General features: G+C 45.6%; 4 protein-coding genes, 1 non-coding gene and 1 pseudogene across 13 annotated transcripts; 2 read left to right on the top strand and 4 right to left on the bottom strand.

Moving 5' to 3' along the window:
- Positions 1 to 20,070: 20,070 nt before the first annotated feature.
- LOC148119431 (thymosin beta-4-like) lies at positions 20,071 to 20,202 on the bottom strand. The gene has a single exon (XM_087897432.1). The coding sequence runs from the start codon at positions 20,200 to 20,202 to the stop codon at positions 20,071 to 20,073; it is 132 nt and encodes a 43-aa protein (XP_087753558.1).
- Positions 20,203 to 29,279: 9,077 nt separating this feature from the next.
- LOC125409053 (U6 spliceosomal RNA) lies at positions 29,280 to 29,383 on the bottom strand. The gene has a single exon (XR_007234665.3). It is a non-coding gene; the product is annotated as a U6 spliceosomal RNA (small nuclear RNA).
- An 11,093-nt stretch (positions 29,384 to 40,476) lies between these two features.
- On the top strand, positions 40,477 to 60,297 carry Acp6 (acid phosphatase 6, lysophosphatidic). 2 transcript variants are annotated; one of them, XM_048447202.3, is made up of 11 exons: positions 40,477 to 41,036; positions 49,065 to 49,193; positions 49,310 to 49,440; positions 49,720 to 49,796; positions 52,940 to 53,027; positions 53,393 to 53,525; positions 55,657 to 55,757; positions 57,677 to 57,772; positions 59,076 to 59,241; positions 59,674 to 59,829; positions 59,949 to 60,297. In XM_048447202.3, the coding sequence occupies exons 1-10, from the start codon at positions 40,839 to 40,841 to the stop codon at positions 59,809 to 59,811; spliced, it is 1,257 nt and encodes a 418-aa protein (XP_048303159.2). In that variant the 5' UTR covers positions 40,477 to 40,838; the 3' UTR covers positions 59,812 to 59,829; positions 59,949 to 60,297. The 2 variants fall into 2 exon arrangements, with proteins under 2 accessions (XP_048303159.2, XP_048303155.2); XM_048447198.3 differs by having other exon boundaries at positions 59,674 to 60,297.
- Positions 60,298 to 61,012: 715 nt separating this feature from the next.
- On the top strand, positions 61,013 to 62,700 carry LOC125408979 (forkhead box protein H1-like; annotated as a pseudogene).
- A 26,392-nt stretch (positions 62,701 to 89,092) lies between these two features.
- On the bottom strand, positions 89,093 to 102,622 carry Bcl9 (BCL9 transcription coactivator). 3 transcript variants are annotated; one of them, XM_085677941.2, is made up of 7 exons: positions 102,488 to 102,622; positions 101,295 to 101,611; positions 99,202 to 99,388; positions 98,177 to 98,276; positions 93,881 to 96,119; positions 92,579 to 92,839; positions 89,093 to 91,460 (listed from the first exon to the last, which is right to left on the bottom strand). In XM_085677941.2, exons 1-7 carry the CDS (start codon positions 102,538 to 102,540, stop codon positions 90,343 to 90,345), a joined length of 4,275 nt encoding a protein of 1,424 aa, XP_085534067.2. In that variant the 5' UTR covers positions 102,541 to 102,622; the 3' UTR covers positions 89,093 to 90,342. The 3 variants fall into 3 exon arrangements, with proteins under 3 accessions (XP_085534067.2, XP_085534068.2, XP_085534069.2); XM_085677942.2 differs by having other exon boundaries at positions 89,093 to 91,424; XM_085677943.2 differs by having other exon boundaries at positions 101,517 to 101,611.
- On the bottom strand, positions 102,582 to 174,863 carry LOC146891290 (uncharacterized). 6 transcript variants are annotated; one of them, XM_085677945.2, is made up of 4 exons: positions 174,587 to 174,862; positions 109,226 to 109,360; positions 107,188 to 107,268; positions 102,582 to 102,800 (listed from the first exon to the last, which is right to left on the bottom strand). In XM_085677945.2, exon 4 carries the CDS (start codon positions 102,786 to 102,788, stop codon positions 102,582 to 102,584), a length of 207 nt encoding a protein of 68 aa, XP_085534071.1. In that variant the 5' UTR covers positions 102,789 to 102,800; positions 107,188 to 107,268; positions 109,226 to 109,360; positions 174,587 to 174,862. The 6 variants fall into 6 exon arrangements, with proteins under 6 accessions (XP_085534071.1, XP_087753856.1, XP_085534075.1 ...); XM_087897730.1 differs by lacking the exon at positions 174,587 to 174,862 and adding an exon at positions 143,564 to 143,584; XM_085677949.2 differs by lacking the exon at positions 174,587 to 174,862 and adding an exon at positions 136,632 to 136,875.
- Between the last annotated feature and the right edge of the window lie 68,366 nt (positions 174,864 to 243,229).

Raw genomic sequence — 243,229 nt, 5'->3', positions numbered from 1 at the left:
CCGCCGGAGACCCCTTGGACACAAGGAGGATTCAGAACTGCAGGCATGCATGCTCAGAGAGGTATGCTCTAAAGTCCAGAGAGCATATCAGAAACTGAGCAGCAGTGGGAGGTTGTGCGCGCACCCAGATAAGTTAAAAAATGACCCTCCGGTAAAGAATGGGGGAGACAGAAAAGAAAATAAGTTAAAAAGGACCCCCCAGTGATTTTAAAAAAGTAAAAATGGGGGAGAAGGCTGATTTACAAGGTCAAAAGCTTTATGTTATGTTGTTCATGTTGTTTTTTATGTACTGGACAGGAGAAAGATATTTAAATTTAGAAACTGCTAAAAAAGGTAGTTTAAATTTAAAACATGGGCTTAAGAATATGATGTTTTGGAGGAGAGGTTCTGTTTTCGCCTCCACGGAGGATGGGAGCCTAAGTATGTGCTTGAGATCCACGTGGTTTGAATCACCGAAACCTCCTGAAATGTTATAATGTTTACCCCTAAAATACAGCGGCCCAATAACAGCAGGAAGCAGCCAAAGAGACTAACGACGCCCAAATTCCCTAAAAGATTAAATGAGGTCCTTTCAAGCCTGCTTCTCTGAGTTCCGCTTTGCTCCGTACACCGGTTTGGGCTCGGAGTGGGTGCAGCTGGGGCTGGAGGGCGGCTGGAGCGGAGCTTTGCTCTGTGGCTATGGTGGGAGGCATGTTGCGCCGGCTCAGTTGGTGCCTGGCCTGGAGGGTGTCACGTACCGAGAATGAGAGCGGTGCCACAAGCTGCCAGGCCAGAATTGTACCTAATTGTACCTTACAATGTACCAAAAACTGTGCTGGTCTCTGAGGGTAAAATGGCTCTGATTCCATTTGGCTATGCTAAACGATGCTGACTTCAGGCAGGGCTGGTCGTATTTATCATAATAAAAGCGCAATTAAGGTTTAGACGCAGTAAATAGGCAGTACCGTATTACATCTACATAGTGCGACTTAAGATTTTAAGAACTGCTTAGCATTTTAAGAACTCAAGTCCTCCTGAAAGATTGCTGTGTATACGCTTGGCTTGTCTGGTGTTTCAGGATCCGCAGGGAAATGGATGCGAAGGGCCCTTGGATTTTGGGGTGATTGGGTCGTTGGCTGAATCTGTGAGAGTTTACAGCCGCTTTTGCTGTGGCACAGGTGTTGAGAGTTTGCTAGTAGGAAAGCGGCCCTGGTCGCCGCCTCTCCCATCGGCCCCTTGAGCTGCAGCGGCTCTGGCGCGGACCTTGAGATATTGCCGGCCTGTGCCGCCTCGGTCTGAGTGTCGGCTCCCGCCACACTCCGCCACCAACACAGCCTCAGACCTCAGAGAACGAGACTAGCCCCGCGGGGAAGGCAGGGGCGCCTGGGGGTGGAGCCACCACTTCCTGGCCTGGGACACGGGGATCCACGCAGCGAGCAGGCCCAGGGCCGCACACAGCACTTGGATGGCGGGCGGGCTCTGGAGCCCGAGGCCACCGTACTGGCAAGAAATACGGGAGCCAATAAATCTTAAATCTAATATCAACAAACAGAGACCTATAGGTCTCTAAGTTCAAGACCAGCCTACTTCCAGTACTGACTGTGCTAAATTTTTACACTGAGTTTTTTAATACTCTTAAATGTTATTTTGGGAGATGTTTTTTTTTTCTAGAAATGCTAACATACATCTACTGACATTCATGCTATGGATTCATCTGTCCAGAGGCCTGAGGACAAAGCCTCTGCTATGGAGCTGTCTAACCTGATTGCTGCGGAGCTGGCGGGTTCCTGAGGGATGGTCCAGCTCCTGCCCTTGGTCTGTCAGTTATTGCTGTACTATTGTTGCTATACATTACATTGTTATTGTTGCTATGCCATTGCTGTGCTGCTGGATTTCCCCTTGTTTTGTCAGTTATTGCTTGCTATCAGTTTCCCTTATCCTGTCAGTTATTTCTGCTAAACACTATGGGTATCTTCAAGACAGGTTACAAAATGCCATGGTTATTCAAATTAAGAATTGGATACTACAGACTTCTTGATGCAGCTGGAGAGTTGTGCCCCTGCGATCCCAGATTATTAAGCAATTGTCTAGTTATCTTCTAGGTAATTGGACTGGAGGACTTACCAGTTCTTGTTAAAATTGAAAAATGGGGGAATAATAAAGGAACTGCCCCCGATGCTCTGTTCATTATACATTTTTTAAATGGCAGCACGGCCTATATCATGAAAAACAAAGACCCTCAATCAGGTATCTACCACAGTGGCTACAGCCCTGGATCAGCAGGCTACCATAGATACATCTATTAGAGGTAGAATAAAGAACAGGTGGATATCTTATGGCAGCTTGCCCAATTGGGCTGTGAATGGAAAACTCCAGCCTTATGTGTGACCAGTGTACCATATGAGAACTTTATAAAAGTGGCTAACTTGTCCCGAGAATTGTCTTTGTATCTTGCAGGAAAATTTTGATGATTTGCTGTCCTCCTTGAGACGGTCCATCGTGACAATCAACTCCACGCGGGTAGACATAAGCTTGGACGAAGAATTCCAGTCCTGGATCGTGTCCTTCATCCCCTACTTCAAAGAATGGGTGGGGGTGGAAATGTTTTGGAATGGTCCTACGCTATGGAATAGTGTTTCTCCTCTGGATGGTCTGCTGACTCTAATCCCAAAGTCTGAGGGACAAAGTGGTTTTTGCACAGCGCTGGCTGCCCTAGAACAGGGAGCCTCTACTGATGTGTGGTTATCTATGTTAAAGCAGTAAGGTTTAAGCCAACCAGCTCCTGCACCCCTAGGACTATGGTCTATTGCACAGGGTGGAGTACTTGGCTTAGCTAGCCCTGAAGGTTGTCGAGCTGAAAAGCATCGCACAGAGAATGGCCCTCTCTGAGAGATAAGTTGCTCTGCATAAGGGTTTCCTGCCGTATATTCCCTTTCCCAGAAAAATGGCAGAGGGCAGGCCGGATAGGTTCCAGGTGTCATGAGCCTAGGGACAGATTCCGTGTAAGCCCATTTTAATGTTTTCATTTTGGGAAGTGCGACCTCTATCTTTACCTTTTGAGGGAGTTGCCTTTCTGCAAAGAAGTAAAATTAGGGGGAGATGTAGAAGGCCGCAACCACACTCTCCACCATAGATGGCGCTGCACCGCCAGGTGAGCTAGAAAGCTCACACGTGTTGGTATTTTTCCACTACTCCCGAGGCATTCACCTGGAATTATGGACAATTGACCAATCCAAGAATGACACGTCCGAAGCAGGGTCTGTTTCCTATATAAGGGATGGGTTCCATCTTATCTGGGTCTCCGCCATGTTGGCTGATGCCCGCTCTCCCAAGGGGCATTAAAGCTTTACTGCAGAAGTATCCTATGTGTACCGCGTGGTTCTTGCTGGCGAGACGGAAGCGCGGGACAGTCTCCAACTAGCTGTTATAAGTTAAATTAACCCATTTCTATTAATCTACATTTTTACATGTTGCTCTTTACCTCTCCTCAGTACCAAGCATCTGACTTGCTCCAAGTCTTGCTGGTGAGACACATGCACCTAGATTCATCCTGAGTGCCTCTATCTCCAGAAGTCACACCTATTCTCTCCTGTGTAGCTATTGGTCATTCATCTCTTTATTAAACCAATCAGGTACCTTAGGTAGGTGATTTAAAACATAGACATAATTTCAAACAGTGTACAAATATCCCACAACATTTCCCCCCTTTGTCTAAGTAAAATGGAAAGGGTTTAACTCTAACACATAAAACTATATACAATAAGAACAATTATCAGGTAATAATTACATTCACAATGTCTAGTCAATTTCTATTTGGCAACTTTGAAGAAATTATTCTATTATCTATCCTATCTTGATGAATCTAAAGTTTTATATCTAAACCACTTTTTGTCTCAACTTGTATTACCAACTTAAAAATATTCTTTAAGACCTTAAAACATTTTTTAGATAAATGACTTAAGCTTTTATGTCTCTCATCCTTATAAACTTTATATCTGTTTTATAAGTTTCTTTTCTGAATATGGTAACAACAACAGAAAATGGTATAACTATCTAGTCTCCAACCCCATTAGAGACATAAGAAGACTATAATATTACCTGTAAATAGGAAGTGCAGAGCAAGCAAGTTTCAGAACTCTAGAAATGACAAAGACAGCTGGCTACCTGGACAGTCAACCAAGGTTCCTCTGCAACATTGGGGCATCCATCTTCAGCCTATAGTCCTAGAATATCTGACAGACTTTTCTGTGAAGCAGGAATTTTGAAGGACTGGCCTACCTTGCCTTGGCAAAGTTCAGCAGTCAGCTTTCTTTGATTCCTACCTGTCCAAGTTAGACAGTGTACTGTCAGCAGTTGAGGCAAGGACAGTTTCTTGCCCAGTAGTTAGCTTTGCCACATTAAAAACAAACTCCATATAGAGATTCTTTGATACCCATCGTCTTCTCTAAAGTAGGTACTGAATATTGATGCTGCCAGGACCAGATATATCTCATTGTGATGGACAGCCTTATATTATTAAAATATCCTAAATATCATATTCTGTAGATCTCTGAAGTGTTTGGAGATCCCCTATATAACCAAAATCTCTCTCTCTCTCTCTCTCTCTCTCTCTCTCTCTCTCTCTCTCTCTCTCTCTCTCTCTTGTTCCTGTGCTCCATACCTTGAGTTTGGACCCCTGTTCCTGTTCTGTGAGTTTTTCTCTTACAATAAAGAATAATCTTAGAATACTCTTTTGGAGTTATTTTGGGATTATTTGACTCACGATTTCCCTCACTGGATGTGGGAGGGAAATATTCTCCCCTCTCCCAAGTTTGTCCTCAGGGTTAGGGACACCATTTAGGGGTTGATTATTACTTGTATAGGATTGGGTGTTGGAGTGGAAATTATGTAGGCCTAAAGATCTCCTTGGGGCTAAAAAGGGAAAACTGAATGAGATAATAGGTAAATTAGTGTGAACGTACTCACACTAATAATAAATAATAATAATGAGTAATAGAGCAAATACTTGTGAGCTATTATTTATGGATAATTTACATTGGTAGAGATTCTGGTATATTGATACAAGTTCAAATTATATTTGTTATCTTGAATATGCTCCTATTTCTGTTTATAATATTTGTACATCTTTGCAAAGTTATCTTGTCAGATTATATGCATATATGTTTCTACCTCTGTTTAAGACATTTTGTATATTGATACAATTTTTAGGATATATTTATCATATTGCATTATATATTTCTACCTCTGATCAAAATACATTGTTTACATTTTGAGGTCATTGTTCTCATTTACTAGACAGTTGTTTAAAGATTGTTTAATATTCTGATGTGAAGTCTTAGTCTTTAAGTTATATAGGTATTAAGTATTATAGGTCAATAGTCATTCATGCTTTGTTATATTTATAGCTAGACTAATTAGGTTCTTAGATACATAAAGATTGCATTCTGCATAGATAGGTAATCTTCAACCACTTCAAAGAACATGGCATTTAAATAACATAGGGTTCTGTTGACATGAGACACGCGTGCTCCTGGCAGCACTGATCTATTCCTGAGAGAATGTTGAGCACCAAAGACACTCCACTTGGAGTTTGTTTTCTGCTTGGTACAACTGGCCTTTGGGCAAGGAACTGCCCATGCCTCAACCACTGACAAAGTGCATGGTGTACAGACCGGACAAGCAGGATACAAGAAAAAAGACTGCCAAACCTTGCCAAGACAGGGTGAGACAGTTCTGAAACTTTTCCTGCTTCTGAAAATGATCAGTTACTCTAGGCCTTAGCCAAAGTCAGTTGCTTCAAAATTGCAAATGAGACTTTGGGTGATTGTTCAGGTAGCCAGTTGTCTCTGTCATCTACTGCACATTTTGGAAGCTGCTTGGTTGCACTTCCTACCTACTCAAGTAATATCTCCCTTCTCAGGCCTTTGATGGGGCTGAAGATTAGATAGTCATAGTTACCTTCCTCTTATGATCTAGCCTGGCCATTTCTAATGACTTAGACTCCTTGGGATAGAATGATTATTAAAACATTTAGCATGTGTTCCTTGCTTAATATTGTTTATGCTGGTTGTAATTCTAATTTTATACTTGTTATCTGTTCTAGTATATATAGTTTTGTATTGGGTTTGGAACTCTCTTATTTAGATAAAAGGGGGAGGTGATAGGGAACCTCCTCCAGCCAGTGACCTTTAAGAGGCTGGACCAGGTTGGGGCATGACTTTTGGGTACCCAGAGAAAGCCACCAGCCCACCCAGCTCTCTCTCTTGTTCCTGTGCTCCACACCATGAGATTGGACCCCCGTTCCTGTTCTGTGAGTTTTTCTCCTACAATAAAAAATAATCTTAGAATACTCTTTTGGAGTTATTTTGGGATTATTTGACTCACGATTTCCCTCACTGGATGTGTTCTGCTTCATCTATCAACTTTATAAATCCATTTAGACTACATAACCAAACTATAATATAAATTTTCACCCACACCATATGAAACGATGGCATATAATAGTAAGTCATGAGGATTCTGTAGCTAACAAGAATTATCATATCTCATCCAGTCTTAGATCATGCCAAGGGATCAACTTATACATCACATGTCCTATAATCTTTCTTGACTTTTTCCTTAATGTCTGTGGTCGAGACTTTCAGAAAGTCTCCCCCAATCAAATCTAGTTTTTATTAGCTTTGAAGGAATCCATAGCTTTTTGTTTCCCCTGGAAACAAAAGCATAACCTCTCCCTTAATGCAACATATTTTTCTGACTTTCATTCTAAAGTTAAGATGTTCTTTAAAAATATAGGTTTAATTCAGTAGTTTGGTTTTTGCTTTTTTTCTTAACAATACAGTACATCTCAGCAGTTGTCATTTTTGTTCATTAGCATTTTAAAAATTAAAAGTTAACAAAGCTGGAGAGATGGCGCGGTTGTTAAGAGCACTGCTGCTCTTCCATAGGTGCTGATCAATTCCCAGGAACCAAATGGTGGCTCACAACCATCTGTAATGAGATCTGGTGCCCTCTTGAAGAAGAGACCTGGTCAACTTAGACCCTGAAACCCAATATGGACAAGTTCAACAGAACAACCATATACAGGCTGCCCATGGATGCTTCAGTATTGTCAGGGCATAAATTTCAATTCAATTTCATCGAGGGTACAAGCTCTTTGTGTTATATTTTTTATCCTTACATGACTTATTCTTTTTATATTACTTTACTCTTTTTTTAAGATTTTATTATTTTTAAACTAGTTTTTCTATGATAGTCAATACATTTTCTTTTCTTACTTCAGCACCAAAGCACCTTTTAAAGCATATTGTACTGGTTCAGAGCTTTTCTCAGTCTGGACCTGGCTTTATTGCATGCCTGCAGCCTCTCTGACTACCTGAGCCAAAACTTAAATGGTCAGGTCACCTACCTCATGTCTCCATTTAACACATGATACTGGTAACAGCTCCACACCCTTTATGTCCACAGGTAGCAGCAGGAGCCATGCCTAACCATCCCAGCCATGCTGTGTTTAACCATTCCAACTGCTCCTAACCATCCCAGTTCTGGGACACAGAACGGCGTACACTGGACGGTGGTGTACACACCGTGGCAGGTGTCGTGTCAAGAAGCATGCCAGTTGCTCAAGTGTTGGGCTGCACAGCCGGGCCTCTTAAAGGAGCCAGGCCTCTGTATGCTGTAAGCATAAGGCCTGCTTGAGAGACAGCTGTTACAAAGAAGCTGTGTCTGGCTCCATGTACATATCCAGGTTCAGAACTTTTTTTTTTTGAGCTTTCTCAGGCTCTACGTGGATATATGTGGCCCCCGCATTGAGCACCAAAAGTAGCAGGTCTTTGTTGTCAGAATTTCTTTGGACCACCAGCCCCCAAATAATGACATGGAGACTTCTTATTAATTATGAAAACTTGTCTTTAACTTAGGCTTGTTCCCAACTCTAGCTCTTATAACTTAAATTAATCTGATTCTGTTAATCTCTGTTTGGTCACATGACTCTTTACCTCTCCTCAGTACCACCCATCCGACTTGCTCCATGCCTCAAAGGCAAAATGCATGTGCCCACTTTCATTCCCTGAGTTCCTCGGTCTCCCCAGAAGTTTTGTCGATTCTCTCCTGCCTAGCTGTTGGCCGTTCAGCTCTTTATTAAATGAGTCAGGTGCCTTAGGCAGGGGAGGGAAAACCTAGACACATCTTCATGCAAATACCCTGCAACATTTTAGGCTCTAGGGTGAAGGGCAATAGCTGCAGAAAGGATGGCTTTTGTTTTTCAGAGAACATGGTACCTCCTTTCTGGTTTCAGTACACTCAGCTGCTAGGCTTATTTGTACTGCATGATCTTTGTGATTTGGTAGTTGATGAGCTCTTGTGTTCCTTTTTCTTCATGACCTTGACCTCCCTGGTTCATAGATCCCTTCCTCCCTCTCTTCGACTGGATTCCTGGAGTTTTGGCTCAGTGCTCGGTTGTGAATCTCTGCATCTGGTTCCACCAGTTACTGGATGAAGGCTCTATGTTGACAATTAGGGTCGTCATCATTCCGATGAAAGGGGAAGGCCATTTCAGGCACTCTCTCCCCGCTGTTGCTAGGAGTCCTAGGTGGGGTCATTCTTGTGGATTCCAGCAGACAGAGAAGCCTTCTCTCCAGCCCATAGCTCCCTTGTTTCTCTGATTCCAAAGATGAGCACACCTGTGTTCCATTCTCTGACTGGGCATGTTGTGACCCTTATTTTGTAATTAGAAGGACCGGTTTATTCTGTCCTGTGTAAAGCCACGTAGTACATCAAAACCACACAGGCTGCATTCTCTGCAGGCTGCTCTCTGCTCTTTGGTGAAGGACAAACAGACAGTCAGGTCTCTGACAACTCTTCCTTTTGTCCGTATGCAAATGCTTGAGTAACCATCATGTGCCTTTGGAACTCTTGGGTAGTCAGTCACACTCCAGATAAAAGTACTCCTAGTAAAACCTTGCTGCCTGGAGGAGGCTTCCCCAAAGAGAATGAATGGATGCATCTTCCATTTACCCAACCCAGAGACAAACCAGGAAGACCCTCTCAGGACACAGGTAGGTCCTGCCTCTCACAGTTCTGCTTCTCCAGGGGGGCTGTTTAAAGGTCCCCAGGTGGCAGCTTTCAGATCTAGGGATGCTGACTGTCATCTACTTGGCAATCTACTAATTACCCCCTATGACTCCTTTACAGCATCTATTCCTGATTCTAATCCTCACAGTTTACCAAGGACAAAAAGTCTCAAACAGAGAAAGCAAATGCATGACAATACCTAACTGGTACGCTCTTGAGATACCGTCAAAGTATTTCAGCTGTGCCTGTAATATTATAGTGTCTACATTTTCTTCAACAGGAGCTTGATGTTTTGTAGCTTAAGGTTGCTGTCTCTATGTATAGTGGTATTGAAATTGACGATACGTAATCATTTTATAACTTCACAACAGGCAGCAGCATGAGTAATAGACTGATTCCTGGAAATGTGAGTCATTTCATTTACCCTAAAGACTGAAATAACCATGTGAGCCGTGTTGACGTAAGTCAGTCTCCACAGTGTAGACGCTGCTGGAGTGCGGATAAAATGGATCCTTGGAGCTGAAGACTGGACAGTATGTTCATGATCAGTTGCCAAATACAGCCAATACTCAAGGACCTCCCTGAGTCATCACTATCTCCTTGCTCTCTCTGTCTCTCTCTCCCTCACTCCCCCATTCAGCTGTCGATCACTCGCTGTTGTTGCTGGTTTACTGAGTTATTGAGAGTTGATCTCTGTGTTATTCTCATTTCTATCTGTGTGTATTGCTCTAATATTTAAGGAAGTCCTGTGTGGTAGACATAATATTCCTATTGTATAGATAACATACAAGTTCAGAAGAGTTGTGCCTTGTCTAAGCCCATGTAAGAAATGACAGAATTGGGATCCAAATGGACATTGTCTAATCTAAGGCTCCCTCTCTCTCTGATTTTTGTCCTTGCTACTTCCTGAAGCATATCAGAGAAGGAGTTCTAGTTGCCCTATATAAATCAGAATCAAATTGAGAAAGCATGTATCAGTTTGGGTAGGGAAAGTTTGATTTAAGATGTTATTAACTACAGCAGGTGTGAGGGCTAATACCGATTGTCAACTTGAAGCCTGCAGGGGACAAGTCCCAGTCATGTCTATTACAGCGTTTTGAGACCAGGTTAGTTAAAGTGGGGCGACTCACCCTGAATGTGAGTGGCACCAGCTCAGGGGCTGGGCTCTGGACAGAAGAAAAAGGAGGAGGCAAGTGGAGCATACGCATTAGCCTCTCTCTGCTTTCTAAGCGTGAGAGCGTGGCCAGCAGCCGCACCTCACACTGCTGTGCCTTCCCCACCACAACGGACAGCACCTCAGCTGTAGGTTGAAATAAACCTTCCTTTTCTACGTCGTGTTTGTCATAGTAACAAGGAAAGCAACTAATGCAGCAGGCAAGAATCAGCATGAGGAGGAATTTGCTAGTAAAAAACTAAAGACGGATTCTAGCAACTCACAGACAAAGTGAACGGTTTGTTTGTTTGTTTTTAATGAGCAAGGGGCCTGCTCAGATGTCCCGAATGCACAAAACCATGGCTGGCTGGTAAGCACCCAAGAAGAGGAAGCAGGAAGACTGTACTGCGCCTCCTCCAGCCCATTCTAATGTGGAAATGCATCTTAGAGGGGCCAAAGATTTTCAAATTTCCAACCAAGTTAGAAATTCAGATTCTTATGGAAAAATCTTTCTTTTTCAATATTGAAAACAAATAAAAACACTCTTTTAAATCAGACAGGAGACTCTCGGGCAAGACACCAAGTGAGGATCTGCATCCACATTCTCTAGTTGAGAGGAGTTAGTACAAGACAGAATACACTCTACTCTAGACAGAGAAAGGGAAGAGCTGTGGAAACTCACAAAAGCGGCCAGAGACTAGCTGGGCTATGTGAGGAAAATGACGAGCAGCACCCCAGAAAGAAGCTAGCCAAGCAGAGCATGGTCCAGCCACACAGCTCCCCAGCATGGCTGAAGCAGACGCCTCATCCAAATGTTTGTTTAATTTTGGCTGAAGATGCTGGGACTGAGCATTCAAGAGCAGGCTGCATCATAAGATGACTCCCAAACAAATCCCCAAGCGATTTCCAAACAAACGTGTGCAAGCCATAACGGAAATCCAAGACACGTGCAAAAAGAAGTCACCATCGACGTAACTCCTTTAGCTGGTCATAAGCCTCACTACCAGATGTAACGATGCTGACATAGGTAAACATACACAGATAATGAATTAAAAAGCATGCTAGTGAAAAGAGTCAGTGACCTCACAGGCAGATGAATTCAACCCAGGACTGGAGGAGAAGGCCGGTGACCCAGGGGTCAGCACAGTGGATGAGAAAAGGTGGCAACATGGATGAACAGTCAGCAACACTGAGTAGTCTCCCTCCTGTTGCTGTGTTACAGTCCCCTGAGAGAAATGGGTCATTTTCTTAATGACCCATTAAGAAATGGGTCATTTTGGCTCACAGTTCTGGAAGGATACCATGGTAGTTTGGATGAAAATGGCCCCAGTAGGTTCACAGGAAGTGTGGCCTTATTGGAGGAAGTGTGTCACTGTGGGTGGGATTTGGGGTTTTAGATGCTCAAGCCAGGCCCAGCTTTCCCTTCCTGCTCTCTGCCCATCCAGATGCAGAGCTCTCAGCTCCTCTCTGGCGCCATGTCTGCCTGTTTGTCATCGTGCTTCTCACTATGATGGGTCTAAACCTCTGAACTGTAAGCCATTCCCAATGAAATGTTTTCCTTTATAAGGCTTTGCTGTGACCATGGTGTCCCTTCACAGCAATAAAACCCTAATTGAGACAGTTACTGTCTACCATGGCAGGGAAGACATGCCAGCAGGAAGGAAGGACATGGTGGCAGGAGATGGAGCCTGGCTGCATGACACCCACATTCAGGAAACAGAGGAAGATGAATGCAAGCTATTGCTGAATTCCTTTTCTCCATTTACACAGCCCACGGTCCCCTGAACAGAGAATGGTCTTGCCCACAATTAAGAGGGGTTGTTCCATCTCAGTGTAATTGATATAACCCCCACAGGCATCCCCAGAGTTCCATATCCCAAGTGATTCTTAATACGCACACTGTCAACATTTACACACTGATCATAGGAAGGCTTTTCCATTTCCCTGAGCCGGACCTGAGGAAGGCTTTGACATTACCCGAGTCTGAGACATTGAGATCTTTGACAGGGCATTACTCATGTCAACAAACCACATTCACTCAGGACTTCATCTGCTCTCTACAATATCCAGAAAAGCTGTTTTAAAATGGACAGAGAAATAAAGAAATTTGAAGACAAACTAAACTAAGGCCATTTATGGACACAAAACTATCACTGCAGAGGATACTTAAAGGAATGTTATATCTAGAGGAAAGAATTCTTAATTACAGATCATAGGAATAAATTTAATGAGAGATTAGACAAGCAAATGCCAAGTGAAGGTAGGGAGTAACCCATCACATGCAACACAGCGAACCAGCAAATGCGGTACTAACAGGAGACAAAGGAAGGAAGAAATGTAAATCTAAGCTTGAGCAATACCAAAAACCTGTATGAAGCAATAAAATATCTCAATAACAACTTTAACTGTAAATTACTTCAACTCACCAATAACTATAGATATAGGCTAACTGGCTGTATTAAAAAAAAAAATCCAACTGTCTCCTGTCTCCAAAAACCACAACTCACTGGCAAAGACTAACCCAGCCGTAGAGTCAAAGGATGGGAATCAGTCTGTCAAGTGTATGAACATCAATACACACTGGGTTACTGCTGTGAGATCAGATAAACCAGACCTTAAGTGAAATTAATCAGAAGTGATAGAGAAGACCACTGCATATTAATAACGGAAATGATTAATGAAGGAGATAGAATACTTTAAAGACATGCACCAAATATTGGGCATATAATTTCATAAACACAGACATGAAGGGAAACTAGATCCTGAACAGTAACAATGAATGACATTGTTGTCTATTTCTCACCGTTAGCTAGGTCATCCAAACTATACATCAGTGAAGAAGCCTCAGCTACATCACAGATCCTGGCTTTCCAAGATATATGTAGATTATTCCATCCACCAGGTGTGGAACACACATTCTTCTCAGCCGCCATGAAATCACCTCTAAAGTAGACCACAAGCCAGCATTAACAAATACAAAAGAAGATCCCAGCAGTGGTGGTGCACGCCTTTATTCTCAGTACTCGGGAGGCAGAGACAGGCAGATGTCTGTGAGTTCAAGGCCAGTCTGGGCTACAGAGTGAGTTCCAGGACAGGCTCCAAAACTACAGAGAAACCCTGTCTTGCAAAACAAAAACAAAAACAAATGCAAGAGAAATAAGTCTTTGTATCATCTCAGATCAAACAATAAAAATAGACAGCATACAAAAAATGAGAAACCACAGGAAACAAATACAAAGAACTCTTCACTGAAGAGTGGGTCATTGAAGAAATCAGAGTAAACTAGAAGTTCCTAGAATCAGTACAAATGAAAACACAACTTGTGAGAAGCTTTGGGTGCAGCCAAAGGAGCTCTAGGGGGAAAGGCCAGAGCTGTGATTGCTCACGTTAAACAATCAGGAAGCTCTCAAAGATAATCCAGGTCTTAGAGAAACAAGAGCGATTGAAACAAAAAGGCAGGTTGTGGAGACTCATGAAGGCTAGTGTAGGGGCTCACGAAGGAGGCCAAAGGGATGATGTTCAGAACCAAGCAAGCAAAGTTAATTTTTAGAAAGAGAAACAAGATTGACAAACCCCTAGCCAAATTCACAAAAAGTGAGGGGAAAACCCAAACTGATCTAACTGGAAAGAAAAAAGACTGTTACCCATATTGCAATAAAATCAAGAGGATCATTGTAGAATACTTTGAACAAGAAGTCAAGAAGAAATGAACAAATATCTAAGCTCATAAGATCCATCTTTCATTTTATTTTGGTTTGGGGGGCAGGGTTTCTCTGTGGTCTTGAACTCAGAGATCTGCCTGCCTCTGCCTCCTAGTGCTGGGATTTAAGTGTGTGGCACCATTCCCAGCTCAAGATCCACCAATTTTAAATCCAGGATATCTAAATAACTCACGCAGACACACAACAGCCAACAAGACTGAAGCAGTCATTGAAAGTCTCCCCATAAAGAAAACCTAGGACTGGACAGATTTACTGCTGAATTCTATCTACCAAACTTTTAAGTCTGGCCTAACACTACTATTTCTCAAAATATCCCATAAAATAGAAGGGGACAACAAACATCCAAACTCATTCTATGAAGCCAGTATTGCCCTGATACCAAAAGTAGATGAGAAAGAAACGAGGTCATCTCCCTGACGTACACAAGTGTGAAGATGCTGAGCAAGACAAACTGCATTCAAGAACATTTTTGGGGGCTCACACATCACGACCACCCCAAGGATATGAGGTTGCTTCAAAATGTGCAAACTGGTCCAGGTGTGATGGCTCGTGTCTTTAATGCCAGCACTAGGGAGGCAAAAGCCAAGATCTCTGAGTTTGGGGCCAACCTGATCTACAGAAGGAGTTCAAGGATGGCCAGGGCTGCAACAGAAAAACCTTGTCTGGAAAAAAAAATACAGCAGCAACAAAATGCAAAACAATAAATGTCATACACTATATAAAGGGAATCACATTAATATCTTAAAAGATGCACAAAAACATTTGGCAAAGGTAACATGCCTTAATGGTAAGAGCCCCGAAGGAACTGGGAATAAAAGGAGCATTTTCCAACATAATTAAGTTCTGCTTGCAATAAACAGATCGCTAATGCTATACCAAGTGATCTGAAAGCAATTCTTCTAAAATTAAGAGCAAAGCAAAGGTACCCAATCTCACTGCTCTTATCCAGTCTAAAGTCTAAGTCTTACCTAGTGCAACAGGACCAAGAAAAACAGAAGAGATAAAAAGACACAACTAGGAAAAAATGAACCCCCACTAAGAGACAAAATGATTCTATACTTTGAAAGAGCCTAAATATTCTACCAGAAAACTCTCACACCTGTTACACATTCCAGCAGAGTAATAAGATTCCTAGTCAATATAGGAAAACTATACAATGATAAACTTGCCAAGAAAGAAACCAGAAAAAAAATACCACTCACAAGAGCTTCGGAAAAACACTAGAAACAAACTTGCACAAGGAGAGGAAAACCTTAAGACTCTGGGAAAGAAACTGAAGAAGAAACTAGAAGGTGAACAGATCTCCTACACTTAAAAGAATGGCAGAATTAGTATTGTAAAAATGCTGAATTACTAAAAGTGTTCTACAGGTTAAATGTAACCCCCATCAACATTCCAATGACATTCTTCACAGAACTGGAAAAACATCCTGAAGTTTATGTGACTCACAGATCCAGAATAGCAACAGCATCCTGAGCAGCAGGAGCAATGGTGGAAGCATCACAACACTTAATCAAACTTTTACTTTTTTTGGCGGGGGGAGGGTTTCCAGACAAAGTTTCTCTGTAGCTTTGGTGCCTGTCCTGGAACTTTCTCTGTAGAACAGGCTGATCTTGAATTCACAGAGATCCGCCTGCCTCTGCCTCCCAAGTGCTGGGATTAAAGATGTGCACCACCACTGACCAGCTGTGGAGTAATCTTTTCGTGCACTGTGAAGATATGTCTTTCCCAAGGCACCTTCTGGTTGCTTTAATAAAGAACTAAATGGACAATAACTAGGCAGGAGATATAGCCAGGGCTTCTAGGCACAGAGAGCACACTGGGAAGAACAGAAGCGGAGAGGCCATGGAGGCTGGGAATGAGTCAGGCACACAGAGAGGTAAAGGTCATGGGGCAGAATGTAGGTTAATTAAAAAATATATATGGGTTAAGTTATAAGAGCTAGTAGAACAGGCCTAAGTTAAGGCCGAACTTTCAGAATTGGTAATAGGCCTCTGTGTCGTTACTAGGGAGCTGGCTGGCGGTACAGAGAAAGTTCATCACAGATGAGACTGTAAACTGATGCTGACACTAACCATGGAAGTTAATGTGGAGGTTCCTTGGGAAGTTAAAAAACAGAACTGGGAAGGCCTGGCTATTCACCACTCCTGGTTGTGCACTGAAGTACTCTAAGTTAGCATACCACAAAGATACATGCACGGTCTTGTTCATTGCGTAGTTCACACTAATTGAAAAACAGAATCAACCTCACTGTCCGTCAACAGATGAATGGATAAATAAAATGTATGTGTGCGTAAGTGTATTGTATTCAACTCCAGGAGGTGGTGGCACATGCCTGTAATCCCAGCACTGGTAGTTGGGGGGGCAGGGAAAGAGGCAGGTGAATCTCTTTGAGTTCAAGGTCAGCCTGGTCTACAAAGTGAGTTCCAGGACAGCTGGAGCTATTACACATGCACACACACTCAAAAAACAAAACAAAACAAAAACCCTGACTTGAAAAACTAAGTAGACAGTATAAATAGATAGATAGATAGATAGATAGATAGATAGATAGATAGATAGATAGATAGATAGATAGGATTGTATTCTGTAGAACTCTAACTCTGAGGCCTCTCAGCCTTAGTGCTCCCCTCCCCCCCGGGAACCAAGAACCTAACAATTCCCCACACATGTACTGAAATGTTGGGAACTTTCCATATCTCTGAGTCTTTGTGAATGTTCTCCAGATAGAACTTAGTTATTAAAACTGGGGCAAGATAACCTTTAAGATGTTGACTCAGTTCCTGATGTTTTGACTCAGTTCCTGGGAAGGGGTCAAAGTAACCCTCAAATTTTTCCTCTTACCTCACCTGATCTGGCAACCGCCCTCCAGTCCTGGCTCGGACCAATTATTGTTAATAGCTCTTTGAATAAGCCAATCCCAATAGTTGGAAAACAGCCCCCAGACTCCCCCCTTGTTTCTGTGGCTTTTTGCTTTAAAAGTAGCCTGTACCAGCTATTTGGGGTCTTTCTGGCTTCTCGAATGCTAAAAGACCCTGTCACGACAGAATGAATTAAATCCTCATGCTTTTACAACTCTATCACTTCTGATTAATTTTGCTTAAAGTCTGTTTTCTTGGGGTGACTCCTCCTCAGTAATTGGACTCCAGGGTTCAACAATTCAACCATAAAGAAATATAAAATTATGACATTTGTGGGGAACAGGAAGTTCTTGGGGAGAGCATGGGGTCCCTGAAGAGGCATGATCCTGGAACATTAACCACAAACTTGATTATCCACAAAGTTCTAATCAACCTAAAGCTTTGCCAATACTTCTGGAGCTACTTCTGACTCCTCTGGGGTTGGGAGGTAGTGTGGGAAGTCCTTCTGTATATGCTGCTTTTTTGGTTAATGACTAAAGAAGCTGTTTTGGCCTCTGATAGGACAGAATAGAGCTAAGCAGAGAAAACTAAACTGAATGCTGGGAGAAAGAAGGCGAAGTCAAAGAAAAGCCATGTAGGCGCCAGAGGAGAAAGATGTGAGTTGCCAGCTGGAACCTTGCCAGTAGGCCACGAACTTTTGGTAAAATATGAAATAATGGAAGTGGGTTGCCAAAGATATAAAAGCTAGCTAGCAATGCACTTAAGTGATTAGCCAAATTTCAGGTATAAGCAGCTTGGGACAAATGAGCAGCCTCCACCAAGAGGGAGGAAGAAAGGAGAAAACAAAGCAAAGAAGAGTAAGGCCCCCAACTTCCTACTTTAAAATGCCAGGCTTCAAGCCCATGGCCAAGGCAAGCTGGATGAGAAGATGGACTTAGCCTTAAAGTGAACTGGATTTAGAATTCTTTCCTGAGCCTGACCTTCTCAATTCCCAATTACCACCTTGTCTTGTGACTGTAAAGGCAACAGCACTGGGCCTGGGAGATGGCCCATCAGGTAAAGGCACCTGGGGCCGAGCTTCTCCTGAGACACACGTGGAGAGAATCAACTCCTGAAAGTTGTCCTCTGTGGTAAAGAGCACTGGCTGCTCTTCCAGAAGACACAGGTTCCATTCCCAGCCCCCACTGGTGACTGACAACCATCTGTAACTCCAGTTTCAAGGGATCTGATGCTCTCTTCTAGCCTCTGTGGGTACCAGGAAAACATGCAGAACACAGACGTGCATTCAGGCAAAACACCCATACACAGAAAACACAAGTGGAAAGGAAAAGGGTCAATACTTGAGTTAAACTTAAAGAGACAGTTAAATAAAAATGAATTTGCCTTAAGATTCCTTTATCTGGCCCTGGAAAGATGGTTCAGAGGTTAAACATACCGGCAGTTCTCTCCAAGGTCCTGAGTTCAATTCCCAGCACCCACATACACGGTGGCTCACAGTCATCTGTAATAAGATCTGGTGACCTCTTCTGACTTGCAGTCATATAGGCAGGCAGAACCCTGTATACATAATAAATACATCTTTTTTAAAAAAGAAGATTTCTTTGTCCTAGTTGCTGCGTGTTTAGTGTGGTCACTACATTACAGGAGGAGCCAGACCCATGTTCCTTTTGGGAAAAGTCTACACAGATAAACGTATCTACCCCAGGCTGGAGACAGCAGGAGGACTGGGGAGATGCAGGCAGGAGATAGGTTGGAAAGGCAACACACCAAAGTACTTCAAATTCTGGATTATAATTCTAATAGATTTTGGTGTTGGTTTTTCACAAAGAACTATTTTAAATATTTCAGATCACTCATGCTAAGTACTTAATATTTTAATTACAAATAAAATTATATATATATAGGGCTGGAGAGATAGCTCAGCGGTTAAGAGCATTGCCTGCTCTTCCAAAGGTCCTGAGTTCAATTCCCAGCAACCACATGGTGGCTCACAACCATCTGTAATGGGGTCTGGTGCCCTCTTCTGGCCTTCAGGCATACACGCAGACAGAATTATGTATACATAACAAATAAATAAATATTAAAAAAAAAAAGAAAAAAGAGACATTGGAAAAAAATTATATATATAATTGGCATATAGCAATGCTTTGATTTGTGTATACATAGAAAAATAATCAAGTCATGAACTGGTGCATCACTATACTAGCTATCTTTGTAAAGTGGTAAGGAAAGTGGGTAAGTTTTCCTTACCCAGAGTAGAGACAGCACAGGTCAGAAACATTACCAGGGTCCTGGAGCCCACACTTACTTTAATGACAAGGACCCTGAAAAATCTACCATCAGTTTTCAAATATATAGTGTCATTCACTATAGTAACTGTTATTTGCAATAGATTTCTTGATCTTAGTCCTCCTATGCAGCTGAAGATTGGAGTCCTTTAGCCATCAGTCAACCTCCTTCAATCCCTCACACACACCCCAGTGGATCATGACTAAGATTTTACTCTCTGTGAGTCCTTTCTTTTTTAAAGACTCAACAAAATTGTGATACTGTGCAATATTTGTCTTTCTGTGCCTGGCTTATTTGACTTAACGTAGTATCTCCAATCCCACCCATATTGTCTCTAGTGACAATGTATCCTCCTCTCTTTAAAGACTGAACACTACTCTATCATGCATACTCACATTTTCCTCATTCACACATTCATTGATAAATATCAGCTTATCTCTTATATCTTGAACATTGTGAATTATGCTACCATTATGTGGGATTTTGGTTATCTCCTGGACATACTGATCTGCTTTCCTTTGGATAATGACCCCAACAGTGGAGAGACTAGATCATATGGTAGTTGTATTTGGAATTTTTTTCAAGTTTTAAAACCTTTTCTTTGGATATTTAAAATGTGTATCTCAATAACTAAATCATTAAAAAATTAATAAAGCAATGGCACTCAAACTAAACTACATTTTACAGCCTGCAGGACACTTTGAACCATCTTGAATTTTACTCAAGATTTCACCACCTCCCACCCAGCCTTCTCCCTCACTAGCCTGCAGTTTCTTCTTCCCTCCAGCCTGAGCTGTAGGTTGGCCAGAGAGACAGGATGGCCTTCCTGACCAGCAGTTCCCATTCTCTGCTGGGAAAGGATAGCAGCCATTTAAACCTGATCCAGCTCTTTCCATTTTACAGCTAAAAGATGGAAACAAGAAGGCAATGCATGTGGGGCATATCCTGCACACTGCACTCACGATGCGTGTGGGGCATACCCTGCACACTGCACTCATGACGCACCAGCTTGCTTCTCCTGGGCAACTGTTTCTTTTGAGGGCAGACTTTTCCCTTCCCTTTCTGTTTTCTTTAATTTCGACTTACCAGATTTCTTGATCTCAGCCATATCGGATTGGTCAGGCATGGGTGCCCAAGGAATAGAACAAGGCCACTGAGATGAATCCGATCTCAGTGGCCACCAAAGGTCCATTTGCAATTTTTTGAAGACCCTCAATGTTTTCTGTAAATAGTCATTGGCAACCCTACTTACAAAAATTCCTTCCTTTCTTCCTTCCTTCCTTCCTTCCTTCCTTCCTTCCTTCCTTCCTTCCTTCCTTCCTTTCAAGAATTCCTTCCTGGAGGCTGGAGAGATGGCTCGGAGGTTAAGGGCACTGCCTGTTCTTCCAAAGGTCCTGAGTTCAATTCCCAGCAACCACATGGTGGCTCACAACCATCTGTAATGGGGTCTGGTGCCTTCTTCTGGCCTGCAGGCATACACACAGACAGAATAGTGTATACAAAATAAATAAATAATAATAAATAAAAAAAAAGAATTCCTTCCTTTCCTTCTTCTGGTTAACACTTGGTATCACTAGCCTTTTTGGTGATAGTCATTCCCACATGTAAGAAATGATCTCTTCTTGTAGTTTTAATTTGTGCTTCCCTGATAACTAGGGATGCTAATTTTTTTTTTCAAATATATACTTACTTGTAAGGGGCCCGCCAGGACATGCCATGGCGAGTTGGTGCCAGCGGTCCTACAGCCTGGAGGTATACAGATCCTTTGATGCTGCCTTGGGGCCAGAGTGCCTGGGGCCTGTATTTTGCATTTCAGAGCCTTGGTTCCCTGACCTGTCCTGAGGCCCTAGCAAAATGGCATCAACCAATCAGCATTTGAGCCTCTCCACCCTAAAAAAGCGGTTTCTTGCACTTTCTTGTCCCTGCACTATCTTTCTCTCTCGTCCCTGCGCTTTCCCTCTCTCGTCCCCCTTCTCCTGCTCCTTCCCTCTTTCGTTCCCCATTCTCCCTTCAACCGAGTGGCTCCAATAAAGGCGTGATATGGGAAGGATTCTCGATTTCATGGTCGTCCATTCCTGCTGGTCAGGAAACGCACCGCACTTACTAGTGACTAGCATGTCTTCTTTTGAGAAATGTCTATTCAAGCTAGAGAGATGCCTTACTAGGCAAAAGCACTGGCTCTGAAAGTATAAGGTCCCGAGTTCAAATCCCTGGCACTCAGAGAAAAAGCTGAACATGACTGGTCATATCTAGAACCCCGGCATTGTAGGGTGGAGACAGAAGGATCTGTAGAGCTGACTCACCAGCCAGCAGGCAAGTTGAAACAAAAAGCTTCCAGTTCATTGAGACACTGTCTATGGACAATGAACAGAGAGTAATAGGCAACAAGAGAGAAGCACTCTGGCCCCCACACAGGCTGAGTAGGTGTGTGCACTCCCTTCCTCACACTCACATGCACACCATAGCGGTAGGTGCTCCTGTCCCACTACAGAGCTTTTGGACAACCTGCTGACAGTCAGAATTTCTGTCTCCTGCATGTGGATAGCCAGCTTTCCCATCATGCCTTTCGAAGAGACTACCTTTGCCTCACTTCTGCTCTTACTATCTTTGCTGAAAGTCAGTCAATTCTCAGTTGTTTTATTTCTAGGCTCTGTGTTCTGACTCATCGGTCTGCATGACTGTTTTTATGACACTACCATGGGTTGGATTGTTTGTTTGCAGTACAGCACCCGACCCAGTAATATAATGTCTCTAGTTTAAACTACTTGTTCAAGATTTGATAGTTGTGGTCTTTTGTGGCTTCATGTAAATTTTATGATTTTTTTTCAATTTCTGTGAAAACTTCTAGCAAAATTTTGGTAGGGATGATACGGAAGTTGTAGATTTGAGTAATATGGATATTTTAATTCTTCCAATCCGTGAACACAGAACATCTTCCCACTTATCTGTATCTGTTTCTTTCATTAAGAAACAGATTTCTTTCATTAATGTCTCATAGTTTCCTTTGTAAAGATATTTTACAGCCTTCTTTAAATTTATTCCTCTTTTACTACTGTACATGTGATTGTTTTCTTGATTCATTTTCTAGATAGTTTATTATTAGGGAACAAATGACACTGGTTTGGAGACATTGACTTTCTAGACTTCAGCTCTACTGGATTCATCTATTAGTTTAGATTTTTTATTAATCCTAATATTTTCTCTATTATTTTGTACTATCTGTGCAAAATACATACAAAAATCTGTGCAAAAAGACAATTCAGCTTCTTCTCCAAATTAGTGGTGTTGGACATTGGTCTGTGTTCTGTCAATTATATTTTAAATAAAAGCTGATTGACCAGTAGCCAGGCAGGAAGTATAGGTGGAACAACCAGACAGGAAGTAGAGGTGGGTCAATGAGAATAGAAGAATTCTGGGAAGAAAAAAGTCCTAGACCGCTGCAGTCCTAGCCCAGACACAGAAGAAGCAAGATGTGACTGTCTGACTGAAAAAGGTACGGAGCCATGTGACTAACATATACTAGAACAATGGGCTAATATAAGTTAGAAGAGTTAATAAAAAGCCTGAGCTAATGGACCAATCAGCTTATAAGTAATGTAGACCTCTGTGTGATTTCTTTGGGATTTAACAATTGCAGGAACCAGGCAGGACAAAAACCCAGATAACAAATTAGATACTTTTTATTCACTTCTCTTGCCTATTGCTTTAGATTTTCAGAGCTGAATTGAACTGAAATGGCAGCAGTGGCCTCTCATGCCTCATTTCTGACCTTGGTGGAAGTTTTTAATCACTCCCCACTGATTGTGGTGTTAGCTTGGAGCTTGCTATGACTATCTTTTATTAAATTGAGATATGTTGCTTCTAAAAATATCTTGTCAGGAATTTTTACCATAAAAGTATATTTACTTTATTGAAAACCCTTTTTTTAATATATTGAGATGATCTTGTTGGTTTTTTTTTTAACTTCATTCTGCGAGTCACATACCATGTTTATAGGTTCATATATATGGAACTATCCTTTTGTCTCAGTGATAGATCCCACCAGATTGATGAATGAGCCTTTTTAAAGACTGTCACATCCAAGTGGCTAGGAGATTTTATACTTATCTTCACCAGGGATGCTGGCCTGAATTTTCCTTTCCTTACTGTGGCTTTGACTTAGGGGTCAGACTAATGCCTACTTTGTCAAATGAATTTGGAAGTTTCCCTGCTGGATCAGTTCATTAGGAATGCTGCAACAATTTCTGAATAATATGAATTGTTGCTCATAGTTTTCAAAGCTAGCAAGATGAAGCCAAGCACCAGGTCTTATGGTGTCTAGTTCTAATTCAAAGAAGGCAACTTCCTTCTGCGACCTCATATGTTGAAAGGGAAAAATAATCCCTTTAACCTAAGATCAGTATTCCCATTCTTGCTTCTGAAAGGGCTAGCTTACTGTTACACTAGGAATGGAATTCTAGGGACTTTAGGTGTGTGGGGGGCAGCATTCGGGCCTTAATACCTTCCATTTTAGGGAAAGTGTTGGGAAGGATTAACATTAGTTCTGATGTAAATATTTTTGGTAGGGTTTAGAATAAAGCAATCAAGTTCTGGGATTTCTTTGATGGAAGGCTTTTAATTACTAATTCAATCTCTCCGTGTTCATATTTTCTATTGTTCTATGGTTCAGTCTTGCTAGAGTATTTGGAATTTATCTTTTTTCTAAATTATCCTACTCATTAGCATGCAATTGTCCACATACATCATAATAGCTGTTTATTTCTGAATTATTAGTTGGACATCTCCTCTTTCATTTCCAGTGCTGAGTCTTGTGTCTTCCCTGCTTTTTCTTAGATAATGTAGGCTTGATAATTTTATTCATTCATTTATTCTTAGAAAATGCCAATTCTTCTTCTATTGGGAATTTTAGGGTCTATTTTTATTTCTTACTGAATATTATTTCCTTCTTTCTGCTAATTTTGGACCTTGTTTGTTTCTTCTCCAGTTCTTTAAATTATCCCATCAGTAGTTTGATTGTCCTCTGTTTTGAGGTAGGCATTTGCCATTATGTTGCCTTCAAAACTGCCTTTGCCACATTGTGTAAATTGTGGTATAATGTGCTCATGACTTTTTTCACAGCAGTTTGAAGCCTCACCTTTGACTTCTTCTTTGACCTGTTGGTGGTCAGGAGTGTGTCGTTTAATTTCCACACGTCTGTAAATCTTCTGAAATGGCTTCTATTACTGATGTCTAGTTTCACACCACTATGATCAGAAAAGTTATTTCATATAATTTCAATCCTCTTAAGTTTTTTAAGATTTGTTTTACCATCTAACCTATGATTCACCCAGAGAATGTTCCATGTATATTAGAGAAGAATATATCTTGTGTTGTAGGACAGAATGTTCTATTTGACTTAGTTTAGACCAATGTTTCCTTACTATCTGTTTGGGTTTTTGTCCATTATTGAAAGAGGGTATTGAAGACTGATACTATTATTGTTCTCTGTCTGTCTGTCTGTCTGTCTGTCTGTCTGTCTGTCTCTCTCTCTCTCTCTCTATCTATCTATCTATCTATCTATCTACCTATCTATCTTTATCTCTTAGTACTTGCTTGATCTATCGATCTATCTATCTATCTATCTATCTATCTATCTATCTATCTATCTATCTATCTATCTTTATCTCTTAGTACTTGCTTGACCTAGACCAGCAGGTTATTCTTCAGTGACAGGATCCTAAATGGGAGAACCAAGGATGAGAAAAATAAAGAAAACAGGAAAATTGGAACCAGGAGGTCTTGCATAGGCTGACAGCTAATGCTGCTAAGCAAATTTATTAAGAAGTGCAGTTTCTTTCATACAGTTTGCAGAGGGGAAATGGAACAAAGCCAGCAGGAAGCTAATCAAGCAATGTTGCATTAAGGGAACACAAGATATCTCAAGTGCACCACCGACTGAGCATACAGCAGACTTGGGACTGATAACTGCTGTCTTTTGGGAGAGGGGTAAGCCAGGTTTCCACAAATCAAAACTTTAATTCCTTCAAGGCCCTGGTCCAAGTCCCAGCCCAGACCTTGCCTTACCAAGTCTGCCCCTGGGCAAAGACACAGAACTATTGTTCTCTTCAACCTTCTATCAGGGCCTCTAAGAGAGCCTTGGGTCAACCCAGCTCCCAACATTTGCTAATCTGCTTAGGTACTTCAATGTGATGCACAACATTTTTATAATGTTTATTCTTGATGAATTAATTTCAGTATAGTGTCGTCTCCCCCTCTCTTCTTCCCTCCCTCCCTTCTAGTTTTGGACTTAGATGTAGGTATAGCTGTTTCTGCTACCCTTCGGTTTCCATTTGCATGAATACCTTTTATCCATTCATTTTCAGACTGTGTGAGTTTCTGGAAGGCAGCATATTGTTGAGCTTTGCATTCTTATCCATTCACTCACTCTATGTCTTCTGGTTGGATATTTAATCCATTTGCATTCAAGATAACTTACTGATAGGTAAGTTGTCACTTTATTGTTTTCAGATTATTTTGTAAATCCTTTCTCCTTTCCTCTCTTGTTGTTCTTTATTATGACTTGATGCTTTTTCTCTATTGTATGCTGTGATTCCCTACTATCTATCTCTTATGGATTCACTATAGCGTTTTGCTTTATGGTTACCATAACACTTGTATGAAATAGAATATTTTAAGATGATAAGATGGTACTATCAGTCATGAAAATAATAAACAGTTTAACCTCATAATATCTATTCTGATTTTGATGTGCAGATTTTCACATTTTGTGGTGTATATCATTAATGAATTATTGTGGCTAGTATCTTGATGATTTTATTTTTAAATGTCATACTAACAACATATGCTATTTACTTAGCTTACTTTATCTCCAGAGAATTTCCTACTTTCTCATGTTTTTATGTTACCAATCACTTTCTTATCTTTCTGCCTAGAGAACTGCCCTTCAACATTCCTGTAGGAAAGAGATCTTGGCTTTTGTTTGTCTGTATTTATCTCTCCTTCATTTCTAAAGTACAGCTTTGCTGGATACAGCATTCTTTTGGGTAGTTTTATGTTGTTAGAGGCTGCTTGTTCTTTTCCTGGCCACCCAGACTCCTGAAATAATCACACAGAAACTGTATAATTACAACACTGCTTGTCCTATTAGCTTGTGCATATTCCTAGCTCACTCTTATCTCTTAAATTAACCCATTTCTATTATTTTACCATGAGGTGTGTCTGTCCCCAGCAGTGACTACATGGCTTCTCTTGACTCCGTCTTCTTTCTCCCAGCATTCAATTTAGCTTCCCCCCACTTAGCTCTACTCTGCCCTATCACAGGCCAAGGCAGATTCTTTCTTCATTAACCAGTAAAAGCAACACATAGACAGAAGGACTTCCCACACCAGTTTTATTTCCACAGCTCTTTGAGTACAGTATCTCACTGACTTCAATCCTTAATGTCTCTGCTAAAGGACCACTGCTTACCTTTCTCTCTCTCTCCTCTATCCATCCTTTTCCTTCTATTCTCTATTTCAGACCCTCTCTTTGTTTTTGAGTTTTGAAAGTATGATTATATTTCTTAGTGTAGTCTTCTTCGCACTGAATCAGATCAAAGTTAATTAAATTTCATCAAAGTTCTCTGAATTTCGTATACCTGAATTTTTATCTTTCCCTAGATTTGAAAGTTTTTTTTTTCATTTTTTTTAAAAATGAGTTTTCTACCTTTTTTGTTCCATTCCATTTTCTTTCATTTCTATTTTTTAAAAAATTCATTTGCTACTTGTAAGCCAATTATATAATATAACACTTTTAAAACTCATATATACAACTTGTGTATGAAGTTCATTTGGAGTCATCTCTCCCTCTCTCTTTTGACTTTTCAAGACAGGGCTTCTTTGTGTAACAATCCTGATTGTCCTTGAACTCTCTTTATAGACCAGGCTGGCCTTAAACTCACAGAGATCCGCCTGCCTCTGCCTTCCAAGTGCTGGGATTAAAGTGTGTGCCACCACCGCCCAGCTCAGAATCATGTATTCTTAAATATGTTGTGAACTCTTGATGTACATGCCACTTTCCAAACAGATGTGATTCACACCCCCATGAAGACTGTATAATTCCATATTTCAAAGCAAATAAACAAACCTAACAATAAATATTCCAACAAAACTTTAAAATATACTATGTGAAAAAAATAATTCATAACTGTAAAACAATGACCTCAAACTGAACTTAATAAAAAACCGATACAAAACTTCTCTTTTCAAGTTTAAGATCCTCATTGTATTTTTCCTTAATAATTTTAAAAAAAAGGGTGAGCCGGGTATAGTGGTATACATCTTTAATCCCAGCATTTACGGGGCTGAGCAGTCAGATCTCTGAGTTCAAGACCACTCTGGCCTACAAAGCAAGTTCCAGGAAAGCTAGGACTGTTATACTGAGAAACATTGTCTCAAACAGAACAAAACATAAAACCAATTGAAAGAAGAAAGAAAATAGAAAAGAAAAGAGTAGAGGAATGGGGGTTAGTAAAGAAATAATTGAGGGCAAGAACTCACTCAGCGGTTAAGAGTGCATACCCATTTTTAGAGGACTTGAATTTGGTTCCTAGCACCCATAAGGGGTGTCTCACAACCAGGTATAGCTCCAGGGATGTGTGACCTTTTAACCTTTGGGGCACCTATTCTCACATACATATATACAGATGCATACATATAACTAATAATAATAATAAATTAACCTCCTTTTAAACCCTGAAAGTCAACTGGTAAATTAAACACGAAGAAGCAAAAAATATTCTTACTGGTTTTTCTTTTCAGAAATCATCATGGCACCTTGCCAAGCGCAAGCAGGGCCCAGCCCTGGGTGAACCTAAGCATCAGGCAGTCTTAGAGAGTGGCCATGGCCTGACTGAATCCTCACTCCTGGATCTGAGGAACTTGCACATTTAAGAAGGTCCTCTCAACCTTGAACTGCCATGAGGTTCAAGATCACCACTATTGGCTGAAAGCGAACTTCTAACAAGTCAGTCCATTGGACTGTGGCTCTCTGAGGCCGCAAGCTCTAACAGGGCCACAGTAAACACCGGGTGTAGAAGAAACACCTTCACTCCCTCTTCCCTTGCAAGGTCACCTTTTAAATCCCCATTTGATTGAGAAGTGGGCTTGGCCCAGTAGAAGGCATTCTTCACAAGGAAAAGCCTGTGGTTTGAACTAATTTCACAGCTTCATCAGTGTCTGCTCGTGTCTGGTGTATGACTGCTGTAGACACACATCCTTCTAAAGTCATGTTCTTCAGAGATGATGCTGGACTGTCATTAAACTTTAATTTCAATAAAAAAAAGAAATACTCTTCACAGCAAATGGGTTTTCATCTTTCCCCTACTCCCTAAAAATCCTGCCCCTCTGAGATCAGTTTCTGGGATGTCTTCGATGTTGGTCACTTCTCGTGGGCAGGCCGCTTCTCCTCCAACTCCTATTATTCAGACATTGTCTTCTTTTGATGCTGTCGCATAATCCCATGAAGTTTTCTTCATCTTTTCCTTTTATCTTCCCTGACTACACTTTTAAGCACTTTGTCTTCTAGTTCACAACCTTTTTCTTTTACTTGTTCCCCTTTGCTGTTGATGTTTCTGCTGTAGTTTTTTTCTCCTAGCTCATCACTTTTGAGTTCTAGAATTTGTTTGTTTTTGTTGTTTTTTTTTTTAAATAAATTCAACCTATTAAGATTTCTTGATTGGGTCATTGTTTCCTTGATTTTGTGATTTCTTGAAGTTCACTGAGCCTTCTTTGTGATTAATATTTAAAATATTTGTCAGGCAATCTGTATACCTTGATTTTGGGGTACATTGCCAGTGCCGTATTTGTGCCTTCAATAGTGATGTATTTCTCTGGTCATTATTTTTTATCTTTGTGGTTATGTATGGGTTCTTGTTCATTCTTTTACAAATTTATATGTTTTAGGGTTTTGTTTTTAATTTTGTCTTTAATTTTAATTTTCTATCCAAGAATCAAACCCAGAGCCCCAGGTTTACTAGGCAAGTGCCCTACCACTGAACTTAATCCCAATACCTAGGTTTTTTTTAAATTAGCATACAAAGTAATAGAAGTCATTATAGCATTTCCATATATACTTGGTTCTGTTCTTGCTCCCCCACTTCCATCTTCTCCCTTCCGTTGGTAACTCCTCTTGTGTTGCCAAGGTATACATATTACCTTGTTTTTAAAAAATACAGAACGCTATATGAATTTACGTGACATCCTTGCACAGGGGCCTTCTGTGACCTTCTCTATCACTCCAAGTTTAGTATCTGCACTGAGGAAGTGAGCAGTGTCTGATGGGGTGTGCTCAGTCTGCAGACTTGACTTGGGAAACTCCATCATCAGGTAGCCTGTACACACCGCTCATCACTCATGAGGGAAGCACACTTTAACAATGACCACAATCCTATTTCTTTTCTTTATGGTAATTCTGGAGGTTGAACCCAGGACCCAGCACGTGGAAGGCAAGCGCACTACCACTGACATCTCCTCAGTATTTCATGTCAAGCTTTCTCATTTTCTGTTGAATATTACAAAGTATTTCAAGTAGTATTTTATTTTTGTACATTTTCTTATGTTTACAGAATTTTGTATTTAAGTAGTAGTAAATGTCTTCATCAACAAGAAGACAGAACAGAGTTTCCCAAGGCTCATTTCCTCACAGAAATACCAATTTGAACTATCTACGTGGGAAAATGCCTCAAGAACCAAGGAAACCACACTAGTGATCACACCTGAGTGAAGCAGGAATGACAGGTTTGTATCCATCCTCCCTCTCACTCCAAAAGACATCCCTTCCAGTAGTAAAGGGTAAGGATGTCAGCAGTGACAATTGCTTGCCTGAAGACACTGGGCCTGTCCCAGCAAACTCCATACTGGTCTGGTCCCCCAGACCCAGACTTCAGGCCAGTACCCACACCCTGGGCCTCCAAGCCCACCTAATTACCAAGCTGACTCTTGGCTCCACAGGCTCCAAACTTGAAGCCCACTCCAGGGCTTCCACAGACTCAGTTTTCAGGCCAAGGTGGCACAGATTGTCCCCAGGTTCTCAATGCCTCACCATAGCACCAGAGTGAGCTCCATGGCCCCTGTCTTCAGAACCAGATTAATCCATGGATGAGTCAGGTCCAGCTGCGAGTTGTGAAAAAACTTTGCATTGCTTAACACTTGTTTCTGAGTCTCTGCTAAGGGAAATAAAAGGAATCGTTCCAAATATTTTTCTCTTGTACATTGCTTTGATTTGATGTGTCCCCCAAAGCTTATGTGTTAAAAATTCAACCCCAAGGGCTAGAGAGTTGGTTCAGTGGTTAAAAGCAATGTCAGTTCTTTTAGACGGTCCAAGTTCTGTTCCCAGCACCACATGGTGGCCCGCAGCCATCTATAACTCCAGTCTCAGAGAATCTGTCTCCTTCTTCGGGCCTCTGTGGGCACCAGGCATGCATGTGGTACAGACGCACATTCGGAAAACACTCAAATACATAAAAGTAAAACTAAATAAAATAAAATAAAAAATTTAGTCTCCAATCAACACTGTTAAAAAGTGGGACCGTTAAGAGGAAATGAAGCCTTCTAATGAATGGATTGTGGGAGTGGACTCATGAATGATAGACTTGGGCTCATCTTGTTCTCTCTCACGGCTACTCACACGATGCATGCATGCATGCGCACATATACACTGTTTTGTGGCAAGAGGGTTCTTGCTGGATGCTACTCTTCTTTCTTAAATTTCTCAGCCCCTGGAATCACAATAAATTTCTGTTCACTATTTATTACAAAATTTCAAATATTTTGTCTCACAGAACAGTCTAGAACACTTGTCGTCTTCAAATCAATCTGTCTCTGGGTTACTAACTTTGAGGAGATGGTGGGGGGCAGATGGGGACAATAGTGTTTTCACTGATGACCGATATGAATATTCATGCCCACCTAAAATCCATGCTAAATTTTAATTCACAAGATAACAGTTTTAAGAAAATGGGTGAACCACAGTTAATAAAAACTCAGGGTCAGAAACTGGGGTTCAATCTGAAGATCTGAAAAGCAAAACAGCCAGCCATTGGTTCTTACCCCCACCTCAGTCTGAAATGGCAATCCTGCCTCCTGGAATCTCAGAACGAGACTGGGTGTTGAGAACTATTTCCTCCCATTTTATAATCCTCTCTAGGACTGGGATTAAAGGCATGCACCGCCTGGTTTCTATGGCAACTAGTGTGATTACTGGGATTAAAGGTTCATGTCATTATGGCTACTGGGGTTAAAGGTGTGTGTTACCTGGTATGGAAGGCTCACCAATGGGACTGTTTTACCCTCGGATCTTCAGGTAGTCCTTATTTATTAAAATGCAATTCAAATGCCACTACAAATGGGCCTTTATGGGGGTGATTAGTCATGAATTCTCCTGGAGGGAACTGTGCCCTTTAAAGGGGTTGAGGGAATGAGTTTGAGTTGACTTTATTTGCGCACCCCATGCCTTTCCATCCTCCTAACAAATGAAGACACAGGAAGAAGAAGCCATCCATGAATCCAGAGGGGTTTTCCCCAATATGAAATCTGTTGATGACTGGATACCCAACTTCCCAGCTTCTAGAACTAACAGAAATGGATTTACACTATTTCTAACTTAAGCAGTCTTAGCTATTTTGCTAATGGCCTAGACAGTAACAAACTGCATTTTTCTTTGCCTCGAAGGAACTGTTTCTGATTGCCTTCCTTTTTCTCTCATCGTATATGAATGAAAATGGTAAGGCCAACACCACACCAACAGTGTAGTGTTGGAGGCTAGGTGTGGTGGTACACACCTTTAATCCCAGCACTCTACTCGAGAGGCAGAGGCAGGAAAATCTCTGCATTCAAAGCCACCGAGTCTACATAGCAAGTTCTAAGACAGCCAGGGCTACAAAGAAAGACCTCAAAAAACAACAAAAACAAAACAAACAAAAAACCCACCATCACCACCACAACAATCAACATCCATAACAACTACAAAAAAGTGTTGTGTTCACAGTCTAACTGTTGGGGAAAAATTGGTAAGAATTTTTCTTTCATAGGTTTGTTTCATCGGCTATTTGATAATGGAAGGAAAGATGGCTTTTGGTGTATTTTGTATTTTTCATAATATTAGAGCTTGAATTTAGGGCTCACTTGTGACAGGTAAGAACTCTACCTCTGAGCTATCATAACCTTTGCGCAAACATGGTTTTTAAACAGTCCCACGTGTATCTGAGGCAAGGTTACAGTCATTTTTGTTTGTTTGTTTTTTGAATACAGGATCTCACTATGTTGCCTGGAGCAATTTCAAAACCCTGGGCTCCAGTGATCCATCAAATCGTTTGATTACCAATTTTAATGAAGTATATTCCTTCCATGCCTCAAGACACAGGTGATTCAAATTCTAGGTTTTTCAAAACTACAAAATAACAGATCATACCCACAGAATTTAGCCGTACTCTCCTTCCTTCCCTCTCGCCCCCTTTGTGTGTGTGTGTGTGTGTCTGTGTATGTTGTGTGTATGTGTTTTGCAGCCAGTGTGAGCGTCTGCACACTTTCATGCAGAGCCCAGAGCAGGCCACTGGGCGTATCCTTCTGTCACTCTTCACACTGTCGCCCTTAGACAAGGTTTCTCAGTAAATCAGAAGCTCACCCTTTGGGTTAGACCAGGCAGCCAGGGAACTCTTGGGGTCTGCCTGTGTCTGCTCCCTCGTGCTGGGGCTACAGTCATGCACAGCCATGCCTGACCTTTTTCCTGGTTGTTGGGGATTCAAACCTAGGACTCCATGAATGCAGAGCCATGTTTCTTACTCTCTGAGCCATCTCCCAGGCCAGCATTCCACTAATTTCAAACAGCAGGAGACACCAAGTGGTGAGACACTAAAGTCATTGTGACTCACTCTTCTGTGGGTAATGGAGCATCAATAAGGATGTTTAACAAGGAAATGTCAAATGTATATATAGGAAGAGACATAGACATGCCTGTTAGAATTGTGCAAAGTGTTACGCTCTCCTCCCTCTAGGCAAAGGTCAGCAACTCCAGCAAGAACAACTGACAAGGAACATTGGAAGTTGATTAATGTGGGGCCAGGGTGAGTGGGAGGGAGAGGGCAGCAAAACATTGAGACTTCTGCTGTTTCCTCTCATGCTCCTACTTAGCCCTAAAAAATGGCCTGACCCTATCACTTGTGATGTGGCTGGATTCAACTTCCCCTTCCACTCCAGAGGCGACTGCCAGTGGATCAGGACTTCATCTGGTGAGCCACCTCTCGAAGCCCAGAATTTCTGTGTGTGTGTGTGTGTGTGTGTGTGTGTGTGTGTGTGTGGCGGGAAAAGGCTCCTTCTAGCTGGTTAGATGGAAGGCCAAGAAAACAAAACTGCTTGCAGACATTGTGTGACACAGGAGCGAGCCGTCAGTCACCAGACACATTGGGGATAAAGGGAACAGGGCAGAGCTGAAGCTGGAAGTCACCAAAGAAATCAGAACCCAGGATCATCTGGGCTTGTATCCAGTTCAGCATGGGGCAGTTCTGAAGCTGTCGATGGCGCAGGTTAATCACTTCTTCCTCTCTTTTCAGCTTGAATCAGCTTGAGTGAGTCTGGTTTTTGGTGACTTGCAGCAGAAAGTCCTAAATAGTTTTCAGTGGGGACAATAACCAGTTAGGAACCCAACCACTGTGGTGGAAGCGGAAGTAGGCAGAAAAAGACTTGCTGAAGTGAGGTCACAACAGATAAAGTCTCAATCTCACATGTAAGAGATTTCTCCTCTGTGAATGTCTCCCCCAAAAGCTTATTGCTGAACCTCTGACACCCAATGTGCCCGTGTTTAACGGATTAAGCTTGTTCTGCGGGGATGGCTAGGTCCAGTGGAAGTGTGTTTTTTTTAAATAAAGTGTCATTTCCATCTCCATGTCTGTATCTGTCTGTTAACTCCCCCTGTTATCTCGCCCTTCCAAATTCTGATACCCTCTGCCATGTTGTAATGCAGCAAGCAAGACTTCACCAGATGCCAAAAGGATACCATACTCTTGGATTTCTCAGCCTCCAGAATCATGAGCCAAATAAATCTATATTCCTTATATATTATCTAATCCCAGGTATTTTTTCTTAGCAACAGAAAAGACGAGGGTATTAACCCTAGGAACTTTCCTATAACTTGCTGTGGAACAATGATCTTGTATCCTGTCACTTGTAAACACTGATTAGCCAGTAGCCAGACAGGAAGTAAAGGTGGCGTGACCAGGCAGGAAATAGAGGCGGGGTGATGAGAACAGGAGAATTCTGGGAAGAGGAAAGGTCAGTCTACAGTCATCACAGAGGAAGCCAGACACAGAGGAAGCAAGATGAGAATGCCTCACTGATAAAAGGTACCAAGCTACATGGCTCTAACATAGACAAGAATAATGGGCTAATTTAAGATGTAAGAATTACTTAATAAGAAGCTTTCACTAATAGGCCAACTCGTTTATAATTAAAGTAGACCTCTGTGTGTTTCTTTGGGACTGAAAGGCTGTGGGACTGGGTGGGAAAGAAACACTGATCAACAATAACTTACCGCCCTTCCTAAGTTCATTAGTGAAATGTGTATAGCTCGTAGTGTGAACTCTGGGCTGACTAAGACATTTAGTTGACTTAGTCACGATCACAAAAGATCTGTGCCTCTTTGGGCAAGTTACTTCTCTGTTGTTTAAGCCTAGGTCCTTTTTCTTTGAAATGGTAGTAGGACAGATCTGCCACTTGAGTTACAATATGAGTTAACTAGCACACTGAACATCAGATATATGGTAATAACATTCGATTATTATTACTGTTTTCAAAACTTCCCCAAGTAGGCATACTTTTGGGAGGGAGATTGTTTGCTACAGGTTAAACTACCAAGGCCAGCTTTAATATCTCTCACTACCTTCTGCCCTTCTATCCTGTGAGCAGAGAAGACCTTTAGTGAGAGACAACCCTTTTGCTTTCTGGGGTTCAGCCTTCCTCCTTTGTTCTTTATTATACTTTTTCCCAGACTCTTAATTCAACTGTTAGGAATTTTGTCTATTTCTTTTGTCTTAACTTTTGTCTCTCTACTGACGAGTGCTTCCATTTTATTAAAAGTCTCCCTATTAAAATACTGTAACACCTCTGGATGCATGGGTTTTGCACAGTGCTTACCAGTTTTCTGTCACTATTACAGAATATTCGAGGCAGTTCACTTACAAAGAAAAGGGTTTATTTGGCTCATGGTCTAGAAGGTTGCAGACCACAGTCAGGTGACTTTGTGACTCTGGGCCTCTGGCAGGTACACATGACAAAGGAAACCATTCACTTCAAGACCCAGGGAACAAAGAACAAGAGGAAGACAGTGGATTCCAAAATCCTAGGCAAGCATTGTCTCCATTCACCTAAAGACCTCCAACGAGGCCCCATTTCTCAAACGGTTTACCATTTCCCACTTTTAACACACGGATGTGCCTACTAATTCAATCAACTATGGATCAAAATATTTAAAACAAATAAACAAAACAAAGCAAAAAACTCACCAAAAACTATAGCCAGATGTTTTAGCCTTTTTTTTAAAAGATTTATTTATTTATTATGTATACAACATTCTGCCCCCATGTATGCCCACATGCCAGAGGAGGGCGCCAGATCCCATTACAGATGGTTGTGAGACACCATGTGGTTGCTGGGAATCGAACTCAGGACCTCTGGAAGAGCAGCCAGTGCTCTTAACCACTGAGCCATCTCTCCAGCCCCGTTTTAGTCTTTTCTTGTCATCATTTCTTAAATAGTCCAGTGTAACCACTACTTTCCATACATCTTCATCATATTTGATATTATAATTGAGATAGAGACATTTTGAAGTGATGAGAAGATGTACATTGGATTTTGCAAATATTAGCCCGTTTTTTTTTTTTTTTGTAATGGGCTTGAGTGCCTGAGGATCTCAGCATCAATTGAGGGATCCTTGATTCTCCACCAGTAGTTTTCAAAGTAAGATCTGAAGAGCTACTCTATCCAAACCAACTGGGTGCCCTTGGCTGACTCAGATCCAGAATGGCACAGATGGGCTTGAATCCCAAATGCCCTCAGGCAATTCTGTGGTGTGGGCATCGCATGTAGTCAACAGTTTTGGGCTCTCCACAGTAGGTTCTTCACCTTCTCCGTACTTCAAATCATTAATAGTATCAATCACCACCCCACCAATATACTGCTGCTTTACAGGGAAAAGAAGCTATCGAACGCTGGGTGTAGTGACGCACGTCTTTAATCCCAGCACTGGGGAGGCATAGGCAGGTGGATCTCTGTGAATTCAAGGTTACTCTGGTCTACAAGAGCTAGTGCCAGGACAGGCTCCAAAGCCCAGAGCTACACAGAGAAACCCTGTCTTGAAAAAACAAACAAACCCACCCCCAAAAAAACCACCAACTAACCAAATAAACAAACAAACAAAACAAAGAAGAAGAAGCTATCAAAGAAAAAAGTTCCTTAGATTCCTGTTATCAATGTGCCCTGTGGTGCCTATTCTTTCTCTCATCTGTATAGAGAACATGTAATCTCTCTATCTGATCCTAATTATGTGGTCTAAATTCATCTCTCATCTTGCTCCACCTTCTTAGGAGCTTTCTGAACCTGTTATTCCATTCCGTCTTCAGCCTCGTCCTGTGTCTATCCACATTTAAACACTAACTTCTCTTCAAAAGAATGCCTGTCGCTCCTTTTCCTGCTCACTTTTCTGATGATGTCGCCACTACCTTCCCACACACTCCCACTTAGGTTTCACCGAAGCTACTCTCTCTACATCCGCCAAAGATGACTCCGCTGTTAAATCCCATGGGCCTTCCATTCCTATCACTTTATTCTCAGTTCCCTCTGACACTGCTGCTTAGTCCTTCTCTTTTGCTTTGCTTTGCTTTTGTTTTCGTTTTAGATTTTTAGAAAGGGTCTCACCTTGTAGCCTTGGCCTCAAACTCAAGACACCTGCCTGCCTCCACTTCTGAGTGCTTGAATTAAACACATCCAGTGTATTCCTTTTTAAAACCCTTCTTTTCTTGCTCTCCTTCATACTTAAGTCTTGAAAAGAGAGTTCGAGAGATGTGTATCTTAGGCCTCGCATTACCTCTTGCCATCCTACCACACCAAGATTGTTATCCACTCAAGCTCCTGTAGCTATAAACCATGAACAGAGAAGTCCCGCATACACATTCCTCGGCCACCATTACTCTGATCTCCAACCTCTATCACCAACCACAGAGAGGGCATTTCCACATAGATGCCTCACAAGTACCTCAAGTACCTCCTAAGCTATACGATCCAAGTGAACCTGCCAGGCTCTGCTTAACCTCTTTCCCAGGTGCACGAGGTCATTTGCTGTCATATGACCAAAAGTTCAAAGGCTATCCTTGACTCTTCCTCCCCTCCCCAACCTTGAAGTTCCATTGTTAACGGCTCCCTATGTTTCCTACCTGGATTGCAGCCACAGCTACCCAACTGACTTTGCTTCCTTCCAATCCATAGTGTCTCACACCATGGAAGAAAAATTAAATTTACAGTATAGTTTGGTTGCAAATTAGGTTCCTGGCTTCCAGACCATCAAGGCAAAAGTCAAGGGGAAAGTGATTTTCATATCTCTTGATATTTGGTCCAGCACTAATACTGTGCTCTAAATCAACTACTCAGATTTATGCAGGAAGCAATAATGACATAATAGTCAATGACCTCTACACTATTCCTATGACATAGTCTAGCATTTTTCTAAATCAGTATTTAACAAGTACTCACAATGAATCAGAATCTGTCCACCACTGAAAACAAAGCAGCAAATGTGTGTGTGTGTGTGTGTGTCTTTTAATTTCATGGCTAACACTCAATTTCAAATAATATTAAGAGCAACTCTCATGAAAATTTGCTTGGGGGAACAGTTTGATTCTCAAACTAGCCCTCCCTTGTAGTAAAACTAGGGTCAAAATAACCATTCTCAGAGTCCTCCTGGGTCTGTCCCCAGGGCATGGTTTCCGGATTTCAGGACTTTCCACCTTCCTTTCTGTTTCAGCCTACCACCACTACGGTACAGTACAGTCTAAATATTGACAGGCCTCCTGGGTGCTGGCAAACCTTTAGCTCCACATGGAATCTGCCATTCACCAGCCTCACCTGCTGTGGCTTCCTACCAGGACCTGCCATTGACGCATCTCACCCTCCCCCACTGCCCGGATGGCACTGCTATTGCTAGCTCAGGCCAAAGGTGCCCATGACGCTTACCTAGGCAGTGCCAACGAAGTCAGAGAGCAGGGTGTGGACTAGGGTTGCGTTGTGTACCACGACAGGAAGTAGGGCAGCCAGCTATCAATCTTCCGTTACCTTGCGGGCTCTCCAGCGTGCTAAGAATGCCAAAGAAGCTGAAGCTGCCCAACCCTGGGACCTGTCTGTACTGAAACTATTCCTTGTTTCCCTCACGCTGTCGGAAGTTACACTGCACTGCTCAGGTTCCAAGGCGTTTTCTGATAATGCTGAAAGATTTAGTTTGTCTTGTGCTATGATTTGGATCTAAGTGTTCCCCCAAAGTTCAGGTACTGAGGGTTCAGTGTCTGATTACAGCAGTGCAGTGTTCAGAAGTGGGTTCCTTGGGGTGACTCTACCACAAAGGGTCCAACCTACTTACTTTGACTGGCTACTGGGAGGTGGTGGACACATGAAGTAAGCCTCAACTGACGGAAATGGATCTGAGCTAGGACAGAAGGACAAGGAAAATTATGGGGACACAAGAAACAGGAACCCCTCACCCAGAGTCTGGTGGAAAACTCTCGCCAACTGTGAAGCAGGAATTCCAACACAATTCTCATTTGCTTAATGCCATTCTCCCTTCTCAGTCTACGCTCTTCTAAGACTTCCCAGAAATCCAAGGGGCTCCTAGGTTTACCTTATCAGACTAATCCACCCAAGGCACCCTGGAGACAACCTGTGGTCTCTCCAAAAAGAGCAAAGGAGAAAATTAAGTTTCCTAGCAACCTTTCCAGATGGATCTTGAGAGGCACTAAAGCTGTAAGACACTTCATTGCGCCTCTCCGGGAAGCCCAGACCCACGCCTGGCTGTGGGCTACTTATTCTCTCTGTCAGAAGCTTTTTTGCCTAACATCTGTGTAAAATGGTTTCTAATCTGCTGAGACGATTCTGTAAGAAGCCCACGGCCATCCATGTTCCAAGGTTTGTTCTTTGTACTTGGCTTCTTCTTTCTTTGCTTTTCTTTCTATTCATAACAGACTTCAAAACTATTTCTTACTGATTTGCTTTGAAATTCCAGTATTCTTGAGTTGAAGTCAAGAATACGGTTAAAAGATTAGAATGCCTCAGGATATTGACAACAGCCATTTCTCCCTGCCTCCCCTGACAAAACTCTGGTAGCTGTGAGGCCAGCCATGATAATCTAAGTCTGGGCAGGTCACCCAAAGGAAGTTCTTTAGTTCCAACCATTATCACCTGGGACTCCCGCCATCGACGAATTTAAATAAGAGGCCTGAGTCAGGAAAACACAATCTGAGATTACCCTACCCCCAGCCAAGAGCAGACCATTCAAAGGAAATGCCTGACATTCCAACCGCTGTATATAGGATCACCTCACCAGGACACCCCTAGAGAAATGTCAGCCAATCAGAGGTCCTGAACCTCAGAGACCCTTCACCCTCACCTTTACTACTATAAAAACCCAATTCTATTTGAGCTCGGGGCTCTCCGGATATTCCAATCTGTTGGACATGCGGAGAGACCGAGTTTGCAAACTTGATTAAAATAAAGGCTCTTTGCTTTTACACATGGGACTCGGTCTCCTTTGTTGGCTTTTGTGGGGACTCCGCAGATTTGGGCATAATAGTAGCTCTAACTAAAGCAACCTTCCTCCCTCGCTCCCAGGCTTCCGCGCTAAAGCTTTGCGCATGCTCGGAGAGTGCTCTACCGATGAAGTACATCCCCAGCTCAAAATGGGAAAAGGTAGCTTCACAAATAATAAGTGCGCAGCAGATAGATGCAGTCTTGCTTTGAGGACTTCAAGGAATTCTTCCTCATCCAAACTATGCCCCCGCCCCCTAATACCTAACCCAGCTTCCCCTCAACCTCGTTTCCTTCCTACTCACCCCAGGCAAACCAGCAAGGGAGGGGGGAGGGGAAACAGACGTTCCCATTAATTGCCTGGGGCCCCTAGGCTGCCTTGGCCTGAAGATTGGCCCAGTGGAGTGGGGGCTGGGGTGGGTGGATGGAGGGGCAAGACTTTCAGCTCAGGGGGCGGCTGGCCGAACTGCCCTCCCTAAGGGCCCTCGGCCGCGCGCAGCATTGTGGATGTTGTAGTTCTTACAGGCTGAGTTTCCACAGCGGACGAAGTCTCGGGACTCACTTTCCCGTGCTCCTATGCCGCTGATTTAGATGGGGCAGGTCCTAGGGAGGGCAAGCAATTGCACGGGAGCTTAGTTATAAAATGTGGACTCCTGCTGTTGCTGCCTCGCCTCCACCTGCTTTGAAGAACAAGTTTCAGGTCTTTGCTGCTGAGTCTGCAGCAGGAGCGGCCGCCGTCGGCTGGGCTTAAACTGCCAGGCAGTCTTTCTCCTCCCTCCCATTTCTCCCCACCAGGGTCCCACACCTCGGGCCAGAGTGTCGCCGGGTCGCCCCGCTGGAGTCGCTTGTTCTGAAGGCTGGATGGTGCTTGCCCTCCAGTCCCTGTGAACTTCGAGGAGGCTGCTGAGCACCCGTACCTGCTAAAGCCTCAGCTTCCAGAGCCTCCAGCATGCGCGTGTGGGCTCCCGTGGGCGTCCTGGCTTCGTTGGCTTACTGCTTCCACCAGCGGCGGGTGGCTCTGGCCGAGCATCGGGCGCCTGATGGCCAGCGTCCAGTGGACCGCAGCCTACTGGAGTTGAAAATGGTGCAGGTTGTGTTTCGACACGGGGCACGGAGTCCACTCAAGCCGCTCCCGATGGAGGAACAGGTGAGAGACGACACACCTTAGGATTCCCCCCCCCACTCCCCACCTCCGGCGCAGAGGGGCTTGGGCTGGGTTCGGAGCCCTTTTCCCCCCATCCCCATCCCCACCCCACCCAGTCTGTAAGCCTCCCTAGCTAGGGCAGCTCTAAAGCTCCCCCAGACTTTCAGTTTCAAGGTGTAATGTAACTTTTAAAAGATGCATAGGCATCGCCCAGGGCATCTTGTTTTAAACGCAGAGTCTAATTAGGCGATGTGGAGTTGGGTCGCATTTAGCAATTCTGTGTTTTGGTGAACTTAAGTTCAAGGGTGCAGCGGACCTTGTAAGTGGCTGTGTCGCTGGTCGTTAGTTGCAGAGACCTTTGTACCAGGAGCCACCCTAAGTGTTATCACAGTGGGTACAGGCTGGTGCCTTTGGGACCAGATCTTAGTACAGATTTTCTCAGGGCTTGCTGGAGCCCGTTTGAGATCTCATGAAGTCTTTTTGGTGACGAGGAACTTATCTTGGGGTTCTTTACGTCTTAGGTTTAGAAATCTGGAAGCCAATAAAAAATTAAATTAGCTAGTCTTATGGCTATAAATCAGAATAATTATGATTAAAACACAAGTAATTCTTTTTTGTCTTAAAAATGGTTGCCTGTCAGGTAAAAAAGAATAGGGCACCAGAAATCCCCAGGCCCAAGTGTTGAATTTGCCTGTGGAGTGTGTATTTGTTCAGTTGGCTCTATTCTTCATGATCATATCTGCTTGCTGGAATGCTGTAAATTTTAGCTTCATATCATGCAATCCAGGATCCTGTCTTTGATCCCCACCTCCTCGACTTACAGCCTTAAACATTAGACCTCTAAAGTTTTCTTACTATTTTGTCCACACATGGTCCATCTCTTTGTGCCCCTATTCTTCTCTGTTTCTTCTTACTATAGAGTGTTAGGAAGATATATTGATGTTTTAGATAACGCAATCAGTGACAGCAGAGAATAAAGTTTGTCCAGATCTGGACCCAGTGTATGCAGACCGTGCAAGTGCCTATCTATATCAGCCTGCACTGGTGGGTTCTAGCATAGAAAGGCTTCGTTGACATGCTTTGCCAAGATGTTACCATTCTATGTTGAGGGAACTGGAAGAAACAATCCCACTCAATTCATTGCTGGAAAGATAGTCATTACATTACTCCAGCCTCATTTTGAACTGTAAAAAAATAAATAAGTAAATCCTTTTAGGGATATATTTTGTGTGTGTGTGTGTGTGTGTGTGTGTGTGTGTGTGTGTGTGTGTGTGTATACCAGTGGTTATGTGATGGGAATCTTACACCTTCATGGCAGAGATACTGAGAATCCCAGCTTCATTATCTTTTCTTTCTTTCCTGTTTTGTTTTTTGAGACAGGGTTTCTGTATGCAACAGCCTTAGCTGTCCTGGAACTCACTCTGTAGACCAGGCTAGTCTTGAACTCACTGAGATCTGCTTGCCTCTGCCTCCCGAGTCCTGGGATTAAAGGTTTGCTCCACCAGTTCCCGGCTCATTATCTTTTCTTTATATAGTTACAAAAGGTGGAATGTAATTTCACGGCCTTGCTTTGCAGTTTGAGAACTGTTGCTTTAACTTCCCACTCATGTACTGCAGACTTAGGCTGATACTTTAATTTTTTAAACATGATTGGGGGGGGGGATGTGCACGCACGTGTGCACACAGGTGCCTGAGAAGTCAGAAGAAGCCAGATCTCCTGGAACTGGAATTATAGGTAGTTATGAGCCACGTGGTATGCGTGCTGAGAACAGACTACAGTCCTCAAAGCAAGCACTCTTGGCTTGGCGGCTATGTTGTCTCTCCAGCCCTAGGTAGAAGAAGCTTTAAACATGTCTGGTTTTCATGGATAAGGTTCTGTGCCTAAAAGCCAGGGGTGCAACCAACTCTCTGTGCGTAATTGTCATCAACCTCCTATGACTTGCTTCTGGATATCTTCTCTCAAGTCTTTTCAATTTCCATGGTTACTGATATTTCTAGTCTTATTTTATTCTGGCTATTGTTGCCAGAACAGACTACATGGCAACAATCACAAAACTAAGATTGCATTTGCTGCATTTTCTACTTTCTTCTGGTTTACCATCATTTCAGCTTTCCCACAAGCCCTAACAAAGTGCCATTGTTTAAGAGGAGACAGTGTGCTGACTTGTTTTCTTAAGGATTGGGGAACAGTTGTTCTGTCCTGCCAAAAGATTGTGCTTTGGTAGTAAAATTATGGAACTTGCTGAACATATTTCTGACCTTCTGACTCTTGGTTCTGCTTTCAACTTTTCCCTGGCTTCCTCCAGACATTGGGAGATACCTCAACTTTTATAACATAAGTGCAGCCCACCCCAGTTCCTCCCTAAGTTCTTGTCTGTCTTTGACAGTCTAGATGAGCCGGGAAGTATGCTATGTTGCTTAACTCCTGCCTAAAGCTCAGCGGAGAAAAGTGTTTATGAACGATATGCTAGTTCATTCCTTCCTCTGGGTTGATGGTTCTAAACCCTGGCAGGTTATTGAATTCCGCTGGGGTACTATTCATGCCCAGGGGGCTGGAGAGGTGGCTCTGGAAGTTAAGAGCACTTCCTGCTGTGGTAGAGGACTCTGGTTTAGTTCCCAGCACCTGCTCTGCTATTCAAAACGTTATGTCCAGCTCCAGGGGCACCACAGCACTCTGGACTCTGTGGGCACAAGGCACACGTGTGGTGCTCAAATGCACAAGCAGGCAAAACACACACACACACACACACACACACACAGTATGCACGCCTGAGTCTTCCTGCAGATCTAGATTTAATTGGTGCAGTGTGTCCAGACATTGTAAGAGCATCTCTTCTCTGGTGCTTTAGAATTATCTGGGCTCAGTAGCATTGAGAAGTGGTGACCCCACCGCATAAATATCCAGATGTGATTGGCCCAGAACGAGACTCAGACATCAGCAACTTAAAAATTCCTTGTGGTGCCTCGAGCATAACCAAGGTTTAAAACCCATTGCTTTTTCCTAAAATCTTCACCTGGAAGGTTTTGGTGTATTTTTCGGTACTTTCTTCTTTTCCCTGGGCTGTGTCCTGTCCATCCCACTGTGGAATTGCCTTCCCCGGGTGTGCTGCGGCGGGAGGTTTATGCGGTGTTGAGGGAACAGGGAGAAACCGTCCACAGAACTCACTGCTGTGACAGCTGGAAAGATGTCCGTCACATCCCACTGTCCCCTTTATGAGACCCCGTGGGAGGAATGTGTCTGTTAGCTTTAGGGTTGCTGTACTTCTCCCGAGCGGTTGTCTTGCTTGTATCTTTAACCTTGTCTTGCGGTGTTCTAAAAGCGGACAGTTTAGTCTGGAATCTGCGGCCCCCACAATCAACATGCGGCTCTTTGCCACACACATACTGCTGTGTCCGTTTCTGTCCCTACACTTGCTTGTCGTCTTCCCTGCTTATATTGAATTAGTTATTTTCAATTATATTTTAGGTTTTGCTATCATCTAATTTTCTTAAGATTTTTTTTTCTTTTAGTTTATGTGTCTGTTTGATTGCCTTCGTGTGTGTCTGTTCACCGCAAGATTGCTTGGTGACCATGGCGGCCAGAGAGCATTAATCCCCTTAGTCAGCACGCTGTCTCCTCTTAAACAATGGCACTTTGCAAAGGCTTGTGGGAAAGCTGAAATGATGGTAAACCAGCAGAAAGTAGAAAATGCAGCAAATGTAATCTTAGTTTTGTAATTGTTGCCAAGTAGTCTGTTCTGGCAATAACATCAGAATAGGTCGTAAGCCTCCGTGTAGATGCTGGGGATTGAATCCGTGACTTCTGGAAGTGTCCTTAGCAACTGACCCATCTCTCCAGATCCCTAACTTTCTCTTTAAAGATGGTGTGTATCTATGTATATGTATATATGAAGTAAAATTATCAAGTTAGTCTCTCCCCCGCCCTATCCTCTGAAACAGGCTCTGGCTTTGAAGCTTAGATTGGCCTGGAACTCGGTTCTGTAGCTCAGGTTGGCCGCAGCCTCCCTTCACCATGCCTGGTTTGAGTTCGTCTTTACCTCTCAGAAACTGAACATCAGGGTGAGGATAAGTGTGTGGTAGTGGAGGCGGGTAGCATGTATGAATGGATATATGTAGCATGAGGGGCCGGCTTGTTGGGGTTTCTGTCCCGCCCGGTACCCCACAGCCGGCAAACCCCAAAGAAAATCACAGACGGGACTCCATAAGATTATAAACTGATTGGTCCATTAGGTCAGGCTACTTATTAGCTCTTATAACTTATGTTACCCCATTATCCTTATCTACGTTAGCCACACGGCTCAGTACCTTTCTCAGCTGGGCAGCTTACATCTTTCCTCTCAGGTGATCTGGGCAGAACTGGCAGAGGGAGCTTCCTGCTTCCCAGAATACTCCCAGTCTCTTTGCTCCACCCCTACTTCCTGTCTGGCTTTCCCGCCTATATTGCCTGCCTGGCCAATCAGTGTTTTATTAAAATATGATTGACAGAATACAGACAATTCTCCCACACCATTTCCCTCTTTTTTTTTTTTTAAACAAAGGAAAATACCCATAGTCCATTTGTTGGGAATGTAGGCATAGTATTTCAGGCTACTTCCTGCTGGTTGGGGGTGTTGATGATCTTATGGGGACCTAAAGAAAATTTAGAGTTATAATCAAGTCCTGATTGGAGTATCCTGTGAGTCTTGATCATCTCAGGCAGCAGTCTTGAATATGTTCTGGATGTAGAACTCTGTTATCTGGGCCATCTGTTCTATCGGAGATTTCTCAAGTGGTCTTCCTTTTTCGAACCTGATTTTTCTTGACTCAGAATGAATCCACAGCCTCTCATTTTCTGTGGAAACAAAAGCAAAATCTCTTCTCCAAAGTAGCATACCTTTTGACTTCAATTTTGAAGCCAAGGTATTTTCAAAATATCTATCTTGGATTAATTCAGCAGCATTTATAAGCAAATATCTTTTAGCAGCTCTTGCTCCATCCTCTGCATTCAAACCATTCAAAGAGAGCATAATAGCGTACAGTATTAAGAGTCTTTGTATATTTTCCATCTTTATGCGGCTTTATTTTAACCTCTATTTCTTTTACTTTTACTTCTTGAGACAGGTTCTCTGTATATCTTTGTCCTGGAATAACTCTGTAGACCAGGCTGTCCTTGAACTCACAGAGATCCCCCCTGTCTCTGCCTCCTCAGTGCTAGAATTAAAGGTGTGTGCTACCACACCTTGAACTCAGAGATCTGGCTGTCTCTGCCTCCCAGGCATTGGGATTAAAGGCATGCACTACCACACCTTGAAGTCACAGAGGTCAATGTGCCTCCACCTCCCAAGTGTTGGGATTAAAGGTGTGTACCACCACACCCAACTACTTTCTTTCTTTTTACTTTAAGAACTTTAACTTTTATCCTGCATATATTTTTAACACACTGTAAACCATTTAGAGGTTTTCTTTCTCTTTGAATCTCTCTTTACTGTATCTCTTTCTTTTTCTGACCACATGAGTCTAAAACCATGGCTTTGACGCCTGGATCTAGGCCGTTCCTTAGCTTTCCAGCCTCATGGCAGAGGTACTGCTGAAGACATTTTTATTGCCACAGCTCTGTGGCATTTCAAGGTTCCTGCCAGCAAGCAAGCTGCAGCATTCTGCTCACATTCTGCTCAGTCGGACTGCCTGCCTGAAAGAGTCAGAGTTTGGCCTGGCAGGACAGCCCAGAAAGCTGGCATTTTAAAATGGCACAGCTTTTTTTTCCTGCTATGGCTGAAAACTGAAAAGCATGCGGTCAGCTTTTTATCAACACTATTTAAGTGTTTCTTGGCAGGACCTTTTAAAAGAGCTGCAAGGTTTTGCAGCTAAAGCTGAGTCAGGAAGCCTCTCTTAGATGAGAGTGTTTGCTTGCCTCTAGCAAGCAGAGCAGACCCGAGAAATTGCTGCTACCAAGAAAACATGCTTTACTCTATTCTTTCCCAAGCTTTCTCAGGCTTTCTGTGGATGCAGTTATCCATGTGGGCGTCATATGTAGCATGAGGCTTGTTGGGGTTTCTGTCCCGCCCGGTACCCCACAGCAGGCAAACCTCAAAGAAAATCACAGATGGGACTCCATAAGATTATAAACTGATTGGTCCATTAGGTCAGGCTACTTATTAGTTCTTATAACTTATGTTACCCCATTATCCTTATCTACGTTAGCCACACGGCTCAGTACCTTTCTCAGCTGGGCAGCTTACATCTTTCCTCTCAGGTGGTCTGGGCAGAACTGGCAGAGGGAGCTTCCTGCTTCCCAGAATACTCCCAGTCTCTTTGCTCCACCCCTACTTCCTGTCTGGCTTTCCCGCCAATACTGCCTGCCTGGCCAATCAGCGTTTTATTAAAATATGATTGACAGAATACAGACAATTCTCCCACACCTGATATATCATCCGTGCATGAAAATCTGATCATGTGCTTAGACTCCACATGGCTTGGACACCAGGATTGTTGCTAGGACACACTAAGCATCCTCTGCTCAGAGTGTGCTCAGAGGTGAGCCTGAGTGGACCTCTGGACCTGTGTCCTGGGTTCTGGGCCCCACACTGGACTAAACCAATATGGAGGCTTAGTCTCCACTCCAGAAGAATTGGTGAAGGAAAAAACTGAAAGAGCCAGCTCTGATTCACGGGAATGTGCTGGGAGTCCCCCTCCAAGCACACGGGGCGGGGAGGGGGGGGTTGAGGAGTGGGGGTCGCTCACCCTAACCTGATCCCATGTGGTCAAAGCTTTCCTGCCCTCCTGCTCTGTCTTGGTTTCAGACAGGGTGTTTCTGCACCCTGCTCACAGTAGCCACACACACTCTAAAGCCAAAGCCATATTCGTCCTTTTTCTTCCTGTTTACCTCCCAGCCCCGCCCCCCCAATCGGAGCTTGTGTCTGCCCACTTCCTCTGTTCCTGCTCTCTTAGATGGAAACTTCTAGGTCTCTCTAACATGTTCAAGCCAGTTCTTCTGTGTCAGTGGTAACTGTAACATGCAGCACTGGCTTTCGGACCACTCTGTGGAACCATGCGCCTGTCTTACTACTGCTGGCGTGCGGTGGCTGGGGCTCTGGGCACCTGCTCTTACTTCTGTTGGAAAAGCTGCAATTTTTGCTTTTGTCTACTGTGTGTAGTTGGGTTCACATTGTGAGAATCAGCAGGCTGGGAAGGGGAGCCGGAGTATGGGCTAGAGCATCCATTCTCAACCTGGGGGTCGCCTAAGACCATCAGAAAACACAGACATTTACATTACAGTCTATAACAGTAACAAAATCACAGTTATGAGGTAGCAACAAATATAATTTTGTGGTTGGGATCACCACAACACGAGGAACTGTATTGAAGGGTCGCAGTGTTAGGAAGGTAGAGACTAGAAGACCATCACGGCCGACTCTGCAGAGATAAGACGCTCGTGGGTCAGTGGAGGTGTGAGACCTGTGTTGCTTTGAAAACTTATCCATTTCAGGCAGGAGCCAGGTTATGAAGGAAGACGGGGAGAAAAGGCAGGGGTGTCTGTAGATGGCAGCCACTCGTTTCAAAACCTAGAGAAGAGAACCAGAACCAGGCAGTAGTAACACTGGGCTTTCCACGGAGTCCTGGGTGTGGCTGTGGGGCATGGAGACTGCACCTCGATTCCTTGGAAGTCGTTACTACCATGGCAGTCCCTGAGATCGTGTTTCATTCATTCATTCACAGACCCACTCATTCATTCCCTCATTCATTAGTCACCGAGCTGAGCGGCTGCACGCCAAGCAGCCTGGCTGCTTCTCCCTTTTAGTCCAATGGGCTTAGCGGGACAGCAGCGCTGTGAGTCTTAGTGTGTCTCAGAGAAGACCTGAGCTAAGGACACCAGGGACAACAAACCGTGGTCCTTCCTTCCTTTAGTTGGAGGTGCAGGCGCCTTCCCTTGCTTTCCCAGGGGAGGCTGCAGGCCTAGTGTCAGGTGACTCCAGTCATGTAATTCCGAGGCCACGGGGGTTAGGGCTTTCATGTAACTATAGGTCTTTTTTTTTTTTTTAATGACCACACCAGGTGGAGTGGAACCCCAAGCTTTTAGAGATCCCGCCTCAAACGCGGTTTGATTACACCGTCACCAATCTAGCTGGCGGCCCGAAACCTCATTCTCCTTATGACTCTGAATATCACAAGACCACCTTGAAGGTAAGGGACGCCTCTCTACTCCGGGAAGCCCGCTGCAGAGCCGCGGGGACTTTTCTCTGGGTTCTGAGCTGAGCCATCCTCTGTCCAACCTTCCCTTTCTCCGTGCCCCACTTCAGGGCGGCGTGTTTGCCGGGCAGCTGACCAAGGTGGGCATGCAGCAGATGTTTGCCTTGGGAGAGAGGCTGAGGAAGAACTATGTGGAAGATGTCCCCTTCCTTTCTCCCGTCTTCAACCCGCAAGAGGTCTTGTGAGTCCTAGATAAGGAGATAGATACGCACATAATGTCCCCACCCCTGTTCTCATCCAGGGTGGTTTGGGGACAAATTTACCCTCATGTCATAGGCTGTGAACGAGTATCACTGAAGGTCACAGTCAGGTCCCTGGGAGCAGCCAGGCTGGAGGGAGGAAAGGCTTCTGTCCCATGGTGTCCCGTGTGTGGTTCTCAGAGGTTTACAACTGTCCCATCCCCAGCCGTTCTGCATTCCCATGTGAGCATCTCTGCCTCTGCGTGTTCATTTCCCCTCAGTGTCCGCTCCACGAACATGTTCCGGAATCTGGAGTCTACTCGGTGTTTGCTGGCTGGGCTTTTCCAACATCAGAAAGGTTCGTGTTTGGGTCTAAAAGTCACCCCTGTGACAGAGGAGCTCTTCTCGTCGCCAGTGCTTTTTCCCTCCCTCCGCACCCTTTCTCTCCATCCCCCTGCGCACATGACTTCCAGTGGCTCATGTTGCAAGGGGTCCTTCACCACCCATCCCTTAGTTGCCCTTGCCAACCTGACTTGTGCAGTGAGCAGGAATTCGGTTTACCTCCGCCTCCTGACTCTCCGGGCTTCCACGTAAGCTGCAGAGGTAATTCTGTCCAGGCTTGTGGGCAGTAGTGAGGCACTACTGAGAAAGGGAAAGGGCCACCCCTAACTGGGACCAAGGACTGCTGTCATGGCTCTGATCTTAATGATAACCCCCAGCCCAATGTAGGGTGTATCCGCCGTGTTCTATGAAGCCTTTCTTCGTTGAGAAAGTTGTTGAGTTTGAGTCTTAACATATTTAATTGGCGAGTGGTTGCAGTCATCGATTCCTAAACTTTCCATCTGTGAGGGGTGCATTTCTTCCTTCCTTTCTGGATCCCATGTGAGACCTATGTTAGCCACTGTCCCACGGATGTGGCCAGACCTCCTGGTTTGTGCTGTCAGAGAGAGGGGAGGCTGCCATGGCAGGAAGGTGTGTTGGCAGAAGCAGAACAGCAGGAGCGTCCCGCAGAGCCTGCTCTGTGGCTGCCCGAGTGTGAGGTGGTGAGTGTGCACATTGTGACAGGCCAGGACACATGCCAAGCCAGAGGCCGGTATAGCCTGCAGAGGCCTGCCTCCACGCATCTAACCATAGCCCACAACCAGGCCCCACTTTGTTAATGCTCCACAGGTCCCCACACCTCACCTCTCCTCTAGGGAACAAGTGTTCAGAATCACAGGATCCTGTGCTTCAAACCACAGCTGCAGATTCAAACCCTAACAGGGCCTTGGACCACTGAATGAGGCGAGCTTTTGTCTTTTGTAATTGTTTCAAATCCACATGGAAGCATTCCTTTGAATTTCAGATAATCATCTCCTAACTGGTACGCTCTAACAGATATTAGCGTACTAATCGCTGCTACATAGCAAAATTTGTTGTTCTGTTGCTTCTAGAAGTATCTTGAATGGAAATAAAGTTTCCATCAAACTTTGAAGGGCAGTAGGCCAGAGGAGGTTGACCTTACCCGTCTACTGGTTTGAGGGTTGCTACTCACCCTGGCTGAAGCTGGCTGCCTCACACATTGTGTGTCTAGCAAGCCAGGCAAACAGGGCAGGCTGCTCCTTTGTGGGAAGCCTCAGGCTTGGAAATGATCTACTAGGGCTGGCCTTCTGAAATTCCTCCCTTGCTCACCTTCAAAAAGGCAAATGTCCCCTTTCCAGAAACAGTCAGTGTGACTCAGGAGGAGGCTTCTGAGTCACCTGTGTTCCCCCCCTCCTTTTCTCCACAGGCGGGTTGCAGACTGAGGATACCCCAGATTTTAGCAGGGAGGTTAACAGCTCGGGTAGTGGCTCCCCAAATGACTGGACGCCCAGTAGGACCTCGCTAGGAAATAATCTGTCTTTCTCAGTGCCAAGAATGTCAGAAGCCGCTGCCACTCACGGGACAGTGCAACTGCAGAATGGCTTTAGGAGGGAAGCCCTGCAGGGTGCCCGAGACGGCTAGGTGGGAGCTAGAGGGCAGCGGGCTGTCCAGGAAGCCGGAGATCGTCCATCTGCCCACTTGTCTGTCAGTCGTTAAATGTAGATTGAGTGTCTGCTCAGGTGTGCCGTACTTCCCGTTAGCTATATCCTGATATCTTGCCGTCAGGCGCAGGCTGCAGATGGACGTGGGTTCATGGTTATGCTAGAGGTTTCCATCATGGCTATTATCCTAACAAAGAACTCGGCACATACTGTGGGGCGGACACCATCAGCTCCCTTTACAGATAAGAGAAGTGATGCAGAGAGAGGCCAAGTAGCCTGCCCAGGAGCCCGGATCTGCAGATGGTGTAGGTGGGGTTAAAGCCCTGCTGTCGGCTTTAAGATCCATGTTTGTCCCCCTCGTCAGCTGCTTCTTGGAGGATGTGCACATCCGGGACGTCTAGGGCAGGGTCTTTGATAATTTTGTCTGATCTGTGTTTTTAAATTTACTTCTGTGTGTTTCTGTGTTCCGTGCATGTGTGCCGTGATACATGCGTGGAGACAGGATTACGTGAGACGTCCTTTCTCCTTCCATGATGTGGATTTGGAGAACTGAACTCAGGGATTCAGGATTGGTGGCAAGTGCCTTTACCCACTGAGTCTTCTCACTGACACTCAGTGAGAGTGTGTGCATGTGTGTGGTGTGTGTGTGTGTGTGTGTGAGAGAGAGAGACAGACAGACAGACAGACAGACGGAGACAGACAGACTGACTGACTGACTGACTGACTGACTCATGGAGCTCAAACTGACCTCAAACTCATTAACTCAGTAAGTAGTGGAGGCTGGTCTTGAATAGCTGGTCCTTCTGCCTTTACTCCCTAAGTATTAGGGTGACAGTTTTACACTACCATACCCAACCTTACCTGTTCCTTTCTACACGACCCCAGAATCGTGCAGAGGGGTCCTAGGGACTACAAGAAATAAGGATGCTAGAACATGTACATGGGCTTTGCTTTGAGCCCCCACCCTGTGGACACTAACACGTTTCTTTTTGTGCTGTGTGGTAATGAGTGGGTGGTGAAGGGTGTTCTGTTGCTTTGAAAATCCAAGAGTCCCTCCACTTTGATTCCCTATGGGGTTCTGAACTGAGTGGATAATAGCCTTGTGATAATTCACTGTATTGGCCTATGGAAGTGAATTGCGGGAAACAGGAAAATAGCCCAATTCTGATTAAGTCAAGCCAGCCGTTCTGTATTAGAATGCCCACACGCTGGTCCTGGTTGTGCCTGGGGCAGGCAGTCTTGGGAATGAGTTGGAAGCTTTGGTCTGATCCAGGTCTGTGGCCCAGTGGGAAAGTGTATGCTAAACAGAACAAAGCTGCTCCTTTATCCAGGGCTTGGAGGAGAACTGTGGGCAGAATCAGCTTCGTGCGTGCCTAAGAATGACCTTGGAATCTGCCACTTAGATCAGCTCTCTAGACAAAGAGATGAGGAAGGCAGAAGCAGTCCTGGAAAAGGGAGCTGAGGCCCCCTACCACTGGGGTTTCCTTCCTCCTTCCAGGATCTGTTGTCATCCAAACCGATGAGGCGAATTCCGAAGTCCTGTACCCCAACTATCAGAACTGCTGGGGCCTGAGAGAGAAGACCAGGTAACAGGCTTTTCTTGTTCTTGGTAGCGTCTCCCAGTGCTCAGGCATTTCTGGGGTGCACTGAAACTATTCCAGAGCAGAAAGAATAGGGTTCCCACACAGATCTGAGTTATGCATGGGTTTTAGTAAAATAGGTAGAAACATCAGAACAGGATTTGGAAAATTTAGTCTTTTATTCTAGCCCTAATTCTTGCTGGTTTACATTTAACTTCTTAGAGCCCTAATTATCTCATCTTTAAAATGGGAATAATATTGCTAGCCACACCAGGTTGTTGTAAGGATTACATGAGATCGTAAACACTGAACAAAGTACATTTTATAAATTACTAATCACTGTACAATAGTAATACTGTGGGTTTTGACAGAGACCGGAAAAAGACTGCCATTTTGCAACCAGGGATCTCTGAGGATTTGGAAAAGGTGAAGGCAGGTGTGGGCATCAACAGTGGTGACGAAGTGGACTTCTTCCTTCTCCTGGACAATGTGGCTGCCGAGCAGGTGGGATAGCTGCTTCCCTGGGTCCTGGGTGAGAGCTGTGGGATGAGCTGACGTAGAGCTTCCTGGGAGCCCTCCCGTCTATAGGCTGCTGTAATAGGATCTGCAAATGGGATGGATGTGGGAATTAAAGGGCACAAGACACCCAAGGAGGGACCAGAACAGTCAGATGACTCCTCACCCAGGATCCGGACATCACCTGACCTGTGTGTGTTTGGGAGAGTGGGCATCGGGTGGGCTTCTGGTTATAAGTAGAGAGTATAGTAAAGAATATACACACCATTTTTCTATGTGTACACGCTCACCCGTGTGGAAGCCAGAGGACGACCTCAGATGTTCTTCTGCAGGGGACATACACTTTGGGTTTTGAGACAGTCTCTAACTGATCTAGTCAGGTATGCTAGGCTGCCTGGGAAACCCCAGGGATCCACCTGTCTCTCTACCCCCCAGGACTGGAATTGTTAGCTTGTGCCACCACAGCCGGTTCAGGGGATCAAACTTGGGTCCTCAAGCTTGCATGGCAACCACCTTAGTGGTCTGTCTTCCAACCCAAGCTTTGCAGTATCTAAGAATCGCCTCCAGCTCTTTCTCTCCGAGTGCTGGGGTTACGGGCGTGTGCCACCCGTCAGGCTTGACTTGTATATTTTACATTGAGCATTTCTTAGGGTCCAAAGCTTTTGGGATCCATCTTTATTCTGTCGCTTTTTAAAGGGTCTGTATGAGTATCAGCTTATTTTTAAAATCTAAGTTGGCGTGGTCCATATTTCTATATTATATTCTTATAATCTCAGCATTTAAGATGCTGAGGCAGGAGGATTAAAAGTGGAAAGCTAGCCTGGTCTACATAGTGCAATCCTGCCTAGAATATATGTGTGTATATGTAATAATATATTTATGTTTGAGTCTTGGGCTGGTGGCATGGCTCAGTGGGTAAAGATGCTCACCTCCAAGCCAGACAGCCTGCATTTGATTCCCAGAAACCACAGAACCGATGCTCACAAGCTGTTCTCAAACTTTCACGTGCTCAGTGTAGCAGTGCATCCCTCCACCCCAGCACACACACACACACACACACACACATCAGTCAATGTAAAATTTTAAGATGGCTGTAAAGTAATCTGGTTAGCCTGCTAGTCTGTTTTCCTCAAATTGACTTAGCCATAGAATCTTTTTATGGGCTAAAAATATCTTGTATGTATTACATTTTATGAATGCATATAACATTTTGTGTAATATGTACTTATTATTAAAAAGCATTGAAATATATATTACATATCATGTGACAGTAGTGCCACACAGTGGGAACCCTCCTATGGATTGAAAGACCGGATGCCCAAAGGCAATGCAGGGTCTTTTTTCCTTGTCTTACAACAATTACGATGCCTCCCAGGCATCCCTGTGCCTCGTACTTATGTATAGTGAGTTTAAGGTTATATGAGGGTTCATAAAAAGTATTTCTATGGTATACAGTTTCTAAAGTCATTTTAGGGAAAATAACCAAATGAAATGTTTTAATTCCTTGAATTATAGTTTATTCTTTTTTTAAAAGATGTATTTATTTATTATGTATGCAATATTTTGTCTGTGTGTATGTCTGCAGGCCAGAAGAGGGCACCAAACCTCATTACAGATGGTTGTGAGCCACCATGTGGTTGCTGGGAATTGAACTCAGGACCTCTGGAAGAGCAGTCAGTGCTCTTAACCTCTGAGCCATCTCTCCAGCTCTAGTTTATTCTTTTTTAAAAGTTAAAAATTGTTAGTTTTTAAACTTGGCATGCATGGGAGCCATCATGGGGTATGAAGCTATCTTTACAATCTTGTGCCTATATGGGGCTGAAGAGATAGCTTAGTGGTTAAGAGCACTGGCTGCTTTTCCAGAGGACCCCGGTTCAGTTCTCAATGACAGCCCACAGCTGTCTGTAACTCCAGTTCCAGGGCATCTGCGTCTTCATGTAGGCAAAACACCAATGCACATAAATAAAATAAAAATGCACATAAAATAAAAATAAATAAATCTTTTTTAAAAATCTATGCCTATAGATCTTAATACAAAGGTTTAAGGGTCTTGGGGACATAACTGGCACCCTTTCTGGCAAGAAGTGTTTTCCTGTGACACTGCTGGTGGCCCTTACAGGTGCACAGCCTCCGAAGCTGCCCAGCACTGAAGAGGTTTGCCCAGATGATCGAGCAGAGAGCTGTGGACACAGCCTTGTACATGCTGCAGCAGGAAGACAGGTGAGAGGCCACAGGTGAGGGCTCTCCTTAAGTCATACTTGGTCAGTGGTGGTGTGTGTGGGGGGGGGTCATCAGGCCACTTCACACCTGCCAGCTGGCATCAGCGTATAAAGAGGCCTCTGCTCTCACTTCTGAGCCGGGGCTGCTGACCTGGACCTCCACTTCTGAGTCTTGTACTCTTCCCTTTGCTTCACCTTTCAAAAGATCGAGTGGAGCGAGTGAAGGTGGGATCATTGCGCTACAGTCTGTTGACCACAGCTCGGTTAACAGATGCTCCCTCTTCTCGCCGGGTGCGAGGTGTTGCTTAGTCTTGCTGCTTTCACGGGTGAAGGAACTAGACAGAATCCACAAAGCCCTGCGTGGTCCCTAGCTTGAGAGGAAGGAAGAACTAGACTGAGAGAGCTGGTTATTGTTGTTCTGGGCTCACTGGGCCGGTGGCAGAGCTAGGACTTGGTCCCAGATCCTCTGACGCGTTTGCTGCTGTGTCTTGTTGGTACTTGAGATTCTGTTGTGGAATGCCCACGGCTTTCTTTTTTTTTTTTTTTTTTCTTTTCTTTTTCTTTTTTCCTTTTCCTTCTGATTAGGGGCATTCAGTTTGCACTAATAGGTGACTTGGAAGCAGTTACCGTAAAGGGAACGGATAACCTGGGGCTGTGCTGGGGGAGGGGAACAGTTAACTGTTCAAGAATTTGCAGTGTCTGCTGCGTGAGAAAAGAGCCCCTGGTCGCATTGGCTTGGAGTCAGCATGTCCATCTGTGCAGCAGCCTTGGGCTTTCCGACGTTCTCCAGCCAAGCTTCTCAGCTGCCACTCCCTGGGACTCAACAGCTTCCAGGTTTTGCTCATGAAGTGGCCCCGCCAGACCTAAACTGCCGCTCACTGCCTCCCTTCTGCCAGTCCACGTGTAAACATACCTGGCGAGTACCCCAGGCTCCGTGGGCCGTGTCTGGTTTATCGCAGCTTCATCTTTATGCATCCTGAAGCAGCTATGGGTGATACACACATAAAAGGACATGGCTGTGTTCTAGTAAAATTTTATGAGAACAGGCGGGCGGCTCGTAATTTGGCCACAGCACGGCATGCTTTCTTCTGACCCGTCGTTCTTGCCATTTCGATCAGTTGCATAAAACTGTTTTCTTCGAGAACAAGCGGTACACCCTTGCAATGCAGTCTGGGTCTAGCCTGTGTACCTGGCAGGTGCATGCCGCATTCCTTCAATTACAGAGGCAGCCGTTTCTAAACTAGATCAACTCCACTCATGTCGGCATCCTTCTCTTCCGTGCGCTTGAGTACCGGGGCTCCTGAGAGTGGCAGGTTTTGGTTTAGTTTTGGGACACCCCCACCCCAATAAGAAGTGCGAGGCACACTCACAAGTAAATCTTTTGTCCCTTGTCAGCCTTGCTTTGCTTGGTACTGCGAGAGGATATGCATTGCATTACAGTCACTGATGGTCACGGGATGGCCCAGAATGAAAGTGGTAGGGCATAGCTCCGAGCTCACAGAGTTAGAAGAGTCCCTACTTCACTACGCTTCGGCTCCAGAAGGTAGAGCGCGCGCAGGGACAATCAGCAGGTGCTTTTCCAGGGCCTTTTCGGGGGTTTCTGAGTCTTGTTACCTCCGCCCTTCCCAACTTTGCTCTTTTGTTTCTCAAAGCGTACTTCCTTTTTTTCCACTTTGATTTCTTGTGTGTGTGTGCACATGCACGGGTACGCTGTGCACACTTGTGGAAGTCATAGGACACCCGATGTTATTGTTGGAAGTCTCTAAGTTGATGCGAAGCTGTTCTCCCGTGCCCTTGCTGTGGTCCCAGCCTTACTTATCTTTTTCTCTGTGTCATCCGCCTGTGCTGCTGAGGTCCTCAGAGGCAGAGCTGGTGCCTCTCCTGGGTGCTGAGTGCCTGAATGCTATTCCTATCTCACAGGGAAAGTATCCAGATGGCCGTGGGCCCATTCCTACACCTCCTGGAGGGGAACCTGCTCAGAGCTGTGGACCCCACGACCCCACCCAGCAAGACCAGGTACCCAGCACAGTGAACGCTTATGCCATGCAGAGCTGCAGGGGTCCCTGGCTGCAGGGAGGGACTCCGGGAGTATGGGTTAAGAGCCAGGCTTCAGTGGCTGCAGGTGAATGCTCGCCAGGGTCCCCAAGCAGATCACAACACTTCTACTTCTCCTCCTGCTGTAGCTCTCCTTGCATGTTTTTAGTTTAATCTCTCAAAGTTATTTTTCCTTTCTTTTTAAAAAATTGATATCACCCTGTTAACTGGATACATGAATATCGCACTGGCTTGTAGTTTAATCATCCAAAACAAAGATGACTTAGTTCAAGTCCCTTATTTGGTATACAGAAGGTAGGATCACTGTACATTTGAAAATATTGGAAGCAGCTCATGGGCTTCCGTCCCCACTTTCCCAGAGCCTGGGATCCCCGATTTGGAATGTCATGTGTCCTGGGCACTTGCTCAGCTAATTGTGGTCTGCCAATGGTGTCATAACCTGGAGATTGGAGTCTCGGGACCTTCTCTGTCCTGCCAAGGCAGAACCTGCATTGTCACTAGATGCCCCTTAATGCTGTAGTTCTGCTAGGGCGTGAAGAGATGGGTGTGGTGGAGATAACAGGGCTGAGTGCCTGCCGTGCCTGTGAGAGGTGCAGGGAGCTGAGTTCAGGGGTGACCAGGCCTGGAACTTGGAGCAGGGTTTCTAGCAGCGCTGCGTCCCTCTCTGCCCACCACACACCTGCAGCGGCACTGCGTCTAGCATGCTGTCGCTGCCTTGCCGCTCTCCACCTTGTACCTGAGGAAGGATCTGGTGCCAGTCTCCTAGGTTGAGAGCCAGTAACGTCCTTGGTTGCCCTGAAGAGAGAAATGCTAGCTAGCATAGAGCAGACACCCTAAAGGATGGCTTATTTATTGTATGACTGACTGAAACTCCTTGGGAAATGTGTTGAAGACCAGGCAGCTTAGTATTCTTTTGAAATTAATTACAATTTCCAAACCTGCAAGGAGCAGGGGTTGCCCCACTACACGCATGTAGCCAAGGGTAGAAGAGCGTCAGTCATGGGTGGCCGGGCCCAGAGGAAGAAGAGAGGTAGGACCCGAGCCACAGGCGTTGTTTCTCCCTGGGTGGGTGGGGAGGAGGTGTCCTTCTCCAGGAGACAAGAGAGTAGGAGTAGGGTCCTCCCCATCTGCTTCAGAGGGATTTTAAACCAGCTCAGCCAACTGCTAGTTGCCCCCTTCTTTCTGAGGAGACAGGCAACGTCCTGGCCTCCTGATCTCAAAGCAAGCAATTGTGGAGAACCGTTTAACTGTTTCCTTCTTGCAGAAAGATGTACCTGTATGCCACACATGATGTCACCCTCATGCCTCTCCTAATGGCCTTGGGGATTTTTGACCACAAATGGCCTCCATTTGCTGTTGACCTGACCATGGAACTCTACCAGCATCAGAAATCTAAGGAGTGGTTTGTGCAGCTCTATTACCATGGGGAGGTAAGATCTCTGAGGTGAGGATGGATGGTGGCTAAGCCCAACCCCCTCACGTCTGGATTAGTGTCTTGTGTCTCAGGCCCTGTGGTAGTCCCAAGTGGTAGCCTCAGCCGTCTGGATCCCAGGGAGCCTAGGGCAGTAGTTGATCTGTGATCACAAGGTACAGCGCGGCCACATCTCAGCCCTGTAACAGATTCCTTCCAGGAACAGGGCTACTCTCCAGCCTTCCTGAGTGTCTGCCAGGCACACTGTGAGGCCAGGTACATCCTATCTGTGAGGCCTATTTTAGGAAGCCACTGAGTGTCTTCATGGCCGTGACTGTTGATGTCCTGGAGAAGTTGAGTACTGTCCAGGGATGGGACTGTCAGCTCTTCAGCTCAGGGCCAGAGCTCAGCTAGGCTTCCCAGGACCTGCTGAGTTCTGTTACTTCCACAGGAGCAAGTGCCAAGAGGCTGCCCCGACAAGCTCTGCCCACTGGACAAGTTCTTGAACGCCATGTCAGCTTATGCTGTAAGCCCAGAGAAATACCACACCCTCTGCTCCCAAGCACGGACAGTGGAACTCAGAGAGTGACGTGTTTACACAGACAAGGTGACTTTTAAATAAAGTGTCTCCATAGAAAAAGAGTGTCTTGTTGATCAAAAGGGATTTTTCTACTTTGTGACACAATTTCTTCTTTTATGTGTATGAATGTTTTGCCTGTATGTAAGTCTGAAACCACCTGTGCCTCATGCCCCATGGAAGCCAGAAGAAGGTGTTGGATCTCCTGGAACTAGAGTTGGAGATGGTTGTGAGCTGCCATGTGGGCGTTGGAACCAAACCCTGATCTTCTGGAAGAATAACCAGTGCTCTGAACTGCTGAGCCATCTCTCCACCCGCATGACATGATTTCTAAGGGCGCTGGTGTGAACCTGGGGATCTGAGCTTTGGGACTTGAAGCTCTTTTCTTCTGTCAGCTTTACTCAGGCTCTAATTGTGGTTATCAGAAAGGCGGCTGCTTCTGCCTTTAAGTTGTTATAATTCGGTGGGAGACAAACATCAGTAAATCGGTGGCTTATAGTGCGGTGTTCTTTTCTTTTGTTTTAAGATGTATTATGTATATAGTGTTCTGTCTGTATGTACACCTGCGCACCAGAAGAGGGCACCAGATCTTATTTTAGATGGTTGTGAGCCACCATGTGGTTGTAGGAATTGAACTCAGGACCTCTGGAAGAGCAGCCAGTGCTCGTAACATCGGAGCCATCTCTCCAGCCCTAGTGCAGTGTTTCTTAAGTTGTGACAATGTGTTATATACATGTTCTGAGCATAGAAACAGACCTGCTCCTCCTGGTAGGGGCTACACAGACAAGCCAAGATCCTTCTCTGGAAATTCTGTCTTAGTCAAAATAAGCATGGAAATAGCAGAGTCAAATTCAACATTCATCAATAAATATAATACAGAACGTAAATAGACCTAAGGGCAGAAATCACACAATCATCTCAGATACTGCAAAGCCTTCAGGCGAAGTCTGACACTCCTTCATGATTAAGGCCTCGAAGAAACTGGGAATAGAAGAAACATACCTCAGCGTAGTAAAGACTGCATATGACAGATCTATAGCTAACATATAGTGAATGAGGAGACTCTGAAAAGTCAGAAATAAGACAAATGTGTCCGCTCTATTTACTCAGTGTGGTGCTTGAAGCCTAAGCTAGAGCCATAAGGTACAGAAAGTTTTTTAAAAGGCACACAAATAGGAAAGAAAGAAGCCAGATTATCCTATATGCAGACAAGATGGTCCTGCACTTAGCAAACCTAATGACTCACCAGAAAACACTTAGCAAAGTAGAATACAAAGTCAGCATACAGACAGCAGTAGCCTTTTTATAGAACAATAACAGGAAATCAGAAAAATAGTCTCAATCATCATAGCCTCAAAAATAAAAATTACTTAAAGAAAACTAGTCAAAGAAATGAAAACCTTGTCCTGGTTAGATTTTATTGTAACCTTGGCAGAACTAAGTACCTGGGAAGGGGAGTCTCATTTGAGGGATTGCCCAGATCAGACAGGTCTGTTACAGGTTTGTGGGGAATTGTCTTGTTGCCAGCTGGTTTGGGAGGGCCCAGACTACTGTGGGTAGTGCCACCCCAAGACAGAGGGTCCTGGTTGTATAAAACCTGGTGGGGCAATAACCAGAAGGAGCAAACCAGTAAGAAGCATCCTCCCGGGACCCCACCTCGACTTTCGACTTACAGTCGGTCTGCCCTGCGCCCCTGTTAGGTCAGACCCCCACATAGGGCCTCTTTCCTTGCAACACCTCTCATCAGAGGCTTCCAAAGGCAGAGTCTCCCCCCAAGAGGAGGAAGAAGAGATACTTGCGTCATGGCAAGCGCCCCTACACCTACTTGGCGATGATCGCTCTGGTAATTCAGGCAGCACCTTTCCGCAGGCTGAAGCTGGCCTAGATTATTCGTCAGGTCCAGGCAATGTTCCACTTCTTCAGGGACGGGTACAAAAGCTGGAAGGACTCCGTCCGCCACAACCTTTCCTCTAACCGGTGCTTCCGGAAGGTGCCCAAGGACCCTGCAAAGCCCCAGGCCAAGGGCAACTTCTGGGTGGTGGATGTGAGCCTGATCCCAGCAGAGGTGCTGCGCCTTCAGAACACTGCCCTGTGCCGGTGATGGCAGCCCCGGGGCACACGCAGAGCTTTCGTCAAGGACCTGAGCCCCTACGTGCTCCATGACTGGCCTTACCGGCCGCCCAGTCCCCCACCACCATCCAGGGACGGTTTCAGCATCCAGTCCCTGCTATTGGACCCCGGGAAAGGATCGACATGGCCCCAGCAGTCTGCTAGCTGGACAGAGCAGTTCAGCTCAAGTAGGTACCAGATCCAAGGGGGAAGAGCTGTGTACTGCGCCCCCTAACTCCACTGAGAAGCCTCTGTGGCCCCTCTGCTCCCTTCCTGGGCCCACAAGAATAGAGGGGGAGACTTCCCAAGGGGAAGTCATCAGGCCTTCTCTTTCCCCAGAGCAAGGCACCTGGCCAGTCCACTTCAGGGTTCCCAAGATCCCATGGAAATGTCCAGCAGGGGGTGCAGAACTTCCCTGTGGGGACAACTACCCACTTCTTACTTGCCCATCTGCACTCCCAATGTAGTAGTGCCCTTGGCCACACTACCTCCCACCTCTTGTCCCCAGTGCCCATCTTCAACCAGTCCAGCCTACTGGAGTGTAGGTACTGAATCCCAAGGGTCCCCGAACCTGCTCTGTGATCTAGATTCCCTCTTCCAGGGAGTTACCACCCAACAAGAGCATCTATGATGTGTGGGCCAGCCACCTTTGGAACCTGGCTGCTCCTGCTGCTCTCGTGGTACAGCCTTGTAATAGTTCAAGGCAGGCAGGGGCTGCTTCTCCCTTCTACTCCTGGGTACCATTTTGCTGGAGACCAGAGCTGGGAGCATGTCCACAGCAATAGCTTTTAAACACCAGGCACGGTCTTGCTGAAAACCCACAACTTTAACTGGCTACTCCAGAAAGGGATTGGCCTCTGCTAGACCCGGCAGGTCTGGCCAATCACTCTCCCACACACAGGGACGGGATCTGGAGAAGCAGCACTCGGCCTAGAGTGGTGCATCTTCTCTCTGTCCCACTCTGTCATGCCATCTATCGAGCCATAACTCTGTCACTGTGCCTTCTTGGCTCCAGGCTGGGGGAGGGCGAGCCAAAAGTGGGTCCGTTCTGAAGTCTCCCCCCACCCCCACCCCTCAGCTGCCCGGGTAGGAGGTAGCACCTTTTGGGGAAAGAGTTAGGAAATGAAATCTGGACCCTACATGATTTGGGGTGGTGGAAGTGGGAGAGACATTAACAGTAAAGGAATTTACAAGGGGAAAAAAAAAGAAGCATCCTCCCTAGTTTCTGTTTGTGTCCCCACCTTTATGTCCCTCGGTGATGGATTGTGATCTGGAAGTATAAGATGAAATATGCCCTTTCCTTCCCAAGTCGCTTTCGTCTTGGTTTATCACAGCCACAGAAAGTGAAATAGAGCAGATCTCCACAATGAAAACCTTAAAACACTAAAGAAACCAAAGACAGTTAGGTGAAGGGTTTCTCACGTTCACAAATCTACGGTATTATTGTGAAAATGGACATACTATCAAAATCACTTCATTGCAAACCCCACAGAATTCCAGTGGCAATCTTAACAGAAACAGAAAAGATAGCCCTAAAACTGATGTAGAAGCACAAAAGATTCCAAGTAGCCAAGGCCAAACTAAGCAAAAAGCAGTGCTAAAAGTCCCATGATATCTCAAGTCATCTTGATATCTACAGAGTCATGGAGTCAAAACCACCATGGTACTGGCACAACACCTCCCATAAATCAGTGGGGTGGAATAGAAGACCCAGACAAGCCTAGGTGGCTGCAGGCACCCAATTATCGACAGAAATGCCAAAACCACCGCAGGAAAGACAAACTTCAAAAAACAGTGCTGGAAACACTGGATATTCACAGGTAAAAGGATGAAACGAGATCGGGTGTTGGAGGTCCATCTCTGTGTGTTGCTTTTCTTTTTTTTTTAAAGATTTATTTATTTATTATGTATACAATATTCTATCTGTGTATATGCCTGCAGGCCAGAAGAGGGCACCAGATCTCATTACAGATGGTTGTGAGCCACCATGTGGTTGCTGGGAATTGAACTCAGGACCTTTGGAAGAGCAAGCAGTGCTCTTAACCACTGAGCCATCTCTCCAGCCCTGTGTGTTGCTTTTCTTGGTTAATGAATAAAGAAACTCTCCTGGCCTGCTGATAGGGCAGAACTTAGGTAGGCAGGGAAGACAACTGAATTCTGGGAGGAAGAAATCAGAGTCAGAGGAACGCCATGGAGCCACCACCAGAGTCAGACATGCTGGAACTTTGCTGGTAGGCCACGATCTCATGGTGATGCGTAGATTAATAGAAATGGGTCAAATTAAGATGTAAGAGTTAGCCAATAAGAAACTAGAGCTAATGAGCCAAGCAGTGATTTAATTAATACAGTTTCTTTGTGGTTATTTTGGGGCTAAGATTTTGGGATGAACAAGTGGGCCCTCCTTCATCACTAGATCCTTATCTATCACCTTGTACAAAAATCAATTCAAAACAGAGCAATGCCACTGGAGGCCTGAAACTCCGGATCTGTTAGAGAGAGAAAAACAGGAAAATAGAAACTCGAGTGGAGATTTCCTGAAAAGAACTCTGCAGCCCAAGAAGTTCAAATTGGCTAAGGAAATTGCATGAGGTTTAAAAGCCTCCATACAGTAGAGGAGGCAGTGAGAGGCCATCAACAAAATGGGAGAAAATCATTGCCAGTCTGACAGGGCCTCAGCACCTAGTCTAAGTAAAGAACCCAAAGGAAATTAAATGCCTTGCAACTCACACCTAACAATACTCTGTGGTGGTTTAAATGAGAATGGCCCCCATAGGCTCATGTTTGGATACTTGGTCCCCAGTTTGGTGGACCTCTTTGGAAAGGATTAGGGGGTGTGGCCTTGTTGGAGGAGGTGTGTCATTGGGGATGGGCTTTGAAGTTTCAATAGACTCCCGCCATTTCCAGCCACATTCCCGCTCCCCACCCACTCCCCACCCCCTCTCCTACTTGCAGCTTAAGATGTGAGCTCTCTGCTGTTTCAGCTGATAGACCTCTGCTCCACCATCATGAAATTGTAAACCCAAAGTGCTTTCTTTTATAAGTTGCCTCGGACATAGTCTTATCACAGCGATAGAAAGGTAACTACAAACAGTTTAACCAATAAGTGGGCATGCACACGAAACAATAAAGGCTGTGCCCTGAAGTCTAGGGGGAAAAGGGTGCTCAACAACCATGACCCTCACACAAAGGTGAAAACCACCTTGAGACTTCATCTCATCCCTGTCAGAAAAGCTGTCATTAGATAAACCACCAGCAAACGCTGGTGAGGATGTGGGAAAGGAACCATGTATGCTGCTGGGGGGGGGGGGGGGTATAAGCTAGGGTAGCCTGTGAGGAAATCCCAAAGACGTTCTTCTAAAAATGGAAACGAGAGCTGCCCCAGAATGCAGTTATACTGTGAGGTGTAGTCCTGAGGCGTACCCCGGAGACACCTGTGCACCCGTATTCTCTGTGGCCCTGTTCTCATTGGCTAAGATATGGAGCCAGACTAGATCCATCACCGGAGGAAGAGATAAGAACAATGTGGCCTGTATACACAAGTCTGATTTTATTCAGTGTCTAAAGAACGAAGTGGCATTGTTTGCAGGAAAATGGATCAAACTGTAGATCATTGTATTAAACTACATAAGCCAAATTGAGAAAGATAAATGTTTTCTCACATGTGGGTCATGTGTGTGTGTGTAATATCTATATATATATATATTAATATATATTGCATATATGTGTATATATATACACACACATTACATATTAATATAGATCTAAAGGTAATGACGTGAAAGAAGAGAACTGTATAGGAAGAGAAAAGGGGAAAGGGTAAACAGAGACAACCGTAAGGAATGATTAGATGAAAATACCGATGAAAACTATTACCATAATGCAATGAATATACACTAATATAAAAAGGTAGGGACACGGTCAAGTGGGACGAGCTTCACCTTCCACAGGGTATCCGTGACTGCCGCTGCTGGTCCTCTTTCCTCGTCAGCATCCTGTTCCTTCCCAGAATTCGTTCCAAATGTGATGATTTCAAACCACCAACTTCCCAGACAGGAAAGCCTCTGTGCTCCTGCTGTCTGTGAGATGTGGGCTTCCCTCCCACCCGGCCCTCGATGGAAGGCGCTAACACCTTCCCTCCAGTCGCTAAGCAGAAAACACACAGCATCCTGTGTTGTCAGTAAAGTTCCACCGTGCTACCAGCCTGTCTGTGGAATCTGTTTACATCTCTCCATCTTGTCTTCCATGTCCTCCTGCCCCTCCTCACTCTGCTGCTCGCTGCAAACCTTATTTCATCTTGAAGCAAAAACAGCAACGACAACAGAAAAATGTCTGCATCTCTCCATTGTGAGCCCCTCTCTCCTTCCTGTTACTAGAACCCTCCCTCGTCCCTCCCCAGGCCAGCCTTCCAGCATTGCCTTTCTGCCTTGTCAGTGTTTTGGGTTTTTTTTCCCCACCACGTGTTCCCATTAGCATACAAATAAGCTATAAAATCTGTCTTAAAATTTCTCCCCATCATTCAGCTATGGCATTTTTCTTTCCAGCAAGGCTGTTCAAAATAGTTACCATTTCTGATTCTTTTTACTAGGCATTCACTCCCAAGCTGCATGGAGATGGCCCTTGTCAGAATCGCCAGGGACCTCTCCGGCAAATCCAATAGCCAATTTTCATTCTTCTCCCTGGGCTCATCAGTATGCGGCGAGTTTTCTTCTGGCTTCTAGGGCACTCTCTTGCTTCCTCCACTTTCTCTGTTTGTCTGTTTTTGTGAATTTCCCCCTTCCCTGAACTCTAAGTGTTGAAGGTTCCTGAACTTAGTTTGGGGACCTTTATTCTACTCTCTTCTCTTGGGTAGTTCTGTAATTTTCCGTATCAGCTGTGCAATGAAATTATACTTTAGTCTCACATCTTTTTACTCAGTAGTACTTCAGTATAGATATTAAAGGTATTTCATTGGTCTGAGACTTCCCAGGGCCCGCAGTCAACCATCAGCTCTGAAGCTCCCTGTCCATCTCACCTCCCACAGGTCCCCTCCTCTAACTAAACCATCACTGACTCAGTGGCTTAGGCCAAGACCTTGGGGGTCACCCTTGAGTTCTCTATCTCTCATAGCCCACGCCCACTGCATCATTAGTGAATTCTGCTGCATCTCTCTCCCAGCCATACCCAGAACCGACCCTTCTTGAGACTTCTCTTGATATTGTCTTAGTTCTCCCATTGCCACTGACCTGGACACCTGAAAAGCCCTCCTACCCTGGTGTGGGAGAATTGTCTGTATTCTGTCAATCATGTATTTTAATAAAACGCTGATACTTCCAGGCAGGAAGTATAGGCGGGTCAACCAGGCAGGAAGTAGAGGCGGGGCAATGAGAATAGGAGAAGGCTAGGGAGGAGGAAGCTCCCTCTGCCACTTCTGCACAGATCACCAAAGCAGCAACATGTGAGCTGACAACTGAAAAAGGTACCAAGCCATATGGCTAACATAGATAAGGATAATGGGGTAACAGAAGTTATAAGAGCTAATAAGAAGCCTGAGCTAATGGGCCAATCAGTTTATAATCTTATGGAGTCCTGTGTGTGATTTTCTTTGGGGTTTGCCAGCTTGTTGGGGTGTTGGGTGGGACAGAAACCCCAACAAGCCGGCCCCTCATGTTACACTACCCAGTCCCACCTCTCTGGGCTTCTTCCCCAGTCTATCCCGAGACAGCCGCTGCTTTTTTTTTTTTTTAGAGAGATCTTTTTTTTTTTATGTATACAGTATTCTGTCTGTGTGTATGTCTGCAGGCCAGAAGAGGGCACCAGACCCCATTACAGATGGTTGTGAGCCACCATGTGGTTGCCGAGAATTGAACTCAGGACCTCTGGAAGAGCAGGCAATGCTCTTAACCACTGAGCCAACTCTCCAGCCCCAGCCACCGCTTTTAGAAACAATCTAATCCTGATCCTCTTTTGCCCCAATTTCTCTGGTTCCCATCTCAAAGTAAGTGACAGTCATTGTCATGTTCCAGGGCCCCAGGATGCCTTGCCTTCTTGCTCAGTCTTCCCCCTCACCCCCACCCAATAGTAACTTTTGGCTTCATTTGTAACTGAAGGATAATAATTGTCTATATTCATAAAGCAAAATAGAATGTTAGATGTTTATCTCTGTATGAAATTATTAATTTTCATAAACAGTATGAAATGATTAAATCAAGCTAATTCACATAACCACCTCGGTCACTTTTTGTACATGGTGAGAGCTAAAATCTGTGCTCTTAGGAGAACAGAGTTGCCACGGTTCGGGTGCATTTTCCTGTCCAAATTTCATGTGGAAACCGAGTCCCTAGATAAAAGTACTGGAGCCTGGGGCTGAAAGGCAGGTGTTTGGGTCGTGGTGACTCTATTTCCTGGATGAATGGGTGCACTGAGAAAGGGACTTTCGGGCCGATTCTATCTCCTGCTCCGTCACGTGATGGCATGGTATTCCTCTTCTCAAGGAGAGTCAGGCTCTAACTGACTGGTGTCTTGATCTTCGCTGACCCAGCCTCTACAACTATGTGAGGTGAATCTCGTTCTTTTAACATCACCCCATTTGTGGTATCTGTCACAAAGTGCAAATAGCCTAGCAACACATTTCAATCACGGTCCACCATGCTGTGCAGATCGCTATGACTTATTCCCCCTAACCGAAAGTTCATGCCCTTTGACCTTCATCTTCCCTCTAACCCTTGCCCTGTCTTTCTGCTCTTAAAAATGAGTATGTGGCGGGGAGGCAGGGAGGGAAGCAGAGAAAAATGTAGAGCTCAATAAATAACAAAATAAATAAATAATTAAAAAAACAAACAAAAAAGTGTTACACTAGGAAACAGCATGAATACCAAATATACAAATACAAATTCTAATAAATCATTTATAATGCCACAATTTATCAAATAAAATTCATTAATCAGTAATTCAAGACATTTTTTTTTATTGTTGTTTTTGTTTTGTTTTTTTTTGAGATAGGGTTTCTGTGTGTAACAGCCCTGGCTGTCCTGGAACTCACTTTGTAGACAAGGCTGTCCTTGAACTCACTGAGATCTGCCTGTCTCTGCCTCCCAAGTGCTGGGATTGAAAAAAAAAATGAGTGTGCCAAGAAGCCCAGAGCCTTGTCCTTACTATGGCCATTTTCATCCTGACATCCCTGTGGTCAGCTCTCACACTTCATTCAGGCCTCAGTCTACTGCCTTCTACTGCCTTCTCCGGATGACTCCCCACATTAGCCTATGCAAAGAACATACCAGCCCCTTTGCCTCTCTACTTTGAACCTTTGTTATGGCCCCTCACTTGCACCGCGGGCTACTTAGATCCTCCAAATATTCCTATGTTGAAGTTCTAGAGCCTCTTCTTTCACACAGATTAAAGACGTCATCAAGGTCAATGAGGTCATGTGGGTGAGTCCTGACCCAAAATGACTTCATCCTTATAAGAACAGGAAATTGGGGCACTGAAAGAGGGGATTCCTTGGGACCACACTATAAGACTGCTCTCTATGGGCTAAGAAGAGAGGCCTCAAGAGACCAGCCCTTCCACACCCCTCACCTTGGACTTGCACCAATGCTAAGGAAATGAATTTCTGTTGCAGCCTGTGGTCCTTTTGTTATGGTGGCTGGCCCTCACCGATACTGCCCTCCACAGTATTTATCAGTGCTTGCTACTACATTTATTTATTTATCCTCCGACTAGAATGTAAGCTATGTGATCATCTCATTCATTAATGTGTCCTTAATTTTATTAATTCCTTAATTAACTTTAGCAGTAAAATGGGTGCCCAACACATGCTCAGATATCTGAATGTTTGAGTGGCAGGTCCCCTTCTCTGCCATTACTTTCCTGAACTCATATTCTAAGTTACTGCCATGACTGCCTAGTGATTCATACATTTGCTTCTCTTCGTTCTCTGAAGCCTTACCTCTCCAGCCTTGTTCCTCCCACACCTCCCTGGCCAGGAAGAAATATATCTAAATTATTAGATTTATTTATTTGTGTGCATGGGTGGGGCATATGACAGTGTGCATATGGAGGTCAGAGGACAGCATGCTGGAATGGGCTGTCTCCTTCCACCATACGAGAACTGAACTCATGTCATCAGGGTTGGCCGCAAGTGCCTTTACCTCCTCCCCCACCCCCACTGACACAAGCCATCCTTTCAGCCGTGATGACTCTATTTTAAGAAAAGGAAATTCCACTTCTCCGGTCTCTACCTTGGCACACTTTCCGTCCCCTGAGCCTGAACACAGGTTGCCTTTGCCTTCCGATCCCTGCTCATCCGTTCTGTTAGTCACTTCCATGTAGGAAGCTGGTCACTCATTATGGGCCTTGTAAATTATTGTAGTCTACAGCCAAGTGCAGGACTTGGTAGGACTTGGGCTTCTGCAAAGATGTTCTGATCGACCCAGGAAGTGAGAACTGTCTCCTTGTGTGCATTGCTCCCCTGTTTACCACTAGGGGGCGGCCTGGAGCAAAGGAAAATGCCAAGGCTGTCCCTGGGTTCAAATTCTGTTTCCAAAGATCCCGTTTTCATCCCTTCATGTAAAATGGCAATGGTGATGTATAATTTGTATTTATTCCTCATAACTATGTCTCGGTTTGTGAGGGTCGACTGAGCAAGCAGAAAGTTCCCCAGATGTCTTTTTTGTATATCTCCCTGCTTCCCACTACTATATTTTTGCCAGTGAGGCTTTCCTCTCCTGAGTCCCACCAGCCCTCTGCAAGCAGTTCCCTCCCTGTGACACCCTCCCTGTGACAGCCATTCCCCGGCAGCCTGCCCGAGTGTGTACTCACAACCTGACTCCCTCCCTCAGCTCTGGTGTGACTGAGGGCAAGTCATGTAACTTCTATGAACTTGTGTTTTTCTATCTACGAGATGGGGTCCCGCCAAACATGGGAGGACAATGGCAGGGTTAGTTTCTCGAGGCCTCTCTCCTTAGCTCCTAGAGAGCAGTCTTACAGTGTGGTCCCAAGGAATCGCCTCTTTGCAGTGCCCCAATTTCCTGTTCCTACAAGGACGAAGTCATTTTGGGTCAGGACTCACCCATATGACTTCATTGACCTTTTTGAAGAAGATGTCCTAAGCATGGAGGAGAAGGATGGATGTGAAGGTACCATCATAGCTCCCCACCATCGCCCACCCCCGCCCTAACTCCTTTCTCTGGGGGTCCAAGAATGCTGCTAGAGGACTCCTAGTGAGGGGCTGGGGAGATGGCTCAGCGGTTAAGAGCACTGCCTGCTCTTCCAGAGGTCCTGAGTTCAATTCCCAGCAACCACATGGTGGCTCACAACCATCTGTAATGAGGTCTGGTGCCCTCTTCTGGCCTTCAGGCATACACACAGACAGAATATTGTATACAAAAATAAGTAAATAAATATTTTTTTTACAAAAAGAAATCCTAGCGATGTCTCACTTAAGGGGTAGCCGAGCAAACACCCTCCTAAGGCTTTTACTTTTCCAACTCTCCCTGCCCCCTCCCATAGCTCGGCTTGAGCCGGAAGGCTTTAACTCCATCTGGGACCTAGCTGCTGGAACTTTCTGAGGGCCTCAATCCAGGCTTGCCTTATGGAACTCTGTTCTAGTCAGTAGACCAAAATGACTGATGTGAGGTACGCCCAGTCTCTCCTTCATGGATTCTCCTCGAAAGTGGAAAAGGAACTTCAGCTAGGAAGACGGCAAGGGAACAGAAGCCCAATCCAGAGAGGGGGAGCAGAGCCCCCATCTTCCCACTGCTGTCCTCACGGCGCCAGGACCAGGCGCTAGGCCTGTTGCTGTCCAAGAAACTCAAGTCTTTTTAAAGTGGTACCGGGCACCGTACTAAGCTAGAAGCCTTTTGCGGGGGCACTTTCTGGACACCTCAGGAGCCTCAAGAGAGGCCTGTGGGAATAAGGGCCTATTGCTGTGTTTGCTGCAGGCCGGGGATGGGGTGGGGGTGCGGTGGGTGGGGGCGCAGCTAGCGTGGAGTGTCCTGGGGATGCTTGAGTCCCTTTTCAGCAGGCAGGGAGGGAGATCTCTGGGGAACTAGCTTTGTGTTCTGTTCAGGCCCTGCCCTCTAGTGGCCAAGGGACTCTGCCAGCCTGGCTGCCCTCTAGCCTCTGAGAGCCCAGTTTCTGTCTAAAGGCTGGCTTCAAAGAACCGAAAAGCATTTTCTCAACAAAAAGCTGCCCTTCTCATTTCTCCCTTTTCTATACCTGAATCTTTGTTTTGTTTTGTTTTGTTTTGTTTTGTTTGTTTCAAGAATGGGTTTCTCTGTAGCTTTGGTGCCTGTTCTGGAACTCACTCTGTAGACCAGGCTGGCCTCGAACTCACAGAGATCTGCCTTCCTCTGCCTCCCTGGGATTAAAGGCCTGCGCCACCACCGCCCGGCTCCATACCTGAATTCTAAGAAGTGCTGCTCGCTGCAGAAATAGGGGACGGCACAATATTTCTGAAGCAAAGGCTAGGCTAAGGCGTGAGAACCGGAGGGCACTGACCTTGAACTGCCATCAAGCAGGGCTGACGTCCTCCCCTCTGCTGGGATGGCTGGTGGAGTTTTGGACAAGTCGGATAAGCTCCTGCTGCTAAACTGTGTAGAGCTGGAGTGTGGGTCACTGATGGAGTGCAAGCGTAGCATCCACAGGGCCTGGGGTTGGATCCCTAGCACCACAGGGGCATGTTTACAAACAGAACTATTTGCATATCTTCACTTGTCAGAGGGGATCTGACGTGATCGCTCCCTCTCAATGTTGTCTGAGGGTCACATAGGTTAGGCATGTGACATTGTTCCTAAGATGAAATGTGCTATATGACTGTTGTGGGAATTTGATCTGATAAGCCAATGGGATCGGAGCAGGATGGCCCATTAGGCCTGGTCTCCAACGGGGGTTCATGACAGGATAAAATCGAGAGAGAAGAGGCTCACGCTGTTTTAGAAGGTGGACAGATTGGCAGCGACCACTTGTGGCTTGGCTGAAGTTCCCCATCCCCTTGGGAACGAGGGGGTGCGAGCCACAGGAACGGTGGAGGTGTGGCAGCTTCATTCTGTGTTGTGAGTGTAGTGCACTGATTTACTTTTTGATAAATTGTAACGTGACCCCCACTGGCATCTTCTATTATATGACCATATGGCCTTGCTCGCATTGTTCCAGAGAAATCTGTGGGCCCCTCTCTGCTCTTCAGAGTCTTCGGGTCACTGTGGGCAGCCGGAGCTTGGTGCTGGCTACCACTAGCGGGTATGATTTCTGTGACTAGAGGTTATGGTGTCCAGGATTGCATGAGCTACATAACCACCTTATTTGGAGCTGATAGCCAGGGGTCTGAACTCCAGCCTTGCCACTTTTCTGGGGACCTTGGGCAACTCTCAGATCACCACAGAGTTTCGTTGTGTGTTGAGAGGGCGGTGATTCTGTCTGCTGAGGGCTGCGTGGGGTGGGGAGGTGGTAAGCAAAACTACTATGGAAGTATTTGGAATGTTCTAGTTACTCAAATCCAAGTTTGGAATCCATATCTTCTTGAATTTGGGGGTGAAAGAACCCAGAACTTAGCAGCTAGTATATACCCAGATGTCGGGTTGCCCCACATGCCACTGGTTTTGGAGAAGGAAGGTACATAATCTGATATCAGAGGTATGGCCTAATCACACCAGCAGAAGGATGCTGAGGTTGGGCGGTGTTGGTGGAGTTGTTTCCTACATTCTGATAGGCAAACAGGGCTCCCCTGCCCTGCCCCCCGCCACCTGGGGAGGCTTCTCAGAGAGAAATCGGGATTTGAGAGAGACTAAAAGGTTTAAAGGTAAAGGAAAGATGTAAGGAAATGGCCTGCATTGAGTCACTGCAAAGGACAGCATCCATCAGAGAATTAATTTGCAAGGAAATAGGGTGTGAAATAGCAGCTAGACTTTCAACTCTGCCATCGGGCGGCCTCAGAAACACAGTCAGGGCTTCAGAGGCTGCCAAGGCCGGGCTGGGGAGCCTCCTCTGGAGAGCAGCTGGGATGCTCAGAGACCACAAATTGTTGAGCTGGGGAGGAACTGATTGAGTGTGTAATTAAGGGGAGGGCTGTATAGCGCCCGGGTAAGTAGAGCTTGATGGGGTCAGAGCAGCAGGGCTTCTGGGAGCTGAGAAAGCAGCCAAGGGCACTGTTAGGGACAGAAGCCAAACACGGGCCTTCTAGGGAGAAGGGTGGAAGGGGTGGGGGAGAGAGTGGCAGAAGGAACAAGTACTCCCTAGGTCAAAGTGTTCCCAGTTAGTACCGCAGTGGCTCAGCTCTAGAAGTAAGGTAGCTTGATGCATCAATGGCTAATCCCGTGGAAATAAAAAATAAGATGGGCTGTGTCTGGGCCAAGGTGATGTAGCAGGATGGAGGGTGCATGGGTTCTGCCTGTGTCGTGTCCAGTGTGGCTTGTTGTATGTGAATACTGGTGTCAAAGACTACAGGGCGTTGCTTGGAGTACAGGGAATATTCTTGGATCTTGTAGGAGAGTCAGGAAGTCTTTCATGGTATAGTTGTTCACAGTGTATTTGTGGCCAAGGTAGGTATAAAAAGCTGGGTGCTGGAGGGAGTCAGCAGGTCCTGAACTGGCTGAGTTACTGTAACCCAAGTCTCTAGTGTAGGAAGCCCTTGCCTGCCTCTCTGGCCTCATCCCTTACCACACTCTCCTCCTTTCCAAGACCATGGAGAGTCGTCTTTCTTGTCATTCAGACCCCATCTGAGAGACTCTTCTTTCAGATCTTTCCCAGGGAAGACCACACCAATTGGTTGTCTAGTATTTAGTGGTCAGTCCAGAAAACATAAAAACACGTAACATACAGCCTGAGTAGGTTATATTCAGGAATGTATGCATAAACATATATGCATGCAGTAACAATAATACAATAGGAGGCAATGCATTTGAAAGACAGTAGGGAGGAATACATGGGAGGGCTTAAAGAGATGGAGGGAAGGGCAAGCTGTCGTAATTACCTAGAAATCTCAAAAATTAAAAAAAAATCCTTCCTGAATGTGATGACATTTTTTAATGAATCTATAAGTGTGATTATATTTATTTTTACAGGTGCAGCAGGAGTGGTTAGGGTTAAAGACTCTGGAACCAGACTGCTTAATCCTAGGTCCTCTAAGTTGGCTACCTAATTGGATAGAGGTTTTAGTGAGCGATCTGTTCAGTGTGAATCAAAACTGTGGCATGATCCTCAGAATTCTAGATGTGCAGTGGCCATAGGATCCGTGTGACCTAGAGAAAATGAGTTGCTGTGGGCTGATGCTCTTGTACCCTGTAAAGATTTGTCACTTGTATTGGTTTAATAAAACACCAATTGGCCAATAGCCAGACAGGAAGTATAGGTGGGGTGACCAGACTAGGAGAATTCTGGGAAGAGGGATAGCAGAGACACAGTTATCAGCCAAAAGCAGGGGAAGCAAGATGAGAGTGCCATACTGAGAAAAAGTACTAAGATACGTGGCTAAACATAGATAAGAATTATGGGTTAATTTAAGTTGTAAGAGGTAGTTAGTAATAAGCCTGAGCAATAGGCCAACCAGTTTATAATTAACATAAGCCTCTGTGTGTTTATTTGGGACTGAATGGCTGGCAAGACAGACATTCTGTTTACAATGAACTCACTTTCCTGTGCTTCCACACACTTTATCTATAAACAGGGACCATCATGACATTTACAGAGGTCTTATTGAGAAGAAACACAAAGAGCATTTAGAACAATGCCTGTCACACGGGAAACCACCCCATAAATGTTTGCATTTATTTTTTTTAAATCATCCTGTTGATTCTGTAGGCAAACACCTGTCTACAGAATAGGCTTGCTATTGCTGTGTGCTCTCCAGGACACTGCCCACTGTACATAGATCATGACCTGGAGCAGAGTGGGGACTCAGTATGTAATCTGAATGAAGTTAATGCTTAGGGCAGTTAATTCAGCAGTCTGTTGTGCCGTGGAGAAGTGAAAACATTGAATTTCATAGACCTCTGCCCCCGTGTACATGTTTTTCCAATGATTTGCATAAAAATGCAACTTAATAGAGTTTGAAGGAATCACATTTACCAAAGACATAGCTGGAAAGGATCTTCGAGGGTGAGTAAATGAGCTAACACACGATGTATGTATCAGTTTGTTCATGTGAATGCCGTTGATGGAGCCTAGGGTTCTAATCTTAGGTCCTCAAAATCAGTTGCTCATGGTTGACTGAAGTGTTTGTGAGCAACATGTTCAGTATGACGCGGTCCTTGGAATTCTAAAGTGCTGCGGTCACCCTGGCACCAGGAATAAAGGGCACGATGACCCTGCTCTACTTGGCACCGCATGCCACGCCACCAGAGAACTGTGCTCAGATCCGAGAGCCAGGCTGATCGCAGAACTACTCAAATCCATCAGCCAGAGAACCGCCATCAACAGGAAAAAAAAAAAATCAAAGGGACCAAGGCGTACCAAACATATCAAATGTGTGATTTATGTGGGCCTAGAGGACACACTCAGACAAGTACCTGCAAGTTCCAAGGTATAAAGACTTGAGATCAGTAGAAGGGAAATCTTTGAAATAATCAGAGCTGCTCATGGATGAATTGGGCCACCTCAGAGGGTGGTGTCCCTGGAGGACTGTGAGCTTGCGTTGGCATCTAGCCAGAGTCACACCCTGGCCAGTGTCTGCTTACCCTGAGAGTCTGTGGTTCTGAGCTCTCGTAGCGTCCTTCATCCTCCTGGATGGTCTGACTCAGAGGCTTTTCATGTGGTCGGCAGCAAGGTTTGGCCCTCTAATCTGGTGATTCTGAACATTACAGAGGGAGCAGAGACCTGCTTGAGAACCTGGTGACCCTGCTCCAACCCCGTGAGCAGTGCCTCTGTAGCTCCACTTGGGGCTGGCCCAGCTCTGGGACCGCAGGGAGGAAGCGGTAGTCTGGGGATACACCATCCAGTCCCTGCTTCACCAACCTACACTGGAATGCCTACTCGGAGCCCCCTTCTTTCTCCCAGGCTTTGTAGGACTAGCTCTCAGCACCGGGAGCAACCTCTGATAAAAGGGGCCATGTTTTGGCTCCAGCTAGAACCTTAGGGCTGGAGCTGACTGTGAGCGACAGAGCCAGGTGGCGCTAAGGGTGGCGTGAGGAGTCGAGGGAGGTGACAGTGGTCTGTGTTGTTGTTTCTCCCTCATTCTACCTTTATTTGAAAACTTTAGAAATAACTACATTTGAGTGCTTAGAAAAACTAACTTTTATTCAATGCACAGGCATTATTTCTCTGACCAAACATCTAATATGGTTATATCCTTTGCTTTAAAAAGATATGCTTTTGTCCAGCAGCATTTTCTCAGTTTACATGAGTGACTGTTTCCTTGTACGGCAGGCACGAAAGACCAAAACACCGTGGGAAATACCGCTATCAGGCATTGTGTTCTTGCTCAGTTTATTAAGATAGGACAGTTTTCTTTTTATGCCAGTTTTTTTTTTTCTCTCCAAAAATCTTAAATTGGAGCCTTCAGCCCAGGCTGCTCAGCTGACCTTCATGTGTCCTTTGAGTGGTCCAGGCTCTCGAGAGCCCTTTTGGGGTAGATGTTGGGCAATCCAACTTGATTGTTCAGGTGTTCCAGCTTCCCCATGCTGGAGTTATCAGGAATGCCATTAGTCACCCTCGGGTTCCATCATGAAGTAGATGACCACCAGGCATTGAACATGATAGATACACTGGTGTTCCAGAAAGCGGTTCTGATAAAGCAAAAGTGGACTGTAGATGTGTGCATGCATGTGTGTGCACGCACACATGTGTGTGTGTGTGTGTGTGTGTGTGTGTGTGTGTAAGAGACAAGAGTAGGCATCTGTGAGCCTTTGAACTCCCTGCTGCAGCCACTTCATATCTTGTCTTTGCATTGCCAGCTCTGAGACACCCCAGAAATACTCAGATAAACCCTCATTGAGCACATGCACCTGTGTTATCTGACATCAATTTCACAAAAACATCTTTGCCATCAAGCACCCAGGGAGGCAGGAGCAGACTTGAGATTCCATCTGACGTCAGTGCGGGCTGGTTTTCCCCATGCCTCCCTCTGCTCTGTCCTCTGGGATGGGTTTTCCCTTAGCGTTGCCTCTTTTACCTCAAGCGGCACCTGCTTCCTTTGCTATCTGGCATCTTCCAGCCTACACCCAGATTTCTTCCCTGTGTCTTGTGATTTCCCTGCCAAGGATGGCAGGAATTCTTTTATCCAATCTTTCTCACCCAGTGGGTTCCTTCTTTTCTGTCTTAAAACAGTATTTCTGTGGCCTCAAACTTTGCTTACTTTTGTTTTCCTTTCCTTTTCTATCTACTTCTCTTGCCTGGTGCTGACTGCCAAACCTGCTAGTTCACAGAATGTGTAGCATATCTTCACATACACAAGCACACACACACACCTGCACACAATACATACACACACATGCACACACACACGCATTCTCATGCATGTACTCATATACGCACACACACCTACACACACACACATACACACACACTCACACACTCGCATGCATGTAGTCATACAGGCATACATACACAAGTACACACACATGCTCTCGCATGTATGTAGTCATACACACACGCACACAGAAGTACACACACACACACGCACTTCCACTTCTGCTTTGCCAGAACTGCTCTCTGGAAGAGCAATGTACCAATCATGTTCAAGAACGGCTAGTACCCTCTCCGATTCCTGAAGGCACTGGCCCTGTGTCGTCTCTTCTCTCCTATCCCCACCACTATTTGCAACTTAGCTCTTTTGTAGCTTCTTTAGATCCGAGTCTTTTCCACCTGAATTGCCAGCCCCTCGCTTGTCTGGAGGTGGAGGTGGGTGGAATCATTTTCATATTTTCCCGTGAGTTTGAGTTCCTTCTGCTGGAGCGTCACACACCACCCCTCCTACTTCCTACTGCCAGGCACGAAAACTTCATTCTCGGCCTCTGCTCGGCTTCCTGATCCCTCACTCTCATGGAGAGAGTCCATGTCTTCCCAGGTCGCACAAATGTGCACTTCTCGCTGCCCCTTACTTTCAGCTGTCCACACACAGATGACACACCACCTCACACCACCTAAGCCCTAATGAGTCCCTTTCCCCAGCTTTTAACGAGGGGTGCTGCTTACTGACTTGCTCCTCAGGATCACTTTTCTTATGCCACCCAGGATCACCCGCCCAGGGATGGAACCACCCACAGTGGGCGTGGTCCTCCCACATCAAAAATTTTCCATTGACTTGCCTGCAGGCCAATCTGATGGAGACATTTTTCTCAGTTGAGGCTACCATCTTCCAGATGACCCTAGTTTGGGTCACGTTGACAAAACACGAACCAACACAATTACAAATTTTTTTTCATCATAAATCTCTTCAGAATAAGGGCTTTGTCTGAAGTAAGGAAATGAACGTTGTTGCTGGACTGCTTTCAGTGAGTTCCGATCTTCACGTCGGATGACCAATACCCCACGGTACATAAGGAGCGCACACAGGAGTCAGATAGCAACTCATGAAAAGCCGGGAGACCATATGCCTTGTCTCTGAGAATGAAAATAGAAAGGCAAAGGGGGCTTGACTCCAGTGTAACAACTCTGGCTGTCCTGGAGTGCTCACTCTGTAGACCAGGCTGGCCTCGAACTCACAGAGCTCTGCCTGCCTCTGGATTGCTGGGCTTAAAGGTGTGTGTCACCACCACCCAGCTCTGACTTCAGTTTTAAAAATCCACCATGGGCCGCAGAATCTGAGACTGGTGATGCTTTGGTTCCCAGGAAGAGAAGGCTGCGAACACTCAGGAATGGAAGCGGTAACCACCCTTTGGAAATGGCACTCAAATGATTTCCTTGCTCCTTCAGGCTAATAGGCCGACAGATGGAAGATTCCCGGGAGATTTGCTAAAATCATTCGTAATTGGTTACCCAGCTTTGACAACAGCAGCTTCCTTCTCTTCTTTCACTTTATGCCTGAGCTTGTAAACACTTGGACTTCTGTGCTAGACTCTGAGTGGTGGGGTAGTGCAGGGCCATCTCCGCCCAGTTCACTGCTGAATGAGTTCCTAGCCTCGCAGGTACTGATGACAAGAATCCTGGGGCTGGAGAGATGGTTCATTGGTAAGAGCACTTCCATTCCAGAGGACCCGTTAGGCTCCCTGCATCCATATAGGTCAGGTCATAACTGCCTATAACTCCAAAGGATACAATGACTTTTCCTGGCTTCTGTAGGCACCCACTCACACATTCACACACACACACACACACAGAAATTAGAAAGAAAGAAGGAAGGAAAGGGAGGGAGGGAAGGAATAGAGGCATCGTAATGTATTATCTGTGATTCTAGCATTCGGGGGGCAGTGACACAGGACTGAGAGCTCTAGGCCAACCTGGCTTACACAGCAAAACCTTGTCTGAGAGAGACACAGAGATAAACAGAGACACAGAGACAATCAGAGACACAGAGACAAAGAGAGACAGAGAGAATGGATTATTTGATGGGAAAATGAATAATGTGAACTAGATAATAGGTAAACTTACAATGACTGTACGAGTACCTATAACATTTGAATAAATTACTGAATCAATGTAAAGATGAGCTCTCAGTATAATAGTTTTAGAAAAAAATGAGCATTGGGATCATTCTGGATCACTTCATTTATAAAAAATAAATCTTAAAAACTAAACAATGAGTCGATATACAAAATAAGACGTATCATATATAATGGAGTATCATTCAGCCTTAAAAAGGATACATAATTCTGACACCTCTACAGCATGGATAAACATGCTAAGGGCTATAGGCCAGTCACAAAACCACAAATACTGTATGATTCCTCGTATGGGGAGTTTCTAAGATCAAAGGCAAAAGGCAGTTGCCAGAACAAAGGAGCAGAAGTGGACAATTGTGTAACGTGCAGCCTCATCACGGAGAATTCCTGGAGGTGGATGCTGGTGACGGATGCAGAGTCTCAAATGAACTAAATGCACCTCCATGCACACTGGAAATGGTTACAACGGGAAGCCATGGGCTGTGCATTTCTTTTTTTTAACTACCAAACCAAACATAGATGAAAAAAAAATGCCTCAAGATATTAGGATCATTCTGGGTCTTTTCATCACTTGCAAGAAAACAGAACAGCTTCCCTTTCCACGCTATATATAAAAATTTGGCCTTTTGAGACAGGGTTTCTCTGTAGCTCTGGCTGTCCTGTACACCAGGCTGGCCTCAAACTCAAGTAGATCTGTCTGCCTCTTCAATACGAAATTACAAAGATTACAAAGAATCAGCATAGGGAAATGTTAGGATACGGTTCCCACGTCATCGAGAGGAAGGCGCGAACTTGAGATGAGCTGGGGTTAATTGCTGCATGACGTGGGGATCAGACTGGCTCAGCCAAACGCTTCCTCAGGGTGCGTACAAACTGAGAGGGGAAAGTGTGAGGCACCTGGGGAGACAAAGGCAGGTCTCACTGATTTCAACTGATGAACGAGGGAGGGTTATGGGAGGGAGATGACTGGGAGGAACATTAGGGTCATTTGAGCCATGTGTGCCATAAGGACAGCCCTCATTCTGTATCTATTCCTAAGAGCAGAATTGGGACCCATTATTTAGGGGGGCAAAAAAGCCGAAACAGGTTGCTTTAGTTAGTGTTTCCATTGTTGTAGAAGGACAGCATGACCAAGGTGACTCTCATGAAGAAAATCATTTAACTGGGGGCTGGCTTATAGGCTCAGAGGTTGAGTCCGTTACTGTCGTGGGAAGCATGGCAGTGCACGGGCAGACGTGGTGCTGGAAAAGGAGCCAAGAGTTCTCTATCTAGATTGGCAAGCAGCAGGGAGAGAGTGGCACCGGGCCTGAATTGAGCATTTGAAACCTCAACACCCACTCCCCCAGTGACAAAGTTTTTCCAACAAGGCCACCTCCTAATAGTGTCACTCCCTGTGAGCCTATGGAGGCCATTTTCACGGCTTTAGTGGAGGCCCAGATGACAGCTGAGCAGCACTTAAATCCCCTCTCTTCTCCTTCAGTTGCTCAGTCTCAAAGCCTCGGTATCAAGTCTGCCTCTTCCTCTCTCCTGGTATCCAGTGAAGTCTTGGAGTTCTTCCCTCCAAACATGTTCACTCTTTTATCTCCACCCTGTTTCGAGCAGCCGCCCCCCAGCACCAAAAGACTGCGAACATGGCTGTAAATAAACTCTTTCTGCCTTCGGTTTTGCCTTTACTCCATTCATTTTGCACGTACCTGCCAGACTCGTTTTTATAAACTATGCACCACCCAGTTGCCTTGATAAAGAGCAAAGAGTGTATCCCAGCTGGTTCCCACATCAAGATGAAATGCCTTCTTTTGACTTCTGAGGCTGGCTGTTCTTCCTTGCATCTTTTCATATTCTATGACTCAACGGATTTGTTTTACTTAAGCTGTTCCCTTTGATGTCAGCTGGCTGCGTTGCCTTTACCTGTTCATGTCCACTTCTGCTCCCTTAGCCGTGCTGGGCCTTTGTACCTCTCCCATCCATTTTGGTCCAGGCTTCACTCAGAGCATCACAACCACCATGAAATCCTCCTGAGCCACCTACGCTCACACTGAGCTTTCTGTTCCCTGATCCATTTAGCATATACTTACTGATCTCTTGTCAAGAGCAGACTACCAGATACTAGTGAACAAGTGATGAGCAAGAGAAAACAGGCCCCTGACTTCATAAGGTGGCTCAAATAAGTTATGGCTAAGAGGGCTGTAAATACACTGTGATCCTGGCTTGTGGTGTCTGTGTCGTGTATCTGTGTGTCTGCGTGTGCCTGTGTGTCTCTCTCCCTATGTGAGTAACCTCTCTACACTGTGGAAAGAACCCCTAATAGAAGGGCAGATGGAAGCAGAGGTTAAGATGCTTGCAGAGGGATGACGAGATGACTCAGCGGTAAAGGTGCTTGCTGCACAAGCCTGGTGACCCAAGTCTGATCCCCAGAACTCATGTGAAGGTAGAGGGGGACCAGCCTCACAAAGCTGTCCTCGGATTTCTACACCCATGCCATGCCATGCTCCCCAATTCCCCACATTACACGTGCGTGCACACACACACACATACACACACACACTCACACACACCAATAATTTTTTTAAAGTTGACAGAAAAAGAAGCCAGCACCACATGATAGCTGGTAATGTGAACTAAAGTGATGGGAGAGAAATGGGTGAGTTTAAGATTCATTTTGGAAACAGACACAAGAGGATTTGCTGACAGTTCATTAAAAGCAAAGGATTAAGAATAGCCCTAAAAACCTAGCTGGCGGCCACCAGGAAGCTTCATTCCTACTGCTAGCTTTCCTTTCGTGGTGCTGGAAGGTGGTGGGTGCCCTGGTGGAGGAGAAGAGAAAGGCTCCTTCTCATCCAGCAATGGACCCTACAAACTACTGACAAGATATGCCCGTCGTGCAATGGTGGCATGAATTCTATGGAATAACCGACCACTTTCTGAGTGGATCTAAGGCCTCCTCCAAGAGATGGAACCCATCTACGGCACCATTAATGGAGACAAGTACCTGTGGCTATAGGAGCCAGCCATGATAAGCTAAATAGAGTCGGACCACCCAAAGGAAGTTCTTATCACCTGCCAGAGTAGGACTCAGCCATCGATAAGCTTAATGGTGGCCTGAGTCACGGTAGTTTACCCTAAGGCAATACCTGGTTGCAGGAAGGAGCACAGAGACCACCCAGGCACCACCTAGGAACAGACCATCCAAGGGAAATTCCTAACGTCCCAACCACCGTAGATAGGGTCACCTTCCAGCACACATTCACCAGGACACCCCTAGACAAATGTCAGCCAATCAGGGGTCCTGAACCTCAGAAACCCCTCACCCCCACCTTTACTACTATAAAAAAAAAAAAAACCAACTCTAACTGAGCTCAGGGCTCTCCGATTACTCCAATACATTGGTCACGTGGAGAGACCGAGTTTGTAAACTTGCATAAAATAAAGGCTCTTTGCTTTTACGTACGGGACTTGGTCTTCTGGTTGGTTTTTGGGAGACTTCGCGGATCTGGGCATAACAGTGGCCAGGTAGGTCACAGGCCTTAGGGGAGAACCCAACGCGATTGTTGGGCTAAATGAACACAGTATTAAGACAACTGCTAATACTTATTACTGTACCCGAGATTGGAGCACCTCCCAGACCTCATCAGAAAAGCTTCTTGCAGTAGATGACAATTCAAATAGATCCCTCCCCCTGCAGTGTACAGGAATTAGGAGACTGAGGAGGGCTCAACCCTAAATGGGACATACATATCACACCCCTCCTCCCAAGGCTCAGGGATCGAGGAAAATGGGGTAGAAAGATTATAAAAGCCAGCAGAGGTAGCCAGTAACATCAAGGAAACAGTATTTTTCAGACACCACAGGGCAGTTGCACATATGAGCTCACAATGATTTGATAACTAAGACCTTTATGACCTCCGGTCAGACAGAATCCCAGTATGGTGGGGGGAGGGGGCACAATACCTGCGGAGGAGTTACTGGCGTTTGAGAGCTTCTGGGAAAGGGAGAGTCAGTATTTGGTGATGTGACCCCTGGTAGGCAACCATGCACCAGGGCAGGCCCCACTCCCAAACTAGCTGGACACACACACTGGACTTGAATGGGGAAGCAAAAAAAGAGAGAGAAACTTAAAAGTTGGGAGGGAAAGAACGAGAGGGGTGATGGGAGGAGATGGGGGAGGTGAGTATGTTCAAAATACATTGCATGCCGTCTTAAGTTAATAAACATAGCTATTGCATGTCTCAGAGCTATTAAACATAGCTATTTACATGGTTGTATGAATAAATTTGTATGCTTGTATAAAACTTAAAAATAATACTTTTAATTATGTGGCTTTGCGGTGAGGCAGTATGCGGAGTCACCTGACCTGGGAGCTGAGACCTGAACTCTGGTCCTCTCTCCTCTTAAGTGCCGCGTCAGTCATCTCTCCAGCCCAGCATATAAAACTTTTTAGTAGATCAACTGCTGACAGCTATTATACACAACTTTACCCAAACCTAGGAGACCTTCTGTGGTTGGAAAACAAAATAAATCACAGCCACCTACAATGCCTTGTAACCAAATCCGTTCTGAGAGAACACAACAGGATGACTCAGACTCCAGCACGGGGCTGAGCCTGGGAAGGCCGCATCCAACAGCTAAGACTCCACAGCCCTCAGTGCCCAGCGGCAGGCAAGCGTTTAGATCACAGATTGATGTGTGGGGCTGGGTAGGAATCTCCAGGGGAAGTCACTCCCCAGGTAGCTGAGAAGCGTCTATGTGGGAAGTGAGAAAAATGAAAGGCCCTGGAAGCGTGGTAAAGAAGAGAAATAAACACAGGCTCCCCAGAGGTTTTAATAGAAAGAGCTTCTGCCGTGGTAAATAAATAAATGGAATCTTGAAAACGTAAATTCACACTAATTAATTGAACGCTGGATAACATAGAAGTTTGTAAGTTGTGTGCCCCCCACCTGCACTCCAGCGGTGGAAGCAAGAGAATCAGCTGGTATCGCTAATGCGGGGGTGGGGTGGGGGTGGGGGTGGACGGGACGGGACTGCTTCCCAAGCAAGTGTTCTTAAAATCCTCACGACGCCACAGAGAAGCACATGGCGGGGTAGCCCCCACTTTCCTCACCACCGCTGAGCACCGGCCCAGCAAGTGAGCCAAGAGCTCTACTTCCCTTCCCCAGCAGGACTCTCACCTCAGCTTTGACACTGCGGGGGGCAGCTCAGAATTGCTGGGGGCCCTGAAGGAGGATTTCGCAAGAGACACCTGTTCTTTAGTGTCTGGTGAAATAACTGAGCTTCTCCACGCTTTAAATATGCGCGAGGCAGTAACTTCTGAGCCACCCAGGCTCGGGGATCCACTTACCTTCGCTGGCAGTGCCTGTCAGTTGCCAAGCACAATTAAGCACAGCCAGAAAGCTGAGAGCTGAAGTGTGGTCAGCCACACAGAGGCGGGAGACTTGCCTGCCTAACAGGAGCCCCAGACAGGCAGAGGAAGTGCTCTTCTTTCTGATCCCTACCGTGCACCTCCCTTGCTGCCTTGCTCTCTCGCTCAGCTCCCAGCTCCTTCCAATACGAAATGTCCACAAGCTGGATTTTGTGTGTTATTAATGACCTGCTTTAAACGGCTTATGAGTCTATCAACAAGTTAAGATTCTATTACTTTCCTTAAAAGATGTGGGTTTATAACTTTGAGGAAAAATTACGGAAAAACTAAAAACAAGAAAGGGACAATAAGGTTGAAGAACTTGGGAAATAGGATTTTATAGAACAAGCAGGTTTAGCGTCTTCCTGTGGCTCTCTTCCCCCACTGTCCTGTCTACACACCTAACTTTATAGTCTTCCTAAGCCAACCCAATCACCTGATTCCCTTGTTTAAAAGGTTTTTATGGTGCTGGGAGTCACAGCCTTGTGAAGTCAATTAACTTTGGAGCAATACCCCCAAGTCCTCCTTGCTTAAAACTTCAAGTTGCAAGCCCTGGAGGGACACCAGGGTCTTTGGGATCCAGCCCTTCTCTCTGAGCATTTTCCCCACATCTGCCTTCCTTCAAACAGTCCCTTGCTGTTTGCTTTCTTCCACCCAGGTACTCCAGGAAAGCTCCCTCCTCTGAGAGGCAGTTCAAAGATCCCCTTTCCTTTGAAGCCGTCACCTATGTTGTATTGTAGCAGATTTACACTGTCTCTTTATTCCAGAGCCAGTGCAATTCTTGACACCCAGTAGGTGCCCTGGCAGCACTGCCAAGTACGGAAGTCCTCGGGTTAAGGCTAACTTCCTTCTCCTTCAGTACTCTAAGAGTACTCAGAGAAGGAAAAAAAAAATGACTAAACAGAGTTCAGATGGAGCACAGCAGCCGTCTTTCTCGGGGTGCCCCCAGCTGTTGGCTAGGAAAAGAATGAAGAGAGCAGGCCCCAGCATCACTGTGGAGGGCAGCTACTCCGCTTCATCACAATACTCACGGTCAGCCAAACAATTTGTGGAGCCCAGGGAAAAATGGAAACACAGCACCTCTATATTAAATGCTAAAGTGACACCCCCACCCCCGACACACACACACACACACACACACACACACACACACACACACACAAGGAACTATGCTGGGGTCCCGTCTACCAGCACAGGCAACACATCCCAGGAGCCAACGCTGATGAGTGTTCTTGAACTGGACTTACAACATTAAGAAGTGGAGCTGAGGAAGGCTGGGAGAAATGGATCAATTGTTTTAGAAGCAGCTTCAAACATCAAAACTGTTTAAAAGTGAGCCTTAGGCTAGGGGTATACAGCGCAGTGGTAGATCACCAGCAGGGCACGTGAGGCCTTGGGGTCCAGTGCACGGGGTTGCACCGCACAAAGTACTTCATCTTCTCACACCACACCTTACACTAGATGACCACAGTTAAACATTTGCCTGCTTTCATTTATAACTGCAGGCTTGCTTTACATCACATTATTTTAGAGAAAATGCAACCTAGTCCTTAACAGCCCCTAAGAACAGCTAGAACCCACCCTATACCCTTAGTCCTGAACTAACAAGCTAGGATTTAACTATTTCCACTAAAACCCAAACTGTCTGGGTAAAGAAATTGGCTGAGCCTTTACTTCATCATTATTACATCATTGCCACTTTTTTTAAATAAAGACCCTACATTGTAAGTTTTCCACACACCCACATTCAATCTCTCAAAAGTGTGCTTTTATAATAACCCTACTAAGTTAGAAATTACACCTAACCCCACATAAACTTGGCTTATCAAAGATAGTTGCTGGGGGATGCTGATGAAGAACAGGAAAAAAGATGTACAAGTCTCAACATTTGACATGGGACACTGACCTGCACCACCGCAAGTTCTCCAGCAGGGGGCCGCAGGAGAGGAGCACCACACCTTTGGTACCCCAGCAGGCTGGGGCTGCTTCTGCACCTGGCGACCCATCTCATGCTGCCCTTCCAGGTGAACATCTGCCTTTAGATCAACCCCCTGCTTGGGATCGTAGCCATGGGACCAAATTCCACTCGTGACTGCAACAGTAGACTATGCAGTAGCAAGTGGAGCTGCCCCAGCCAGACCAGTCGATCAGTGTCTCTTGAGGGTTTCATCTCATGGTCCCCATGATTACTACCCTGTGCTCCAGAAACGGGGGCAGCCGAGTTCACGAATTCCAGTCATTCTCCTAGCTTATGTCTCTACAACATAAAATATATCATCCAACATCAACAGAGTAGATCGGATTAGGTTATTTCTGACACTCGCGGCTCAACAGCCCCACCTGTAAAGACGACGATGGCGTATCTCATAAGTCCTCTTAAAAAACCAAAGGAAAGCGCACACTGAGGAGAGGAGCAGAATGGATTCCCCAAAGTTCATGTCCCTTTTTGTTGTTTGGGCTCCTGTGTTGGTGAGCGGGCAGACTACAGCTGCAGACGAAAGCAGCTCTTCAGAAACTCTTGTCAGAGAGAACAGCATTCACCGCCAACAGTGTGAAACACCAGTAAAGTCTAATTTGTACAGGTCTGACTGCAGGGAGCCCTGTGCCTGCTGCTCGTGGCTCAGCTTCTCTCGCCTCAGCACACACACACACACACACACACACACACACACACACACACACACTGACCTCCAAGTGCTTTACACCTCAAAAGAAATACACACACCAGAACAAAACCAACTGTACAGGAATAGAAGAGTGAGTTCCAAGTGTACCTTGTAGGATACACACCACACCGATGTGCCAGGCTCGTGTGCCGGCAAGGAGACTGTGCACAGATTGAGTACAGGAAGCAGAAGTGACCAGGTGCAGGCTGGAGAGGAGGGTGGGCAGAAGGGACCACAAAATCTTGTGGCTAGTCAAAACATAGGATGTGTAGGTGCTGGGGGTGGGTATTTTACCCCAGGAAGATCTGGGGGTGGGGCTTAAACCTTATTTAGATAACTAAGGATATAACTTGGCCTTCCTAATTGATATACACCATTTTGCTGGCTCTTACCCAGGACCCTAGCAAGAGTCAGTTCTTGCTCTCATGGGAAAGCTGAGGCCAGGGTTGCTCTTCCACTCTGACTGGATTTCCTAGGAACAGTCGTTGACAGCAAGGTGCGCTCCTTCCTCCTTCCCCATCCCTACGGCTAACTCCAATATAAGGATCCGGTCACAGGGCAACCATGCATCACACCTCATACCAAAGGAACAGGAATCCAAAGGCACGACAAAGCAGTTCAGTTTTGTAAGAAACAATATATTTATTTTCTGACACCACAGCTCTGGCAAGTGGTTTTGTACCAAATTTAATGAAGATTACACAGAACGTTTCACGCATGGGAAGAGGGAGGAAGGGGAAGGAACACAAAATTCAAAACAAAAACAAAATCCTGGGTAGCTTTTAGCATTGGTTCCATTCCCACATTAATAAAATTCACTTGGGAATTCCTAAGAAAAGGAGAACAAGAAACAAGGTGGGCAAGGAAGAGCACAGCAGGGAAGGGAGGGCTGCAGGGGAAGAGGCCAGAGGGCAGGGGAGGCAGAGGCCAGGCCTCCCTAGAGTGTCCCCCAGAGAACCCGGGTATTGCAGCTGCCGAGGGGAAGTGGAGAGGGGGGAAGCTGAGGGTCACCAGTGGGGTCACAGGGAAGGAAACACACTTAACCAAGGAACTGGAGGAAGAGAGGAGGGAGAGAACCGTGAGGTGGGTTTGTACACTGGGAGAGACAGGCTGCGCTGGAGCGCAGGGAACTGGAAAACAAATGTCCCAAGTGTCAATATTTTTAAAAAGAAAATTTCCCCCCTCCCCCCACCCCTGCTGAACTTAGCTCCTTTTTTTGTGCTTTTCATTAATACTCTGCTCTGAGGTCGTAGTTTGGTTTTTCTATACACTGGAGTTGAAAGAAAATAGTCCAAGGTCTGAAGATGGATTCTCCATCTGAAGTAAACAACCCAGCTCTCCTGTTCTCCTCCTGCCCCAAAGACGAAAGTCTCTGCTAAAATCCCTTTTACAATATAGTACAGTACGCACGCGCGCACACACACACGCACGCACACACGCGCGCGCACACACACACACACACACACACACACACAAAATAAAGCCCAAATCAAAAGTCAAAACAGAAAAGAATCCTGGAAGAAGCCAGTCCAGAGGACGTAAACACGCGAGAATGGTGCAACCCACGACTGATGGCGGCTCTCAAAGCACGGCTACGATTCCCCAAAGGAGGTGCCATCACGGGACCCCAAGTCCACAAAAATAATTTTTAAAAAATAAATCTTAAAAAAAAACACACCTGTTGATTAAATGAATAATTTGTTTTCCGGTAAATCCATACATTCTCGGTTCCCTCTTCCCCCAAAGCAGCCCCCGGTCGCTCTTCTCCTACTGCGTGACCAACAGTGAGGACTCCTGGAACTCTGTCAGGGCAGCTCACAGGACCTGGAATCTCATCGCAAGGATCGGCACATCCAAGTGTAGCAGCTTAAAACATCATGTTTCCTGGGTTGCCAGGTCCTTGGCTAAATCCACCCATGCCCACATCAGCAGCCATGCCCCGGGGCCTCATCTGTGGTGGGATCATGATGTTCTGTTGGGGTCCCATCATGCCCTGCATGGACATCATCACGCCTGGAGAGCCCACAGGCCCTGGGTGGGTATAGAGCCCAGCAGGCCCCCGATCCTTGCCCGGAATCATGCCCACAGCAGCAGCTGGATTCGTCATCAGGGTGGCTTGGCCGGGCATTGTAGATTGTGCTGGTGACATCATCCGGTGATGAGGTCCCATCATGCCTTGCTGGAGAAAGGCTGGTGGTCTCATTGGGTTGTGGCCTGGCATGGATGGAGATGTACCAAGAGGAATGTCTGGAGTTCCTACTGGCCCTGGGCCTCCCATGCCAGGTAATGCTAGTCCCATTCTAGGGGCTTGATCGCTCATCATCCCCTGCATGTGAGAAAACCCAGGTCCAGGACCCTGTGGCTGTTTGCGGCCTGGAACTTCCCCTCGAGGGAAGTACTGCAGTGTCTGGCTGGGCTTCTCTGAAGGGATAATGCGGGAGAGATCGAACTCAGGTATTCCGGTGGCTCCAGGTCGGATTACCTCCTGCAGATCAGGGTCTGTAAACACGGAAGGCATGCTGTTCCCCAGGACAGTGAAGGAGTCAGGAGCCCCTGGGCCTCCAGGCTTGCAAAGTGCTGCATCTGCTGTACTTTGGGGCAGGTTGCTGGGGCGACCAAGCGGGCCTTCTCCTGGGAATCCTATTCCTCCTGGGAAGTTGCCTTGTCCCCCAGTGGGGCCATTGTGAGGGAATGGAACCTGCTGAGGAGGAGACTGTACTGGAGGGAAGCCCTGGGGGAAGCCCATGCGTCCTTGAGGTACCATTGGAGGCTCCTGGGACCCATGTCCCATGATAGGATTGTGTGGCATCAAGCCAGGCCCCATTGGGACCCCATGAGGAGGTATGCTGGGTCCCATGGCATTAGGAGAGGGCATCTGATTGGAGTGAGAGAGTGGCTGGGTCATTCCCATCGGGCTGAGGGTTGGCATCGGAACCACAGGGTTTGGACCTGAAATTCGAGGATTCTGTGTATTAATGCCCATTCCTAGAAAAATAAAGATATCAAAGGAATCAACTCAACTAAAAGCAACTCACAAAAATTATAACAAATCACATTAACAAAAAAATTATTATGTGATATGTTCATTGTGCTGGGAAAATCCATAATCCATCACCAAAAGTTGTAACACACTTGGTGACACACAGACAGCAGCACTGGGAAACAGACAACACAGGATCGAGTCTTTAGCCGTATGACTAAAGACAGTACGGAAGACATTCTCTCTGAAAAGTCTAAGTCAATTTTCAAATGAGCATGGTCTTCTTCATCGGACAGTTCATACAGAAGAAAACAATCGTCTCGGGGGCTCAAGTGCAGCCTGCTCTGGAGAAAGGAGCCATCAGTCTCTAAGTTAAGTAGCACGACATCAGTATCAAGAAGGAAACCAAGCAGGTCTTTCTTTCTCAATGGGAATTTAGTATTATTTTGTATTGCCATAAAGAGGGCATTAAAGCCCCAGGTTATAAACTGTTAAAGAAACAGTGACTTAAGGCCAAGGAACACTGCAGCTGACACAGGGATATGTAAGTATTTGTTCTTTAGGAATTAAAGCCAAGCAGCGCTGCTGCTTGTGGCAGTCACAGAGCACGTCCTAACCTGGTTAGTTAGGGTCACTGATGAATAGACAGCAGGCCTAACAACCAGGACAAAAGTGGAACCAGATCCCCATGGCTGAGAAGCCACAGTTCCCTGCTGACCAGCACCACTCCAGGTCACTCCCTGGCAGCGGGGCTGGCAGGAGTGAGCACAGGAGGGAAGTACACAGGACGCGAAGCAGGGCCTGGGCTCTGAGGCTGCCCACCCGAAAACTCAGAAATAAAAGACAGTGCAGTCAGTATGGAAAAAGAGGCTCTTCAGTGCTGCTTTAGGAGAACCCAACCCAAAACGCACCCCATACAAGATCACCACTACCAAACAGACCACACCCGCCGCCTTCCTTCTCACCAGAGCAGACCACGCTGGCCCGGCGTCATCTAGGCAAGGCACTTCAGAGAGTGCATTCTTCAATTTATTCAACTTCCATCTATGTAGGTGTTTAGCTGTTAAGTAAACACTTTACAAAGCTGCTGCTTTACCCAGGACCAGTTCCGGCCCTGTCTTACCTGGCATATTATTCATTGATGGCAAGTTGGGCGAACGAGCTGGAGGTGAGTCATCATCAGAGCTGGCCACGGTCTTGATGGCATCGTGGTACAATGGGGTAGAACTGGGCATTGCAAACTTGGACATTCGCGACATCATAATTGAGAGTGGGTTCTGGGAAAGGGTTGGCTCTGGAGGCATGGTGTAAGGTGTGCTAGAAGGAAGACTTCCTGGGATGTTCACAGAGGCAGGCTGGCTGGCTGTAGGAGGCGGGGGGCCACCTAACAGAACAAAGTAAAAAAGGCAAAAGCAGGCATGGAATTAGATGCTTCCTGAACGGTGCTGGGTGCTCTGACTACGGCCCAGAGAGGCCGAGAACAAGACAGATGAACAAGGCAGGGATCATCGGTCTTCCAGTCAGGCTCTGTGCAGAGGGACACCACAGTGTGACGTAGAGGTGATGGATCAGCAGATGTGAAGACACACCAGGAACGTGCTAGAAATATCAGTTAAAGCTTAGGGAGAACACAGCCTACAGACAACGCTTGATGATTGGTGTGAAACAAGTGGATCTCTTTCCCTGCCAATCGTGACTTAGAATTCGACTCGGGTACTTACAAGTCAAGGAGAGAGGCTTGTACTCTACCCTCAGGTACTAACCCCGGCTCTCTGCACAAACTCCTGGTTAATTTCCACGACAAGCATGTCTGAGGTGGCTGGCTGCTCCACCCCACTGCGCTAGTGAACTGCTACCCTACAGAGAGATGTTTTAGCTTGCTAGGGTAAATTGCCTGCCTTCTTCCAATTCTAGTGTTTCAAGTGGAGATGGCACCAACCTAGTAGTTAACACCCCAGGGCTACTTCACTGACCAACTCGGTCCCATTCAGGGAAATACCATCATCAGCCAGAGTCTCTCCTAGGAAGAAAACACTAACAAACTGCAGCTGATGTGTGACTACAGCAGACCACCAAGGAGCTTGGTTATGTTGTTGTAGGTGACACACACAGGGTCCTCCTAGGTCTTAGTGCAGGCCCCTGACCCTTTTGACTGGACAGTAACCCCTGAAATGAGTAGCTCCAGTATTTTAGGAAGCCACATTTAACCACTGCTGACATTCTACTTCACCATTATGTATTCATGCACAAATGTAAATCACTCAGGGAACTACTCTCTCTGCCAGGAATGGAATTGACCATCATGCACCTTGCAGCAAATTTTGACAAAGGCCACTACCTTTGACTATACCATCAAGACCTGAGTTTTCTTAAAACACAAATTCTAGCAACCTTCAGCTGCAAGGGTGAGGATGTAAGCACTCACCTGACTCTACACTCCCCAGCATGGCTGGGGAGGCCATGGTGAGGGGCGCTTTGTGGTTTGGAGGGATCCCAGGACTCTGAAGGGGAGGTTTGGGAGAGGAGGTCCATCCAGGTGATGGGGCAGGAAGTGATGGAGACTTGAGGTGAACAGGCGAAGCAGCAGCAGACCCCAAGACAGGAGGGGACTTAATGGAAGCAGCAGCAGCTGGGCCTGCCAGCATGCCTGCCAGCTGTGATGGAGTCTGAGGGGACTTGAGGTTCCCCGAGGGCGAGCCCAGCATCGGAGACTGGACTTGGTGCATTGTAGGAGATTTCAGGGGGTTAATGCCTGGGGAATGCACCTGGCTGCCTGCCACAGATATATCCAAAGGCTTCCGCCCCAGGCCACGCTGCACTGGAGGAGCTGTGTTGAGGCTAGTGGGGTTACTGGAGGGGTTGAGAGGTAGTGGTGGCATGTGACTGAGCCGGCTGTTAGTCCTTTGGTCGGGCCCAATTGGTTCTCTGAGATTCCGCAAGCCACTGTTGCTGCCTGGACCCTGAGACATGGGAAGGAATGGCCTGGGACCCACACCATACTCCTGCTGAGGGTGCTCACCAAATGGCAGGGGCACCATTTTCTGCTGGGCAGGCAGCATGTCTGAGCTACCAGGACGTAATTTCATCATATCCTCAGGGCCTGCGCCAGCCTCTCTCATCTTCTGAGGTATCATCTGAGAGCTGGATCCCATGTTGACGTTTAGACTGACATCCCCCTTCATCCCAGCAGGAACCATCCCAAACTCAAGTTCCCGACCAGGGCCTATCTGTGGAGGCATTCCTTTGGGAAAATCACCCCGGGAAGGGCTCAGAGGACCCTCAACTGGTATTCGAGGGAAAATGGGGTTACTTCCCGGCTCCATGTGGCGCTGGGAGCCTGGAATCATCCTATTCATTTCCATGCCGGGCCTGACGCCCTCCATGCTCATCCCTGGGGGGAGAGCCAGCTGCTTCTCTGCCAGCTGCTGTTGAAACATCTCTTCAGACAAGCCTTGGGGGTTTGGGAACCGCTCTCCTCGGCCAGGACCACTGAAGACACCCTGGGCAGGAGGAAAACTTCGACCATCTGGGATTTTTGGCACATCGTCTGGCCAACTGACTCCAGTAAGACCTGGTCTGGATGCCGGGTTGGGCACATTCGGTCCCTCCATTTCTGAATTTATCATTCCTGCAAACCCAGGAAGGCGCATCTGGCTCCCTGGCATGTTGGGGTGGGGAGCCATGCCCCTTGGGGGTAGAGAATGTGAAATGTTGATCCCATCAGGAAATGGCTCTGCCCCAGGTGCCCAGCCTTCACTAGGGGCCATCTGGTATGGAGGGGGAGGCCCTCGGACCACTCCTCGGGGCCCATGCTGATGGACCATCATGTCCTGGAGTGAGCACTGCTGGACAACCACCTGTTCCTGCTTCCTCCTCTTCTCTTCGTAAAACTCCTGCTGCAGCTTCAGCCACGCTATCTGCTCAGGAGTCATATGGTCCAGGTGGTCGGGTCCGATGGGCCCAGGCTGGGAGTTCACAGAGGGTGGGACCATTTCATCCGGAGAAAAGGGCACATCTCTGTGTCCTTGAGGGACAAATGGAGCTCCCACATCTGTCCGGGGCCCAGGTCCCTTACCTAGGCTTTGGGATTGAGACATCATGGCCTGTATTGGCCCTTCTGGTTTTTTCTGAGGTCCATCTAACACCCCAGTGTTTGGCTGGGGACCCCCTGTCTGTCCTGCTGTGAATTCTTTCTCATCAGGGAAGAGCATGCGCTGGATATCTCTCAGAGTCTGTAAGGAGCGTTCCCGGTGCTCCAGCTGCTCCTGAGACAGACCGTCAGGGTTCTCGCCCAGTGCCGGGGGCTCACCACCGGATACTGCTGGAGGTGGGGGAGCTTTGGGATCTGCTGAAGAGCTATTGCTCCCCTGGGAGACAGGGGTCACTGCTCGATTGTTGGGTGTCGAGTTTGGCCCAGTACTATCTGGGGGCAGTGGAGTGGAGCTGGCAGGACTGCCCACAGAAGGAATCAGTTTATTTTCTACCCCGGGACTGTCCCGGTCCAGGGGACGCGGGGCTGCAGCAGACTTGGGTGCTGGTGCCTGAATGGGCGGAGTTGGTTGCAGTCTGGCACTCTGTGAAGAGTTCTGGTCCTGGTTGGCGGGAGCTGGCGGCTGCTGTGGCAAAGATTTTGGATCATTCCGAAGGGGGGGTATCTGTGTGTTCTGAAGACAAGTAAGATGCTTTGTATTACACAATGGTGAATTGAGCAGAAGGGCAATTAAAGAAATAAGATATAAAAGTTGTGTCCCAGTAACATAAATCCATACTGATACTGCCTTTCACGGATAACCAATTTTTGGACATGAAACACGCTTTTATCTTTTACCCCCCCCCTTCTTAAACCTGATATTGAATAGCAGCACCCTCTTTCTCTTCCTGAAAATTAGGTTTCAATAACTTAATGCACGTGCCAGGCTCTGAGCATCTATTTTGAGGGGTTTGCAATGCTTCTGACTTAGGGAAAGATTCGTTTTTTGGTATATGGGCGGTTATACCCAATACCTTTCCCTTTTTCCCTGGTCATACATACAGACTTCTATCAATCCAAAGGTCTGCTATTTCTAACTGAAAGAGAAACTAAAAGTCTCTTGTGGTTTTGCAGTTGGGAAGGCTGCTCCATGTCAATGCCTCCTCTGCAGAGTGACTACCAGCTTACTTCCTCCTTGAGTTTCCATGGACCTGGTGCCTCTGGTTTCCGATTTCAGTTTGTGATCACTGATTCCATATTTGATAAGAGTTTGTATATTGGCTGTAGTAAGATAATCTGCCGGCAGGAAGTGTCTGTAGAGAAACCTGAGACTATCTAGTGCACAGTGTCTCTGGATCTGTTTTTTCCAATCAACAAAGCTGCCCCATTTAACAGGTTGGATGACTGCTTATCATTTATCAAGGACCGCTGCTACACTACATCCTAGACAGAAGCGTGCTCACCGACAACATGGACACTGTATTTGAAAGATGCCCTTTTTTTGCTCTCAGTTGAACTGTTTGCCTGTGTGTAAATGTATACATGAATCTTCATGTATATCTATACATATGAACAGCTTATGTTTCAAACATAAATATATACTTACAAGTGTCTATGGTGTGTTTGTGATATGAATATGTATGTCTCTGAATGATCAAAAGTGTATTCCATTCTGTGGAGGACACCTTTGCTTGGTTGCTATTTCAGGTTTGGTATTGCTGCCTGTTTTGATGAGTTTGCTACAGGTGGGTACTGATGTCATAAAGCAAGTACAGAGGAGACCACTGAGTCTTTACCAATCCCCTCCTCAACTCCTGTTCCAATGCCATTTTAGTCCCAGGTAAGGTGAAGCAGACAGCTGTATTAGGAACTGCCATTAAGACAACTGCATGGCAACATGCCCTGTGCACTGCAGGACCAGGGTTTGTACCTGCCCTCCACCACTGAGTAGTGGAGGGGACTGGGGAGTGTGAACACCCTGTCTGACCTTAGGAAAGCCCAAGTGCTGCTGGATCCTGGAGATGGAGCCCTCCTTGATAAACAAACTAGAAAAGAAGCCACCTATTTTATCCTGAATTACAACTGATTACTTATTGTCATTCAACTTTTTTTCATGTCTAAGACTCATCCCAGGATTGGCCTTTATGCTCTTTGAAAGAAGGGACTGTGTCTAGGACTTTAAATCTGATCCCAGGATCTGGTACAGTGCCTCTTCACAACAAATGGTTTTGATTCCACACGGAAATCTATATGGTTACAAGAAATACTGCACACTTTTTCTCTAGTGTAGTTTATACTGGGTACTTAAGATCTAGGTAGGGAACAGACTTAACTGTTAATTTAGAAAATAACAAGATATTAAAAAGCACTCGGCTCACTATTCTTGTTCTTGGAAAGAACCTGGGTTTGATTCCCAGCACCCACATGGAGGTTCTCCACCTCCTCGGGTACCAGGCAGGTATGGGGCACACAGATACACATGCAGGCAAAACACTCATACACACAAAATAATAAAATAAATTTAAAAAAAGCACTCAATGGGTCTCGATTTGAAACAAATAAGGATCATTTGGAGAGTCACCAGACTCCAATTCTGGTGTCATTAGGCTGAGCTGTCACTTTCTACCATGTGATAAGTCTAAGATCCTACAGTTAAATACCCAGGATGCTGTTTGTGCCACCAATTTAATTTATCCCCTTTTCAGGCATTGCAGAACCTTGATGCCATTATTCCAATTCTAAACAACATACCAGGGGGGCTGTGCTTCTCTCTGTCTTGCTGTTGGAGATGTTCTGGATATGGAAAGAGACAATAGTTTCAACCTGGCCCTTCAGTACAGCCTCTGCAGCCCTGCAAAGACACAGAGACAATGCACTAGCACTTCTTCTGTTTTGTGAGTTGTGGTTCTAGATGTGCCAACCCTGGACTGGGCTTCCAAAGTTCTGGATGGGGTATACAGAACCACTAGGAATGTTGAATGAGAAGAAATCAAAGGAAACACACTTCATTATTTATGCTTATCATTTAACATCAAATGTCTGAAGTTAGGGGGCTGGAGAGATGGCTCAGCGGTTAAGAGCATTGCCTGCTCTTCCAAAGGTCCTGAGTTCAATTCCCAGCAACCACATGGTGGCTCACAACCATCTGTAATGAAGCCTGGTGTCCTCTTCTGGCCTGCAGACAGAATACTGTATACATAATAAACAAATAAATATTAAAATTAAAAAAAAATGTCTGAAGTTAGAAGATGCCTACAAGCGAACTCCCACAGAGGCATTTAAAAACAACAACAACAAAACACTAAACATCTTCAATTCAATCCAATCCAGTTAGGAGTTTTACAGAAAATCCTCATTCAAACAGCAGCTAGGAAGGGTGAATATGGAATTCCACACATCTAGAGATAGCAGAACTGTGAAGATCCACCCTGTGCCTTGTGAGAGAGGAGGGGTGAAGTGTAGGCATTCCTGATAAGTAAACATCTAAACACCTGAAACACACATGGCAAACTGTTCACAGTAGCTACTTTTGGTGAATCTCATTATTCTAGTATAGATATGTACTGTTTGTGGTATTTTTTTTAAAAAAGAACATACAAATCACAGAAAAGTACATACTGTGCACTCAATCTGTGTTTCACATATCCTCACTCTCTCTCCCAACACAGCCGATGAAGCACTATCGACAGCCACCCCTGCCCAGTGCAGCAGAGTAAGAGCCCGGGTTCCACAACGCACAAGGCATGCTCTACACTAAGACACAGCCACCAACTTACTTATTTGCCATCTCAGTAGAAAACACATACACCACTTTGGCTGGAGTCTTCTGAGCAGGTATGGGTTCTGGGGCAGTAGTCTGGCCATGAGGAGTGGAAGACCTGGGGGCTGTAGCAGTTGATGGGGTCATGGAGTGTGGTGTGTGCTGGGAGTCCTGGGACTTGATGTGGTCTGCAGAATTACATTCTAAAAGAATGAAAGACTCGCTGTCATAGAGAGAACAAACTGCCTGCCCCAGCCTTCCCACCAGTATTTACAGAACCACACACAAATCTAGCTTGAAAACTTTAAGAACAAGATCCTTGCTAACTGGAAACATCTCTTCTACTCATGTATCTCCAATACTTTTTCCCCTAAATGACTCACTCTATAGCACTCCTCCCACCCTCTTCTGTCTATAGTGCACATATTAACATGTTAGCACATGTCTGTAGTACATATATTAGCATGTCTATAGTGCACACATTAGCATATATAGTGTGTGCATGTTAGCAATGTCTATAGTGCACATATTAGCATGTCCAGTGCACACATTAACACATGTCTGTGGTGTACATGTGAGCACATGTCTGTAGTACACATATTAGCAGGTCTATAGTGCCCCTATTAGCATGTCTGTAGTACATATATTAGCACATCTATAGTACACATATATCTATAGTGCCCATATTAGCATATGTCTGCAGTACACATGTCAGCATGCCTGAAGTGCACATGTTATCATATGTCTGTAGTGCACATATTAGCATATGTCTGTAGTGCACATATTAGCATATGTCTGTAGTGTACATATTAGCAATGTCTGTAGTGTACATATTAGCATATGTCTGTAGTGCACATGGTAGCATGCCTGAAGTGCACATGTTAGCATATGCCTGTAGTATACATATTAGCACATGCCTGTAGTGCACATATTAGCACATGTCTGTAGTGCACATGTTAGCATGCCTGAACTGCACATGTTATCATGTCTGTAGAATACATATTAGCTTATGTCTGTAGTGCACATATTAGCATATGTCTGTAGTGCACATGTTAGCATGCCTGAAGTGCACGTTATCATATGTCTGTAAAATACATATTAGCATATGTCTGTAGTGCACATATTAGCATGACTGTCCCTCCTCCCTGGCAACCTTCCAGAAACTTCTTAGACATGACAGGATGACCCTATTAATCGAACTCATAGCCCCTTCTAGTATTTTGGCATTGATCTTATTTTATACTGGTGGTCTAATGATTGGTTTCTAGGTGCACTCAAACTCTTAAAGATAACAACTATTTGTCTTGCTGACTGCATCCACAGGAGAGTGCTGGGATTTGTTACAGGATTCCCAAGAACACTTCAGGAAGGGGGAAGAGAAGAAGGCAGGGAGTAATTACTCAGCTTTTCCCTTTGACTTTGGGCTGGGGAAATCTCACTTTCACTTGTTAAATAGTAACTTCACATTCTGGCCTACTCCTGAGATCTTTTTTTTTCTTTTAAGTTTTACTGTAGGAAGAAAAAAGCCTTAAGTCCCACACCAATACCGTTTCCTGGCTCATTACACTGTAGTGCCTGCCAAACGTCTACCACATCTGGTAGCCACCTCATTCCTGCCACACTGAAATCAGCTGTGACAGCTCTGGACTAGTGCCAGGGCCATTAAGGCTTCCCCTTGTGTCTATGAGTCTGGCAAAGTGGCAACCAGCAAGCACAAAACCCAAGTCATGGAGGATTTCTCCAAGAGGAGGGAATGCCAGAGAACCTGCTCCAGCGTGAGCCATAGGCTGAACGGCAGCTACTGGCTTGACTGAAGGACAACAGTGAACAGGCCAGAAATATGCTCCTGACCATGGCTTAGGCGGGTAAAACATCTTCTCAAACCACATGCACCTCTAAGAGCAAGAGCTCCTCAACAAGGTGTTCTAGCCTCTCTTTTAATGAGGAGAAAAATGAAAAGCAATGGTCTCTGCTAAGCTGCGACAGTTTCTGAATCTGCCACCAACTCTCCCACTTCAGTGACATCAGCCTCGGCCTCTAGTAAATGTCAGAAGCCTTCCCCAGGGAACACCAACTTCCCTCTGAGTCTCAAAGAGCTTATAGACATACCTTTAATGTCAGAGTCATCGTTTGGAGTCCCAGGATCTCTCTGATCAAAGGAGTCGGCGGAAATACTTCGCTCCCTTTTCCCCTTGCCCTTGGCACCATTTCCAGCCCCATTCTTCAGCCCCATGCTCCCACCTGGGCCAGGGAGTGCTTTAGGGGTATGGCCCCCACTCTTGGAGTCACAGGGGGATGACTGGGATTGGCTGGCTGAGCCCCCCGGTTTACCCTGATTGGAGAATTTGGAATCCAGCTGGGGGTTTCCAGATGGGGACATCACTGTAGGGGGACGGACCATCACCTCCTGCTTTGACTTAGGGCTACTAAAAGAAACAAATAACAAAGAGAGATCAGATACCAGATACGGTCAGTACAAATTAGTGTTTCTACAATGAGTTAAGGAGACCCTGCATGCTAAATAGCCAAGCCACCCCACATTGCACCTTGCCCACATGCTAGTCCCTGCCACCCTGGCCCCCATCTTGGAGCTATCAACAGAGAGGAGGATCAAACAGAATGGCCTCCAGAGCTCAGGAACACTAGAGTCACATGGGGACCTATCTCTAGGGTTTCTGTCAATAAAGGACAACCGTTTCTATGTACATAGGAAAGTGACTCTCACACTAAGACTAGCTCAGAGTAAACAAACAGACATCGTTAAGATCAAAATACACCACCCCCAGGCTGATGACAAGGAACAGCTGTAATGAAAGCCCGGCTCCTCTGCGGGAACAAGCAAGCGGGCCTAAGGGCAGAAGGAAAACCCACTAGTGCCGGCAAGTTAGGGAAATCCTCCAGCACCCTTCCCAGCACAGCATAGCACCAAAGCAGGGAGAGCCCACCCCCAGGAAAGACAGAAAGCGTTCTTTACAGTCCGAGTACTGAGAAACACGGCAAAGGCTCCAGGTGGTGTTTTAGCTCTAGGACCTCATCAATCTATGCCTCAGTTTCCACAGATGGTACTGGTTGGTCTTTAAGGTCCTTCTGTTTGTGCTTTGCAAGGGGTGAGGAAAGGGTAAAGGTGGGAGGCATGGGAATGGTGGCTGAGAGAATAACCCAGAAACATTGTAGCATCAGGTTTGGCTGCCAGCGGTTACTATTCCATTGTTTCCTCTTTCTTTCCCACTTGGGACTATTCTGCTTCTAATTCTACACATCGATCCACCAGTGTGTGTGGTGTACAGGTGCCGGGCCCTTACCTCTGTGTGTTTCCTGACGGAGAGCTCCTCACTTTAGGGTTACTGGAATGCATTGATTGAAATCCTGAGCTTTCAGTCTCTAACTGGGATGGGCTCACCGAGTTCCTCTCGGGCTGCAGCAGAAGTAGCTGCTGGGGGCAGAGGCAGTTGCCCACTGCTTGTTTGGTGCGTCCCTTAGTGCTGGCTGCCAGGTCGCCTTTTTCCTCTTCGTTTTTCTCTGCTGTGGAAGTGGGTCCTTCCCCCTTGAAGTTCCAGCATTCTCTGAGCGTGTGCCTCCTGCTGCCGAAGGAAAATCTCGCATCTCCAGGGCCCACTACAGGAAAAGGACATAAAGGGGAAGGGGAAGAATGAAAACAAAGACAGAAAACACCTTCCAACAGGGTCAGCGCAACAAGAGACATCTGGGCCATGCTTCAGCTCCCACGGGATAAAGGGGAAGGGTGACAGCCATGGCACAGCCACTGGCTCTGGATCGAGCAGCTGAAGAAAACTAAGAATTCCTGATGAGCACACAGGCCTCCCTGAGCAGTCTTTGTCTGAAGGAGAGAAAAGGATTTCATTTTTAGCCATTTATTCTGCCTTGTGTTTATTTCTGAATATAAAATCTCAATGAGTTTGGGTTGTCTTCCTCCTCCAAAGTATGCTTTGAAATAATGCCTTCAAACCAGAGGGTACTGATCTCTGGTGTTTGGGCTGTGGTGGCAAACAATGGCAGAGACATATAACAAGCCCACCCCAATGTCAAACCATGTAGCAAATTATCGATGCATTTACTCTGTGGGCTTGAGGGTGATGGGGCACCGAAGGAGACACTTCTGAAAACAAACATTAAGCTAATACCAATACAATCAGTTCTGCCCCCTATTTCCATGATTCTTCTATTAAATTATGCAGATTTTGTGCCTGGTTCTCACCTTAATGACAGGGACATGGGGAAGCATGGCAATGAGCCACAGTTTTGAAGGTAAAAGAGTATCTTTGAAGGCTAAGATATTTTTTGAGCCAATTTGCAAGGCTAATTTGAAGCATAAAGGTCAATAAATATTCCCAAACCTAGCTATGGAACAAACGAAAAAGTCCTTCATTTAGGGAAGCCCAGACAGCGGGCTAGGGAACCATGGTATATACTCTCCATCACGGGTCCCTCCCAGGAGTTCCACAAGCATCTTCCTGTAACCACCACGACCTGCTCTTCCCTCTCCTCTACCTGCTGCTCTCTTGCTGACCACATATGGGACTGATGGAAGGGAACGTCTGGTGAAGGATCAGTGGCTACAGAATTAAAAGGAGCTAGAAACAGCTCACGTGTTAAAGCTTGCACGCATTTTAAGAGTCTCAAAGACCTGATTAAAACCAGGAAGCTCCTAGTTATAGTTAAATCGTGGTGGTATGGTAACTGATAAGGGTAACTGTCAGCGCAAAGTTCCTTCAACTAGGCATTTCCAATAGTCCCAACTATTTTACCCGGGACAGGAAGGGAATTAGGGAGGTTTTGAGTACAGAGAACGACATCTTTTCCTGTTTTAGTAGAGGAAGGAGAACTAGAAAAAGATATTCTGGCGTGGTTCTAAGTTGGCCTCCAGAAGCAGAACTCTAGAGAACATATTGAGCGTAATTACATTTAAGGTCTTATTATCCCCTAATACTTCTGTCTGTTTCTTTTACAGTTTAAACTATAGGATGGATTTGGTTGTCAATGTGACAAGTTAAGATCAGAAACCACGTTTTACATTCTTTTTCAAAACTAGTAATCATCGGTAAAGCACACACAGCAAATGAATCCCGAGTGGACAAGGCTGGAGTGTTACCTCCGCCAAGGAAAGCAGTTATCAGCTGTATAATCTGCGTGTAACTTCCGGCACCTTCCGTCGGCATCACAGTGTAGTAATCGGTCACTGGCACGGAGCAATCCTTTGTGTCTACTTCCTCCCTGTGAAGACTGTGCTCTTTGAAGACAAGAACCGTATTGTACGTTCTCTGGTTTCTCTATACTACTCAGCATGATGTACTAAGGATACAGTTGGGTCCTCCATGACTTCCCAGCTTCTCAGAAAACAAAAACACCCGGCACTTGTGCTGCCCTCTTCTTCCCAAGAAATGCAAAATACATCACAAATAGCAAACTGGCTCATTTGTCTGCCAGGCATTTATGACGAGCTGGAAGCATAGATTATTTCTAATAATAATGCCATGAACATAAAATATTCTTATTTTCAAAGTACTTTCACATACAATTTCTTATTCTCACAATTTCCCTGACCTTGATCGGCAGGTATTTCCACCTGAATGAACCAGAGTGCACAGGCACAAATGGCTTCTCTAGCCAATCAGCACTCTCAGACCCTGGCTCTCTTTCTAACCCACTTTCCTCAACCTCAGTTTGTGGACGGACAGAACAGAGGTTAAAAGGACCACGAAAGAACAAGAGCTGAGAATAAAGTCCAGGCTTCTAATTCCTGACCTGAAAGAGGTGCTCAAAGACATCAGGCCTAGCTGTAAGAACAACTGAGCAAAGCCCACAGATGTCTCACGACAGCCATGAAGAATACGACTCTCCAACGGTGAAGGACTGGAAAGCATCGTGCACAGGATCCCCCCCCCACCCAGGACTTCCCTCTGAAGCAAAGATGCCTAACTCCACAGGTCTACTTCCATGCTTCTCCTTCTCTTCAGAAATATGAAATTTTTCACTAGGCCCTAGGCATCATTCTACGCACTTCATACATGTACCAGCTCATTCACAGCAATCCCACAAGACAACTATTACTCCCTGCCTTAATAATGAAAAACTGCTGTTCACTCTGCTAGTGGTAGAGCTGGTGTCTGGCTTGGGCCCGAGGTGGAAATTCTTCACAGTGCAGTGCTGCATCCAGGCAAGGGGAGCCACAGGCAGTCAGCTCCTTCTGCCTGGTAACCACTTCATATTTTCTCCATATGCTCTACCTACCTACCATCATCCTTCCTCCCTCTCTAACCCTAGTTTGTGGGTTACTACGTTTTTGTTGTTTTGTTTTGTCTTAAGACAGTGTCATACTCTGTCACTCTGGTGGGCCTGGAACTTGCACACCCTGCGGGCTGCGATTCCTGTCTGTGGGCTTGACTAGTATGTAATGGGAAGAAGACATCTTACCAAGTGGGACATCCTCACACTAAACCTGCAAGACTCCTTCCCACACTACCCATCTCTTTTTTGCTTCATTACATTCAAAACAAACAACAAACCCCAGTCACTTTTCTGCAAAGCTCACTCCACCAACAGGGGTCTGACACGTGCCTAGGGTCACTCTGCCCGCTGAGGAATCATATTCTGTTCTCTGACCATACCGTCCACTTCCCATGTCTGACAGATCTTGCCAGTTAGGACCAGCCCACTGTAGTATATCCTTCTGCCACCAAAATAAGTGCCAATGAGAGGGAAGGAGAGAAGCAACTCTCTTTCCCCTCAGTGAGCTCCTGCTATGCCAACAGCTCCACGGATCTGGGTGCTCTGCAAGCCTGTAAGCACAGCTGCTACCCGACACCTCCCTGGACGGTCAAAACCGACAAGACTGAACATGGAGATTCGCCTTAGTCTTCCTCCTAAAACTATTTCCCTTCCGGTTTTCATCATCTTAATAAATGCCTCTTCCATTCAACTAACATGAGGTCACAGTTAAATACTTCTTCAGAGGACCCCTGAAAACAGTGGTTCTCAGCCTGGGGATTGATGACCTTTGCACAGGGGTTGTCTAAGACCATCAGAAAACACTGATATTTACACTATGTTTCAAACAGAAGCAAAATTACAGTTATAAAGAAGCAAAATAATTGTATGGTTGGGGTCACACAACAGAGGAACTGTATTAAAGGGTCGCGGTGTTAGAACGGTTGAGAGGACCTGCCTTAAAACCACCCACCTACACGAAATCCTTCACCACAGTTTCAAAGCACCTTGGGTCCCCCAGAATCCTCTCCATACTTCCTATCACCTGGGAAACACTCGTCTCTTCCACTGGACTACATAAGCTCCATGAAGGTAGGCACCAAGATTAACATTACCTGTTCTTCCACTCCTGGCTTCTATGGAGCCCAGAGTATTAGGTATTTGTTCAAAAACTACTATTCAAAAAAGCAAAATGAGTATGTCTGGGAGGTATCTTCATAGCAGGATTCTTTTGCTTTTGGATTTCTGAGATAGGGGTACTACTGTGTACCCCTGGCTGGCCTGACACTCTCTATATTGAGTATAGTTTAAACTCAGAGAGATTCACCTGCCTCTGCCTCCCCAATGCTGCGTTTAATGTGTGAGCCATTACACCTGGTCTTCACTGCACAATTCTTAACAATAGCTAAGATACAGAACCTATCTAAGCATCTATCAATGGCTTAATAGATTTAAAAACTACAAATTCTCCTCTCCCCTGGGACTATTTGCCCCTAAAAAACATGGTAATCCTGCCATTTATAACATACATGAATTTAGGGGCCATTCAATAAAATAAGCCAGGCACAGAAAGGCAAATACCATATAACTTCGCACATATTTAACAAGATGAACTCAGAAGTAGGCAAGAGAATGGCAGTTGCCAGAGGTGAGGAGCAGGGAGACAGAGCTGAAGGACAGAAGAAAAAGTATTAATTATGAAAGAAAGTTAAAGGTTTTTGCAAAGATCACTTTCCTAAGCCAGGCACAGGTTTTCGTGTCAGCTAAGTATACTCACCAGAACCCCAAGGGTCACGACACTGCAGAGTTCATCATGGGGTGGGGAGTCGGGAGCCCCTTCCTCAAAGGTGACCCTCACCTAGAAGAGAATAAAGTGGGTGAGAGTTCCTAAGAGTATCTGGAAACGTCAGCAATATCCATGTGACAATCGTGGAGTAACAAGAGAAAAACAGGCTTTCTATTTACTCTGGGATTTTAAAGAGGAGGGCACCAGAATCAATTTCCAACTGTTCGGGATGTATATAAAATTGTAGATATTTCAAGGCCCTTGGGGTTCTCTTTTCTTCCCAACTATACATTTTGTTTCCAGAGGCTGGGGAGATGCTGAGTACAGATAAAAATCAACTTTCCGACTTTGAAATTTCTAGGCATTTAATGGAAAAAAAAGAAAGCTCACATTTTTGGCTTCTACCACTTCTAACTGGTATAGAGACGGAAGGTTAACTGTGAAGGTGCAGAGAGACAAAATGCCAAGGGTGCTTCTGAGTTCACAACCTGGGGGTCACTCACAGTTACTCCCTCTGCACAACCGCAACTCTATGTGGCAACGGCTGCCAAGAAAATGTATTTCCATACTTTAGGAGGAGCTTAGGACTGAACAAACTCAGTTTGTGTGCCAAGTGATGTCCCGAACTAAGGCGAGCTGGCAACCAGAATGACTTCCAGCGTCAGTCTCTGTAGACTAGAATTGTTAACACTTTGCTAAAGATCTACAGTTTTCACTTATTTGTTTATTAAGTATGTGTGTGCATGCACGCACATGTGTGCTATGGTGTGTGTGTGCATGCACATGTGTGCTATGGTGTGTGTGGGGAAGTCCAAGGAAAACTTGTAGGAGTAAGTTCTCTCCTCCCACCACATGGGTCTGGTCTTGACAACTCAAATTGTCAGAGTTGGCACAGGTGCCTCTGTTGGCTGAACCATCTCACTGCAGAAGCTGTGACTGCCAGGGGAACGCAGTTCTAGAAGGTTTTGGAGCCAAATTATTTGGGGATCTTTAAAAATGCAATCTATAAGATTAGCAAAGTTTTAAGTAAATTCACAAATTAATTTGCCTGAGCTCAGGATCAAAATTCCAACTTCAATTCTTCCAATGCTGCTTTCTCAGTTCCCTGCTCTACAAAGTCAAGTTTATTAGAAGTATGTCATGTTTAACAAATTTCATTTCTGGGCTATGACCGCTACTCCATAAAAGGCATAGTGTCATACTTAGAATGTGGAACTAAAAGGCCTTAAGATTCCATTCCTTGCTCATTCTTAACTTCTGACTCGCCAACAACGAAATGGCTTCTTCAAGCACACAAAAGGAAGAGCCAATCTCTCTCCAGAATGTGGAGAAAAACAAATGGTTCAGTGGGCACATGCAGAAAACTTCAGTTCACACGAAATATTACTATGTAGTTTAGTATTCATGGGGCAAAATGCATCGATTGCCTTTCAATGGCTACTAAGCATTAAGGAAACAAATCAAAACTCATAGCAAGCTAAACATTGACAAAATTCAAGTGTTCAAAGTAAATTCTAACTACTGTCCTTAAGAATAAAGGCTACCTACATCCTTTTCTGTGACATTTTCTTAGATTGTCAGCTACATATGTCAGCCAGGGCCCACCAGTACTATGTGCACACTATTTAACATTCAAAAACAGTATCACAGTTGCAGTTAGACAGGGAACTCCCTGAGGACAGGTGTCAATCATCACCTCGGCTCCTGGTACCCAGCAAAACCCAGCAACTGAAGGTTGATGGACGTATTAACAGTGAGTCACATTCCCTCAAACCCAAGGGGGCATGGATACTAGTTCCATTCTCACTGTCTGCCTCTCTCCTCAGCTTTTTGAGGCAAATCAAACACAAGGCCCCGCAGCACACAAGACAAAGGGTAATGGCATCTGTAGTTCTGACCTGCATCTGCTTTGATGACTTTCACTTTGGGAAACTTAAGGAGAGCAGTCCGGTTTTACATTATAAGAAACCTCAGAGAGACAAAACCCTAACATATTCACAGAAGTTACGGTGTACAGTGAGGTTTTTACCTTTCGAGTTGTTCACTTCACTCTGTCTTCTACATTGGGGCAGGGAGGAGCTTACAGAGGAGGAGAACTGTCACCCCACCACACAGGAGTTTTTAGGTCAACGCCAAGTGACACCAGCTAGTCCCACATTCAGTCCTACGATGACAAGAAGAAAGGAAAAGTTCATCCTCAAATTCACACTGACTCCAAGGTAAACTACCCATTCTCCAGTGCGCTGTGGTCGAGGCACATCTGGAAGGAGAGACAGTAAGAAAGCAATCAATCAAGACCGGGGAGAGAAAGCAAACCGAGCAAACTCTAAACACAAGTCAGAGAAAAGGACTGGAAATCGACCCTGCCGGGAACTACACACGCTAGTGGCGACTAGGGTACCTGAGAAAGTAAAATCTACCAGGCATGAAAGTGTTCTCTCAACAAAGTGTTCTTGTTTTTAACCCTTGCTACAACCAAGAATGCCCATCACAGGTCGCAAAATGGTCTTTGGCTTTTCATGTTGTCTCTGTCTGTGCCCCTGTTCTTAGAATGATGGAGATACTAGAAAATATCACAAAGCCAGAAATGTACGCAGCCATAAGCTGACTTTCAAAAATCAGTCTAAAATAAAAATCAGACTCAGTTGGTCTAGGGTGGTTCTTAACTCCATGATTCACCGCTCCCCTGGAGTCTGTAGGCAGACCTCGGAGAGGAGGGTGGCTTGGTGCCTTCAGGGGACAGATAACGCAGATTGTCACTTTGACTAATCTCTAATAATGAAGTTAGCAGAGCCTTCAACAGTGGGTGTAGTATTAGCAATCCTATGACTGTGCCACCAACGGAACCACCACACGTTTTCACGACACATTAGTTGTTGAAGATACGCTGACATAATGACACATACTTTTCCCTCATCACTACTCGGAAATCACAGTCTCATTAGACATTATTCAGCGCGTTACAAGGCAGCAAACACATTACCGTATCACCACGAACATTTTGACAACCCATCTGTACTTCTCTGTATATTATTTCGTGCATTTAAGAAGCATTCTCAGGTGGGACCCTACGCCACGTGCTCGCCAGAGTACCGAGACACAGAAACACTAAGCACCCTAGAGTCAGAGCGAGAAAAGCTTCCACAGACTCTCCTCCCATCGCACTCACGGAGGCAGAAATGGACGTCATTTTGCCCACACTGTCTCATGGCTGAAGAGGACTAGCCAAGAAACCAAGGAACATGCCTTAGGCCACAATGCAAGTCTCCGGCAGCCTAGATCGACATCAGCCTAGACGGACATCACAGCACCTACCCTCTCACTCACCGAGCTGCCTTCGTGCTGACTTTTGCTCACATATTCACAATTACCATCAAAAGTACTGCCTTGCCATTGAACACTGAAAGAAGGTATTACCTTTCAAAATTAATAGAAAACTCTAAATTCAGACATCAGACCAAAAACATGTATACAAAACAACCCCTTTTGTTCTTTGATTAAACATATTACTATAATGATACAAAAGCTGAATTTGGTCTGTTAGGGAGACAGTCAAAATAAGATTTTTTTTTAAAAAAAATTGTGCTACATAATCTCTCATCCACAGAGGTGTTCAAAGACTTTTCAGACAGGCATTAACTTGCTAGGCTGAACGGCAGCCACGAATGGTTAGAGCAGGCAGCATCACCACTTCATAGGCAGAACCAGAGAGCCAGAGATTTGTTCACAGTCTAAAGCAAGTCAGCCAGAGAGTGAACATCTTGATTCCAAGTTCAAGGGTTTTTGCCACTCTACCAGATCACCATGATCCAATATCCGCTGGTTACAATACTTGTGAAAACTCTGGGTCTTTCCCCCTACAAACTGTAGAGCATTTCCCTTTGGTTTACAGCAGCAGACATTTCTGAAGGTCAAGGGGGAAATACCCACAGAAGAAATCCAATGCATATAAGCACTTTTTTCTTTTGCTTATGTTGATTAACTAGAATCCAGAACAAAACATTCCTTTTGCTCAAGAACCCTTTCAGTGGTACTTGCCCTATAAATAGAAAACTATGAAGACTTTGGGCTTTCATGTTTAGGCCAATGACTTTCCTATCCATCTATCATATTATATAATATCATATTATAACTATGATACTCAGCACATTGGTTACAAAGACTTCCATGGCTCAATATCGAACTTCTAGGGCACAAAACTGTCAAACGCCATACACACACCTCCACATTTCTTCAGCTTCTCCAAAACAACAGTCAGTGGAGCCCTCATCCTCAAAACATGTGTGTAACACCTAACAGACCCTCTTCTTACTACGTCTCTATCAACGGAAGAAAGAGGACTTTGTTACTGGTCCCCAGGGCTATCAGATTTGCACACAAACATTTCTTCAGCGCCAAACTTCCTGATGACTGGTGTCCATTCAAAAACTTCCAAACCAACAAGACAACCATACTGAATACTGTCTAAACACTGTCTTACCCTCCAGCACCCTTTGGTCCCACGTCTCAACTATTTTACTTACTCTTATTACCTGCTATAACTAACTCGTCGCTCTGTGTTCCCGACACAAGAGCCCAAATCTCTCTCACCCAAACAAGCATTTAATTCCATAATCTATCAAATGCTAACAAATACTCAATCAAACGGACTTTTTACATGGCACTCGATCATTTTCCGACTGAAGTCACTGCCAGAGGTTGACTTGTGTTTGCCTTAACTAGAGTCTAACTTTGTATCAATTGCATCCTGCTTTGGAGACTGTCTCCACAGACAAATATTTTCCTTCATTTCTCTACCCTGCCTAATGACTTTATTAAGTACCCACCCGACTCCAATCTTAGCCTCAGAATCACTCTTAGCACTTAAAAAAAAAAAAAAAAGCTCTTCCTTACCTCCCGCAGACTTCTTTCTCATCCTCGGCAACCTTAACATAAGGTCCCCAGCAGTCCTATTACAGGCCTAGTCCTTCCCTCTAAAGTAACAACCAACTCCTAGGACATCTCCATTTCACCAAGCTCACCCAACACTTACCAGTGACATCTTAATAGTCTTTGCAACTTTCAAAGGCCAGCCAGCGTCTAGGGCTCCACTTTGAAAATCACTGGTGTGTTCTACGACCCCCACAATGACTCAGTGACCTAGACATCGCCAGCTCACCTGCTGGAACCCTTTACAACTCAGACATTCCTCTAGGCTTTCACCTCCCCCATCCCCTCAACAAGTCACTGGCCTGCGGAGTCCCCTTTCCCCCATGCATCTCCGGGGTCTTATAGACCCCACCAAACTCAACCAGAAACCCCTAATTTCGCGCTCCTTCTCCTGTCTATCGCCCCTCCATCCCAGGACTCCGAGACGGTCCTCTCCCCTCAGGTAAGCGCTCCAAGCACAGCTTTGGGACACAATCTCTAAAACCCCGAGAGATGCCCCGGTCTCTCCCTCAGCTCCCGAGGCTTCCCTGCCTCCCCCAACAGGTTCCTCCAGACTCAAGCCGCCAAGCCAGCGCCCCGACCCTCGGAGGCCCCCTGGCCACACGCGCACGCGGACCCGGCCCCCGCCGCGCCGGCCCGCCCCTCCCCCTCCCCGGGGCCACTTACCCCGGGCCGGAGCCGGGGAGGGGCGGGCGCGGGCGGGGGCTGCGGTCCTGGGCTGCTCTCAGCCCCGGGGGGCCGGGGCCGGGGCCAGCGGCAGCGGCGGCGCAGCGTCTCCCCCAGGCGGCGGCAGCAGCGGCGGCGGCGCCGTCCCACTCCCGCAGGCACACATAGGCTCCATTGTCCGCCGGCGCCTCCCCCTTTCCGGCTCCCCCTCCCGGGCCCGCCCCTTCCCCCTCCCCTCGGCCCTCCCCCAGCCGCACCGCGCCACGAAAGGTACCGCGGGCCCCGCCTCGGATGCGAGCGGAGGCGCGCCCCTCCCCCGGCCCGCCCGGCGGGGAATGGGGCCCTGGCCCCGCCGCCGCCAGGTCCCGCCCCCTCCGGGGGAATGCCTCCCGTCCCCCTGCCCGAACGCGCTCGATGGTACCAGCCCGCCGCGGCCTCCAGCCCCTCCCGCGCCTGGCCCGGGAGAAGCCGCCCTCGCCCCGCCCACCAGGAGGCCCCGCCCCCGTCCCAGCGCTACACGAGGGCCCGCCCTACAGGCACCGCCTCCTGCTTTGCATGGCCCCGCCCGCCCGCCCCCGCCCAAGTTAGTCACCGGGTCCCCCGTGGTGACGCCCACCGCCCGCTTTAAAGCCGCAGAACCCTCTTTCTCAACTAAAAGATCCTCCCGCAGGACCCGCGGGGCGGGTGGCGCGGCGGGGAGGGTCCCTTCCTTCCCTCGCCCTCCTCCCGACGCTCACTCACTCGGACTCCCCACGGCCTCCGGCAGTACTGGGAGCCACCGAAGGGGACTAGAAAAGGCGCGGAAGGGGGAAGGGCAGAGTGGAATTTGGCCATCTTTGACAGAAACTAATTGGGAGCTGTTGAAGGAACCGGTCTTCCCTCACTCTCTCGCCGCTCAGGTCCGGGCCTAGTCCCCAATCTTCATGCCACCTCCTCACAGCTCTACGCAGCGATTCCGCCCTGGCTCTGCCAGCCCTCCCACCCGCCTCTTGGTGTCTGCTCTACCTTTGCCAGGGCCGGCTTTCTTCCCTCCGGAGAGCAGGCCCCCTCGGCTGGCGCTCTTCTCCCGCTTTTCCAGAGCGGACTCTCAGGGGTCCTGCAGGCGCGGTGGCGACTGCAAGGTCTCCTTCACCTCGGGCCCCGCCCCGCCCCGTTCTGCCTGGCCATCACTACCTAGGGTCCCCAGAGGGCACCTTCTGCTCTGACTCCCAGGTCTTCCCCCATCCGCAGTATTACTCCCTTAATGTTTCGAAAGAGCGTTGTTGTAAAGAATTGAAGCCGGTTCGTTCAGCCCTATTCCCAGTGAAGTGCGATGTTTGCTCATTAGATTGCACTTTTTTCACATCATGGTTTAAAGCTCAGATTCCGGTTATTCCTATTTCGTGGGGCCGGTTTTACTACCGTGAGCAGCCGTCTTTACTGTCTGCCCTTCCCTACAAAACCCTACTTTGCAGAGTCAATCTTAAAGATGTTTCTGCAACTCTGTGCACTGGTCCAAAGCTTTTCTAACACAGTTGAATGAATTCAGTCTACCTGAGAAGGTACATAATCTCCCCGAAGGTGGATGCAAGCAACACAGCCAAAAGACCTACCCACATACTATCTATTCTTCTCTTGCCCATGGATTTAACCAGAACAGCCTTTTCTGCCTCAGTTTTTCTGTTTATAAAATAGGGACCCTTCCTTGCAGTGCCCTTTTAAGGAACAGTGCTGTTGTAAAGGATGGTATAAGAGAACCCTAAAAGACAAAGTTCGTTCGCTACTTTCCAAACGACTCAGAACTCATGACTGGCCAAGTGAGTTTCCATATAATTTCTCCCTGGCTTAGAATCTGAACAACTATGGCAAGATATTTTCTCTTTGTGTTCTGTTGAGACCGAGTTTATACACTTTAAAGAGTCGGGTAGATCTAAATAATATAAACCTGAGAGCAAACAAAGGAGTTTAAATGACAAAATTGTTTTGGGGGGATTGGTTAGGGATGTTGTCAATATTTGGCCTTAGAAATTAGATTCAAGGCTGGGAAGTGGTGGCGCACACCTTTAATTCCAGCACTTGGGAGGCAGAGGCAGGGGAATCTCAGTGAGTCGGAGGCCAGTCTTGTCTACAAAGCAGTTCCAGGACAGCCAAAACTGTTAAACAGAGAAACACTGTCTTGAAAAACCAGAGGTTGGGGGAGAGGGTGAGAGGGAGAGAGAGAGAGGGAGGGAGAGAGAGGGAGAGAGGGAGAAACAGAGAGAGAGAGAGAGAGAGAAGAAAATAGATTCAACATAGCTAAGAACCTTTGTAAAAGAGGTGCGAGGAAAAGTCGGGTATGCATATGAGATAAGACAAACAAACCAGAAATATGTAAAAAAAACATTTGGGATTGCTAATATAAGTAAAAGGGTCTCAGATCATATGGAGTATATCACTAAAAGGAAACTACTGCCAAAATATTTCTTTCCTAGTTAGGGTTATTATTGTTGTAATGAAACGCATAGCCAAAGCAATGTGGAGAGGAAAGTGTCGCACGGACAATAAAAACCCAGAGACAGGTATTGGGGTTCAACTTGAAAAACAGAAAAGCAAAGCAGTCAAGCCACTGGAGAAGTCTTACCTCTACAAGGCTGGGCAACCACAGACTAAGCAGACTAAGCCTCTCACTCCTCCCATTTTATATTCCCTGTAGGACTGGGATCGAGTAAAGGTGAGGTACTACCACCTGGATTTGTTTCTGCATTGATCTTGTGCAGCCCAGGATTGCCTTGATTTCACAGGGATCCATCCGCTTCTGTCTCCCAAATCCTGGGGATAAAGGTGTGTGTTACCACTGCCTGGCCTCTAGTGGCTTAGCTTTGCCCTTCTGATCTTTAGGCAAGCTTTATTTATTAAAACATAAATTAAATATCACTATAGGAAAGGGTTTATTTGGCTCATGCTTTCACATCACACTGTTCATCATCGAAGGAAGTCAAGACAGGAGCTCAAACATGGCAGGAACCTGAAGGCAAGAGCTTATGCAGAGGCCATGGAGGGGTACTACTTACTGGTTTGTTCCTCGTTGTAATAGTCTGTTCTGCCCCTTTAAGAGACAAGCCCCGCCCACTCCCTCCCATGTCCACTGAGGCAGGCTGATCTTCCTCTTCCAGTCTGAGCCCTTTCCTTTTCCATCGCTCCTCCAAAGAGGCAGCTTTTGCCTCTCTTCCTCCCCCCCACTCCTCTCCTCCCCCTATTTCTCTCTCTCTCTCTCTCTCTCTCTCTTCCCTTCCATAACCCACTAAATAAATATCCAACCTCATTTTTCATGGTGTGCCTATCCATGTCTCTGTCTCTCACCTGCTACGTGGCTCCTGCAGCATGGTCTCATGCCTGCTGCCTGCCACTGCCCAAGGACCTGTGGCAAGGTCTCATGGCCTGATGCCCACTGCCGCCACTTGGGGACCTGCAGCGTTTCTGCCACTGCACCCCTCGGGGACCCTTCAGCATTTTATCAGCACCATTTTATTTAAACCACAACATCGGTAATGGTAAAAATAAAATGGTGCAGGTCCTTGAGTGGTGGCAGGCAGCGGGCAGCGGGTCCTGAGACCACGGTGGGCCACAAAGGCAGTCGGTCCCAGGCAGGCAGCTCCCGAGTAGCCAGTGGGCCATGAGGGCCAGTGGGTCCTAGGCAGGGAGCACCTGGTGGGGCAGCCAGTCCCATGAGGAGCTGCAGCTGTGGCAGGTGAGAGACAGAGACAGGTAGGCACACCATGCAGAGAAAAGTGGGTATTTATTTAGTGGGTTATGGAAGGAAAGGGGAGAAGGGAGAAGAGCAGAGAGAGAGGGAAAGAAAAAGAGAGGAAGAGAGAGAAAGAAATAGGGGGAGGAAAGGGAGAAGGGAGAGAGGCAAAAGCTGCCTCTCTTTGGGAGAGAGATGGAAAAGGAAAGGGCTCAGATGGAAGATTAGTCTGCCTCAGTGGACAGGAGAGGGCAGGAGGGAGGGGGCAGGGCTTGTCTCTTAAAGGGACAGGACAGCCCATTACACTTGTGGCTTGCTCAACCTGCTTTCTTCTAGAACCCAGAACCATCAGTGGCAGGGATGGCACCACCCACAATGGGCTGGGCTCTCTCCCATTAATCACTAATTAAGAAAATGCCCTAAAGTCAAGTCTTATGGAGGCATTTTCTCAGTTGAAGTTTTTCCTCCTTTAAGATAACTCTAGCTTGTGTCAGGCTGACCTAAAACTAGCCAACATAACTAGGGTATTCCAATTCAGGTCACCGCTAGTCAGCAAGCTGAACAATAAACAATGACAATAATGTACTTACAAAAAAAGAAAAAGAGCCTTAACTACTTTTTGCTACACAGTAAGCTTTCATACAGCCATGTGTTAAAGTTCAAAATTATTTACGGAATCGAAAGGAAAATGAAGATGAGGATCATATGCAACACTGGGATACAGGCAATAACATCAAGACCTTAAACCTGCTAAAAAGCAGCAAGTGTAAAGGCTAGCTTCGCAGTCATGGGAGTTTAGCTATATTGCGTACAGGACAGAAATGTGTTTTAAAATATCATTTATTCTGCACAATAGTTTTTTTTAATTTTATTTATTTATTATGTATACAATATTTTGTCTGGATGTATGCCTGCAGGCCAGAAGAAGGCACCAGACCTCATTAGAGATGGTTGTGAGCCACCATGTGGTTGCTGGGAATTGAACTCAGGACCTTTGGAAGAGCAGGTAATGCTCTTAACCACTGAGCCATCTTTCCAGCCCCCTTTGTTTTTTGTTTTTTTTTTTTACTAGAACATTTGCTGTCTGAGTTTTCTGACCTGCACACGTCTCCTCTCACTGGACAAAGACTTGCTTTTGGTGTAAAAGGGCCTGACACACTGGATATGCATAAACGCTAAGAGATAATGGAGAGATCCTTCTAAAATATCTTGTAAACAGAGGGCTCATGGTGCTTCTGCTACTTGAGAAACTCTGTGAAATCCTCCTTGCTCCAAATGGTAAGGCTGATAAAAAATAAAGGCATTTCATAACCTGGATTTGACTTTTCTCACTGACTCTTGCTTTTCGTAAGGACAGTAAACATGCAGTAGCCTCCAAGCTGGGACGATGCAAGTCTGACTTCCTAGTTTTTCCACAGATTGTCATATTTGCAACATTATTTAAATTTGTCTCCCAGCTTTCCCAACACCTATTTTCTCTCCCTTCTTTCCTTCCTTTCTCTTTCTCCCCTCCTTCCTTCTTTCCTTTTTCTTTTGTTTTTGTTGTTCTTGTTGTTTGAGACAGGGTTTCTCTGTGTAGCTCAGGCTGTCCTGGAACTCACTCTGTAGACCAGGCTGACTTCAGACTCAGAGATCTACCTGCCTCTGCCTCCTGAGTGCTGGGATTAAAGGCGTGTGTCATCACTGCCCAGCCATAGACACCAATTTTCAAGTTGGAGGGACAAGTATTCTTGTTTCCTCCATTCTTGATAAGCATGCCCAAATACTATGATTGAGAGAATCCATCTTGTTTCTCAGATGACAGGTGTTTTAATATTTTTGTATGAATGTGGGTGTTTCACCTGCATATATGTCTGTGCCTCACATGTGTGTAGTACCCACAGAGACCAGAAGAGGGTGTCTTTCGGATCCCCTGGAACTAGAGTTATAGAAGACCAGTGTAGCCACTATGTGAGTGCTAGGAATTGAACCTGGACCCTGTGGGAGAACATGGCAGTGCTCTTATCTACTGAGCCATCTCTGCAGCTGACAGTTTTGATGTGGAAATTGAATGCTTTGCCAAGACTGCACTCACTGTGAGGGACTTGGATTTGAATCCAGGACCCTAGAGCACTGTCCTAACTTCTAGGAACTGCTCATTCCCAACGTGTTTATGAGTGACCATAGGAGAGAACATGCAGTTGCAGTTACCTTAAGGAGTCCTGGAATTAAAACTAAGGAGGCTTAAGCCCTAGGGCCAGCTGGTGTCAGGGCTACAGGAGTTCCCAGTAAACTCTTGCCATGGTCAAGGCCCTCAGCATGCCCATAGGTTCTTATTGTTAGAGCTCATTCCTTCCTAGTCTACTGTGCACTCCACACTGTGCAGAACTGGTGAATTTCAAGGCTAAGGGAATGCCACTGAGGAGCACACTGACTGAAAAATGCAGGGTTAGACTGGAATGGCATCTTGTCACTTGCCCAATGCTGTGGTGAGTTAGCCCAGGTACCGCTTCTTAACCTGCCCTGAAGGAAAAACAGTTCTCCGTTAAAGTCCGTGGAGGAATCTCAGAGCTTCAACCTTGCCTGAAAATGAAGGGCTAACTATCCTCTTCATGCAGTAGGAGTCTGTCGTGTTCCTTTCCCTCCTGCACCTTCGCCTGGAGCCACCAGCTCTCAGCATGCAATCATCCTGATTGCAAAATTCTCATGGAGGTGACATGTAGAGCCTCCAAGAAAGTAACACCCTGTTTTATTCCATGTGTCAGCCTGTATGGTTGTATTTCTTATCTCCTCATTGTATTCCCTAAAATCCCAGCTGTGTGACAGTCAACCAGCCTGTGTTCCAGAGCCCTAAGTGGAGGGCATGGTGCTGATGGACTCCCCACCTTCTCCAATCTGACTACAGTCCATGTAGCAACAACTAGCAACCCGAGTGCCAGTGTGCTTCAGCGGCTTAAAGTGCTCCTCCCCAAAGCCCTTATGTATGTCTTCATACATAAAATACAAATAACAACAACAAAAACCATGTGTGTGGATATTTGGCCTGCATGTATATCATGTGTGCTTGATACCCTCAGAGGCCAGAAGAGAAGAGAGAGTTGGATTCCCTAGAACTGGAATTAAATCTGATCTTAAGCCACCATGTGGGTTCTGGGAATGGAACCCAAGTTCTCTGGAAGAGTAGCAGTGTTCTATACTGCTGTAACTGCTGTGCCATCCCTGCATTGCTGAGTATTAAACCTAGGGACCAATGCCTGCCAATCAGGGGCTCCACCACTGAGCTATAACCTAGGTTTCCATACCAGTTCCTCAAACCTCTCCTTAGAGTCCTATTTCCTCTCCCTTGTCCATTTCCACTAATTTGTTATTTCACTTTTTTTGTTGTTGTTGTTTTTAACTGCTTCCCCAAACAACAATTCTAGATGCTTCTGCCACCCTCATTTGATTACCTTCCAGACCAGACATTTTCTTAGGCTTCTTGTCCCTCATCTACACATGTTTAGTTTTTGCTCTTGGGCCCCTTCCATTTCACACAATCTCTTTTCAGCTTCTCTGGAACTGTCAGCCAACCATTTCATGGTTTTTCACCACCATGGTTTGCATGCAGGTTGCTGCCCTTAGCCAGGCAGCCTCCCTTGGACCCTTGACCACCCATCCTTCCGGCAGTGAAAGTCCCTACTGCCTGTGTGCATCTGTGCTTTTTCCTACATTTGGACTGCCAGACGCCAGCACTAGCACAATCGTAAGCCAGAAAGTGGATCCCAAGCAAAATTCAGACAATGAAACACCAAGCGTACCTAGTAATCCCTTTATATGTTCTCATCGCTGCTGGTATCGTTTCCCCAGAAAAGATTCCAATTTTGATCTGCACTGCTCCTGCTTTGCAAGGTCAGTCTTGTTTCTTCCCACTTTGGGAGAATCATGCAAAGTTTTTGGTCTCTAATGTGACTTTTATCTCTTCAGTAACATCTTAAAGCGATACCCACTTCATTTTTGTCTTCATCCAAAGTCATTCAGGAGGTGAGTGGTTCCCTTGTTTGTAAATACTCCAGCCAGATTACCAAAACACCCTCCCGATCCACCTAACCCAGCCGCCAAGTCCACCGCCAATGATATTCCCACCTCTGTTACCCTCCCTATCCATCCTAACCCAGCTGCCAAATATTCCCACCTCTGCCTTTTCCTCCAGTTTTTAGCCCCCAAGGGGCTGCTTGCTAGTCTTGGTTTGTCTTTTGCAGCTGCTTCCTAAGGTCCTTCATTCTTTGGTCTTCTTCCTTCTCCTGTTCTTTCAACTTTGGCCATCCCCTCTTTGCATAGGACCAGCAAACCCAGGGTCTAATTCAGGCCTTACTTGAATTTGATGCTGCATTTCTAGCTGGTCCCCGTGAAGAGGTCGGAACTGAATTCACCATCTTTCAAAGCCAAGTCACCCTCCTCAACTCCCTGTAGTTTCCCTTAGGCCCCAAACTTTGGGGATAACCCTGGCCCTGTCTCCCCTGCTCTGTGTATTCCTAGCCACTTGTGTTCATACATTCCTCCTCTAACCAATTTATTGTTTTTTCTGTTTCCAAGTCGGGACTGTTGGACAGAAAACCCTGGTTCCAGTCTTCCTAAAGATGTCTATGCAACTTTAGCTTATACAAGGCCTGTTCCTCTAGCCACCTCTCATTGCTGAGGTCACCTTGGTTCTTTGGTGCCCATCTACTCTAAGGTCTAATAATGGTATAACAGCAATAATAGTGACTTTAGACCTATGGGTCTAAATGTTTAGACCAATGTTCTAAAGTTTGAACATTGAACTATACTTTGTAGCCAGGAAACTTCAGGTAACAGCCCCCCTTTCTTTTTTCTCACGTATTTCAGTTCTTTCTGTCGCCATGTTTAGAAAACACGCCTAAATATGAAGCCTTGAATATCACTAACCTCTTACTGTACGTCCCTGGGCCCCACCCCCAAACCTGAGAGCAGACTCTTATGCCTGTTTTGTTTCTGAATCATTTATCATTGCTATATTTATCAAGCATCTACTAAATGCAGAGCATATTGAGGCATTAAAAAAAAAGATTTAGATGTGCAATCCTGTGTTTGAGGCTCATCAGACTTGGAGAATTCGTTCATTAAAAAATTAAAATGTTGAGTAACTGCCCATTATGTGCCTTGTGCAAAATACTAAAGAATCAAAATAGAAAAGGAAATAGAAGGCACCCTCCCCCCCCCCGGTGTTGGAATCTGGGGGTCTACCTAATTAGGAATACTGATAAGTAGACATTTATAATCAGCTATAATAATTGATATGGATAAATACCGGGTGGCGGATGCATGCAAAAGAGATGTATCCAGGTAGACAGGAGAATTAATGCAAAAACAGCCAAGCAGAGTCTTCCGAACGTGTAGGAGTCAGCGAAGCAATGGGCAAGGGTTCGGCTGTGTGACAATGTATATAAATAGCCACAGTGCAAGAAAGGAGGTGATAAATAAATGGCAGAGCATAGGCAAAGAAGCAAAAAGGCAATCAGAAGAGATTGCTGCTGTTTGTGTGTGTGGGGGAGCACGGGAACGTTGCTTCCTTGAGGTAGAGGCATTTGAGGCAAACTGAAGGTCAGGTAAGGTAGATTCAGACGGGCAGCTGAGCCAGCACCGCCCACCCGCCATGCAGTGTCCTGCTTAGCAGACGGACAGCACCTTGTCTGCTGTGATGATGTCGAGGTTTTCCTCATAAAGCGCACTCCTCCGCTTTCCCCGATGGGCATCTGGTGAGAACTACCTCTGGGTGGGTGGAGGGGCTCTTAGTGAAGCTGCCTGAATTTGAGTCCCAGCTCTGCCACCAGTAAGCTGTGAACTTAGGAAAAGAATTTGACTATGCCAGACCTTGTGGCATGGAGTAATGGTAGTTTTCTTCCTCAAGCATTGTGGGAATAAATGACCGTGAGCAGCTACATACAAATAGTGCCCGAGACAAAGTAACTATCCTAGAGATGTTGGTTATTGTTAGGTTTGGTTACCTCCAGATAGTCCAGAGATGGATGAGCTGGAGAGAGATTTTAGGGGTACTCAGAAACCCCCCCACACACAATGTTCCCTTCAGGCTTGTACCCAATCTCACTCTCTGAGATCTCCTTAATGCTCTTAGCACATTCCTTTAAACTCTGCCATTAGAAATTCATACCTTCAGATATAAGATATCACTTCCCCAAGCCTTTGGGGGAAAACTCAATAAAGGGTTAACTCCACTTTATTCTGAGAAGCTACCTGGCCATAATCACACCCTCCATAGTTACACACTGCAGCAAAGGAATACTATGGGATGAAAGAAAAGGCTAACTCTGAAACCTAGAGGTACTTCATCAGAAACTGAAGCCAGGCAGATGCTCAGAGGGCTTTCTGAGGGGGGGGGCAGCCCTTCTGGAATTGGAGGAAGGGGTTGGAATTGCAGAGAAACCCCAAGAAATCAGTGGAAAACAAAAAACAAGGGCTTTAGTGTCCAGAGAGGCAGGTTTCGTCTACTTAAGTAGCCCTGACCTTGATTTGGGGAGTCTTCATCACCCCCTTTCTCCTCTCTGTGCTGTTTGAGAATAAGTAATTTTGGTCAGAATCAGTCTCGACTCATAGGAATTGAGGGCGCTATACAGATGACCAAAGACCCTGGGTTACATTTTTTTATTATTTTGCATGTTTGATCTTCGATCGTCGATCATTTGTGTTAAAGTAAGCAGGAGTGAGGGAGAGTGTAAGAAATCTTACACTTTGATTGAGGAAACAACAATAAAAAATGTTTAATAACAGTTAGGAGCTCAATTGAATTACAGGCATACTAAAACCCACAGACTTCCCGAGAAAAGGAAGACAAAGCATGAGTCAAGAGTCTGGGGAAAAGAATGACAATTTCCTGAAGGGCCAAAGGTTAAAATGACCTTGTAAGAATGGGACTCGGTGGATGCAGGAGGAACGGATGGCCAGGAGGGACAGGCAAGGTGCCATGTCAGACACTAGAAAAGGACACAGTAGCCATGTAGCTGTGGATCAGAAAACAGGAATGACAAAGGACATTAGAAATGATCAGAGTGACAGCTGTCTTTTACAGAGCTGTTAGCACAGGCCAGCCACGCGCCCAAACAATTTATCTTATTTAATACTCAGGAAACCCCCTGAGGTATGAACGGCTTTATGGGAGTAAAGGACCTTTCTTATTCAGAAAGGTAGGTGACGAAAACCTGCAGCTAAGTGTGGAGCTGAGGTTAAAAGCAGTCGGTTTGAGGTGGAGCTGGCTCAATCCACCACGCAGCCTCTGTCTGAACACATGGTAGGGTCATTGGCGAGGACAGTTAGGTAAATATAATGGGAATCGGGGCTGCAGAGGTGGCTTAGCGGCTAGGAGCGCTTGCTGGAGGACCCAGGTTTGGTTCTCAAGCATCCACCGCAGGTGGCTCACAACCACCTGCAACTCTAGCTTCAGGAGATCTTATGCGTTCTTCTGGCCCCCAAGGGCACCTGCACAGGAGGGCATACACCCTCAAAGACTTATACACGTAAAAGAACAGAAATTAAACCTCTTTTTTAAAGATACGGTGAGAACTGATTAAAAGAAACAATCCAGGGAAAGCAGATAAAAAAGATACATTGCTAATTTAAAACAAGAAGCGGAAAGGTTACAGTTGACTCAACACTGTGCAACAGTCTCCTTACGGCATCCTTCTGACTGTGACTTATAATTGTGTACCGACTTCACAGATGAACAGACCAATCTGGAGAGGGGAAATAACTTGCTCCGACTTCACAGCTGTTAAACAGCACAGAGATTCAGACTTAAATGTGCGGCTAGGGGCGAAACCTGTGCTGTACCTGCCTCCCCTTGAGTAAGGGAGACCCACGTAGCTATCATTTGCACAGCATTCTTCAAAGCATTTCCACATTCTCAGCCATGTGTGAGCCTTATGCAAACCACGTGACAGGGCCAGGAGCTGGCTAGCTCATGAGAAGCGGTAATAATACAATCATTAACACTCTAAGCCAAGGCTGATCTGAGTGCTCTCCCTGTACCTGGCATCATGCTAAGGGCTTTCTAAGCTAATTCTATTAGAGAACAACTCTATAACTCCGCTTCTATTATTAGCTCACTTTGCTCACGAGAAAAAATGGGGGCTCGGGGAGGTTAATGAAAGAACAGGGCTTTGAGAAACTACAGGACCAGCTCACGATCACGTGATGACCAAGGCTGCTGCTGAGGATGCGCAGAGTTGCCTGGCTTCGCACCCACACCCGCCCTTTCTTAGCATGTTGCTATTCTACCTATTAACCTGCAGCATCGGGATGGGAGGTTTGCAGAGCAAACAACTGGCAAGGAAAGCAGCGAAAATACACATCTAGGGTTAGATCCCTGGGTATGAGATGTTGCAGGCCCTGAGAGGGAAAGGAGGACATTTTGGAACTGGCCGAGAGCAACACTGTAGCAGCTCTCTTCTGCCGGCGCATTAGCAGGGGTGAAGTGGCGGGGGGCAGGACTAACATAAACTGTATTTCTAGCTTAGAAACTGATAGAAAAGGGGCACTGTGGTCAGAAAAGGGAGGGCTGAAAAATTCCCCGATCTGTAGTTAGATGCCACCACATACTAACTATGGATGGTTACAATGAAAAGTAGGCAATATCAAGGGTTGGTGAGGACAGACCCAAGCTTCCACCCTCAGTCCCTCCCTCCCTCCGTTCCTCCTTCCCTCTCTCCCTGCCTCCCTCCCTCCCTTCTCTCTCTCTCTCTCTCTCTCTCTCTCTCTCTCTCTCTCTCTCTCTCTCTCTCTCTCATATAGGAATGTAAAATAATGCAGCCACCTTTGAATATAATTTTCTTGTTTCTTAAAACATCAAACCTGGTTAGGCGGTGGTAACACATATCTCTGAGTGCGAGGCCAGCCTGGTCTACAGAGTGAGTTCCAGGACAGTCAGGGCTACACAGAGAAATCTTGTCTCAGAAAAGGAAAAAAAAAAAAAAAAGTTAGACCTGAGTTTTCCATGTGTCCCAACAATTCTACTTCTAGATTTCTACCTAGGAGAAGTAAAAACACATTCCTCAAAAATCTTGCCTGTGAGTCTTCACAGAAAGTCAAAAGGTAGAAACACCATAAATGCTCAGTTGATGAGCATTTATGTATTTGGTTTATATATGAGCATTTATTTGGTTTATGTATGTACAAATCAAATGTGGGACATCGTTTATCAGAAAAGAAAAAAAAATAACACTGACACACTAGAATGTAAATGTATCTCGAAATGACTGTGCTAAATGAAAGATGTGATATTCAAAACCAAAACCAAACCAAACCAAAACAAACCTTGTGTGTTGCTTGATTTCACTTACATGAAATGCCTAGAAAAGAATTCACACAGGAAGTGATTAGTGTGGGAAGGAATGAGGACTCATCACAACGGGAATTTGGGGAGGTGGTAGTGTGGGGATTAAACTCTGGGCCTTGTGTGCTAGGCGTGTGATCATCTACTAAGCTACATCTCCTACCTACAAACAGGCAGCCATCGTATGAAGCAAATGCGCTAGTCACAGGATGACAGTGGATAGCATGAGGAAGTGGCCTCTTTATGAAAGTTATGAAACTCTTACTAAAGAAATAAGAGTTAAAATTTAGAATTATGAGTGGAAGAAGAGACCCCCCTCCATACCAGGGAGGTGACAGCGGAAGCTGGAGACCAGAGGTGACAGCTGGCTGGACTTCGCAGACGAAAAGGCGCGCAAGAAACTAAGACGATGCCACAGACAACACCTCAGCCTTACTACCTTAAAGACAATGAGTACCCGTGCAGGAGGACCAGAGTCCAGACTCCAACACCCACAATGTTCTGGTTGTACCGCTGCCTGTCACCTCAGCTCTGCAGTGAGTGGAGACGGAAGATCTCTGGGGTGTGCTGTCTTCCAGCCTAGCTGAGAAAACACAATCTCCAGGTTCAGTGAGCCTTGCCTCAAAGGAGTACATAGTTGCTGAGTGACAGAGGAGGGTACCCAATGCCCTCTTCTGGTCTCTGGCTGCATACATAGGCACATGCAACTGTAACACACATGTACACATATGCCAAACAGAGACAAACAGTCACACACATGACAATAAATAAACAAACAAATAAGTAAGTAAAATCTTTAACTAGAGTTTTAAGAAGTCAGTATCAACATCTTGGTAACAATGTGCCCTGTTCTCACTAAATTTTACTTATATCCTTTAAGCCCTGCATGGCTTAAACTGTGGGCTATGGCCAGCTGTGGCACAGCTGGAAGGTGTGGGGAGGGGGTATAATAGAAACATTGGCAATAGTGAAAGGTTCCTAATCAAAACAATCAAAAGTAATTCAAAATCCAAATGCACAATGAACCCAAGTTGAGCACACAGTATGGTCAACCTGCCCTGCCCAGATCACATGACACCAACAAAAGGGGCTTGAAATACCTAGCTCACAATTCAGACTATCATATGCTACGAACCGCCGTGGCCTTTCTGGTACACAAAAAGATTTCTGATCTTGTAGGAACATAATGGTTTATGGGAAGCAAAGACTTTTCATATTTTCCTACTGTCTTTCTTCAGCGTGTAAATATCAAAAGAGTGTGACTTTGAACAGTATTGTATCAGTGCGTTTAGTTTAAGAAACTCCTATTCATGCCCTTAATTTCACAAGTATTTATTAATACTTCATTAGTATTATTATTAATAATTCATAGTATCTGTTTTGCTTACAGGAGATCTAGAACTGTATACATTATCCGTGGCTTTTAGTTGGGAACATTTAGAAAAAGTCATGTATGAATAACACAAAGACATGTGAATGTTCATACCTGTTTTCACTCTGGTTTGGAGTCTATTAAAGTTATGTCGTCAAGATTTTAGTTTAAATAACTTTTTGTTATTGTTTTATGAGACAGGGTTTCTATATTTATTTATTTATTTATTATGTACGCAGCATTCCTTCTATGCATGCCTACAGGCCAGAAGAGGGCACCAGACTTCATTACAGATGGTTGTGAGCCACCATATGGTTGCTGGGAATTGACCATATGTATACATAATAAATAAGTAAATATTTAAAAAAAACTGGACTTTGCTGTTTTCTTGGAAAAATAATTTGGAAAAACGGTGGCTCTAGTTCATCGCTTTCTTTGATAATTTGTCTGGTAGCAGCCTGGCATTAGTAACGAATCTAACGCGGTTTCTCCTCAACAGCATGGTACTTGTCAGGAGACTGGTAAAACTGGGAGGGAACCGTTGCTGGGTTTGTTTCCCCTGTGCATTGAGCTCAAACAAAAGCATATCACTCTCTAAAAGTCCTTCTGCCTGAGTGGCTAGAGTTTCATAAAAGACATTAAATGAATTTTGGTTTGCGATTAGTAAAGAGTTTCCAAAATGGCCTTAAACATGCTTCTGTCATCATATACTAACTATTTAAGGGATGTGGCATTCTCAACATTGACAATGGTAATATCATATCCACCAACACGGAAAAACACTGGAGAGGCTCTGCATCCTGCATTATCAAATATTCAACCAGGATTTAATTCTTTATATATAAAACCAACAAGCACATCTGCCTCATTAATGTGCAAAATTGCTTTCATCTTTAATAAATGGTAAAGTTATATGCATATCAAAAAACTGTTCTAAAATATAGTTTTATGATATATTTTTAGTAAAAGATTATTTTATAGAGCTATATATCCAGGGTGGCATACAAATCTGTCAGATGAAAACAGGTCACAAATACAGAAGGTTTCAAGAAGCCTTCCTTCACTGAAGGAAGGAACCCCTGCCCCGCCCCAAATCCTAGGCTAAATCTGCCTGTGGAAAGTCGCCTCTAAGGGACTCCATATACAGGGTAACTTGGAATGGACTGAAAACTTTTCTCTGTGTTTGGTGTTAAAAAGAGAACTATACAAACACTTAGACCCAAACTAGTTATCACGCCAGCATTAGGGAATGTCCCCACAGCAATGGGATGAGAGAGGCCATCTCAGTCTTCAGCTAAGAACTGCCTGATGTAGCATCCTGGGATCAAGCTGTTTGCCCCAGTACTGAACTCCAAAACCAGAAGGGACACAGAGACTTGGAGGTGAACTGCGCAATTCATTTCCTTCAGTCATGGGTATGTAATGGAGAAGGCCTGCAGCTCAGGGGCAGAGGGCTTGCTAAGCATGCATGAGACTGCGGGTTGGATTCCTAGCACCCTCTACCCCCAACCCAGATGAATAACAACAGGTCAATGTAATATGAGCAGTCTAAGATTTTTTTTTTTTTGGTCAATACGATTACAGATAATCCAAATACCATAAATCGTCATCACTATGACAATATTATAGTAGTTATTGGACCTGTCCAAAGACTTTATTAATGCCTAAATAAGAAGCATAAAATATTATTATATTGCAAATTTTGTTTGTCTATTTAGACCATTGTATTTCATTATAACTAGCTTTTAATGGTATGTATTTAATTTTTTGTACTTAAAATAATTCTGTTCATACGTTTTACAAGACTGGGTCCCATTGCACATAAGCCCTCAATGACCCTAGGGTAGAGGAACCTTTCCTGGTTCCCATCTTGAACCACTACAGGAAAAAAAAAAGAAAGTAAAAGAGAAAGAAAAAAAAAGCCTTTCCCAACGCCTGAGATCCCACCATTAGAGAACATTCCCTTTGGGTTTTTAAGATTCCCATTAAAATGCAAATGCCCCCGAAGGAGAAGAACTTCTCTGAGTGTTATTAGTTAACCCCTTAAATGGGGTTGTTTAGCAGCTAGCTGAGCGCAGCATCCTCCGATTCAATTAAACAAACGTTTATTGACCTGCGGCCACCGGGAAGGATCCAGGCTTGGGGATAGGGAGCCCATCGATCCTCCTCTGTTCCTCCCCTCAAGGATGTTTGCAGTCTAGCAGGGGAAATAAAATAGGTTCAAAAGAGACAGAGCAGAAAAACATGCTTTCCCAGACTTGCAAAGAGCAAAGTCAACTCTGCGGGAGAGATGGTTGAGAAGACAAGGCAAGCATTTCCGTGAGTGTGTTCTAGATGGGCTGAGTCTGGTCTCGGAGCTAGGCCTGTGCTAGGTCCTCAGAATACAAGCCTTCCAAATTTATTGCCCGGGGTTGAGGAGGAACAGGTGAAACAAAAGTTAGTTTGCTGCTGTGAGCTTCTCTGTCAGGATATAACAGCCCAGGGAAACACACGGCGAGAGCTTCCGGACCCAAGATAGAATCTGGCATTGTGACGAATGTGCCAAGAAGGAGGCTGAGTCCAGTAGGGCTCCTGAAGGTATACTAAGGGGCTATACTGAGGATGCTGGGGGTTCTCGGGTTAGTGGGGGAACCGCACAAGAGATGGGGCTAGTAGTAGGACCCAACACCAACAGAAGTGCTTTATTCTCTTTCCAGACAATCAGAAGGCTGTTAGAGGAGCAGGGGATGGCTGATTTGTTCTTAAATTTAACATGAGAAAAAACTTCAACAAGTGGGGACAGGGTTGAGAGAAAGACTTTCCTGGCTTGATGAGATAGGCACAAACTGAACCAGAGCACCGTGGGGTCCCGAAATCGCAGAGTGGGTGGTCCACCTGAAAGCTTGGTGGCATGAAGCTGTGTGCATGCGCGGACCGGGAAGGCAGAGTAGATCTGGTGAGCCAGACCCTCCACGGCTTGCCTACTCCCCTGGTGTTCTTGCTGCTCTGTGCCTGGAAGAAGAATGGTGGGCTGGAAAGGAGGGGTGCCCTTATAATACAAGGGGTTGGGGCGGAATCAGAAGGATCCCAGCCAAGACAGGACTTAGGGCAGCGCGCCAATTTAGCATGCAGTGTGTGGAGACTCAGCTCAGGGCTACTCCACCGGCCCACGCAAGGGTCATGGGGCCTGGATTGTGGAAATGGCAGAGGAAGCGAAGGCTAAGGACAGATGTAACTGATATCCGGGTGGGAAGGAAAGCTGAGTCACAGGTAACATCAGAGAGTTGAGGTGGGTGTTGGGAGTACCTGGGGCTTCTGTGAGAAAAGCAGGGGACTAAGATGCTTGGGGAGGAAGATGATGTGTGTTAGGCAGGAACTGTTCAGCACAGAGAACCCAGTGAGTCATAATTTCGATTTGGGGTGAGCATCCCGCTGTAATTAGAGGGATGCAGAATGGGGCCCGGGGGGGTACAAATGACACCGGACACAGGCTGAACTTATTACCACTATGTTAAGGGTCCCCCAACAAGAGGGCAGGCGGGAACTGCTCCCCTTTTCGCCTCAGGAGCTCCTGGTCCGTTTTCTTTGTCGTAAAATCCAGGCAATAACAAAAGCTATCACCCACTCATCCCTTGGGAGAGCTGCAGCGAGCAACCGATGTACATGCACAGATAAGTTTAAAGCTCTCAGCAAGAACGAAGTGTGCTAGAAATGCTAAACAATGACAAATTCACCACGATAGTAAACAAGGTACTTCTTAAAGAGCAACTGTAGTTAGCCAGGTACTAACTTTGAGTTATATAGACTCTAACAACAGGTAATTAAATCTAAACTCCCGAGTTGAGTTCTCTCATTAGAGGGTCTCAGAGTGACCCTAATACCTTCATCAAACCGAGTATTAGACTATATAGCAATTAATTAACATGAGCATTACTTTATTATCCCTTTTCTTTCTTGTACCATGCTCTGCCACTAATATCAGGAGGCACTCAACGGGCAGTCTTTGTCACGGCCCTGAGGCACAGCTTTTGGCAGAATGGTGCCATATAAAATATTCAGACCCTATGTAGAATGTGTGCAGGCTACAAGGGGAAATGGCTACCAGACACTAACATGGGGAAAGGAAAAAACGCAAACCAAAACGGATCCACTATTAAAATGACAAAGATGGCAAATCTAGTTTTAACGAAAGGAACACATCTCTAATTACAAGTTCCACACATAGCATAGCTCTTCTCATAAATCCCCCCACAAGCCCCGCTTCCCTGAAGAGCAGACCTGGGAAGTAATAACTCCCCTTCTCTGTGGTAAAATCCAATTTTCACACCTGGTAAATGAAATAACTCCACTGTGAACCAAGGGCAGGTTGGGGTGAGCCGCTAACAGAAGGTTAGGGGCTCGGCATCATGGAACGGCTCTTCTGGGAGCCCCTTCCTGAGATTTGCTCTTTTTATGCTGGTTGATGCTATTTGGCCAGAAAACCTCTAACCTGTGAGGTTACGAAGCGTAAGCCTTTATCGCCTGGAGTGGTTATGAATGAGCTCTGTGGCTCCTGGTTCAAGTATGGGAGGGCCTGGCCCTTGCTCGGTCTGTGGGTTGGTAGGACTGTTCCTGTTAGCTTGTGTACTTTTCGTAGATAAACTTGCACTGCATCCCTGACTCGCTAACCAAGAGAAGGGAGGCTGCTGCCAAAACTCACAGCCACAGTGGACCAACCAGAATCAACATCCACACTACAGGCAACTCCACCCACATGGGAGGGACCGAAAAACCAAACACAAATCCAAAATTCTAGCCAGAGTCTCTGTCTTGTGTAGACCTAAGGAAGAAAAATAAAATGGATGTCACAAGGAATTAGCCATGACTATGTACACACACACTTACACACCTGACAAAAATTAGAATGTGAAGCAGAAACATATCACAGGACAATAGGAATTTAGCAGAGGTGACATATAAATGAAGAAAAATAATACTGGAACAGTAATTAATAATTAACAAATAATACTGGAACAGTTGTTCTGTTCAGGAGGAAATTTAAAATCTTATCTCATACAACATGAAATTCCACAGCTGAAGACGTGTGTGCATAGAAATGGATCCGTTAAAATAAAAGGAAACGGATGTAAATATGTATTTATATCAACTTGGCCACAGGGATAGATGGACATTCTTAGAATCAACTCAAAGAAAAAAATAATTGGATTTTATTTCACATGAATGCAAAATTCTGTACGTGAAAATATCACAAAATTAAAAGACAGACAAGCTGATGGGAACAAAGCATTTCCAATAAATGTGACTGAAAATTAATTAATATTTTAGTATATAAAGAACTCTTGGACTGATGAGATGGCTCAGCGTGTAAAAGCACCTGCTGCCTCCTGAGTTTCAGCTCTGAAACTCACATTTTAAAGGTTCCAAAAGTTGCCCTCTGACCTTCACACCATGACATGTGTGCATCTTCATACATATGGGGATACACGCATACACAGAAATAAATAAATACATGTAATTTTAAGGTCTTAAGAAAAGAATTCCTAAAACAATGAAAAATACAAATGAAATGTAAATGACCTGAGTCTGATTTTAACGTTTCACACAGGATAGTAATAGAAAAATACCACTTAAATTCATGAAAAAGCTCGTAACTAGTAATCAAGAAAATATACCCATGTTTTGTTTAACATTAAGGCTTGGCACATGGTGAACACATGGCAAATGTTTGTGTCTGCAGGCACTGTCTCGGGTAGGGCAAGCTGACCTTGAACATAGTGCACAGCTGAAGACGATGCTGGACACCCAGTCTCTACTTCTATCCTCCCAGCACAGAGAGACTGGAGCCAAAGCCTCCACACTCAGTTTATCCAATGACTAGGGGTTGGGTCTTCACACTTTGAAGATCAGCACTCTACCCAATGCGTGGATTATCAAATGGACATTTTCATGTGTAACACTGAAGACGGCACACTTGGGCACCAATCAATAAACCACCTTCTGTAAAAGGCTAATAGTAATTTGGGGGCTTGCGGGTCACACAGTCTTTGTAGCAAAAACAACCAAAGATGGTATGGAAATAAAGCAATATGCCGAGCTTCAAATACACTGCATTCGTGGACATTCCAACATGAATTTCACACCACTTTTATTTGTTCTGGAATGTTCTTTTCCTTTTGTACTTTGCTAAGCATGTAAACAGTCAAAAAAAAAAACACCCATAGCTCCTGAGCTATACAAACACAAATGGGACAGATCTGGCCCCCAGGCCTTCTTTTGACAGCCCCCGAACCAAAGCAATCACCAGAACCCTTATAGTTGCCTCTATCTACAAGAGAGACTTTCAAAAGGCCACTCTCAGGCTTAGCAATAAAGTAATGTGTACAAACATCATTTAAAATAAAAAGTTCAAGTTCATCTTCTTTGTCCTAATTGCTGTACTAATTCTTTTTTCTGGGGATAATTTATAAGGCAAAAGGAAATAGGAAATGCAGTCCGAATTTTACAAAAGGCATCTAGAATCATTAAACCTCAGTACATTCAGATGATGAAATATTATATAGATATAAATCTTTATGGTATATGAGAAAATGCTCAGGACAAAAGAATAAACAAAAAACAAACAAAAACCTTCCTGAAAAAAAATCAGAAAAATATGTTTATCTTTCTATGCCAGTTTGCAAATGTGTAGCACACACACACACTCAGATAGGGTCATTTTCTTTCATTTCCTTTACAATTCAGGTTATTTGTATTTTTAGTTTTTCCAGGAGTTCTTTTTAAAAGCTCTTCTTAAATTCAATTTACTACGTATTTACTGTTCTGATTCTCTACTGTGAATGACTTTCACTTTTGTGATCTGGGAAATATACAAATATTGTATCTTTAAAAAAAAAGATCTGGAGAAACATCCAGATTTGGAAGTTAGCATAGAAAAAAAAAAGAAAAGCTTTTCAAATTCAACCTCGATGTACAATCCCGATAAAAATGCAATGAAAACCAGACCCAGGCAACCGAGAGCCACCAGGGTCTAAAATTCATGCAAAATCACCACAGAAGTGGTGGTGGTGGGGGTGGGGTGGGGGGGTCTGATCAAAAGCAGCTGAGGCCTGGAATCTGCAACCGGCTCTGCAGTGAACCATGCACCCAGAAAAAGCAACCTGAGACGAAAGGCTTCGTGAGGATCCAGAGTCTGGAGCATAGGGAGGCTGGGGGGACTTAGAAGCTTCTTTTTCCTACTCCTCCAATACTCATAGAACCCAAACAACGCCCCTTTCAGACTTCAGAGGAATGGGAGTCAACAGCCAACTCTTTTGTTTTGTTGTTGAGAGGCGGGCTCCTGCCTTCCAGAGGTTAATAGTACTTTAGACCTTGACCCGTGTGTACCTTTTCCTCAAGACTGTGAGCAGCAGGGGGTGCGGAGGGCAGTTGGTGGAATGGGGGGGTTCTCCTAAAGAATTTAGTCTTGTTCAGAAGGTGAACATGCAAGGAAAGCTTGGGTATCATTTTGGGGAGTTCACTGTACCCCAAGCAACACGATGCTTGTGCATCTGCCACTTGGTTCAGTTCTAAAAGTCTCCCATAAAGAGGCCTAAGCGGTTTTCATAGCAGGCAGACATAACATGACCTCCTACAGGTTAAAGGGACTCAGTATTCAGCTCCCGGTCATCTTCGTAATTATCCACATTCGAAAGCACACTGATGCCTGAAGTTCTAAAACTAGGTTTCAAAGTGGCGAGGTAGAGCGTGTGTGTTGCTATCAAATACACCTGGAACACAAAGTTCAAGATCATAGGGTGACTTACTGGCTTTCTTTCTTTTCCTTTCTGGCTTCAATTTCCCACCTATAAAAAACAGGAGCAGTAAAAACACCTACTACTCAGGAGTAATACAAGAGAACAAAAAACAAAACAACAAAAACCCCAAAGCACACAATAGACCCTCAATAAAAGGGCCAGAACTACTAATAACCCTTGCTAAGTCAAAACATTCACAAGGTCTAAGAGTTGACATGAAGGAGGGCAACTGTGAGGTCACCGGAAGAGGACTTTCCTCCCCCCTCCATTCCCAGAGCCTTCCAAGGCTTCCCTTTTCTCTTTTAGGACAACAGGTGTGAATGTGGACGGACTTTATAGCGTGTTTACCCTTTAAAATCCAAATCTAAACTTCGTAAGACCACAGACGGCTGTAGGTGGTGCCGGTTGAGCTGGGCAGAGGTGAGCAGCTTTTCCTAGAGGCAGCCTGAATCTCACCGAGCCCCAGAGATGACCAAAGGACAGACTGAAAAGTAGCAACGTCCTTCATTTCCTTTGCGGTTTAAACCTAAACCACAGCTCCTCCCCGGTCGGCCCGAGTGCTTGCTTTATACACATTGAGATGTGAGTCGGGCTTTCTTCCCTCTACTGCCCCTGGCTTCCCCACCATACGGAGGCTTGTCCTCAGCATCTCCAGCACACGGCAGCGCTTTTGAGCAGTTCTCCTGGCTCATCTATTTTATGCACAGCTGCCTGCGGGAGCGTCTTCTTCAGAGTGATTTCAATACCCAAGCCGGGGGCATAGAGGCTAGAGGATGAATAAGCGGATTGTGCATCATTTAGTGAAAAGAGGAAGCACATTCTGCTCTGCAATGAATGAGAACATCGGGATTTTCTAGGGAGAGACGAATGGAGAAAACGGGATGTGCTGTGTTTGCTTCATAAAAGAAAGAAGGATGAACGAAAGGAGAAATGAATTCAACGCTCGAGCCAAGGAGAGCAAAACCAGAAAACACCCCAAAGTGACAAGGTAGCAAGCCTGTCTCCTGCCGGCTGCTGCCGTTCTCCAGTTAATATCTGCCAGACTTAGCGTGCTTGAGAGTGCTGTTGGGATAATGGGCCCCACTCAACATCACGTGAGTTCTCCATCTCAGACAAGGGACAGGATTTCAACCATATCACACACAGCTCTCATTACTCGCAAGGCAACGATCTTACCGAGGAGAGCAGCACAAGCCGTAAACACAAGTACTTCGGAAAAAGGCAAAGCTCTTAGGTGTGCGTGCCCCTGCGCCTGCGTCAGCCGGAGATGGCCTCAGCTGCCCCGGGCAGTTTCCAGACTGGATCTGAGAGGCCCTTTGGGATAGCAGCGACTGTAAGAGACCCATCCTCTGGTGCAACGGCCTCACTAGAGGGGTGAACAGCAGGCGGGTCTGAAGGATCTATCAAGCACCATCCATGTCAAGAGCATTCCTCTTTCAACTGGCAGAGAAAGAAGTCTGCTGCTGAGAGGTTTATGACCTTTTGGGGGAACCAATATACCCTAAATCAGAATTTTCCCTCTAGCAGTTCTAGGGATTGAACCAAAAATCGGCATTTTCAAGTCTAGAGAGGACCTTAGGCATATTGGTCCAGCCCAGTCCCTCCTTCCATCCTTCGGATTAAAACTTTAAAAATTAAAACCTAAAGGAGGTGAATGGCTATCCCCTCACTCACAGTAACTTAGCAGAGATGGGATCCTATTCCCCAACTCCGTCTTGGTATCCTTTCCTTTACTTCAGGAGTAATACGTCGAACAGATGAGAGAATAAGTACGCTCGCAGTGTGACACAAACCACGTGCGCGGAAACACGGCGAATGTGGAGTCTCAAGCTTGTTCCTCCAGAAAAGTCACTTCCGCCGAGAGCCCGAGAAAAAGGGCTGCGTGTGGACGGTCAGACGCTTCTCCAGTTCAACAGCCATCTTTGAACCGCCTAATAGATGCAGAGCGTTCAGGAGGGGAGGGAAGCCAGGAAGCCTCATCACGAGGCCCTGCTCTCAACACAGCTGTGCCAAATTTATCAGCCGAGGGAGTAACTGAAGTCAGTAGCCAACAAGAGGGAAAAACTGACCCTTGACAGGAGAGAGAACCAGTTGGAGCCGGAGCCGGAGCCAGAGTCGGAGTTGGACCCAAAGTCTAGAGTGCACGCCTTTAATCCTAGCACGCAGATGGCAGAGGTAGGCGGATCTCTGAGTTCCAGGCCAACCAGGGCTACATAGAGACCCTGTCTCAACAACAACAACAACTACTAATGCCACCACTGCCTGGCAATGTTGAGGGCATATAACCTGAAGGGAAAAAGTCAAATGGTATGAAGGCAGCAGTTCTCAACCTGTGGGTCACGACCCCCATGGGGTTTGCCTAGCAGATATTTACATTATGACTCATAACGGTAGCAAGATTACAGTTATGAAGTAGCAGCGATATAATTGGTTACCACAACACAAGGAACTGTATTAAAGGGTCGCAGCGCTAGAAAGGCTGAGAACCACTGGATTAAGTTCTCAGAGGGGGAAGCCTTTTAAGTTTAATTTGAGTGAACGTGGGCGTGTGTGGTGTGGGGGACCAACTCATATTTGTAAAATACTTGGCTGTGGGGGCTGATATTGGTTGCCAACTTAATTGTGTGTGGGATCAGCTGCAACCCAAGCGGCTCGGCACTCACCCCCCGGGAGGGACTTTCTTCTTTGGTGTGTTCGAAACCATGAAGATCCATCTTAAATGCAGGCAGGAGCCTCTAACGGGAGCTGAGATGAAAGGCCGTGGGAGAAGGGAACCCTGTATTTCGCCTGCTTGCCCTCACCCTCACTGACAAATTCATCTACCCTGCTGCCACAGTGCGCTTTCACCCATATCGGAACTAACTCCTGCAGCATTCAGGCATAAGTTAGTAGAGACAGACATACAGACAGAAGACCAACAGACTCCTGCAGGCCTTTAACACCTGATCAGTACTGCTGAGATGTCCACCCTTGTAGACCGAGCAACTACTGGATTCTAGACCTCTCCAGCGTGAAGCGGCCATTGCTGGACGACCCGGAACTACATCTGTTGAGTCAATATAATCCGCCCCATCTAACATGTGTCTTTACTCTCTCAGTTCTGCTCCTTCACAGAACTCTGACCAAGTCCTTCCCCACAGATATGATTTTATTCATCAGAGTGGTTATAGTCATATTTAGACCTAGAGTTGTAAAGACATTTAAACAAGCGCGGCACACACTATACATTTATCTTCAAAAAGCTTAGCTGCTAGGCTCAGAAAACTTCAAAAGTGACGTGAGATAGCAGCTGTCCAGCATATCCAATCGAAAGCCGACGGTTGGGGTAGAGGGGTGTTGGCTTTCGGCCAGGAGATGATGACGCACACCTTCCATTCCAGGACTGGACTCAGGAAGCAGAGGCAGGTGGATCTCTGAGTTTGAGGCAGCCTGGTCTACAAAGCGAGTTTCAGGACAGCCAGGGCTACTCAGAGAAATCCTGTCTCAGTAAAACAAAAATTGAAACCAAGGTCTGCATAAGAAAGCAAAAGTTTTGCCTTTTGAAATTTTTTGTTTGTTTTGTTGTTTTTGTTGTTGTTGTTTTTCAAGACATGATTTCTCTGTAGCTTCGGAGCCTGTCCTGGAACTAGCTCTTGTAGACCAAGCTGGCCTCGAACTCACAGAGATCTGCCTGTCTCTGCCTCCCAAGTGCTGGGATTAACGGCGTGCGCCACCATCTCCAGGATGAAATCCAGCACCCCTCTACCCCAGCCATCAGCTGCATTTTCCAAGTCAAAAACTAAGACTCAAAATAAACTTGTGCACATACTAGAACAGAATATTTAAAATTAAGATTAAAAGTTACAATTGATCTGAGACAATGCTTCCAGGATGTTCTGCTGCATTCAAGAGCCCCTTTTTCCCCATAAGGGGATCATGCTTTGCTCTGTCATGAGATAATTCCGTCGTTACAAAAGAAGACTCAGACTCTAGACTCAAACTCCATCCAAGGAGAGCCACAGGTGAAATGAAAAGCCACAGCGATAGCAGGTAGGTATGGGATACTAATGCGAGACAGACATAACTCAGGACCACCAGACCACACCAGCTTCCTATGCCGCGAGCATCTGCAGGCTCAGTAAACCCTAAACATGACTGTAATAAGCTGACAATGACCCTGGCTAGTGTGCTCCCTGGGTGCCATAAGAGGCTCCCAGTGCCATGAATTTAGCCACTTTGTCACTTGTCGGAATGCAAATCTATTTATTTTACTGTCGTGGTTATTCAAGAGTCAGACAACAATCCCGCACTCACATGGAATTGTTGCAGAACGTTTTGTGCATATTTTTGCACTCAGCTAGGCTTCCTATCAAGCGTTGGTCCCCAAAATTAATGCAGTGAGGATGCCCCCTTGTAGGAAGAAGACACTTTTCTTTTGGTGGTAACAGATTTGTGAGATTTATCCTCACTTTCTCCCCTCACTCCTCCAATGACAAGAGACCAGGAGTAAGTGAAGTTACAACAATGATCGTACCCTTTCGCCTCAGCCTCATTATTGTTGATATTGAGAGAAGCATCTAGAAACATCAACTTGAAGTTAGTGAAAACAAAACCCCAGGAAGATCCAGAGCCCACCCTGCATGATGCTGCCGTCACATTGCAGCAGAATCATCTTACTCATCACTACTGTGTCTTAATGCACCCCTAGATGCCAAGTGTGGCCACAATGACATCAACCGTCAGAATTGTTATTCAGGAAAATTGTTTTTAGGAGTTTTTGTGCTTTCGGTTCCTATATAGTGAGTTTCTGATTCTCATGCTCTGTTTTTGCCCAGACTATAGAGTGACCTCTAAGTCAGTGTGAACTATGATGTTTCGTGAAAAGTCAGGGGCTGTGGCTCAGTAATACTGTACTATCTAGCAGGCACAGGCCTGGGCTCCCTCCCCTGCTAAGCTAATACCTTTAGATTCGGCTGGGGATGTGAGGTAGTGTTAAAGGGCTTACCTGCAAGAGCTCTAGAGCTCAGTACCCTAGACTGCCCCTGACCAGAACATATGAACACACACACACACACACACACACACACACACACACACACACACACAATATAGAGACCCGTTTATGTGACGAAGGATACAGCTCTCTACTTTGCTTGTGAGTTTTATACTTTGGGCAAGTATATATCTACTAAGATGGTTTTTAAAATCTCTTAAAATATATTTTAAAATAAATATTTAGAATACTCAAACATCTTAAATATTTAAAATACTTTAAATATATATATATACGTATTATATATGTACACACACACACACACACACATGTTCTATCTGCATGTACAACTTTATGTCAGAAGAGGGCATCAGATTTCACTATAGATGGTTGTGAGCCACCACATGGGTGCTGGGAATTGAACTCAGGTCCTCTGGAAGAGCAGTCAGTGCTCTTAACCACTGAGGCATCTCCACAGGCCTCTACTAAGATGTTGCTCTATATATTTTTTAAATGTATTTTTATTTTTTCAATTTAAAAGTATATTTATTCATCAACAGTGATACAACTCAGAACTATACTGTTCAATGAAAGAAAAACCAAAAACGTTTCTTGGTGTTTGAAGATTCCTGACATGCTACTTTTTGAGCATCAGGAATAAGATAGCAGCATTCCCAGGAATTTCGGAGTTTTCAAACTTACATTTTAGGCATACTCATAAGTCTTCACCCGCCATAGTTTGAATAGCTAAAATCCCATTTAAAGAATACAATGCAATAAGTTTAATAGTGTTCACAAAGAACTGCATCCTGCAGAAATAGTCAGTGTGGAATATGGTTTAAAAGCCAGGTCTCCCAGCAGGGGAGCAGCCCTGCATGAAATCATGTGTGGGTGTCGCCATTTATGGAAGTATTTTCCAGGGACAATGTGCTATACCTTCAGATGACTATAGCATTCAGATGACTTACAGGAAGTATACTGCATATACTGCATTTTGTCCTTTTTTACTGATTTGACTGTATGAGTGTTCACCTACATGTATGCCTGTGTGGCAGGATCATGCAATGTCCTCAAATGCCAGCAGAGGGCGTTATATCTCCTAGAACTGGAGCTAATGACAGTTGTGAGCTGCCATGTGGGTGCCAGGAACTGAACCCTGGTTTTCTGGAAGAGCAGCTAGTTCTCTTGACTGCTGAGCCATCTCTGTCTTTTTAAAAATTATTCTTTCTTGTCTTCCTTCCTAAATGTTATATTACAGTAGTGTACGTTTGCTTATCATACGCATGTATATAATATAGGTTAGGACCCATGAATGAGGGAGACCACGCATGCGTTTTTTTTTCCTTTCTGAGCTAATGTGGCCTTGCTTAATATTATAAATTTTAATTCCATCAGTTTTCCTGAAAATTTTGTGATTTAACTTTTCCTTGGAGCTGGATAGTATTCCATTTTATAGATATCCCAGATTGCATTATTCGTTGTCTGTAAAATGTGGTTCTAGATGGGACTAGTAGTACACAGCCATAGTTCCAGTTACTTGAGAATCCGAAACAAAATTGTCTGGTTCCAGGAGTTTGGGGGCATCCTGAGTAACGCATAGTAAAAATAAATAAAATGTTTTAAATAAACAAAAATTATCATTGAGCTTCCTTGCTCCTAAATACACTTCAGCGGGGACTGAAACTAAACAGCGATGATTTGGCGGCAGGGAGCCAGCACAGAAGGTAATGGAGTTCAGTGCTGAGCCTGGCAGCCTGAATGTGGTCCCAGGATCCACTTAAAAGGCCAGATGTGTGGCAGCTACTCCTCAGCAAGCCCAGTGCTTCTGGGGTGAGATGGGAAGTGGAGAGGGCAGGACTGACTGGACGCTCACAGCCAGCTAGCCCGGGCCAGCGCAGCACAGCAGCATAGAGAGAACTCACTCAGCAAGGGGAAAAGCAAGAACCGAACCCTGGAAGCTGATCTCCGACTTCCACACACACACACCAGGGCACATGTGCACCTGCACGCACCCACGCACACACACACACACACACGCACGCACACACATAAATAATTACAAAAAAAGTAAGAGCAGTGATTTCCAAACTCTAAAGCCAATTGTCTCCATCCTGAACCAGCCTGCCTCCTATTCCTCTACAATGCATCAGGTAGCTTATTTATGTAAACATCTAGCAAAATTAAGTAGAAAAAAAGAATCCCTGGGAATTTTTTGTCACTGATCGTACTAACCGAACGTTCTTGAAAAGCATCAGACCCATTGCTGCGGTGCCTGAAGTAGATTCGGAGTGCTAGGTACACTGAAAGACTCTGCGGACTCCAGCGATGTGCAAAGGCACATCAGTTCTGTCTGGTACATCCCAATTCTCTCAGGGCTATTAGATTCAATTACCAATTATTAGATATGGGTTAAAAATATCCCTAAATTGTAGCACAAAGTTGAAGCATTCAGCTGAGAAACGTAAATGAGAAGTTAAGGGATCTACTAAAGGATTGTAAGACAGTCTATTTATTGTGCTTGCCTTACCCAGAAATGCCACGTTACATTTCGTGCCCACGAAAGGAAGCATGGAAACCAGACCAGAAAACCACCAGACCTGGGTTTGACTCCAATAAGGCAGGGGACTAGTATAGGGGGGGTGGGGGGGATGGGACTGACAATTAATTTGACTTTCATTTCTTTCAATAATCACTATATTGCTAACATGTTGTTAGGTTCTGGACGCAGAGCAGAAATATCATGGTTTTGTGGGGAAAATGGAGAAGTTAAAAAGAAAAGTGTGAAAGAATCGCAAGGATCCACATGGAAGAGCTAACCTGGTTTGGTAACTTGAATGTAACCAAATGATCTCGTAGGAAGTAATACTATTAGGAGGTATGGCTTGATGGAATGGATGGCCTTGTTGAAGGAAGTGTGTCACTGTGGTTTTGATGGCTTTGAGGTCTCATATATGCTCAGTATGTATGTTTCAGTTGACTTCCTGTTTCCTACAAGATGTAGGACTCTCAGCTCCAGCACCATGTTTGCCTGTAGACTGCCGTGCTCCCTACCATGATGATAATGGACTTAGCCTGGTTTACATGAGTGGGCTAACTTTGTCTGTATCTGGAAGCTAACCTGGTCTGTATGGGTGAACTAACCTGGTCTGTATCTGGGAGTTAACCTGGTATGCATGGGGGAGCTAACCTGGTCTATACTGGGGAGAAAATGTGGTCTGGGAGTCAGAAGTAGCCTGAAGGGTGACATTCAGGAGTAGGCAGTAGGGATAATCCAGAGTTAAAACCTGGGAAAGCCATTCCTCCCTTTCAGGTCCTTGTTTTGAATTGGGGATTATAATAAGCTATCTCAGGGGATTCCTCTGACATTTTAATGAGTGTTGATATTTAAAGCAGTTAGTATAGTTTCTGGCTTGTAGTAAATACTCAATAAATGATAGCTGTCGTTACTACTTTTTCACAGCCTTCTTTGAGTTATATCAAGAATCTTCTCTTAAAAAAGGCAACCATTACAAAGTGACCCTCCAACCAAATACTTCCGTTTTCCTGCACTTGCATCATGGGAGAGAGGGATGAGCGCACCGTGGAAAGATCATCTTTCCCTCACCCTGCCCTTGGCTCCGTGCGGGACGCTCACCTTGACCACAAAAGCAGGTCCTCAGGTCTCTTTAGTCTCCGGCTTAGCATGTTTCATGAGTCAGATCTGAAATGCTGGCCCCTTCAAAGGCTGGAGTTCCTCCCTGTTTAATCAGACATGAGACAAATCGCGTGCTGCGGCAGAGGCGTACAAACACGCTTTAATTACAATATTGTAACACCAATTAGAGATCTATCTAATCGAGGACCCGGCACTTCCTGCTCGGATATTACTCCCATGTCGGGATAATTACTGCTAATTAAGCTTGGAACTAATTAGGCTAAATGATCTCATTTATACCAACAAAGATGACTTCTAGGAGTTCATAAGAAAAACCAGGGTGATCTTATCGTTCCTGGGCTATCTGGCTTTTCATCCCGGAAACGAAGCCCCTCTCCTCGACATCAAGGGACGTGCAGAGTCTGTTCTGTGGAATTCTGGGTGAGATGGGAACAGGTTCTTCATTCGTCTTCCCAGATTCTCCTACATGGGGAAACCAGCCCTGTCCGCTCAAGGCTTACTATCCTCCTCCACAAATGTGTTGAAGGCAGCAGTCACTGAGGGAGGCTGTGGCAAAGGGCCATCCAAGCAGCCTTGCTCTGGCTCCCTTCTATCGGCAGCTCTGGCCAATCTGTGCCAGCATCCCTTCTCCATCCCCCACAGAGCACACAAGGCTTGGGCTCAGCCAGGCAAACGGAGGTTCGGAGGTTCGTGCACATTTCTCTTGCTGCCTAACCCTCACTTTCCCTCTCTAAGGCAGGGATAATGATAGTATCCTGGGGTGTTTGGGGGTGGGGATGAACAGCATCTCCATCACCGAGTGGAGGTAGTGTCAGTACGTGGTATCCATCAGCAACCAACATTATCGTTCAGTCTCCCCTTCCAGGTCCTGTAATGCCGCAGTTCTGAACTGAATTCCACTTTCGCCTGTTCTCTATTCTTTTCTGGCCAGGAGCAGTGGCAGTGAGCAAAAGGCACATGGCACAGAGTTAGGAAGTCTGGCTATTTTTCAGCTGTATGACTTGAGGAAGTCACTTCTTCCTAGGAAGGACAGCACTCGTCACACGCTTGATCGACTGTTCTACCCAAACTTTCTGACTTCGCCTTTGCAGTACTCCCCACTCGAGGTGAGAGAGCTGAGACCTCAATAAATAACTAACTTAAAAATAAAAATAACCTTCACTGCTACTAAATGCCAAGTCTGGGGGCAGGCCCTCACTCATAGCTGTGTTTCGAGTTGCCGTTACAACGGATTGCCCTCATCCCTACCTGTAACGGAGGGGATTGAAGTCTTCATCTTTGCAAAACCTGCAGTGTTTATCAAGCATGAAGTCTTTATTGTATGTCTGATACATGCTCCATTCTATGGAGAATAGCATGCTCTCCCAATATGAACATCCGACATACCAGTCTTAACACTACAAATACACAAGCACACATATGTGCCTGTCCTCACTTGCATACACACGCCACATATATCATCTTTGCTACATGGTTCCGTGGGGGGGACAATGCTGTTTCTTAGGTATCTTCCTGGCCTCTGGAGGTTTTTTTTTCCTCCTGGGCTTGGATTTGTACAGTAAAGACCAATGGGAACTACGGACGTTTACCCCATTTTTCTGCGGTCCACAAGGGTTGGCTCTTCATCCTTCCTGGAAGAATGTGGCAAGTGAGGTACCAGGGCACAGAGCACTGGGTTGACTTATTAGAAGAACATGCTTTTAAGGAATTTGGAAAGAGGGCAGGAAGCTGTCTCAAGAACAGGCCTTAAAATATATTTGGTGATTAATTAAAGGGCATGAAAAATAAATAAATAACTTCTTTGGCAAATTAGGAAACCTTTTATAAGATGAATCATCAAGCCATTTTTCTAGCTCTCGTTTCTGCTTCTCTGGTGTATAGACAGAGGCTTAATGTACCATTTTCGATTCCTTAATATAGCTAAGGTCCTTGGCTTCTCATACCACGAGAACCTGGCGGAGAGCAGAGGGCCTCTGTGGCTGAGGAAAGAAATACTCAGAACCCAGTCACAGCATAGCATGCCTAAGGGAGAATTTGGTTAACTTAACCATGTCCTACGTGTTCTGTCCCCATGTGGCAAGGATGGGTCTCAGAGCGGCCGGGTTTCTTCATGTCTGTCCCAGAACTATCATCCGCTATTATTTAAGTATGATCTACATAGTAAGTATGACCCAGTATTATTTAAGTAAGATCTACAGTCATCACTGCCCTTTGGGGATCAACAGCCTGGGCTCTCCCTAGTAAAGAGCTTTATCTGTGTTGAAATGAGTCTTCCGAAACAGTCTTTAAAACGTCCTCAGTGATGGTGGTCAGCTGGTGGTTTAAAGATCTGTGTGGTTCTTTGACACAGGCTCTTTTCCAAGTTCTCCTCAGCATCCGCAGTCTTGCTTATTTGTTTATTTGTTTGTTCAGTTGACACTGGGCTATTCTGAGCTCCATTTGGGTGGGCCTAGGGGAGATAATGCGCTGGCCAAGAAGGAGGGACTGCTTGGCTGCTCTCCGTGATTCCTGTCCCCCTCCTCCACCTCTTGAAGAGCAGGTTATGTGTCATTCTTATCTGAGAAGTGGCCTTTCTCTCTCTCTCTCTCTCTCTCTCTCTCTCTCTCTCTCTCTCTCTCTGCTGGAGGATGAAGGAAGGAAGAGAAAAATTGGAAGTAGGTGGTTTAATGCATTTAATCTTCCGGCAAACATGCATGTCACCCACTAAGGGAATGGGAAAGAGCTAGGTCGGCAGGCAACTCAGAGAGCAGAGTGGCAGAGGCATGAATAGAGGACGGTAAGGAAGGGGGAAAGGCAAATAGCAAGAAGTCTTAGCATTCCTTCAGCCGGCATGTGATGAGCTTTGGATAAGGATGCTAGGCACCATCCTAGGGTTTCATGCAGCTCAAAAGTGAGGTGAACTCTGTCCTCCAAGTGGTGTGCAGTGCTCGGTGGAGGAAGAGCACGATGGATTTGGAGATGTTTCTCTGGTAAATCCAACAGGTTCTCAAGCGTATTTAGATGTAGAAATTAAGAGGAGAGAGAGCTCAGTTAGTGAAGGGTTTACCTTGGGGGACGGTACGAAAGCGGGTGTGATTAATTAACCAGGAAAGAAGGCAGGTGGTGATTCCGCCTTCCTAAAAGAAAGCGAACGTGGCTTCTTTGCGTGGTTTTGGTTTGCTTGTTTATTTTTTTGCTGAAGATGCCCGTGGGAGAGCAAGGATGAGGTGCAGGTGGATAACTGAAGGGGTCTGGAACTCAGGGGAGGCGTGCCGGTGTTAGGGAAGTGGGTAGCGGGGAACACCTTTGGGGGGGTGAAGGAGTCACCGATTAGAAATCAGTGTGTGATGAGTTCACGGAGGATGGGGTTGAGGCAGAGAAACAGGATGTGCACGTGGAAGAATCTGAGCGCCCTGGGCCCTAACCACTAGGCAACCAGGGAAGTCACACATAAGAATCAGAAAATGTAGTCCCTGCACTTGGAGGATGATCATGCAATACTGCACCCACTCTACTCCATAGAAACTGCTTTGGCCAAAGTCACAAACGGCTTCAGATGGGCAAAGCTCCGAGGTGCCTTCCAGCCTGTTTCTTGCCTGCCGTGCCGCCTGCGTCTTACCTGCTTTCTCTGCAAGGCTTGCTTCACTGACTCCTCAGCCTCCTGACATAACTCCGGGGACACTGTCTTTTCTTACTTCTCCCATCTTTCACCTTTTCTCACCTTCTGCCGTTTAAATGAAATATCAAGGATACCCCCAAAGTCCACCCCAAGACTTCTCTAGGCATTCAGCATGCTCTCTGCAGGTGACTTGCAGCTTCCACTGCTACTGCCAACAGATGGCTCCCAAGTTAGTCTCCAGCCCGACACTGCTGACCAGAACACCTGACGTAGAAAGAAAGGCACGAAGGTCTGCGGGAACTGAGTTCTAGCTGGAGTTTTCCAGCCACAGGCTCCGCCAGCCATCATCACCAGGATGTTCACGGAGTCTTCACATTCATGCAAAGAAATCATCCTCATGCCTGGTTCTTCCGCCACAGAGAAAAGGCAGCTTCGAGGGGGAGTTTATTCTTGTGTTTTAAGCTCCTTGAGGCTACAAATCTCCAGAGATGATTTGACCACAGTGCTTTGCCCTTAAGCACCGCCGTCCTAGGACAGAGGTCTACTAGATAAGTAACAAGGCCTTCAGAGGACAACCAGGACTCTCTAGGAAGACCAGGCACTGACCGGGGAGGTGGACTCATTAGCATATCTAAAGCTTGATATGCAGACACTTTCTTAGGAAAGGGGCCAGCCAGTCCAGCCTTAGAGAGGAGCACACAGAAGCCCGCTAATGGTTCTGTGCCTCTGTGAGATGCACACACCTTCCAAGTGGGCTTGCCAGAGCTGCAGTGGAATGTTAGGTTCGAAATAGACAGCCAGCAGCTGAGCAGAGAGGCAGACAGACCTGCTGGGTCACTAGCAACACCACCCTAGCAGATAAGGTGGCGGGGGTGGGGGTGGCTCCTGAGACTGGGGGGTGGGGGTGGGGGCTCCTAGGACAAGAACTGATGGAGGCCTCGCTGTGCAGAAACACTATCTGCTCTCACTCCTGATCTCATTATTTTCGTACACACTCTCCTTCTTCCCCAGAGTTAGGCATTATAGGAGGATCACAGATAAGCCGAGCTTGACGCTTTAAAAAAAATGACCTGTATACCACTAATTGTTGAGCATCTTTATTTTTAAGTAAAATATTTTTTTTCTCACGGCTTTTACTTGACTTAGAAATAAATGAATGGGTTCCATTTTGTCTCTCCCTCCTAAATTTCCCTTAGGCATAGACCAAATATGTGTGAAATGTCAGCTCAATTAGGGTATGTTAGAAGTTATCTGTGTCTCTGAAAAGCAGTCCCGGGTAGAGGGCTCTTCCCGAACTTGCAGATATTACTGCGGCTGCAGTGGGGGCAATGATGATACTCTTGGCTAGGAAAGTAAACAACAGAAAAACGCTTTTCTGAAAAAAACGGTCTCCTAAATTTCATATTGTCTATGAATTTACCTGTATAATTCACCATTACCACAGCCAGTGGGCTTGGAAAATCCACTTGTCGGAGCTAGTGGGTGTCAAGAGAGGGAAGACTACAAGCAGTCTGCTTTTTATTTTTAAAAAAAGGGGGGGGCGGAATGGGGGAGGTGGTGGAGAGGTGACTCAGTGGTTAACTTCCTGCAGAGAACCAGAGTCTTGTTCCCAGCACCTGCATCAGGCAGCTCAACACCGTGGGTCCCTGCATTCGTGTGTACAGACTGCCCACTACACACAATTTAAAAGTAAAAAAAGTGTAAATATTCTTAATTAAAAGGAGGAAAAACAGAATATGATACTCCTCTGTGAAGTGAAATAAAACTGCAAGAACAGTCCGTTCAGAAGTGGGAAATCCCTCCCACATAGAAAGAGGCTCTGGGCCCTTCTGGGGCTTCCCAGTCACACAGTCCCTGTTTCCCACAGGGCCTCATTGACACCCCCACCCCCAGCCCAGCATCCATAGAAGATGAGATAATAGGGCACCTGATGCAATAGCCTGGGGTATCCAAATCCCTTCTGAGTGTAGATTTCCCCCCAAATCGTCACACACACACACACACACACACACACACACACACCAACACCATTTTAAACAGGAAGCTCACAGCTAGGCTTATATAGAAAGGACAATAAACAGAAGACTGGCCTCAAACACACAGAGATCTGCTTGCCTGTGCCTCCTGAATGCTGGAATTAAAGGTGTGTGCCACCACCGCCCGGCTTTTCATTTGCTTTTTGAGACAGGGTTTCTCTGTGTAATCCTGGCTGTCCTAGAGCTCACTCTGTAGACCAGGCTGGCCTCGAACTCACAAAGATCTGCTTGCCTCTGCCTCCTGAGTGCTGGGATTAAAGGCGAGCGCCACCACCCACCGCCTGGCCTTTCTTGATGTGTTTTTATACCAACAAGACACTCAATGTCTTCATGATAAACTTTAAAATTCATTTTACTGTTATTTGTCTATTTTGAGACAAGGTCTCTCTTTTCGTAGCTCTAGAATTTGCTATGTAAACCAGACTACTTTTAAACTCAAAGAGATCTGCCCACGTTTGCCCCTCGAGAGACACCATGCCCGGCTCTCATATCTTTATTGTGTTTGTACACTGGTCGTTTGATTGTGGATACTAAGTGAAGGCTACTTTAAGGGATAAGAATTTTAAGAAACAGTAATTTGAGATTTTAACAACTAAAATGAATTGCAGGTGTTGTGTTGCTCATATAGGAGTGACCAGCAGTGGGTGCAGATAGGGTGGAGGGAGGTCTAGCCAGAGAGAAAAGAAAGAAATCCACCAGGCACCTACTACATGCCAAGATCTAGGTACCAAAGCTTTTACATCCACACGACCCGTGATCCCTCGGGACAACAATCCCATCCATAATGTCCTGGAAGTTTGCAGCAAGATTCCCTAGTTTATGATTTAAACTTCTATGTGGAAAGGAACAAGACCAGTCCCAGGGGCTGGAGCTGGCCCTGGGGAGTTTATTCCAGTTCTGTGTTACTGAGTACTTCAGCCCCGAGGCGTTCGGCATTCAGCCTTCGCACACGTGATGCCACAGAGGTGCCCATGCCAGGGTGTGCATGCCTTCACTTTCCAGAACGAGCCCAGCAGTCCCAGGGACCGGGAGTGAGGAGAATGTCTGTTGGCAATGCCGGCAGCCGGAGTTGTGTCTCAGGCAATGTTTCTTCCTTAGCAGATGGTATTAGGAGTCCAGCAAGAGGGACAGAAAGCTCTGCCACTCACAGTGACACCGAGAACAGCAGTGAAGTGATGTCTGGGTTGGAGGGGGCAAACCCATCACTTTAGGCTTAAGTTTTCTCACATTGAAAAGTTAGGATGGGGGGGGGGGGCTGGAGAGATGGCTCAGCGGTTAAGAACACTGCCTGCTCTTCCAAAGGTCCTGAGTTCAATTCCCAGCAACAACATGGTGGCTCACAAACATCTGTAATGAGGTCTGGTGCCCTCTTCTGGCCTTCAGGCATACACACAGAAAAAATATTGTATACATAATAAATAAATAAATAATAAATATTAAAAACAAAAAGAAAAGTTAGGATGTTGAAGAGACAATAGCTAATGTCCTTCCAGCTCTTGTTATTCAATGGTTCTGTCTTAAGAAGTCCTGATGGTTGGGGGCTGGAGAGATGACTCAGTAGTTAAGAGCACTGACTGCTCTTCCAGAGGACCCAGGTTCAATTCCCAGCACCCACATGACAGCGCACGATGGTCTGTAATTCCAAGATCTGACACCTTCACACAGACATACATGTAGGCAAAACACCAAAGCACATAAAATAAAAAATAATAAATCAAAACAAGAACTAAAGAAGTCCTGATGGCTCTCACGTGTCTGATCCTCACTGCAGGGGGACTGTGCCCGGCACTCACTGCAGGGGGGGCTGTGACCAGCGCTCACAACAGAGGGACTGTGACCAGTGCTCATGTGTCTGTGTCAGCTCCTCACTGCAGGGGGACTGTGATCAGAGCTCACTGCAGAGGACTGGGACCAGAGCTCACTGCAGGGGGACTGTGACCAGCACTCACTGCAGGGGGACTGTGACCAGCATTCACTGCAGGGGGACTGTGACCAGCACTCACTGCAGGGGGACTGTGACCAGCATTCACTACAGAGGACTGGGACCAGAGCTCACTGCAGGGGGACTGTGACCAGCATTCACTGCAGGGGGACTGTGACCAGCACTCACTGCAGGGGGACTGTGACCAGCACTCACTGCAGGGGGACTGTGACCAGCATTCACTACAGAGGACTGGGACCAGAGCTCACTGCAGGGGGACTGTGACCAGCATTCACTGCAGGGGGACTGGGACCAGAGCTCACTGCAGAGGGACTGTTCTAGCCTCTTAAGCTCCTGCTGCCAAACCTCTCCCGCTATTCTGGCCTTTATCCCCTTAAGCAGCCCTTCTTTAACTGCTTTTATTCGGGGTTTGTGACAGCAGTGAGGACAAGTAGCTAATGAGGAGCAAATGGAAGGTGTTTGTCAATTGAGTAACAGCATGTTGGTTCTTATTATAGCTCTAAGGTTATGAAAAATGATATTTGAAAAAATCCACCAAGGTCCTGTCTACTAGAATTTTTCATAAATGTGGACATATTCCCTACATGTGCTGTCCAACATGAGAGCCACTGACTACATTAGGCTATATCAATATTTAAAATAAAGGCAATATGGCTAAGATACTGATATTTAATATCTAATTTCGTCCTAATTATTTAACACTTCAGTGGCTCTATGTGGTCAGTGACTGACTACCACGCTAGACAGGACAAACATGAACTTTATTTAAGCCAGGCACCAGGTACAGAGGTCAAAGACTACGGCCAAGGGTGGAGGGCGGCTGGGGAGTGAAGCATGAAGGCAGACATGGGTTTGGTTTAGGGAGTTCACAAACAGCGCGATTGCCATTTTAGGTCTTCTAAAGAGGGGACTCACGTTTTGTGATGAAGATAGTGATAATAGGTTCTTTGCAGCTACATAGAACTCTATGCCCTGCAGAGGGCTCTCTTGGGGTGTGGTTTGAGCCTCCGCATAGCTCTGCGCGGCAGAAAACAAGTACCAGTTTCTCATTTTACAGACGAGGAAAATCTAGACTCGGTTATTTGCCTAAGGCCACAGACTTCAAAGAGTGAGGAAGGAATATTCTGAACCAAGCTTGGGACTTCATTTTTCTCTAGTTCCTGTCACAGACAAGGTGACTTCTAAGCCCCGCCCCCAGGCCCCACCCACCATCACCTCCCCAGCCCACCCCACCTCCAGCCTCCACCACCACCCCGGCCCTTCTCCGTGGAAATAGCAACACATTATAAAACGTGTTTAACTATAAGAAGGGGAGACATGAGGAAAGGCAAGGGACAGGAGGGCCTTCTGACAAAGAACTGAAGCCTGAAGAAATCAAGCCTTGGTTTGGCCTCTTGTGAGAGAAAGGGTGAAGAACCAAGTCCCCACTAAGCACTGTGAGCAGCTGTCCACGGAAAAGCCAGCATTCCCTCGTCCTTTGGTCTGGTGAGATCATGGAACCAGATTCTGTCCCAAGGCTTCTGGCTGTTTCCAAAAGTCCCAGTCCCATCAGAAAGAAAAGTCCGTCCCCCACCCCACTGAGCATGCTGCAAAGGACTGAAGGACTTCAGCACACGGCTCTGGGACCACTCAGGCTGAACTTGAACTCCAGACCTGACGCTCTTCGAAGGGCACAACACGTCCTCCTCTCGGTTTCCTCCACTGCAAAAGCAGGGAGTCACTTCTCTTCCGTCTTACTTGGTCATGAGGTGCATTAATGGAGACACACTGCAAAGCCCTGGGGCATAGTGTTTGTGAGTGGTAGTTATTAATATTTTACACGACCTAGGCACTGCAGATTCTTGTGGATTCTAAAATAGGACCTGCAGAAACTGCTTTCAGACAAGGTAGCCTGGAAAAGCTCCCCCCAAGACAAAGGGCCTTGGCTTGGATCTCAGAGGTGAAAGTGGATGGCTGCCAGCAGGTTGTAAACAGTTGCTGGTAGGATCTCTTGACTTTTCGTCTCCTTGTGCAAGGATGTCAAGCTTGGTTCTCCCTCCCCCCAAGTTCTAGCCCTATACTTATGAGTGCTTTTTGTCTAATTTACCTGAATGCTGCGACTTAGAACCTACACGCACCCTGCACACAAAGATCCCTCTTGTTCAGTCATTGATTATCTGTCCAGTACCTGGTATGTACTGGCTGGTTTTTGTTTTGTTTGTTGTTTTTTTTTTCCATTGTTGATGTTTGTTTTGTTTCTTCGATTTATTTTCATTTTGTGTGTCTGACTGCTACGCTGCCTGCCTGTCTGTCTGTCCTTCACGTGCATGCACTGCCTGTGGAAGCCAGAAAAGGGTATAAGATCTGCTTGAGACTGGAGGTCTGGACGGTCGCGAGCTACCCTGTGCATACTGGGAACTGAGCCTAAGTCCTCTGAAAGAGCAGTCAGTGCTCTTAAACACCGACCTACTACAGACTGTGTAGGATAAGTTCGGTGCCGAGTAACAGAGAGGGAAAGGATGTGACCGTGTCTGTGAGTGACAAATGACACATTGGGAAAGGCCTCCATGAAGAGGTGACAGTGGAGGTCTGCCTAAGAAGAGCCAGCCCTGTGAAGATCCAAGGGCAGAAAGCTATGGACAGGGAGGATCAGACACGCAAAGGCCCTGAGGCGGAAATGAACTTGGCTGGTGTGTTTGAGGGACCGAAAAGGCCGAAGTTGGCGCACTGAGGGTTAAGAGATGAGGTGAGAGCAAAGCCAGGCAAGTATATGGGGTTTATGGCAGGCCATGAGAAGGAGTCTGGATTTTGCTCTAAATGCAGTCAGGGCCATTTGGACATTAAGCGGGGGAGAGCAATGAGATCTATGCTACCTTTTAAAAAGATTGCTCTTAATCCAGTCACCCTCTGTCTGGACTCATATGTGTGCACTAGTGCCCCCCTGGAGGCTCCCGAGAGCATCACCCCCACGCTGCCAGTTACCTGCCTGCATCTCCCCACCCTCGTGCAAGTTGTTGCTGGATCTCAGCACGTTCCTCAGCGGTGCTCCCAGAGTGTGGCCTTCCCTCTGTCCAGCCAACACCCCGATGCCAGCCGGCCCTTCAATAAAGGGTCGTTTGAATCATCTCTCCTGCTCAAGAACTTTCAATAGCTCTCCAGCGCCCAGGAAACCAAACTGCAACTCTCTCACTCAACTTCTCCACTGAGAAGATCCCGACTCAGTTTGTCCACTTTTCTCTATATTCACCTGCATGCATCCTGTAGCGACTTGGCCTTCTTGGGCATGGCCTGTTTGTACTTGAGCAATTTCCTGGCTGGGCACTGACACTTCCCCCAGTTATGCCTGCTGGCATCCTGCGCTGTGCTTTCCCTGGGGTCCAGTGATGCCGTCTCTCCTGGATGCGTTCTCTGCTCTTGCCGATCATATGTGATCCTCCCGCAGAACTTTACCTGAGCCTGGTTAAAGCATTTACTGCATTCCTCCTTGTGTTACAGCTGCCTGTGTGCATGCCTCACTCCGCTCCTAAGTCAGTGTCTGGAGGATGGGGACAGAATCCTAGTCCCTTCCTTCTGCCTGTTAGTACCTAGCAGAGCGTGGCTTGCAGGAGGGGCTTGATGAACACATGCTGAATCCATCGGTGAGCAAATGAACAAACAGACAAACAGATCCTAAAATTCATCTTTGGGCCACGTGGCTCAATTCGGTGATTTCAGAAAGTTGTGCATAATCATAAAAGGGAGGGAGAAGAGGTGACCTTCTAACCTTTACAATGGTGTTTTCAGGGCTCGGGGGACCACAACAAGCATGAAAATAGTTCTCCATTGTCTTCCATAGATGGCAGGAAAGGCCACCTGGGAGTTGCAGAGAATTACACACTGTGCCCACAGTGCCCTAGGACCCGGGTTCCGGTGTCTGCGGCTCCTGCTACTCACAGTCCTTCCATCCTATCCTAGTTTAGTGAGTTTCTGGGAAATAATGTAAAACCATTTCTCTCAGCAATTAATTTTGAGTTGAGCAGGTCCTTTCCAGAAAAAAAAAAAAAAGAAAGAAAGAAAAGGATAAAAGTTTCAGCTAATTCCCTGATTCTTTGGTCTTGTATTAGCATTCCTGAAAGCCTGAATTAGTGTGGTGGGGTTTACCTCAATCAATAGAGCTGCAGAGTTCATTTATCTTAAGTGACTTTGCTTTGGAGAGAGGTGCTGATGAGCAGAGGGTGGGTAGGGCCTCTTCTCTGGGAGGGACAAGGCTGGCTTTCCTCCTTTGCCACCCCTTGCCTTGCGCGAAGACCTTGACTCTTTAGGAATGAGACAGGAACTCTACATCCCTGTTGCTATTGAAATCCCGCATACTACTCGAACGTTGTTTAGTTGCAAGCCATCTGTTATTAATTATGTCTGAGAACCCTGAAGAAACAATGAAGAGTTCCTTGCTATTACTCCTTTTTAAAAGCTTAAAATACCCAGCCCAGAAGCTTAAGATCACCCGAGCCCAGAAGTTTAAGATCACCCGCGATAGTTCCTTTGGTGAGAAAGAAACCCGGCAGTTGCTGCTTCCTGGGCATGAGCTGTCTCACCTTGGACGCTCACCTGTCCTATATCTCTCTTGCCTACCAACAGCCTTGTTTAACTAGATGGTGTTTGTGTGTATGGTGCTTACATTCATTTTCCCGTCTCTAATTTCACACGGGTGACTTAGTATGAAATTTGCAGTTCAACCAGCATGACTCAGTGAAGGACGCCAGTTGTGGAATATTAGTTTAAGATGTGTTACGTTTGTTTATGCTGTGGGATATTTGCTTAATGATGCAAAGATGTGTTGCATTCTTTTATGTTCCATTTGTTTAACTCTGTAAAGCTGTGTCACTTTGCCTGTCTAAAACACCTGATTGGTCTGATAAAGAGCTGAACGGCCAATAACTAGGCAGGAGAGAGAACTAGGCGGGGCTGGCAGGCAGCTAGAATAAAGAGGGAGGAGCAAGAAAAGGAGAGGAGAGGACTGGAGAGATGGCTCAGTGGTTAAGAGCATTGCCTGCCCCTCCAAAGGTCCTGAGTTCAAATTCCGACAACCACATGGTGGCTCACAACCATCTGTAATGAGGTCTGGTGCCATCTTCTGGCCTGCAGGTATACACACAGAATATTGTATATATAATAAATAAATTTTTTTTTAAAAAAAAAAGGAGAGGAGGATGCCAGAGGCCACACAACAAGTCACAGAGTAAGAAGGAAAGAAAGGTATATAGAATAGAGAAAGGTAAAAGCCCAGAATCAAAAGGAAAATTTAAGAAAAGTTGGCTAGAAACAAGTCGAGCTAAGGCCAGGCATTCATAAGTAAGAGTAAGTCTCCATGTATTTACTTGGGAGCTGGGTGGCAGGTCACCAAAGAGTTTAAAAAAAAAAAAACTACAGAGAGCTGTAGAGATGGTCCAGTGGTTAAGAGCATTGCCTGCTCTTTCAAAGGTTCTGAGTTCAATTCCCAGCAACCACATGGTGGCTCACAACCATCTGTAATAAGGTCTGGTGCCCTCTTCTGGCCTGCAGACATACACACAGACAGTATATTGTATACATAATAAATAAATATTAAAAAAAAACTACAGACACTCTTCCTGACTGATTTTTAGAAGGTTCTACTGAGTATATATATATATGAGTATGTATTTATCTCCAGGAGTTTAGTAACCAGCTTTTAACAGGTTTGTCGTCTTTGGGTTCTAATTCCTGGTCTTTCTTTTTATTTTGAGACAGGTTCTCACTATGTACCTCTGACTGGGAATTCACTAAGTGGACCAGGCTAACTTTGAACTCACAGAGACCTGCCTGCCTTTGCCTCCTAAGTGCTGGGACTAAAGGAGTGTGCCATCACAACTGACCTAATTCCTGGTTTTACAGACCCAACTGTTGTCCCACAGCTCAGGAAGTTCCTCCCCACAGTAATCTTTTCCAAGAACAACTGTACTACTTTTGTATTTCAAAGTGTTAACAGGAAGGGAAGCATTGGGTTCTGCTCTCAGAGATGAGTGTGGGGTCCACTCTCCTACACTTGATTCTCACTGGGGTCAGAAGTGCTCCCGGGCGTCCTGAGCGAGCTGTCACCAGTTAAATCGTAAGGGCACACCTGGTATACACACACTCCGAGTGACTACAGTGGCATGAGAGATGTATGGCATCTGTCACTCTCCCACACCAGCTGGGGAATGTGAGGGGTGACAGCCGAGTCAGGCGATCCGATCAATTAACACCTACAAGATTCTTCTGATGTTCCAAGCCCACCCTGCTCCATTTAAACAGCAAGGATTTGGTTAAAGCTATAAAAGACTTTTTTGGCTAGATCATTAGAGGATGAAAATCAGGGATGATCTTTGGCTAAATATCACATCACAAAGCTGACACTTAAGCTGATGACAGAATTTTTAGAAAATTCCCATTTAAGAGCACTATAAAATTGGGGGCTGGTACTGGGCACTGGTGGCGCACACCTTTAATCCCAGCTCTTGGGAGGCAGAGGCAGGTGGATCTCCGAGAACTTGAGGTCAGCCTGGTTTACAAAGTGAGTTCCAGGACAGCCATGGTGGTTACAAAGAGAAATCCTGTCTTGAGAAACTTTAAAAAAAAAAAAAAAAAGGCAGCTGGAGAGACGGCTCAGTAGTTCAGAGCATTTGCTGCTCTTCCAGAGGACCTCGGTTGGATTCCCAGTACTGCATGGTGACTCACAAACTGTAACTCCAGTTCCAGGGCCTCTGACACCCTCTTCTGGTTTCCATTGGGACCAGGCTCATATATGGTACACATGTGCGCACACGCACACACACACACATGCAGGCAAAACACTCATACATATAAAACAAAAAATAAACTATGTATGTATGTATGTATGCATGTATGCATGTATGTATGTATGTATTAGTTTTTTCAAGACAGAGTTTCTGTGTGTAGTCCTGGCTGTCCTAGAACTCGCTCCGTAGACCAGGCTGGCCTTAAACTCAGAGGTCTGTGTGCTTCTGCCTCTTGAGTGCTGGAATTAAAGGTGTGCACTACCACCACCCAACTTTGCAAAAGATTTTTTCAGTTCTTTTATCTTTTCTTTCTTTCTTTTTGTTTTTAATTGAGCTATATATTTTTTCTGCTCCTTTCCCCTCCCCTCCACCCTCTCCTACAGTCCCCATGCTCCCAATTTATTCAGGAGATTTTGTCTTTCTACCTCCCATGTAGATTAGATCCACGTATATGTCTCATAGGTCCTCTTTGTTGTCTGGGATTGTGAATTGTAGGCTGGTTTGAAAACATATTTTTAAAGAACTCTATAAAATTGGAAGAAAGGTTATCAAACCAAGCAAGCAAAACCAAAACAAACGACTCTCAAAATGCCAAATCTGAGGCTCAGTAGTTAAGAGAGCATAAGACTCTTACAGAGGGCCTGAGTTTGTTTCCCAGAGCTCACACGAGACTTAAAACCTGTAACTCCAGCTCCAGGAGATCAGAAGCTCTGACCTCCTAAGCCACACCTCTGACCTCAGCACTCGTAAGGCAGAGAGCCAGGTGAATCTGTGAGGCCAGCCTGACCTGTGTATTGAGTGCCAGGCCAGCCAGAGTTACATAGTTAGAACCTGTCTCAAACAAAAAAGGCAATTTATATTCAAAGGAATATGCTACCACTTATTAAACATACAGACAGGCATTCAAGGAGTACTCAGTACAATGCTATCCACTTTTCCTCTTCGAGAGAGTCGTCTCACAACCTGTTGAAGGAAAGACAGGTCCTCCAGAACCAATCAGTGAAAGTGGCCTGCAGATCCCCAGTACGGAAAATTGAGGAGAAAGGTTACATCCATCTAATCTTACAAGCATTTCTATTCTGTCTGCACACATGGGCATGTGTGTGTACGTACACTTAAACGGAATATGTATATGCTTTCTCATCTCATTTTTCCTATGGTCATGTAAACATTCTGTAATGTTCCAACTGTGCTCACTCAGTATATTTTGGTTCAGATTGAAACTCATTTGTTGAATACAAGCCTAAATGTGTTATCTGGTTTTATTTTGGGAAACAGGCTCTGCCTGCCGTCACCAACACGCTACCCTCATTTCCCCAACCAATCACGTAGCACAGAACGTCTTTGTCAGGTTTAATATCCTTCAGGTTTGACTTTTCTCTCCTGTGCTTAATGAATGACGTCTCTCTTTGCTACAGAAGCATAAAATAAACTAGATATTGCAAGGATGCATCGGTAGGGGAGATTTTTTTTTTCTTGACCCGGCTGGCCCTGAACATAATCATCAAAGAGGCTTTTTGTAGCCGGTCACCATGTTGGAAGTACAGATTCTTCCCCACGTAAGAACATTCCTAATCCCTTATGAAATGTTATCAAGTGTTGTCTCGCTGTTATTTTATGGAGGTGAGTTACCTAGGTGAATTACATAGTGCACAGAATCCATTCCTTAATATCTGCTTTACATCGTTCCGTTACCTAAACGCATGAGTGAACTAATCCCACAGCAACATTAGAAACTCATTTGTTAGCTCTTTCAACACAGTAGCTTGAAGCTTGGCATCCCTACCAGAGGGTATACAGTGGCCAAATTGAGTTTAGGTTTGTCCTGTTAGCTACTTGGTTAGTCAATGTTCAGTGAGGGCCCAATATGTACCCATCACTATGCTGGGTTCTCGGAATTACTACAGAGATGAAAGTTAGGCCTTCAAGGAATTCAGCTTTCAGGGCAGAAGTATGAGACAGAAGTCATGCGAGCCAGGGCACTCTCAAGTGATGACACATGGCTGATTCATCTGTGGCCTCCATTGCCTCTTTTGATGTCTATACATCGAAGGCCCGTGGCATGCTGAGCCACCTCTGCTAGTAACAGGCTACCCTGCAACACCTGCCCTTTGCAGAAGCTGCCTGCTCACCAAGAGTCCGTGTTTACAGGCTATTTGCACTGGTTCTTCGCATTAGTATAGCTATATGATTCAATTAAATGTATTGAAATGATGAAATATAAATGCAAAAAAAAGAAACCATGTCCATGGCTCTAAGTATGAGGCAGACATTTAGAGTGAATTACTAAAGGTTTAGCATGGTGGAGCAGTGGCCGAGACAGCACTTGCTATAGTAGGGTAGTGGTGGCGCACGCCTTTAATCCCAGCACTCGGGAGGCAGAGGCAGGTGGATCTCTGAGTTTGAGGCCAGCCTGGGCTACAAAGTGAGTTCTAGGACAGCCAAGGCTGCATAGAGAAACTGTCTCAAAAAAAAAAAATAATAATACTAAAAAAAAAAAAAAAAACCGAGGAGAAGGAAGAGGAGAGAGAGAGAGAGAGAGAGAGAGAGAGAGAGAGAGAACTCCAGCTCCAGGGGATCTGATGCCTCGGCCTCCTGGGACACTTGTACTCACGTGCACACCGCCTCCCAGCACATCACACACACATGCACACATACGCAACTAAAAGTCAATGGTGTGCTGTCAGCAGTGTGGGAAGGCCAGCTGTGAAGCATCGTCACATCTGGAAAAACTCGATGGCTTCTCAAACGTCTTTCAGATACCGCTCCACTTTGAAGACAAGAGGGAAAAAAACCGTTGTGTAAATGTCAACTCTGTGACTTACACAAGGGTTAAGGACCAGGGTTCTCCCTGAAGACGAAGCATTGACCCACATCAAGACCCCAAGGGATGTTTTAAGTTAAAATAAAGGGTTCAGAAATGGTTCCATTGTCTTGTATGACTCCGGGTTTAACAAGCTTGTGTAACTTAATCACTAACTATTATTTGAATTGGGCTTAGGGGCTTCCACACTTAGGAACATGATATGTTCAGGACTACAACTAGGGGTGCCTAGGCAGACACGCTGGGCTTCTAGGGAGGAGAAGGCTCAGGGCTTGAGGGGATGGTGAGTCCTGACTGGGTGCTAAGAAACAAAGCAGCAGCTTCGAAGAAACTATGAAATTTCTCAGTGGGGGACTCAGAGCCACCTAACTCCATTTTCTAAACTCTGTAAGTCACCCCATAGGCCAGCGGCATAGGTGTCCTCTTTATTCTGTGGCTGCTCTCCGTTCTAAAGCAAGCCACCAAGGCCTCAGTGTCTGTATTTGAAAGATGAGGAGAATGGTGGTCGCTGCCTTGCCGGGGTGTTGGGAAGATTATGTGAGATGACCTTAAACTGAACAGAAAACGTATGCCAGCTCCTCTCCAGGTTCCCCAGGAGCCAGGGGATAAGATGTGGAGGATGCTTCTGAAGATGACAGGCGTTCTTCACTCATCTCCCGAAACCTCCTCCCAAGAGCAGAAGAAGCAGGACACTGAGTGAAGTGAAGGGACTATGCGGGGTGAGACCTAGGCGCTAGAACCATGCCAGCTCCTGAGGCTGGCATGTTGAACGGGAAGCTGGCACAGCCATCCTCAACACAGTGGTGCAGCTCACCAACATTTCCAACCAGCTCATGTAGTTCTTAAAACAGGCCTAGGCATGGGGGCAGAAGTCAAGCACATCCCTCAAGGTTGTGCAGGTGATGGACAGAGAGCGGGGGCTGGAATTCAGGCCTCCTGTTGGTATATGGCACAGGTAGCCGGCGACCCCAGGCTGCCTTTCCCATGGCTGTCCACTTCACAATCCCTGGGCTGCTGGGCCTTACATTTGCCCGTTTGTTAAGACTGTGCTGAGGCGGGATGCTACGGCTAATGGCTAAAACGAAGGTTGGAGATAATCGGGGATTTCAATTATCCTGCCTATTTCTGACCTCCATTACCAAGGATAATCAGGAGCTAGCTCTAGCCATTTTCTGAAACTTTCATTAATTTTAAATAAATTTATACAATGTCATCCCCCCACCCTCTTTACCCAAATTAAAATGTCCTTGTCTTTTCAGTCTCTCATTACAGGCAAATCCCTTGCACGTCTTTGAGACTGTCTGTTGTTTTTCCTCTGGATCCTTTGTAATTCTGCTTTGTTGTCTCTGAAATGAAAGGACCCAGTGCTGCATTCTGATTTTAAGGTGAAGTCATAACATCAATGTATATCATTAAAATGTTTTATTGTAATTACAGAAATAGTCAATGCCAAATTATGTGCACTATATTATTTTCTGCATTCTTCTTTATTCCATTCTCAAAGTTAATGTGGCCTATTATATCTCATTCATCCTTCTGACTGCTGCTCACAGCAAGCAGATGTCTCCATTGAGCTATCCACAATGAATCTGAGATCCTTTTCCTGCGCACTTACAAGTAGAGTAATTCAGAGCCCATCAGTGAGTATGAGCTGCTTCAATTGTTCCTCCCAGTGTACGTTAGCTTGCACTTGTCTACATAAAATTTCAAAGAATCATAGATATTAAAGATGGAAGGGGCCGGCTGGTTTATGAAGCCTGCTCACTCTGCCTGCAAAGGCGAGCAAAGGAAGCAATCTGGTCACTTCACACTGTTCTGCTGATGCTTATTAATAATTACAATGAATGGGTACAGCGTGTAATCTCTTTCATCCTGAAATCATTGACACTTTTTGTTTGTTTGTTTGTAACTGGGGGTCTCACTCTGTAGCCCAGGATGGCCTGGTACTTGTTATGTATCCCAGGTTGGCTTCAAATTCATGGCAACTCCCCTGCCTTAGCCTCTGAGTATTGATGAGTATGGCTTAAAATACTCCCTCCCCCAAAAGAGAATTGAAGTCCAGACATCTAGGTTATAGTGCCCAAAGCCAAGCCCATCATGGAAAAAAAAAATTCAATTTGGTTGGGCTCAATAAGCAATTTTGAGTACCACTTGCTAGTCAGGGCTACCCAGTCACGGTCTGTGGGATGTGTGCACAGGGGGACAGAACCTAAAATCCTTCTGTTCTTTCCGTTGCTGCAATAAACACCATGACCCAAAAGCAACTTGGGGAAGAAAGGGTTTATTTATCATCCACATCCCAGGTCATAGTCCGTCACTGAAGGCAGACAGGGCAGGAACCTGGAGGCAGGAACTGAATCAGAAGTCATGGAGGAGCACCGCTTAACGGCTTGCTCCCCATGACTTGAACCGTTTGCTTTCTTATACAACCCACGACCACCTGCCAGGAGTGGCACTGCCCATAACATCTTCCTGTGTCAATGATTAATCAAGAAAATGGCCCACTGACTTGTCTACAGACCGTCCAATGGGGGCACTTCCTCAGCTGAGATCCCTTCTTCCTGGAGCTGTGTCAAATTGACAAAAAACTGACCAGCAGCACAGCGGCTCTTCTGTGTTGCCCTGGAGCAGTCTGTAGCAGTAAAGACACAAAGCCATTGTGGCCACTTGAAAAAGAATAGATGGGGGGGGGCTGGAGAGATAGCTCAGTGATTAAGAGCACTGCCTGCTCTTCCAAAGGTCCTGAGTTCAATTCCCAGCAACCACATGGTGACTCACAGCCATCTGTAATGAGGTCTGGTGACTTCTTTTGGCCTGCAGGCATACACGCAGACAGAACACTGAGAATAAATAAATAAATAAATAAATCTTTAAAAAAAAAAAAAGAATAGATGTCATGGGTATGCTGGTACCACAGCTCTGCTACCTCCAGGAACTGAGGAAGATGGCATTTGAACTGGGTCTTTGGAAGAAAGAAAGAGCATGACGTTCATCAACCAAAGCTCAGGGAGAGGAGACTGGAGCAGAGGACCCACCGACCCAGTGAAGAGCGCTCCCTTGAGTTTCCGTCTCATCGTGCCAGGCTGAATATGTCAGTGAATGAGTCCAAACGCAGCAGATGTCTACATGGTGGATGCTTTGAACTAGATTAGGATGTAGCAACTCAATTTACTCAACAAGCTAAAACAATCGGAACATACAGACCAACAACCACAAGGATGCTTACAGAGACAGCACAGGGTATCTTAGATCAGTGCTATCTTTAAAAAGAACATCCAGAAAACCTGGGGTTAGATGTAATGAAAACTGAGAACTTCTAACTTCAGACTAAAATCTCTAACCAAAGAACAGGTACACAGAGCGATGACTCAGTGGTTGAGAGCGCTCGTTCTTGAAGAAGAACCCCGTTTCCCAGCACCCACATGGCAGCTCACAACTATTCTTAACTGAGAATCCAGCACTCTCTTCTGACCTCCAAGGGAACCAGGCAGACATAGAGCACACAGACATTCATGCGAGCACAACACTCACAGATAGACCTTAGAACAAGAAGAAGAGGAAGAAGGAGAAGGAGGAGGAGGAAGACAAATGCCCCGCCAGATTCCTCCAGGACTTCCTTAGTGCCGTGACTCCACAGGCTGACACACCATTTGGGCTCTGGGCAGCAGTTGCACGGCTTGGGATTGTCCCAAATTTGAAAGCATAGGATGGAAAAGTCCCTTTTCTGACTCCATTAAAGGTATCTACCTAAGTGCAGACTGGGGAAATACCGCTACCGTCACATGGTTATCAAGAGTGGATATTTCTCTATTTTCCCTCAAAGACCCTAATCTTTGAAAACACTACACGTGTATTACGTGCTCACTATATTGCGGTATAAAGTTAGCTATTTGATGCTATCTTTAGAAAGTCACTAGTGTGAAGAAAAAGGAAATTATAGAAGGCTTCTGGTACTTCCACAGTTGTCCCTAAAGGACAGTTGCAAATGTCATCTCCTGCATGAAGCCTTCCCCAGTTCCTCTACCATGTTCATCACTGCCAAATTAATCTTCCTCTCCCTTGACTGCTGCAGTTCTTTGATCCATTGCTATATGGCTTATAATTAGTTGTGTGATTATCCGTCTCCCTGTACCAGGATGAAAGTACCTTAAGGGTGGGGGAATCAAGCCCCACTCATCTTTAATTCCTCACAATGTCACACTCAATTTTTTTTTATTGTCTGAGACAATGGTTATCCTTCACATGCTTGTTAAATCATTTCTTCAGATCTCAGAGACCTTATTTCGACACATTCAAATTGTTTTTTAAGATAGTCTGTACCCATTCCAAAAGCTGACCTGTCTTCACATCACCGCACTCAGACTCAGGTGTACATTCAGGTTGTGTCTGTTACTACAGCCTCACAATCCGTTAGCCTACATCTCTGGGGGTGAGCTAAACGAGCACCCCTAACAAGACCTGAACCTTGATTCAGTTAGATATAACTCTGGAAACTTCTGGAGTCAGACTGCCTGCGTTTAAGTAGACAAACCTTGAAGCTATGGCTGTTTACCAGGACCTCCGTACCCTCCACTATGAGATGAAGATATTAATAGCGGTGGTGAACGAAAGGTTGAGATTACTCCATTTGGCACATGCAAAATATTCAACTGTATAATCTTTCACTCTTGGGGTGTTTGTGGATGTTATATTTTTTGAGGTGGGAACGGGATGCTGGAGGCCAAACTTAGGGCTCTGTGTATGCTAGACAAATGCTCTATGACTAGACTACATTCCTAGCAACCTTGTTTTGTTTTATTACCCGTGAAGGAGAAGCACAAGTCCCTCAGGATTGCGCTAAGGACTCAATGATGTAACAAGTGAAATTTTACTCAGCATATTATCTCATCAACATTTCCTTCCTGTCTGTGTATTAGAGTAATGGCTACAATCAAACGAGGACCTATTAATGCCAGGTAATATATTACTCACTTTAAATACAGGGTGCCACCTAATTTAATCCATATTACAAGGTATTGACATCATTATTATTGTCCCCATTTGACAGGGGAATGAAGTGAGGTGGAGAGAAGTGAGTTCAGGTTGTTCGGAACTTCAGCTCAAGAAGGATCATGGGAAGGATTAGGGATGCGTAGGGAAAACACAGAGGAGGAAAGACCAGGTCCAAGCTCCCTGGGGAGTTTAATATTCCTTTTTGTCTCCCTGGTCTTCAGTTCCAGGGTTACGCTTGCTGTGTAGACTAGCCTCTGGGATCCATGCCAACATGTGTCCATGCTCACCCCTCACCTACTCCTGTCGCTTAACAAGCTTACAACAGGATATCATTCATCTAAGAACTACCTCTAACTCACTTCTGTCTCCCAGCTTCTCTCTTGGTTATGAATTTGCTATTCGTCCCATGACCTTCTTATCACAGTTATACTAATTATCACTGATGAAACATTTTAATTTTTAATAACCTGGTTTTTCTTAACTTAGACTCTCATAATGGCTATGTCAGATACGCTATTGCCAGCTACCCGGGAAGGAAGGAAGCCCTTCCATAGTTTCTCCTAAAGGCCTCTGGTTACATCAAACAGAGCCAGCTTTGCTCCCCGCTCTTCTAGACCCTATGGGAGAATGTCAAACTCCTGAACAATTACAACCACAGATTGACCAGGGTTATAAGTGCGCTAAGGAAAAGATGAAAGGGACTCACTGAACTCTCAGGAATGTGCACCAGGTAAAAAGAACTTGGGGAGATTAAGGCAGTCATCGGGAACAGAACAGCAGAAAGACTACGAACCAAGAAACCACGGAGCGTGCAAGCAGAAGCCGGACACAGGTAGGCAAATCTAACAAGCAACAGTCAGCAAAAAGCTCTGAAATCAGAAGATGCCCCTGTAAATAAAGCGCAAAGTTAACACCACAGGGAGCCAAAGGAGACAGAAAAGCAGCAGGGACACTGAGAAAGGCAGGTGTCTGTCCTCGGAGCTGGTACATCCTGGAAAGGCTCCCTTTGCCTGTGAGTGTCCTCACCATAAATGCCCCCTGACTCAGTCCTTCGCAACTCAAAGCCCTTGCCCTGTGGGTCCTGCATCCATATTTAGAAAATTAAAGCGTATAATTCCTTTTTATTCTGCATGGTCCAGATGTCTGGAAGGCAGGTATTCACCTTATTTTTTGCTGATTGTCCAGGCTTTCTTGGGAAACATCTGTTCTTTAGCTACTGCCTAAATTTCAAGAAAGGATTCTACAAAGAGTTAGGCAGGCCAAGGTAACCGACACCCTGAACGCCAGTGATTTCTTTGACCTAAAGTGTAAACTCTTAGTAGGAATTATAAGGTTCAAGAATGAGAAGTTAGAGAAACAGCCTGGCGTAAAACAAAGAGGGAGGGGTGGTGGTATTCCCAATGCTTCAGGATGAATGAGCAATTCATTCTTTTGCAAAAGAATGAATACCATAGGAAACATTTCCCCCTTTAATGTGATATATATAGGATTGTATGGTCTCATATCTTTTCCATCACTTTTTTATTTGTTTAAATTATTCTTTTCCTTTCCTTTATTTTTCTTTCTTTCTTTCTTCCTTCCTTCCTTCCTTCCTTCCTTCCTTCCTTCCTTCCTTTCTTTCTTTCCTTTTTTGTGCAGTCCTAGCTGGCCTTGAACTCACAGAGCCACCTGCTCTGCCTCTCCATGACTGAGATTAAAGGCATGCAACACCATACTAAGTTAGTAAGTTAATAATAAGCTATTTTCTTTTCCTTTCTCGTGTGCGTGTGTGCACACCTGTGTGTGAGGGTGCACTCACCCATGTATATGCATGTAGAGGGTAGAGGTGGATGGCAAGTCTCTTCTGTTATTACTCCCCACCTAGTTTTTGAGGCAGGGTCTCAGACAGAACCTGGAAAGGAATGTGAAGTTTGCTGGGAGAGCAAACCTAGGAGTTCTACACACCCCAGTCCAACGTTAGAGAACAGACACATGTCACAATGTCTGGCTTTTCACATGGGCACTGGGGATCTGAACTTGGGTCCTTAGCTCCTCAAGCTTCCATAAAAAGCCCTTTACCCACTGATCCATCTCCTCGGTGTCATAATAAGCTTCTTCTAATGCAAATTGTTTATTCATTCAACAACATCGATTTGCTGCCTGTTCTGTCTCAACCTGCCCTGGGTATTAAGGTACAGAGATTAGAATCTCATCCCAGCCTTCAAGGATACAACAGACTAAAGGAGTAGGTGGACAAATCCAGCTCGGGGCTGCCCAAGTACCTGCCCACCACAGATAGTACAGATGGGACGCAGTAGGTCGGGTCTAGAAACTTTCCTTCCTAGAAGGAATGCCAGGACAAGTTCTGAGGATGCATCAGGAGCTAGTTTGGAAAAGATAAAGCAGAAGGCAGTCTAGGCAGAGGAGTCCTGGCCCCGGACATGTGAACTTAAGTCCCAATTCTTTAGACTATGCTGTTTTAGACACTTAGGAACATCGTGTACCACCAAACACCCAGTGCGAGAACAAGCAAGCTCTTGACCATTCACTAAGCTTGTGCCGTGTCCACAGGTCCCCAGTAACGCCTCTCTCCTCACTGCAGAAGCCAATACCTCCTACAAAGTCAAGTGTACCTAGCAGCACAATCACTACCTCAGGGGGCATAAGCATCCTTCTTAACTGGAGATGACATGGCCTCTTCCAAATGCCATTAATGGCAGTTTGGATTCTGTATTTATTTTTTTCAGGATAAAAGTAACTATGGTGTGTGCATGCGTGTGTGTGTGTGTGTGTGTGTGTGTGTGTGTGTGTAATTATAAAAACTTTCCAAAGCTTTAGATGTCATGGTATTTTTTTAATTTTTTAAAATTTTATATAAAAATGAAGTGTTTTGACTGTATACGTGTCTGGGTAAGGGTGTTGGGTCCCTGGACCTGCAGTTACAGACAGATATGAGCTGTGTATGTGGGTACTGGGAATGGAACTAGGAATTGAACCTGGATCCTCCAGTAGGGCAGTCATTGCCCTTAACCATTGACTGAGCCATCTTTCCGGCCCCCAGCTTCAAGGTATTTTTAATCATCAAGTAAAAAAACCACTTGGTGACTACTTGAATCGCCAGAAACAGGCTAAGCAAGAGTGAGACACAGTGCTGTTTGCTTGTTACCTTGATAGCAACCATCAACAGCTGAATGTTCTACACATGTCTATAGAGGGCAGTTGCACCGACTAAATCGCTTGCTGATAAATCCATTCCAGCTTCCTTACCTCTGAAGCCACTAATACATCTCTGTTATTGTGTATGCTGTAGGATGATTATGAAATAAACAAGAGACCCAATGTTACAAATTTCAAACAATTCAGAATAAAAGAGTAAGTAAAACGTAATTATACATGGTCTTCCAAAACCCCCTTTCTGAGCTAGAAAGCAATTATAGCTTATACACTATTTTTTTTTCAGATTAAAAAAAAAATTAAGGCCAATTAAAAGAGTCGTTGATTTCCTAACTGCCAACATAGGCTTGAAACAGGCTCCCCTGCTACAAGCAAGATGATATTCTTAAAACATGGCAGAAGAATTTATTCTGGGGCTCTAAAAATTGCATTAAGGGCTATCGTCTAAAAATTTTAAATTGTATCTTTCAAAGGTTTATTCAACTGTAGATGAATGGTGCTTGGAATGACTCATGGAGACAACATAACGGACGAAAGCATCATTTATTCCCTGGCCTTTCTGTCTGGACCCCAGTCACCATTCGGGTGGTTACTCATACCCTAAGCTAGGTAGCTGGTCTATCCAGGCATAATCTTAGCAGCAGGACGTCCCCAAGACCTTTCGTGAGTTGCATTATGATAAAGACAGTCAAGAGGGCTGCCCCAGAGCAGAGGGTGAAACGCAAGGCAGGTATCATGAGCCCTGCAGTTGCTTACACGGGTCCTTTGCACCCTCAAAACAACACGTGACCACAATACAAACAGGAGAAGCACGGCCACCACGAGAAAGCGTGAGCACAGTGGAGCTAAGAGATGTGCCCAGTGCCCGTCCATTTTAGATTCGTACTTATTATACGGGAAGACCGGCATTCAAAACAGCTTATTCTTTCGAAAACGGTCCTTTAGTCTCTTGCACATGTGCCTGCGTGCTGACTGGCAAATTCTCTTGCAATCCATAAATTAAAATCCCGCTCTTTCCTAACGTGCTTTCACCTCAAAATGTCAATACCGTTCGTATGTGTGTGGCTGTGTATGGATTTATTCTATGGCAACCTTAGCTCTTGAACTGGGCATCGTGTATGACTAGACCGGCACGTTAGCCTTTTCACAGAATTAGAAGAACATCCGACCGGCAAAGCTGAAGGGAACCTTGAAGATGACTTTTCCCAAATCCTTCACTCCAGCCGGGACCCAGGGTGATGGAATGACGATTCCGTCAAAACCCAGCCAAAACCTGGTATCGCGTCCTGTATAGAAAGCATGTCACTCTTAAGTCAGAACTGGGAATCCCTTTCTCTGATTGATGATCTAAACCTATTTTTTAAGAATCCCTAGAATTCTGTTTTGTTCAAAGAAAAGAAAAGTCGGGGGTGGGACGCCCAAATTCAGGCTGTCTCTGTCCTGTCACCACAGAGCGTTTGTTTGATCTGATTGGTGTGGCCCTCAGTCCTCTGCGTCTCATCCCCTGAAGAGATGGCCTACGCAGTGGTTCTCGACCTTCCTGTGTTGCGACCCTTTGATTCACTTCCTGTGTGACCCCCAACCACGATTATTTACATTGCTACTTCATAGCTGTAATTTTCTTACTGTTATGAATCATAATGTAAATGTCTGTACAGCGATCCCAGTGAAAGGGTCATTCGTATCCCCAAAGGGGTCATGACCCGCGGTTGAGAACCACTGGCCTAACAGAGACATTTAATTGGTTAGCCATCTCACCCTGGGCTGCCTTGCGAGTCCTTGGATGAGTCACAGGGCCTTAAATATAGCCCGAGGTTAACAATCGTACTTAACTCAGAGAACTGCTAAGGACCAGGACTCAGCAGTGGTCTTAAAAGAAATGAAGCTTTTAAGTGGTCTTAAAAGAAATGAAGAAAGCTTCCACTTTACGTCTTATGTCTCTTGTGGGGAGGAAAACCACAAATTTCCTTCTATAAAACATACAAAAACAACATTTGTGACTCGTGAGTTTAGGGAATGCTCCGCGCCCACTGTTGGCTTGCCCACGGTGGGAATAGAGGCACATATACAAGTATCTGTATACAGGACCCTTAAAAAGGTCCCAACAGCCTTCACTTTCCTTCTCCTGGACTTAAGGATGCCCTGTTCGTCTGCTCCCTGGCTTCCCTGTTAAATCTTTCCTCCACCTGGGTCCTGTTTTAGACCTCCTTCAGCTCTCTGCCCTCTCTGGGTGACTCTATCCAATGCCAACTCAAGCTGCCTCCCCCATAGGGCCCCCCACGGTGAGTGACACATCTAGGGGGTGGGGAGTGCGTCCGGAAATGATCAAAGACATCAAATCGAGAGCATCCCGCTGAGGGGAAGAGACCTAAGCCACAAGCTCCAAAGGCAGACATGACAAGCTCCTGACTTGGGCTGTTGCTACAATGTGGGCTTAGCACGTCACGGAGTGACAAGGCTGGGTGAATTGAAATGACTCTCGTTTTGCCCATGATGTGACTTAACCACACAATGCGTGGGGGTTCCTGGAGTGTAGGCGGCAAACCGGTGATTTATGTATGCGTGGGCACGTCTGTCTTCTCGTTAAACCGTTAAATTAATCTTTAAAAAGAGGGAGAAGAAGAAGTAGAAGATTGGCAGCAGTAAAGACAACACTACCCGGAGTACTAGAGGAAGAAACAAGAGAGAAGATGACAGTGGGCGAGCTACGTTCCTCCTTGGAAGTGACTGGCATCGCGGATGTGTGTTCTCCCCATGGCAGACTGTAAAGAGGAAATAGGGGGCGCTCCTTTTATCACCAAATCAGTAAGAGTTTAATAACCCGACCCGAAATGGGATTGGCTGAACTGGTTTTTGATAATATTTTGCCTTATAGTTCGATAACTGGCTCTGCCGGGAGGGGTGGAAAAGACCTTTTAATTGCAATGTTGTCTTTGGAATTCCAAAACGACAGTAATAATGGCGGAGCTTCCTGCCCCTAGCTAGATCTTTATAGCAGCCCAGGAACCATGGAGGAAGTAAAGGGGAGACAAGAGCCTCACTAGCTCCAGTCCTCCAACACCTATTAGGGCTTTAACAGCGCAAAGAGGCTACCACCAGTGTGAATTACCCAGATAATAACTGTTGTATGGGCCAGCTCACAACAAGTGTGGAATCATTTAATAGTGCAAGTGTAAGGGTTAGCAGATGTTAAGTGTATCTCTGCTGTACTGGGTGTACAGGGTGTGGGCGCGGGGGACATTTCCTTCAGCCATCAGAATCCTTGGGCTCGGTGAGACTGGAACAGGAGACCTCAACCACCGGACAAAATGCTAGTTTGTATTTGGGTATAGAGTTGAGACACACAGCTTACACAGTCTTGTGCTGAACTGTAATGCCTATGTGTTGACTGTGTGACTCTGGTTTCTGTGGACATTGCCTGAGGATGGGCACCTTGCTTTTCCTTCATCCTCACTCAGTAAGGAGCCCGATGCAAATCAATGGTGCAATCGATATCTCCTGGGTTTGTGTCGTCTTGGGAGATGAACCTGGCACAGGGTGCTGCGTGAGCCCAGCGCACTAAGCGGCACTGGAAACAGCGCCTACTCATAAATGTGCAAGATTGAATGTGGAGATGAGGTTGGAGCGGGTGGCAGGCACTTCGACCTTCATGGGACTCAGGACTCTATGGTTTGGTCAGCTTCACCAAGCACCCTCATCTAAAACATGGCAAGTACTCTCTTTTTCCTCCCCGTTCCGAAAGGTTAACATTTTAAAAAAGATGTCTGGACCCAGAAGCTTGCCCGAGACCAATCATAGCAAGCTCATCAGCCTTCTCTGCAGACGACAATTAAGTCTTAAGATGTAAAACATTAAAATAGAATAAAGAAGTTCTGGGACCTTCGTGCCAGACGGAGGCCCCTAAAGCCTTTCTCTCTTCCTCTCCCACACCCAGCAGCTAGCTTTCCAGGCCTCTATGGGAAGAACAGAAATATTCTTAGCCAGGGGTGGCTCTTTGCGTCCATCTCGGGCTATCACAGACCATCTGATAAACATTTGAGGTAGGGTGGAAAGAACCACAAACGCCCAGACTCTACAGATTTTTTTCTCCCTGACAAACAGTAGGACAGAGTCACAAAACCTCCTAAAACCAGGTAAGCCACCCCCCAGCCCCTTCAGAGAATTTCAAGAGGGCCACAGCAGAGAACCTTGACGCAGTCACTGTGTAAAGGCAGGAGAAATCCACAACTGAAAAACACAAGCAGACATTTTTTTTCTCCCAGACAAACATGTGAAAGACGGATATTAGGTGCCGATTTCAGTTCTCTCCTCCCAGTTCTGAGACGCCACTTTAAAAAGCACAAGGGTTTTGCCACCAAACCGCCAGAGAACAAACGGCCGTCACATTCCTACCCCTCCACACTGATATTTACTCTCTGATAAATGACAATTGTAAATAAATCTCATTTAATCTCTAAAAGCCACAATAAAAATCTTTAACCTCCAAGGTAGTTTACAAATGAGCACGCACACCCCGTCAGCGCCAGAAAACACAAGGTCTTGAATAAAAGGCTTTCACAGGAGACACGTTTTCTCTCTGAGAATCTTAAATTGACCTTTTTAAAAAATATATATATGTACGACGGAGGAGGAGAGGGGAAACCCAATGCCTCCCACCCTATTCTCTGAACAAATCGGCCAATAAATCTAAGGAAAAGACGTAAGAGAAAGGACAGAAGCCAACAGGTGGAAAAGGGGTTTTTGTTCCATTAGAAACGGTCAGACACTTGATCTGTGCTCGCGGGTCTGTTTGTCTCAGAGTGTCTTTAATGATGGTTTTATCATCATGACGCTGATAATCAGAAATAATGGTCACACTTCCACTTTGTGATTCCACAGCATTGCCAGCCTGAAGATTTCACCACACAGTTACGTGGAGTGGGCTGGTCTGTTTGGCTTCACCCCGGGGAGGCGAGCAGCATCCCCAACCAGCTCTCCCGCTTTTGCAGATTGGGTAAACTGAGGCCCGAGGCACCCAACAACCTTTTATAGTGTCTCGGAGCAGAGAATTCCCTGAAACTGGAAAAGTTTGTGGATGTCTTGGGGCGGTCCTCTCGCTCACCCTTCGGGCCAGCCATGCCGCGCTCTTCCTCCGCGTCTGGGCTGGGTGATGAGGACTGGGGTACCTCCTCTTCACTATGAGGCACACCAGGGCAGTGTGTGGGAGGTCCACACACACACCCAGACCCACAGGCGTACTCGCACACACAAAGCGCCATGCAATCTCTGCAGTCACTCAGCAGATCTCCAGCCAGCCTCGCTCAGCCTGCGAATGCACAGCGCAGAGCTCGCAAGGCCTCTTTGGGCTCAGGGCTGGGGCTTCTCTGAAATAGGGCTCTGCCCTTCTCTTCGTCTCTTCCAGGCTTCTCTCCCTCTCTTTTCTCCCTCCCACCCTCCACCCTCCCACCCTCCTCCCACCCCTCTCCTTCCACCCCTTCTCCCCCGCCCCCCCCAACCCAGAGGCACAGATCGTGTTACTGGGGTTCCCTGGAAAGAGGGGCCATCCCCAGCCCTAAGCGGCTAGCGAAGACTTCAGGGGCACAGCAGCAAGCTCCAATCGCAGGACCCAAGCGCTCCTTCTGAGCAGCGCAGGAATGAGACCCCCACTTCCAGGCACAGGCGAGCAAGCTTGCCACAGAAGAAGGAATCCTTAGAGTGCTTACCTTTTTCATGAGCAGAGATTCTGGAGAATCATTGCAGAAACTGGAGGGAAGTGAATGAAGACAAAAAAGACCCTTTTCCAGCAATCCCTGGCCTCCTGGTATCAAGACACCAGGACAACATCAAAGCAACTTAGGGGGAACACTTTAGGGGCCTATTGTCTGCTCTGGTCTGATCTGTTTTTCTTCTGTCTCCCCCTCTTGCTGCGGTGACACTTGGTACGGCCCAGGCATTCATGCCAAGTAGCTTTCACACATGGAAGCTTGTCTCAAGCAATTGCTGACAAGCCACAAACAAGACGTTCTCCCTCCCTTCTCCGCACCCCCCCACTCCTCCCCCCCTCCACCTTTTCCTCCTTCCCTCTTGTCTCCCCTCCTCCTTTCTTCTGAATGCAAACTAAAACTCTCCAGTGCCAGGCAGGCTTGCAGGCTTGGCCTAGCTGCGTATGTAGACACACACATACACACACATGCACACACGTACACACACACTCACGCACACACACTCACACTCGCTCACTCATACGCCAGCAGCTCGGTTAGTTGCTGCTGCACTGGTAGAGTTAAGAGACAGGAAAAAGCCCAGGCTGAGTTGGGGGCAGGGAGAAAAAGAGGGAGAGTAAGATCCCACGCAGCTGCCTCCTGTGCCCTAGCAAAATGGCAGTAAGAGGGGTGAGCCCTTTGGAAAGCCAGCAGTGGCCACACACGTGTGCACACACACAGACTCAGAGGCTATCGGAGCTCAGGGAGAGTGGAATAAACGACTCAGCAAAGGAAAAAGCCAAGGCCCGGGGGGCTTGGAGTTGGGGGAGTGGGAAGATGCTGTGGGTGGACCCAGCTAAGCGGTTTCTGTTGTTTTTCTTTCTACTTCTTCCCTGTTATTCCCTGAAGGGTCTAGTCGTCTCTCACCGTGTAACAGAGCGGAGACCCAAGCCGCTGACTGGAAGAAAGCCTTGAAATGTAGAAATGTGGGAGTGAACGTAACTGTAGGTTCAACTTGTGCCCAGAATATTTCTTTTTTTTGAAAGCAAATCCCCTGCCCCCAACCGAAACCCTCGAGAGCAGCAGCAAGGAGCATAGTAAGTAGTGTAAACTCCGAGAGCTGTGAAGTGTGAGGCTGAAGTTAGTGCCAGGCTGCTGGAATGTCTGGAAGGTGGGCATGAGCCGGAGGGGGAGGGGAGTCTGGGTGAGCTGGTTTCTAGGAATGAAGGGGAGTGAAGTAGGATAATGAACTAGGCTGGAAGCAAGCAGGAATGTGATTGGTGTGGCGGGAGATGGGGGGGAGAAGGCAAGGAGGAAGGGAGAGAGAGAGAGAGAGAGAGAGAGAGAGAGAGAGAGGAGAAGGCAAGTAGGAAGGGAGAGAGATGGGGAGAGAGAGAGAGAGAGAGAGAGGAGAAGGCAAGTAGGAAGAGAGAGAGATAGGGAGAGAGAGAGAAGGCAAGTAGAAAGGGACAGAGGGGGGAGTAGAAAGGGGAGAGAGATGGAGAGAGATAAAGAGGAGAAAGCAAGTAGGAAGGGAGAGAGATAGAGAGATAGAGAGAGAGGAGAAGGTAAGTAGGAAGGGAGAGAGATGGGAAAGAGAAGGGACGTAGGGAGAGAGAGAGAGAGAGAGAGAGACTGCTTTAAAAAAAAGTCCATAGTCTGAAACCCGGAGTAAATGAGACGGCAGAGGAAGGCGCAAACTGTGAGCAAGGTAGCAAGGAAGAGCAGGAAGATCTGCAGGAACCAGGAGGGCCGGTGGGGAGTGGGGCAGGGACACACTTAGGACGTGACTCTCAGATCTCCAGCAAGCTTTGGTGTGTCACAGAGCAAGGCCCGTGGCTGTCCTGATGAGCCAGGACCCAAAGAGAGGCTCAGCCCCCATAAATACTAAGCCTGAGCGGTGTTTTTACATGAAGGTCACTTGTACTCCTTCTCCAGAACCTTCTCCAAAATAAAAGTTGTGTGGACACAAATCACTACTCCCTCGACACGTACACAGTAAGAAATATATAATGACTTTTTATACACTTAAACCTAGCTAAATGACTCTGTCACTGCCTAAAACAATGACAAAGACCTCCGTGTCCTGCTACTTTCCCCTTAGCTTGGTCCCTGTTATTACTAGTCCTGGGAGCTATGTTTTTTTAATTCCAACTTACAACCATGATGGTAGCTGTAGCAATAATTACCCTGATTCTCAACATTTTCATGGAACAATTTTTATTAAGAACATTTCTGGGTTGGAGAGATGGCTCAGTGGTTAAGAGCATTGGCTGCTCTTCCAGAGGACCTGGGTTCAAGTTTCAGCATCCTCATGGCTGCTCACAACTGTTTGTAACTCTGGTTCTAGAGTATCCTACATCCTCACACAGATATACATGTAGGCAAGACATCAATGCACACAAAATAAGTAGATCTTTTTTTTTTTTTTAAAAAAAAGACCATTTCTACTTATAGACAAGTTTCTTTGTTTAGTTTGAGACAGGCTATTACTATGTAGCTCTGGTAAGCCTGGAACTTGCTTTGTAGATCAGGCCAGGCCCAAACTCACAGAGATCCACCTGTCTCTAGCTCCTGTGTGCTGGTGATACCTTGCCAGTCAACATATATGTACATTTACACACATACACACAGAGAGAGAGACAGACAGACAGACAGACAGAGTGCACAGATGGAGCTAGAGAGATGACTGCTCTTCCAGGGAACCAAGGTTCTATTCTTAGCACCCACAGGGCAGCTCACAGCCATCTGTAACTCCACGTCCAGGGGATCTGATGCCCTCTTGTGGACTCCTTCGGTACACGCCTACAGATGCACAACCACATATGTATACACACATTACTTTAAAATAATAAAAGTCAGTATGTTTTAAAATGAGACTTCGAGAAGGTAAAGAGCACCTGAGGCTACAGAGCAGAGCAGAAATGGAGCTCAGACTGAGGTATTTGGGAGTCTGAAGGCCCAGCCTTGGCACCATGCTGTGCCCTCTCACTGAAGGAGCCCACACCCTCCAGGGCTCTTCATATGGAGGCACTCCAAACCCCACTGGCTGTCCACACAGTGAGCTGTTTCCTCTTGGCCCGTGGGTTTGGGTCCTCTAACTTGAATCCAGGGGAACTCTTGACCTTTCCTAACCAGGCTCCTGAGTCACCCCGCACGTCTGAGTGGCGGTGACTCACTCTACACAATGAGGCCTCCCAGACAATAATTGCATAAAGGGTCATCTTAACCCTCAACGGCCATTCACAGACTGCCCTGTGATGCAGAAAGGTACCTACGACCAGGAAAATGGGCCATTTTTAAACGAAACAAGCAAGCCAAAAAAGTATTTTCAAATTAAAAAAGAGTGGAAACACCTGCGAAGTGGTGATGGCAATCACTAACACACTCACATACACATGCACACACAATACAAACACATGTGCGCGCACACAAGCACACAATACAAACACATTCACACACAAAATGAACATGAACATACATACACATATTCAATTATATACATATGTCCAAACATATGCACACACAAAATACACGCACACAATACACACATAATACACAGAAGCATGCATACACACACTGATTCACACACATACAAACATAGGCATGCATACCCACAGACACTCATGCATTCGCATGTAAGAACTCCATAAGGTGTGAACTTTCATTGCCTGTTTTTGGGTGAAGATGCTGAGGCATCGAGCCTCTGTAACGTGTTAAGGTCACTGAGTGAGCAGGTGGTGGCTGAGATGCTGCTCGGGCAATCTTTTGAGTACCACTGCCTCCCCACTTCAGTTATGGGAGTGAAATCTAAATGCTGACAGGAGAGGAAAAACACCATGACCCTAATATTTGGGTTTTATATCTTGCGGCGTTTTTCAGGGCCCATGAAAAACCCTAATTGCCCGTTTCTACCACAGTCCCTCCTGACAGAGGCAGGGTGTGCTGAGCCTTGGGTCTGAACTGATTGGTGGAAGCCCCAGGTCAACAGTGCCTTCAGCTCCTATGGCTTCCCCTGCCAACTCCAAAGAGACAAAGGGAACCCAAGTGGGTGCATGGACCACACGAATGTTCCTAAGTGTGTATTACAAGATCTCCTGCAAAAGCAAAGGCCCTAGGCGCTTGGGCAGAACAGGATGCTAGCCCCATGTGGCCGGTCAGCTGTTCTACCTAGCTTACAGCTTGCTTCTTCCAAAAATACATTCCGCCTAGTGGGGCATTTGCTACTTTGTTTTGTTTCACCAGAGAGAACTCTCACCAATTACAAATTCATTTGCATTGAAAATCGTCTTCTTAAAATGCAAATACCTGTGAAGAACGTAAAGAAAGTCAGCTGTTCATGCTTCAGTGTGAGTTACTTCATTACTTCCCTACAAATAGCCATCCAGTTTCTAGGAACAAAACAAGAAAGCAAGCAAAAGCTTGGGAGCCTCAAAGCAGCCTCCGGTGTAAGCTAGGTCTGATGTAGCTCTCTACAAACATAGAGAGATAAAGAACACTACGAGATGGAGCAAATTTTGAGGAGCTATGGAAAGTAAAGACAAGCTTTTATTTGCAACAAAGTTAGACTGAAAAGGCAGGGCAGTTGGGGGGATCTCTCGGAACTTGCTTTGAAGAGGTGGTACCCTGACCTTGGGATTGTGGACATCCCACCTCCATCTCCCAAGTGCTGGTAACTGAACCTAATGCCTGGTGCAGGCTCAGTGAACTTGGCTCAGCCCGACCGGCCTTGATTGAGAGGAAGAGAAGGAGCCCCAGTTTTATCTTCCTCTATATTTGGTTTCCTGCTTTTGCATCTGTTACAGAGGAGGGGTTCCTCCGGGCTCACTGTGCCATTCAAGTCCCACTCAAACCATGGGGAAATCCTCAGAGTTCCAAACACCCAACTTATACATCAACCTTTAAAATTGAAAAGCCCATTCATAGTTTGGCATCCAACTACCTGCATATATTTAACTGTGGAAAAGAGAGTGGGGGGGGGGGTCAGACAACCGAGGCTTCCCTCTCCCCCACATCCCTGAAAGGAGGACTGTCTGACGAAAAGGAGAAAATCAAACAGAAAACAACACTAATAACAACAACAACAAAAGCGGTTTCCAGATTTACCAAGCTAAGGGAGCCAATTTGGAGGCAGACAGGACTAGACAAGCCACGTAATGAGAAAATAGCCATGTCTCCTAATAATAAATGAGATGTAATGTACAGAAACAGCCCCCCTATGCACACATACATACACTGGTTGAAAGTCAGACATGGTTGCTGCATTCTGGAACTAAAACAGTATTTACAAATTAAATGACCCAGGGTATATTTTTAAGTTATTTATTTATTTATCATTATTGTGTGCCTCTTTGTGTGTATGTGTGAACATGACGTACTTGTGGGGCCCTGTGCGCACCATAGTATGTGTATGGAACTTAGAAGACAATTTCTTGGAGTTGGTTCTCTCCTTCCACCTTTAAGAGGGTGGGTTTGGGGGACAGAGCTCAAGTCTCCAGACTTTATTTTTTATTTTATTTTATTTTTTGTTTTTTAGAGACACAGTTTGTTTGTGTAGTCCTGGAAGTTCTGGAACTCACTTTGTAGACCAGGCTGGCCTTGAACTCACGGAGATCTGCTTGCATCTGCCTCCTGGGTGCTGAGACCAAAAGCATGATCTACTATGCCCAGCCAACAAGGTCTCCAGGAGTTTGTGCCCTGCGCCTTCAGTCACTGAACCATCTCCCTGGTCTGTGTGCATTTTCATTTTTTTCTAAACTGGTTTCTAATGGTTGACTGTGCAAATGACCTTTATAAATGGTAAAGGGCTGTGCAAATGCTAGCAGCAAATGTAAAATAACCAGGCTGTGTACAACCTGTCGTGGTGGCGCGCGCCTTTAATCCTAGCACTGGGAGGCAGAGACAGGCGGATCTCTGTGAGTGTGAGGTCAGCCTGGTCTACAGAGTGAGTTCCAGAAAGCCAGGGTTACTTAATGAGACTCTCAAGCAAACAAAGACTGCTACACAGTAGAAATGAGCTCTAACTGTTTGTAGTCACACCCTGCATGTACTATCTCATTTAATCCCTACAATGATCCCTTTAATCCCTACAACTATACCACCAACAAGGGCACAATCTAACGTTTTGCTTCTGAAACTTGGTAGCTGTGATTTTGGAGTAACCGCCCAACCTTTCCGAGCTCTGGGCTTTTCATTTGTGAAATGAGGTTATTAACAGCACCTTCCTTATGGGATTATTTTAAGGATGAAATGAGATAACGAATGCATCCGACAGATTTATCTCAGTGCCCAGAACACACAGAGTAATCAGCAAATGTTAGATGTTATCCGTGCTTAGCCTGAGTTCACACAGTTCATAAATACAAGGACTCATACTTGGCTCTGTTTGAGCCCAAGCCCCTGATCTTGACTGCTATTTTATCTAGTCTATGTTCCATTGATTTCTGTGACCACAGGCAATTGAAGAGACCTCAGCTCCTGCCTTGAATTTCCGTCTGCAAACGTAAATATTCAAGGAAAATACTTTCTATGTCTAGTGTCTTAGAGGAATGATGTCAGTATTCAACAACACTCTACAGAAAGGCCCAGTAAGGTAACCCTCCGACTTTGAGTGTCCGAGAAGTGCATGGTACCAAACTCACGGGGTGTTTTTTTCTGTCTGTTTGTTTGTTTGAGACAAGATGTCTCTATATAACAATACTGACTGTCCTGAAACTTGCTTTGTAGATCATACTGGCCTCAAACTCACTGAGATCTGCCTACCTGTGCCTCCCATCTGCTGGGATTAAAGGCGCACATCACCACTGTTTTTTGGTTATTTGTCTGTTTTATCAAGATAGGGTTCTTCTGTCCTGGCTGCACTAGAATTGCTCTGTAGAGCGGGCTGGGCTTGAACTCAGAGCTCTGCCTGCCTCTGCCTCCTGAGTGCTGGGATTAAAGGCTACCACCACCAGGCTCAAAATCGGGTTTTAGGCCTTGCAAAGCATTACTTCGCCTTCCCTTCTCAGTCAAACTGTGCACCAGATAAAAGCATCACAAGTGGCTTGAAAGTAGCATCCTAGAAGGAAGAAGAACCAGGTGCCGGGGTAGCCAGCCTACAACGTGCCTCTTCCTGGTGGTTTAGAGATAGAGAACCATGGTTTTTACAGGCAAGCAAAAAGGAGAACGTTTGCCGGCCCGAGAGTTAAATACATCATTTTTCTCTAAGCAGTTATTATCTTGCTGCCTTTCTGGGCAGCCAGGCTCTGGCTAAGTTATAATTCCTACCAAAGGTCTGGAGAAGACTTTCCAAAGCCCTGATATAAGCTTAAAGGACACTGAGATCTGCCGGGGTCACAGTCAGGTGACTCACGCTGGTAATGCTTTGGAGCAGGCTAACTAACGGTAGCTTGGAGTTTTGCGAAATTCATCCCAAGACAGGACCATGCTCTCATACACACAGGTCTCTGCCGAGGAAGACCAGCCCCGGTTGTCCAGGGTGAAGTAGCCCAATATGAAGCGCTTAACATGTTTCTATGTAGTAAATAAAACAATGGGCTTTTTCGTGGGTCAGAGAAGGAAGTCGTTTTGTTCTTTTCTCTCTCCTGTGAAAAGAAGTGTGGAAAACCCTGAGAAGGGGTTATTGCTGTTAGCCGAGGCAAGGCAGGCGCAGTCTAGAACTCACCACACTCACAATGGGCTGGGTTTGTAATGTTCTTTCCCTGAGCCCTGTTTCTGTGTATAGCTCCCAGCTTAGTGGAGCAGAAAGGCAGGCGTGGCAGGAGCTACCAGAGGGAGCAACTGGTTTGGGTAAACAAAGAGACTTTCCCCAAGGGAGTACAGGGGAGGAGGCACAGTAAACTGGGGAGGGAACTCTCCAGCAGGTCTTGGAGACAGTGGGAAAAGACAATGCCTTGCTTGGCTGATCTTTGCCATGAACATGAACTAGGCAAAGGGACTGAGGTATGATCTGGGCCCTTCAGGTCTCTCAGGGCTGTTTGGACACAACTACCCAGATCACTTACTACTGCCAAGTGGTCTGTCACAGTCCTGAGTTCAACTCAAAATCATTCTGAGGTGGGTACTTAGCAGAGAATTTCCTCCAAGCCTGGCTCAAGGGCTCATGTCATTCTGCCCTACAGGACGGCCAGGAAATAGAAGTTCCCCAAACGTTCTAGCTGTGTTCCTAGTCCCTCTGGACCTGAGGTTGCTTAACCTCAGGACACCCAAAATGGAAATCACACAATTATCTCCGTGAAAGGTAGTTTAATAAGAATAGAAAAGGGTCTGAAGCCAGGAAAAGGAAATTTATCTTTGATATCACAGCTTTTGCCCAGCAATGAAATGCGTATCATTCATAAAGATGAAAGATGTGTTAAAAGTTGAACCAAAGGCATTGTTTTGAATTTAATTCCGTGAATGCTTGCCCTTCACTCTTATTCAAAATTATTATCAGGACTGCTGCCAGGAAGACCATGAGTAAGGTAGAGACTTTGTTCTCAGGGAGTATTCAGGAGAGGAGAAAAGTGGGGAGAGGGAGGTGGTGAGGGAGAAGTAAGGGGAAGTAAGGGCAGATCTCCAGAGAGAGGGAGGTTCCTTAAGATAGTCCTCCTTCCTCCCCCACCACCCCTGTCTGATTCCCTTGCTCTTGGCTCTTGTCCCTAAAGCAAAGGTAAAGCTCAATGGTCGCCAAGCCAAGCGAGTGAGGTGCTTCGTCACCTCCAGATGTGTGGCTAAGTACTCCAACATACAAACAGCCTGTGGCCTCGTGGGAATTTGTGGGGAATGCAGATGATTATTTCTAGCACCAGAAAAGAAGTGTAGAGAAATGGGGAGAACCCAGCTTTTAATTCTTCAGAGACCTTTGGGAAATCCTTCACAGAGGTTGTGGTGTTTGAGGTAGAAGTTGAGTCAGGGGGTTTCAACAGGTCTTGTGGGTGGCAAGGACCCTGCACTCCCCACTGAGGAGGTACAGAACTTTCCCTGCTCTTCTCATCCTGGTTCCAGAATGGCGGGTCTCTTGGTTTCCTGTGATTCACAGGCCAAATCTACCCTGATGTCTTTTGCATAGTACAGCTGGAAAACCAAGGATATGTTTTACATTGTTAAATAGTGGTTGTAAAAGAAAAAAAAAAATCAGGGCTGGAGAGATGGCTCAGTGGTTAAGAGCACTGTCTGCTCTTCCAGAGGTTCTGAGTTCAATTCCCAGCAACCACATGATGGCTCACAACTATTTGTAGTAAGATCTGGCGCCCTCTTTTGGCCTGTAGGCATACATGCAGACAACACTGTATACATGATAAACTTAAAAAAAAAAAAAGAAAAAATCAAAGGAATAATGTTTCATGACGTGAAAGTTATATCTCTAAAACTAAGGTTTTGTTGGGATGCCTCTGCTTTCTTTCACCCGAGTGTTGTCCCTGGTTGCCTTTCAGTACCCACCACACAGGTACATAGCTGCAACAGAGACCACGTGGTCTGCAAAGCCTCGGCTCTTCCAGACTGGCTTTTCACAGAGAAAAAAGTGCTGATCCATGCTCCACACTTTAGCAGCTTTTAGCTTTAAATATTTGTGTTATGATGATGCGGCCATCTTGGGTATGGCGAAGACAAAATGGCATGTCCATATTCCTAGGATTATATATTTAATTTTGTTTACTTGTGGATAGAGTTTAGATTCTCGCATCTTCTAGGTAAACACTGTACTACAGAACTATACCCTCGGTCCCATGGGATCATTTTGAGAGTAACCCATAACGTTTGGCAAGTGAACACGTGTGTGTGTGTGTGTGTGTGTGTGTGTGTGTACGTACATACAGTCTAATCTTTCTTGTTAGGCTTACTATTGCTATGATGAAATACCATGACTAAAGCAACTTAGGGAGGAAAGGGTTTATTCCAGGTCATAGTTTATCACTGAAGGAAGTCAGATAGAAGCCCCGACAGAGCAGGAACTTGCAGGCAGGTGCTGACATAGAGACCACGGAGGGTGTTTCTTACTGGCTTGCCTACCCATGGCTTGCTCAGCCTGCTTTCTTATTGAACCCAAGGACCACATACCCAGTAACGGCACCACCCACAATGGACTGGGCTCTCTCCCATCAATCACTAATTAAGAAAATGCCCTACAGCCTGATCTTATGGAGGCATTTTCTCAAATGAGGTTCCTTCCTTTCAGATAACTGTAGCTTGTGTCACATTCACATAAGACTAGCTAGCACATAGTCTGAAAGAAAAAAGTGTGCCATGAACTTTTACCTACTGCTGAGGTTCGGGCTATGTAGAGCAGTGTGAATACCAGCAAGGATATTAATAGTGATCGTTCTGTATTGACGGCTGACATATGCCAAGCGCCATTCTCAGTAATTTATGTATCGCCTCTTTTTCAAAATGTCCAGGAATTGTTATTCCCATGGGTGGAGGAATGGCCTCTTGCTGAGAATACAAGTTTATCTCCTGACTTGGGTGGCTCACAACCGTCTGTGACATCAGCCCCAGGGGTTCGGACTCCCTCATCTAGTGTCCTCAGGAGCCTGCCCTCAAGGGCACATAGACCCTAAGCATGAACACACTCATGCACATAACTTTAAAATAAAAATAAGTCTTTAAAAATAAAAGGCCACTATGTCTTCACTTAGCAATAGGGGAACAGAGGAATGGAAGCCTGTGTGTCCAGGATCGCACAGTTATGGTCAGGAGAGCCAGAATGTCAATTCTGAATGCGGTGCCCTTCCTCCTCTCACCACATCGCATTTGGCTGTCTTAGGTTAGGGATGCATTCTTGTTAAAGCTTTTTCTTTTTAAATACTGACCATCTGTTACTGTCATAGTCAGGAAAACCATATAAAAATTAAAATTAAGTATTTGTTGGCTTTAATGGTCCCTGGCACCCAACAGAGACAGTGATGAGGAGGAGGAGAGTGGAGGAAGAGGAGGCCATACATTTGGGATCCAGGTTCTCAGTCTCTGGTCCTGGCACTTTGCATGCCGGTCCAGGTAAGACGGCATCTGGCTCTTATGATTCCTGTCACTTTCAGGCACCCCAGAGACAGGCTGGACTGTGTGGGTGGGTGGGGGTGAGCCATGGCACCCCAAGTTCCCGTTCTGAGGGTTAGGAAAAAGCTGCTCTCACTCCTACCTCCCACCTGCTCCTGGCAGTTTCAGGTGGTCCGAGAACGGGAATGGACGGGCCAGACGGATGAGTCTGAGGGTGAGCTGAGCAAGACTCTAAATCTGGCCCCGGCACTTATTAGCTCCGTGACCCTGCGCGCGTCCCTCCGTTGTCACGCCGGGCGTATTTATCCTCCCTTTCCCATTTCCACTTTGTGCCACTGGGAAGTCCTTGCTGTTCCACTGGCAGGCATCCTCCAGCCTGAGAGATTCTCATGGAAGATTCATTTCTTGGGGCTTTAGAGCTCTGCCTAGGAGAGGTGACATATTAAACCAGTGACACCACGGCCATTTAATTCTGTGGACTTAGAGCCGGGAGTCACCTGAAGTCTAGAGCCTCATTATTTCTGCATCTAAACCCATCTTTTTTCTTTTCACACCCACAGTGGGACATGTGCCCCTGCCCTGGCAGCCCCCCCCCCCCCCCCGGCTCCGCCCATACTCTGGATCCCTCTTGCCCTTGCCTCAGGGGCCTCTGTCTCTGTTTCCCACCTCAGCGTCCTTCCTGGCTCCTCGCCATGGGTATTTAAATGAGCTCAAATCTTACTCTTCTTCATTCAGTACTATATTAGGCCTTCTGGGGCCTCCCATCCTTCTGCCGAACTGATCACCCCACTTCTCTCCTCTGCCAAACTACTGTAAGAATTACTTGTAAATGTTGATAGACAGAAGGGAGAAGTCTTAAGATTTATGTTTGCTGAAAAGGAAAGACCGGACAGCCCAGAAGTAGGTTGAGGTCTGAAACGAAAAAAAAATGTGGAATGCTCCCAAAGACAGACTGCCTAGCTCCACAAACTGGACCTAAAAATCAATATGAACTCTTCATGCTATTGACACATCCAACAAGATTTGGGTACCTGTTCTGAATAAACTGGTTACTGTGGAGGATACAGGCTGGGACCCATTATATACCTGTCTTCAAACTGTTCCCATAATAACTCAGTTCCAGTCTCAACAGAGGCCAGAGCATGACCCTAAACTGAAAGGACAGTAACTTCTAGTATCTCCAGATCACGAGACTCCTTTGGGTACCTACCACTCAGAGGACTTCCCAGCTCTCTTTTAAAATGCCCTCCAATGGGCTGTGGCATCGCTCAGTTGGTAGAGCGTTTGCCTAACATGCAGGAAGCCTTGGGCTTGATCCCCAGCAGGGCCTAAACTGGACGTCGAAGTACAGGCCCGGGGAAATGGAGACAGGAGGACCAGGAGTTCAAGGTCATCCTTGGTTTCAAGGTGAGTTTGCGGTTAGCCTGGGCTACTGTCTCAAACAAACAAACAAGCTCTGTGCCCTGCAGGTGATTCTGGTGCCTGGTAGAGTTTGAGACCTAGCTTTATAGGAGGTAAGGACGCCTGGGGGCTGGAGGTCAGGGGTCAGAGCTGCTGGGGCATCTGGCACTTGCATTTGATTGTGATCTGTGAGGTGGAACAAAGGAGGGAAAGACAGTAACCTGGAGTCTAAACCACTACAAAGAGGCTGGAAGGCATTTGCTACCTGAAGGGTAAAGGGGAGGGGGTGCTGCAGGGGTGGGGATGGAGAGATGGGGTGGGCGTAGAGGAGCAGCCACACAGACATGGAGCTCCCCGAAGAGAATGATGGGTAGCAGGAAGCCTGGACTCCCAGCTAGCCTCTGGGGAATCTGAAACTGCTTTTCCTCCCCACACACTTTGAATCCCTCTCTCTCTTCTCTCCTCGCAGGCTTTCACCCCCTCCCCCCAAACCCTCCACCTCCAGCCGAGCACCTCCAGAGGTGAGGCTCACCCCAACCCTTTGATCTCCCCAGATCTGAACCAGGATGGCGTCTTCCCCCTGCCTCCTCCATCAGTATTTCCTCCTCTGAATCCACCCTCTCACCTCTGCTACGGAGGAGAAATTACACACCACTCCTTTGAGAAACTGTTCCTAGAGAGGCTGCATGATCGGAACAAGTACCTACTCAAAGCGTCAGGGGAGCTACACCTGCCTTTTCCGTCCTGACAGCGTAGGCCAGGAATTCATTCAGCGGGAATCAGAGGATGGCTTTTTCGGAGCCGGCTTTATGCGGCGCCCGACGGTGAAGTTACGCAGGGACCCTGTGGAAGGAAGGCTCAGTGTGGCGGGCATGGAAGCAGTTCTCGGTGGGAAGTCCCTTCCAAAGCCCAGAGGAATCCTTTCAGGTGGAGCAGCCCTGCTTTCCTGTGGGATCTCTTCAGAAGACAGCCTTCCCTGCGCCCGTGGGCTCTGATGTTGCCAGCGCCTTGTTCCATGAGCGGCCCCCGCCTCCGTGGGATAGGGGAGGGTATGAATACCGTGAAGAGCTGGGAGTTCATTTCTCTTTTACAAGCTTTTGCGTGAAAAGACCCAGGTTTTCAATGTGACCTCTTCTATTAGTGTTTGCTAACTTCTCTGAGCGGCCAAACCTGCAAAATGGGCACAAGAGAACCATGCCACAGAGTCCTGTGTGAGCCAAAGGAGAGACACATGTGGGTTCCGCCATAGGGTACACTATGCTACCATTGCAGAAGTGTCTGGACTGGTGCCCCTGCGCCCCTGCTCCCCTGCCCGCTTTGCAGTCACCAGACTGTTAAATAGTGTTAAGCAGTTGTTCCAAAACTAGACCTCTATTAATGGCAAGGTGGGGTTTGGTAGGATTTTAACTCGTAGCCCATCTCTACTCCCTTTCCTGGGTTTCTTTTCATCCGCTGCCTTTTGTTCTCCAGGTGGCAGGCTGTCCTAGCTAGCCTTCTACTGCTGTGAAAAACGGCGACCAAAAGCAACCTGGGAAGGAACTTTATCTCATAAAATAAAAACCCAAGTTTATTTTATCTTACAGTTTGTAGTCCACCATGAAGGGAAGTCAGGTAGGAACTTAGAGGCAGGAGCTGTAGCAGAGACCAGGGAGGAGGGTTGTTCACTGGCTTCCTCAGCCTTATACAACCTGGGATCACCTGATCCAGGGATGATGTCACTCGCAGTGGGCTGAGCCCTGTCCAGTCATTCCACAAGAAAATGCAAGTTGGGCTTGGTGGCGCACACCTTTATTCCTAACAGTCCGAGGCTGAGGCAGGAGGATCTCTGTGAGTCCGGTGCAACCTGGTCTACATGGTGAGTTCCAGGACAGCTGGGAATACGTAGTGAGGACGCTCTTCAGACATGTCACTCTCAGAATGTGAACACCAAATAGTCCTCCAGCCTCCCAGAGGATGGTCACCTTCCATCCCATGTCGCAGCGGTTCTCACATACAATGACTCATTGAATGTCCCTGAGACCCAGGTCCCCAACGGGCAGGAATGCAGCACCCTACTCCGTAGGCTTGCCCCACAACTTAGCTCAGGTAATTAAATGAGGATTTTTTTTTAAAAAAAATATTATTCAGGTGTGGTAGTGCAGAACTGTGATCTCTGCAAACTGGGAGGTGGAGACAGGAGGATTGTGAGTTCAAAGCCATTCAGAGCTACATGGCAAGTTCCAGGCCAGCCTTCACAAAATGAAACCTCATGTTAAAAAAGGCAAAGAGTGGGTGTACCGGCTGGTCTTGTGTCAACTTGACACCAGCTAGAGTCATCGGAGAGGAAGGATCCTCAGTTAAGGAAATGCCTCCATGAGATCCAGTGTAGGACATTTTCTCAATCAACAGGGGTGGGCTTAGCCCACTGTGGGTGGTGCCATCCCTGGGCTAGAGGCTCTGGCCTAAAAAAGCACGTGGAGCAAGCCAGGGGAAGCAGCTCTCCATGGGGCCTTTGCATCAGCTCCTGGCCCCAAGATCCTGTCCTGTATGAGTTCCTGTCCTGACTTCCTTCAATGACGAACAGTGATGTAGAAGTGCAAGCCAAATAAACTTGTCCCTCCCCACCTTGCTTCTTGGTTATGATGTTTCATTGCAGCAATAGAAACCATAGCAAAGACCGTGGGGATAGAGCATAGTGGTGCAAGGCCCTGGGTTTGCTCTGTAGTAGCACACACACATACGTGTGCACACACAAGTCTGCCAATGAATATGTGGAAGGCTGAACAAATGAAGTGATGTCTCCTTCGCCTTCGCCGATCGTTACAGTTAGCTGTTTGAGGGTATAATCATAAACAATCTTGCCTTAGTATCTAATGGATTCTCTCAGCAAGAAATCGTGAGCCCAAGAGCCGGAGCAGCCCCCTGCTCTCCCTTTTCCCACACCCCTCAGCTTGGGCTGAAAAACGAAGCGGAAGCATAAATACTTCTTGAGGAATTGCAGCTGCCCCTCTGACTGGGAGTGGAAGTAGCTGTTTCGAAGAAATTGGTCTGGTGTATTAACAGCCGGTTCTAGCCAGTGTGCGCGCTGCTTCCCGGTACCGCTGTTCTCCTGTTTGCTCTTACTCAAGTCTGCTTCTATAGCCTGCGGCTAAGCTGAACATGACAGTCAGCTCCGCTCCCTCTCGGCTCATTCAGCGCGTGCCAACAGCAGTTTTCCTGGGGATCCTTCCTTCCCTCCGCCCCCGTAGCCTGCGCCTGCGCTGTGCTGATCTGGAAGCAAAGCCGTGGCTTTGTCGTCCTCCCACAGGACTGTTAAGGTCAGAATGATTTCAAGCACCACGGTGGTGGCCTGCATTTAGTGTGAGCTGACATGTAGTAGGTCATGAGGTGGCTGGTAGAGTGTATTCTCTCTATTGGAAACTAATAACACTCGCTTACACTTTACCAGAGAAGGATGAAGTGGAATAGTTGAGATGGTTGGGATTAAATATCAGATGCAGTTCTCTGGATTTCTGTCCTTTCTTATAATAGCAACAATAGCTAAACTGCATTGCCAGGAAGATACTTTCTATGTATATAAGTATTCTGCTTGCATGCATGCCTGTGTACTGTGTTTGCCTTGTTCCACAGAGGCCAGGAGAGGGCACTGGACTTCCTGGTACTAGGGTTGTGACCCGCCACATGACGCTGGGACCTGAAGTCAGGCCCTCTACAAAAGCATCAGGGGCCCTTAGCTTCTGAGTCATCTCTCCGCCCTAGGTGTTTGGTTTTTTTCTTTTCGATTCTTGGTTCTTGCTGTTGTTTTGAGGCAGGGTCTCACTGTGTAGCCCTGACTGGCCTGGAACTCTGTGTGTAGTCCAGGCTGGCCTTGAATTCACAGAGATCTGCCTGCCTCTGCTTCTCAGGGTTGAAAGCGTATGACGCCGTAGTCAATCCAGATATGGTTTTATGTATTTTATTTATAGTAATGTCTTTTTAGCCTCTTGGTTTAGGTGTGCTGTCGTGGTCCTCATTTTACTGATGAAGAAACAGAAAGATTATCTAACCTCAGAGAAAAGACATAGCGGAGTCCTGACTTTAAAAGTTTTTAATTTAACTTATAATTGTGTGTCTGTGTGTAAATATGGGCTCACTCCAGCCATGGTATATGTGGAGGTAAGGGGCAGTTTGGGGAGTCTGTTTTGCCTCTTCCACTGCAGGTGACGGGAATCGAACTCGTGTGCTGTTTGGATACAAGCAAAGGCTTTTAGCCGCTGAGCCACTCCACAGTCTCTGAATCCCACTTCAGTGCAGTGAGTTGGGTTCCAGGGTCCCCGCTCTCCGGCACTGTAACTCTTTGCCTTTGGAGTAGTGGCGGCACTATTCTAACTTTAGACTTCATTGATTTATCCACAGATAGGTTTGCATATACTGAGTCTCTAGAGATACTCCAGTGGGTAAGGCGGACAAAGCCCTTGCCTTCATGCTGTTCGGTTCTAGTTCTGAGGAACCTGAGGTCAGAGAGAAGATAAGCGCTCATCCAGTACAGAACTGGCCAGCTTGTGACGGTGACTCTGGGCCGCTTGGTTCTGATAGTCCAAAGCCAGTGTTCTGAATCTCAAACCTACTGTCTGTGAAGACAGGCCCTGGAGGAGATGGGAGAAAGCTGGAGGCAGGAATTGGGAACTGTCCTGTTATGGGGGCTGTGCCTGGCAACTGTTGATGGAGGTCTTTCACCTGATCTTTCCCACGGTCCTCCCTCCTTTCTGATTCCCAGTCTTTCCTCTGCACTTTGATAAGTTCATTTGGGACCAGAAAAAATTGCCGAGTGGAACAAGTCTACATTACCAACTCAGAGACGGTTTAACCCATTTTTGAATGACTGAGCACTTTAAAAGTTTTTTTTTAATCTCTCTCTCTCTCTCTCTTTTTTTTTTTTGAGACAGGGTTTCTCTGTGTGGCCCTGGCTGTTCTGGAACTCACCCTGTAGATCAGGCTAGCCTCGAACTCACAGATCCACTTGCCTCTGCCTCCCGTGTGCTAGGAGTAAAGGCCTGTGCTATTGCTGCTAGGTTGAAGACATTTTTTTTTAAATTTTATGTGCATTTGTGTTTTGTCTATTCATGTCTGTGTGAGGGTATCGGATTCCCTGGAACTGGAGTTACAGACAGTTGTGAGCTGCCATGTGGGTGCTGGGAATTGAACTTGGGTCCTATGGACAAACAGCCAGTGCCCCAAGCTACTGAGCCATCTCTCCAATCCAATTGAGCACTTTTTAATACCGACCCAAACTGCTGAGTTACCCTCCTTTCTTCTCCCTTCTCACCCTTCCCTTCTTCTTCCATTTTCTTACACAATTCAAGGCCTTTGTTTTCTTCATGAGGGGAAAACTCCGTCTTGCCTTCGTCTTTCATGCTCTGCCCTCTTCCGTGGGCTGAGGTGTGACTTGTCCACCTCTATTTTCCTCTAAATTCAGTGGCCTGGCTTCTCTAGACATTCAGCACCCAGGTTTTCTCAGACTCGTAGCCCGGTGGTTGCCGTAGAAACCCCCAAGGTTCTCGTGAGCACATCTTGCTTGTGTGGCATGAAATTCAACCAGGTCTGTGTTCAGAAGCAGTCCTATAGGTGGGATAAAGCCAGGTGGCTGCTTGCCCTTTGGGCGTCACGTTTGCAGAAGACAGGATGGGACTGCGTGGTCTGTCTAGCTTGTCAGGCAGTGGGTTCCCTAGCAAATGCTAGGATCGGACCTTGAAAAGGTGGCTGTGGACAAGAGGCCCACAAAGCGTGGAAGGCGGGCTGAAGATGCCCCGCCCATCTGTCTGTCTCTTTGTCAATATGTCTCTGTCTCTTTCTCCCCTTCCCTCTCCCTCCCTTCCTCTTCATCCACCTCTCTCCCTCCTCATCTTACCCTCTCCAGTCCTAGACTAGGACTTGGCAGATGTTTGGGGAGATTGGCAGTTTTGCCCTCAGTGGACAGTCGCCATACTGCACAAATGTGAGTTTCCCCACCACACCCAGGAGATTCCTGGCAGCTCTACTACGGTAGAACCTGTGCCCTCTCCTGTGACTCTCACTTGGCTTTCTCTTGTCTCTGGAGCAGCTATTTTTTCCTGGATATAGGAGGAAAAAAGCCAGAGGTTAATTTTAAGTCTTCATCCACCTTTCTTCTGAGCAAAGGCATGCATGTAAGTGGTCAGTTTGGAAAGCGATGTCGTACATAGGATTGTGACCTTTGCATCCATGAAGCCACGCAAGGAAGAGGGCAAGTCAGTCTAGGATGACTTTATGTATCTTGATCATTCCTGGAGATGACCAGAGCTCAGTCTTTCTTCAGAGTCTCTGAGAAGGCCCTGAAGAATATGTGTTAGGTCCCACAGCCCACAGTGTGGAAGAACAAAGCGTGACTCTATAGAGTTCCACTCCCTTTGGTTAATTCCACACCCTTCCAGGCTTGCACATAGAGCAGAGTGGCCGAGCAGATTCCTGTAGGCAACAGAGGAAGGGCTGCAGGGGACGAAAGTGGGCAACGATCAGGGCACCTACGGTGATGTTGCTCTCACTTGCGGATGCCAGCTGTGGCAGCGGCTGAAGGTGAGTCCAGGGCAAGGAAGTGGCCGGAAGGGAGATGAACCTCTCTCCGCTCTCTCTGCCTTCAAGTGCAAAGCCTTCAATGGTTCAGAGCTTGCTTTGGCCAGGCGGTGGTGGAGCACACCTTTAATCCCAGCACTCAGGAGGCAGAGGCAGGCGGATCCCTGTGAGTTCAAGGCCAGCCTGGTCTACAAGAGCTAGTTCGAGAAACCCTGTCTTGAAAATTAAGAAAAAAAAAAAGCTTGCTTCAGCCTTTTCCCACAAATCTCCCTCAAAGGACTCCTCAGCACCATCCAGTCACCCTGACATGCACCAAATAGCTTCTATGTTTGGCTTGGTTTTGTGGTTATGTTTTAATCCTTTCACTCCATGCACCGGAGGAGGGACTTCAAGAACTGTGCCCAGTGCCATTTAGATTAGGGAATGCAGAGTAGGTGCGTCCCTCAGCCCTCACCAAGTTTAGTGGGATAAAGACAGTCAGTGGCAAGAAGAGCTCTGTGGTCCCCAAGTGTCTGCCTCTCCGTCAGGACCACAGGCCAAGCTGTAGGGATGCAAGATGAGAAGCCGGTGGAATGTTTGGCTTGGGGTCCTGAATGTGAGATTTGGCGGACAGAACTGTGACCCATTCCTGTTTCCCCAGGCCTTTAAGTTCTCCAGCAGGAGGTGCACCGTTATCTTCTGTTCGCAACTCTTGCCTTTGCTGGATTGGGCTTCCCAGCCACTGCTTCTTCCGTACTCAACTCTGGCTTTAGTCTGACACATCCCTCCCTTTAAGACTTTCTGCACCCAGTGGTGGTGGCACACACCTTTAATCTCAGCACTGGGGAGGCAGAGGCAGGTGGATCTCTATGAGTTCGAAGCCAGCCTGGTTTACAGAGCTAGTTCTAGGGCAGTCAGGAACACACAGAGAAATCCTGTCTCAAACAAACAAACTCTTTCTGAGCCAGATCTGCTTAACTCACTGAGTTCAGTTCCACAAATGTCCATTTAGAGCTCTTAAAGTTGGTTCTCCTGGACAAGAAAAAGAGGATTTTTTTTCTCCCTGTCCCCTAGAATTGGTGATGCATTTTTCCTGCTCCTTCCAAATTCTTTGGCCTGATCCCCAATGTTGATCCTGGCTATTTAATATGGTGGCCTGGGTCACAGAACCAAGCTTGCTACCAGAGACAATGCAACTCATCTTCGGGGGAAGTAACTCAATGCCCCTGACCTCACTGACACAATGCATTAGCTCCCACAGCCTAGACCATCACCCACTCCTCGTTCCCTACACTAAAGGAGACCATTGGCTGTGAGTGACAGAAGGCACGGGCAATTCAACTCACCAGAGAGCATGGAACACCTGTGGCACAACGGCCACGTGCTGCTCATCAGGGTTCTGTGAAACACCTTCATATGTGGCCCCAGAAGTCCTGGGTTCGAACGCAAGCCCTGCCATTTGTTAGCTGAGTAGTCCTAGGGGAGTTTCTTGATCTCCAGACATCTGTTTCCTTCTCTGTAAAAATGAGACCAGTAATTCATTTTCCAATGGGGAAAAAAGTGTGTGTGTGCGTGCGTGCACACGTGTGCATGTGATTCAAATGAGATACTGTATGTGAAAACACTTGTAACAGCTGTGTGTGAAGTATTACTAGTTTTGTGTAAAGATGAACAAGACCCAACAACTATCTTACAACTCAACTTCAAAAAATGGTTTAAAAAAACTTTAAGATTTCTGTGTGTTTGTGTGTGAGTATGTTATGTATGTGTGTGTGTGTGAGTTTGGTGTGTGTGTGAGTATGGTGTATGTGTCTGAGTATAGTGTGTGTGCATGAGTGTGGGGTGTGTGTGTGTATGTGAGTATGGTGTGTGTGTGTGAGTATCGTGTGTATGGGGGGTGTCCACAGAGGCCAGAAGAGAGCATCTGTTCTTCAGGAGCTGGAGTTGCAGGCCGGTGTGAGCTGTCTACACTGGGACTCTACCTGTGGTCCTCTGGAGGAGCGGAAAGTGCTCTTAACCATCCCAAGGGCTCAACTGTTGGCTGAGTCTGGTTGATCTGAATTTTCCCCAGAAAGAAAATTCCATTGGGGAATAAGCTGAGGATGTATCTAAGTTGGTAGAGTGCTTGCCTATCAGGTATGAAGACCTGAGACCAAATGCCGGCACTGCATAACCCAGCTCGAGGAAGCACACCTGGAACCCCAGCACTCCGGAGGTAGAAGCAAGATCAAGAGTTCGAGGCCATTCTCTGCTACATAGGAAAGTTGACTTCAGCCTGAGATACCTGGAACCCTGTCTCCGAAAATGAAAAATAAAATAAAAACAAGCTGAGGGCGCAAGCTCACTGGCGAAGAGAACCTTCTTGCCAAATCATTTCTTTCACTTCACATGGCTCCATGGAGCTTCCCAGTAAAGATCGAGCAGCGGCCCCCAACCCTTCCAGGCAAGCTTTTGACAAAAGAGTCGTCAGTGCTTCCGTTAGTATCGCAGGGGTACAAGTTAATTGCTACTTTTCTCGCTGTTCCAACAAGATACCCAACAAAAGCAACTTTAAAAAAAGAACGGTTTGTTTTGGCTCACGTCTGTCCTGGAGAGGAAGTTGCATGAGGCTGCTGGTTACATTGCAAATGGCCTCACAGAGGAGCTTAGAAGTTGGAGGTCTAGGTGAATCTACATCCTCTTAACAGTCCACGCGAATCCACACAGGGAAGTTGCTTCAAACGCCAACATCTTTGAAGACCCTTACACAGGACAGCGTAGTATTTGTGTATAATGTGTGCACACCCTGCTGTTCGTTGCTTCGTCCCTAGATTATTTGTGACACCCAATACTAAGTGGATACTACACACGTTGACGCTCTGCTACGTTATTTGCGGAATACTGACAGAAGCCTGCACGTGTTCAACACTGGCAGTTATTTTTCTGAATACACTTGAGCCACAGCTGGCTGAATCCATGAATAAGGATGTCTGAATCTAAAATTAATGGAGAACGGAACAATATCTTAGGGTGGACCCAAAGTATATGGAGATTTTTGTGGAGTAAATTTGTTCTAGTCAAATAGTTTAAAAGATTACATCGGAACCAGCAGGACAGATAGCTTAGTGTGTAAGGGACTTGCTGCTGTATCTGACAGCCTAAGTGTGAGCCCCAGAACCCAGACTGTGGAAAGAGAGAACTGACTCTCACAAGTTCTCCTCAGCCCTGCTCACTCAAACTGTGACACACATGCACCCACATCCACACCCACCCACAAATAAACAATAAAACAATGAATTGGCCTCCAGCAATCTCACTCTCTCGGAGAAGCTGCAAATGTCCTGACTTGAGGCCAGTCGGATCGTTAACTGAATTGAGTTGGGGCTGGAGAGATGGGGCTTAGCAGTTCAGAATGCTTACTGCTCCCCCAAAGGACCAGAGTTCAGTTGTTGGGTGGCTCGTAATCATTTGTAACCCCAGTTCCAGAGGATCTAATACCCCTTTTAAAACTCTAAGGGCACACATTTACACACACACACACACACACACACACACACACACACACACAAATAAAAACAATAATATTAAAAAATAAATTAAGTTGTAGAAACACTAATAACCATGCTCAGGAGGTTGAGCAGGGCTGAGTGACTAGACCCCACAGTCCCCAGCTTGCTCTAGGTCACCAAGCAAAGGAAGAAGAATGAAGAGTTTTAAGTGGACATTACACAGTACGACTTCAATTTAAAAAAAAAAAATCCTGGATGTCATACGCAGAAAGGAGTCAAATGTCAGGCTGATGGAAGGGCACAGTCCTGGTTAATGTCCCCAGGGTGATGTCATGTGAAGAGCTACCATATTGGCAGTAGAGATACAGGCTAAATGTCAGCTGTGAGGCTTGCCAGCCTGGGCAAGCTCTCTCTAAACTTCTCTAACTGTGAGTGGAATCACTGACCAATGCTAGATCATAGCTAGAGTAGGGATGAACACCAAAGGAGCTAAAGAGCAAAGAGGCCTGGCTATTTGATTTTTTCACAACCCTTGGCATGCCAGGGGCACCATCGGCGTGATGTGGTCCGTGTGATCTGAAGTTGAGCGCTGCAGTTATGGAAATGGAAAAGCGTAGATGGAGTCAGGGATTGTCCGAAGGGTAATTAAAAGGATGCGATGGCTGTTTGAAGTGGAAATAAAGGATGGAGAAGCAGCAGGGATGTCTGTCTTGGCAGTTAAATTGAGACTGGCAAGGAGGAAGTGAGGATGATGGAACAGACGCCATCTTCAGTTTCTGACCTGTTGACTTTGAAGAGCCTGCGAGGTACCAAGAGTCGCGCTGTCTGGTCAGTAACTGCGGCCGTGAGCCGCAGTTCCAGAGGTCTGAGCACGGCAGAGTGGGGAAGAATGGATTCAGGCAGGGTGTACTCAGCTCAGAAAGGACCTGGGAGCCGTGGTAGACCCAGCGAGCAAAGGTGGTGATGAGATGTCTCTGTCTCAGGGAATTCAGCCTTGTTAGAGAAGGCGGATAATTAGATTATTAGAATACAGTTAGGCATGTTTGCACTAAAGCTACCCTCTGAATCATAGAAATTGAGGGGACCTAGGATAGAGGAGGGCTCTGAAGATCAGCTATAAATAGAGATAGCCTGCTGGGTGGGGAGGGGCAAGGAAGATAAGGGTGGACCAGCTGGGGAAGGCAAAGGATGCCTTGCTTGTTTTTTTTTGTTTTTGATTTTACAAGCCAGGATCTCATTGTATAGCACAGGTTTATCTTGAGCACAAAATCCCCCTGCCTCAGTGCTAATAGAACGTACACGTCTTTTAAAGACATTTAACCCAGAGAAAAATAATTGATGGTAACATCACAGCATTAGGAGGAGGCTGTAGTGCCATGGGTTCTATGTCTCTCGGGCTGTGCCACACGGAATCGTCAGGATTCCAAGAGGTCCGTATAATTAAAGGCCACTTTAGTGGGGAGGGGAGGGTGGAAACCAAGCAGATGTCTCACTAAACCAGGGTGGCTGCCTTCCTTTGCAAATTGGGACTGTGTGGGAAAAAAAAAAAAACAGAAAGAGAGAAAGAAAGCTATTGACTTAAGGTAAATGAAAAGATAAAGAAGCTGAGCCCAGAGAGGCAAAGTTATGTGGTAAAGATGGTCCTGCTAATTAGGGATCAAGCTGGGTCCCCACCTAAGGTTCTGATCTTCAGGCCAGTCCTCTTTCTTGCTGTGGCTGAGAGCGAGCACTTTTAATTTGTGTGGTCGATGTTTCTATCTTCAGATTTTTTTCTGAACTGTAGTGAAAGAGAGATATGTACTCACAGGGGTCACAGAAGCAAAGATCTACCACAGAACAGAATTCAAATCATTACCCAACGATATCCTTCCCTCCTTTTGATTCCTTAACAAGCAGCCGCAGCAAGTTGACCGGAGAGAAGCCCTTTGGGCTTCCTAACGCCTAGGCTTGCCTTTATGTGGAGGAGCCCATTTCATTACACTTGACCTCAGTCTGAACAGACACTACCACCTAATGCAGGAATGCTCCACCAACATCTCCGGTAAAGGGAATTAAAAAAAAAAAAAAAAAGAAAGAAACAAAAAGAATCTAGACTCTCGCACAGATTTAAATGAACACGCATCAGAAAATTGATTTAATGCAATCAATGAGGGAACTGGATAGATAATATAACTGATTCAAGGAGGATCCAAAGAACAGACTCATTGATAGTCAGAAATACTGAAATGAATGGACACAGAAGGGCAAAACTGACACCTTCCACAGGGCAGGCGATTGCAACTGTGCTACAAGGGCCAGGATTTGCATGTCTGCAGACAAGAATTATTCTGCAAAGTTATCGGTGATCTACAATTTACAGAGTTGTTAAATAGCTCCTGTAGAAGCTAAATCAGATAATGTGGAGGAACGCATACCCCAGATAGAGTACAGTTTCCCAAAGATGCACACGTTTCTACCTCCATCAGGTGGAAAAGCAGAGGTGGCTTTGACAGATAAAATATTAGGCTCTCAGGCCCCCTTCCTGCTATATATACAAAGATATACAAAGTATGCATATGTTTATATACACAATCCAAAATGAAAGTTTAATAAAACAGGACTCACTTCACTATATGTGATACTTTCTGTTTTTTTCCTTTCGCTCATGATTAATTTGGTTGTTTTTCCTAGACAGTATTTCTTCTGTGTAGCCCTGGCTGTTGTGGATCTCACTCTGTAGACCAGGCTGGCCTCGAACTCAAGAGATCTGCCTGCCTCTGTTTCCCAAGTGCTGGGATTAAAGGTGTGCATCACCAAGCCTGGATTTTACTGCTCAAATTTTGTATCTACTAAAATTAATTTCATAACTCATTGTAAGTTAAAACTATTTTTCATGGGGTGGGGGCTTCATGTGAGCGCCAAAGTTAGCGTGTGGAGGTTAGAAGACAACATTTGGGAATTGGTTCTCCCCTTCCCCATGTGTTCTGGACATTGAACTCAGGGCAGCTTGCTTAACAAGCAGTTTTGCCCACTGGGCCATCTTGCCTGACCTAATTTTACAACTCACTGATGGATTGCAATCCACTAATGATCAAGGATTCTTGTTTGAAAGCAAGGGACTAGATCAATGTTCCTCAGTCTCTCTGCTGTGAAGCAAAGCTTTGAAATATTTTATCATTTCTAGTTTTTCATATACTGATTGATACTTTGTAAAAACATAAAAATAAATTACTACAAAAATAAAGGGGGAAAGCTCCAACAGACTTACAAAATGTGAGTTCATTTTTCTTATTAGATCAACTAGGTATAAATTTGGATATAGAGGCAATATCATGTTTCCTTTTTTTAAAAAAAATTATTTTATTTTAAATTGCAGGTGTGTATGCATGTGTCTGTGTGTGTCTGTGTGTGTATGTACACACACATACATGAGTGCAGATACCCAAGGACACCATAGACATCAGATCCCCTGGAGTTACAGGCTTTTGCGAGCTGCCTGATGTGGGTGCTAGGAACCAAACTTTTGTTCTCTGTAAGAGCAGTATGTGCCTTTAACAGCTAAGCTGCCTCTCCAGCCCCCATGGCTGCCCCATATCTCATATCTATTTGAATGTCTCCAAATGCTTATTCTCAGAGTCTATATTTAGTTCCTCCCGCACGGAAACAGGAGTAGAACCACCGGTCCTTGGATCACACTTTCAGGTATCCCGGCTAGAGGAGCCCTAGGGCCCCACCAGTGCAGACAGTACAGGGATGTTTTGCTTCCCGGTGATGATACTTGCTCGGGCTTTCTCAGTCACTGGGGGCTTGTTGCGGCATAACTGGGGCATTTGGAGACACATCACTGGAGCTCCCTGATAGTAGCGGCATCCCAGTAAATGCAATGTCACATGGGCACAGGATGTGTCTGACCCTAGGACGCATCTTTCAGACCTGTGCTGTTTGTCAAAAACAGGCTGTTCTTCTTTTGTGGGTGTGGGGAAGGGGCGGGGCAGAGGTTGACATCAGGTGTCTCCCTCGATCTGCCACTGAACCTAGTGCTCCTCCAATTGGCTAGACTGGCTAGCCAGCAAGCCCCGGGAGCCCTCCGGCCCCTATCTCCCCAGTGTTAAGATCACAGGTGCCAACAGTCATGCCTGGCTTTTGTGTGTATGTATAAGCACCAGGGGACCAAACCCAGTATTCGCATGGCAAGCACTGTGCTAGCCGAGTCATCTCACCAGCCTCTTAAACCATCTTCCTGTGCCAGTCTTTGTGTGCCCAGTGGTATTGCTTTATCTGTTTGTTTCTCTCCCCGCTTCCAATCAGTGAGAGAACATCATTGCCTGCCTTAACAATCCCCTCTGCTGTGCAAGATGTGGTGGTGTATAAGGGTTACCTGCCACAGTTCAGATGGGACGCTTGCAGGCTAGCGGGTGACTGCCCATCCAGCCAGAGGGTGGAGAGCAGGCTTTTGCAGTAGAGAAAGGTCCTCCTTGCTGCAAAGGAACAACTGTGAGATTCTGCCTTCGGCACAGCAGACAATGGGAGGAAGCAGCCAGTGAGAGTTTGCCTTGGAAGAGAGCTTTTAGGAAAAATTGGGTCCAGAATACAGTTTTCAAGTCTCTATTTGCCAACTTTGACTACTCCCTGGAGATCGCTCTCTGGGAGACTGAAGCTGTAAGGCTGGCTGCCACAGCACAAGCGGAATGGAGCCATGGGGACAAGCCCTCCCAGCTCTGATTCTGTCTTGGAATAAAACTAAAGGGAGATGTTGGACAACCTGCCCGGAGCCCCTGGGTGCCAACGCCATTCTCGAAGTCAGGGGACCCTTGGTCGTTGTGAAGTCTCTTTCTGAAGACATTTGCAAGTCTTTAAACTCTCTGTTAAACCAAAGTGGTTTTTATTCTTCCATGCATGTATGTGGTGTACTAGTGTGTATGTTTGCATGTATGAGAGCGTGTGTGCATAGCATGTGGAGGCCTGAGGCTGATGGTAGGAGTCATCCACCCCCTATCATTCTCCTATTTTATCATTTTATTCATTGAGGGTCTCTTGGGCAGACTCGGGGCTCAAGGATATGACTAGTCTTGCTGACAGCTTGCTTGGAGGATCTTTTGCCTCCACTTCATGGGGACAGAATTACAAGCCGGCCGCCACAAACAACTGGTGTTTCTGTGGGTTCTGGGGCTCTGAACTCTGGCCCTCACGGTTGCCTAGCAACCACTTTAACAACCAAGCCATCCCATAGCCCAAGAGTTTTCACAGCGTGTCATGGTAGCTTGGGCTCATAATCTAAACGCGAGAATGGGCAGGTCATTACCGGATCAAGGCCAGCCTGGGCTTCTTGGGTAATTCTAGGGTAGCCTGAGCTACAGTGAGTGTCCTCATTATCCACCCGACAATGAAATAAAGCAGGATGCCAAAGGACTGAGTACAACAGACTCAATGAAGCTCAAGGGTAATAAAGGTGTATTGAGAGTCAATGGCAGAGAATAAATAATCTCCCCCTGGAACTGAGAGAGAATTGTTGCCCACCTCATGTCAGTCTCGGGTCTGAGAAAATGAACCATGTCCTACCCTTAAAGGGACGATAGTCACAAACTAAGCTGTGACACATTCTAGCCTGTTGGACTCTGTTCTTAATGCCTCCGCTTCATCTCCGCCCATTTAGTTCATTTCACACTAAAATGAGCTGCTGTATTACTTGACGTTTAGACTTTCGAGGCTCATCCACATTTGCCGTATATAAGATGGAAAGTATATAAAGCACTTCATACAATGCCTGCTGCATGGCGAGCACTCAGGAAGTGTTAACTCTGACATTCATATATATATATATTAAACCTGTGCTATCCGGATCGCTAAGTCGGTCTTCGGGCTTAGGGCTGTATTGACACCTGCCCGGGTGCCGGCTTTCTTCCTTATCTGTGTGTTTCTGCTTTCCTAGTCAGCTCACGGAGGTGCGGATTGCAGTGGTCTCCACTGGTCTTCAAGCTCATGTTGGAAGACCTTTTCTATAGCCTCACTACTGCCCTTCCAGCGATCAGCAGCAAGAATGTTCTGCGCACGCTGGGCACCAGGCAGATGGGCCCCACTGATGCATTGACTGACTGGCACCTCCCCTCCATCCTGTTCTAAGTTTTCATGGTGGCAAACATGAGAAGCTTCTTTCCTCCCTCTGCTCTTACTCCAAACAGCCTTCCTAGATCTCCCTGCCTCATTGGCTCTCCATCCTCTTTCTTCCTCTTTCTAGACCTTTTCGTTTCATTTCCCTCCCCAGACTATCATTTTTTTTTTTTAACTCAGCACATGGACATTTGTTAGCTTTAGAAAATATTTCCCCCTTGCTTCTATATCTTAATTTAGCTGTGCCCACTTTCTGTGCTGCCTACCGGTATAAATGAGACAATAGTTCAAAGTGTGACACGTGGAAGATGGAAAGCTCCATTCTGGGTAATTGAACGTATGCTGGAAGCCAGGCGCCGACTCCGGGGAGAGAAGCTTGCTTGGTGCTTCTTGCCTGTGATGCTGTGGTAGCGTGGATGTTGTTCAAGGCTCTCAGTGGAGAGCGTTGGGTGTGCTGAAACCTTGGCCATCTGGAAGAGAAAAATTCAGATGCTGAAAGAAATCTCTGGAGTTAATGAAGTTCCCAGTCCTGTACCCTTCCTTTGCCTTCATCTTAGTCCTGGGACAGACACCTGGAGTGTGGTTTTCAAGTGACAGGCATCAGCACGGGGGTGCAGAGGAGATGAAGCTCACTCAGGTCGCAGGTAGTTCTCTGAGGGAAGCAGGTACCTCCGGCAGCCTCGGGGGTCACGAACATTTCCACTCTTGCTGCAGTAAACCAAGTCTGCCTTAATTAGGGTATTTTGTTGTATTTTCATACCTATAGTAATCTAGTTTATCTGCAAATGATTCATTTACAATTCAATGAAACGACCAAGGAGAATAAAACATTAAGATAAACACGTGTTCAAATAAGATACACCGTGTATAATTAGACACAACACGTAGGCCTGTCTTAGCGTTTGATTTGCATGATAATACAAATAGGTCATTTGAGGCTATGCCAAATATCAGAGATTAGCTGACCTCTGCGCTCCTGCCAAGCTGGAGAGGACGATTTTGAGGCGTGAATGAAAAATTAAAAAAAAATGCAGTGTATTATCCAAATGTTTACAAGAATCCAGTTGTTTGATGTCAGGTAGACACAGCACCTGGATAACTGACAGAGACACTTCCCTTTCATCCAGATGTTTCTGCATTGTGTTGGTTTAGCCCTGCACATAGCGAAGTGAAGTCACCTCAGGATTCATGACGAAATCGTCTTAGGATACTGACAATGAAACCGCTTAGAGGTTTGCTATTTTGGTATCGCCAGCACAGGCGCCTCGCTGCCGCCCCAGACATGAAAATCGGCCATTCAATTTCTCTCCATTCTGCAGGTCTCTGCCTTCCTCACTGCCCACCACCCAAGGTCCGTGTTAACCTGAGCTGTGACCCACGACAAAGTGGACTCCTTGATCACAGGGCTGAGCACTGTGGCCTTTGTCTCGGAAGCTGCTTCTGATCATAGCAATCACCGGCTCTCTGGGACACGGCTATCTGGGCCAAGGACTGGCCGGATCAGGATTCCTAGCCATCTTAAAGGTTGATTGCGGTATAGGCAATCACAGCCACCATTCAGCCTCCCATTATCATGGTCAATAATACAACTCATCTAGATTTGGCTGTGATTCACAGGCCTGGCTGAAGTGACGGATGCTGACCCGAAGTCCTGTCTGCACGCCTGTAAATCTCAATGCTGTCCTTGGCTTTGCAGCTGGAGCTACTATATGCAGAGCCCAGAATGTTCGCAAATCAGCCTCTTTGACTCAGCTCCTTCCGGTTGCCCTGACTCCCGGTAAATCTACCAGTGCCTGATTGCTGCCTGTCTCCAGCCCATCCGGTACCTCTCACCACCCAGATGTCTTAAGCTTGACCAGGCAGCTTGAAGTGGCACCTTCTTCTGTCATCGTCCCTGGCTTCTTTGCCCCCTAGCCCCCGGAACCTCATTCCCTTTTACACTACCTCCTCTGATTCCTGCTCAGGTTCTGGTGTTGACACTCATGCACCTGAATCTACCCAAAGGCAACAGGTGCCAGGGACCTAGGTCTACAGCAAGCTCCCCATCTGACGTTGAGCAAATTACAACACCTCTCTGGGCTACACCGTGCTAATCCTGATGTGATGCCGTTGGACTAAATCAGGTCTGAGGTCCCCTCCAGTTGCAAAATCACATTATCTTGCTAATACCGCAAGACTGGCTGCCTTCCAAGGCACCAGTGCGTCTCGTCTTATCGAGTTATTATTCAGAGATAGTTGGGGGGGTGGGGTGAGGATGAAAAACCATGGCTCCAGGATCAGCGTCTTGAGAACTTACGAAACTTGTCTGCTAACTTCCTCATCCGTATGTGCCCCCTTCCTTCTGCGTTGAATCTAAAACCCAGCTTAATCGTGGTTGTCACAGGGCTGTCACTTCCTCAACTGCACAGTAAAGAGGGATACCCAGGAAAAGCCTTGGATGCTGTGTAAGCAAGGTGCTGTGAACCCAAGATGAAGAGGAAGTGAAAGCCTTGGGGAGCCAGGGGAGTGGGAATGAACAGGGCAGACAAACAAAGGGGATCACTAGGGGGCTGCAAGGGAAGAGTGTTCCCGTGGTGCATACAGTGGACACTTCCCCTGGAATTTAAATGTGCTAATTACACATGGACTAAACACCTAAGAAAGGAAGGAAGGAAGGAAGGAAGGAAAGAAGGAAGGAAGGAAGGAAGCAAGCAAGCAAGCTTAGCATGCAAACTGTAGAAGATTCCAGAGTTGAAGTCTACAGATAAACAATCTTGTGTGGTATTAAACACTTGTTCCCTTCCTGACAAGGAGGGCCCAGCACAGATGATTTTAACTGCTTTCTCCTGACACCTTAAACCAGATTCCATTAGAGTAATGAATATTTAGCAAAGTTCTCAAGAATTCACAAAGGGTATTTAGTCTAGGAAGTAGAGAGAAGGGCATTTATATGCTCTCCTTATGTGAATAAATTAATGGTCCTTTACTGTTTTGATTGTGGTTGTTATTATAATTTTAAACCACAAACTGATTCAGTGGATTTATTCCTGGTAGTGATTAAAAAAAAAATGACTAGAGATGATCCTGGTTTTGGCTTCTAAGCTCAGAAACAGTTCTGAATAAGCAGCCCAGTTTCCAAGCTGAGTCACAAGAAAGCAAACGAGTGCTGTGTGGGATTATACTGGATAGGAAGGGAACATCCTTTGCTATTTAGAGTGGGCTGGAGTTGTCCTGCTTTGGAAAGATGGGCTGTCATTGAAGGAAGCGAGTGTGTCCAAGGAAGGTTGAGTCATTCTCTTTCTTACCTAGTAACTCTTCTTTCTTTTTAAGGAATATTTGTTATTCATTCTTGGACCACTCCATATTTTTATACAGCGTGTCTTGTTTATATTCATCCCCAACTGCTCCCCCACACCCCCGAGAGCCCCTCAAACTACCCCTCCCACTTTCATGTTGTTGTTTATTCTTTATAATCTACTGAGTTCAATTAGTGTGGCCATGGGCACATGACTAGGGGCCATTCACCAGGGCGAGGAAATCTACCAGAGGTTTCTGTCTCTTACTAAGACAGGGGCTCCTCTATCTGGGCTTGGATGATGATTGACTTGGTCTTGTGCTTTAATTTCTGTGCCCTTCTAAAGAAGTTTCTCTTACTAGGGTTGAGGATAGCAATAATGTATATGGAGGAAAATAAATATGTAGAAGGAAGTTTGACAACATGTCCATTTAGCAAAAACAGTAGTAGGTTCCCCGCTACTGTTTTTGACCTTTTGGCCTTTGACCTCCACAGACATGTTGTGCTGACCAGGGTTGTAGCACCAGGCATGAATTCCTTACTGTGGAGCAGGCTTCAAGTCCAATCAGAAAGTAGTTGGTTACCCCAAAACGGCCATGCCACTATTGTAGCAGTAAATGCACTTTGCCTTTCATCTAGTAATTCCTTACCCTCACGTGAACTCCTGGGTTTTCTTCCTCCCTTTTTTATACCCAATTCAACTTTTCTTACCCAGTAGTCCACTGATAGAAAGTTTGCTTTTCAAGACTGTCAATGAGCCATTATTCTCCAAATCAGCTTTTCCATGGCCAGGAGGGCCTTATACCAACATGTCCTCTAACCTAAAGTTTTTGTAATGAGTTAAAAAGTGAGAGGGCCATTAGGGTGGCTAGAAGGAGGGTCTCATCCTTAGTGCAAAGGCAGGCCTGAAGACCTCTGTTGGCCCTGTAAGCAGAATAGGTGGGAAGACCTGACCTATAGGCCCAGACTAGACAATAAGAGAACTTTAAGCATGGAAGGTTGCATGTAGAGGGCAGGTAGTGTTTTGAAAGCAGTTGCTTATTGAGCCACATGGAATGGACGTGACAGAGAGTGTGGAAGATGACCCGTCCAAATCATTCCTGGATCAAAAAAGAACCTCAGAGTGAGAGAGCATGGTCTGTATCTCATGGGAGTTACAGCCAGGGACTTCACTTTTAATTCAGCAAGGGACAGAAATGTCCAGGAGGGCAACTAGGCAGAGCTGTTCTCACCAAGGGGAGGGCATTGAATGGAAAATCAACAAAGAGGCCAAAAACCGTTCAAATGTCCAGCATGAGGATCTGTAAAAGAAACAAGTATAAGATAGACCCATGTGGAAGACTGAAGTATGAAACTGTTGATAAAGGCAATACAGAGTTGACCTGCCTCAAGGCACTGTTTAACACTATCAGGTGGATTATAGCACAAGTGAGTGGCCGCATTCTTTAGACCTTGCCAGAGGCTCACCTACTTTTATTTAAATGAATGAGCTGAGCCCCACTAACAGGGGGAGGCACCTTGGTGCCTAGGAGGAGGAGTAAAGGGAAAGGAGCCTTTGTGAATGGAGTAGGCCCAGAACTGGGTTTTGAGAGCAAAGTCTTGCTTGCTTCCTCATGCTCTCTCTGTCTCTTTCTGTCTGTTGGTCTATCTCTCTATGATTCCCCCGCCCCGTGTGTGTGTGTGTGTGTGTGTGTGTGTGTGTGTGTGCATGTGAGTGTATCCAAAAGATGAAGAAAGATGTAGAGAAGCCAACATACAGTTACAGAGACATAGAGGAAGGCTGGCTAAATAAACAAAAAGAATATCCTGTACATAGTCATTCATTGAATAAGTGAACACCCAATGAAGGAGACTTCAGGTAAGTGTAGGAGTGAGGTTAAGCCACATAGTGGGAAAATTTTAAATTAGATCAGGCTAGGTTCTTTTTGCCTGTATATATCCAGGCAAGGTTACTTAGCTTTCCTGAGCTTCCTCTGGTTTAGGTAGGAAGAACAATCTTACTTTAGCAGGATGTTGTGAAGCCACAAAGGAGATAACAGACATACAAAAATCCACTAGGAAGTTTGATCTAAGATCCATACTCAATAGACGCTAGTTGTCCATGACAGTTCAAGGTACTTGTAGCCTGTTGCCTTTTGCTGAAGAAGTGCTACAGATACTAGAATGTAAAGCTTCACGATGGTGCGGAAGAATTATCTGTATTCTGTCAATCATGTATTTTAATAAAACGCTGATTGGCCAGGCAGGAAGTATAGGCGGGTCAACCAGACAGGAAGTAGAGGTGGAGTAATGAGAATAGGATAAGGCTAGGGAGGAGAGAAGTTCCTCAGCCACTCCTGTCCAGACCACCGAAGAGGCAACATGTAAGCTGTCACACTGAGAAAGGTACTGAGCCCATGTGGCTAACATAGATAAGAATAATGGGGTAACATAAGTTATAAGAGTTAACAAGAAGCCTGACCTAATGGGCCAATCAGTTTATAACCTTATGGAGTCCTGTGTGTAATTTCTCTTTGGGATTTGCCGGCTGTTGGGGTACCGGGCGGGATGGAAACACCAACAAGTCGGCCCTCATGCTACATCACGAGACACCAAGCGTGTGAAAATGTCATTCACTCTGCTTTAAGCATGGGATATCTTAGCACTGTGAGCCAGGGTTTTGTCAGGGGCATAAGCAATGCTGGGAGGTTGGGGGAAGGTGGAGAAGATAGCAAAGCCTTCAGAAGACTCCCCCCACCCAGCCTGTCTTCTGCACACACTTTCAGCCAGATCTACAGCTAGCAGATACTTCTTTCCACTTTCCCCTGCCTGAACAGTCCAGACTTGGGTTGTCTTGGCTAGTGAGTGTAACCTGGGGCATTTATTTCTCAAAGCGTCAGGCAGCATTAAAGAGCTCTGATCAACCCCAACCCTGGTTACTTCTGAGAACCACCCGTGGGTATGACCCCCAGCAGCAGTCTTTTCTCACCTTGTCTGTGACAGGCTGGCAACAGTCTGGCGTGGTGGGATTTTCTCTCCTGAGGCGTCTCTGCCACTGAGTTCCATGACTCTCTCAAAACACAGACAAGCAGAGTCCAGAACTTCCAGTGGTGTTCCTGTCTCAGTAATACTGTTGTTTTCCTGTGCACATGCTGTCTCTTGTTAAAGTGGCCCACCTAGAGGAGTCTTCTCTTCTGTTTACCACTAGTTTCAGCACCTGAGAAGTAGAGAGGAACTATTGCTGTCATGAGATGTACACTCGTGTATTAAACTATGCCTCAGACTGTCCCGTACTTTGAATGAGAATGGGTTCCATCATAGATTCATGTCCGGTTGGTAGAACTGTTTGGGAAGGATTAGGAGGTGTGGCTTCATTGAAGGAAGTATGTCACTAGGAGTTGTTTCAAAAACCTAAGCCATTCCAGCTCTTCCTCATGCTTGTGAATCAAGATGTAAGCTCTCAACTGTTGCTCCAGTACCATGTCTGTCTGCCTGTTGCTATGTTCTCAGTGGCTGTGATAGCCATGAACTCTCACATCCTGGAACTGTGAGCCACAAATTAAATGATTTTTTTCTATAAGTTACCTTGGTCATGGGGTTTTGTCACAGCAGTTGAATAGTGACAAAGACAGAGGGCAACAAGGATGCCAGCACACAGAAGGTACTCAGCAAGTGTAGGGTGATAAGGAGAATAAGGCTGTACATGCTGGGCTCCTGGCCCCCCGGAGTCACTGAAACTTGGTGTAGGAGGTCCTTCTAGCTATGTGTTCCTTTCATTGGTTAATTAATAAAGAATCGGCTTGACCTGATAGGGCTGAACATAGGTAGGTGGGGTAGACAGAACTGAATTCTGGGAGGAAAAAAGAGGGGTCAGAGGTTGCCACCATGGAGCCAGCCGCCAGGTCAGACATGCTGAATCTTTCCAGGTAAGCCACGACCTCGTGGTGACAAACAGATTATTAGAAATGGGTTGAATCAGGATGTGGGAGTTAGTCAATAAAAGATTAGAGCTTATGGGCCAAGCAGTAATTTAATTAATACAATTTCTGTGTGATTATTTGGTGTGCAAGCTAGCCAGGCGGGATGGAACAGAAGGACCTGCGCTCCCTACTACAGAAACTTACTCTTCATCATTGTTCAAGTCCCACTTCAATAAAGAAAGAAGCTGTTTATATTAACCAGCTCCACAAAGTAGGAGGTGGCTATCCTTCCCTTTGCAAATCCCCTAGGTGCTTCTGATGAAACCTTTCCTGCCTACATGGGAGCAAGCATGTTTCCCCCAACAGTACAGGATGCTGGGTTTCTTCCATCCTGTGCATGCTTGCCTTATCTGTCTCCATGCTGCCTCAACTCAGTTCCTTTAGTCCTTGTTGAGGATCTTAAAACCTTCTATTTACACAATCTGCTTGCTGTTGTCACAATTCCTGGCCTCAAATAATAATAGATATGATGAGGAAATGCCAGTACTGGTGCTACCAATGTTCCCTATCTGTCTGGTTCACATGCACCGACTCAGAAGTGGTGACCACGGGTGATACCACTCTGTCCAAGTGCAGCTCGTATGTGCTATTATTATTGCAGTTTGCCCTTCAGCTACCTTATTAAGAAGGTACTAATGTTGTCCCCTAATCGTAGTCAATGAAATGAGGCCTAGAGAGACTGAATGGCCTGCCCAAGGTCAGACTGAAAACTGGCCGAGTCTGGATCTGAACTTGAACTTGTCTGATGGCAGAACTTTATACTCCCAGCAACCCGAAATGAAGCTCTGATCTGCATGGCCCTTTGTCAGACACCCCCTAGAGACTCATCCCCGGTGTCAGGATGATGATGGTGTGTATGTGGTGTTTATGGCATTCCATGACACACGTAGAAGTCATAGGACAACCATTTACTATTTCTGTTAATTCTCTGAGAATGTCAAGTGGGCATAGCATGTGGTTTGACCATATTCACATCTCACCCACCTACCAGATCTATCCCAGATCTACCCTTCACCGAGGACTCCTGTTGTTGGTTATTTTATTACTCTTTATTCTTTGGGGGGCCTGCCACCCAGCTCCCAAATAAATCACATAGAGGCCTATCCTTTCTTATGAAGGCTTGATCTTGATTTGGCTTGTTGCTAGCCAGATTTTCTTAAGTTAAATTATCCCATCTGCCTTCAGCTTCTGGGTTTTTACCTTTCTCTATTTCTATATATCTTTTCCATGCCTGGCTGTGTGACTGTGTGACTGGCCCCTTCTTTTCTTGCTCCTTCATCTCTCTTTCTTTTCCTCCTATTTACTCCCTCTGCCTGCCAGCCCTGCCTGGCCTTTCTCTTGCCTGCCTCGCTATTGGCTGTTCAGCTCTTCATTAAACCAATGAGGTATTTTAGACAGGCAAAGTAAGGCAGCATCACAGAGTTAAATGAATGCAACATAAAAGAACATGCAACACATCCTTGCATCATTAAAACAATGTTCCACCACATAAACAAATGTAATACATCTTAAAATAACATTCCACACCAGTCTTCTTCCAATCTCACGTCTAGAGGTCAACTTAACTTCTACCTTGTTGAGTGAGACAGCATCTCTCTTGTTTCTACTGTGCCTAGTACTCCAGGCTAGTGGACCCATGAACTGGTCTGTAAGTTTTACCATTAAACTCAGGGTTTGAGATTGGGTTTATCTAGCCAAGGCTATTCTGGAATTCGATATGTAGAACAGGCTGACTTGAAGCTCATAGACACTCACCTGCCACTGGCTCCAGAATGCTGTAATTAAAGGCCACCATGCCCAAACTTTTTTTTTCCTATAGGACAGCTATAGGATCAAACCCAGGACTTCCAGCTTCCACAGCCAGGTACTTTTACCCACCGAGCCATCTTGTATGTCCATGAGTTATATAGATTTACACTGTTTTCTGCTAAGCCGCAATCATGGGCTCTGGGGGAGGTTTGTTCACATAGCATCAGCCAGAGCCCTGGTGGTTCCAGTCAGCTTTCCCTGATTTCGTCTCTCATCCTTCCTTACCTGATTCCCAAAGAAAACAAAATCAAGTGGCGTCATAAGCATTTGGAATTTAAAATGCCTTAGAAGCTATGGACCAGACTATCTCCTTTATCCACCAAGGCTCAGATGAACAGGGTTGATTGGTCTCTTGTTCTGATTAAAACCTGTTCTCCACTGCTGGCTGCTTAGCCCCTGAGTCCAGTGAGTCATAGGTAATAAGTGATATTTGGTCCTTTATGCCCATCAATAAGAGATAAATACTTATCTCTCAAAGGTCAAATGAAGAGGAAATGAATTAATACACACAAAATTTCTTTTTTATTGTTTTTATTGAGCTATACATTTTTCTCTGCTCCTCTTCCTTCCTCCCTCTCTTTTTTACCCTCTCCCATGGTCCCTGGTCCCCATGTTCCCAATTTACACCAGAGATCTTGTCTTTTTCTACTTCCCATGTAAATTAGATCCATGTATGTCTCTCTTCGGGTCTTCTTTGTTGTCTAGGTTCTCTAGGGTTGTGAATTGTAGGCTGATTTTTCTTTGTTTTATGTCTAAAAGCCACTTCTAAGTGAGAACATATTATATTTGTCTTTCTGGGTGTGGGTTACCTCACTCAATATGTTTTTTTCTAGATCCATCCATTTGTCTGCAAATTTTAAGATGTTGTTATTTTTTACCACTGTGTAGTACTCCATTGTGTAAATGTACCACATTTTCATTATTTGTTTTTCAGTCGAGGGGCATTTAGGTTGTTTCCAGGTTTTGGCTATGACAAATAATGCTATGAACATAGTTGAGCACATGAACTTGTGGCATGGTTGAGCATCCTTTGGGTATAGACCCAAAAGTGGTATTGCTAGGTCTTGAGATAGGCTGTTTCCTAATTTTCTGAGAAATTGCCAAACTGATTTCCAAAGCAGCTGTACCAGCTTGCACTCCTACCAGAAATGAAGAAGTGTTTCCTTTACCCCACAACCTCTCCGACATAAGCTGTCACCAGTGTTTTTGATCTTTGCCATTCTGACAGGTGTAAGATGGAATCTCAGAGTTGTTTTGATTTGCATTTCTCTGATGGCTAAGGATGTTGAGCATTTCCTTAAATATCTTAACCATTTGAGATTGGTCTGTTGAGAGTTCTCGGTTTAGGTCTGTTTTTTTATTAGATTATTTTTTATTTTTTATTAGAAAATTATACCTTATAAATTATAAGGTATAATATAAAAAATTATACCTTATTTTTTATTAGATTATTATTTTTTTTGATGACCAGCTTCTTGAGTTCTTTGTATATTTTGGAGATCAGTCCTCTGTGGGATTGGTGAAGACTTTTTCCCACTCTGTAGGCTGCCATTTTGTCCTGTTGACCATGTCCTTTGCTTTACAGAAGCTTCTCAGTTTTAGGAGGTCCCATTTATCAATTGCTGCTCTCAGTGGTTTATACATGAACTTTCATGCTAAATTAATAAATGGTGGATTATTGCTTGAAATTCATCTCAATGTGCTTTTCTCAAGTTATAAGCCACAATTTCTAAAAACCTGCTATTTGATTTTGTTGGAAACATGACTTAAAAATGAACTTCTTTGCCAGGAGGTGATAGCACAGACCCTTAATCCCAGCACTCAGGAGGCAGAGGCAGGCATGGTCAGCCTGGTCTGCAGAGTGAGTTCTAGAACAGCCAGGACTACACAGAGAAACCCTGTCTTAAAAAACCAAATCAAACCAACCAAACAAACAAAAGCAATGACAGTAAAGAGCCCTTCTTCAGTTGACTGTGTGATGCCAAGAATTCCTCCAACAATCTGAAGGGCAACATAACAACACCAGAATCCAGGGATCATGCAACAAGGAGAATTGAACAACCTTCTCCAGAAAAAAAATAGAAGAAATCGACTTTAAACGGAACTATACGAAAATGATAGAGGATCTTAAATAGGAGGTGAAAAACTGCCGTAAAGAAATGGAGATAACAAAAACAAAAGTAGATGAAATGAGGAAATCTCTCATAGATAACCTAGAAAATCAAAAAAAGCAAGGAAAAAGGTAAGGGAAACAGTTCAAGATTTGAAAAACGAAATGGAGGTAATGAAGAAAATACAAACTGAGGGAAGGCTGGGTATGAAAAATCTGGATAAACGAACAGGAACTACAGAGACAAGTATTACAATGAGGGATGTGTCCACACACTGAAACAGTGGAACTGATACACTGGGAGATTACCAATTCCAGCTGAACTGGGAGTGATGGAGCATGTGATCAAACTGAACCCTCTGAATGTGGCTGGCAATGGGGACTGACTGAGAAGCCAAGGACAATGGCACTGGATTTTGATTCTATTGCATGGACTGACATTGTGGGAGCCTGGTCTGTTTGGATGCTCAACTTTATATACCTGGATGGAGTGGGAAGGACCTTTGTCTTTCCATGAAGCAGAGTACCCTGACTGCTCTTAGGACTAAGGACTAGAGAGGGAGAGATAGGTGGGGAGAGGGAGGAAAAAGGTAGATGGGGAAGAAGTAGAAATTTTAAATAAATAAAATAATCATTTAAAATAAAAAAATAAAAATAACAGATCTAGAAGCTAGATGTGTACGTACTGACACTCTGACAGTTTAAAAATTTTACTTAAGAATACAAGAAGATATGTGACCTTAAGATTAGAGATGCAGGGCTGGAGAGATGGCTCAGCGGTTAAGAGCATTGTCTGCTCTTCCAAAGGTCCTGAGTTCAATTCCCAGCAACCACATGGTGGCTCACAACCATCTGTAAGAAGATCTGGTGCCCTCTTCTGGCCTGCAGGCAGACACACAGACAGAATATTGTATACATAATAAATAAATATTTAAAAAAAAAAGATTAGAGACGCATCAATGGGTGACTGGTTCATGCACACTGTCAGAGGCAGAAGGTAGTGTGAGCTGGATGGATGAGAGTAGAGGCTTAAGTGGTTCTTAAAGCAGAGAGAGGGGTAAAGGGGATGCTTCGGCAGGGCAGCTCTGCAGGTAGACACACCACACCAGAGTGGGATGCTGACCCCAGTGAGTCTCTGCTTTACCACCAGCACAATGAGGATGATAAACTTTTCTCACGGGCTCTCGCAAGGACCAGGTGAGGTCATTCCTGTCAGTGCCCGGTGCAGAGGAGGGATGTGGAAAGGTAGTACATACAACCATGTCACCTGGAAATAATTACTGTTTTCCCTTTTCTTTTCCAATTATGTAGTGTTTTATTTCTTTTTCATATCCTATGGTTCTATATAATACAATGCTGAACAGAAATGGTAAGATGTGGGATCTTTCCACTTCCTGTCTTGTTCCGTGTGTGTGACATTTATTTCCAGAATAGGGACATTCTTTGCATCCCCAGCTCTTAGCATAGGAAGGGGTAGTGTTTGTTATCTCTGTGTTGTGTTTGGACTGCAATAATCACATTCTTTGCTCTAGGTGGGTGCAGTGTTTCCCTGAGAACGTCCGGAAACTTTTCTCTGGGATGCCAAGACATCTGAGCTCCTGAGGGAACTTGACAGCTGGGAGGAAGGGTACCATGCTTTAATGCAGTCTTGGAAAGAATGAGCCGTCGCTCTCTGTCTGTGGGAATGTGTTGGAATTCTGGTTCATCGGTTGTCTCTGAAAGCCCTGTATCTCTTGAGACTCAAGCCTGAAAAAGTTCAGGGGCAGATGGTGGACCTGTGACTTCCCCTCTCTTCTCCTTACACACACACGCACACACACACACACACACACACACGCACACACACACACGTGCATATTACCACCTGGAGAGACTGCCAGAAGCTCCCAGGCATCTTTCTTCACACACAGAACAACAGCAGTCCTTGCCTCATGACCATCATCCTCATGACAGGCTAATAGGGCACTTGTGCTTTGAGGATAAATATGACCCATAAATATAAAATAATAAGATCGTTCATTTAAACTCTATCTTCCAATCTCCCGAGCTTCACTGAAATTACACCACCAGCCAGGGGCCGACAGACACTCCCCACCCCCCAGTTGAATACAGTTCCCAGAGAAACTCCGCCTCTCTACTTTGCCTTGTGATTGGCTGCTTGTCTCCAGAGGGCCAAGAGCTTTGTAAGCAGCTGGTGCAAATGGATGCTTTTCTGAAATTAACCAGTTGATGAATGTCACAGGCATCAGGCTCCATTCCAGGCTTGGGCCAGGCTGTGCTCAGGCTGTTTCCCTGCACGGCCTTTGGGGTGTGTGACTAATGAGGAGATGGATGGTCCAGCGTGGGTGAGGTGAAGAGAGGGTGGGAACCAGTTAGAAGAAGTGCTGGGTGTCTGCCCTGGGGGGCTGGCATTTCTCTGCTCATCTCTCTGTGCGCAGTTCCTGCCAGCTCTATCATTTCTGCATGTTTGTTAAGAAAAGCCCTAGTCAGGGGGAAGGCACATGCGATTTGTGTGCGAGGCACAGGATCTTTTGAACAGAAAGGCTCGACCCTGTCTCAGGTGCTTATTAACCATGTGAACCTGGACAAATTACCCAGCGAGTTTCAGTTTTTTTCACCTGTACAAGGAGACAGTAAGACTGGTGTCACATGGCATGGGACACTGAAAGTATGTTTTCACAAAACATGCTTAGTACTTAGTAAGTGTAAGTGGATTTTATTGCTACTCTGTGATTTGAAGGACCCAAGAGGGCCAGCAGACTCCATCTATCACAGAACAAGCATCAAAGCAACCCCTAAACATCCTGTTATTAGAGACTTATTCTTTGAATTCTTTTGGCAAGTCCTCTTTGGTAAATATCAAAGTATTAATAGTGGATATTGGTAAACATTCTAAGATATTTTTTCTTGGTTTAGAGGCATATAGGGTTATAAGACTCTATCTTTGCTTTCCCTGGGATTTTTGTCCAAGATTAGACCCAGGCTCGGATGCCGGTAAAATGCATCTAACGCCTTTGGGTTGCACTGGTTTGTGCTTTGAATGCAATCCGCACAGCCTTTGACTGAGTGGGACTTGACAGACCACCCACGTGAGACCCAGAGGCTGGGTTGGTCCACAGCTCTGCCACCAACCGTGTGGCTCTGCTCTTTGGACTTCGGTTTCTTCATTTGCAAAAGGGTCTGATTGTTAGTGATGGACAAGTGGCAAACAGATGAACTTCTCTGGCAAACACCAAGGGCGAGGGAGAAGAAGGCTGAAAGAACAAAGAGCCAAGGCCAACGTCGAGGGGGAAGGGCAGGGACCAGCGGGTTTGTTTATGAAGGGTAATTGCTACTTCCCCGAGGACCAGCACTTGGGAAACTAGACTAAATATCTCGGAGGCTGCTTTGAGAATGTTAGAGTCCACTCCAGGGTAGGCTAAACTGTACCGAAGCCTAAAGAAGCAAGGTTTAGATGCGGCTGAACAGCTACCCAGAGAGGGGATTATATTTCAAAGTCTGGGTTTCAGCCCCTTGCACATGTCACACCTGTCTGTGCTTTTCCTGTGAACACAGGCTGGCCCTCCTACACTTACTGACTGCAAACTAAGGGCCGGCAAAGCGGCCAAACCCGTGAGTGCTAACTATTCAGCTAAGCTTGCGCGATAAATTACGTTCTCCTCAGGACTCAGCATAACCTAAGGCCAACTGCTGATCCCGGCGCTGCAGTCTCTTAAATATCTGCTTACAGTTCTGGCCACAAGGCTGTCTAGAAAATCCTTGAGGCGAACAGTTAAGTCAACAACAAATGGATCAACAGGAGCTTAGTTTTCAGAACACCAACCGACACTCGCTGGCTGGTGGATAGATCCAACCGCCCATCATTTTCCTTCGGCTGTGATCTTGCCTTGGTGCAGCAAAGCAGATCCCCGAAGCTCGTTTCCAGCTGGGTTCCTTAAAGTGCTGCATAATGACGCGAACACAAGAGGCATGGAACTAGGAAACCCGTGCCTCCGCAACCGGCTGGAACACAAGAGGCATGGAACTAGGAAACCCGTGCCTCCGCAACCGGCTGCTTGCTTGCTGCGGTGTTGTTGGCTAGTCATACACTCCCTCGCCCACCCCATCTGTGAGACAGGCAAACCCCTGGCAGTCTGCAGGTGAAGATGATTCAAAGTCACCTCCCAGAAAACACAGGCGACCGTGGAGGCACCTCTGCTCGAGGCCTGGCCTGTTTTGTGTTGTATCGACTATATAACGGTTCTCCCCGCGTAAAGAATCACCCAGCAAACTTTTTTAAAAACCCAGAGGACTGGGCTCCACTCCCAGGTCGTCCTATGTAATTGGTTTTGGGTGGAGTTGCGGTGGTGCGGGTCTTTTTTCAAAGTTCCCCAGTGAATCTAGTATGCAGCCAGGGTCTAGATCCTCTTGGCTGGTGGCTTGGGGGCTCGGTTCGGTTGGATGAAAGAACGACTCTAATTAGGACTTCCTCTCCCCCTGCCTCTTAGAGGAGCCTGCTTTGCACGCATGGAAGGATGTTTCCCGTGTCGGGTTACACTCAGGTGCCTGGCTATTTCTAGAACTGCGTCTGAACAGCATCTGGACATTCTTGTAAAGAAGATGTGCGCATGCCTGATCTGCTGGGAGGCAGCGCCTCGGAAAGCGGGTGGAGGCGCTGAGCAGCTGCTGCAGGCGCACGGGGCTAGTATCTTTAGGTGGCAGTCTGCCAATCCGGGGGAGGCAGAGGGAGCTGGGATTCCCTGGTCTCCTTTACTCCCGCCAGTTTGGTCAGGTCGGCCTCTGGCTGTGTTAATTGCTTTAGGAAATTCCTGGCCCTGTTCACCTTCTTTACCTGGTGGAGTCACTTTGGCCAGGGTTTTGAAACTAGAATTCAGTGTGAAGCTAATTTCTGGAAGTTGCTGTAGGTGAGGCAAGCGCTGTTCTGACTCTGGCTTCTGACCCTTTCGCTTTTGACCTTGCTTCCTTTCAGGAAGGGTTGGTTTTAGAACTCAAGCAGCTGAGGAGGGAGAGATTCTTACCAACCAAATACCTCACGCTCTGCTACACTGGATTCACTACTGATGCACACGTCAGCCCCCACCCACCCCAGGGCTCCCATCCCCACCCACAGGCCAGTGTGAGCAACCTCCAGGATGTCTCAAGGCCGCCAAAGGGCATTGCTGGGTGGCCGCAGCTGTTTAAGCACGGTGGCATCAGGGTAGCCTTCCTTGTGAATTACAATACTTCCTGGCTCTCACTTCATGTGGGCAGAGCTGCAGGTGGAGAAGATCAGAAACACGAACACTCAGGCAAATCTGACCTTGAACTTTGGGGTGGGGGTCAATTAACTTTCAGAAAGGCCTTAGACGATCGTTTGACTTCTCTGAGCCTCAATTTCCTCATCTCTACGATTAGGCTAATGATGCCTGACTCAGAACTGTAGAGGGGGCAAATGAGTAAGATAAACTAAGTGACAGGAGCAAAACCTGGCAGGGAGGGTTAGTTATCAATGTACCCTCCCATAGGTCCACTGCCCTTTCTAAACGGCACTCCATGGACATCCGCCCAATAATAGTGGATGGAAAGGGTGGATACAAATCTAGACAGAGGCAAGAAAGTCACTTTCTTACCCTGGACTCCTTGTTTGATTATATATATATATATATATATATATATATATATATATATATATATATATATATCTGTGATTTTATTTATTTTTTTGGTTACTTAAAAACAGTATGTACTTCCTGTCAGATGTACTTCAACACGTATCAAAGGGCAGGACCAGACAGAACCCTTGGAGTTCATTCCTGAAAGGCATTTCATGAAGTCAAGGTACCCCAGAAAGAGACCCCAGGGGGAGAAAAACTAAAGGTGTGGGCGTCTGGTGAGTGACCACGAGCTTCGGGGACCCTCAGCCGTGCTACTTCCACAGAACACAATAGCGGCACAGCTGAAGTATTCGTATCCCATAAGACAGTAAGGTTCAGAGAAATTAGGAAATTCGCTCGGGCACACAAAATGAGAGAGAGCAAATGGAATCCTTGGCTCCCGAGTGCACTTACATTCCATGACATCACACTGGAACCCAAGTGAAAACTCTAGTGGAATTGTGACTCTGCCACATAGTAACTGGGTGGTCTGGGGCACACCATGCCCCCTTGGGAAGCTCCAGCTTCCTCAGCCTGAAGGCGGGATAGGACCCCAGGCGAGGTCTGATCCGGCCTTCCGAGGGCCTCCGGCTCCTTTCATTGCTAGTCTCTGCAGCCCTCTAGTGGTGATTTCTGGGAACAGAGTGGCACGTCGTTTGCTGCGGGGACACTTGGGACATAGCGGACTGCTCGGTTTTTACCCACCAAGACTTACAAGTAAGTGTGACTTAGGGGCATCTTCCAAACAGAGAAGCGGTCGGTTCCCAGAGCATCACATGTTTTATTACGTCCGCTCCTGTCTGTCCTGAGTTGTGCTGGAACTCTCGCAAGCCTTGTAGAATAAAGGCTGAGAACTCCTAAGATATATGAATGATGAAGGATAAGAACACTAAAATGTGTTTACATTTAAGTTAAAAAATTTAACTTAAAACCAGTTCGCAGTGTGCGCACACGCTTGACCTCAGTCCCTGGCTGCGCTGTCATGTGGCATCCTCGTCTCTCTCCCCTCTCTCTCCTCTCCACATTCATCATCCCCCGACTCCCCAAGATCCGGGCTCAAAACCGCCATAAGGCTGAGAGCTAACACATGTGCCTTAGTTGTTTCTTCTCTAGAATGGAGGGTTCTCACCACCCTCTTGCCTTCCCTTTGTAATTCTTGCCAATGGACACGAGTCTTTCTGGGAGGCAAACATGGAGTTTAGGTAAAGGTGTCTAGAGTTTGGAAGCGGAGTAAGGGCAAGTAAGCACGGCCCTGGGATCCGTCTACACGCTGGCGGGTCTCGGCTCGCCATCTTGGAGCTGTGACCCCAGACTTAGTATCCATCTGCCATCTCCATTTTAAACATGAGCAGCCCCACTTCTGGGTATATAAACAAAGTGACTGAAATCAGTGTGCCGAAGAGACATGGTTCCATATTGATTGAGGAGGCACTATTCACTACAGCCAGAAACGCTTTGAAAAGTCTACAGTAGGCAAATGGGTTCGAAAAATGTGTCACGCATACACAATGGAATAGTATTCAGCTGCAAAAAGAACGAAAGCCGGTCGTTTGTGGCAAGGAGCCTGGATGACATTCTGCTATATGAAATAAGTTATGTGCAGAAAGAAAAGTACTTAACACCCCAACTTACAGGTAGACGCTTTAAAGAAGCTGGTTTTGCAGAAGTGCAGACTTAGGTACAGCAAAATTCATAACAGCAGCAAAATTGCAGTTATGGAGTAGCAATGAAAATATTTTTATGGTTAGGGTCTCCACAACATGAGGATATTATTTGTTTACTTTTTTGATACAGGGTTTCTCTGTGTAGCTTTGGTGCCTCTCCTGGAACTCACTCTGTACACCAGACTGGCCTCAAACTCAGAGATCCGCCTGCCTCTGCCTCCCAAGTGCTGGGATTAAAGGCAGGTATCACCACCGCCAGGCTGAGGAGCTGCAATAGGAAGGTTGAGAACCACTGGATTAGAACAATGGTTACCCAATGCTTAGAAAGACAAAGTTTTGGGGTGATGAAGGCTAAGAGAAGATGAGTAAATTTTGGACTTCTTGTTACCATAGGGTAGTCATAGTTAATGATTAATTGTAAAGTTCAGAATAATCAGAAGTGTTTGTATGTTCTTACCACAAAGAAATGCTAAAAGTTAGTGGTGATGCACATTATAATCACCCTGATCTGATCTTTCCACACTGTGTGTGCGCATGTGCATGCATATATGAATATTTCAAAGTATGATATTCCATAAATATGTATTATTATATATCAATTAAAAATAAAAAAAATTGGGACCTGGAGAGATGGCTCAGAGGTAAAGGGCACTGGCTGTTCTTCCAGAGGTCCTGAGTTCAATTCCCAGCAACCACATGGTGGCTCACAACTACCTAAAATGAGATTTTGCTGCCCTCTTCTGGCAAGCAGGTGCACATGCGAACAGAACACTGTGTATTATTATTATTATAATAAATAAATATAAAAATAAAATTAAAAATTGTTTTAAATTACGGTCCTGATAGTGACGGCTTGTAATCTTAGATATTCAGGAAGGTGAAGCAGGAGAATTACACACTCAAGGTCTGTCTGGACTGCAGAGCAAGTTCAAGGCCAGCCTGGGCAGTTTAGTGAAACTCTGTCTCAAAATGAAAACTGCCAGAAGGCCTGAGTGGGTGAGCACTTTACTAATGGGAGTAGGGCCTTCAGCTCAATCCTCAGACCCAAACCGAACATCCAGATGAGTAAAATCCCTGCGGTGATTTCTTTTGCCTTTGCATTCATCGTCGTATCTCAAGATCCCCGAAGACGCTTGGACACAGAATCTCCAGATGCCCACGTTTCTTGTATAAGATGACGCAGTATTTGCATATAGTCCACACATATCTGCCTGCATACTTTAAACCAGCTTTAGATTGCTTATAATACCTACCATGACAGAAATACCATGGAGATATTTGTTTCATTGCAGTATTGAAGGAATGACAAGGAAAATGTCTGTCCATGCCCAGCACAGACAAACTTTCCCACGCTGGTAAAATCTGAGGGCGTGGAACCCACATAGGGAAGCCAAATAGGACCAAATCAGATCTGTGATCCACAGGGCTACCGGTCCAGCTGAGCACACTCACCAGACTGTACTCACACTCATGGCATGCCCATAGCGCTCACCTCACTCCAGATTTCCCCCTTTGGCCCCATGCTGCTCCCCCCTGCTGAAATGAACCTCCTTTAATTTCAACATGGCTCCATGTCTCTCAATGGCAGCTCCACCTCCATTTGTGATGGCTAATCTTAATTGTCGACTTGACTGCATCTGGAATCAAGTGAAACCTGAGATGCAGGCCCTCCCATGGTGGGGGGGTGTTCTTGATCAGATTATTTGAAGCAGGGAGATCCACTTGTCTGGGGCACACAGTCTGGTACAAGGACAGAAGACAACTTTGCTTTTTGCCTGTTTGCCCTCAGTCTCGAGGGCAAGTTCAGCCCCCCTGTTGTTGAGACATTCCTTCACGGGTATTAGAATAAACTTCTTTGAGATTCCAGGGTAGACCGATGACCTCATCCCAAGCCTCCATCCAATTGGAACTGCTGAGACATCCAGCCTCATGGCCTGAACAACTAAGAGATTCTCAATTGCTTTAGTGTGAACAGTTATTGCTGGACTATTTGGGCTTTCTGTAGATCAATCTATTAACCCCTTAATACACACACACACACACGCACGCACACTTCGTTCATCCATCTTCTCTGTCTTGTTCCTTTAGAGAACCTTGGTTCATCTTGATTGTCAAACTGTGGTAAGATTGCTTGACCCATTTAAAAATCAAATCTTTGGCCAAACAAATTCCTTTTTTAAAAAAAATTTATTTATTTAGTATACAATATTCTGTCTGTGTGTATGTCTGCAGGCCAGAAGAGGGCACCAGACCTCATTACAGATGGTTGTGAGCCACCATGTGGTTGCTGGGAATTGAACTCAGGACCTTTGGAAGAACAGGCAGTGCTCTTAACTGCTGAGCCATCTCTCCAGCCCCACCCCCTTTTTTTTAATAAAAGAAAATGTTGAGCTGACTTTTCTGTTAAAGGCCAGGTTCACAACCGGAATGTAAGTAAAAGTATTGAGGACGATGTGGCGCCGATCCAGACCCAAGTTCATTATGCACAACCAATCAAAAGGTTAACGAGATGCGAGGCTCTTGTCAACTCGCTTTGCGTTGGCGATTGCATTTTCAAAACAAGACATCTCAAGCTTTGAATAGCCTGCTGTCCCTGTAGTCACCCAGGGCCAGTCCTGGATAAATTCACTAGGTTCTTTGGCATTACAGAGAGTGGTGAACCCTCGGGCCATCTTTGAGCTCTTTGTTCAAAGTTTTTAAAAACCACAGAAAAGTTTCACGATCCGAGCACTGGCAAGAAAGGATTTGGCCATTCCCGTTTCCACAAAATCACTGAAGGAGTCATGTGACAGACAGATGACTTTGCACACCACAATGCCTTCAATGGCAGTGGCGGCAGGTCTGTCCAGAGGGACACATTTGATGATGTCACCCTGAAACCTGCAGGTCCCAGCATTTTTCCATGGCAAATACTGAACCAAATATGAGGCTCTCTAGCTTTTCATCAGTGCTGTCATGACTGAATGGTGTCCGGGAAGACGAGAAATGGGATGAGCATCCCGGAAGTCATGGAGCACTCTGGTGCTGGGACTGGAAGTCATGGAGCACTCTGGAGCTGGGAATAGCAAGACCAGCAAGATGCAAAACAGGGCCGACTTTACCACAGGTGACCTTGTCTTTACACATCTGCCTGTGTTTCCTGTGTCTTGATGCTCTTCTTAAAAGTATTTATTTTTATTGAAAATAAAATTTTCACCAGGTGCAGTGACACATGCCTTTAATCCCAGCACTTGGGAGGCAGAGGCAGGCAGATTTCTGTGAGTTTGAGGCCAGCCTGTCTATATAGTGAGTTCCAGGACAGCCAGAGCTATATAGTGAGACACTGTCTCAAACAAACAAACAAACAAACAAAAACCTGAGGGGGGGAATGAATTTTTTCATATACTACACTCTGATCACAAATTTCCCTCCTCCATTTTCTCCCAGATCCTCCCCATCCTTCCAACTTCGTATCCTTTCTTTCTCTTTAGAAAACACACACACACATTTGGACACCATAATATATAAGCAAAAGACTGGTAAGACAAAAAATTGCTCAAATAAAACAGTATTAGACAAAAAGTCTACAAGAATACTATTGTGCTCAACATACAAACATCTGTGGGGGAGAGGAGGAAGGGAAGAGGTCCAGTTTTGTGTTGGCATCTACTGCCAGGATTAGGGGCCTACCCTTAAGTGTGGTTAGTGCGACCTAGTGAGACTCCATTGGAGAGAGCTAATTTTCCTTTACAAGCAAATGTCAGTTAGGGATGGGGACTTGTGTCATCTCAGTACTGGGACCCCCATCTGACTTGGACCTGGGCAGGCCCTGTGTGTGCGGTCACAGTCTCTGTGAGTCCCCGTGTGTGTCTGGAAGGCGCCGTTCCCCTGGTGTCACCCACTCCCTCTGGTTCTTCCCATCTTTCTACTTCCTGTCCTTCACAGTTCCCTGAGCCTGAGGGAGAGATTTGATGCAGAAGTCCCAGTTAGGGCTGAGTGTCCCAAGGTCTCTCACTCTCTGCATTTTGCCCACTTGTGGGTCTCTGTGTTTGCTCCCATTTGCTGCAGAGGGAAGCTTCTCTGAGGACGGCCGAGAGAGGCGCTGACCTGCGGCATAGCACAATGCTCTTAGGAATCATTCTATTGCTCTGCCCCTTTAGTGTTTGGTTTCCCCTAGGTCTCTGGCCTTTCTGGCCTCAGGTTCACCTTGATACTTGTCGGGCTCTTCAGGTTCCGTGTTTTCTTTCCTCCCTTTTGACTGCTGCTGGGTTGCAGAGCTCAGTTTATGATTCTGAATAAAAACAAATAAAAAACACACATTATATGCCACACTAACTTCATGTGGCCAATTTAAATTGCTTTTGCTTCTATTTGTTAATGCGTTTGGTTTTGTAGTTGCTCATATGGTCTATAAGCATTGGGAGTGGACTTTAAACCTAGTGAAAGACTGCACTGTTTGTGTATTGTTGTAATAAATGTTATCTAAGTGAATATTTTATCTGTCATGCTCTAAGTGCGAGAAACACTCTTTTGGACCAGAATTTCCCAGAGATGTTTCCGTGAAATGCTAGTCCCAAGAAATGGATAAGAAGAATGAAATACATTAATCAACCAGTAGCTTCTGGGAACGTGCTGGATTCCTTTGCAGGAATCTATAGTATATTAACACATATGCATCTAAGGACACCGTTGAGTGTTACCTATAGCTTACCACAGTCATCTCTATAAAACCGCTTTCCATGGACCAATCACTAAGCTTTACAAAGTTCCATGGAACACGGTAAAGACAGTAGACTAGAGAGCAGCTAATCACCCTTTCTCTGGTGGGTTTGAACATGGCTCTGGAAGATGAGAGGCAGGAGAACCCAGACTGTTGTTGTTATTGCTCTGTAGCTCTGTATGGGATATAGTAAGGAAGACCGACAGGGTCAGAGAGTGCTTTGCAAGAGTCCAGAGTGGCTGCACAAGATCACATCTGGTCTGCAGCCAAATCTAAAGAAGACTATTAGAAAAGAGAGACAAAGACAGGAACGATTTCTTCAGTGTACCCCAAAAGAGTGGGCTTCACTGAAGATCACCACAGAGAAGATTTCAGTTTACGGAAAGCAGAGCAAAGACGTCTAAAAGCGAACAGCTGGGCCTCAGAATATAGCGTTTACTCCTATGCTACAGGACCAAACCAAGGCCGGAGGGTAATGCTGATGAAATTCAGGTGGTTAGTTAAAGGCTTGCACTGAATGACTTTTAAAATCTAGGATTTCTAAGAGCCCATATATATGTAGGCAAAAATATACAATGAATAAGCTGGGTGTGGTGGTGCATGCTTTTAATCCCAGCAGAGGCAGGCAATCTCTGTGAGTTAAAAGCCAACCTGGTCTACATAGTGAGTTCCAGGACAGCCAGAGCTATAATAGTGAGACCCTGCCTCAGCAAACAATGATAGAAAAATATAATATATAGTGTATCCTACAAGATAAAACCAATGAAGGATTACTAAGTGATCCCATGTGCCAAGCACATCACATGTATTAAGGTGTTTAATTCTCACACACATCCTCCCAACAACTCAATATTCCCCCATTTTATAAATGTATATCTGCAGTGAAGATGGTGAACATGCCCATCATGCCCACTGTAGACTAATACACACACACACACACACACACACACACACACATACACACACATACACATACATACTCACACGTACACACACATACACACACACACACACATACACACACACACACATACAGAGCTCATGGGGCCCCAGTGCCACCCAGATAAACTTCATCTTTTTTCATTTACTTCCTCACTCTCCAAGATTGCTTAAAACTAACCCTTCTCTCATTAAAAACATCCCCTTCCCGCTCATTCTTAGCCAACACTGGATTCCTGCATCCCAGAAAACGAAACCCATCAACAGAACATCCCCAGTATCCCCACAGGTCTCACACCCTTGGCCTGGGTTACTCTGGCTGACAGGACTGTGCTCCTGACTGACTGGGCCGGTGACTGTGTGCATGATCTGACATCATCGCTTGAGACGCCCCTTCTTCGTATCTCCTCACATCATCAGTTTGTGTTGTTTGTCATCGGCATAGGGGCTGCGCCTTCATCTCCTGTGTCTCAGCCAGCAATTTCAACTCCGCAGTTTCTGGCCTGCTGCTCTGGCTGTGTCCTGGCCACTCAGGTTGCAGCCTGGAGGGAATTCTGTTCCCGCAGGCACTGGCTGTCGCTGCCACTAAACAGAGCTTTAACTAAATCTCTATCATTCTATTTATAAATGAAAGTTGAGATTCAAAGACTGGGGTGAAAATCTGCTAGCTCAGAGAGGTTGAGTAGTGACTAGCTAACCCTTGCTGGCATTTCCAAAAAGCACATCTTTCTGTTCCACAGAAATAAAGAAAAGTTGCACCACTCTGTAGCAGGCTTTCCTGGACCCCCAAATCATGACATGGAGACTAATTATTAATTATGAATGCTCAGTCTTAGCTTAGGCTTGTTTCTAGCTCGTTCTGTCAATCTGTGCACTGCCCAGAGGCCCATTTACCTCATCTATGTGCTGTCCATCCTGCTTTCCTGCTTCCTCTGTGTCTGTCTGTCTGACCCCTGGCTGCCTGGCTGGCGCCTCTTTTCTCTCTGCCCACCAACACCATCTATTCCCCCCAGTGCCTAGCTATTGGTCATTGAGCCTTTTATTAGATCAGTCAGGTGCCTTAGGGGGGCAAGGTGAGACAGCAACACATCTTTACATAGTTAAACAATTCTTCTGCAACATAAACAAATATAACACATTTTTACATAGCTAAACAAATGCTCTATTCCACAACACTCAGACCCCGCCCTACTACTTCCTGTGCCTCTCTGTCTCTCCCGGATGTCCTCTGATGCTCTATGATTATCTGTCAACTAAGTGCTAACTCGGCCCCTGACCCAAGGTTGCTTTTATTTAGTTAATGCAAATGGTGACTCGGGGTTCCCGGTGGGATTGAATATCCCCCCAAAAGTTTGTCTCTTGTGACTAATCGTTTTCATCTCTTACATGCCATTTCACCTGTGTTTGCAACACTGATTAATCCTGTCTTTTTTCCAGTGCACATTCCTCTTCTTCCCTTGGTAGCAAAGCTTAAACACTTTGGTCATTTTCAATGCTTCTAGTTCCTCTCTTCCACTCTCTATAAACCTGCTCCAGTCAGATTTTCACCCACACTATTCTTCCCAAACTCTTCTTGTCAAGATTGCCGGTGACATTCACATAGGGTTTTTTTGTTTGGTTGGTTTTGTTTTGGTTTGGTTTGGTTTGGTTTTTTTGAGAGACAGGGTTTCTCTGTAGCTTTGGTGCCTGTCCTGGAACTAGCTCTTGTAGACCAAGCTGGCCTCGAACTCACAGAGATCCACCTGCCCCTGCCTCCTGAGTGCTGGGATTAAAGGCATGCACCACAATGGCCCAGCTGATATTCATATAGTTAAACACGATGATCCTTATTGCCCGGGACCTACGTGGATATTTGATATTATTGATTATTTCATTCTTTGTGGGTGGCTTCCTGGCCCCACATTTTCCTAGCATTCTTCCTGTTATGCCCAAATCTACGAAGTCCCCACAAAAGCCAACAAGGAGACACAGAGTCCCGTACGTAAAAGCAAAGAGCCTTTATTTTAATCAAGTTTGCAAACTCGGTCACTCCTCATGTCCAATGTATTAGAATAATTGGAGAGTCCTGAGCTCAGTTAGAATTGGGTTTTTAATAGTAGTAAAGGTGGGGGGGGAGAAGTTTCTGAGGTTTTAGGAAGCCTGATTGGCCGGCATCTGTCTAGGGGTGTCCTGGTGAGCGAGTTCTGTCGGGTGATCCTATCCTATTGGAATGGCAGGCATTTCCTTTGGATGTGGTCTGTTCTTGGGTGGAGGTCCGGTAATCTCAGTTTGTAGTTCCTCCTGCAACCAGGCATAGCCTCAGAGTAAGCTACTGAGACTCAGGCCTCCATTTAAATTTATCAGTGGCTGAGTCCTACTCTGGCAGGTGATAATGGTTGGAAGTAAAGAACTTCCTTTGAGTGACCTGCCCATACTTAACTTATCATGGCTGGCCCCCACACGTCCCATCTCAATGGCTGCTACTTTTCAGTTACTTTGATTGTTTCTCCTCCCCCTCCTCCTTCTCCTCCTCCATCCCCCTCTTTCTCTTCCTCTCTCTCCTTTTTTTTTTCATTACCTGATAGTGAACCTATGGAATTTTATGTATAGTAAGCAAGCATTCTACCACTGAGCTAGGCTCCTCTCTCTCTCTCTCTCTCTCTCTCTCTCTCTCTCTTTTAATTTTGAGACAGGATCTCACTAAGTTGCCAGACTGGCCATGAAGTTACTTTGGGTCCCAGGCCAGCTTTAAACATTTGATCCTCCTGTCTCAGCCCTCCCAAGTAGCTACAACTACAGGCTTGTGCCACTAGCCCAACTTGGGTCTTAGTCTTCTTAAGCTATTTACTTTGAAGTGTTCCAAGGGTCTAGGTTTGGAATCACTTCTCTTTGAACATGCTTGCTTAGTGATCTCATCTAGTCTTATAATTTTAAAATATCACCTAGATGTCAGACTCTAAATCTGCGTCAAGCCTACCCCTTTGTCTTAGGCATTATATTCGTAAATACAAATGACTCTTCAACTCGGCTCCAGCTTTTATGCAGTGGTTGCTGTTTTGCATTGACCCTATCCCCTTCAACACCGAGACACTCACCCCCAGTCCTCCCTGGGAATTGCCCTTAACTGCTGCGCTGAAGGTGGTCTCCTTCCTTGAGACAGCTCCTATCCAAGGCTTCCTTAAGGTGGGAGGTTCAAGGCCACGTCCCATCGCCTCATTCATAGACAGCTCGTCAGAAACATTGCACACCACACAGGATCAGTAGAAGTTTCTATCATAAATGTTCATGTGGTCTCTGTCTCAGAGTCTGTTTCCTGGGGAACTTGACTCAAAATAAAATATATCCCAAGGGATCCTAGAAAACTGGGTCTGGAAAGGATTATGGAGATAGATGGCTTGCACATTAGCTGGGATTGACGCTGTGTGCCCAGCTGGTACCTGGGGTGTTTGGAGCACTTTGCAGTAATTCTAAAAGCTGTCATCATGCATTGCTCTCTGAGTGGCCGAGCAGTGTGCTGAATCTATAGCACCGCATGAATATACGACAATTTATGCATTCATTGTTCTGCATGTGTGTACATGGGATAGGATTGCTTCTCAAAACAGGCTTTCAAATGTGTATTTATACTGTCACACAACAAAGAAAATTGCAAGATAGTATTTCTAGGGAAAAATGCCAATTGTTTAAACTCCCCTCTCTCACCATTTCCACTGGACATCTCCCGAGGAGTCAGTTATCACTTAATGCTGTCTGAAGGTAACCGTTCCCCCTTAAGAGTTAAGGACAGGAAAATTTGGAGCCCATCTTATTACTCAAGAGACTTTGTAAATATTTTTCTTTTCTGAATGAACGTTGCAAGAAAAATGAAAAATATGTCCACAGAACACTTGTGCACCAATATTTACGCAGCCTATTTTAATAACTCTAAGCTGGAAATAGCCCAAATTTCTATCTATCAAGAAAGTGAATGGGTGGATGTATTGTAGTGTACTCATACATGAAAACACAGTCAGCATTGGAAAACTGAATTATTGATACATAGAAGCCCCGAAACACTTGCTCATATTTGGAAGTTTTATGTTCACATGTCTGTCTTCATTAGACTGTGAAGATTAGGTAAATCATAAAAGGGATCAGGGTGGGGAAGGGGTAGTTATGTCAAAATGACATGCAGTCTTCATGAGCAAGGAACGCTTTATTGATGTTGTTTTAAGTTTTTAAGACAGGGTTTCTCTGTGTAATGGCCCTGGTGGTCCTGGAACTCACTCTGTAGACCAGGCGGGCCTTGAACTCACAGAGATCCACCTGCCTCTGCCTCCTGAGTGCTGGGATTAAAGGCCCGCACCACCACCACCCAGCTTCGAGGAAAAGGATTTTAGATTGTGAGCCACTATGTGGGCAGTGTGCTGAACTGAACTTGCTGGGTCCTCAGCAAGAGCAGCAAGTGTTCTAAACCAGCAAGCCATCTCTTTAGCCCCTGTTTTTATTATCATTATATCATTATATTATAGCAATAGAAATGTTTAAAAGTTTTTCTTAAAAAGTACAGTCATCTTACACACACAGGATTGGATTTCCTCTTATTTAGTCACTGAAACAAAATCTGTGAGCTCACTGTGAGCACACAGGACAGTCCCTAGAACTTTGGGGTTCATAGGTTATGGATTTGACGAATGTGGTTTCACCTAAATGCATGTGTGTTCTAGCCCAGAAACCAAAAATGTGAAAAACAGCAAAAATCATTGCAGCTGTGATTCTTTATCATAAAGTACACCCTGATCATGGTTTTCCTTCCCTCAGCTCCTCTCAGACCCTTCACCCCACCCCACCCACCCACACCCTTTCTCTCTCTCTCTCTCTCTCTCTCTCTAGCAGGCATCTAAAATAAATAGATAAGAAAATAAAATCAAAGAAACCAGAGGAAAAGAACAAAAAAAACAAAAACAAAACCAAGAAAAAAAGGAGCCAAAGAAAAATCACAAGAAACACATACAGATACACACATACAGACACACACACACACACACACACACACACACACACACACACACACACATTCATTTGCACAGAAATCCCCTAAAAACATAAAACCAGAAACTCTAATATATAAGTGAAAGACCTATCAGGTGAAGAAAAAAAAAAAAAGGATTCCAAAATACCACTGAGTTCATTTTGTGTTGGCATCTACTGCTTGGCATGAGTCTACCCTTGAGCGGTACGCCCAGCGAGACTCTGTTGGAGAGAACTAATTTTTCCTTTGCTAGTGCTTATCAATTGGATATAGCATCTAGGTTAGGGATGGGGCTTGTGTCCATCCACTTCTGCTCTCAGCACTGGGGCCCCATCTGGCTTAGACCTGTGCAGGCTCTGTGCATGCTTCCACAGTCTCTAAATTCATTTGTGTGTCTGTCCTACTGTTTCTTGAAGGCTTTGTTTCCTTGGTGTCTTCTGTTCATTTCCCATCTGCCCAGACCTGAATAATAACACAGAAACTTTATCAATTACAATTGAAAATTGTAATTTTTAACAATTTTTAACAATATGTTAAAAATATATGCAAGCTAAAGGTTAAAGTTCTTAAAAGTAAAAAAGGAAGAAAGAAAGTAGTTGGGTGTGGTGGTATACACCTTTAATTACAATGCCTGGGAGGCAGAGGCAGATTGACCTCTGTGACTTCAAGATGTGGTAGGACACACGTTTAATCCCAATGCCTGGGAGGCAGAGACAGACAGATCTCTGTGAGTTCAAGGTGTTTGTTGTAGCACACACCTTTAATCCCAGTACTGGGGAGGTAGAGACAGAGGGATCTCTGTGAGTTCAAAGACAGCCTGGTCTACAGAGTTACTCCAGGACAAAGATATACAGAGAACCTGTGTCAAAAAGTAAAAGTAAAAATAAAAGAAATAGAGGTTAAAATAAAGCCACATAAAGATAAAAAATACACAGAGAATCTTGATCCTGTATGCTATTATGCTCTCTTTGAATTGTTTGAATGCTGAGAAAGGAGCAACAGCTGCTAAAAGATATTTGTTTATAAATGCTGCTAAACTAATCCAAGATAGATATTTTAAAAATATCTTGACTTCAAAATTTGGATGTAAGGATATGATACTTTGAAAAAGAGATTCTTCTTTTGTTTTCACAGAGGATGAGACTCTGTGGATTGCTTCTATCCCAATATGGTATGATAGACCACGTCCTCCTGAAAGGTTGCTATGAACACCTTCAAGAAATTACTTCACTCAACTGCCAACTGAGATGAACCTGGCAGACAGGTTATACCATGAAAGACCTGAGTAATTGCGCCCCTATACAGCAGGAAGAAGTTTAGAGAGAAATAACTATGTCCATATTCCCAAATATTGCTTATAAATGTTCTTTCACATTTAAAGGGGGATATCATATAGTTATGAATAATTTACATTGGTATGGATTTTAAGGTCAATTTTGTTATATGTGTATATATTTCTGATTTTGATTATGTAGTTCATTTAAAAATGCAATGTATAATTAAAAATATAGGTTGTTAATGGATAATCATCGATAATAGTCAAGCTTGTAGTAATGTTAGTCTGATTTTCTAAAAGTGCATAGATATATTTCAGATAGACATTCATATCTTTCAAAGACTATAAAACATGGCATTTAATGTTTTAATAACTTAGGACTTTTCATGACAATGAGACACGTCTGCTCCTGGCAGCACCAATCTACTTCAAGAGGAAGATGGGCATCGAAGAGGCTCCTTATGGAGTTGGTTAGCCATTTGGGCAAGAAACTGCTCTTGCCTGGACTGTTATATAAACTGAACACAGAGAACCCACAGAGAGAGGACTACTAAACTTGCCTAAAGGTGAGATGATCTTTCGGGTTTCCTGATTCATGAAAGAGTCTGAGAGACATTCTACAGGACACAGCAGCAGATAGTGACTGAACTGCCTTTAAAATTTCCTGCTTCATGGAAATGTCTGCTGGATATTATGGGCCTAAAGGCCAAAAATGGATGCCCCAACGATACAGAGAAACTTTGGGTGACTGTCCAGGCAGCGAGATGTCTCTGTCATTTCTAGAGTTTTGGAAATTGCTTACTTCTTGTTTACTTAGGTAATATATCCTTCTGGAGTCTTTGATGGAGTTGAAGAATGGATAGTCATAGTTATAGTTTTCCATTATTATGATAAAGATATAGTTATAAATATTGTAACTATAATTCTTGCTTGATAACTGTTTTGTTATACATAATTTTACTATGTTAAAATGAAAGCCAATAGCTTAGGCATACTTTTAGTTAGCTCTTACATCTTAAATTAACCCTTAATTCTTGTCTGTGTTAGCCACGTGGCTTAATACCTTGGTATCAGCGAGGCATTCTCAGCTTGCTTCCTCAGCATCAGGGTGGCAACTGCAGACTGAGACTTTCCTCTTCCCAGAATTCTCCTATTCTGGTTGCCCCACCTTCCTGCCTGGCTCTTGATCAATCAGCATTTTATTAAACCAATACAAGTGACAAAACTTTACAGGGTGCAAGATCATTGTCCGGTGATATGGGAGTCCTCTCTGTGTACTGTGATTACCATTAATGAATAAAGAAACTTGGCCTGTTGATAGGGCAGATCTTAGCTAGCCAGGGAAAACTAAACTGAATACTGGGAGAAAGAAGGCAGAAGTCAGAGAGATGCCATGGAGTCACCAGAATTAGACATGCCAAATCTTTGCTGGTAAGCCACCGCCATGTGACAATATACAGATTAATAGAAATGGGTTAAATTAATATAAGAGTTAGTCAATAAGAGGCTAAAGCTAATGGGTCAAGCAGTGTTTTAATTAATACAGTTTCTGTGTGGTTATTTTGGTTCTGGGCTGATGGGATGAACAAGCAGCCTCCTCCTACAGCTCCACATAGTAGTCAAGCCTTTGGTCTCGCAGCCAAAATCTATATAAAAACAGTCCCCTACAACCTTCTTTATTGACAGTAGTCATTGATAAGAAAGGAGCCTCATACAGGACGTAATATGTCTGCTCTAAGAGCAGACTCAGGAAGGTATAATCTACTTGTCCTCTGCTCTGATTTAACAGGCTACTAATATTCTGTACCTTGGATTTAACCAACATAAGATCATAGCCCAGGAAATAAACTATTTATATAGGAAAAAGACCTGAGTCACTAAAATTAGCTTCAGAGAGAAAAATTCTCACTCGGGGACTGTGCTGGAGTCAAAAGCAGGGTTCCCAGAAGAGATTCCTTTTAACCCAATCAGCTAGATGCTGATGCAAATCAAGCCCACAGGTAAGTAAGTATAGCTACTGGGGAATGTCACAGCCACGTCCCCCTGAGATGTAAAGACCTTCCTTGCCAGATCCATCAGTTTCTAGTGACTCTGTGTAATTTCAAGATTGATACTATTGTTACTGCCTATGGGATTGTTAACTTGCCTGTATGCCTATATGAATTGAAAGCTTTGTGGAGATCACCCTTCCCCTTTTTTACCCCTTATGCTCTTTGCTTCTTCTTTTTCTTCCTTCTTTTATCTTCCCCCAAGGAATAAAGAAACATGCAAATAAAACGTGCCTAAGCAATCAGTCCGTTCTACCCCTAAAATCCTGTTTCCCAAGCCAGTTTTCACTTGTTGTAGAAGTCCTGTTCTGAACCCTGTGGGAGTGCTGGGGCTGGGACTTAACACCTCCTGATAATTCAGTGTGTGTGATCTTATGTTGAGGTCATTGATCCACCTGGAGTTGTGTTTTGGGCAGGGTGATAAGTTCGGATCTATTTGCATTCTTCTACATATAGCCCTACAGATTGACTAATACCATTTGTTGATGATACTGTCTTTTCTTCAACTGTTTATTTCTGGTTTCATTTTAAAAGACAGGTGCCCATATGTTTGTGGAGTTATGTCTGGGTCTTCTATTTGATTCCATTGACCAATATGCTTATTCTTATGCTAATATTATTTTTAAATTATTTTATGTATTTATTTTTAAGATTTATTTTTATTATATGTGCATTGGTGTCTCATCTGCACGTGTGTCTGAGTGAGTGTGTCAGGTCACCTGGAACTGGAGTTACAGATAGTTGTGAGCTACCATGTGGGTGCTGGGAATTGAACCTGGGTCCTCTGGAAGAGCAGCCAGTGCTCTTAATTGCTGAGCCATCTCTCTAGCTCTGCCAATACCCCTTTATTCCTATAGCTCTGAAGTACAATTTGAGACTGGGGATGGTGATATCTCTATCAGTTCCTTTCACCATTCAGGATTGGTTTAGCTATCCTGTTTTGTTTTGTTTTTGTTCTTTATTTCCATATACAGGTGACGAATTGTATTAGAAATACAATTCTAAAGAGTTTTTTTGTTTCTCTCTTAATTTCTGTCTTGACCCATCTTTCATTCAGAGGTGAGTTGTTCAGTTTCCGTGAGTTTGTGCGCTTCCTGGTGTTGCTATCCAGCTGTAATCCTTGGCCATCAGTTAGGGCGCAGGGTGCTATTTCATGTTTCTTGTATCTGTTGAGACTTGCTTTGTGTCCTAGTATGCGGTCAGTTTTGGAGAAAGTTAAAAGAGATGAAGAGAAGAAGATAGACGCATGCTTTGTTGTTTGGGTGAAATGTTCTCTAACTCTCCGCTAGGTGCATTTGATTTATAATGTTGTTTAGTGTTGGGAACCATGAATCTAATCTCAGATCAGATCTGACTACCTGTCCGATGGGTTTCTTCAGGGCAAGGCATCTGTGGAACCGGACTCTCACTTGGCAAGGACAAGGACCAGCAGTACACGGGTCAGCATAGAAATCTGCAAAATTCGTGCCGCTTGCAGGCTCTTTTCTCTCATTATATTGGGAGTGCTTTGGGCGGTTTTTAGTTTCACTTTGTCAGTCACACAAGCAACAGCTGTGATATTCCCTGGAAATTCTGTTCTTTTCAAACATTTCCCCCTAAGATTAAGCAGAGGGTTAATGCTTTTCAAATCTTTCATCTGGAATCACTAACCACAACTCCTAAGCCTGGGAACTCTCCTGACTCAACCGAGACAATTAGGTGCATATGAGAGAACAACACTTAGAACTCTGACCTTATCCCATCGTCTGGAAAGGAGATCAAGGTATGCGTACACAGGATAGGGCAAAAGCCTCAGGAATACCCATAGTGCCAACTGCGGACAGTAAGTTCCCTGGACACCACACAGTTCCTCTTATAGATAAAGGAACTATATGAAGCCTTGCAGACATGGAAGAATTGTTTGTTGTCCTTAAAGCATTGTGCTGGTGTTTATTACTTTTTAACTTTGTAACCACAAGTAGCCGCCAGCTGTGTAAGTGCTGCCAGAGCAGGTGTGTCTGGCTCAATATTCGGTTAAGCTTGTAAAAATGCTGAACTCTATGTCTAGATAAGGTTATGTAGGGGGTGAGAAGGTGTATTTGGGGAAGCATAAAGGGGAACGGGGGGGGCTTTCATAATGTTCATGATGCATTTCTTAAATTATGATGCTTCTCTTTAAGTCAAAAGTAGAAGCCAATAACAAAACTGTTCAAGTAACCTGGTAAGAAAATCTCTGTTTAAGTACAAATAAAGTCAACCTGAGCTATTTGGGACCACTTGAGTGCAACCCACTTGGTGATCAGAAGTTTTCCTTGCGCCAAAGCCTGTCCCTTTCCCACCCAGGACCCAAGACCTGAACTGGAGCTGAGGTTGGACCCCAGGAGTTTTGCCTAAGCATTTCTCTACGTTTTGTGTGGATGGCCTGCCTATTAGCCAGAGTGGGGCATTGACGCTACCCAATATCAGTGCGTCTTGGTCAATGTGTCCACTGCTATGATGAAACACCACAAGGATCCCGTGTTTAACTATATGAATGCTGAGAACTATCAACGAGCGGTGTCTGTTGACGCCTGTTATTTTGTTGCTGTGATGTGGGGTTCCTCCCTTTTGGATTTGCGGATCTGGGATTATTTATTGCTTGTGTGTCCTTGGTGGTTAATTTCTTCAGATGTAAGTTTTCTTTCTAGTGCCTACTATAGAGCCGGATTGTAGATAGATGCTGCTTAAATTTAGTCTTATTTCCCCCTACATCAATTATGATTTTAAGTTTTTCTGGGTATATTAGTTTGGATTGGCATCTGTCCAGGCCCTTTATCACTTTTAGAGTCTCCATTGAGTAGTTAGGTGTTGTTGTTGTTGCTGCTGCTGCTGCTGCTGTTCTTCTTCTTCTTCTTCTTCTTCTTCTTCTTCTTCTTCTTCTTCTTCTTCTTCTTCTTCTTCCTCTTCCTCTTCCTCTTCTTCTTCTTCTTCCTCTCCTTCTCCTTCGTCATCGTCTTCCTCCTCTTCTTCTATTTTCTTTCTTTGAGAGAGGGTTTCTCTGTGTAGCCCTGTGTAACATGAGGGGAGCCGGACCTGCTTGTTTGTGTTTTCTGTGTCCTGCCCGGCCCCCCAGCTGTTTAGTCCCAGAGAAAAAAATCACACAAGATCTCTGTAAGTTATAAAGCTGATTGGCCTGTTAGGTCAGGCTTCTTACTGGCTAACTCTCACATCTTGATTAACCCATTTTTCTGATCTATTTTAGCCATGTGGCTCAGTACCTTTTTCAGAGGTGCAGCTCACATCCTGCTGCTTGGGTGATCTGGGCAGGAGTGGGAGGAATCAACTTCCTCCTCCCCAGAATTCTCCTGTTCTCTTTGCATCATTTCCACTTCCTGTCTGGTTTTCCCACCTACACCTCCTGCCTGGCCAATCAGCGTTTATTTAAAACATGACTGACAGAATACAGACAATTCTCCCGCACCAACCCTGGATGTCCTAGAGCTCTGTGGAGCAGGCTGGCCTCAAACTCACAGATTCACTTGTCTCTGTCTCCTGAGTTCTGGGGTTAAAGGCATGCACCTCCATGTCTGGCCATCAGGTGTTATTCTAATAGGTTTGCTTTTATATGTTTCTTGTTTTTTCCCCCTTGCAGCTTTTAATATTCTTTCTTTGTTCTGTCTGCTTAATGTTTGGATTATTATGTGTTGCGGTGTGGGGGGACGGATTTCTTTTCTGGTTCAGTCTATTTGGTGTTCTGTATGCTTCCTTTACCTTGATAGGTACCTCCTTCTTTAGATTAGGGATTTTTTTTTTCTTCAGTGATTTTGTTGAAAATATTTTCTGTACCTTTGACCTGGATTTGTTATCCTCCCTCTATTCTTATTAGTCAAGGTTCTCTAGGGAAACAGACTGATAGAATGAATATATATGGCGTTACAAGAGTGGTTACAAGCTGTGATCCAAACAGTCCAACAACAGCTGTCTACTCATGGAAACTCCAAGAGTCCAGCATGAGACTGCATGTCTCAGTTGGTCATCAGTATACACCCGAATTCCAGAGAAGCAGGCTCTAATGCCAATGAAAGGAGGCACTTGTCAGCAAGAGGAGAGCAAGCAGGCACAGAGCAAAACCTTCCTTCTTCCGTGTCCTTATACAGGCTGCCTATATAAGGTGTGGCCCATGTTCAAGGTGCATCTCCCCACCTCAAAGGCTTTAATCCAGAAATTCCCAAGTGGTGCACCCAGACGCTTGACTTTTCGTTAATTCCAGATGTAGCCAGTTGACAACCAAGACTAGCCATCACACTAGTACCACAGAGGCGGCCTTTTCACAGTGTTCCAGAATTCTTGGAAGTCTTGTGCCTGTAGTTTTTAGGGTGAACATTTTCTCTGGCTGAGGTGGTCATGGCTTCTTTTTTGTCTGCGGTGTCTGAGGTACTCTCTTCCATTTCTTGTATTCTGGTGGTGAGGCTTCGTTCTGAGGTTTGACTTGGCTTCCTAAAGTTTTCATTTCCTGTTTTCCCACGTTTGCTTTTTCTTTAGTGGTTTTATTTCTTTGTTAAATTCTACTACCTGTCTTGAATTGATTTTCATCACTTCATTCCACTGTTTGTGATTTCACAGATTTCATTAAGGGGATTCCCATCTTCTCTGAGATACTTATGCATACATGTTCACAGCCCTGTTTTGAAGCCCTTGTCTTGTGATTGCATTCCTCAAGGCTACTGTAATAGCATCACTGGCTTCTCTCTAGTGGAGACACGTTGCCTTGTGTGTTAATGTGTGTTCTTTTGTGCTGTCTCTAGTCATCTGGGATTGGAATGATTGTGATTCTGGGCATTGATAACTGGCTTGCCTTTGTTGGTTGGGTGTTCTGTTTCTTGGTTTCTTTGTCCTCTCTGAATTTGGGGAATGTGTGATGTCTGTGGGTTTCCTGGACTCAGTGCTTCTGAGTCTGTGCCAGGTGTGGCCCCTGGGTGTCCTAGGTAGAATGTTTTTCTAGGTTTTGGGGGAATGGGGTAGAAGGGAAAAGTTGATAAGAGAGCAGGTCCACAGGAAAGAGGAAATCTGTGTCTGCCATATGGTCTGTCTGAGTCCTCAGAGAATAGAGACAGAGAGGGAGAGCAGGCCCCTGCAAGAACTCTGTTACAGGGCTGGAGATGAGACCGGGGAATTCGAGGTGGCGGAGAGGAAGGAGAGCAAAGATGCTGTCCTGATCCCCAGGCCAGCGTGGCCAGAGGGTTCTCTGATAGAGTCCCCCTGGGTATCAGCAGCTGGCACCCTGAAGCTGCATTTATGCTTCTCTGGGTATAGGAGCTTCAGAAGCAGAAGAAATCCATAATTTTGTCATATACAATAGTGTATGTATCTCTAGCATAGGTATAGTGTGCATTTTATTTATTGATTTATTTGTATGATATAGATAGTAAAATGCATTCATCTTAAGTGTTTGGTTCAATAAATGTTGACAAAATTAAAGGTGGCTACTACCTAGGGGAACACCTTCAAGGTGAAGGTGAAGGTGGAGACCTCTGTGACTCAGAATCTCCCTCTGGTCCCTTCAGGTCAAGCTCCACCGTCTACCACCCCCAGGGAACAACGTTCTCATTCCAGCCACATCAGCAGTGCCTTGGCCCAGTCCAGCGTAGATGTACTCTTTTGTGTCTGGCCTTATTTTACTCAACACAAGTGTTTTGACTGTTTGTTCTTTCTTTTTAAGATGTAGTGTTTTTTTTCAACAATCAGTACTAGTATACTGTAGTATACTCAGGATGGAAAGAACCCCAACCCTGACTTTTCTCAATGTTGAAGACTCGGTGTAAACTGTGCTCCGTTTATGCAATTTTATTTTCAATTTATGAATAATTTATATGGTAATATACTTATATGGTAATAGTGGGTATTTAACAAAAATGTTTTGCTTATATATGGGTGTGTTATATAGACTTAGTTTTTTTTTTCTAAAGATGAAAAAGGCTATAAGGGGAACAAAAATTTACTTGTCAGATGCTAACAGCATCTGTAATTTATACCTACAGAATAAAAGATCGATACACTCAAAGCTAGAGCAATAGAAACTATTTAAATTAAAGCACAGAGATTAGACAGGGAAGAAAGCAAACTGTAATAATTTGTGGGACAACACCCAGTGAGTAATATCACAGTTAACTGGAGTTTCAGGAGAGGGTAGGGAGAAGAATGGTTAGTCTTCACGCTGTGAAGTTATAAACCTACAGCACAACGCCATGAGGCAGCGCATCGCATGGCTAGCAGCAGTGCCTTATTTTAGAAAAAGAAAATCTAAAGAAAACCTGTCTTACAAAAAGTATTAAAATATCCATAGAAAAAATACACAGAGGAACAAGAATAAGAATTATTGATGGCTCCGTGTGGCTAACCATGGGAACCAGCTGACAACAGAATGTGATTTAAGTCCTGGGGAAGCTGATTGCACCATAACCAATGTACTTGTTTTTCTTTTCTTTTCTGGGGGGGGTGGGGTTCAAGACAGGGTTTCTCTGTGTACCTCTGGCTGTCCTAGAACTAGCTCTTGTAGATCAGGCTGGCCTGGAACTCACAGAGATCCGCCTGCCTCTGCCTCCCTGAGCGCTGGGATTATAGGTGTGCACCACCACACACCTTTAACCTTCAAGAAAAAAAAAAGTGAACACATTAGTATTGAAATCATCACTTGGGTGTTTCCTGAAATATTTATATTATTATCTTCTCAGAGATAGATCCTCCTGTGTATACATAACAGATAGCTCATTAAAAATCTTCTTTATTCAGCCATTAGCCCTGTTGCTACTTTTGCAGAGGACCTGGGGTTCAGTTCCCAGCACCTACATGATGACTCACAACTGTCTATAGCTCTAATTTCAGGGGACTCTATGCCCTCTTCTTGCCCCGTGGGAAACAGGCATGCACCAGCACACATACATACATGCAAGCAAAATATTCCTGCACATAAAATTTAAAAATACAAATAAACATATTTTTATTAATCCCCCTTTTGCACTCTTCCCCCATCTTCTATTTTTAACTCTCTACAATATTGCTGGAGATTTTTCTAAAATCTAGGAGTAATCTAGAACACTTATCTAGATATAAATACTAGATACACACACACACACACACATATATATAAATTAATAAATGCATTGATCTTTTATTCCCTGGCCCTTCTGCCATGCTCCCTGAGCCTTGGGGGTGGTAGGACAGATATTCCATTGAAGGCTGAGCCCTCAGCAGTTATTAGTTCTCAGCCCTTTGACACATTATAGCAACTGCCAACTGCAAAAAGAAGCTTTTGTGACCAAAGCTGACAACAGTGCTGGTCTGCACACACAAATGTAAACACTTAGACACAGCTGTTTAGTAGGTAGTTTTTTTTTAAAAAAAAAAATTTATTTACTTATTATGTATACAATATTCTGTCTGTGTGTATACCTGCAGGCCAGAAGAGGGCACCAAACCTCATTACAGATGGTTGTGAGTCACCATGGGATTGCTGGGAATTGAACTCAGGACCTTTGGAAGAGCAGGCTCTTAACCGCTGAGCCATCTCTCCAGCCCTAGTAGGTAGTTTGATGTGTACATCAAGTGCATCCAGCAGGACAACAGTCATCGCTATTGCAGCAGGGGACAAACCTTACCTGGCATGTGAGGAGCATGCAGCAGCCACAGCTAAGACAGTTGCTGAGAGCTCAGCCCCGCAGCCAGCCGACACAGTCGCCCCCAGCACTATGAAAGCTGGGCAGGAGGAAGTGTCTAGCTCAGTCCCAGTTTGTCTGTTCTCCATCCTCCAGACAAAGCCTGTAGTGTCTGTAG

Source organism: Myodes glareolus, chromosome 17 (genome assembly GCF_982192425.1).
Source record: "Myodes glareolus chromosome 17, mMyoGla1.1, whole genome shotgun sequence".
Classification (NCBI taxonomy): domain Eukaryota; kingdom Metazoa; phylum Chordata; class Mammalia; order Rodentia; family Cricetidae; genus Myodes; species Myodes glareolus.
This window is presented reverse-complemented; position numbering and strand designations above follow the sequence as displayed.

Coding starts and splice junctions, on each gene's coding strand:
- Acp6 (XM_048447202.3), top strand. CDS start 40,839: ATGCGCGTGTGGGCTCCCGTGGGCGTCCTGGCTTCGTTGGCTTACTGC. Junction 53,028..53,392: donor GGCCTGAGAGAGAAGACCAG/GTAACAGGCTTT, acceptor GGGTTTTGACAG/AGACCGGAAAAAGACTGCCA. Junction 57,773..59,075: donor ACCCCACCCAGCAAGACCAG/GTACCCAGCACA, acceptor TCCTTCTTGCAG/AAAGATGTACCTGTATGCCA.
- LOC146891290 (XM_085677944.2), bottom strand. Junction 102,801..107,187: donor TCGTGACCCTTGGGGTTCTG/GTGAGTATACTT, acceptor CTTTTCCTGTAG/TGGGCCCTGGAGATGCGAGA.
- LOC148119431 (XM_087897432.1), bottom strand. CDS start 20,202: ATGCCTGACCAATCCGATATGGCTGAGATCAAGAAATCTGGTAAGTCG.
- Bcl9 (XM_085677941.2), bottom strand. CDS start 102,540: ATGCATTCCAGTAACCCTAAAGTGAGGAGCTCTCCGTCAGGAAACACA. Junction 101,612..102,487: donor CCGTCAGGAAACACACAGAG/GTAAGGGCCCGG, acceptor TGTTTCTTTTAG/TAGCCCTAAGTCAAAGCAGG. Junction 99,389..101,294: donor CGATGACTCTGACATTAAAG/GTATGTCTATAA, acceptor TCATTCTTTTAG/AATGTAATTCTGCAGACCAC.